Source organism: Meles meles, chromosome 20 (genome assembly GCF_922984935.1).
Source record: "Meles meles chromosome 20, mMelMel3.1 paternal haplotype, whole genome shotgun sequence".
NCBI classification, from domain to species: Eukaryota; Metazoa; Chordata; class Mammalia; order Carnivora; family Mustelidae; genus Meles; species Meles meles.
Genome location: NC_060085.1, coordinates 4,838,023 through 5,075,463, shown reverse-complemented (window position 1 = coordinate 5,075,463; position 237,441 = coordinate 4,838,023). Strand labels below are relative to the sequence as shown.

The following is a 237,441-nucleotide window of genomic DNA, read 5'->3' as shown; positions in this document are numbered from 1 at the left end:
TAGCCCCTGGGTCTTTAGCCTGATGCTGGGGGGCCACCAGGCATAGCGGGAAATTTCAGGGCTGCTTTGAGGCAGGAGCTCCCAGGCTCTCGCACTTCCTAGTTTACTAACCTTCTTACAATCATTCTGTGAAACTGGCTCTTTGGATCCATTCCTCCTTCCTACCACCCTGCAACCCCAGATGTCCCCGTGGGAGAGTCTCCCTCTCCCCCTGGGGGTGTGGTCTGGGTAGTGCGTGTGACTCAGCTCTAAGCCTCTCCCACATCCCCATCTCTGGGCCTCAAGGGTTGGCTGGGGGATGGGCACGTCCATGATTTGCAGGGAACTCTGGAAACCTTGGAAGCTAGAGTAGCGTTTGCAGCGGAGTCCCCATAAGGGAGAGGCTACTTGTAAGAACAAAGCCATGAGGTGGAGGAGGGTCATGGCCCCAGGGCCATTGTTTCAGCCTTGAGCAAGATGTTCCTGAAGCCCACAACTGGGCTTTCATTCATGAAATCTTTATTGAGTTCCATTTTGTGCCGGGTGCTGGTCCAGGTACTAGGGACGTGGTCAGCAACAACAACATGGCAACCCCACTGAGGTCACCACCCTGTCTCTTCCCCCTGATGTTGCTTTGGCCACCCCACCTTGTCCTTCTAGCTTCATCTCACGCATCAACCCCGCTCCCCCCACTTCCAGATTACATGCACACACCTTCTCTCGCATTTCCTGATTTATTTCACTCTTAGCAGGAGTCAACCCCTGACACTCTGGAATGCTTAGTTTTGTTGGTTCTTTCTCCCTCACCACGATGGAAGCTCTGAGGGAAGAGGTTTCCATCTGTGTGGTCCACAGCAGTATCCCCAACGCCTAGAACAGGGTCTGGCACGCAGGTGACACTGCGCAGTATTGAGTAACTAGGGAGCCAGCCAAAGGCTCCTGGGGACACGACCTTGACACCTGAATGTTAAGAAGGAGGGTGAAGGTGTGAGGGCATTCTAGGGGAAAATCACAGCAAATGCAAAGTCTGTTACGGCCATCACATTCTCTTTTGACTTAAACAAGCTTGGACGGATTTAAAAAGTGTTTTTTTTTTTTTTTTTTTTTTTTTTGTAACTTAGAACCTTTAGAATCCAGAGCGATGTAGGGCCGGCCTGGACGGATGCAGTACTCAGTGCGGCCACAGGAGGGCCCCCCGGAATCCCGTTGCTGCCCCTGGGACGGTGGGGACCGAGGAAATCAGAGACAATGATATAAGCGCGTGACCAGTGGTGGAGCACCTTTGAGGCGGGTACTCATGACGTAGGCACCGTTATCATACCAAATCAGAAAACCGAGGCACAGAGAGGCTGAGTAACTTGCTCAAGGATGCTCAGCAGCAGGTGGCAGAATCAGAAAAGAACAACCAAGGTAACCCACTCAAAGGGAAGGTGGGTGAGCTTGAGGGTGAAGACCTGGGATCATTGCACTGATGTGTGTGAGGGAGAACCCCCTTCCTCAGGGGCTGGAAGCCCCACTTCCAGCCTCCATGCTAGATGTTTTCCCCTTAAATATTGAGATGAACCTTGCTTGCCCCAGGCCAGGTGAAATTGACAGCCCCCTCATCTCTCCCCATTAGTGGGTCAGGGAGGGCTCCTCCTTGGAAGGCACGTTTAGTAACAGGTCTGAGGGATCAGTAGGAATCAGGCAGTGGGAGAGATGAGGAAGGGTTTCACGGCACACCCGTGTCTGGAGTGAATATTGTCTCAAACTCCGCCAGGCACGGCAGAGGGAGAAAGACAAACACTGTGTGGTGTGGCTTATATGGGGCATCTGAAAGAGCGCAGCTCGTGGGAACAGACGCTGGAATGGTGGTTACCAGGGGTTGCGGGGGTGGGGGGAGATGGGGAGGTGTTGGTCAGAGGGTACCAACTTCCAGTAGGAGAGCGAGTTCTGCGGATCTCCCGGACAGCCAGCGGCGTGGTGAGTGTAGTTAGCAATGCTGTATTGATACTCGGAAGCTGCTAAGGGAGCAGAACGTCAGTGTTCTCAGCACAGAGACGACTGGGTAACTTGTGGCTTGAGGAGCAGGTGCTCGCTGACGGGACTGTGGTTAACATTTTGCCATGTATCAGTGCCCCAAATCAATATATTGCATGCTTTAAATTTACACCATGCTCTGCGTCCATTCTAGCTCAATAAAGCTGGGGGTCGAAGGTAAAACCAAAAAAACCCAACTCTGCCTGGCAAATACAACACAACCCTCCCACCTACCCCCTGTTTCCAGGGCCCCGAAGATTCCTCCCTCCCGCAGCTGTCCCCCAGTCCCCTGTTCCGGCACTGAAGGGTCTCCCTTCTCTCCTCCCCAGCTTTGGGGCTGGGACACCTTTTGGGCACATCACTCCAGATCTCAGAGTGATGATGTGGTGGCTGGCCTCACAGTTTCTTTCCTGCTGCTGGGGCAGATGTGCCCGGCTCAGCTGTCCCCCTCTGCCACACCCTGAGCATGGGGCCAGCCATTTCCCCCAGCCCCACGCTTCGTGATACAGATTTCAGACGTGGCTCCTTTCTTTTCCTGCCCCACCCGGATCTCTGTGCTGCCCCTGGCACGTCCAGGCGAGTGGCCCAACCTCCAGTCTTCTCTTGTTCAGCCATGCTTGGCAGAGGATGAATAAAATCCCCCTCTCCTTCCAGTGGGGGACCCCTGGGGGTCGTGACCTCCTTACATCTTGCCCATGTGTGTGAGCGGGGCGGGGAGTGCTCTCAGGTTGGGAATGTGGCTTTGGCAACCTCCAAGTTGGCTAAGAACAAGCTCTTAGCACTGGGGACCCTCTCCCATCACCAGGGTGGGGGAGTCATGCGGAGATGGAGCAGCACCTCCCTCCCCCTTCTCCAGGGTGGCCCAGGTCCAGCAGAGGGGGGCCAGAGTGTTGCACCGAGGCAGAGGACGCCTGGTTTCTGGGTTTCTGCTGGGCCCCATCAGGGCTGCAGCCTCAGTCCTGGAGAGCAGAGAGAGACCTCTAGAGAAAGCAAACGCATGCTCTGGTTCTTGGACCCTGTGGATACCAGGACGCTTCAGTGGGACTGTGGATCTGAAGAACAGAATGCTGATGATCCCCGGCAGGGACTCCTGGGGGTGGGGGCGCACTCTGAAGCCTACTGACTCCTGCTTAATTGCTGTGTGTCCCTGGCAAGTTGCTTGGGCTCTCTGAGCCTCAATGTGAATGCAGATATTGGTGCGCAGTCTGTGCTTAGCGCCCGGCTGTTGGCTGAGAGGCTGGGACAGGTACTTCAGGTAGAGTCTCGGCAGGGAGGTGAACTGCTCATGACTAGTTCTGTTGCTCTTTTCTTGTCCAGGACGACGCAGCACAACTGTAAATGCCTAGTGAAAGCTTGCCAGGCTGTTAGGGCCCAAGACTCCTGGGATGGCGGGTCCTTAGGTGCCCCCTGCCAATGCAAGCCTCTTCTTCCTTCTCCAGCTTGTCCCCAGCCTCAACTGGGCAGCCCTGGTGGGGCCAGTGGGCAGGCAAACGTGGTGTTTAAGATCCTGAGATCTTGAGGTCACCACTGAGCCAAAACCAAGAGCCAGAGGCTCAACCGACTGCGCCACGTGGGCATCCCCCTAACACTGATTATTATTGCTAGCTTGGGTTTCAGGCTCCAGACTCTTCTGGGGGCTCCAGCAGGCCGACTTCTCCATGTGGGTCACCCCCTGCCCCATCCGAGACTGTAGGGTCAAGGCAGCGGTTTCAACCAGGGGCACTTCTGACCCCCCTCCCCCCAGGGGACCTCTGGCAATGTCTGGGGACATTTTTGGTGATCATGCCCTGGGAAGATGCTATTGGCATCTGGTGGGTAGAAGTTGGGGTGTTGCCAAACACCCTACAGAGCCCAGGACCTTCCCCAACACCAAGATAATCTGGACCCAGAGGCAAAGAGTATGGAGGTGGAAAAACTCTGGGTTAGAGCAGGCGCTCTGAGTCACACCTCCTACTGCCTGGCCCAGGGCAGGTGGTTTCCCCCTCTGTATAATGGGGATCATAGATAGTATGATAGCTTGGGATAGCGTGCACAGGACTCTTGGGATCAGTAAGCAGGTTAGGGATGGAGGGGGTTTAGGACATGACCTGGGTCCCAGCAAGTGTTCAGTTAGTGCGGGACCGTTGCTACCGATGAGTTATTATTAGTGACGGCAAGGACAATGGTGGCGGTGGTGGCCCATGTCGTCTGCTGTTCTGACCTCTGACCTCTGAACTCCCTCCCGGAATAACCAGCCCTTGTTTGCCCGGACCCCGGTGACCCCACAGCCAGGCAGATTTACTTCTGATACCAGAACAGGAAGAGCTCAGCTTCCCACCGCTGGAGAGAATGAGCACGTCCGCTCAGGGAGGCATGTGGATCCGAGCGTTGGAGAAACAGAATTTGATATATATATATATATATTTTAAAGATTTTATTTATCTACCCAACGACAGAGATCACAAGTAGGCAGAGAGAGAGAGAGGAGGAAGCAGGCTCCCAGCTGAGCGAGAGTCTGATGCGGGGCTCCATCTCAGGACCCTGAGACCATGACCTGAGCCGAAGGCAGAGACTTTAACCCACTGAGCCACCCAGGCGGCCCCAGAATTTGATATTTTATAACCCATCTTCACCAACTTTACTTTGAGCTGTCATCCAGCTATGGAGGAGAGAAAGCGTGATCGGAATGGGTTCAGGCTCCCCTCTCCCACCTTGGGGTTGGGGGGGGCAAGTTAAGAGACAGATCAGGAGTCAGGAAGCCTGGGTTAGAATCTGGCTTTGCCATTTTTACTGGCTGTGTGACCTTGGGACAGCTACTTAACCTTTCTGAACACAGGGCAATAATAGTACCCACCTTACAAAGACATTGTTATGAGAATACAATGGCCAATGTGTGTAAAGCCCTGAGAGCAGGACAAGGAACCCTGCGAGTACACACTAAAGCTCATCAGTAAGATGGTGACAGTCCCCAGCGTGGTGGGTGACTGATCCAGGATCCTTCCCGCTTAGCGCTCCTGACATTTTGCACTGGAGAGGTCCTGGTTCTGGGGGGCTGTCCTATGCACTAGAGGGCATTTAACAGCATCTCTGGCCTCTACCCACCAGAGGCCAGGAGCACCCCCAATTCTGAAAGCCAAAACCATCTCTAGATGTTGCCCAATGTCCCCTGAGTGTGGCATAGGGGCAGAATTGGTTGGGCGACAGCGACTGGCCTGATCCTCGGCTGTCTTCTGCCCACACTGGCAGCCATTGACACGCGCTGCCTCCCTCCCAGCCCACCACTGTTCCCTGACTTGCAAACCAACCCCCCCCCCTTTTTTTTTAATGAGACAGTGTCTCTCAAAGACAGCAAAAGTTAACTCACTGTCCTGGGAATGTACACTTGCTTAGGGCTGATCCCTGATTCCAGTCCCTACCCATCTGCCCCCCACCTCGAGTCAGAAATAATGCACAAGAGCGTCCATCACTGTCCACGGAGCGTCGCGTCCACTAAGGCCAACTCCGGTCATTGGTCTTTCTGACGTCGTCACATTGTGGGCTGACAATGCCCGTGATGTCCCTGCGATAGCTCCGTTGATGGGCACCGTGGCTCCCGGCATGGCCAGGGGGAAGGAGCAGGAGACATGGCTCTGGGGCCTGGGGGGTGGGGGGGTGCTTGAGGTCTTGGGTGAAGGGTTGGGGGGTTTGGTCTGAGAGCCAGGAGTGGGGGCAAGGAGCAACGTGGCAACAGGGAAGGTTGAATCCCCTTCCAGGCTCTTGGGGACATTTCTGGTCTCTGACTAAGGTGGCATGCAAGAGCCCCAGGCCCGGCTTGTGTCCCCCTCGTCTCCACCCTCCCTCCAGTCAAACTGACTCACTCTCTGCAGCTTGACTTCCCCCGTTGCCCCTCTGGGCTCTCACAGTGGGCATTTAATTGGGGCCTTGGATGCTCAGAGGACGTTCTGTGGAACCGTGGCCAGACTGGGGGATTAAGCAAAGCTCAATGGGGTTGATCGCGCAGGTCATCTCAGAGGTTTTCCTATGCTCATGTGTTTTGCTCCACTTTCCAGAATGGATCTGCCCCCTTGACATTTCTGGTCCTCTGAAGCCCTCTCGGGGTGCTCGGGGTTCTTGGAAGAGATAAAGGAAACACCGCCTTAGCCCAAGGGGGAAAGTGGAATGGAAGAATTTCAGGCCGAGGCTCTTGGCCAAGTATCAAAGCTTTCTTCCTCCTCCTCTTCCCAGGACCTGGGCACTGAGAACAAGGCTGGTGTCCCACGGCTCTCTCTGGGGTGGCCCAGTGGGGTTGCAAACTCTGGGCAGCCAAATTAGGAGCTCAGAATGAGGCTGGATGGGGGCTGGGCCAGGCGGGACTGGGGGCTGGGCTGGTGGGAGGAACGGGCAGATGGGGAATGGAGAGGCAGGATTCCTGGGCTGGAGAGTGTCCCTGGATCTCCGGGGGGTTCTCGAGGTGGGCGTGTCTTCTGGGAAAGCTTGTGGAGTCCCCTGGGATGAAGCCCAGAGTTTAGCTCAGGAGAGAAACATCCGATCACCCCTGGGGCCCCAGTCCAGGGTCACAGTGGGAAGCTGAAGTTTGGCCCTGTTCTTCCGACAGTAAACATGGGCCGCTGGCCTGGCTTCCCCTCCGTCTCGCTGCCCGCTGCCCGGCCTTGGCCCAACCCCCCTCCTGCAGTCTCCCAGCTTCTACCTCCGCTGTCCGCCCGCTCCAGCCTCCCCAGTGCTCTGTTGTGGAGACCCCAGGGACTTGGTCACTCCAGGCCTCGGCCCCTGTGTGTCCCTGATGGGCACAGGCTGTCAAGACCCAGGGAGGCGGAGGCAAATGGGGTCTGGCTGCCCTTGAGCTGGCCACAGTGTGGTTGTTATTATGACTGCTGTCCTTGGCATTGCCAGCGGGATGGGGAAACCAGGACAAAATTGAGAAAGCAGAGGAAATGCATGGTCTCCAAGACACCTCGACCTCAGGCCCTTGACAGGGCTCCCAGGCTCGGCCACATGCCATTCTCTCTCCTCATCTCACTCCCGCTGCTCCTGCTGCACCTGCTTGTGCCGTGGGGGGTCGGGGGAGGGGGGAGAGCTCCCCGAACTGCAGCCACTCCCATCCTCTCTGAACCACAGCTACTCCCATCCCCTCGCTGCTCCTGGGACCAGCCCCGACTGCGTGGCCTTGTCCTGGTCTCTGCGGGGAGTAGCCCTACCAGTCTGCAGGGCGGGGCTGGTGGATTTGGGGGGACAGGAGTGGAGATGGTGCACCCAGGGGAGGGCACAGTGTCACAGAGGGGTGGAGGCGTGCCAGGAGGAAGGTGCCGAGCCCAGGCTGGCTGGTGCGGGGGCAGAGGAGGGTAGTGGCTTCAGGGAGGTAGGCAAGAGGGAACCATGGTAGGTTCTTGTTCTGCTTTCAACTGTGGTAGAATTACATAACACAAAACTTACCATTTTAACCATTTTTTAAAAAGATCTTGTTTATTTATTTGACAGAGATCACAAGTAGGCAGAGAGGAGAGAGAGAGGAGGAAGCAGTCTCCCTGCTGAGCAGAGAGCCCGATGCGGGACTCGATCCCAGGACCCTGGGATCATGACCTGAGCTGAAGGTAGAGGCTTTAACCCACTGAGTCACCCAGGCGCCCCCATTTTAACCATTTTTTAAAAAAGATTTTATTCACCCATTAGAGAGAGAGAGAGCACAAGCAGGGGGAGAAGCAGACTCCTCACTGAGCAGGGAGCCCGATGCGAGGCTCGATCCCAGGACCCCGGGATCATGACCTGAGCTGAAGGCAGATGTTTAATCGACTGAGCCACCCAGGTGCCCCCCCCTTAACCATTCTTATGTGTATGGCTCTTAAGTGACATTGAGTAATTCACAGTGTTGTGCAACCATGACCACTGTCCATCTCCTGAACTTGTTCATCTTCCCAAATAGAAACTCTGTCCCCATCAAGCCCTGAGTCCCCAATCCCCTCTCCTAACCCCCAGCTCCCTCCATCTCCTCTCGGTCTCTGTGGACGGGACTCCTCTGGGACCCTTCTGGGAGCGGGGTCCCGTGGGATGGGTCCTTCCGGAATCTGTCTGGCCTCTTTCACTTTGCATATTTTCAAGGCTCATCCATGTCATAGCGTGCGTCCGAGTGTTACTCTTTTTCTCTCCCCCAAAAGATTTTTATTTATTTATTTGAGAGAGAAAGAGAGGAGGGGGAGGAGCAGAGGGGGAGGGACAAGCCAGCTCCTCACTGAGCACAGAGCCTGATGCGGGGGCTCGAGCCCGTGATCCGTGAGATGGTGACCTGAGCCAAAATCACGAGTCGGTCACTTAACTGACGGAGGCCCCCAGGCGTCCCCGGAGTACCATTCGTTTTAAGGCTGGGTAGCAGACATTCCCGCGTACGGACAGACCACATTTCTTGTATCCGTTCGCCCGTCAGTGGACACGGAGTTGTTGCCATCTTTTTGTGAAGGGTGCGCTGTGAACAACCGTGTACTGATACCTCTTGGACTACTGGTTGTGTACAGAAGTCCCCTTCGGGTAGATCCCCGGGTGTGGAGTGGCCGGCTCGTATGGTAGCTCCCAGCGCAGTGTTGGGCACAACTGCCCAGCTGTTCTCTACAACAGCTGTTCGGCTTCACCTTCCCACCAGCCACGCGCCGGGCTCTGGTTTCTCCACATCCTCCCCAACACCTGGCAGGTTCCTTTTTTTTTTTTTTTTTTAAAAATAGCTCTCATAGTAGATGTGAAGTGGTTTGGGTTTGCATTTCCTTAATGATTTACAACGTTGTGCATCTTTTCACGTGCTCATTGGCCACGTGCACATCTTCTTTGGACAAATTCAAGTCTTTGGTCAAGTTTTGGATGGATTTCGTTGCTGTTGAATTATAGTTTATTATATATTCTGGATATTAATCCCTTATCAGACACATGATTTGCAAATATTTTCTTCCATCCTATAGGTTGTCTTTTTTCTCCTTCCTTCCTTCCTTTTCTCTTTCTTTCTTTCTCTCCCCTCTTCCTTCCTTACTTTTACTTCCTTCCTCCCTCCCTCCTGCCCCCTTTCTTTCCTTCCTTCCTTCCTTCCCCCCTTTCTTTCTTTCTTTTCAGACTTTATTCATTTACTTGTCAAAGAGAGAGAGAGAGAGAGAGAGAGAGGGAGAGAGAGAAAGCGAGCGCACAAGCAGGGGGAGCGGCAGGCAGAGGGAGAGGGAGAAGCAGGCTCCTTGTTGAGCAGGGAATCCGCTGAAGTAGGACTTGATTCCAGGACTCTGGGATCATGACCTGAGCCAAAGGAAGGCCCTTAACTGACTGAGCCACGCAGGTGTCCCTCTCTTTCTCTCTTTTTTTAAAGATTTATGTATTTATTTTAGAAAGCACAAGGAGGAGGGGCCGAGGGAGAGGGAGAGAGAATCTTAAGCAGACTGAGCATGACGCAGGGCTCAGTCTCACAGTCTTGAGACCACGACCTGAGCCAAAAGCAAGGGCTGCTTAGCAGACTGAGCTACCCAGGTGCCCTGATTAACTTATTCTAAGTAAGCTCTATGCAGGGCTTGAGCTCATCACCTGAGATCAAGAGTCACATGGTTCACCGACTGACCTAGCCAGGCTCCTCACTCTTTGCTTTCTTTCTTTCTCCCCCACCCCTTTTGTAAAGATTTTATTTATTTATATTCAGAGAGAGAGAGAGAGATTGAGCGCGCGTGGGCAGAGGGAGAGGGACAAGCAGACTCTCTGCAGAATGCAGAGCCCGCCACGGGGCTCAATCTCAGGACCCTGCGATCATGATCTGAGCTGAAACCAGGAGTCAATCACTTAATGGACTGAGCCACCCAGGTGCCCCTTTAATAGTGTCTTTTTGATGCAAAAATTCTTAACCTGATGAAGTCCCTTTTATCTATTTTGTCTTTTGTTGACTGTGCTTTTGATGTTAAATGCACGAAATCCTTGCCAAGTTCAATGTCGTGAAGATTTCCCCTAGTGTTTTAAGGGTCTTGTAGTTTTAGCTCTTAAGGCTAGGGTGGTTCTACAACCTCTTACCAGCTCATTTGTTGAGGGCATTTGAGGTGTTTCCAAAATTTGGAAATTATCAGTACAGCAGCTATAAACATCTGTGCGCAGGTTTTTGTAGGAGCATAGAGTTTTCATTTCTTTTGGATGAATATCTAGGAGTCCAGACTCTCTCCTTCCCCCTCCCCTCCCACCTCTCTCTCTCTCTCTCTCACACACACACACACACACACAGCTTTGGGATATAATTTGCACACCACATGATTCACCCATTTCAAGTGCATTAATTCACACAGTTGGGCAACCATTCCCATTATCTAATTTTAGAGTATTTTCATCTCCATAAAGAGAAACCCTATGCTTCCTAATAACTGCCTTCTATTCCCTGCCCCCTAGCTCTAGCCTTTCCATCTCTATAGATCTGCTTATTTTGAATATTTCATGGAAATGGAATCACAGGACATGTGACCTTCTATGGCAGGCTTCTTTCACCAGGCACAACATTTTGACGCTTATCAACGTGCTGTGATGTGTATCAGTACCTTCTTTTCCTGGTTGGGTGGTACCCTATTGTACGTATGTAACACACTTTGTCCGTTCATCCACTGATGGCCCTTGGCTTGTTTCTACCTTTGGCTACTGTGAATAGTGCTGCTGTGAACTTTCCTGTACAAGTATTTTTTTTTAAAATACCTGTTTCCAGTTCTTTTTGGTAGCTACCTAGGAGTGGAATTTCCAGGTCATATGGAAACACTATGTTGAACATTTTGAGGCATGGCCAGACAGGCTCAGGGCACCTGCCAACAGAGCTCACCACCTTGCACGCCCGTCCACACTGTAGGTTATGACTTCTCCATATCCTTGCCAACACCTGTTATTGGACTTTTGGGCTCCAGCCATCCTAGTGGGTGTAAAGCGTTACCCCACTGAGCTTTTGATTTGCACTCTGAGGACTAGTGATGTTGAGCATCTTTTCATGATGGCTGTTTGTACATCTTTGGAGAAGTGTCTGTTCAGGTCCTTTGTCCATTTTTTTTTTTTTTTAAATTTGTAGATCTGGTTAGAATGAAGATTCTGGTTCCTCTTCTAGCCAGTCTGACCTAAACCTCATCTAATTCCAATTCCTTCTCTTCCCTGCCCCCCTCCCCCTGGGCCAGCCCCCCACCCTCCTGCATGTCCCTGTGCACCCAGGGGACCAGAGTCCACCTCAGTCTATGAAAGCTTCCTCCTACTCCCATTGAACAGCAAAGAAAGACCTCGAAGGACCTTTTCTCAACACAGATCGGCACCAAGGGGGACCCCGCTGGGCTCACCCTAGTAGACAAATAATGGGGGGCTAATGTGGGGGACATGAATGGTCTCAACATTACAACAACTTTCAAACATACAGAGGAATGGGAAGAACTGTGCACCGGCCTGCCCGCCCTTAGATTCTCCAGTGAGCACGTTGCTGTGTTCACGTTATCACGAATCTCTCCAGCCATCCCTCCCTCCCCCTTCCTTCCACCTGCCCTTCAGTGGTGTTTCCCATCAGTATCAGTCACCCCCAAACACGTCAGTATGCGACACTGCTTCCTAGAGCTCAAGATTTTCTCTTTCTTTGTTATTGGGGAGGGGGTGGAATTTCCCTGCTAGAAACAGACACGTCTTCCATGTACGCTCCCTGTATTTTGAGACACCTCTGTAACTCTGTCTAGATCTGTCTGTCTAGATCAAGACAGAGAGCATCAACAGGATCCCCAGAAAGCGGGAGGTAGACAGTTCTCAGTTAGCCATCTTGCCAGGTATCTACTTGGATGGCCAAGTGTGTTTGATCACCTCACCCTCAAATGGGATCCTACAAGTTTCCCGTTGCTCTCCCGTGAGTAGATGTGGGCCCGTTTCCAGGCCAGCCCTCAGTCTCACGTCTCACTCCAAGCCACTGTTGATGGACATTCAGTTCAGCTCATGGTTTCTAGAAACCTGGCCATCGTGGGGGAGGAGTGAGGCAAGGGAGAGGTTTTCAGGATGAGAAATTAGGGAATTTCTAAGGCTGAGGGGGAAGAAGGCAAGAAGGCTGTGGAGAGCAAAGCCCAGTGGTGGGCAAGGACTGCTCTCTGCCCGGTCCGCTCGGGCCTGGCTGTGTGATCCTTCTGATCGGAGCCCACAAGCCGCCCCCTCAAGAAGGTGACGGTCCCAGCCATAGACTCCCGTCTTCTCTCTCACTGGTCCCCGTTTATTTCCTTTGCAGCACTTACCTCCAACCATCAGTATTATTTTTGGCTCTAACTTGAGCATCCCACTCTGTTCTTCCGCCGAGGTGTTTCTTCTACAGGGCCGAGGCTCTGAGTACCTTCTCCCCGCCCGCCCCCCCTCCCCAGCTCCCATACCGGGTCTAAAACACAGTGAGAGTTCAACAAGTGTCTGTGCAGGGAACAGACGGTTCCAGGCACTGGGGAATGGGGACCAGCACGGGTGTCTGGGAGCTCCATACAAGCTCTCCAAAAAGTCAGAGGGGCGCTTGCGAGTCCCGGGTCTGAGTCCGGCAGACTGCGGCTCTTCTCCAGATCCCCTCGGGCTTCAAGCAGGCTCTCGACCACCAGCTCGTTCAGCTCTGCTACTTCTGCTCCGGATGGACGGGGCTCAGGAGGCGGAACGGAGGGCTTCACGTACCGCAACGCTTCCACTCTCCCCTCAAGGGCCACTGAAGCTCCTATTGCGCGCAGGAAGGCGGCGGGGACACGGGCTCGCACCTGCTCGATTTCCTCCTCCGCGTCTCGCGCGCCTGGAGGCCCAGAGGCACCTGAGCCGGCAGGTAAAGCCCACCGGCCCTTGCCCAGAGGTCCAGGCCCTCCGGGCGCGGGGCGGGGAGGTGCTCTCGGGCTTGCAGCGCGTGCGCTCCCAGAGCTTCCTCGCGGAGCGCCCGCTCAGCGGCACCGGCCGGCTTCTCCAGCCACCGGACCGTGCCAGCACCCTGCGCAAGGCCTGCACCCCAGTTTCCTGGGGGGCCAGCTGAGGGAGAGGTCTGGGCTGGGGCGGGGACTGGGAGGGTGGCGGAGAGGCTGAGGGGCAGAAGAGACCTACAGGGGCGCCAGGGACCCCGATGGCCCCGGGGAACCCGGCGTCTTCGCCAGTGGGCGCCATGAGGTCGTGAGCCACCACGTGCCTGGTACTAGAAAGCCCAGAGGAGGCGGGGCCGGAGGGCGGGGCCTGGGCGGGCGTGGGGGCGGGGCGAGACAGCGGAGGGGCTGTAGCGCGCCCTCCCAGGAGACCGGGACCCCGCCTTCCAGGAGGCCTGGAGGCTTGGGCTTCAGGGCGGGGAGGGGGGGGGGTCCTCTCCCACAGCCTGGGCGCTGCCTTGATGCTGACTTTCTGCACCCGCCGGGAAAGCTGAGTGAGGCCGGGAGGGGGCGGGGCTCGGGCTGAGGGAGGAGCCTGAGGACTCCCCGGGCTCAAGGGAGATGGGAGGCAAAGGGGGTGCGCGCTGAGGGGAGGCTGCGCTCTTCTGCAGCCTGAGCCAGGCCATGGTGCGCGGTACCTGGAAGCTGGAGAAGCGCGGGGCCGGGCTGGGGTGCAGGGTCCCCTGGGTGGGGGAAGGGGACTGTCCCCAACAGCCAGTGCCACGCACCCTAGGGAGATTGAGAGCTGGGAGACGGGGAGGGGCTTCGCGTCGTTGTGCCCTTGGCCACGCCATCGACTCTCCCCAACCTTCCTTCCCCAGGGCTCTGAGCTGGACCTGACCATCATCAGCCCAGACCCCTGGGCCCTCGAGCAGATACCCGGGTACCACAACAGCCTGACGCAAAAGGAGGATGAGCTCCCTTTACCCCAGGGTGCGGACCAAGGCCTGGTTTCTGCTTGGGGTCTGGTGGCCTCGGGAGGGGAGGGCTGGGGCCAGGAGCTTGGGGGCTGTGTGTGCAGCAGAGGGACTGTGTGTGTCTGGGGTGAGTCTGTGCCCCTCCTCCTGGCTGCCGGGGGTTGCATGCGTTTACGAGTGTGTGCCCGTGTCCCGGAGGCTAGTCACTGTGTGAGTTTGTCCCCCGATGTGTTCAGGAGAAAGGAGCACGGTGGTTGGAAAGACTGCAGAGTCAGGATGTGCCAGCTGGAGTCTTGCTTCTGCCACTTAAGACCCCGTGCCTTGGATAAGTTGCCCAGTTTTTTCCTGCCTCGGTGTCCTTGTTCCTTGTGGATGCATTCATCCACCAAATATTTACTGAGCATCTGCAGTGTGCTAGGCACGAGCCCAGGCCTTGGAGGCCGCAGCAGTGAGCAAAAGTCACAGATCCCGGCTCTGGTGAGCCAGGCCAACGGTAAGGAAAGAATTGAGTACACAATATGTCACATGGTGGTAAGTGCGGTGCATGTGTACATGGGAGGTTTTAGACTGAGAGGGCTTCCTGGGAAGGTGACCCTTGGATAGAGTCCTATGAAGTGAGAAGCGAGGACTTCAGTGGAGGAAGAGCATCAGCCTGTGCAAAGGTCCTGGGGCAGGGTCAGGCCTGGCTTGATGGAGGCACAGGGAGGAGGCCTGAGGAGGTTTGTGGGGCTGGAGCACAGTGAGCTGGGGGAGAGAGGGAGGTGAGGGCAGGGAGGTGACTGGGCCAGGGCTGCAGGGCCTTATAGGCTGTGGGGTAGGACTTGGCGGTTCCCCACAGAAGGGCATGGAAGCAGCTCCCTCTAGATTCATAGGATTATAATAGCATTTACCCCAAGGATTTGTTATAGGAATTATATGAATTAATATGTGTAAAGTGATGATACAGTGCCTGGGGCTTACTAAACATACATTACGTAGTAGGTTGTTATTATGTGTGGTAGACATGTGGGCTTGGGGTGTGTCTGAACTACAGCTGAGCAGGGTGGCTGCTAGCGGGGCGGCTGTTGTTGCGAAAGAGTCTCTCTAAAGCTATTTAAAAAACTCTGCTGGGTGTTTGAAAGCCCTGCTGGGGTTACTGCTTTCTGGCTTGGACAGGCTCTTTTGTATAACAGATGTTATCCAGATGTCAGCTGGGGTCACTCGGGCCTCCGAGATTTGGCGCCTGCCTCTCTCCCACGACCTGCGGGAAGCCCAGTGCCCTCCCCGAGATGTCTGCAAATTCCCAGGGCCTCTGTTCCCATGGTTCCTTCTTGGCCTGAGCTGCTGCCCGATGAACCCTTGCTTTCATTCACCTAGCTGGGCCTGCCCTTTGGAGAAACTGTCCTGTGTTCCCGATTCCTCCAGACCACCCGCATGGCATCCTCGCCCGTGTACCCCACTGCCTGCAGGTCCCGGGCAAGGTGCTACGTCCTCCCTAAGATTCTGCTCTCCTGGCGGTTTTAATGTGGTCTGAGCTTCTGCGATGAGCTTCTATAAGACGTTGCTTGGCAAAAATTCCACGGCGCAAAGGAAAAGTTTGCATGCCTCTCGTCCACCCCTGCAGAGTTTATGACCAGCTGAAAGTGAACTGGGTTATCATATGAAGGGGGGTCTCGGGCACCCAGGGCCATGTCTGGGCGCAGCCGTCGGTGTTTTTGACATCAGGGTGGCTTGAAGACTTGGAGGCAGGTGGGAGAACCAGGGTTGGTTGCGGGAAGTCGAGGCAGGGGGAGATAGTTGCTGACGCAGAACCGACAGCGGGGCTGGTGGTGAGCAGTTGTGAAAGACAGTGACGCTTCCCTCCAGGGAAACTTCGAGACCAGAAACAGTTATGATGATGAGCCAGACTCCTGGAAAATTAGGCCAGGGTTGCTCCAGACGGAATCTGCTGTAGTTGCTTCTGGCAGTTCCTGTAATAACCCCTGACTGCTGTTTCGGGGTGTGGCTAGTCAGGGCTCAGGGGTCAAAGCTGAATCAGTAGAATCTCTCACGGGGCAGGGGTGAGAAGACCCTCCCGGGGCAGGTCACGACATGCTGGGAAAAGCCCAGAACCCATCTCGTTCCAAGACTGGGCTTCAGGGGGTGTCGGAAAGGCGCGTTCTGCTCAAGCCTGGAGTTGAGATCAGGGTCCGGTTTAACCGTGACCACAATTCACTGTGGCTGTGACGTGGGCTGAGTCATACCCTGGGCTGTTCTCTGTGAGGCTCGCTTGGCTTCCTTGTACTTGTAATCATCGCATTTGGTGTGGACTTGAAGAGCAGCTTGACCCTCGGAACGGGCTTTCAAAACCGAGTGGTCTGGTATGTCTTCACCTCTCCTGGATCACAGACTCGTTGGGCAATCTAGCCAAATCTACAGACCACCTCTGACTCAGTGCCTGCCCCTGCTGCCCCCAAATATATTTCCCCAGATGATTTTTTGTCCAGTGGTACCGGCCCACGGTATCCCGGTATGGTAGCTTGGTATGGTAGCCTGGTACAGGTTGAGCATCTCTGATTTCATTCTGGGTTTCTCGTTTGATGTGAGAGGAAAAAGTCCCAAGAGCGTAGCGCCTTGCTCGGAGTCACATCACGCAGGAAGTGACGGGGTTTGGCATCCGTCCAACATAGCAACTGGCCATGGAGTTGGAACTGGATGCAAACCCTGGCTCCGCCCTTTACCAGCAAGAGATGTAATCGCCCTGTGCCTCAGTTTCCCCATCTGCAAAATCGAGCTAATAATATATATTTTTATTTTTTTTAAAGATTTTATTTGACACACAGAGAGAGAGAGATCACAAGTAGGCAGAGAGAGAGAGAGAGAGAGAGAGGAAAGGAAGCAGACTCCCTGCTGAGCAGAGAGCCGGATGCAGGGCTCGATCCCAGGACCCTGAGATCATGACCGGAGCCGAAGGCAGAGGCCCAACCCACCAAGCCACCCAGGTGCCCCAACAATATATATTTTTTAAAGATTTATTTCTTTATTTTGGTGAGAAAGAGACAGTGGGGGGAGAGGCAGAAGGAGAGGGAGAGCCAGAACCCCAAGCAGACTCCAGGCTGAGTGCGGAGCCTGATGTGGGGCTTGATCCTGTGACCCCGGGATCCCAACCCAAGCTGAAATCAAGAATGGGACCCTCAGCTAGGTGAGCCAGCCAGGTGTCCCAATACTAGTTTTTTTTTTTTTTTCTTAAGTGGAGGCACAGGTTGATTCCTTAGTCTATATTTCTAGCTTATGTGGAAGTTTGGACCAAAGAATTCTTGCCACTTAGGACTTTTGTGGCGAGTAAAGTAGACCTTGTGGTACTGAGCGCACCAGTGTCTGTCTGGGCGGTTATGGCTGGGGACCTCGTGGCTGTTCTTTCATGAGGGGGTGTGTCTTCTTCCAAAGAGACTGTGTTTGAACATTGTATCTGTTCGCCTTAGCTGGGTAACAAACCACCTAGAATGTGGTAGCTTAAAGCAGCAAGCATTTAGGAACACCTGATTCTGTGGGTTGGCAATTTGGGCTCTGCTGGGCGGTTCTTCTGCTGGGTGTGCCTGTGTTCCCTCAGGGGACTGCGACTAGCTGGGGGGTCAGCGGGGGCTGCATGGTCTCGGAGGCCTCATGCACCTGCCTGGCAGTCAGCCGGTTCTTGGCTGTGGCGAGTGCAACCCTGCATCTCTACCTTCCCCATGTGGCGTGTTTGCATGCTTCATTGGCCAAAGCAAGTCTCATGGTCAAGCTCAGATTCAGGAAGTAGAAAATCAGAATCCGTATCTTGCTGGAAGAGCTGACAAATGTCATGGCTGGTTTTTTTTTTTTTTTTCCCTTCTTCTTTTTTTCTCACAGTGCCCCATACCAGTTTGCTGGTGAGTGGCTGGGTATTGAGTTATCAGCTTAAAACCTGGAGAGTTTTGACCCTAATGGGTATTTCCACTTCTCAAAAGAAGAGAACTTATAATTGGAGACTCTAACCTCCAGGCTAGCCCACCGGTCCAGTGAGGGAAAGTGACCTCTTCTGTACGGGACATTTGCATTTCTTTGCCGTGGGGTTCTCTTCCTCCCCCACTGGAATTCTCCCATCTTTCCTTTTCCCTTCCATACCCTCCACCTTTCACCTTCGTAAGGTTCGAGCAGTTGCTTGTGGGCTAGCCTGGGAGCTGTATAGTCTTTCCTTGTCCTGTTCTCAGTGAAAATGCTGTCTAGGGATGGATGGGATGGTCATGGCCACCCTCTTGTCCCCTGTCACGGCAATTTGGGTGATATTTCTCTGTCCTTTGGCTTAAGATAGGGCCCACTGGCAAGACGGGCTCATACCTGTCTTGTCTCCCATTGGCTTTCATACATTGCCTGGGATGTGGCTAACCCTTGGTGAATATTAGGGCAGAGGATGAACATTTACAGGCAAAGCCCAAGGGCTGTCGGGGGTTTTGCATTCTGGGATTGTGTGCCCTCTAAGTGGCTACTTCCCATTGTCTACCGTCCACCAGCCTTCTGGAACCCTGAGTGAGACCCCTCAGTGACTGTGGCCAGCTGTCCACAAAGCCCCCAGACTCCCCTCCCAGGGTGAGCTGTCCTCCTTCCTCTGCTGGACATCTTCCCTGAATCCTAGACTTCACCTTTGCACCAACGACTCAAAATAAAACTCTCTGGTGGGAGACGGCCACTGGTCTCACCGAGGGGTGGGAGGCAGTAGGCGGGCGTCTCCAAGTCTGTCTGTCTGTGTGTTTTGGGCGAGGGTCCAAATTTTCTTCGCCCCAGGGCCCCGTCTTTGAGGGGCTTCCTTCGCATCTGAGACAGGGTGAATTTGTACATTTATTTTAACTACTTTCCAGCAGAGGGTGGTCAAGGGTCTCGTTCAAGTCAGTCTGCGCTGATGACTTCGAAGTGGACCGCAATGACAAGGTGACTGGTTCTGATTTGCATGGAGGTCCCCTGTGAGCTCGCCCTGGGGCCCTGTCTGCCTTTGTGGTTTCCATGTGTGTGTGGCAGTCAGAAAAAAACTGAAACTGTGCATAGACTCCCCGGAAACTTGAATATGTTCCCCTCCATTTCATGGCCAAAGGAATTCTGTATCTGTGATCACAGGTCTGCGTTCTGAGATGAGGGGGTGATCCTGAGCCATCTGGGTGGGCTCAGTCTAACTGCCCGGACCTTTAAAATTGGAGAACCCTCCCCAGCTGGGACAGAAGCGACACGGAAGAAGGGGAAGGGAGGAGATTTGAAGGGTGACAGGGATTCGGCCAGCCACTGGGAGCTTTGATGCTGAGGAAGGGGTCACGAGCCGAGAAATGCCGGTGTTTCTAGAAGCTGGGAATGGCTCTCCGGTGACAGTCAGCAAGGAAATGGGACCCAAGTCCCTGCAACCTTAAGGAACTGAAATTTGCCAACGACCCTAATGAGCAAGGAAAACCGATCCTTCCCTGGAGCCCCCGGAAAGGACACTTTTCTGGGAAAGCCCCCTAGACACCTCTCCAGCCTGGCGAGCCCTAGGAGGGACTTCTGACCTGTAGAACGGTCACAAATGGTCACAAGACACCGACGGTATGGAAATGACTCTCTCCCTTTCTCCAAGAGAGTGGTTTTGAGCCCGCCCAATGGAAGCGGTGTGTCCCTCTGTGAGTGGCTCAGGGCCTGCCGTGGATGGCCAGTGACCCCTGTGGACAAGCAAATGTTTGCCTGGGAGCACTGTCATTCCCTTGTCCCCCCCACCTTTTTCCCCACCTGTTACTCGGAGGTCTGGAGGCTGGATGGAGGCCCCCCGCCTCCCACAGTCCCTGCTGCTTGGTTCTGGTGTGTGGAACCCACAGCTGTGCTTGGGAAACTGAGGCCCAGAAGGGGGGCACCACAGGAGGGGGTCCAGGTGGCTGCAGGGGTTACGTCGCCTCCCTTACTCCTCCACCCAGAAAGAGCAGGACATGCCTGTGCTGCCCCTGATCGATGGGGAAAGCTCATCGGTCAGGACCAGGTGGGCGTGTGGTGGGTTCCCGAGGGGCCGCGCCGCCCGCTGTCTCGTCTGTCCAGCGCTGGGTGAGGGGCGTGCTGGGATGGGAGGCGAGGAGCCCCTGTCCCCACTCTCCTGCTCCTAGAAGGTAAAGGCCTGCCTGATGACGGTGCCTCGGCCAATTCGTGTGAGTAACCAGGGGCTGGGTGAGGGAGACCCTGTTCTCCACACCAGTCACTGTCCCTTTTGCCTCCTCCAGGACTGCTCCTCTCAGACTCCCGGCTCTTCTCAGACTCTACAGTGGTCCCCATGGGTCAGGAGGGCATCTCAGAGGTGGGGGCTCCGGGATGGAACTGGGTGGCTGGGAGATAGAGCCTGACCCCCCAGGCCCTGGGATGGAGGCGAGGGTCCTCTGTGGAGCTGAAGAGGGCCCCCTCCCAGGGCCATCCCTTAGAGTCCTCCAAAGATTGTGGGTGTCATGGTGGCCACAGGGGGTCCCCTCAGCTGGGGCTCTGTTGACCCCTGACCTTTCGCTTCAGAGATGGATGGCCACCCTCAACTCGGAAGATCCACTCCCCAATCTGGAGTGGGGTCCTTGGGCACTGGGTCTGCATGGAGAGGAAGAGGGGGCTCGGCCTGGCCTGTGGCGGTTGACTTGATTTGCTTCTGTGTGTGTGCCCTGCCTGTAGGTAGACACTCAGGTGTGTAGGCACCCGGGTGCAGGCCTGCCCGTGGACACACACGTTTGGGTAAATGCTGATGCATAGACAGGACACCTGGTGTAGACGTGTGCCAGTCACTTTGCAAACCTGGCACGGTGTGAGCTCATTGACTGGAAGGATCCCCACGGGACATGAGAAACTTGCTGGGGTCCCACCTGGCAGGCAGGGGCGAAGGTGGGGTCTGGTCCCAGGCAACTGGGTCTGTTGGAGACATTGGATGCACAGAGAGGAGCCGTCCCTGCCCTGCAAGGGCTGGCGTTATAATGGCAGAGACAAATACTACCCAAATCAGTAAGTAGTAAGGTGGGAGATAGTGATCAGCGCCCTGAATTGACACAAAGCAAGATAAGAAGGAGAGAGAATGAATCAGAGGAGGGATGTGGTTATGTAGCTCGGGGGTCAGAGGAGGCCTTTCTGAGCAGTTGATGTTTGAGGGGATATGACAGAGGTGACGGAAGGAGCCTGCTGGTGTCTGGGGGAACAGGGGTCCAGGCATGGGAACAGCCCGTGCAAAGGCCGTGGAGCAGTGCTCTGCCTAGAAGCTGGAGGAACAACGAGGAGGTCCGTGTGGCTGGAGAGAGTGAGTGAAGGGGAGAGAGGGAGACAGGGAAGGGGTTAGGATTTGGGTTTTCATTGAAGAGTACATCAATGATGTACTCTACAGTGGCTAACTGAACTTAATTTAAATTAATTAATTTTTAAAATTAATTAAAATTTAAAATTTAAATTTAAATAAATTCAAGATTAATTAAAAATAATTAATTAATTTTAAAAATCCGAAAAAAAGTCCCTCAAAAAAAGAATGGAAGAGAAGAAGGGAGGAAGGAAGGAGGAAAAAGAATTTGGGTTTTTAACTCTGAAAGTGGGAGTTCTGGAGGGCTGCGGACCTGGCGCTGGCTCTCGCGGGCGCCCTCTGGTGGCCGATGCGGGGAGGACAGACTGGGGGGCAAGGGTGTCCGCGAGGACCAGGATTGGTCCAGGTAGGCCGTGATAGGATGGGCGGGGGACTAAGGAGGACAAAACTGGGTTGATTCTGGCTCGGAGCTGAGGGTCCCGCTGTGCTCCTGGCCTGAGCGAGTGAAGAATGGATGTGTCTTGAACGGAGCCGATGAAAACAGCCGCGTCACACGACCTTTGAGACGTCGCCAGGGATCACCTAGGATGCAATCAGGTGCCAGTGTGGGAATCATGGCATAAGGTGATTTTTTTCTTTTTTTTTTTTTAAAGATTTTATTTATTTAGTTGATAGAGAGAGATCACAAGTAGGCAGAGAGGCAGGCAGAGAGAGAGAGGAGGAAGCAGGCTCCCTGCCGAGCAGAGAGCCCGATGTGGGACTCGATCCCAGGACCTTGGGATCATGACCTGAGCCGAAGGCAGAGGCTTAAACCACTGAGCCACCCAGGCGCCCCATAAGGTGATTTTTTTTTTTTTTAAAGATTTTATTTATTTATTTGACAGACAGAGATCACAAGTAGGCAGAGAGGCAGGCAGAGAGAGAGTGGGGAAGCAGGCTCCCTGCTTAGCAGAGAGCCCGATGTGGGGCTCGATCCCAGGACCCTGAGACCATGACCTGAGCCGAAGGCAGAGGCTTAACCCACTGAGCCACCCAGGCGCCCCCCATAAGGTGATTTTTAAAAAAAGTTTCAACTTGGTCTTAATAACTCCTCGGTCAGATTTGTCTCATTCTTCCAAACGTTCAAATAGTTCCAAACTATAAACTGTGTCAAGCTAGTTCGGTGCATTTAGTTTTTTTTTTTTTCCTCCGAACATCGAAAGTAACCACTGCCAACAATTGTTAACAGTACCATCGCTGGGACCATTAACCATTCCTTTAGCAGCTGTAGCAAGGAGCACATTGAAGGGGGAAAACTCTATCGCAAATACTTAAGAGGTGTTGGAAAAGATCCTCACCCTCACATAAAATGGTTTCAGTATCAGAACGTGGTCCATCCCGTACTGTCATAGTTCAGGAAAGTACCTGAAACTGGCATTCTCCTGCTAAGCGCTGGGCTACATCACAGTGAATTTTTAACTTGCGTCCTTGGTAATTAATCATAAGATTAATCTGATTTGTCAATCAGAGTGAACGCTAATGCAGTATCCAGAAATCTTATCATCCGTTTCTCCAAAAGGGACTCGGGCGCTGCTTCCCAATATCTTAGCTGGGATTTCTTCACACCAGGCAAGCAGGTGCTTCTGGGAGTAAGAAATTGTTATTATTATTATTTGAAGATTTAATTCATGTATTTGACAGAGAGAGACACAGTGAGAGAGGGAGCACAAGCAGGGGGAGTGGGAGAGCGAGAAGCAGGCTTCCTGCTGAGCAGGGAGCCAGATGGGGGGGCTCGATCCCAGGACTCTGGGATCATGACCTGAGCCCAAAGCTCAGATGCTTAACAACTGAGCCACCCAGGTGCTTCTATTATTATTATTATTATTATATTTTTTAACTTTTTATTAACATATAATGTATTATTAGCCCCAGGGGTACAGGTCTGTGAATCTCCAGGTTTACACACTTCTCAGCACTCACCATAGCACATACCCACCCCAATGTCCATAACCCAACTACCCTCTCCCTACCCCCCTCCTCCCGGCAACCCTCAGTTCTATTATTATTATTTTTAAAAGATTTTATTCTTTATTTTGAGAGACAGAAAGAGTGAGTGTGTGAGCGAGTGAGGGTGGGGAGGGGCAGAGAGAGATAGAGAGAGAAATAATTCTGGGCAGACTCTGCCCTGAGAACAGAGCCAAGGCAGGTCTCGATCCCACGACCCTGAGATCATGACCTGATCTGAAATCAGGAGTTGGAAGCTCAAATGACTGAGGCACTCAGGTGCCTCCAATTTATTTTTTTATTAAAAATATTTTTTTGGGTGGATGGTTCAGTTTATTTAACCCACCAGTCACTCTTATGCTTTTACGTTCCCCCCCCTGAATTTGATCTGTACCCACTCTTTATCCCCCCAGCTTTGAAATCATTGACCTCTAATGTTGTGTAAGTTTAAGCTGTACAGTGGGAAGCTTTGAGACACGTGTGTGTTGCAGAATGATTTCCATGATCACCACCATGACATTTGGGGAAAACATTTAGGATTTACTCTCCTAGCAGCCCCAAGTGTCCTGCTTGTCATCCAGGCAATGCCAAGGTCATTCTGGTCTCTCCCAGGCACTGGGTGCTGACGCAGGTGCACCTGTGTCCTACCCTAGCCACACCCCCCATCCCTGGAGAGGTGGAGATGGGCTGGTCCATTGGTATGTCCCAGAGTGCATTAACTGTCCCCCATTCTCCAGCCTTTGTGGCTTGTGGACCTCTTGAGTCACCATAGGTCAGGCTTCCTTTTATGGCTGGATGCCCTACAAGGCAGGTGAGGGCTGGGTAGGAAGGGTAGGTGAGGGCGTCTGTCCCAAACACTCACACTCATGGGCAGCTGCTAGGTCTACACACTGGGGAAAGGGGCTTGCTGAATCCACCCCTGGACCTGGGGCGGGAGGTCCAAGGCTGCTCTCCTCACTGCCTGGTGCCCACCCAGTTCTTATGTCCCTGCTCAACTCTGCAGCTCTCCGCTGGGCCAAGACCACACGCCCAATCCGTGGGCACTTCCAGAACCTTTGTGTGCCGGCGTCTGTGATCTCGGGCCCCCAAGAGCTGGCATCCAACGTGGGTGAAAACCGATGAAAACAGCCGTGTGGACCCCGCGGTACTCGGACCAGTCAGCATCCCGTTGTCCAACACAAGGTGCCAACACTCGGGGCGGAGGAGAATGTTCTAGCATCTCAGACCCCACTTTCCCATCCAGCCAGTGCCGACACCTCGTTACTCAGGCCAACGCTGAAACGCCCCAACACTCAGTGCCCGCAGACTCCCCACCTCTGGCTGGTCAGAACCCATCACGTGAGCGTCCCAACTTCTCTCAGGCAACAGGCGACGTGCTCCCCCACTGGCCGCTGCGCTGTCCCTAGTCACGTGACATGTGGGTGTTCCAACACCTGCTCCCTTTCGTGTCCCAGGTACTGGCCACCATCGAGGTCTGGCAGCCAAAGACCAAAATGGTTCAACAAAGGGATACCCTGATGGACAGCAGGTCTCTCGTCCGGCATCTGCCAACCAGCCACAATCAGAAAACACCCGGCACACCCCAATACCCAGGGGGCCTGCTTCCCACACCCCGCAGGGCTCACGGAGACCCACAGCCTGTTTCTTTAATTGCCCACCGCCGCCCTCCCGTGGGTGTTGCCGCAACACTGGTGAGTTCTGTCCCCCGGTCCTCACCAGCCAACACCCCACCATCTGTCAACAGCTGTACTTCTGCTAGGTTGACACAGCAACGCCCAGTGCTTTCACACCCCAGAGTCCCTTCGTCACCCAGTACCCCGTGCCCCCTAAGGGCTGTGTTTGCAGACACCCTGCCTGTGGTTGGGTTCTGGGGGTGTGGACTGTGGCCTGACTTGACTGTCTTGCCCTCCACCGGTGGGGGGATCACTCAGACTTCCTGATGGTGCAGGGGTACTCTTTGGCCAGCGAGACCAAGGAGCCCAAGGGGCTTGAACAGGAGGCCAAGAATAAGAGTGTCTGAGCTTCTGCCTGCCTGGGACTGGAGACCTTCATGTCCCAGCTTAAACTTCTCTGCCTCCCCCTGACACCCAGGGATTTCACGTCGGCTGGGGTCAACTCCTCCCCTCTCCCAAGCATGGCAGTGGTAAGGGGGATGGTCTCTCTACCAGTCAGGGCTCTCCAGGGAGGCAGAACTAATAACGTGTGTGTGTGTGTGTGTGTGTGTGTGTGTGTGTACATACATATATATACATACATATATAACAAGATTTATTTTGAGCAATTGGCTGAAGCAATTGCGGGGACTGGCAAGTCTGAAATTTGCAGGGCAGGCTGGAAACTCCCACAGGAGTTCATGCTGCAGTCTCGAGGCAGAGTTCCTCCTTCTCAGGGAAATCAGTTTTGGCTCCCAAGGCCTTCAACTGATTGGACGAGGCCCACTCCCATAGCGAAAGGAATCTGCTTCGCTTAAAGGCAAGGGACTGAAGATGGGAACCACATTTACAAAATGCCTTCGCAGCAGCTCTTAGATTAGTGTTGGAATGGCCCAGTACTTTAGCTTAGCCAAGTGGGCACGAAATTAACCTTCGCATCCCCCCTTCTGTCCTCTCTGCCTGGGCGAGGAGGGATGGGGATGGAGGAAGACCGGGAGAGGATGGGTCCTCTTAGACTCACACAGACTGTGTAGACTGGTCCCGCCCTGGTGTTTTCCGGTCCCTCTGCGGCTGAGGGCATGTTCCTTACCCTGACGAACCCCCTTCCTCTGGCCACTGAAGGAAGACTCTACAACCCCCAGACAAAAGTTCTCAATGCCCAAATAAACTCAGTTTCTGTCTTGCGTGAGCTGCCTCATTGCTCTCCCCGGGGCAGGAAGGATGAGGGCGGAAACCGGGAAAGGGGGTGGGTCATTGGGGGGTATCGAGAATAAATGCCCCAAAGTGGCCCCCTTCCCTGGGAGGGTGAGGCGGTTCTCCCTCTTCTCTGCTCTGGAATCAACCTGATGTGAAGTGTGGGAGCTGGAGCAGAGTGGGGAAACTGAGTCCAGTTGGGAGACTCTCCAGGACTCCAGCACAGAACCCATCAGGGGGGTGAAGTAGAGCTTGGACCCTGAATTTCTTTTCTGACCATGCACCCACCTCCCCCACAAGCCCCACATCCTCCTCTGTGATTGGCTCCAACCCCAGCTCCCGGCCACTACCACATCTTTCTGGCCACAGCGATTGGCTCAAGAGTGGGCATGTAACCCCCTCAGAGCCAATGAGAGGCAAGGAGACTTGCTGGGGATTCTGGGGACTCAGGTCCCTCCCTCTCCTGCCTTTTTTTCCTTCTTTGCATCAGACGGAAGAGACCCTCAGTCTGGCCCTAGACAGTGTGGTTTGAGGATGAGAGAAATGGCAGTGACCCTGTTGTGCACCTCAGGGCTGGGAATGGGGCTTTAACTGCTGTGTGAAATCAGGACATAAAGCCCAGGCAGCCTGGGATAGCAGAGGGAAGACACCAGAGCCTTGAGGATAGCATATGAGCACCTGGATCAAACCTTACCTGCAGCCATCTGACTTACATCTTTACTCTGAAGATGAAGATGAAGATAATGCTATGTGACCCTTACTACATCCATCCTTATTCTAACCTCTTGATATGTGCTAACCTATTTAATTCTCCCAGCAACCCTCTGAGTTAAGCCCTGTTATGATTCCCATTGCACAGATGAGGAAACCAAAGCAGAGAAAGGGGAACACAATTCTCCCAAGGCCACATAGCTGGGGTGGCAGAACCAAGATGTCTGGACCCCTCATCCTGTGTGAGATCCAGCCTCTCGCTCCCGTCACTTATAGCCGAAGGGGCCCTGACTGATTCCGGGTGATGCTAGAGGGTTCACCGCTGGAGAATGGAAATCAGAGTCATTCCTTCCTTGGGTAGAGCCTTAGTGGGTCCCCGAGGCTCTACGCGAGGCAGCCCCTGCTGCTTTCTCTTCCTTATTTCAGCCCCTGCTGTCCCCATTTCACTCAGTTCCAGCCCCATAGGCTTCCTCTCTGTTCTCCCAAATCACTGAATTGACCCCAACTTTGCCCCCACCCCCCCTCGCTGTTCCCTCTGCCTGAAATCCCCATCTCTTCTTCCTGGTTAACTGGGCCATGTCCCATGTCCTCAGGGCAGTGGTCCCTGACCACCCTCCTCCTGACTTCAGTCTAGGACAATAAAGCCCAAACATCAAGAACGCATGCCCTGCAGGCTCATATCTTGGTCCATCTCTTCCAAAGTCGTGTGACCTTGAGCCATTATCTTAATCTCCCTGTGTCTCATTTTCCCCCTCTGTAAGTTGGGGGCGTGATAGTACCTGCCTCACAGGTTTGGGTGAAGAATAAAGGTTATTGTTTGTAAAGTGATTAGAACAGTGCAGAACACTTAGTAATCATGCAGGCTGCACATAACAATAACAATAACAATAATAGTAATTTTGTATTTTTCTGTGACCACTTGGAGATTTTATTCGTGTTTATTAAAACAGCGAAGGATTGCAAACCATGAGACACATTATTTTTCATTGGCAAGTCAGTGTAAATATTATTTCGTACATGAACTATAGTGCTGAGTTTGAGTGATGTCTTAAAAAGGGAAATTTAGTTTTTTTATTTGTTTAATTTTTCAGCTTTATTGAGGCGTAACTGACAAAATTCTAAGGTAAAGTGTAGAAAACTTATTTTTTTAAAAAATTGTTTTTTGTTTTAACGCTAATGAGTGAATCAAGAAAGTAAAATGGCACATCAGGGGCACGACTTAGTGGCTTCCCAAACTACTGTTTGCTGTTTTGTTAAAATTCACTGAGTTACTGGCCGCTTTTTACGTCAAGTATTTTTTTCTGCCGGACACTAAATTTTCACCATCTGTATTTTGTGGCTATTATAATATTTTCATTTCATGATTCTTGCTGAAGGTGAGTTTATTTTACAGGAAGAGGGAGTTAAAAGATGACCCCATCTGGGTGTCAGATACCCCGGGAATGGCCCCCGGCTTGCAGTGCGTCTGCAGAGTGAACCCACGAAGGAGGGTGCAGTTCCACACCGTGCCCACCAGGTGCCGCTGTCCCCAAATCAAGGCCTGCTCAATCCCATCTCTGCGTCAATCTTCCTCAGTGGGTTAAAGCCTCTGCCTTCGGCTCAGGTCATGATCCCAGAGTCTTGGAATCGAGCCCCGCATCGGGCTCTCTGCTCAGCAAGGAGCCTGCTTCCCCCCCCCCCCCCCCCCCGCCTGTCTCTCTGCCTACTTGTGATCTCTGTCTGTCAAATAAATAAATAAAATCTTAAAAAAAAAATCCCTTGGGGAAGGGGTGGGATGCCGGTGGGAGGCTGCAGGGGTGGGGAGGGGGACACAGCACATGGGGCATGCCTCAGGCTCCTTCTCACCTCCAGCCCCCGCATCCTGCCCCTGCAGGCTGTTCACGTCCAGGCACCAAGTGCAAGGTGTCTCCTCCAAGCATCCAAGCAACTCCGACCATCTCTCCCAGGATCTGCCTGGGTACATCCTTGCGGTCCTGACCTCCAAGCCTTTGCATGTGCTGTTCCCCCTGCCTGGAATACCTTCCATCCTCTTTTCCTGGTGTCCACTCAGAAAACTCATACTGCCGTTAAGGACTGGGCCTCACTTTCCCCTGTGGGCACATTCCAAAATGCTCTGGGCTTGTTTCCTCAAGCAGAGGGTATGTCCAGGGCAAGGAATCAGAAAACCTGAAAAGCAACCAGGCGCTACAGAAGGCGTCTCAGCAGGAGAGCATCCCCACGGGGAAGGGGAGAAAGGGACCCTTCCTTTTGCTCCTCTGATCTTTCTGGAAGGGCTTTAGTGAGACGGAATGAGATGTTCTAGCTTTGGCCATCCACACCCCACCCCCCACCTTGCTGGGGCCCAGGTGGTGAGGCCAGCAGGTCCCCCTCCCTTAAAGGAGGGCTTAACCCTCCTGCTGGGCTGTTTGCACCCAGTGACCCCCCCTGAGTTGGAGCCAGCCCACAGAACCTGCTCCTCGGGCAGACATCAGGTGTGTGTGTGGGGGGGACAGCTCTGCAGGGAAAGCCACGAGCTACAGACTGGGGGCCAGGGTGTCGCTTCTACGGAAGCGCTGGTGACTCCCTCCACCGCGGAGGCGTCTGGAGGCCCCACGCAGCTGATGAGTGGCGGCTCGTGGCTCACGCAGGACTTACTGGGGAAACAGCGATCTGGGAAGTGAGTCCCGTGTGCAGGTAGAGGCCCGCCTGGGCTGCCGGACAGCCAGGGGCTCCAGGGGACCCTCAGGGACCCTCACCCAGACTTCCGCCCCCTCCCCCGCCCGTCTCCCGTCCTTGTAGCTCTCAGGCTGTCTCTGAGTCTTTTCTGCTCCCTCCAGCTTTCCTGACCCAGCTCTCTCTCTCTGTGTCTCTCCCTGTGTCTCAGAGTCTCTGGCTCTCTTTGGGATTCTCTCTGTGTGTCTCCCTACCTGTGTGTCTCTTTGTCTCTGTCTGTCACATCTCTGTGGCCTCATTCAAGCTCGGCTCCGGGTTGGGCGAGGGAGAACAGACCTCTGTCTGACTCGGAAGGGCCTGTCCTCTCCCCTCTTGGGCTCTGTCTCCTCGGACCCCCCCCCCCCCCCCCCGCCCTGAGGGAGACTTGGCATGGTCCTGGGGATGGGACAGGAAGGGCTGGGCAGCTGGGTGGCGGCCACGGTCAGTCTTCACACAGCGGTGGATGGGAGCATCTGGCTTCGGCCCCCAATGCCTGCATCTATTTTGGGGGGCCCTCCAGCAACTGCCTTCTCTCTGCGGCCCACTGCCTGCAAAGCCCACCTTCCCTGTGCACCCCAGCTCTCCTGTCTTCCCTCCTGTCTCCCGCCCTCCTCTCTGCTCCTTCTTTGGGTGTTGCATCCTTACCCGGCCCCTGTCCCCTACATCAGAAGGCTGAGGACAGCTGCTGTTGCCCGGTCAGCACTTAGGGGTGAAAAGCTCAGGCTTTCTGGAACCCCAAAACGGCCTTGATTGTGCTAGTCGTTATGGGTGACTACACCCACTGGGGGGGGTGTGTGTGTATGGTGGGGGGCACTGGATGGAAAACTGAGGTCTCAGAATAGGGTGCGTGAGGACCTGGGAGGGTCTGCTGTGGTGTGGTCGTCTAGGGGTCTGTCTGTAGGGGAGGGCTGGGTTTGTCACGGGACGGGGTCCCCACGGTGTTCCGGGATGTGGTGGTTAGATGGGTCCGGCAGACCTTGCGTGTTTGTCCTCAGGGTCTGTGTGTTGTGGGGCCTGACTGTTGTGGGGGTGCGCTGGTGGTAAAGATTTGGGGGTTGGAGGGGTCCAGTGTAAGTGATGTGAGGTCCCAGGGCCCCTGGGGATGGGAGTGAGCATTGGCTGCAGACAGTGGTGGTTACATACCTCTGGCTGTTGTCTGCTGGGGCCTGTCGTGTGTCGGGGGGGGGGGGGGCTGCCGTTCATGGGTTAGGGGCAATCTGCTCTCTCTCTTTCTCTCTCTCTGCTGGCTTCTCTCTCTCTTTCCCTGTCTGCCCTTCCTGCCTTTTCTGTTTCTTTCTGTATCTCTTTCTCCTCTTCTCTGTCCCTCCATAACGCACTTTTACTCATGTGTTTATTGAACAATTGCTTTGTGCCCACCATCTGGTGGCAGCAGGTGCCTGGGGGCCTCTGGGCCATGCTCAGATGGGAAGAATAGGTGAGATACCCCAGTGTCTCAGAGACTACCCACTGTCTAGGTCAGGCCTTGCTCCCCAAACTTCAAGTCTGATGTGGAGGGGTTGGGTGGCTGCAAAAACTCTGTCCTGCATAGAGGCTGATGGGCGTTGACAGAGGGGATCGGCCATGCAGATATCGAAATGGGAGAGCACGCCCTGTGCAAAGGCCCTGGGGTAAGACTGAATCAGATGTGTTGGAGGAAGAATAAGGAGGCCCTTGTGGCCCAAGTGGAGTGAAGAGGGGGGAGACAGGAAGGCAGGAGGGCAGGGAGGGAATGGGGCAGGTTGTGTAGGACCTTTTGGGTTTTGGGGAGGACTTGGGCTTTTACCCTATGGGAGGCGGGGGCCCTGGAGGGCTGGACGTGTCTTGGGTTCTGTAGGCATGCCAGCCCGTGCTTCAGACAGGGCCACGTGCACAGTGTTTTTTTCTTTTTTTCCACTTTGGTAAAATATACATAACATAAAATTTGCCATCCTAACCGTGTTTAGGTATACAGCCCAGGGGTACTAAATACATCCATAATGTTGTGCTGCTGTCACTAGCATTCGTCTCCAGAACTTTCTCATCTTTCCAAACCGAATCTCTGTCCCCCTTAAAGCCTAACTCCCAGCCCCCCAAACCCCCCAGTCCCTGGTGCCCACCGTCTACCTTCTGTCCATGTCTCCACTTTGGGGACCTCCTATCAGTGGGTTTATACAGCAGTTGTCTTTTTGTGACTGGCTTACTTCACTGAGCAAAAGATCCTCAAGGCCCATCTGTGTCGAAGCAGGTGTCAGAAGGGCCCTCCTTTTTAGGCTGAATGTTCCATTGTGTAGAGGGAGCACATTGTGTTGTTCTGTTCATGTCCTGATGGACGCTGTGGCTGCTTCCATGTTGTAGCTGCTGTGAATCATTCTGCTGTGAACATGGGTACGCTCACACCTCTTTGAGTCCCTGCTTTCAGTTCTCTGGGGCGTAGACCCACAAATGGAACTGCTGGATCATACAGTACTTTCATTTTTAAGTTTTTGAGGAATCCCCATCCTGTTTTCCATAGCGAAGGGCTGCACCATTTTATATTTCCGCCAACAGTGTGCGAAGATTCCAGTTTCACCACATGCTTGACAGCATTGTTGATTTTCTGGTTTTGTTTTGTTTTTGCTTTTGTTTTGTTTTTCCTTTTTTTGATAGTAGTGTCCTCATGTGTGTGAAGCTGTATCTCATTGTACTGTTGATGCTTGAACACGGGGACTGGGGGCGCAAACCCCTGCAAGTCAGCAATCTGCACATCGCCTTTGGCTCTCCAAAACCTACGACCAGCCTGCTGTTGACCGGCAGCCTTCACGAGGACGTGAACAGTCGATGAAAGACTATTTCGTGTGTTTACATGGATCATGGGCTGTTTTCTGACAGTGAGGTCAGCCAGAGAGAAAACGGTGTTGTTAAGGAAATCATAAGGAAGAGAAAACGCACTGACAGTCCTGGATGGTGTTTATGAAGGAACCCGCGCGTGAGGGGGCCTGTACAGTCCAAACCCGCACTGTCTGAGGGCCGGCTGTCCTCCTGAGAGATGAGTGATATTGAACCTCTTGTCACGGGCTTATTGCTGATTAGATATCTTCTTTGGAGAAACATCTGTTCAAGCCCTTTGCTCAATTTTAATTAAGGTGGTTTTTTTTTTTTTTTTTGGTTGTTATTGCTGAGCTGTAGGTATTTTTTATATATTCTGGATATTAATCCCTTATGAGATCTATGATTTGCTGATATTTTCTTCCATTCTCTTGGTCACTTTTTGCTTTGTGGTTAGTGTCTTTTGATGGTGCCTTTTTTTTTTTTTTTTTAATGGCTGAAACAGGGGCAGCTGGACTCAGGTGAAATCTATCATGGGATCTCGTGTCACCACACCCACTGATTCTGACTACAGGGACCCCCAGGACCAGGCCTAGCTGGTCTTTATCAATCGGGCTAGGATGTGGGCACGTCTCCTAAAGCAGGGGTTCTCCACCACACGCTGGGTAATCCTTTGTCCCGGGCACTGGATGTGTGGGCAGCATCCCTGGGCTTTACCCACTAGGTGCCAGTAACCTGCTCCTCTTGCCATGACAACCAAGTGTGTCCCCAAACATTGACAAACATCCGAACCAGTGCCCTAGAGCTGGGGATGGGGTAGGAGGCTGGTAGGGGGACATCGGGGACAGGCAGTGCAGAAAAGGAGTCGGGAGCTAGCTTCAGTCTCCTCACCTGTAGAATGGGAGACTGCGGGTGATACGGGATCCAACACAATCATTCGTTCAAACATTTATTGAGCATCTACTATGTGCCAGGCCCTGGTGCGGAGCTATACTGGGGAGGAGAAACACAGGTCTTGGCCGCATTGGAGAAAGAGAGATTTTAGTCACTGAGTTACGTGAGTGAATGTAAACTTTCTTGGTTAATAAATGCTCAGACGTGGAAACACCTGATGTTCAGGAAGCACAGAGTAGGGGCACCTGGGGAGTTCTGGAGGGCTTCTCAGAGGAGTTGAAATCAGAGGATGAGAATGAGGAACCCAGGGGAGGGGAGGAAGAGTGGTCCAAGCAGCAGGTCTATAGGAACAAGGGCCCTGTGGTGAGTCCCAGTGGTTGGAGCACAGAGGGGACCAGCCCTGTGGGAACCGTGCGGGGTGGGGGGCTCCATGGGTTGGGCAAAGGAGCATGGTCTTGATCTGCTGAGGGTTTTGGGCGGGAAAGTGGCATAATCTGGGTGGTGAAAAGATCCTTCTGGTAGATAGTGTCTGTAAAGTGCTTGGCACAGGCAGACCTGGGGACCTCGAAGAGGCTTGGGTGAGGCCACTGGATGTTTCAGGACCCCAAAGAAGTCACGGGGTCCAGGCCCTGCCTTGCTCCGGGAACTGTGGTATATTCCAGGAGTGGGGTGGGGGCAGGGAAAGTGGGATGTTTCTTTAAGTGCATTTCCGGGGAACGGAGGAGGGACAGCCACCCCTGGGGTGGAGAGCAGGGCTCCCACAGCCAGAAGCTCTTTCTCTCAGTGCCCTGGGCCTATTTCACGGAAAGAAGCCAGAGGCCCTGGGGCTCCCTGGGCACTGAATCTGGAGCCGTGAGCTGTGTCCTGCTGTCCAGGTGCCTTTAGGACCTGGCTGTATCTCAGGTCTTCAGAGGGTGGGCTCTGGGGCCCAGGTGCCCGGGTTCTAAGCCCACCTGTGACCAGCTGGGTGGTCAGCCATGAGACCTCCCCTGAGCCTCTGTGGCAAAAGGGGGTGAAACTGCCTTCCAGGGAAGTTGTGAGAATTGACATTGTTCACGTTCGTTTATTCATTCGTTCACTCAACAAATAGTTATTAAGCCCCTACTGTGTGTCAGGTGCTGTTCTAGGCACTGGGGGACATGGAGAGGGGCTGTTCCTGCCCTCAGGGGCTAGCGTTCTAGTGGCAGAGACAGACATTAGCAAACCAATCAGTAAGGGGGTGGTAAGGACCCTGAATAAACACTAAGCAGGATAAGGAGAGACAATGGAGGGCTGAGTGTGTGGGTGGTGATTCAGCCTCGGGGTCAGGACAGACCTTGCCAAGGAGGAGAGATCTGCGATTATGAGGGAGGGACCAATCATATGTGAGTATCAGGAGGAACAGCATTCCAGGGGGTAGGAACAGCCTGTGCAAAAGCCTGAAGCAGGGCCGTGTCTGGAGTGTTGTGAGTGCAGAGAGGAGACGTTTTGGGGACTCAGGTCCCTGGAAGAGAGACCCAGGGCCTGAGTGGGAATAGGGCCTGGCTGGGTCCTGGGCTTGGCCAGGTAGGGGACACCTCTGAACTGTTTTCTTTGGCGTGGGTGGTGATTGGTGCCAGATGCCCTTACTCCTTCCTGGTGACACCACCCCCAGGCTGGTTAGGGGGCCTCGAATGTCCACCAGGCAGTGGGGCCCCAGTCTGCTGGGGCCCCCACGGATCTGAGGCTCTTCTCACTTGGGGGTTGTCCTGGTGTGGGCTGGGTAGAGGGGGAGGTGGAGCCTGAGGGGTGTCTGTGGCTGGGAGCTGAGGACTTAAATTTCCCGAAGATGAATTTTGTTCCTGGTCAATTTCAGGAGGCCAGTTTCCATTAGCTCAGGGAATTCAAGAACAAAACAATTGCTATGTTTTGGGACTAAGCACGGACTTGGGCTCCTTACCCACCCAGGCACCAATCTTGTACCCATTTGACAGTGAAAAGACCCAAGCTGGGAGAGCATGTGGCGCCCAAGGTCACGCAGTGTGTCATTATCACAGCCTGGATGGCGGACCACCTGTTGCCGGCTCCACCCCCTTCCTGCCTATCAGTCTGAACCGGGATCTGGGACTCTGGCTGGGCTTGTGGGTTGGGCACAGAGGTACCAATGGCTTCCTCTCCATGGGCCCCGGGAGGGGGCCGAAGGGAGGGGTAGGGCCTGCCGCAGTCCCAGAGTGCCTTGCATTTTCCCCTTGAAATCTGAGTTCCCACAGAGGGTTCTCGGTTTTAGAGGTCGGTTTCACTGGGGCTTTTATGAGGCAGGGGTTTTCTCAGAGTGAGAGTGCCCGAAGCCTCCATCAGGCTCCCCCAGCCCTGTGAGAGTGTAGCCTCTTGGGACTCTGTGGCCTTTCTGAGGAATGGGCTGGGCTGTACCAGCTCCGTGGGAACAGCCTCTGCGGGTCCACAGACCTCACTGGGCAGTCTTCTGAGTCAGAAGAAAGCCACATAGAACAACGTGGGGAGGAGGGCATCTTCTTCATCCCTGGCCCCCTGAATCTGGACAGAGAGGAGTGGAGAAGTCAGAGCAAGAGAAGTAGTTTCCAGCCACCTGCTTGTATACCTCCTGTGATGGGCAGCTCATTATCTCATGAGGCAGCATCTGCTGGGTTAGTGAGCTGGAATTCCTAGGAAATTCATTATTATTATTAGTAGTAGTACTATTAGTATTTTGAGAGAGAGAGAGAACAAAAGACCTCAGAAGTAGGGGGGATGGGGCAGAGAGAGAGAGAGAGAGAGAGAGAATCCTAAGCAGGTTCCATGCTCAGCGTGGAGACTGATGTGGAGCTCAGTCTCATGACCCCAAGATCACAACTTGAGTCAGACACCCAAACAACTAAGCCATCCAGGCACCTCTAGAAAATTTCAGACCCTTACTCCAACCTGCCTCTCTATCCCCTAATCTGTGGTCCTGGCTCAACCTTCTGGGACCACACAGAGCACACCCTCTTCTTCAAATATTTCATTCCTGTTGTTTATCAAGTACCTATTTTGGAGAGCTGTGGATGGGGGGACACAGACCCAGAGTGATCACTGTATTGATAGAGGAAAACCACAGGATGCTGGAAGCCCAGAAGAGGCTCCTGGCCTAGCTGAGAGGGGTCAGTTTGGTGGGCTTGCTGTAGGAGGTAACATCTATTCCCAGTCCTGAAGAATGAGTAAGATTTTGTTGGGGAAGAGGTGAGAGAAGTGGAAGAATCTTCAAGACAGAAGGGACAGCATGTGGAGGTAAGAGAACACCTCTTCAGGAAACAAAAGAGGCTGGAATGGTGTGTTTGAGGAGGGACACAGGGGCTCCTGAGGCCAGATTAACGAGATGGCTGGAACAATGATCCAGGTGGGAGAGAAGTGTTATTGTCATTCCTCAAACAGGATGTGAGTCTAACTTTGTTTCATTTTGCTTAATTGCTTTGCCAGGAAGCAGTTTATACCTTCACCCTCTAGGTACACAAGTGCTCATCTCACTGCATCCTTGCTAGCATTAAGTTTTATTATTTTTAAATCTTTGCTTATTTCAGCCAGAAAAAACTGGTATCTCACTGTGTAGATGAAAACAAATGAGTATTTCTCTTGTCAGGGAAGGGGGTGAACACTTTTTCCAGATGTGCATTGGCCACACAAATGTCATCTTTTGCCTGTGAGTATTAAGAAGCCTTACACCCACTGGAGAGTTTGTGGTCATTTTTAGTTCCCCTCATAGCACTGAGCAAAGGGAAAGCTTGTGGGCTGCCCTCTGACCACGTAGGTGGGGGATTTGTAAGTCAGCTTACCCTCTCTCCTTTGATTCATCTTTTTTTCTCACCTTTTTTTTTTTTTGTCCTTTCAAAGTTTTAAGTTTCTCTCCTCTGTTTGTGGCCCAAGTGACTGGAGCTTTGTCCTCATGTGGGGTTTCTATGGGCTCAAAAAAGTGTTGCTGAGCTCCAGGGAGATGTTCCTTGTGAGACCCCCTGGATATGCCAAGTGTCTTGTATGTACAACTTTCTATTTAAGTCTCAGAACATCTGTATGTGACATGGGCCCTTGAGCCCATTTTATAGTCAAGCACTCTGAGGCTCAGAGATGTTAAGCCATCTGTCCAGCATCCCATGGCCAGTATTGGCTATTTCTCTCACTTTTACTCAGTCAACTCTTTCCCTTAACATTCAGATTCTGTTTAATTCAATTTTAATTTTGGAGGGGAATGCTGGCCATTTCTCCATACTCATTGTCCCACCTGACTAGTCAGGGGTGGAAAGCTTTGTTCTTTGTTAGGGAGGAACTATGGAGTCCAGCTCAGCAGTGACATTAAAATACAGTGATATTAAAATAAAAAAAGGAAAAAAAAAACAAGGTGGGGAGAGGGAGGAATCACAGGACACCTTTGAAGAGGGTTTTCACAAATGACCCCAAGGGTCAGCTCCTGAGTTTGAGTTTAGTTCTGGTCTTCTAAAATCTGGGCTCCGTGTTCTGGGTCCATCACTGCCAATAAAATCCACATTATCAGTTCTTGGTCTTGTTTTCCCCTTCTGGTAGACAACTCATTTCTTATGTTTTCCAACAACTATATTTTTCATATCTGAGCTCTGACTGGTTCTTTTAAAAAAATCTATCTGTTTTTGTTTCATACCCCCTGCTCTTGTTTTATGGTTATTATTCCATCCTTTATTTTTTTAAAAGATTTTATTTATTTAATTGACACAGAGAGAGAGATCACAAGTAGGCAGAGAGGCAGGCAGAGAGAGAGGGGGCAGCAGGCTCCCTGCTGAGCAGAGAGCCCGACGCGGGGCTTGATCCCAGGACCTTCAGATCATGACCTGAGCTGAAGGCAGAGGCTCAACCCACTGAGCCACTCAGGTGCCTCCATCCTTTATCTTTTTGAGTCCCTCAATCTGTTCATTGCAAAACTCCTTTCAGATTGTGCCAATGATCTCTATTTCCTCTGACGTAAATTCTCCCGGTTGGAGACTTTGTGGGAACTTCATGAATTCCTCATCTCTTTGGGTCATTTCTCATTGGTCAGAGTCTCTTGAGAATGTAAGCTTTTGATCTCAAATATTAGGGGCCATGTACCTACATGGGTGGGCATACCCTTGTCATAGGTCACTTCTTTTTTCCCTCATTCAAGTTAGTATTTTCCTATCATTTCTTAGCGTTGAGGAGGAATGGGAAGGTCTCAGTATGTACTTGGTCCGCCATGTTGAAAGGAAGTCCACTTTCGTTATCTGTAAACTGATCAGTGTGTTGAGTGGTCTCCGAGGGTTCTCACAGGTATTTCAACATAAATAATGATGGGAGCACCTCAGCAGAAGCCCTAGTGGAAGAGGGCTCTAATACAAAACCACCACCACCACCATCGAATAAAAAGTAGCCATGTGGCTCATTTACTATTATTATGTACCGGCTTTTAACACCCAGGATCTCACTTATTCTTTATACAAGCAATGAAGTAGGTGCTACTCTTATCTTCATTTTAGAGGAGGCACTGGGAGCTCATAGAGGTGAATTGATGTGTCCAAACACACTTAGCTAGGAAGGAGGATTTCAACCCAGTTCAAGCAAGCTTAGTCTCAACTTGGTCCATCCATCGCATCATCCCAGCAGCCTGGGTGCTCATCTCAGTCCTGTCCCATTGTTTGCTGTGTGGTTCTCTGGATCCTTTTTTCCTCTGTGGACACCAGTCAGAGGTACTAAATGAACTCAAAACTGTGTCTTTGGTGGAAGGAATGGGGAAAGCGGGGAAGGTTTAAACTGGTGTGTTAGGAAGTTGTGAGCTCCAGAGCCCACTGTACCTGCATTCTTGGCCATGCTGACTCAGGTCAGTCACTTGACTTCTCAGAGCCTCTGTCTTTTCATCTGTCAAATGAGGGTGATGACCAAACTTTGTTCTCTGAGTGCTGATAAGTGCAAAGTGAGACACTGTTTCTGTCTGGCACATAGTAGGTACTGAACAGACATAGCTGTTTTCCTTTGAGGAAAGCAGACTGGAGTAGGGGCTGGGGGGATGTGAGCATCAACCCAACAACTTCTCAGAGCATTTAGGGGCCAAATGGAGGAGTTTTTCATGAACAGAGGGGATGAATTCTAACAAGAAAAGGTCTGCTGAAGGTGGGTATGAGCTCCATTCCAGGAAAACCTTGTTCGTGAGAGTTCATGCAGCCCAGCAGTGCCTTGACTTGCAGTGAATGAGCTCCCCGTCACTCCAGAAAACCAAGTAGAACTTTGATGACCAATGATTAGGGAGGCTGTGGAGGCTGATGGGGCTGGGGTAGAACTGGCCAGGGCTCTCTGGGAGAGACCATTTTCCTGTTTCCTTATTTGCCGATGCTGCGGGCTTTTGCATAGGAGTGCCCCTGACTTATTGCTTTCCATTAAGTGCTTCCTCAGCGACCACAGGAAGGCCCAGCCCAGCCCTCACTGCCTCTTCTCTAAATAAATCCAGGCAACTGAGCTATCTACTGCCCCATCTCCATTTGGGTTCCTGTGGAGGTGGGGGGGTCGTGGTTGGGGGGCTCAGGCCAAGCCACAGGGAGGGGGGACTCAGGAAGGGAGCTGCACAGTGAGACTAGCCCTCGTCTACCTCATTGGCTTGGCGCAAGAGCCCCCCTCCCCTCCTCTACCTGACCGCCAGCCCTTGCTGCCTTCTTCGGCCATCTGCTGGTTTTGACCTAGTCTTAGAGGACTCCTGTGCTTCGTCCCCTCCCTTTCTAGCTCATCTGGTCCCTTCTCTTCCACCCTCTCTCCCTGAGCCAAGATGGTGCCTTTGGATGCTGGCCCCAGGGCCCTGGGATGTGTTCCACAATGCACATCAACTCCTGGGCTCTTGCCAGCATCCTTGAAGTTGGAATGGTGGTCAGGACACCATCTGGGGTCCCCTGGACAGGGCCAGGTGGGCAGCAGGAGGATGCTGTGACGGGTGGGACAAGGCACTCTGAGTGACAGCCTGTCTAAGGGTTTGTCTTGGTTGGGGCTCAGATGAGCTTTCTGGGCAGTGGAAGGCCCAAGCCTAGCCCTTTAGTGGGTAGAGAGGATTTGATCAGGGTTACTGTACCCCACTCAGGGCCCCTGACCCTCGAGCATGACTTCATCTGCTTACTCATTCATTCACTTGCATTTTACTCATTAATTTATTCAGATACTCACTCATACATTCATCAGTTCATTCCAAAAAACATTCACGCAGCATCTTCCTCTGTTTACTCCCTGGCCCCAGGGTAGAGAAGGGGGTGAACCGAGGTGCACCTGAGCACTGTCTTCAAGAGTTCAAGATGCTGACAGTAATAGAAGCACACCCCAGAGATTTCCAAGCTGAGAGTAAGTAGGGTTTTGAAAAGAGTCCTCTGGGCTGTTGATGGATTTGGAGAGACCAGGGTGGAGGTGAGTGGGGGGACAGGTGGGCTAGGAAATGCTTGGCCGGCAGCCAGGGCTGAGGAGAGCATGGAGAGGGAGCATGTACATGTGAATGGGAAACTGGTGGGAGGTGGCACCATGAATGGGGACAGGAGAGGAGGATGCCAGGGGTGTCGTAGCGGCTCTGAGGCTGGAGTCGGTGGTGGCCTTCACCTTGTTGGGAGGAAAGGATGGGAGGGAATGCCGGGCTTATGTGTGAAATTGCTGAGTATCCCCAGGCCAGCTATGTAAGCTCCCGAGCCTTGGTTTTCTTCTCTGTAAGCAGGATGATACATTCCTGCTAGAAGGTGTGGTGGCCTCAGACGTCTGGAAGGGGTCAGTGAGCTTGGCCTCCTGAACAAGGATGTGTTAGTTCCTCTGGCTGCCAAGAACAAAGTCCAGGTGTGAGTAGTAGCCAGGTGCGAACCCAGGGCTGCTCCCCACCTGGCTCCTGTGGACCAGGGTCCACACACTGCGGATGCTTCTCTAGCCCATGTGACATGGGCCAGTGTGGGACTGCCCCCCACTGCAGCAAGCCCCAGCAGGTGGGCATGTAGCCCCAGATGCCTGTTGGGCTTCAGAGGGGGGTCTTAGGTCTTGGTGCTGGAGTCCCCCCAGGAATCAGGATTTCTCAGAGAGGGTTCAGGCACTGGTACAGAAGTCCCTCTGGTGTCTAGGACTTCTTGGCCACTCGGGTGACTGCAGAGCCCCACAAGGCCTTTTTTCCCAAGCCCAGCCATGAGTGCCAGACAGAGCAGCACCTCAGAGCTGTAAACAGAATGGACCCACACATTAGAGCAGGTTCAAATCCTTGTTCTGCCACTAAATTACTGCGTGACTTGGGCAGATAACAGACCCACTCTGAGCCTGTATTTTCCATTATCATCTCACTCACCTTTACCAAGAGACTGCGGGCTTTGTGAAGGCAGGGGATGCTTGATTTTCCTCTATTGCCCTAGTAACCGTTGTAAGACCTGGCACTGTGTTGTATGAATAAGTGAATAAACATGCATCCCAAGGTATTATGTGAAGTAAATATTTTGTGGGTAAAAAAATTTGAGAACCTTTAAATCAAACAAGGGTAAATATGTGTTTTTTTTTTTTTTTTGCAGGACTTCTCAGAGCCTTTAATTGTTCTTACATATGGGATAAAATAAGCAGTATTTCTCACATGCATTTTCTTTTTCTTTCTTTTTTTGGCAGAGAACCCTTGGCACTGGGGTTCCTGACAACATACTTTGGGAAATGTGGACTTAGAATCATGGTCAGAGTTCTGAGGAATTTTGTTTTTTGATGGTTTATGCCTCAGTTCTCTTTTATATGTGATCTGAATGACCTTATGCAGCCACAGACACGAAGCCCAGGCTTTGTTAGCACAGAGGAAAAGACTATATTCAAATAATAATACCGGAGAAGAAAAACTGCTTTCCCAATCAAGAAGGCTATTACAGTTTATTTTAAAACTGAGTGCTAAGTTTCTTGGTGGCCAGAGCAAAAAGGGAAATGTGGTAGGTTTCACAGTTTTCAACTGGCAGTTAAAAGGAGAGCCAAATATTTATTTCCTTCCTCCCTCCCTCCCTTTCTCTCTCCCTCCCTCCTTTCCTTCCTTCCTTCTTCCCTCTCTCCCTCCCTCTTTCTTTTCCTTCCTTTCTCCCTTTGTTCCTTTTCCTTCCTTCCATCCTCCCCCTCTCCCTCCCTCTTTCTTTTCCTTCTTTCCTCCCTTTCTTCTTTCCTCCCTCCCCTTTTCTTCCTTCCTTCCTCTTTCTTTCTTTCTTTCTTTCTTTCTTTCTTTCTTTCTTTCTTTCTTTCTCTCTTTCTTTCTTTCAGAGGTAGAGGTAAGTTTAGTGATTCATCAGTTGCATGTAACACCCATTGCTCATTACATCAAGTGCCCTCCTTAATGCCCATCACCCAGTTACCCCATCCCCCATCCACCTCTCCTCCAGGAACCCTCAGCTTGTTTCCTATGATCAAGAATCTCTTATGGTTTATCTCCCTCTCTGATTTTGTCTTATTTTAGGAGGGCCAAATATTTTCTATCTGTGAACAAGGTCCTGTTTTCTTTTTTAAAGATTTTATTTATTCATTTGACAGACAGAGATCACTAGTAGGCAGAGAGGCAGGCAGAGAGAGAGGGGGGGAAGCAGGCTCCCTGCTGAGCAGAGAGCCCAATGCAGGACTCGATTCCAGGATCCTGAGATCATGTCCCAGGCCGAAGGCAAAGGCTTAACCCACTGAGTCACCCAGCGCCCCCAGAGTCCTCTTTTTCATTCATCTGTCCGTTCATTCATTCATTCAACAGTGTTTATTTACTACTTACTGTCTACAAGCACAATGCTTGGCACCAGAGATACAGTGGTAGACAAAGACATATATACATACCCTCATGAAGGTTAGTCATAGGATGCCATGCTCTCAATGTCTACTCTTTCTTGGAGCCTATCATGACTTTTCAGGAAGAATCCCCTGATTGCTCTGGGGTTTCTCTTTTTCTCTTCACCTGTTTCATATCAGATCATGAAAGGTGAGGACATCCTAGGTTCAGGGAACTCAGGAGGTTGATAGAGCCTACCCTGTGTTAGAATTTTCAGGAAAACCAATATGAGAAACTGAGCTGAGGCTAAGGAGGTGTTTCCCCATTCTTGGAGTATCCCTGGGACCCTAGGAGTCTCATGATTTTGATTCTTTTTTTCCACCACTGCTTTTCACGTTCTGGTTCTTCAGAACTAGGTACATGGCAAGTTCTCATGGACTGATCTTTGGTGGTTGGATGGATGGATGGACCCATGGATGAATATAGAGATGAATGAATGGATTAGTGAAAGGCTGGCTGGCATGGGGTGCAGGAGAGTTATGGGATAGTTGAAGGAATGGGTGAGTTGAGGTGGAGGGAGAGAGACCAGTGAATGAATATATGGACGGCAAGACCCTTGGCACTCAGTAAAGTTACATTAGTATATAATTAAAAATTCTTATTGTTGTAAAATACACATAATAGCATTTACCATTTTAACCATTTTTGAGTATGCAGTTCAGGGATTTTAAATGCATTTTCATTGTTGTGCAACCCTCACTACTATCCATTCCCCATATATTTGTAAGCTGGAATCTCTGTACCCATTGTATCATAACTCCCCATTTCCCTCTCCCCTCAGCCCCTGGCATCCGCCGTTCTACTTTCTGTCTTTATAATTTTGACTACTCTAAGTACCTCTTCTGAGTGCCATCCTACAACATATGTCTTTTTGTGTCTGGCTTATTTCACCGAGCCCATGTCCTCAAGGTCTATCCCCATTGTAGCAGGTGTCAGAATGGCCTTCCTTTTTAAGGCTGAATCATGGTCCATTGTATGGATGGACCCTATTTTGCTTATTTATTTATCTTATTTATTCATCTGTCAACAGACCACTTGGGTCGCTTCCATCTCTTGGTTATCATGGATAATTCTGCTATGAACAGAGGCAGACAAATACTTCTTGGAGATCCTGCTTTCAGTTCTCTTGGGTATTCCTGCAATACCCAAGACTGGAATTCCTAGATTATAGGGTAATTCTATTTTTGGTTCTTTGGGGGAACCATCGTACTGTTTTCCAGAATGGCTGTGCCGTTTTACGTTTCTACCGACAGTGCACGAGGGTTCTGATTTCTTCACTTCCTGGCCAACATCTGCTATTTTCTGTCTTGTTTTGATGGTGACCATCCGAATGGATGTGAGGTGGTATCTCATTGTAGTTTTGAGTTGCATTTCCATAATGATAAGTGATGTTGAGCATTCTGTCTGCTTATGGACTTATTCCAGCTCTGTGACAGTTTTGGAATTGAGGTGTTTTCTTTTCCTTTCTTTCTTTCTTTCTTCTTCTTCTTCTTCTTCTTTTTTTTTTTTTTGCTGAGTTGTAGGAGTTCTCTGTATGTTCTGGGATATTAATCTCTTACCAGACATATGATTTGCAAATATCTTCTCCCATTCTGTGGGTTATCTTTTTACTTTATGGGCAGCATCTTTTGATCTACAAAATTTAAGATTTTTTTTTTATGGAGTCCAGTTTGTCTATTTTTTATTTGCTACCTGTAGGCAAAATATTATTTTTCAAAATGAATCTACAGTGACTGGACAGTTAGATGGATGAGCATGTGGATGGTAGACGTATAGATGATTCTGTAATTGGGTGGGGGACAGCTGGATGTTTGGCTGAGTGGATGGATGGACAAACAAGATGGCGGATGGGTCGTTGAGTTGGTAAATGGATGGATGGCGAGTTGGTTAAATAGGTCGGTAGAGGGATGAACAAACGGACAGTTGAGTGAGTGGACAGGTGAACAGATCACCTTCTGAATGCATGGGTAGTTGGACGGATGGACAGGCAGGTGCAAAATTCTGGCCACATGTCGAGGAGATCTTGGGATATAACCTCAGCACAGTTCAGATGAATAGTGGCTTATTTTCTGACCCCAACTCGGCTCAGTTTAACTCCATGGACACACTTTCTTTCTTTCTTTCTAGGTTTAGCCTTCTTTCTATCTCCTTCTGAATCTCCAAGGATCTTACCTTGGAACTCAGACTGAATTGAACCCTTGGCTTGTCAGCTGACTTTCTCAGCGGTAAGAACCCTGGGGGAAGGAGCTTGCATACTCCTGAGAATAGGGTGCCCTACTAGCTCTGCATACAGACTGTGGTCTGCTCTTAAGTCTTTTCCAGCCACGTGGCATCTCTGGCAGCCTCCACTGCTGCTCCCCCAGGCACCAAATCATCCCACCAGCTTCCCTTTCCACTACCTCCCTCTCGGCCTCCATCCCCGTCTCCACCTGGGTTCCCACTCTACCTGTGCCCTCCCCCATCAGTGACAGCGGGGTCTCAGGATAAATTAGGGGGACAGTCATCCAGGTCAGCTTCCTGCCTCCTGTCCAAGACCTCTCTTCTATTCCCTAGGACCCTCCCGCGGCCATGGACGGGGGGCTCTCAGGCCTCCCGGTTGTATCTCAGAGTCGCAGCAAGACCCTGCGGGGCAGGGGCCCGGTTGTGCGGCGGCAACGTGAGTTCATGCCGGAAGAGAAGAAGGACACGGTTTACTGGGAGAAGCGGAGGAAGAACAACGAAGCGGCCAAGAGGTCCCGGGAGAAGAGGCGTCTCAATGACGCGGCCCTCGAGAGCAGGCTGGCCGCGCTGCTGGAGGAGAACTCTCTGCTCAGGGCTGAGCTGTGGGCGCTCAGGCATCGCTTTGGCCTTCTGCCCTCCATTGCTGGCTCCCGGACCCTGCCCCTGCAGGCGCTGCTGTGGGAGCCCCCCTGGACTGGAGAGCCGGGTTCAAGGGCTGAGCCACTCCCCTCCCTCCCTGGCTCCCATGGTTGCCTTTTGAGGCCATGCGCTTTGGACACTGGGGTTCCAGGATGCCGGGGCTGCCTGGTGGCTCACAAGTGGACTGGTCTGGCCTCTTCCCCCAGGTGCCCCCAGGACCCTGTTCCCCACACCCCCAAGAGAATGGACACGGCCTTGCCGGCTGCGCTCCCAGCTGCCTTCCTGCGCTGTCACCTCCTGGATGAGCATGGGGGGACCAGGCCGGAGTTCAGGCCCTTCTGGGGGCTGTGGTCCCCCATGGCCTCTGGCTACCAGGCTTCTGGGCCTTCCGATGTGTTGCTCACACCCACGGCTGATCCCATGCAGCTGCCTCCTGGGATGGCCTATCCTGTCCCAGGGAGCGATTCTGAGGGCCTTCCTCAGCCCTCCCTGCCCCACAAACTGCGCATCAAGTCCCAAGCCTTGGGCAGAGGACCTCCAGGGTGGGGGAGTGGCCGGGTCCCCCTCTGACGGCTTCCCCTGGCAGGGCCTGCAAGGGGGGTGTTGGGACCGACGATGGGTGTGTCTGGGGAAGATGGCCTGCCCCTGAATCAGCTCCCAGGCTGGGCCAGGGCCTTGGAGGGGGGGGGGGGTCCACTTCTCGGTGTCCCTCTGGGAGGAGGGGATGGGCTTTCATCTTGGAACAAACCTTGGTTCCCATACTTTTGGGTAGTCCCTTTTCCTTCCTGCCCTCCCTCTCTCCCTTTCTTCTACCTTCTCTGCCTGCTTCCTCCCTCCTTGACTTTTAACCATCCGTCCTTCTTTCCTTCATTTATTCATTTACTCACTCATTCACGTGCTCATCGGTCCATTCATTCATTCCCTCACCCATTTACTTTCACAAGTGACCTGCCCCTCACCCACCCACTCATGATCTTTGGACCCTGTCTCTGTGCTCGGCCTAGTGGCAAGTGTGAAGACAGTCTCTTGGCTCGGAGGTTCCAGTTCCGGAGGTAGGAGTGGGGGTTTGGGGATAGACGTGCTAAGGGTCATACCGAAGGAGGAGGCAATCGCTCCGGGTGTCTGGGGCCCTCCCAGCTAGTTTGGGAGTCGGTCTCGCCCAGGTCAGATGGTTTCCTCTGTGTCTCGGGTCAGGGCTGGAACCACTGGAACAGGTCAGCCATATCGGGAGTAGGGTGGGGGGGAGCCCATTTCTTCTCTCTCCCTGGCTGTCCCTTAGGGCCTCCCAGCCCCAGCACACACATACTCGCCTGAGGACAGGAGAAGGGACCACTGCAGGGAAGCTTCCCCAGGGACCCTGGAGACCCAGAGCTCATCAAAGACCCCCCCACTCCACAGTTTCTCACTCAGGTACCACTTCTTTAGAAAAAAAGAAAATCAGGTTTTTTTATTAGATTCTGGATAAAAAGCCCCCAACTCTGTGGGGGGATCTGGGTGAGGAGGAGTACTCCTCTGGGCTGATGTAGCCTCTCAGCCCTGGCTGCCCCTGGCCAGCTGGGTCACTGGGCCTTAGGCACACCCCCCGGCCGCCTCAGGGGCTGGACCATTCTTGGTCACCCTGGGTTTGTCTCAGTCACACGTAGGTACGAGCCAGGAGCACGGCTTCTGCTGGGTAGTGCAGGGAACTCACGCATCACTGCTCAGCCCCTCTCCACCTGCTCACTCCTTGGTTCTGGTTCCAGGCTGGGGCTGGGCAGGGTCACCCCCTGTCCCCCCAACACCTTCCAAGCTCTTGGCCAAGCGCGCTCCAGTGGGAGCCAAGCACGAGGGCCCGGCTAGGCCTCCCGTCTTGCTGGTCACAGCTGTAACCAGGGGAGGCTTGGCCATCACGGCCCCTGGGCACAGGCCTTTGGTTTTGGCTCAGAGACTCCTGTCTCCCGAGCGTGTCCTGGGGAGGCAGGAAGGAGGGCTTCCTGGAGGAAGAGGTTCTGGTCTGTTTCTCCCCAGCCGGTGCCCCTAGCTGGGAGGGTGGAGGCTGGGGGTGCGTAGGAGCTAACCTCCAACACAAACGTGCCATACAGCTGTGGCTAATTTGCCCAAAGGCCTTTAATGAAGCTCTGGCTCTGACCAGAGGGATATTAAAAATGCTTAAGGGGGAGAGAAGAAGGAGGTTGGGTGGCTGTGTAGCAGTCCACTGCTGGGAGATGTGGGTGGCTTGGTGCTTGCTCTTGACAATGCCACCTAGTTGGTGTCCGAGGTGTCTGGGACAATCTCACTCATGTCCTATGGACACGGGGGCAGGGGCTGGCCATCTCTGGGTCACTCAGGCCCTCTTTAACCTTCCAGTCCCAGCTGGAAAAGCCCAGAGATGAATCTGCTTAAAGCAAAAGATAGGCTTCCCACATCAGAAGGGAGCCCCAGAGTCTCTTGGTGGGTCCTCATCCAGTCTTCTTGGAGAAGTCTAGGGGTAGAGCTCCTCTAAAACTCATCACCACTCCTTTGCTAGAGTCAAAACCCCTGCTTCCTGCACATTTCCACTCTGCTCTTATTCTTGCCACCGGGGGCCACTCAGAACCCCCTCCTGCTTCCCTCCCTCTGCTCGGAGGCAGCTGGCATCGTAGCTTTTCTCTGTTTCCTCCTCTCTCCAAAGGAGAGACCACCACGCCCCCCCAGATAGTTTGAGAAGATTAAATCTCATTTATTGTGTGTATAGCGCTTTATACACAGTGAGTGTTCAACAAATGTTAACTCCCCTCCCTTTTTTCCCTTTTTTAGAAAGCTCTTATGTTCCCAGCCCGAGTCGTGCTCTCTTCAGGGGAAATAGCCTCTCCTTTAAAATTATTTCCTTTCCTCTGGTCTGGCTCTTTTTTTTTTTTTTTTTTGGTCAATGCTATTTATATATGATAACTCTTGGAACTGAATATGAAACATTTCTTCATTCATCAAATACATATTTTTTTCAACAAATATATTTTTCAGCTCCTACTATGTGTCACGCAGAAACTGGATGACAGAAACGGTGCTCTAGACTGAAGGGTCTGCAAGGGGAGACGCGCATGAACATCCAGAGCATTCACCCAAGTCATGTTGATCACTCCCCTGTGCGAGGCTCTGGGACCACAGGCGTGGCCTCTGACCTCTGAGAGGCAGTGGGCAGCTGGAACCTTCTACGTGTCTTCCAGGGAGCTGCTGCCGTAAGAACGTCAGTACCACGTCACACCCTGGGGTGCTCACGGCCCCTCAGTTTATGTCTGTCGTACTCAGGGTTGACTTGGGGGCCAAATTTTAGGACATTGTACAGCTGCAGAGGTTTCCTCTCTCACCCATCCCTGAAGGCTAGGGAGATCTTTTTGGCTATGAATGCATGAAAGTCCCTTCCTGCTTCAGGCGTGTCTGACCCACGTAGGGTGTGTGCGATACACACTGAGTGAAAGTTTCTGCTTGCTTTGTTGGTGCTTGCTGGAGGCAGAGCTCAAAGGAGCTGAAGACGATGATGAGGACACGTTTCTCTGTCTTGTCCATCAAGGATTCACAGACACGTCATGGCTGATCTCTGTGTTACCTGGATCCTTTCTACTCAAATCCTGGTCCACAGGCCAGCACCCCAGCATGACCCGGGAGCTTGCTGGAAATGCAGACTCTCAGCCTCCTCCCAGAACAGCTGAATCAAAACCTGCCTTTTAGTGCAATCCCCAGGAGACCCACATGCGCATTAAAGTTTGAGACCCATCGGTCCAGAACAGAGGTTGGTGAATTTTCCTGTACGAGACCAGAGAGTAAATACTTTTGGGTTTGTGGGTCAGACTGCCCCTGTGGTGTCTGCTCTGCTCTGCCTTTGTAGTGTGAAAATAGCCTTAGACAATATGTAAATGAGCGGGGGTAGCTGTGTTCTAATAAAACTTTACTTCCCAAAACAGGTGTGCCCAGATGTGGCCCGTTGGCCGTAGTTTGCTGATGGTATATCCCCAGGAGTAGAACCGTGGATCCTAGGGGTGCTTGGCTTCAACCTTGATATCGCCAAAGTGCTCTGCAGAGTGACATTGCCAATTTGCAATCCCTTGCCTGTAAAAGAAGTTTTCGTTCTGCCAACACTTGGTTTTGATGGGCAGCTTGGTTTTTGCCGATTTGGAGGGTGTACAAAGGTTTAACTTTCGTTCCTCTGTTGAATGTCTTTGCTAAATCGGTTGGCCTCTTGGATCTCCTCTTCTGGGAATTGTCTGTTTTGTTAGGACCTTTACCTTTTTCTTACTGATTTCTCAGAGCTCTTCATATATCCCAGAGCTCCTATGATCATCACAGACTTTTCACCTGACTTGTCTTTTCATTTTATCCCTGATGTGTTTTATTTCAACCAAAATTGGGAAATGGGATGTCTCCAAATTTATCGATCTTTTTTGATGGTTCGTACATTGCTTTGTCTTGCTGAAGAGTCCTTCCGTGTTTCAAGGGCATAGACATAGTCTCTTAAATGTTCCTATAAATGTTTTCCAGTTTGTTTTTCATATGGAAGTATTTAGACCGGCCTCTTTCTGTCTGTCTCTCATTCTGTTGCACAAAGTGCCATTATTCAAACTTCCTCACTCAGCAGAATCACCTGTAGAGGTGCTTGTTTCGTTATAAACCCCCTGAATCAAACTTCCCAGGAGAGAGCTTTGGAATATGTACTTTTTAATCAGCACCCGAGTGATTCTTATAACGGACCAGTTTGGGAGAAGGTGGCGCAGTGGTGAGCAGATGGGTTTGGGAGCTGGGCAGCACCCTGTCCTGGCTGGGTGGTCTCATGCATATCATCAGGCTTCCCCTGATTGTCTGTAAATGGGGATTCCAAATATACTCACCCCACAGAGGCTTCTTTTTTTTTTTTTTTTTTTAAAGATTTTATTTATTTATTTGACAGAGAGAGAGATCACAAGTAGGCAGAGAGGCAGGCAGAGAGAGAGAGGAGGAAGCAGGCTCTCCGCAGAGAGCCCAATGCGGGGCTCGATCCCAGGACCCTGAGATCACGACCTGAGCCGAAGGCAGTGGCCTAATCCACTGAGCCACCCAGGCGCCCCCCCCACAGAGGCTTCTTATGGAGGTTAAATGAGAGGAAGTACCTCTGTGGCTTGGCACAGGGCCTTCCTCAGGAACCGGATTGTTTATCCACATAGAGACTATAACTAATCCTGTTTCAGTTTTTGTTTTGGTCGCCAGGGGTTTTGGGCTAAACTTGTGGCTCAACCATAACAACCGTTCATTCATTCATTCTAAAAATTAATTTACTCGGGGTGCCTGGGTAGCTCAGTTGGTTAAGTGCCCAACTGTTGATCTCAGCTCAGGTCTTGATCTCGGGGTTGTGAGTTCAATCCCCATGTGGGGCTCCACGCTTGGTGTGGAATCTACTTAAAAAAATTAATTTACTCACTTAGCAAATATTTCTTGATCATATGTGATGTTCAAGGCACAGGAAAGAGCAGTGAACAAAACAATGTGGTTCCTGCCTCCATGGTGCTAGCAGCCTAGCTGGGGAGACAAACAAGAAAAGTAGAATCCTTGGTGGTAAGTACCATGGAGAAAAAAGAAAGAGGCAGAGGGCTTAGGCGATGGGGCAGTGGATGGGTTATAATAATCGAAAGAGGGAGGTGTCTCTTCTCTTGCCCAGAAGGTGACATTTGAGCAGAGGTTTAAAGGAGCCATGCATGTAATGGCGGAAGATCTCTGCCTAAGTGAGAGAGAACAGTCCGTGCAAAGGCCCTGGGGCAGGACTGTGCCTTGTGAGTTAGAGAAACATGGAAGAGGCCTGTGGGGGTGAAGCAAGAGTGAACAAGGGGGAGAGAGGAAGGAGGTAAGGATGGGAGGTGAGGGGGCAGCTCATGCAGAGACTGTGGGTCGTGGCTTTTTCTGTGAGACGGGGGTGCTGGGGAGTTTCTGAGTATATTTCTGCTGTAACTGTTCCTCCTCCCACCCCACTCCATCCTGTGGCGTGTGAGGCTGAGTGAAAATAAATAAGCCCACCGCATAAGCACAGGGGAGCTGGCTCACTGTCTGAGAAAGGGGGTGACCAGCCACAGTGTGGTTTATCTCCCCACGGGCAGTCACTGGCCGCCTTCCCTGGGAACCAAGGTGCTCATCCCATCCCTGTTTCTGAACTTTTCCGAGACCCGAGGGGCAGGCAGGTAACCTGCTGCATGAGGAGGAGTCATGCCGCCTCCCGCTGTCACCATTCTGGACGCACATGGGAGGACAGGCAGTCGGGTGCTTGTGGGGGACACCGGAAAGGCGAAGGGCCACTGAGATGGGGGACGTCAGCGAGGAAGTGACCAGGAGTAGCTGAGGAGGAGGGGTGTGTTCAGGTAAACCAGAAGATCTGGGGACAATCGGAGATTAGGTGGCTCTGACGGGAGACAGTGGGGAGGACGGCAGGGCAAGGCCAGGAGGTGAGAAGGAGGCAGAGGGTTACACCTGCCCCACCATGACCATAACCCCAGGGGTCTGTCACCCAGGACAAGTGGGCTCATTTCCTGGCCACCTTGAATTTGTCTCTGCATAAGCCTTCATTATTATTATCCTCATTAACGTATGGGGAAACTGAGGCTTGGAGCAGTTACGCGCCTTGCCTAATGTCATGCATGTGGTGGAGAACGGGCCGTTTCACCCCTCATCACTGCCTGTCACTGTGCCAGCATCCCAGCTAGCTTTCTCTTCCATGAGGTCCCTTTCTGCCTCAGATCTTAGCACTTGCTGTTCCCTCTGCTATAATGCTTTTCCCTGTGTCTTTGAATAACTCTCCCCTCTCATCTTCAGGTCTTTGCTCAAATGCTCCCTTCTCAGGGAAAGCTTTCCCTGAACACTTGCTCTAATATGCCTCTGGTTGTTCACACTGACCCGACACATGGCAGGTGCTCAAGGTGCGTATTTGTTGAATGAATAAATGGATCAGGAAGGAACAGTGGAGTCTCCTAGTGGCAACTTAGACTGCAGTAAAATCCTGTGTCACCAGGTGTGATGGCCTGCCTGGAGGACAAAGGCAGCCTGGGGATGGGGAGTCTCTCTCATTGTGTTCCCTGCGGGATCCCTGGTATTTGGGATGGAGTGGATGATAAATCTTGTCTAATTGAACTGAGGTTTGGTAAGGAAGCAGGGGTCATGCTGTGGAGCAGAGGGAGACAAGGAAGAAGGAGACTGTCATATGGGTCATTCATTCATCCATTCATTCATTCACTCAGGACTTTCCAGAGAATGAAACTAATTCCTGGCCCTTCGGCGCCTGCCCTTTTGAGAAGGTGTTGGACAAACTCTGAGTGAATGAGTATGAAGGAGATCTACAGGTTATGTCAGATGCTGCTGAGGGCTGTGAGCTGAGAGCAGGAGGCGGGGGCAGTCAGGGGCTCGAGGGGGGTGGTCGGGAGAGCTCCCTGGGAGGAGATCTGAACTGCGTTCTGGAAAACATGAGTGAGAGGAGCCAGTCCCCAAAGGCCACACATTGTGTGATTCCCTTTCTACGAAATATCCGGAATAGGCAAATCCACAGAGACAGAGAGCAGGGGGTGGCTGGGAGGGGCTGGGAGTGGAGAGCTGGTGGAGGCTAGGTACTTGGTACGGCATTTCCTTTGGGGCCATGATCATCTCAGGTGGTGGTCACACAACCCTGTGAATGCACCAGATGCCACTGAGCTGGTCACTGTAAAATGGTGAATTTTATGTGGTGTGAATATCGCCTCCATTTAAAATGGTGCCAGTGAGCCTGCCATGCCTGGAGGGTGCAGGTCGGAGGACACCCTGGCATCTGGGAGGGCAGAGAGAGAGAGAGAGAGAGCTATCAGGGACCTGTGCGGCGTGCAAAGGGGTTGTAGGAGGAGGGGCCCCCAACAGACCCCAGCCTGGACACGTGGCCCTCGGGGAACTGGGGGGAGGCCGCCGGGCCGCTCCAGCCTTGTGGGGTGCTCCGGTGACCAGAGTGAAATGCCTGGGCCTGCCCGGCTGGGATGACTCACGTTCACACGCTCCAGTCCGACGGTGCACGTGTGCGCTCGGGACCTGAGGGTGGCACGCGTGTGCACACTTGGGCTAGAGCCTGGGTGTGCAGGAGTCCCTTCAAGTCTCCCCATATGTGGCAGAGGGTGGGGTGGGCTGAAAGCTCAAAGACGTGGGAGGAGGGAGGACAGTGAGGCCCCCTCCCATAAGGCCACAGGTGTGAGCCCCCATTACCCCCTCTCTCCCCACTGCTGTGGGTCCTGGGGGCTCCCCCAGCCTCCCCTCCCTTCCCTCTACTGTAAATTCTGAGAAATCCTGTCCGTGGTTTGGCCTGGCTCCTCCCCCGCCCTCTAGCAGGGCTGTCCTGGCCACTGTCTTCCTGTCTTGGGCCTGGGTGGGGGTTGTGATGGGGGCCAAGGCTAGGAACAACCCCCTCCCAGCCTGGGTCCCCAGACAGAGGGGAGAGGGCTCTGCACTGCTTCTGAGGCCTCACGTTGTCTCTCTGGGCCTCGGTTTCCCCTTCAGTAGAACAGAGACGAGAGTTCTCACCTCAGAGGCAGGAGTGAAGGAGGTAAAACCTGACAGTGGTTAGAGCAGCATCTGGCGGGTAGGGAGGGCCTGCTATGTGCTGGCTGCTTTTATTATCCACTTTCTGCACCTTCCTTTCCCTGCTCCAGCCTCTGCACAGTTACCTTCTCTGTTCCCCCACGGAGAAGGCCCGCACTCCTGTCCCCCTGTTCAAACCCAGGTGTCCTTCAAATCCCAGTTCCACAGGAAACAGGGAGAGCAGTGGGACCATTTGGGGCTGGGAGGCAGGGAGCCTGGGTTCGAATCCCGGCTCTACTATGGGTGTGTGCCGGTTGGCCTCTGATGGGTCGCTGCGTGGCCCTGTGCCTCAGTTTCCCCCGTCTGATGCTCTGTGTTTCTAAGCCTTCCTGATGAACAACGTGGCTGGGAACCCTCACTCGGCACCTTCCATCCCCAGCTTTCTCTACTCCTCTGCACGCCGAGCCACCTTCCTTGGCTGTTACAGCCACAAACTCTAACGCTCTTCAAATTTATGGTGCTGGAGGTTTTGGGACCTCCACAGACCTGCGTCTAACTCATGCTCTGCCCACTCATCCCCTAAAATGCAGCTTGAATCTGCTGACTTCCCAACTTGGCCACTAGTTCACACCTCCTCAGGTGGCCCTGATGGGTCCTGCCCCAGCTTTCAGTCCTCCCATGGCTCCCTATGGCTCCTAGAGAGAAAACCTAAAGCCTTCTCTGCAGCTGTGAATGAAACACAAATCTGGGTTTGGGCGGGAGAGTCTTTATTCAAAAGGACAAGGGAGAGGAAAGGGAATGAATGCTCAGACCACGAGGTCTGCAAGCCTCTCAAGACATAGGCACAAGGCAGTTTTCTTTTATAGAGAGGAGTGAACGAGGCCGGCAAGAGACAGGTGTGGGGAATTGGGATGGAAAGCCAGCCTGATGGGACAGCGGACCAGAGGGTGTCCCCCAGGGGCCCAGCCTGTTCTTTGAAGGGGCTGTCTGCTGGCTTGGGCAGAGACCACCTAAGTTCAGGGCTGTGGGGAGAAGGAAGGGGGTTGAACCAAAGTTTGGTTAACAAGCATTATGTTCTGATGGGTAGGAGAGGACAAGCACTTTGGCTGATCACTTCCAAGGCAAAGCAGGAATTTGGAGGGTCTCGGTCTGTCCTTGTCCTAGGTAAACGAGGGAATTTGCATTGGGGTTCTCCAGAGAGACAGGAACAGTGGGATGTAACATGATGATGTATGTATGTATGTATGTATGTGTCTGTCTGTTGTTCTATTCTCTCTCTCCTTGTATCTACCTCTCTATATATCTGTAATCTATTTAATATTTGTATAATACACATATCTATAGATCTATAGAGATATATCTAGATCTATAGAAATTTACATGTATCTTTATACATTATATGTCTTTAATATCTCTCTGTGTGTGTGTGTATACACACACATATATATTTTACCTAGTAGATATCTCTAAGTAGAGATAGGTAAATATCTGTATGCCAGGCTACAGATAACTATCTAGATAGATCTATAGACAAACATTTACATCCATGTTGGCCTATCTAGAGATATATCTCTAACATGGTATATATCTTTATTATAAGGAATTAGTTCATGTGATTGCACAGGCTGTCAAGACTTGAGATCTGCTGGGTGAGTCAGCAGGCTTGAGACTCAGGAGGCGCTGGGTCTTAGTTCAAGTCCAAAGGCTAAAAAAAGCCATTAAGCCAGTCTGAGGGCTATCAGGAAGGTAGAATTCTCTCTTATTCTGAGGAGTGTCATGGTTTTGTTCTATTCAGACCCTCAACTGATTGGATGAGGCCCACCCACTTTCAGGAGGGCAATCTGCTTTACTCAGTCTACTGATTTAAATGTTGATCTCATCCCCAAACACCCTCACCCTCACAGACACACCCAGAATAATATTTGGCCATATCTGGATACCCTGTGGCCCAGCCAAGTTGAGACATAGAAAAACCATCACAGGGAGCATTCGGGAGTCTAATAATCAAAGTCATACAGGAGGGTGTTCCTTGCAGCAATCAGTTTCCTGGAACACAAAGGGTGGGGAGATTCCCTAACCTTCTCTGTTTTCTAAGATCATAAAACTTGGGTAAAGTTCAATATTGTCACAGCCTATAAGGCCCCCACCATGTGCCCCGTCCTCTCCCTGCTCTCCCCTCCTCTTCTCTCCCCCTCACTTTCTCTACTGTGTTCTTCAAACACACCAAGCTTGTCATGCCTCCAACCCTTTGCCCTCGTGGTTCCCTCTGCCTGGAATGCTCGTCCCTTGTCTTCTCAGATCCTCTGTGATCACCAGTCACATTGCCCTGTTGCATTTTCTTCAGAACGTTTTTCACAATCTGAAATTCTTATTTCTGTTTGCACTTATTGTCTGTTTCTTCTGCTGGGCAGAAAGTTCTGAAATCACCAACAGGTAAGTGTTGGTTAAGAACCTACTGCCTGCCAGTTCCAGTTATTTCCTGGAATCAGAGTCTTCGGGGAGAGGCCAAGATGGGTTGGGTCACACATGCAGATAGAATGTGTAAGCCTGATAAATGTTAGGTTGGACTGAAGCCTGGTACTGGTGGGCTTGACCCACTGGGTGGTCACACATGGTTTCCCAGAGCTGAGATCTGAAGCAGGTATAGGCATCAACTAAGGAAAGAGGAGGAAAGAAAATGTTCTGGGTGGAGGGGACAGCTCATGCAAAGGCCCTGAGGTGGGTGGGAAAGTGCCGAGGCATGCAAGAATGGCATGCACTGGGGAGTGCAGTGAGGAACCCTGAGGGTTCGACAGGGCTTTGGTCCAGTTGTCAGTGGGGCTTTAGGAAAATCCTTTAGCTCCTGGGCTATGGGGAGCCAGCAAAGGATATTGAGCTTGAGAGGGACATGGTTAGATTTGTTTCTGGCAGAAGAGATTCCTGAGGTTCGAGGTAGGGGACCAGATTTGAAGGGGAAGGTAGAGATGCTGGGTGCCCACGGGGAGGAGGAAATAGCAACCTGGCCCATGTGGGAGGCATGGGGCTGGGGAAAAGGAGGTGGAGAGCAAGGCCCGAGAGGTTAGATGAGCTCCCTTTGGGGTGACCGCCAACCAACTGGGCCAGCTGCTCCTTTTCCACTCACTGCCCAGCGGCTTGCTTAGCCAGGCATCAGTTGCATTTTAGAGAAATCAATAAGCAACTTCTCTTGAACCCTGTCACCCAGCCCAGCCCTCCTTCCCTTTTCTTCCCCACATCTGGCAGCCCCATCTGTACGTGCAGTTTCAGGATGCCCCAGGCGACAGCTGAGTATAGGTGTGAGTGTGTTTGAAATGTTCTGCTCAAGCCAGAAGTCCCTGTCTATTGAGAATTACACTTTCCCCCAGGACTGGGTGTAATTCTTCTGTGCCAGGGTGACGGTGGGCCCAGCAGCTGCAGGTGCCCCACTGTGGGTGGGGGCAGCGGTGTGGGTGATTTCCTGGTTTCCGTGGGAAGCAAGCTCTGTGGCTGTGGTCTTGAGGAGACCAACCTTCCGGTCTCTCCTTCCTGGGCCAGCCTCACGCAAGAAAACAGGCAGTCTCAGCCCCTCGCCATCTCCCAGGGGTCTCCATCCACGAGGCTGGGATTAGGGCATGGCAAGGGAGGCGTTCCTCTGAGCAAAATGGAAGGGGGCACCTGAATTCTCAGTAATCAAAGTACATAATGTTTCTTATTTTATATCTTATTTTGTGTCATGCTTCTTATTTTAACCGACATACAACATTGTGTAAACGTAAGGCATACCACGTATGATACATTTAACATCTCCCTTTGGTTCCATAACTATCATTTCTTTTCGGTGGTTTTCTAGTCTCTCAGGGAGCGTGATGATTATGATACAGTATTGCTCTCTGCATTCACGGTGCTGCCTGCTAGATCCCTAGGACTTACGAGGTAAATCATCGTTCAAAGCAGTGTTTTCCATCGAGATCATCTCCCCAACCCTAAGGTTCACCTTTTGAAAATGTACAGATCAGTGGCAGTACATTCCCAAGGCTGTGCAACCATTGCCACTATGTAGTTCCAGAACATTCCATGACCCCACAATGAACCATACCTTTAAGACACTCCCCATTATTCCCTCCCCCAGTCCCTGGCATCAGTGCAATTTTTAACAAATATTTTATTTATTTATTTTATTTCAGAGAGAGAGAGCGAGAGAGAGCGCGCGAGCAGGGGGAGGGGCGGGTGGGGGGGAATCTCAACCAGACTCCATGCGGAGCTTGGTGCCTGCCATGGGGCTCGATCCCATGACCCTGAGATCATGACCTGAGTCGAATCCAAGAGTCAGATGCTTAACGGACTCTGGCACCCCTCGATGCAATATAAAAAAGAATAAAAATTCATGCAAAATAATCCCCTGATGAACCAAGCTGTCTCATTTTAAAACCCCGACAAGCACTGATGTTGTCCTTTGGCGCTGTGTCCCTCACCTGTCTCCCCCTAATCCCACCCCGTCTGTGCCTTGCCTGGTGGGCTGACCCCACCTCCTCCAAATACGTCCTCCTCTGGGTCTCCCAAAGAACAAAGGGTCTGGATCCGGGGTGAGGCCCTGGCAGTGACTGGGTGGATCCTGCTTTTGCTCAGACCCTTGGAAGAGGGTCTCCGGGCCCTCAGTGGCCAGCTGGCTGGCTGGCTGGCGGACTTGGGGTCTGTCTTTGGCATACTCTAGTTGAAATAGCAGACATCTATTTGGCCCCTACTGTGTCCTGAACATGTTAAGTTCATTCGAAGCATTACTTGAAATGGTTTTAAGGAATTGTTTTTATGGGGGTGTTCTTACTGTAGAATATTCTTTTTTTAAAAAAATTTTATTTATTTATTTGACAGACAGATCACAAGTAGGCGGAGAGGCAGGCAGAGAGAGAGAGGAGGAAGCAGGCTCCCTGCGGAGCCGAGAGTCCGATGTGGGACTCGATCCCAGGACCCTGGGATCATGACCTGAGCTGAAGGCAGAGGCTTAACCAACTGAGCCACCCAGGCACCCTCACTGTAGAACATTCTAACGATACATTAATGCTACAGTAAATGTGAAACGGCCCCACCCCTGCAGCCCCAAAAGACAACGGCAGTTTCAGAGGTGAACTTCCATACTCCCTAGAGCACTGTGTCCTGCTTAATCCTTATAAAGCTCCCCCCTGAAGTGAGCCCAGCTCTTACCCTCACTTTACCGGGGTGCCGAGTGAGGCTCAGAAACATCAGGTCACTTGTCTGTGGTCACATAGCATGGGGGGAAGCATGAGTGGAATTCACGTTGGTCTGACTCTGATGCCAGAGAATGAGAGGGAGCGGCTCCTATGTACGATTCCTGTAAGCTCAGCTGAAATCCTGGCTCATTCATTCAGTCATTCAACAGACATCTCCTGGACTCGATTGAATGCTGGGTGCAGGACACACGTGGGGCCTGGAACTCACGGCCCCAGGGCGTGACGCCATCGATTAACAAGGATCAAACAAATCAGATGATCATGGCTGGTGTTGCCTGTGTGGATGTCAGAGGAACTTAAAGGAAAAAATTCATATTTAAAAGAACATAATCGCATGATTCAAAATTCTTTCTTCAAAAAGGTGGGCAGTGGGAAGTCCCCCTCTGGTCTTGATGTCCAGGTTACCCTCCCACGAGCATTAACCCTCAGTAGAGGTGACGTTGTCCCCAAGGGGGTAAAAATTAGTTGGAGGTGTGTGGGGAAAATGTGTTTTCATGTATAAGACACAGATACCGATAGAAATACAAACAGATACACAGTTGACCTTTCATGGGGGACAGTTAGGAAAACACGTCTGAAAGTGATTGCCCCTTAGAATGGGACGTTGAGAACGTCTTTTCTAGAAGCAACCACCGCTCAGTTTTCTCGTGAAATCTTCATAGATGTTCTGCGTACTTTCAAGCAAATCTCCACATACTCATTTATTTCTGTTTTCTTCTTTTCCACACATGGTCGTAACATGGCCTTGTGGGCCCTCTTTTCTCTCAAAATACATGTTAGTAATCCCCTCATGTCAGTGAACACAGCTTGCTGGGCTTCCTTTTTGGCAGTTGTCCTGCCTATGTCCAAGGGTGATTTACTTGACCTGTTCTGGATGGTCACACAACACCAGAAACACAGAATGCTGTTTCCTACGTGTTGCCACCTTTAAGCGCTGCAGTACACGAGGGATAAAGGCATTTACGTCATTTTGCACACAAGTGATTGTATCTGAAGGAGAAATTCTTGGTAGTGCTATAGCTTGGCCAGAAGGTGTGGGCACTTGTCATTTAAGTACTTACTGAGACTTGTCCTACGCTGGGTTGTGCCAGCTTCCTTCCTCATCATCAAGGTAAGAGAAGGCCAGTTTCCCCACAGCCTTGCCAATATGGGTGTTTTTGATCTTTGCCAATCTGATGGGTTAAAATGATATCACAGTATAATTATCATATTCATTTCCCTTATGAGACCTTGTATATTCTCTTGGGTCAAAGAACCACTTGTCTTTCTTTCTCTGTGAGCTTAAGGTCCATATCCTTTGCTAACTGTTGTAGTATTTTTCTTACTGATTCTTTCCAAGAGCTCTTTACATATTAAGGACATGCTCCCTATGTGTTATGAGTTGTAGCTTTCTCCATTTGTCATTGAAAAATTATGTATTGTTTGTTTTTCTAAAAAATTGTCATTTGTCTTGACTTTGTTTAGGGTGATTGTTACTTTGCAGATTTTTTTTTGATGTTTACATGAAGTCAACTGCCTTAATCATTCCTTTTATGGATTCTGGGCTCTGTGTCATGCTGAGAAAGGGGCTACCTTTGATAAGTTGAGAAGTGAGAAGGAGCACTCTGAGTTCACGGAATAGCAAGTAAAAAAGTCCTGAGGAGGCATCAGGGAAATACAAATCAAAACCACAATGAGATATCACCTCACACCAGTCAGAATGGCGAAAATTAACAAGTCAGGAAATGACAGATGCTGGCGAGGATGCGGAGAAAGGGGAACACTCCTACACTGTTGGTGGGAATGCAAGCTGGTGCAACCACTCTGGAAAACAGCATGGAGGTTCCTCAAAATGTTGAAAATAGAGCTACCCTATGACCCAGCAATTGCACTACTGGGTATTTACCCTAAAGATACAAACATAGTGATCCGAAGGGGCACGTGTACCCGAATGTTTATAGTAGCAATGTCTACAATAGCCAAACTATGGAAAGAACCTAGATGTCCATCAACAGATGAATGGATAAAGAAGATGTGGTATATATACACAATGGAATACTATGCAGCCATCAAAAGAAATGAAATCTTGCCATTTGTGACGACGTGGATGGAACTAGAGGGTATCATGCTTAGTGAAATAAGTCAATCGGAGAAAGACAACTATCATATGATCTCCCTGATATGAGGACATGGAGAAGCAACATGGGGGGTTAGGGGGATAGGAGAAGAATAAATGAAACAAGATGGGATTGGGAGGGAGACAAACCATAAATGACTCAATCTCACAAAACAAACTGGGGGTTGCTGGGGGAAGGTGGAGTTGGGAGAAGGGGAGGGGGTTATGGACATTGGGGAGGGTATGTGCTATCGTGAGTGCTGTGAAGTGTGTAAACCTGGCGATTCACAGACCTGTACCCCTGGGGATAAAAATACATTATATGTTTATAAAAAAAAAATTGGAAGGGGAGGCGAACCATAAGAGACTATGGACTCTGAAAGACAACCTGAGGGTTTTGAAGGGTCAGGGGTGGGAGGTTGGGGGAACAGGTGGTGGGTAATGGGGAGGGCACATTTTGCATGGAGCACTGGGTGTTGTGCAAAAACAATGAATACTGTTATGCTGAAAAAATAAAAAAAACCCTATTTTTAAATGGATAGGCTGAAACAACTTAAAATTCCAAATACATAGAAACTACCAAATAAAGGGTGATGTTTTCAAATGAGAGAAAAAAAAAAAAAGTCCTGAGGAAAGGAAGGGGGCTTGGCATGTTTCTTAGGATTCTCCAGAGAAACACAACCAAGAAGGTGCATATATAGTGAAAGACAGATTTATTTTAAGGAGTGAGCCATGGGATTGTGGAGGTTGACCCAAAATCTGTAGAGTAGGCTGGAAGGCTGGGGACCCAGGAAGAGTTGCAGTTTGAACCTGAAGGTAGTCTGCTGGTAAAATTCCTTCTTTCTTGGGGGGAAGTTAGTTTTGTTCTCTTAAGGCCTTCAACTGATTAGTGAAGTCCACCACACTATGAGGGGGTAATGTTTTACTCAAAGTCTATTGATTTAAATTAATCTCATCTAAAAAAATACCTCCACTGGGGTGCCTGGGTGGTTCAGTGAGTTAAGCAACCTACTCTCTTTTTTTTTTTTATGGTTGTTATATCTTTTTTTAGTTTTTTATTTTTATTTTTTAATTTATTTTTATTTTTTAATAAACATGTAATGTATTTTTAGCTCCAGGGGTACAGGTCTGTGAATCTCCAGGTTTACACACTTCTCAGCACTCACCATAGCACATACCCTCCCCAATGTCCATAACCCAACTACCCTCTCCCGATCCCCCTCCCCCCAGCAACCCCCAGTTTGTTTTGTGAGATTTAGAGTCTTTTATGGTCTGTCTCCCTCCAGATCCCATCTCATTTCATTTATTCTTTTCCTACCTCCCAAACCCCCATGTAAGCAACCTACTCTTGATCTGGCTCAGGTCATGATGTCAGGGTTGTGGAACAGAGCCCTGCATCCGGCTCCAAGCTCAGTGTGGAATCTACTTGAGATTCTCTCTCCCACCCCTCTCTCAAATAAACAAATCTTTAAAAAATACCTTCACAGCAACATCTAGAATGGTGTTTAATCAAACATCTGGGTACCATTGCCTAGCCAAGCTGACACACAAAATTAACCATCACAGGTCCACCTCATGTCACCTTGGTACACCCATATCTCCTTAAACCCTACTTTTGCCATACATGATACAGAGCCCCAGCTGCCTGTATGGCTGTCATGGGACCCAGGACAGGAATGCACGCAGTCTGTGCCAGGCTGGGGCCCCTGGTCCCCACGGAAGAGCAGACTCCAGGGATGTGTGTGGGTACAGGAGGATCAGGGTCTCTGGTGCTCTCAGTGCTCCACTGGGGGGCTGTGGCAGGCAGAGAATGCAGAGTTTACCTACAACTCCAGGGAGGAGGTGAGAGTTCTAACGGCAGGCTTGAGGTAGTGTGCCTCCTATCCCTGGGAGTGTGCAAAAGGGAGGGGCACATGTCACGAGGGCTGTAGAGAAAATTTCTGCAACAGGGAAGGTTGGGAGTTGGGGAAGCTCCATCTGGTCTCAATGAGAGTCCACCCAGCAGCCCAGAAGGGGTGGGGGTTTCTGCATCCTCCTCACTTCCTGTAGCATCAGAGACCCAGCCTGTCCCACATCCCTTCTATGAGTGTGGCTGGCAGTGCCCTGCACCACTGTGTGGGGTGGGTCTCGCTTGAGGTGTGGGGAGGAGCGGTTTGCTGCTATCTTTGTGGTTCTAAAGGTGACGTCATTTGCAGTGCCTGGAGCTTGGAGGTGGTGCCCCCTTGTGGGAAGAATGAGGAGTTTCTCCTCATTACCTGTAACCTCCTGGGGGCTCTTGCCTAGGCTACAGATTAAGGCTGCCTGCCTGGTGAGGAGGTGAGGCAAGGGGCCCAACATCTAGTGTTTGTGATCTGGAGATCCTGGCCTGACTAGGGGGCCGTCCACCCAGCTGAGGACCACTCACGGGCCAGGAATGGGACAGGAGCCCCTGCCTAGTCCCCAGTCCCTTGTGGGACATGGTGGATGGGGTTAACCAGGGCCCTCACTCACCCTCATTGTCTGATGGCAGTTGCAGGGGTGGAGAGGGGGGTGGTGGTCTCAGTGCTCCACAAAGAAATGAGCGTCCACTCCTGAGAATTCCTGCACAAGAAGAGTGCTGGCAGGTGAGTCAAACTGAGGGGGGAGGGAATAAGAGAGGGGAAGGGGGGGGAGAGAGGTATCCAAGGGAGCAAATAAAAACCAAAAACAGAGTCAGAGAGACTCAGGGAGACTGAGACAGGGGAGCTCAGTAAATATTGAGTGATTGGATGTATGAATGAATGCTTCCTTGGACTGAGGGAGATGAGGACCCGGCGTGGACGTGGATGAGCTCTGGCAGCTTGGGCTTATTTTATGGGTAAGCTGGGAAGATGTGTCCGGGCTGCAGGCCGGGATTCCTGACATTCTTTAGGTTGTGCTGGGTGGTATGAAGGCAAAGCGTCCTGCCTCCAGCAGGGGCTCAGTGTAGCCAAGGACAAGGCTGCAGGGAGGACAGAGGACCCGGGATGACTTGTGGGGAGAATGCCCAGCCTCCGTGGGAGGACAGTCTGGGACAGTTGGTCCCTCGGGACCTGTGTGGGGGTCAAGAGGGAGCCAATGTCCAGGTGGAGCCCCCTAGGGTATCTGCCCCAGGGTCATTGTAGGCTGGGCATTCCTCAAGAATGTTGCTGGCTATTGGTGTCTCAACTAATGGGATGGAGCCCTGGGGGGCTGTTTGTGGGGGTGGGCTTCTGGAGAGTCTGAAAATCCTGGGGTAGAATGCCCTGGGTGTCCATCATGGGGCAATACTAGGAGAGTGTCTTTGGGGAGGGAGTTGGGGGGAGTTCAGGACACAGGAGAGGGCCTGGGGCATTAGTGGGGTGATCATGGGATGGTGCTGGGGACTGGAACCTTCCTAGGAGGATTTGAAGGGATGAGGAAAGGGGATAGGAGGTACATTGCAAGGCAGGCCATGTGGGAGACACAGAGCAAGGAGGTGAGCTGAGAGCAGTGGGGCTGTCCTGAGGGTCTGAGGATTCAGAACATGCTGTTCTTTGGGGGAGGGTATGGATAGGGGCATGGGTGTGGGATGGAAGGAGACAAATCATGCAGGGAGGGCAGAGTTATGGGGGTGGGTGGAATTTGGAGGATGGGCTTTGGAGAAGCCACTGGAGAATCCTTTAGGGAGCCATTGTAGGAGACCCCCTTGAGGATCAGAACATGGGTCTTTGTGGTGGGTATGGAGTTTTGACACTTGGGGGTGGGATGCTCAGAATATCAGGGTATAGGAGAACTTTGGATAATCAGGCAGGGAAAACCACTGAAAGGTGGATTTGAGGTGCTTGAACTAGGGGTATCTTGGCAAGTGGCTCTTGGGTGTATGTTTGGGGGATTAGAAATGGGGGAAGATTCTGAGGGTGCACTTAGGGGTTGGGACACTTATGGAAAGGTTCTGGGAGTTGGAGGTTGGAACACCCGGTGCAGGTTCCTTGGGGAGGAACAGGTCATGGAGATGGGTTGGGGGTCCTTGCAAGACATAGGGACTGAATTGTGGGCTTAGAGCCCAGGGGAAACTTGGAGGAGATTTATATCAAAGGAATAGATCTTTGGGGTGAGATTAGGGGATGAGAATCTAGGGAAGTCCTGGGGATAGCCTTGGAAAGTGGTCCCAGCCTGAGAGTGCTTTTGGGGAGGGATCACGGGAGGTGGGTTTGACAGGATTAGGACCAGGTGGTTGATCACGAGGAAGGTCGGTTTTGGGAGTCAGAGCTGGGTGTCTCTGGGGTTGGATCATGGCAGGTGAGTTAGGGCAGGGCAGAACCAGGATGTCTGGGAGTGGATCTCCGTGGGGTCAGAACCCACGGCGAGTCTGGGTGGATCAGGTGTGGACCAGGCTGGGGCCGTGCGGTAAGGCAGAAGAGAGTCGGCCGGTATGGGAAGCTTTACTGCCTCCCCCCACCCTCCTCCCCACCCCCTACTCCGCGGCCTGGAGTCAGTAGCATTTGCGGTACACGATGTGGGGCCCCTGCTCCTCGTACTGCTCCCGCAGGACCCAGCAGGACTGGAAGGCGCGCAGCGAGGCCAGGATGGAGCCCCCGATCCACACCGAGAAGTTTCTGGTGGGCTGCGCCGCCACCACCACGTGGGCCTCCGGGGACAGACTGCGCAGCAGCTCGGCCCGGAAGCGGCCCTCGAACCCCTGGAAGAGCGAGGAGCCCCCGCAGAGCAGCACGTTCTGGGCCACGTCGGCCCGCACCTCCAGGGGCACCTTGTGAAGGCTCTGTTTGGCCATGGCGGGGATGCCCACCGGCACCAGCCCCGGCATCTCGGGGGGGCTGAACAGCAGCTCGGGGCACTGGACCAGCTCCTTGCCCAGCGTGACGGTCCGCCCGTCGGGCAGCTGCAGGGTCTGCTGGTACTCCTGCTCCGGCCGGGCCTGCTCCTTGAGGAAGTCGGGGGCCACGTAGCAGTAGCGGTGTTTGATGTTCTCCACCGTGTCCAGGTCCTGCTGGCCCAGCGTCAAGCCCGAGCCGAGCAGCATCTCCGCCAGGAAGGCGGTCAGGTGCGCGCCCGCCAGGTCCAGGCGCTCCGTGGCGTGGGGCAGGTTGTAGCCCTGAAAGACGGGCACCGTGTAGGTGACCCCATGGCCGGTGTCCACCACCAGCCCGCTGATCCTCCCGTGCGCGTAGACGGACAGCACCGACTGGGAAGCCACGTACATGGCAGGCGAGCGGAGCGACTCGAAGGTCACCTCCACCAGCTTCTCGCGGTTGGTGGTGGGGCTGAAGGGCGGGTCGGAGAACAGCAGCGGGTGGTCCGGGGGGGCCACGCGGAGGTCGTGCTCCAGCAGGTGACGCCAGATGAGCTCGGCCGCGTCCCAGTCCACCACGATGCCGTTCCGCACCGGCTGCACCAGGGTCAGCTCTGGGCGCCTGCGGGCGGCCTCGCCGATGAAAGTCTCCAGCACCTGCTGCTCACTGGTGGCCGGCTTCTTGGGCTGGTAGCCCACGACGGTGGTCACGGTGTAGGTGGGCCGGGCCTGCCCCGCGAAGCCCATCTTACAGGTGCCCGTGCCCATGTCAATGACCACCGCGCCGGTCCTTGGGGGCAACCTGTCACCCACCATGCTGGGGGGCTCCTGCTGCGGGGTCTTCTTCGCCAGGATTGAGTTGGGGTTCACGCCAGGCCTGGAGGCCTCTGGGGAAGGCTGGGGCTTCCTGTAGCTGGACCGATTGGCATCCATGGCCGCAGGGGGCAGGTAAGCTGCTTGGAGAGGCCGATCCTTGCCTCTGGAGTGCAGCGGTGTGACGAGAAAAGGCCGAGGCTGACCCGGGGCAGGCAGAGGCAGGGAGAGGGGCCTGGGCAGTGGTCTATGACATCACCTTGCCTGCTGCTGCCTTCAGAAGATTTCACAATGCAAGGGAGGAGATGAGGGTGAGCTCCTCCCTGTCCCAGAAAGCTCCCAGAATATTCACCTGTCCTGGGTTCCCCCAAAGTGGGTTCCCCCAGAGCGGATTTGGAGGAGGAGGCTAGAGGGGGCCCGAGGAGAGGCCTCTGATCCAGCTCCCTGACCCAGAGCCCAGTAAGACCCAAGAATCCTTCTCTTGGTGCTTCCCTTTGAAGATCTTTATAGTGCGGTAAGGGAGAGCTAGTCACAGCCCTCCTTAGAATTTAATCTTGTTTTTTTTAAAGATTTTATTTATTTACTTGACGGACAGAGATCACAGGTAGGCAGAGAGGCAGGAAGAGAGAGAGGAGGAAGCAGGCTCCCTGTTGAGCAGAGAGCCCGATGTGGGGCTTGATCCCAGGACCCTGGGATCATGACCTGAGCCGAAGGCAGTGGCTTTAACCCACTGAGTCACCCAGGTGCCCCTAGAATTTAATCTTAAAATTAATTTAAAATACTAACCCTTAGAATATTAATCAGAAGCTGGTCACCCAGCTGGTGTGGCTTTTCTGGTTTCCTAAAGGAAACAGAAGTCTGTCTGGGGTGGGCGGCAAGGCAAGCAGAGGCACAGACATCCCTCTACTGTTCTTTGACCCTGCTCTGCCTGATACCTGGAACAGTCTCCGGGCCCCATTCTCACGGAACAGGAATTTGCCTCTTCCGATCTTGGCAAGGTACCACCTCCTCTTGAAAGCCTTCCCTGATTTCTCTTCCTTCTCTCTACCACATGGTGATGGCGATGAAGGGGGGGTTGTCTGCCTTCCGGGTAGGGATTTCTTCTGCTTCCTCTTGGTGGGGGGGGGGCTCTGTGGGATCCAAAAAGAGCTTTCAGTAAGATAAAAGGGACAGGGGAGAACCAGGGAATTTCCTTCCTTTTTAAGGCTAAATAATATTCCATTGCTTGTATACGCAACATTTTGCTTACCCATTCATCTGTTGAGGGACACTTGGATTGCTTCCATATTTCAGCTGTTGTGAATAATGCTGCTGTGAACTTGTTTGTACAAATATCTCTAAGTCCCTGCTTTCAATTCTCTTGGGTTTATATCCCGAATTGGCATTGCCAGATTATATGATAATTCTATTTAAAAAATATTTTATTTATTTATTTTAGAGAAAGAGCATGGGCAGTGAGAAGGGCAGAGGGAGAAGCATGCTCCCTGCTGAGCCCAACTCAGGGCTCGATCCTAGGACCTGGGGATCATAACTTGAGCCAAAGGCAGACGTTTAACCGACTGAGCCACCCGGGTGCCCCTGGTAATTCTATTTTCAGTGGTGACCAGTTTACAATATACAGGCGCATCAAACCAACACATCGTACACCTAAAACTCAGTGTTAAATGTCAATTACGTCTCAATAAAGGGGGGTGTGGGGAAGTTCACAGACTGTCATTAATAGCTGAGTAAGTGAACATTTCAAAAAATGTGTATGAGATCGCACACAAAATTGGTTAAAAACTCTGGCCGGGATTAAATCTGGACACAACTGGGAAATGAAGCCTTCTTACTTCCATATTCCTGTGACCTATTCAGCATGAGTCCTGGCAGTTTCTATCACTACACACACACACACACACACACAGGCACACATACATTTAATTTATTTGTTTTAACTAACAGGTGATATTTAATACCACTGGAAGTGGATTTTTTTTTAAAGATTTTATTTATTTATTTGACAGAGAGAGATCACAATAGGCAGAGAGGCAGGCAGAGAGAGTGAGAGGGAAGCAGGCTCCCCACCAAGCAGAGAACCCGATGCGGGACTCGATCCCAGGACCCCGAGATCATGACCTGAGCCAAAGGCAGCGGCTTAAACCACTGAGCCACCCAGGCACCCCTAGAAGTGGATTTTTAAAAAAGATTTTGTTTATTTATACGACAAACAGAAGGCAGAGAGGCAGGCAGAGACAGAGGAAGGCAGAGAGAAAGGAAGGGAAGCAGGCTCCCTGCTGAGCAGGGACCCCCCCCCCCCCCATGTGGGGCTCTATCCCAGGACCCTGGGATCTTTTTTTTTTTAAATTTATTTTTATTTGTTTATTTACAGCATAACAGTATTCATTGTTTTGGCATCACACCCAGTGCTCCATGCAGTACGTGCCCTCCCTATTACCCACCACCTGGTTAGGACCCTGGGATCTTGACCTGAGCCAAAGGCAGAGACTTTTTAAAAAAAATATTTTATTTATTTGACAGAGAGAAATCACAACTAGGCAGAGAGGCAGGCAGAGAGAGAGGAGGAAGCAGGCTCCCTGCAGAGCAGAGAGCCTGATGTGGGGCTCGATCCTAGGACCCTGGGATCATGACCTGAGCCGAAAGGCAGAGGCTTTAACCCACTGAGCCACCCAGGCGCCCCTAGAAGTGGATTTTGAGGCAGTCCTCCCGATCCACTGTGGAGCCTGCTGTCCTTAGTTGAGACAATTCCTTCCTCTCAAATACACCCTCTTTTGCATGATGTGGGTGCAAGAAATGAATTCTGTCCCCATGAAACACCAAATCACATCCCCCCCCCCAGCCCCTGGCTCTCACCATCTTTCTGTCTCTGTGGATGTGACTCTTCTAGGGATCTCCTAGACATGGAATCCTACCTTGTACTTGTCCTTCGGTGACTGGCCTATTTCACCGAACATAGTGTCCTTAAAGTTCTTCCATGTTGAAGCCTGTGTGAGAATACTTTGAGATGGGGCGCCTGGGTGGCTCAGTGGGTTAAGCCCCTCTGCCTTCGGCTCAGGTCATGATCCCAGAGTCCTGGGATCGAGCCCTGCATCAGGCTCTCTGCTCAGCAGGGGGCCTGCTTCCCCCCATCCCTCTGCTTCCCTCTCTGCCTATTTGTGATCTCTCTCTCTCTCAAATAAATAAATAAATATCTTTAAAAAGAAAAGGAATATTTTGAGAGACCATCACGTTCTTCTCCATAGTGGTTGCAGCATTTGACATTCCCATTAGCAAGGTAGAAGTTTCCATTTCCTCTGCACTCTTAACACTTGTTTTGCCTCCCCCGTTTTTCTTTTTATTTATTTTTTAAAAAATTTTATTTTTTATGAGAGAGAGAGAGAGCAAGAGCAAGAGCAGGAGTGAGGAAGGAGACGCAGACTCCCGCTGCGCAGGAAGCCTGACATGGGGCTTGATCCCAGGACCCTGAGATCATGGGCTGAGCCTGAGCGGAAGGCAGACGCTTAACTGTCTGAGCCACCCAGGCGCCCTTTTTTTCTTTTTAGTTATAGCTATTGTAATGAGTGTGGGGTTCTGACAGAGTTTGAAGCATCAGTGTGTTAGGAAGACATGTTTGGTTCAGATGGACTGTTACATGAAGAATTGAATAGACACTGTTCAGAGCCCAGACTTTGGTATCACTAGTGATGTGGCTGTGTGCAGAAGGGGAAGCACTTTCCATTATTCCCCCTCGTTCAACACATCTTCAAGGATGGACCCTTGACCTCCTGGGAGAGTATTTTGGTGAATTTAGGTTACAGCCATTTAGGAAAAAAATAAACACTTTTTCCCTTTGACAGAATCATCATGGCAAGTGAGAGGGATGGTAGATGATAATTCGGGTTGGGGGTCAGGTAAATTCTCACTGAATCTTGAGGGTACTATGTTCATTTTTTCTGACGGGGGAAATAAAGGCTCAGAGAGGTGAAGTAATTTGCCCGACGTCACACAGCTGGGATGACACGAGAGCAGGCTTTGAACCCAGATCTCTGCTCCCACTTTTACAGTGAGGTAAATACGAAATCGCTCTGTGCCTCAGCTTCCCTGTTAGCTAGCTAGAGGTAGTAATAGTGCTGGCTTCAAGGGGCAGCTAGATGGATGGACGAGTTATCTGAGCAGTGTTTAGGTCAGTGGCTGGTACATCTTGCTTTGTGAAGATTTACACAAAACTGCAGATATTGTGAACTTTGCTGTGTGCGTGAGCAACCAGTAAGTGGAAACATCTCAACGCCAGCTCTGCAGTGGAATTAGGGATTTAGAATTAGAATTAGGAATTAGGAATTAGGCATTTCTCTTGAAAGCCCCCCCCACCACATCACCCAGACTGCAGATCTGTGCACTGGGGGTATCTGAAACCTGCCTGGGCGGTGCCTTCTTCCGCCTGCATCTCTGGTCTCCGGGTCGAGTTGTACAGCTTCCTGCCAAGAGAGGGCGCCCTAGACCACCAGCAGCTTGGACTACTAAGTCCTTGGCTCAGTTGTTCAGGGATTCATACCCTTGGCTGCAGCTTAGGCTCACTGGAGGAACTTAAGAAAGAATCCCTGTGTTCTGGCTGCACCCCAGACTTGAATCCCTATGAAGAAGTCACTTTAAGATGGAAAAACAGAGGCACCTGGGTAGCTCAGTGGGTTGAGCCTCTGCCTTCCGCTCAGGTCATGATCTCAGCGTCCTGGGATGGAGCCCTGCACTGGGCTCTCTGCTCAGCAGGGATCCTGCCTCCCCCACCGCTGCCCCCCCTCCCCACGCCTGCCTTTCTGCCTACTTGTGATCTCTATCAAATAAATAAATAAAATCTTTGAAAAAAGAGAAAGAATCTCTAGGAGGGTTTGCTAAAACACAGAGTTCTAGTCTTGCCCAGACGTTCTGATTCAGCGGGTCCAGAGCCCTGCAGAGAATCTGGCTTCCTAATGAGCTCCCACGTGGTTGGCCGATTTCACTTTGAGGAGCATTGTCTGGAGCCCTGTGGACCTCTGGGAGATGAAAGACGTCTCACTGTACAACTATATAAATGTTATCCAGCCATGAGCAAGAAGGCACTCCCGCCATTTGTGCGACACAGATGACCCTTGAGGACATGATTCTAAATGAGCAAGACAGGGAAGGACAAACACTGTGGTCTCGCTTACATGTGGTCTCGCTTACATGTGGACTCTAACAAAGCTGAATTTGCAGAAACAGAGAGTAGAACGGTGGTTACCGGGGGGCTGTGAGGTGGGGCAAATGAGGTGTTGGTCAAAGGGTACAAACTTCCAGTTATGAGTAAGTTCTGGGGATCTAATGAGTAAGTTCTGGGGATCTAATGTACAGAAGTGACTATCATTGACAATACTGTATATATAGTTCAAAGCTGTTAAGAGCGTCGATCTCCAAATTTCTCACCACAAAAAGAGTGATGATGAGATGGGAAACATTTGGCGGTAATTATTTTGCAGTATGTCAGAGTATCCGCCGTTGTACACCTTGACCTTACACAACGTTGCACGTCAGTTTTATCTCCATAAAGCTGGGAAAGATACTGAATAAAAGACATGACTCATACAGTTCTCCTATTTGTTTTTCAGGGTTTATGGCAAGACTTCTCAGGTAATCAGTGGTCGAGTTTCTTTACTGCCGTTGGTATGGTTTACAAAGTTGGACGTGTTACGACGTTTTCTTCAACCATTCAAAACATAGCTCTGTGATATGTGTGATTCTGTTTAAAGACACAGTTAATGTCATTGATCTTACCAACACTGAACTCTCAGCCTATGTTGCTATGCCTCACACCTGAATGGGGCTTGTCTAGCACACACATTTTCTCTGCAAGGCACCCCAAAGTCTTCTTGTGTGTGGGAAACCTAGGCAGCTGTGTGGCACAAGGCTTCTGGCCAATTTAAACAGTGAAACCACAGGCAGAAAGGACAAAACTGTGAAACCCGGGGCACTAAACAGATCATGAAAGGACACTTGCTTGTGGTATGAGAACACAACAAGAAGGCAGAGCATTGTCTTGTTGGATCTCCGCTGGGAAGGCGCATGTAGGCAACTCCGTGCATGTCTGGAAATGACCGTGAGAGTCCCAGTAGTACTGAGTTTGTGATTCCAAATAAATTTAAGTAGGTGAATTCTCAAATATGGACTCTGTGAATAATGGGGATTGACTGTACACACACTCACACAGAGAATCACACACACACACACACACACACACACACACTCTCTCTCTCTCTCTCTCTCTCAAGTGCCTGTGTGTACTTACCATCCAACATAAGCAATGAAAACAACAAACTCACCGTTAGCCCTCTGTGGACCTCCCTCCCCCAAGAGAGGATCGTGTTGCTGAATTGGGGGTGTTTTTCACACGGCGAAATGCCACTTTTGCAGGGACACAGCACCTCTTTCTAGCTGTGTTGACATCAGCAGCTGCGTTCATTCTTCAGCTCAGAGGTCCGACTCCCCAGCAGGGCTGACTCACTTGACCTGCAGTGTGACCTGAACATCACGTTTTTAAAAAGCTCATGGGTGAGTGTACCATGTGTTCAGTGCCGAGCACCACTGATTACCTGAGAAGTCTTGCCATAAACCCTGGAGAACAAATAGGAACGTTGTATTGATCACGCCTTTTTTTTCTATATTTCTGATGCTTTGACATCTCCCCCTGCCCACCACCTCCCACAGGGCTAGCTGATTCCTAGAGATAGCACACACCTCACTGTCAATGCACCTTTCATGGCCAAACCAACAAATCCAGAGCCCAGACTCCCTACCTCTTCCTCTGTGGGGCTTTCACACTCTGTACCGTCACCCTCTGCTGATCCCAGACAACAAGGGACAGCCCCTGCGTCCCAGAGCCCACAGAAAGTATGCAAACTAACCAGTCCTAAGCCTGGATGCTCTGCATTGCCCACATTTCCCCCTCGCTCCTTCTGTCTCCTGCCTGACTCTGCTGTGTCTCTGACGGTCTTCCAGGAGCATCCCACAATCCCTTCTCTTGGGAGCTGTAACAAGCTAGCTTTTCGATGGTAGTCCTCTCCTAACCTGTTGGCCTCACCTGCTCAGATCATAGTAAACTTATATCTTAAAACAGACTCCTTTGCTCATCCTTCTGCTTGGAATGCTTAGTGGTGTTTGGATGGCCCTGCCCAGCCCCACGCAGTCTTCCCTCCACCATTCCTGAGGTCCATTAAGAGCTGAAGTTCATTGTTTTCTCATGCTCTCCTGGGACAAATCTGAGATGCGGGGCACCTGATTCCACTGCCATTCTCTTCCATAGAAAGAAGAAGCAGAAGAAGCTTTTGATGTAATACCTTCCCCCAGAACCTCCATCCCTTGATGGTTAGTTCCGTCACCACTGCTTGGATGGAGAAGGGGCTGGTGGGCTAATTGGGGAGTGATACATTCCAGGAAGGTTTATCAGGAGTCACTGCGAGACGGGGAGAGCTATGCGTGTGTCTCTCGAGCTCAGTGGACTTCAGAGCAAGGTAGGGAAGGAACCAGCGGAGATTTGTCCTTCACCTTTGTCTCGTGCAAACTGGACGAGGTCCAGGGCCCATTTTCCCAACCTGCAGACCAAGCACCTGGATATTCGACATCATCTTTGTGGGCTAAGTCCACGGTACTCTGTGGTTTGGGTGAGGTAGCCTCTCCAGATATGACGGAGCCAGTCCCACGATCTGGGTGTCCTCACACAGACTTTTATGCAGGTGTTGCTGTATCAGCAGGTGACTTTTGGCCAGGAATGTTGGTAAGAAACAACCTTTTTCTGTTTTGGAGGTTTTTTTCTTTTTTTAATCTTAAATTTTCACATTTATGTAAATAGCCTCTCAAACCTTTCAGACACATAAAATGTTCTACCAGTTTAATCTCGAAGAAACCTCTTTTGGAGGTTGACTTGCTTCTGGCCGAGCTGTCAGCCGGATCCCCCTCACCATCACTCTAGGGCTTCTCTTTCAGGTTGAATCGTCTCTTTCTTCTCTTTAGGTTGATGCTTATTTAGGTGGTACACATGCTTCCTGAGTACGTACATGGTTGTTTGACCACCTATAGAATTCTAGGTTGCAATTAATTTTCCCAGAGCATTTTAAAAGATCACTCCATTGCGTTCTAGCGTAATGGTGTTCCTGTTGAAAAGTTCAGGGCCACCCTAGAGGGGCGGGCACCTGGGCAGCTCAGTCAGTTAAGTGTCTGCCTTCGGCTCAGGTTATAATTCTGAAGTCCTGGGACTGAGCCCCACACTGGGCTCCCTGCTCAGCGGGAAGCCTGCTCCTTCCTCTCCCTCTGCCTGCCCCTCCCCCTGCTTGTGTGCACGCTCTCTCTCTCAATAAATAAAATTTTTACAACAAAAACAACAAAAAGCTTAAAAGAAAAGAGAAGTTCAAGGCCATTCTCATTCTTGACTTTTGTAGGAAACCTGTTTTCTCTCTCTGAGAGCGTATAGGGTACTTTCTTTTTGTTTATTCTGATGAGCAATTTTCAATCTTGAAATTCACAACTTTCGTTCGGGGAAATTTTCTTGCCCCATATTTCCATACTTCTGAAATGCCTATTTTATTTATTTATGACATTTAAAAATTTTTTAAACTTAATTTTATTTTTTCAGTGTTCCAATATTCATTGTTTATGCACCACACCCAGTGCTCTATGCAATCTGTGCCCTCCTTAATACCCACCACCAGGCTCCCCCCTCCCCCACCCCTTCCCCTCCAAAACCCTCAGTTTGTTTCTCAGAGTCCAGAGTCTCTCATGATTCATCTCCCCCTTGGATATCCCCCAACTCACTTCTCTCCTTCTCCCCATGTCCTCCGTGTTATTCCTTATGCTCTACAAGAGAAACCATATGATAAATGAAATGCCCATTTCTTAAAAAAGATTTATTTACTTATTTGACAGAGATCACAAGCAGGCAGAGAGGCAGGCAGAGAGAGAGAGGAAGAAGCAGGCTCCCCTCTGAGAAGAAAGCCCGATGGAGGGATCGATCCCAGGACCCTGGGATCATGACCTGAGCCAAAGGCAGAGGCTTCACCCACTAAGCCACCCGGGCACCCCTGAAATGCCTGTTGTTTTGATATTGGGCTATCTGAAACTGATTCTCTGATTTATTTACCATTTCTCTACTATTTTTCTGTGTGCCTTTTGTTGTTTTGTGATGTCTTCTTACATTTTCTATTTTAATCCTCCTATTTTTCATTTCTCCTATCATTAAAAAAATTCTAATATCTTTTTGTTCTTTAAAGGAAAAATCTTTTTCTTGCTTCACAGATACTGTCTTTTTATTTATACTTCTGAGTTCTAGTCAGTTATAGCTCTAATGTTACTAAGAGTTTCTTTTTTGATTTCTTCTTCCCTCAGTCGGTTTTCTCCAAAGTGCTTTCATTTTCAGTACGACTGTTGTGGTCTCTGTCCCTTGTGTGAGATGTCATTTGGTTAATTGGGTAAAAAGATGATTGGAAGCTCTGTGGGCATGAGTTAGTCTCATTTATACTTTGGTTTTCTATTGATGGTGATCTGGCTGAGCTGTTTCCTTGGGACTTCCTTAGTGGTAGTTTTTTTTTTTTTTGTTTGTTTGTTTTATTTTGTTGTTGCTTGTGCTTATCATTTTTTTTTTGTTTTTTTTTTGGGTCTGGTTGATTCCCCAAAAAATACTCTCTCACAGAAGCCAGTCCTTTGAATAGCTACCCCGTATGTTGGATGAATGCTCTAATTTTTTCCCTCGAGAGGAAACCAGAGTTTGGGCTTTGTGCCCCACTTGCTCTGTGGCCAGTGAGAGCATGCTTTCCAAATCATCACCTTTGTTCTCAGGGGCTCCCAATCTGGAGCACTTTCCCATCAGTGCTCAGACTCCGGCAAGACCCTCAGGCAGCTCCTCAAGACGTTAGAACTTAGGACTACAGTCCAGTCCTCTCCTGCCCTTCTCAGGGACAAAGCAGGAGCTGGGAGCTTCCTCCAGATTGTGTTGCTGTCATGGGGGAGGCATGATGGGAAGAAAGTGCCATCTACTTTCCTAATGGCTTTGAGGCAGCTGGTCTCACGCTTGACTGTAGTGCAGGAGCCTTTCAACTAGCCTCTGAATTTTGCACAAAGGGAACCAATCCTTGCTGTTGAATCAGTGTGTCCATGCTGGGAAGGAAGTCTGGGCCTTCCCTGTCCACCATTTTGTTGAAGTCGCGGCTAATCTTCTCTGAGCATAAGGACTCCAGTCATATTGGATTAGACCCAACCCTAATGACATCATTTCAACTTAATTACTCCTTGAAGGACCCTATGAAGGACCCTACGACAGCCATGTTAGGGCATTAGAATGCCAACATATGAATTTTTTAAAAAGATTTTATTTATTTATTTGATAGATCACAAATAGGCAGAGCGGCAGGCAGAGAGAGAGGAGAAAGCAGGCTCCCTACTGAGCAGAGAGCCCGATGTGGGGCTCGATCCCAGGACCCTGGGACCATGACCCAAGCCGAAGGCAGAGGCCCAACCCACTGAGCCACCCAGGCGCCCCCCAACATATGAATTTTAAGGGGATTCAGCCCATAACCATGCTACAACATGAATGGACCTCTAAAACGTCATGCTAAGTAGAAGAATTCAGACATAAAAGATTACATATTATAGGATTCTATTTATATGAAATAGGTAAAACTTGTGGGCACAGACCACAGATTGGTGGTTGCCAGAGCCTGGGGTAATGGGAGCAGCTGCTTCCTGAACAGGGAGTCTCCTTGGGAGGACGAAAATGTTTGAGAACTAGATTGGGGTGATGGGCACTTGACACTGTGAATGTACTAAACTCCACCAAATTGTACCCTTCAAAATGGTTAATTTTTGTGAATGCCATCTCAATAAAGAAGTGTGTGTTTGTGTGTTTATGTGCATATAAAGAGACAAAGCAATGTGGTTGTAGAGTAACCATCAGTGAAGGGTATATGGATGTTCCTTCCACTTTTCTGGAGGTTTAAAATTTTTCGAGTAAAAAGTTAGAAAAACTGAGAAAAGACTTGCTGTTTTATTATTAGTTTCTAGCTATTTCCATAATTTTAGCCTTTTGTCGACAAAAGGTGATGATGGCTTGTCAGCAAAAAAGAGGAAATTAAGTCAATTCAAAAAACAACTTAAAGTGAGTTGATTCAAGAAAAACACAGGAATATTCTGTGTACTATCTATCAGACCACTTGCTTAATCTTTACCCAGCAGAACGCAAATGTTAATGCCCAACCTTCCTAAAACATATGCATCTCTCAGTATAATGTTTTCTGGCTCATGGTTACACAGGGGAAGTTTATATTTACGTCAAGCAAAATGCAAGATTTTGAAGAAAACAACGTATAAAGTGTGCCAACTGATAACCGGGGAGAATGTGCATCTCACGTATTGCCAATGCTAAGAGAGGTTATCAGGACATCTTCCTCAATGTGAGTCATTCTCTGCTGTTGTATGCTTGTGCTGAACTTGCTTCCCCTGCACTTTCTGTATTTTGGCAAAAGCGAAGGTCAGTGTCCTACAGTGAGCTTTCAGGGAGTTGAGGGAGTGAAAGAAATCTTGGAAGAGGAAGCGATGGAGAAACACGACCTCATACCAAACAGCTGTAAACAAATAGGTTCGTGTTGCAGTCAACAGGAAGCAATGTTTCAAGTATTTCATACCCTAACGCAAGAGTTTTCCGCTACAGGTCAGGGAACTGAAAGTTTGTGGTTGGTGTAAAATATGACCTTTCCCATTTACAATAATGGAAAGTAGAGTCCCAGTTGACAGTTTTCTGTTTGTCTCATTTTCAGGAATGGATAACTAATGTTAAACAGGAGACACCTGTTAAAACAAGATGGTACATGGAGATGGCAAAAAATAAGGTTGTGTGCAAAGGACTAATGTTTGAGGCACACGTCTAGAGTGACAGTGATTTCTTTGCCATTTTTCCCCCTTCCCCTGTTCTTTAGAACAACATGGCTCAGCTGTTAATAACTTTAAGCATGGCTTGTTCCATCCCTCCATCCATCCCTCCATCCATCCATGCCAGATGTTGAGGATTCAAGACCCACTCTCTACTACTCCATATCTTGATTTCTTTTCCCCAACTCCTCTCTGCTCCAGACTTTCCTGTTCAATAAACATCCACATGTCCATGTGCTTTGGGTATCAGTGATACAGAAATGAATAACGGCAGGAACCTTGCTGCAAAGGAACTCATGGCCTGTGGCAGTTTTACTCCAAGTGTACTCCATGAACTGGTATTGGCCCTTGAGGAGAAAAGGACCTTGAAACAGACTATAAATTAACAATATCATAAAACTTTAGTTCAGCTGACATTTCTTCCAGAGCATGGCTTTCTCAATGAAGGAAGCAGTGTGTTGAGTAACTTTCTGGTGCAATCTTCTTATCTCCATGCAGACTGTCACAATTGCTTTGAGTACTGGTCTAGAATCTGCTTGAAAAGATGTCATGGTGAATGTCAAACTCAATTAGTAAGGTCCATCTGTATGGTGAGCTGAGTTGAGAAGCTCTACCCGGGCTCAGAGGTAGAAAGTCATGAGACCAATTACCAATATCTGTTATGGGCTTGGGAGTAGAGTGTGGTTGCGTGGCACAAGGAATTTGTTGGCAGTTGCCTACCATATATCAAGTCCTTAACATACATCACTATTCCTACTTCCATTCTGGTTTCACTGGGTTGCCACCTGCCTGACTCAGCCTTGGTTTCAGCAACACTCTTGGTAATTCATTCAGCCTTGGGAGGCTTGCCTGTGATTTCCTGCAGTGGACATTCCTGCTTAGGGTAGCCTGGCTCTCTGGTCTCTGCCCTCTCCCCTGGCTCTGGCTGTGATTCATAACATGTTCACAGGCACTAGACCATCTATCTTTGGACCTTTGCATCTCCCAAGTTTTGGAGGCCTCTGAAGAATGGAGTCTAGAGGAAGAAATATCACAACCCAGGAAAGCTGACTCCTAGCTGTTTTATCACCATCCCTGCTTCATTATTCATTATTTAACTCATAAGAAATCTCCTGGACATTTTGGTTTTTTTTGAGCAAGCGATCCATGTGTAGCAATGGATTCCCTCATCTCCTCCTCCTAATTAGATCCAAACAAAAAGACTTGGACATCTGTCATTTTCATTTATCTGTATTAGTGCTGCTCACCCCTCCTGTAGTTGGGACACGAGTAAATGTTTTCCCACAAGCTCCAGAGACAAAATACCAGGGGGCTCTAGGCTCCCACTGCAACTAATTTTCTCCTTTGCAGAAAGGGAGACTCAGAGGGGTTTCTTGTGCAACAGGTCTCCCTGGAGCCCCCATCCCCAGATGATGACATATATATGCAGGGGCATAGACAGAGGCAGCAGGGATTAAACCCTTCATGCTGGAATCCAGAGAGGTTTATTTAAGGGACGATCCTAGAATGAGGGGTGTTGAGAAAGCCCCTTCTCTCTACCCATAGATGCTGTGGAGTGGGGACAAGAACTCGGAATCCAGGCTTGTGGGGATATTGGGGGTCTAGGCATGATTTAGAGATTAGACATTAGTGGCAGGATGGATCTGAAGAACGGCTGATGTCGTTTCCCGTGGACAAGCTGGGTGGACAGGTATTGAATGGAAGGATGAATTCTTGTCCACCTCTTTCGACATTTGCCGGCCTCCAGGCATTGTCTTGTTTTACTGAATGCTTATTCTTTCCTTGTTTGTCTTCACTGCTGTGAACCCATGATGGCCAGGCCTCTAGACAGAAGGTCATCCATGTTGAAGGTCATCTCATGTTGACCTTCCCTGAAAACATTTGGAAACAGCCATGCGTGGGCACCTGACATTGGTCATGGGGTTTGTATCAGAACAACCCATCTGGCAGGGATTGGGGCACCTTCAGCTTCCCTCCTGAGGACTGGCCATCCTCAGCCATGATCCTCCAGAGGAGTTCTCAGTTCTGACCTCCTGGACCCAGGAATTGAGCACTGACTACAAGAGAGAGGCGGTATCCGGGGATGTGCTGTTTCCAAATCCTAGCCTGTCCTCTCAGTAGCTGTGCGAGTTCATGTAAGTCACATACCCTTCCTCAGCCCATTTGTCAATAACACTAGTTTCAACCAAAATATCGCTTCCCTACAGAATATATTTCCTCGGCAACTGTTTCCCCAGTAAGCTCTGCTGTGGATTCTTGAGCTGGTGTGATTGGAGACGAGGAATGAAACAATATAAGTGACAGTGTCCTGCAAACTGTCTTCTGATTAGTTAGGTAACCAAGGACCCAGATCATGCCTGGTCATGGTGGAGAAATATGAAATTTGTATGGGTGACAGGAAGTGAATAATGCCAGTGTCTTTTCCCTGGTCACTTGACAACAGCAAAGGGAACCCCCCCACCCCGCCCCATCCCGAGTTTGGCATTACTGAGGACATCGGGAAAGGAAGTGGTAAAATCCCATGTTGGAAACTTGCCAGAGAGGCTTCTGTTCAACCCAGAAGAAAAGTACTCATCTAGCAGTTATGGATGATTCAGCCCAGGTTGGAGTGTGTCGTGGCTAGCTCTGCCCGGCTCTGCCTGTCTGATTTGCAGGTTGGGGAGCTTGGATGGATGGCAATCCTTTCCAAAAGAGGTCTTGATGGGAAAGAGTTTATCAAAAGCTCAGTAATCAAGGGGATCACAACCAGACTCTCCAGCCACTGAGGATCTGCTGGTTAGAGATCCCCAAAACCCAGGTGTTTGCATAACAGGGGGAACACATGGGTGCCCTGGAAGGAAAGGCGAATTTGGGGGCATATAGGACTGAGTATGTGAACATGTGCAACAAATCCTGAAATGTCTATTACAGTTGTCAGGGAGTGTGTTGAATGTCAAGGGAAAAACAGGGACTTTGGAATCAGATTCCTATTTTGTTCATATTATGATTGTTACTTCTTTGCTGGGTGGTGCTGGGCAAGTCACTAAACTTCTCTGAACCTGTCTATGTCTTCTCATCCAAAAATTACAGATAAATAATGCCTATCCCTAGATTTTTTTATTGTGATAAAATATACGGAACAAAATTTACAATTTTTACTACTTTTAAGTGTACTGTTCACGGCATTAAGTGTATTCCCATTGTTGTGTACTATCTCCACCACCCATCTCCAGGAGCTGGACATTATAGTGTTAAGCATGTAGAACACTTAGCCCGATGTCTTCTACACAGTCAGCACTCAGCTGGCACCAGCCTCTTCAGGGTGAGGATGTGTGAGTGGACAGAGAAAGACCAGGTTTATTTGGACACTTAAATAGCTCTTGACAGGAGCCTGTGGCCAAAGCTATTTCACTGGTGGGGATACTTGGTGTTTGGGGGGCATTAGATGTCTATAAGATGGCAGGAAATTGCAAGAATTATTTTTTTTTCCTGTATGGAGACATAGGAATAGTAAGATACTCCCAGGATTAATGCCGGGTCTGAGCTCAATCCAATTTAAGAATATACGTCTGGAAGATGAATAGAGTAAAGCCTGTGCCTAGTGTACAGTTGTCTTGTCTCTAAACCAGAGGCTCTCTGCAGGGGGCAATTCCACTTCACTAGGCACATCTGGCCACATGTGGAGCCGGTTTTGGTTTCCCTGATGAGGGGTGGTGGTTAGCGGGCATCTAGTGGGTCGAAGCCAGAGATGTTGCTAAGCTTCATACAATGCAAAGGACGGCTGTCCATGACAAAAAATTATCTGTCCTCAAATAATGCCACAGTGGAAAAACCCATTAGTGAGACAATGAAGCTGGGGATGAGTGGAGTTTTAAAGACTCTGCTGACGAATCTTAGAGGCCAGAAAAAAAGCAGGTGGATTTCTACACGGCATGGATGAGGGCATCACAGAGCAGCACGAAAGAGGATGACAGAGCAGGACAGGGTCAGGCTTGGCTATGGAAGGGGCCACCATGTTGAATAACAACAACAACAAACACTGACAGGAATGTTTTATGTGCCTGGCACTGTGCTAAGCACCCATCAGCCAGCGAGCTCTAATACTTTTCCTATCTAGAGAATTAGTAATAATTCTATAACTTACAGATATTGTACATAATTGATTATATAATTATATGAATTATATTTATTATACATAATAATTTACAATTCACCGAGCACTTGCTCCACGTCAGCTCTTAACATTCATCCTTTTTTTAAAAAAAATATTTATTTGAGAGAGTGAGCGAGCCCACGTGGGAGGAGGGGCAGAGGAAGAGGGAGAGAGAGAATCTCAAGCAGACGCTGTGCTGAATGCAGAGCCTGATGCCAGGCCCCATCCCAGGACCCTGAGATCGTGACCTGAGTTGAAACCAAGAGCTAGATGCTCATCTGGCTGAACCACCCAGATGCCTCAACATTCATCCTTTTTAATCCTCACAACTATGCCTTGACATATATTGCTGCCACCCACTTTATGGATGAAGAAACTGAGGTTAAGTAGCTACACAAGGTCATGCTGCTACAAAGTAGTTGAGCTGGGATCCAAGCTCATTTTAATCTGACCCCTGGGAATACTCTCTTATTTTATTTTTTTAAATTTTGTTTATTTTTATTTTGTTGTTATTTTTTTTTTTTCTTGTGTGTGGGGGGAACATTCTCTTAATCACAAATCACATGCGCTCTATTTCTTCAGCCTGGAACAACTTTCCTTCTTCTGGCTGTCTGTAAAACTCCTTCCTGGTCTTCAAAACCCGGCTCCAATGCCGCCGCCTCTCTGAAGCCCTTTCTGATCTCATTCCGTCCTCTGGGTACCTACAGCCTTGTGCATGTGTCTCTATTATATTTCTGAGTAGATTATTCTGAAATGATTTGATCAATGCTGCTTTCCCTCTCAAACTCTAACTTCTATAACCACAGGACTAGTCTCTTATTTCCTAACAGCGTTGACTGACTTTAGAAAGTGCTGCCCATGAGGCAACCCATTTCATTTTTCACTGAATTTCATGGTTAGAAAGTTCTTTGTTAGGGTGAACCACCCAGCTGGCCTCACTAGCATTCATTCCCAGTAGCATGAGGCAGTTGATTCTAGTGCATACCTCTCACAGAAGCTCTTCAGATACTGAGGACATGGGTCATCTGTCCCAAGAGCTTCTCTGACTATGTCCAGTGGTGTCCTCAGCCATTTCCTACAGAACATCCTATTCACTTCCCTCACAGCACTCTCCCTCTGTCACAAAGATCTTGCCCATTTATTGCCTCATTTGTCATCAATATCCTGATGGAGAGTGTGGGATACAGTGAGTAGGGACCTTGCCTAGGATGATTCACCTCTGAATGTCTTATGCCCAGACCAGTTTGTGACTAATTTTATTGCATGCATGGGTGAATGGTACGCAGGGAGCTAAGACGTGATAGGAAAATCAGGATGGTGGATAATCAAACAGACTTGAAGGTCTTCTGAGTGAGGACGGCAATCTTAGGACAAAGAACTCCAGTGGGGCCCTCAGTAGAATCCACTTGCCCTTAAATGGCCAGTCTTTTTGCTTCTCTAACCACCCACCATTGGGAATTTTGGGTCTTGCATTGTCCACTGTTGGAGTTGTGGATGGTGCATGGCATTCCAGGGTAAACTGGATTTCCCTGGGACCTTGGAAGTTACCAAGAGAATCAAGTATTCCCAAATTTAAGTGTGTAGCTCCCTCGGGCTCATGATCATCTTTCTTAACCCCCTCATTCACCCAGGAAATATTTTTTAGAGACAATCTTCTAGGCTTGGTACCTTACTTGAAGTTGAGTCTGACTGTTCACAGGTCACTACTCTTCAGCCAATGGAACAAAGTCACTAGTAATCACTGAGCTCAGTGACGATTCTCCTCCCCTACCCAACCCCAGGCCATTTCATCCCCAACCTGCTGTCACCAATAGCCATCCTCTATGGCTCACACTCCCTAGAGTCATACCCTCAGTATGACCCAGTGCAGGCTCATAATAGCTTTCTCTTTCCTTGAGATTCTCATCTAGGTGCTTGGACCTAGACCCTTCTCTGTTTTCTTCCTTGATTTATTGCTTCATCTCCATTATTCTCTAGTTCACCTCCCAGCCTTTTTGGACTCTCACCCCTGCTTTGGACCCAGGATCATTAGGAGAGGTACTGAAATATTCTACTAGAGCTAAATTACTGTCTTTGACTGGGACTTCAGTGTTTGGACCTCAAGAGTCAGTGGGAAGCTCTTCACTGTGGTGTGGCCAAGTGTCTCATTTGGGGATGCAAGCTGCCGCTCTCCCATTCCATGCCTGTGACAGACATCACTAACTGATCATGTCATTTCCAACTGCTGATTCTAGCTGTGACCTCATAATACTTCTCCAGAAGGCCACTACCAAGTGATGGCCATTGGCATGTGGGTCAAAGCTCACTTGCAATTGGTCTCTTTCCTTCTTGCGTTTGGTCTCCTTCCTGCAGTGAAAGCACGTTGTGTAAAACATGGGGGATGTGAATCAATCGGTGACCTCTGACTTCATTCTGGTGGGCCTGTTCAGTCACTCAGGGTCACGTTGGCTGCTCTTCTCTTTGGTGGCTGCCATGTTTACCATGGGCCTCCTGGGCAACACCATTCTGCTCTTCCTGATCCGCCTGGACTCCAGGCTCCACACACCCATGTACTTTCTGCTCAGCCAGCTCTCTCTGTTTGATATTGGCTTCCCCCTGGTCACCATCCCGAAGATGGCATCCCACTTCCTGCAAGGAGAAGATTCCATCTCCTTCGGGAGTTGTGCAGCTCAAATATTCTTCCTGACCCTGATGGGCGTGGCTGAGGGCATCTTGTTGGCCCTCATGTCCTACGACCGCTATGTTGCTGTGTGTCACCCTCTGCAGTATCCTGTGCTCATGAGGCGCCAGGTGTGCCTGCTCATGGTGGGCTCCTCCTGGCTGGCAGGTGTGCTCAACGCCTCCATCCAGACCTCCGTCACTCTGCACTTCCCCTACTGTGCCTCCCGCATCGTGGACCACTTCTTCTGCGAGGTGCCAGCCCTGTTGAAGCTCTCCTGCGAAGACACCTCTGCCTACGAGTTGGCGCTGTCCACCTCGGGGGTGCTGATCCTTGTGCTTCCCCTTTCCCTCATCGCCGTCTCCTACGGCCACGTGTTGGGAGCCGTTATACGCATGCGCTCAGAGGAGGCCCGGAACAAGGCCTTCACCACCTGCTCCTCGCACATCACAGTAGTGGGACTCTTCTACGGCGCAGCTGTGTTCATGTACATGGTGCCGGGTGCCTACCACAGCCCACACCAGGACAACGTGGTCTCCCTATTCTACAGTCTTGTCACCCCCACACTCAACCCTCTTATCTACAGTCTGAGGAACCGGGAGGTGCGGATGGCTTTGGCCAAAGTGCTCAGCAGAGCTGGGCTCAGGCCAAAGTGATGACCACACAGGGGGTTTCTGGAGTGATCCTAGCGGTTCTTCATCCCCTCCATTTCCCCAAAGCACCAATTTATGGTGCGACTATTAAGGCCTTATATTCAAGGCTAAGCGCCTGTCCAGCTTCTTCAGATCCCATGACTACCTGGGTTAGGGTTTTCTCCCACAGACTTGTATTATTTACGTGAATGGAAGGCCCTGCTTTGTGGAGTGGAGATCTCCTTGTTGAACTGATAATTTACTAGGAATAATGAGCACTTGTTGACCGTTTTACCTGCTAAGTGAATGTTATTTTGTCCTCACCATGGCTTTGGAGATGTAGGGACTATCATGATGTTTATATATAAGAAATAAACAAGACTCAAAAAGGAAAATAACTTAGAAATGGCCAACTTCCAGAAAGTGGTACAGCTAGGACTTGAGCCCATGGTGCTTGGAGGACAAAGACAGCCCCCAAAGCACTGTGCTGTGTGACCCCTAAACAGTGACCTCCTCACTGTTGTAGGGTGTGTGTGTGTGTGTGTGCACGTGCACACACTGGGATGGTGGTTGGGCCAGACGATACCTGGAAAACCACCAGATTCTTGAAAATATGAGTTACTGCTTTGAATGATGATGGGGATAATAACATTTAACAGTATTTATAAAATATTTGTTAATTTTGCGCTTTATTAAGATGCTCACTGTTGACCAGGGTCTGGCTATTTTATTAGTAAGCACTTAATATTTGGGGGAGTGGTGCTTATTTTAATTTCCTTTGGATAAATATCCAGCCATGAGGCAAGATTCAACTTAAAAAAATCTTTTAACAGTTTTATTGAGGTAAATTTGACATTCAACAAATGTACACATTTGAAGTCTAAAATTTGATGAGTTTTGACTTAAGTATATGTCTGCACAATAAAAACCAATTTTTTAAAAGGATTTTATTTATTTATTTGACAGAGATCGCAAGTAGGCAGAGAAGCAGGCAGAGAGAGAAGAAGGGAAGCAGGCTCCCTGCTGAGCAGAGCGCCCGATGCGGGGCTTGATCATGATCTGAGCTGAAGGCAGAGGCTTTAACCCACTGAGCCACCCAGACACTCCACAGAAACCAATCTTAAGACAGAAACTTAAGCAAAATTTCCTCCTGCTTGTTTGTCACTCCATCCCATCCTCTCCAAGGAGTCACTGACCCACTTTCGGTCACCATAAATTAGTTTGCATTTTCTAGAGTTTTTTTTTACAAATGGGATTGCAGAGTATATACTGTTTTTTTTTTTTTAAAGATTTAAAGACAAAGATCACAAGCAGGCAGAGAGACAGGCAGAGAGAGAAGGTGGGGAAGCAGTCTCCCCGCTGAGCAGAGAGTCCAACGCATGTCTCGATCCCAGGACTCTGGGATTATGACCTGAACCGAAGGCAGACGTTTTAACCCACTGAGCCACCCAGGTGCCCCTATACTGTTTTTATATAGCTTCTCTTACTCAGCATCACTTTGAGATTTATTCTTGTTGAAGGTACTAAAACTTATTCTCATCAAGTAGCATTCTACTGTGTGCATACATCATACTAACTTAAATACACTTTCTCTTTTGTTGATGGAGATTTTGAAGCTTTCTTTGGACTGGTATTAGTATGGCATACTTTGTTTCATAATTTGACCTGTTTATGTCTACATCTAAAGTACATTTATTGTAGCTGTATCATAGAACTGGGTCTTGATTTTTCAGAAGTAATGACATATAATTTTCCCTGAGTGGTTGTTCCATTTTGCATTCCCACAAGGAATGGGCCAGAGTTCCAGCTGCCTTATCTTCCCCAGTCCTCTTTAGGGTCACAACGTTCATTACAGCCACCCTAAGAGCTGGGTTCTTGTATCTCAGAGTGGATTTCATTTGCATTGCCTTCTGGTGGAGTGAAGTACCTCAGATTTTCAACTGCTTTTCTTGATGCAATGTCTGTTGAAGTCTTTCCTCTATTTTCCCTCTGGGTCCCCCTCCCCCGCCACTGAGAGCTATTAGGAGATTTTCTCTATTCTATGTATTAGTCCTTTGTGATAAATGAGATTTGCAATATTTTCCCCCCAGACTCTAGGTTGTCTCTTTTTTTCTCACAAGGGCATGTGTTAACAGAGCAAAGATTTGGGTGAAAGTCCCCAGCCTCTCCATTTGTGGTGCTCCTAAGTGTGGGTGACATAGGGTCATGTAGACCAACCCTAGAAGAAGCAGGTGTCCACCATTTCTGAATGGCATGTGCCACTTCTTGACAGAGGGGTGGGCACTTGGGGACAATTTCCTTGGAAGAATTGCCTGTAGGTGTGGAAGGGTGGTCTGTGATGGGCCACCCAGCAGGTTCTGGGCCCCAGACTCCAGGAGGGAAGCCGAGGCCTGATTCTGGAGCTGAGCTGGGACCTCAGCCCCCGGTAGGTTCATCCTCTGACTGAGGGCAGGCAGTTGGTGGCAGCCGGAGAGAGAATTGAGGACCAATGTACTGAGGCAAGAGGGACCAGTCCCCCAGACAAGTTGGCTGAGGATGCCAATGGGGAGTTGGGACTGGTGGCTCTGGGAAACCTCTCCTTCCTCATCTGCAAGGGGGACGCACATGTGCTCTGCTTTCTGGGCTGAGAGGGATACTTCTCCAATATTGATTCTTCACGTGCATTGGCCTGGAGGGACCGAGCCACCAGGCCTGGGCAGAGAACTTGTGACCCTCGGTGACCTCAAGACAGCGCAGGGACAACCACCGGGACCCAGCTGCTAAGCGTGAGCTGTGAGGGGACTACCCGTCCCAGGGCAGCTGGAGGTGATTGATCACATGCACGTGGAGACTCTGCAGTCTGGGGGTGGTGGTGGGGGGGAAGCTGAATCCTTGGCCTCCAGGGGAGGCTCAAAGGGAAGGTGGTGGGGGGAGTTGCTGGTCAAGTCACACTCCCCAGCCAACCCTGGGAGCGACCACCTGGCTGCTGCAGTGATTCTGACAACCAGCTGGCGGCACAGCTCTGGAAGTCAAGGGGTCTGGGTGTTGGGTTCCAGTGTCCCACTCTGGAGTCCCCTGTAAGGACCCAGGGGCTTTGCTCTGTTGTCCTGGAGCAGCTGTCAATCACCACGGCCCCTAGCTGTCTTGGGCTGTTCCCATGGGTGTGTGGCTCCCCATAACATTTGTGAGATCCATTCTTAATCTTCTCTGTAGTTCTTCGAATTCTTGTTGCCGGTTGAGTTCCCCTGGCTGCAGACGCCACAGCGTATATCCACCCATTCCCTGCGGATGCACATCTGATTCGTTTCTAGCAACAGACTGAGGTCTGTTTAGACTAAACACACTGAAACTAAACTAAAACTTGTCTGTTGTGGACCCAGGTGTACGGTGTTGGTGATGTTTGTGTGCGGTTCTACCAGATGCCGTTTCTACGCATTGAGATTCTCACTGGCCATGTGGGAATGATCTGACTGCTTTCCCTTCATTTCAGCTAATGTCTGTGTTATAGTATCTCGTTGTGACTTTTCCTAGCACTTCCCTGAAACAAAAGAAGTTAAATTTTTTTAACATGTTAACTGAGTATTTGTTTAAGCTTTTTTATGGTGTCCCTATTTTAGAATTTTGAGCCACTTTTCTTTTTTTTTTAAACTTCTTTTCAGTGTAACAGAATTCATTGTTTATGCACCACACCCAGTACTCCATGCAATATGTGCCCTCCGTAATACCCACCACCTGGCTCCCCCAACCTCCCACCCCTTGCCCCTTCAAAACCTTCAGGTTGTTTTTCAGAGTCCATAGTCTCTCATGGTTCATCTTCCCTTCCAGTTTCCCTCAACTTCCTTCTCCTCTCCATGTCCCTATGTCCTCCATGTTATTTGTTATGCTCCACAAATAAGTGAGACCATATGATACTTGACTCTCTCTGCTTGACTTGAGCCACTTCTCTAGTGGGTTTTCAGATTGATTGATTGATTGATTTATCTTTATTTTCTTTTTTTCAGAGTTCCAAGATTCATTGTTTATGCATCACACCTAGTGCTCCATGCAACATGTGCCTTCCTTAATACCTACCACCAGGCTCACCCAGTTTTATTTTGTTTCACAGAATTCTTTACATAATTTGGCTTGACGCACTTTACCCGATGTGTGTGATGTCAGTTTCTTCTCTCACCTGGATTGTTCACCCCCTCTGTCTTACTGGTGAATTTTGTTTTATTTTATTTTAAGATTTTATTTATTTACTTGAGAGCGAGAGAGAGAGGGAGGGAACACAAGCAGGGGAAGGGGCAGAGGGAGAAGCAGTCTTCCCACTGAGCAGGGTGCCCACTTCTGGGGCTCAATTCCAGAACCTGCAGATCATGACCTGAGCCCAAGGCAGATGCTTAACTGACTGAGCCGCCCAGGAGCCCCTAACTAGTGAATTTTAATGAACAGTGGCCTCTCATGATCTTATTATGATCTAAGTTATAATTTTTTTCCTATTAATTTGAGTTTTGCTGTATCAAAAGGAAAACATTTGGAGCACGGGGGGGGGGGGGGAGGTTCAGTTGTTAAGCATCTGCCTTGGGCTCAGGTCATGATCCCAGCGTCCTGGGATTGAGCCCCATATCGTGCTCCCTGCTCAGATGGTAGCCTGCTTTTCCCTCTCCCACTCCCCCTGCTTGTGTTCCTTCTCTCTTGCTGTGTCTTTCTCTGTCAAATAAATAAATAAAATCTTAAAAAAAAGAAGTGTCTGTTTTTGTGTTCTGCCCATTTTTCAACATGATTATCAGTTTTTTGGGCGTTGTGTTTGAGGAGTTCTTTATACAGTGTTGGAGAGGATGTGGAGAAAGGGAACCCTCTTACACTGTTGGTGGGAATGCAAGTTGGTGCAGCCACTTTGGAGAACAGTGTGGAGATTCCTCAAAAAATTAAAAATAGAGATTCCCTATGACCCTGCAATTGCACTACTGGGCATTTACCCCAAAGATACATATGTAGTGAAAAGAAGGGCCATCTGTACCCCAATGTCATAGCAGCAATGTCCACAATCGCCAAACTGTGGAAAGAGCCAAGGTGCCCTTCAACAGATGCATGGATAAAGAAGTTGTGGTCCATATATACAATGGAATATCATTCAGCCATCAGAAAGAATGAATACCCAACTTTTTTTTTTAAAAAGATTTTATTTATTTATTTGAGAGAGAGAGAGCATGAGAGGAGACAGGTCAGCGGGAGAAGCAGACTCCCTGCTGAGCAGGGAGCCTGATGCAGGACTTGATCCTGAGACTCCAGGATCATGACCTGAGCCAAAGGGAGTCACCCAACCGAGCCACCCAGGCGCTCCTGAATACCCAACTTTTGCATCAACATGGATGGGACTGGAGGAGATTATGCTGAGTGAAATAAGTCAAGCAGAGAAAGTCAATTATCATATGGTTTCACTTACTTGTGGAGTATTAGGAATAATATGAGGACATTAGGAGAAGGAAAGAAAAGTGAATTGAGGGAAATTAGAGGAGGAGATGAATCATGAGAGACTGTAGAGTCTGAGAAACAAACTGAGAGTTTTGGAAGGGAGGGGAGTGGGAGGATGGGTGAACCTGGTGGTGGGTGTTAAAGAGGGATGCATTTTATGGAGCACTGGGTGTGGTGCATGAACAATAAGTCTTGAACACTGAAAAAATAAAATAAAATTAAGCCATTAATAAAAAAAGAAGGAAAACATTTCTCTTCATTGTGAAACTCCTCTGTTATCTTTTTATTTATTTATTAAAAGATTTTATTTAATTATTTGAGAGAGAGAGAGAGAAAGCACAGTGGGGACCAGGGGCAGAGGAAGAAGCAAATTCCCCATTGAGCCAGGAACCCTATGCAGGGCTCCTTCCCACGAGCCTGGGATCATGACCTGAGCTGAAAGCAGGTGCTTAACCAACTGAGCCACCCAGATGCCCTTCTCTGCTATCTTTTTAAAGTTATGTGTTACACTTATGGTAGAACCAAAATAAAAATTTAAGTATTTAAGAAGGGAATGATTTTACCAAAGGGCTGAGTTACTAAACCAGAAGACAATTCAAGAGCAAATATCCTAACAAAACTATAAGGTGAACACTCTTAGTAAACTCAGGACAGGGTTAAAAGAAAAGTGAGATCAAAAGAGGAGCTGAGATGAAATAAGGCTGTCAGAGAAAGACAATTACCATGTGATTTCACTCATATGCAGAATTTAACAAAAAAAATAGATGAACATGGGGGAAAGGAAGGAAAACTAGAATAAGATAAAAACAGAGAGGGAGGCAAATGTAAGAGACTCTTAACTCTAGGAAACAAACTGAGGGCTGCTGGAGGGGAGGTGGGTGGGTGGATGGGGTAATTGGGTGATGGGCATTAACGAGGACACTTGATGTAATGAGTGCTGGGTGTTGTATGCAACTGATGAATCACTAAATTATACCTTTGAAACTAATACTGCAATATATGTTAATTAAATTGAATTTGAATAAAAAATAATAAAAAAGAAGAGCTGTGAGATCATGGGGGAAGAATGATGTCTGAAGTAAAAATACACAGTCAGTTCAACATTGATGAAAGACACCAACCCACAGATGTAATTAAATCACCATCCCCTAAACAAAGTCATTACACAGGAGACAGTAGGGAGATACACCATTGTCTAAAAAACCAAAGTTAAGGTGACAGATTTTGGACAATGCAGAGGCCAGATAAATAAGAAAAAGGTTAACTAGTGGTATTGAAGCAAAAGTTAAATATGTTTGGTATTAACAGAGTGCAATTTTTAAAATGTTAGAAGAAATGTCATATCAAAACCAGAATTCTATACCAACAGCAATATTGCCCACAATAAGAACAACTTAAAATGAAACATTTCATTGCAAGCAGATTTGATCTAGAAAGCAAATACTAGACTAGTTCTTCAACCTAAAGAAATAGACTCCCAGATTGAAAATCAGGAATGCAACACTGTTGGTGGGAATACAAGTTTGGTGCAGCCACTTTGGAATACAGTATGGAGGTTCATCAAAAAGTTAAAAACAGGGGCACCTGGGTGGCTCAGAGGGTTAAAGCCTCTGCCTTCGGTTCAGGTCGTGATTCCAGGGTCCTGGGATCGAGCCCTGCATCAGGCTCTCTCCTTGGTGGGGAGCCTGCTTCCTCCTCTCTCTCTCTCTCTCTGCCTGCCTCTCTGCCTACTTGTGATCTCTCTCTGTCGAATAAATAGATAAAATCTTTAAAAAAAAAAAAGTTAAAAACAGAGCTTCCCTTTGACCCTGCAATTATACTGCTGGGTATTTACCTAAAGATACAGATGTAATGAAAAGAAGGGCCATATGCACCCCAATGTTTGTAGCAGCAATGTCCACAATAGCCAAATGGTGGAAGGAGCTGAGATGCCCTTCAACAGATGAATGCACCAAGAAGATGTGGTTCATATATACAATGGAATATTACTCAGCCATCAGAAAGGACGAATACCCAATATTTTTATCAACATGGATGGAACTGGTGGAGATTATGCTGAATGAAATAAGTCAGGCAGAGAAAGACAATTATATGGCTTCACTTATTTATGGAACATAGGGAATAGCATGGAGGACATTAGGAGAAGGAAGGGAAAAATGAAGGGGGAAAATCAGAGGGAGAGACAAACCATGAGAAACTATGGACTCTGGGAATCAAACTGAGGGTTTTAGAGGGGAGGAGGTGGGGGGATAAGTGAGCCCAGTGAGAGTAGTAAGGAGGTCACGTATTGCATGGAGCACTGGGTGTTATATGCAAACAATGAGTCATGGAACACTACATCAAAACCTAATGATGTCCTGTCTGGTGACTAACATGACATAATTCAAAAAAAAAAAAAAAAAGAGACTTTCAAGTTTCTGGGGCCCATCTCAAAGTCTGAGAATAGATCTACCCCACTAAGTGCAGGGCCTGAAAATGACCTAGGGCCATTGAACCTTGAATCACGCTGATTTGAGAGGAGTTCTATCCCTGGGCTGTTTAGCTATATGAAATAATAAATTCCTTTTTTTGGCTTAAGCCAAAAAAAAATCAGGAATTCAGGAAGGAATGAAGAGAATGAAAGGGAAATTTACAGTTAAACAAATGAATTTTGTTTTTTTTTCTTCCTTTAAATTTTTTTTTTTTTGCTTTTTAAATTAACGTATAATGTATTATTTGCCCCAGGGGTACAGGTATGTGAATCATCAGGCTTATACATTCACATCACTTATCATAGCACATACCCTCCCCCATGTCCATAACCCAGCCACCCTATTCCTACCCCGCAACTCCTGAATTTTTTTTAATGAGACAATCCTAGAAATCTCTTAGAGATTAAAATATACGTAGAATCGAAATGCATGAGAAGAGTAAAGCAGAGTCAGAAATGTTAAAAATGTAGTTAGAAGTGTTTGAATGTATTATCATTTGGGGAAGGTGGTAAAAGTAGTTGCATTAGACTACATTAAGTAAAGGACACATTAAGTAGGCTCCACACCCAGCGTGAAGCACAGGGCAGGGCTTGAACTCCCCACCCTAAGATCAAGACTGAGCTGAAATCAAGAGTGAGATGCTTAATGGACTGAGCCGCCAGGAGCCCCTCATTAACTACATGGAGATTTGTATATGATTGCAACTGATAAGTTTATTGAGGGAACAATAGAATGATAAAAGAGGGGCACCTGGGTGGCTCATTTGTGAAGTGTCTTTGGCTCATGTTATGATCCCAGGGGACCCCCATCAGGCTCCCTGCTCAGTGGGGAGCCTGCTTCTCCTCTCCCTCTGTTTGCCACTCCCCCTGCTTATGCTCTCTTTCTCTGTCAAATAAATAATAAGTAAAATCTTTAAAAAACCCCAAATATAGCTCACATACAAATTTATTTAATGATTTCATTAATCATTTCATTAATCATTAATCAACAGTATCTGACAGTGTCAAAATCTCCACATATTTGTGTTTTTAAAAAAGTTTGTTTACTTAAGTCATCTCTACAGCCAAAGAGGCAACCCAATGTGGAGTTCAAATTCATAACCCTGAGCCAGCCAGGTGCCCCAATTTTTGTGTCTTTGTATAAAGATTTAGGAACTGTTCGAATCCCATTGATGTAAGATAGGGTATTTCTGCTGGATTATCGGCTGATTGGGTTATTCACTCCCTTCCTCCATAAAAGGGGAGTCAGAAGCAGAAATCTCACATTTTCCAGCAAGCCACCAGCTCTCACATCAGGAGTGCAACCATGGAAGGACCTGCATCCACGTGTTCTTCCAACCAGCCCACTTTGGTGAGTGTGGAGTGCATGCTGATGGAACCAGTGCCCATTGTATACTTACCCTTATGTGAAACTTCTTATAAGTGAGAAGACGGGAGATTTAAAAATGAGGAGAAATCTTACTGAAAGCTGTTTCTTAGGTGTTAATGTTTTTTAAGTGATGTTTAAGATATTGTACTATTTCGCATATGAAGGTTTTTTGGGCTAATAGGCTAGATTTATTTATTTATTTATTTTCAGCGTAACAGTATTCATTGTTTTTCACCACACCCAGTGCTCCATGCATTACATGCCCTTTTGTTTTGTTGTTTTGTTTCACCCAACAATATCAATAGGACATGGATGTAGCCTGTGGTCCTGCACGGTTTAAATTGTTCCCCTCTCTGGAAAATTCCTTAATTTGCAATGTTCTTGGTCTTTTTTTTTTTTAATTCTGTTCTTTGCTCACATATGTCCTCAGTCCTCCCCTGATCTCTTCATCATCAATAATTGTAATTAATTTCTTTGTCCTCTTATCCCTCCCCACTATCTTCCTCCATCCCTCCCTCTTCCTCTCTCTATCAACCTTACTGTTTGTCACAGCCATTAATTATACCTGGCATGATATTAGACATTCATTACTCTTTGTATTAAGTCTTTTGTCTCACCAAGATTAAAATAAACAGGGGCAGTAACTTCGTTAAGTTAAATTCTGGATGATGGGTTTTAGTGCACAACTTGGCATATAATAGGTGCTCTATAAATGGGGGGATCAAGTAGTTTTCCATCCAAACTAGGACCTCTTGAGCATTGAAAGGGTCGTTATTAGTAATTATGGTAGGAGGGCCACCTGGGTGGCTCAGTTGGTTAGGCGTCTGCCTTTGGCTCAGGTCATGATCCCAGGGTCCTGGGATTAAACCCCATGTCAGGCTCCCTGCATATTCAGTGGGGAGTCTGCCTCTCTCTCCCCCAAATAAATGAATAACACTTAAAAAAATTATGTAAGGATGAATACCCAACTTTTGTTATGTAAGGATGAATACCCAACATGGGTGGGACTGGAGGAGATTATGCTAAGTGAAATAAGTCAATCAGAGAGAGAGTCAATTATCATATGGTTTCACTTACTTGTGGAGCATAAGGAATAACACAGAGGACACTGGGAGATGGAGGGGAGAAGTGAACTGGGGAAAATTGGAGGGGGAGATGAACCAGGAGAGACTGTGGACTCAGAAACAAACAGGGTTTTGGAGGAAAGAAGGGGGGCAATGGGTAAGCCTGGTGGTGGGTATTAAGGAAGGCACGTATTGCATGGAGCACTGGGTGTGGTGCATAAACAATGAATCTTAGAACGCTGAAAAAATAAAACAATTAAAAAAAAGAAATAAATAATTATCTCGGGACAACTGGAATGATATGGGATTTATGGCTTCCCTTAAAAAAAGATAGAAATGGTTGGTTTAAAAAGAAAGGCACACTGACTAAGTTTGGATTTTAAACAGCTTATTGTGATTAGAGTCTTCTGTGGTACTCCTCCCATATCCCCCAGGGTGACATTTTCCAAGACCCTCAGTGGACACCTGAAACCATGGGTAATATTTAACCCTATGTATATCCTTTATATTTTTTCCCTATACAGACATACCTACGATAAAGTTTAATTTAGAAATTGGGCACAGCAAGAAGTTAACAACAATAATAAAGTAGAATTAAGTATAACAATATATTATAATAATTTATGTGAATGTAGTCTCTCTCAAAATATTTTACTGTACTCCCCCTTCTTCTCGTGATGATGTGAGACAGCAAAATGCCTACGTGATGAGAGGGAGTGGGGTGAATGACATAGGCACTCTGACGTAGTGTTAGGGTACACTCCTAACCATTCCATCTGGACCTCAGACCACAGTTGACCTTGGTTAACTGAAACTGTGGATAAAGGGAATGCTACAGTGAATTCCAAGGAGAAAGGATATAAAAAAAATCTTAGGCAGCGATCATTTAGTGCAGTCTGGCACCATAGAGATGATCTTGTTGTATAATAGTGGTTAAGTGAATTTACTTCAAAAATCTAGAAAGTATTTTTTATTTTTAGTTTGAATAATTTCTTTCAGTGAATATAACTTAGTACCTTCTAAGGCAAAACAAGTGGACACTGCTATAAAACATTAAGGTTCACATCAATCATCTCTTCACTGAATATCCATTTATAGAAAAACAATATGAGGGGCACCTGGGTGGCTCATTTGAGCATCTGCCTTCTGTGCAGGTCATGATCTAAGGGTCCTGGGATTGAGCCCTGCATAGGGCTTCCTGCTCATCCGGGAGCCTGTTTCTCCCTCCCCCTTCCCCTGGTTTGTCTCTCTCTCACTTTTTCCTCTCAATAAGTTAGTAAAATATTAAAAAAAAGAAAAACTATGTGAAAGAGATAATACATGTACTAGTGAACATTGAAAAAAATTAACAGAAAAATGTAATTCTGAGGGCTGGATCAGAAAGGTCACTGGAGAAATGGTGTTTTGTAGGGAAACTGAAATGTGCTCAAAAATTATTCAGAAGTTGAGAGTCTTATTATTTATTTGATTTTTAAAATTTTTACTTAAATTCAGTTTAGTTAATATATAGTATATTATTAGTTTCAGGGGTAGAATTCAGAGATTCATCAGTTGCATATAACACCCAGTGCTCATTACATCAAGTGCCCTCCTTAATGCCCATCACACAATTACCCCATCCCCACCTCCCCTCCAGTAACCCTCGGTTCGTTTTTTAGAGTTAAGAATCTCTTATGGCTTGCCTCCCTCTCTGTTTTTCTCTTATTTTATTTTTCCTTCCATTCCTACATGTTCATCTGTTTTGTTTCTTAAACCCCACATATGAGTGAGATCATATGATATTTATCTTTTTCTTGACTGACTTATTTTGCTTAGCATAATGCCCTCTAGTTCTATCCACGTTGTTACAAATGTTAAGATTTCATTCTTTTTGATGGCTGAGTAATATTCCATTATAGCATTTTTTTTTATCCATTCATCCGTTGATGGACACCTGGGCTCTTCCCATAGTGTGGCTATTGTGGACATTGCTGCTGTAAACATTGGGGTGCATGTGCCCCTTCGAATCACTGTTTATATCCTTTGAATAAATACCTAGTAGTGCAATTGCTGGGTCATAGGGTAGTTCTTTTTTTTTTTTTATTAAAAGATTTTATTTATTTATTTGACAGACAGAGATCACAAGTAGGCAGAGAGGCAGGGAGAGAGAGAGGAGGAAGCAGGGTCCTGCTGAGCAGAGAGCCTGAGGCAGGGCTCAATCCCAGGACCCTGGGATCATGACCTGAGCCGAAGGCAGAGGCTTTAACCCACTGAGCCACCCAGGCACCCCGGGTAGTTCTATTTTTAACTTTTTTTTCCTTTCTTTTATTTTTAATTAATTTTTAAATTTTTAAATAAACATACAATGTACCCTCCCCAATGTCCATCACCCCACCACCCTCTCCTGATCCCCTGACTCCCAGCAACCCTCAGTTTTTTTTGTGAGATTAAAAGTCTCTTATGGTTCGTCTCCCTCCCGCTCCCATCTTGTTTCATTTATTCTTTTCCTACTCCCCAAACCCCCCACATTGCATCTCCACTTCCTCATATCAGGGAGATCATATGATAGTTGTCTTTCTCTGATTGACTTATTTCGCTAAGCATAATACCCTCTAGTTCCATCCACATCATCGCAAATGGCAAGATTTCATTTCTTTTGATGGCTGCATAGTATTCCATTGTATATATACCACATAAGGAAATGACAGATGCTGGCGAGGATGCGGAGAAAGGGGAATGCTCCTACGCTGTTCGTGGGAATGCAAGCTGGTGCAACCACTCTGGAAAACAGCATGGAGGTTCCTCAAAAAAGTTGAAAATAGAGTTACCCTATTACCTAGCAACTGCACTACTGGGTATTTACTCTAAATATACAAACGTAGTGATCTGAAGGGGCACATGCACCCGAATGTTTATAGCAGCAATGTCCACAACAGCCAAACTATGGAAAGAACCTAGATGTCCATCAACAGATGAATGGATAAAGAAGATGTGATATTTTTAACTTTTTGAGGAACCTCCATACCGTTCTCCAGAGTGGCTGCACCAGTTTGCATTCCCACCAACAGTGTTAGAGGGTTCCCTTTTCTCTGTATTCTCACCAACATCTGTTTCCTGGGTTGTTAATTTTAGCCGTTCTGACCAGTGTCAGGTGGTATCTCGTGTGGTTTCGATTTCTATTTCCCTGATGCTAAGTGATTTTGAGCAGTTTTTCATGTGTCTATTGTTCATGTGTATGTCTTTTTTGGAGAAATGTCTGTTTATATCTTCTGCCCATTTCTTGACTGGAATTTTTTTGGGGGGGGGGTGTTGAGTTTGTTAGATGGATTCAGGACTCGTTGTTATGAGTGTGAGGTGGCAGGCGGCCAGGATGACACTCAGGTTTAGACAGGACATTATACTAGCAGTGGGTTTGGGGACACTTTGATAGCAATGAATTATTTGGGGAATTGGTTGGTTCAACTTGGGATCTGGTCACTGTGAGTGGAGTTATCAGTATTATCACTGAAGAGGTGAGTGGGGGGATGGCACTGGGTATCAGAGTTGGAGTTAGATCTGTCCTGATTCTATGGGCATTTCTAGTTCTATGGGCTAACGGTATTTGAAATCAAGGAAATGGAAGGATGGCCTCTACAGGGGTGTGGGTGAACAAATGTGAAAGCAGGGTTGATTTCTAAGAAGCATCGATCGTTGTGTTAAGTCAGATAGAGCAGCTGACATTAACAGGGAGGAGAAGAGAAGGAAGAATATCAGGGAGAATGTTTTGTACCACAACCTTGAAAAATGGTTTACAATGGAGATCTTTGTACAAAAAAAGTGGAACTGTGTGATGGGAATATGGTATTTTTGAGTTACTTATTTATGAACAGGAAGATAGTTGAGTAAATATGGGATTTGGGTGTGCAAGTCAAAGAAATTGAGTATCTCAGGGTTGGGAGCGACATAATCTCACTGAAGATGAGGCACGAAGGCTAAGAATGCCAGGAGGTAATGTGTCTTAAAGCATAGTAAAGAGATACTGAAAACCTGAAGTCTTGGGATACAAAGAAACCTATGATCCTTGTGCCCAAATAATGGTGGGTCAGGGGGTACCAGCATGTGTGTGCTTGATACTGACATGGGTGGGAAGAGGGAAACATCCTCTAGGGAACATGGAGGAGAAACGGTCTGGAGTTGGCACTGGGTAATGACCTCAAACTTTCTGTCCTTGACTTATATCTGCTTGATGGTGTCCCAGAACTAATTGTCAGTGTGTGGTGCCCACACCCGCAACATCAACACCACCTGGGAACCCTTAGAAATGTAGATTCCTGGCCCCAGCCCAGACCTACTTGGCTTGAGGTCCAGAAATCTAAGTTTTAGCAACTCTGGCACCATAGAGATGATTGTGATGCCCAGTGCAATTCAAGACATATTTCCTCATGGAGAGAGGAGGGTGGAAAATCCAAATGAGCAGAGAAGGTTCTTTGTGGCTGATGGTCCTCATCTCTCATTTTATTCAAATATCACATTTCTTTTTGTTTTCAAAGAGCAAGCTCAAAAGAAGCATGATGCTCCAGACCATGGAGAAGAAAAGACAAGTCCGTTTAGCCAAGGCCAAGAAAAGACATCATGAAAGAGCTGCACTTCCTACAAGACTGACCAATTGTGTTTTTAAAAGGCCAGTCACAAGCATAATTTCCCATCCTGGCAATGAGGTCAGGTATAATCAATGGGACAGGACCTTGGAGAAGCCCCAGCAAATCTCTGCATACAGCAGACTGCAGGAACTCCAAGCCAGCAGCAGTGAAGGAGAAATTTTAAGTACTTTGGACTTCATAAGTACCTTACAAGTAATTGCACTAGGCAGTGCGGATGTAGGGTCTCTACCTAGTGGCCCTGGGCCCAGCATGGTACCATCTTGGGCAGGGATGGTCCCAGGAGTGGGTCTCCATTTCCCACCACCCATCTGCAGACAGCCAGTAACACCTGGAGATATCCGGAGACAGACTTGGAAAGTGAAAAAATCAAGAGAGAGACTGGCTGAGGCCTTGAGGGCAGACAGGCTTGCCAGGGAGGTGGAGAAAGCCAGAAGCCAAGAGGGACGTTCTGACAACTAGAGGAAGAGTTGGAAAAGGTTGTGTGGAAGGATCCAGAAGCTTCACTGTGAGACTGCCCCCAGTTTCACTTTCTGTCACGATGTCAATCTTGTTTCTTGCTCTATACCACTGTGCTTTGTTACATCAAAATTGTACTTCATTAAACTCTTGAGAGACAAGGTTGTGAAAGAGTAGAGTGGTGGTTTTGTGGGTAAGAGATTGGATTTCATGTGAAATAAGTCAGAGAAACATGGATTATATGGTTTCATTTATATGTGGAACCTAAGAAATAATGCAGAGGACAATAGGGGTCAGGGGGAAAATGGAATGCGAAGAAATCAGAGGGGGAGACAGACCACATGAGACTCTTGACACCAGGAAACAAACTGAGGGTTGTAGAAAGGAGGGTAGGAAGATGGGGTAACCGGATGATGGGTATTAAGGAGGCATGTGATGTGATGAGCAATGGGTGTTACACCCATTGTTCAATGATGAATCATTGAACATTATATCAAAAACCAATGATGTACGATGTCCTGGCTAATTGAATTTAAATAAAAAAAGAAATAAGAAATAAAAAAATAAAAAAGAAAGAATCCTTGCTAGCAGGCTCACTGCCTTCGTCCCGAATGAAAATTGTCCACCCCACAGCACAGGACACATTGAAATTATTCAATAAACAATTCATTTTACTTATAAACAATTTATCCAGTAAACATTATCATTTATGGTGAACAAATAATTGACGGAATCAAGGTGTCACATCACAGAAGTCAGAGGCGGAGACTGTCTCACTAGGGTCAGGAAGGGAAAGAAGAGATGTGATTCTGGAAGATTCTGGCATTTTCTGGACTTCTTAAACTTTTAGTAGAGTAGTTTTTGTTTTGTTTTGTTTTATTTATTTATTTCCAGTGCAACAGTATTCATTGTTTATGCACCACATCCAGTGCTCCATGTAATACGTGCCCTCCATAATACCCCCCACTTGGCTCCCCCAACCTCCCACCCCCCGCCCCTTCAAAACCCTCAGATAGTTTTAGCAGAGATGGGGAAGGAAGCCTGATTTCAGAGGGTCAAAGACTGAAAAACAAAAGGTTAGAGAGTGAGTGGAAGTGGACAGCTATGCCTCAGACAGCTATACTCCGTGCCTCCTACAATAGGCACTGGATTTAACTTAGTGAAAACTCCCTCCCAGAGCCAGCAGGTTTGGTGGAGGTTCTGATTCCACCCCAGAACAGGGACAGATCTGACTCTTCAGTGTGGGTTAATCTGCATATTCCAAATTCTCAATGTCCTGGGGTAGGACATCCCCACTCTGGTCCAGTAGGATCCAGGCACAGAGCCCTTTATGGAACATGAAGTGGAACCCAGTATACAGGGCTCTTACCTGCCAGACCTGGCATTCTGGGAGGTGGAACTGAGTGAGGTCACAGTGTAGGAGTGGCTGCCTGGGTTTGAGACCACCTGGGAGGACAGCATAGTAGGGGTGGGCATGGGGGTGGGCAGGACAAAACCTTCCCCCCTCATTTGTATTCTGCAAGTATCTATGTCTGGACATAATCTACTCAAGTTCCATCAACATAGCTGATTTCTACCCTTATTGAATCTTTCCTATTTTTATTTTCTATTAAATTGTTTTATCTTAAGTTAATTTTATTTTATTTATTTTTTGGAGGAGTAAATTATTTATTTTTTAATTTAAATTCAATTAGCCAACATAAAGTACATCATTAGTTTCAGATGTAGTGTTCAATAATTCAGTTGCATATAACACCCAGGCTCATCCTTTGAGTTAATTTCTGTTGGGCTTTTCTTTTTATTGGGCTTTTAAATTATTCCTGACTGGTTTCCAGATGTAGGCTGAATTTCAGGGAGTCAAGCTGAAAAACGAAGTTGTTCCTTCCCAACCTGGGACCAGCAGAATGGCTCTCACAAAAAGGGTGGTAAGAAGAAGGGCTGTTCTGCCATCAGCGAGGTAGAGACCAGAGAGTATACTACCAACATTCACAAGCACATCCATGAAGTGGGTTTCAAAAAGTGTGCCCCTTGAGCATTCAGGAAGATCTGGAAATTTGCCATGAAAGAGATGGGACCTCCAGATGTGCACATTGATACCAGGCTCAACAAAGCTGTCTGGGCCAAAGGAATAAGGAATGTTCTAGACAGTATCCATGTGCAGTTGTCTAGAAAAATGTAGTGAGGATGAAGATTCATCAAAGAAGCTCTATATGTTGGTTATCTATGTACCAGTTACCACTTTTAAAAATCTACAGATAGTTAACGTGGATGGTAACTAATTGCCGATTGTCAAGTAAAGGTTGAAAACTACAAAATGAAGAAGAAGAATAAGGATGTGGAGGAGGAGAAGAGGAAGAAGAAGAAGGAGAAGAAGAAGAAGAAGGAGAAGAAGAAGAAGAAGGAGGAGGAGGAGGAGGAGGAGGAGGGGGAGGAGAAAGGAGAAGAAGGAAGGAGAAGAAAGGAGAAGAAGAAGAAGGAGAAGAGGGGGAGAGGGAGGGAGAGGAGGGGAGGAAGAGGAACAACAAGAAGAAGGTGTTCAGGTGTGATAACTAGGGACCAGGGAAATTTACATGATGGCATCCTGCATGGTCAGTGACCTCCAGGACATCTGTATGATAGGCCATGCATTAATTAGAATTTTAAAGACAATGTACTATATTAGCTTTTGATGGTTTGAATGAGAATAAATGGGGAGTCCTATGGTCAATTCATGGTTTATCAACAGCAGAGAATCCTTCCTTGCCTCTTCCAGGTCCTGGTGCTTGTGCATTCCTGCTGCTTGTGGCAGCACACCCCAATCTCTGCCTGCATCTTTTACACATCCTGCTTCCCTCCACATCTCTATGCTTCTTCTCTTCCTAGAGGAATACCAGTCATTGCATTTATGGCCCACTCTAAACCCAGCCTAAGTGCAGTGTGCTACCTGCCACTTCTTTTTTTTGGCTAGACTAGACTTCTTTCCTCCATTCTTGGCTCTCTCCTCCCTGACCTCAGCTCCCTCCTTTCCTCCGTGTCACTTCTGGATCCAGTTGGTTCTTCGGGCTCTCTCTGGATGGTCACAACTTCTCTGATTTTCAGGGCTTCTGTTGAGCCCTGTCAGATGTCTCTCTTTGCACCACCACTGGCTTGGCTCATACTAGTTTGGTTTGTTGCATTTTATTTTTTCTTATTTCAAGGAGGCAAAAGATCTGTACATTGGAAAGTGTAAAACACAGAAGGAAATGGAAGAAGACAAATAAATGGAAAGATATCCTGTGTTCATAGATTTTAAGAATTAATGTTATTAAAATTAATTTTTTATTTTATTTATATATATTATATATAATATATATAATATATTATATAAATATATAATATATAATATATTATATAAATATATAATATATAATATATTATATAAATATATAATATATAATATATTATATAAATATATAATATATAATATATTATATAAATATATAATATATTATATAAATATATAATATATAATATATTATATAAATATATAATATATAATATATTATATAAATATATAATATATTATATAAATATATAATATATAATATATTATATATAATAAATTTTATTTATTAAAATTTAATTTTTAATGTTATTAAATTTAATAATTAATTAATTAATTTTAATTATTTTTAATAACATTATTAATTTTATTAAAATGCCCCAATCCATCTACAGAGTCAATGCAATTTCCATCAAAATTCTATTGGTATTTTTCAGATTTAAAAAAAAAAAAAAAAATCTTCAATGGAATATTACTCAGCCATCAAAAATGAAGCTTTGCCATTTGCAATGATGTGGATGGAGCTAGAGGGTATTATGTTAATAATAATGCTAATAATGCTAACAAGGCAAAATAAGTCAATCAGAGAAAGACAATTATCATGTGATTTCAATCATACATGGAACTTAAGAAACAAAACAGGATCATAGGAGAAGGGAGCGAAAAATAAAACAAGATGGAATCAGGGAGGGAGACAAACCATAAGAGACTCAACTCTAGGAAACAAACTGATGGTTGCTGGAGGGGAGGTGGATGGGGGATGGAGTAACTGGGAGATAGACATTAAGGAGGGCACTTGCTGTAATGAGCCCTGGGTGTTACATGCAACTGATGAATCACTAAACTTTACCTCTGAAACTAAAAAAAAATTTTTTTTTCACACCGAACTACAAAATACTCCAAATAGCTAAATCAATTCTGAACAAAAAGAAAGAAGCTGGAGGCACCACACTTTCTGTTTTTATTTTTTTAAATTTTATTTTACCTTTTCAGTGTTCCAAGATTCATTGTTTATGCACCACACACTTTCTGATTTTAAATAATATTACAAAACTGTAGTGTACAAAGCAGTATGGTACTGGCATAAAACCTGACAGACACACCAATAGAACAGAATAGAGGGCCCACAAATAAACCCACACACATAAGGTCAACTAATTTTCAACAAAGTCACTAAGAATGCAGAGTTGGAGGATAGTCTTTTCAGTGAATGACTTGGGAAAACCAAATACCTACATGGAAAAGATTGAAAGTGGACTCTTACATCATGCACAAAGATCAACTTTTGATTGATTGATTGATTATGTTCAGTTAGTCACTCTATGGTACATCATTAGTTTTTGATGTGTTCAGTGATTCATTAGTTCCGTATAACACTCAGTACACATCACAGCACGTGGTGTCCCTAACATCCATCAGACTAAACACTTCACCTAAGAGCTGAAACTAAAAATCCTAGAGGAAAATTTGGAAGAAAACTTCTTGACATTGATCTTAGCAATGATTTTTTTTTTGTATCTGATGCCAGAATCACAGGCAATGAGAGCAAAACTGAATAAGTGGGACTACCTCAAACAAAAAAGTTACTGCACACAAAGGAAGTAATCAACAAAATGAAAAGGGAACCTATGAAATGGGATAAAATATTTGCAAATAGGATATATTTGATAAAAGGTTAATATCCAAAATATGTAAGGAACTCATTCAATGCAAATATTGAAAACCCCACAAAACCCAAAAACCCCTCCAAAACACAGACAAACAAAAAATCAACCAATGTTGGCATTTAGCGCAGTTAATAGATGCTCACAGGAGCTGAGTAGACATTTTCCAAAGAGACACAAACACCCATGAGGTCCATGGAAGGGTGCTCAACATCACTGATCGTCAGAGAGATGAAAATGAAAGCCACAATAAGATACCATCTCATACCTGTTAGCATGGTTATTCTACAAAAGTGGAAAGAGTAGTGGTGAGGGTGTAGAGAACAGAGAAACATTATACCCTGTTGGCAGGAATGTAACTAGAACAACCACATGATCCAGCGATCCCACTCTCCCTGTATTTATCCAAAGGAAAGAAAAATCACTGTCTTGAAGAGACATCTGCACTCCCATGTTCACTGCAGCATTATTCCCAGTAGCCAATGTATGCAAACAACACTGTCCACTGGCAGAAGAATAAAGTATAATGTGTGTGCATGTGTGTGTGTGTGTGTGTGTGTGTGTGCATATTATTCACCTATGAGAAGGAAATAAGTCCTGCTATTTGCAACAACAGGGATAAAGCTGGAGGACTTCATACTAAGTGAAATAAACTGGACACAGAAACACAAATACTGCATGATCTCACTTTTATATGGCATCTAAAAAAAAGTCAAAATACAATAACACAAAATACAATGGAATTTATCAGAGGCTGGGTTGTGGGGGGAAAGGAAAAATTTGATCAAAAGATACAATCTAGGGTACCTGGGTGGTTCAGTGCGTTAAAGCCTCTGCCTTCGGCTCAGGTCATGATCTCAGGGTCCTGGGATTGAGCCCCACATGGGGCTCTTTGCTCAGCAGGGAGCCTGCTTCCCCCGCTCTCTCTCTGCCTGCCTCTCTGCCTACTGTGATCTCTGTCTGTCAAATAAATAAAAAAATCTTTTTAAAAAATATTATTTATTTATTTATTTGATGGAGAGAGAAATCACAAGTAGGCAGAAGTAGGCAGAGAGGAAGGCAGATAGAGAGGGAGAAGCAGGCTCCCTGCTGAGCAGGGAGCCCGACGTGGGGCTCGATCCCAGGACGCTGAGATCATGACCTGAGCCGAAGACAGAGGGACCACTGAGCCTCCCAGGCACCCCATAAATAAAATCTTTAAAATAAAAATGATACAATCTTTCAGTCATAAGATGAACAGATTGTGGAGACCTAAAGTACACCATGGTGATTATAGTGAATAATTATGTATTGTATACTTAACATTTGCTTAGAGAGTAGGTCTCAAGTGTGTTATCACCACACCAGAAAATGATAGCTAGGTGAGGTGATGGATATACTAATGAGCTTAACTGGGAAGACGATTTCACAATGTATGTGTATATCAAATTATATTGTATGCCTTCATTATACACAATTTTAATTTGACAACCAACCTTAATAATGCTGGAAAAAACGAACCAGAAAACATGAAAAAATGTTTAACTTCTTGGCTTGAGGGAAATGCTAACCAATCAGGACCTACTATCTTACACACACCAGATTAGCCAAAATGAAGAAGCAATACCACGTGCTTCAGATCATGACCTGAAGTGAAGGCAGATGCTTAACTGACTGAGCCACCCAGCTGTCCCAGAGCATTTGTTTTTGATCCCTGTTTTCCCTCTCAGCACATGGAGAGAAAATCTCCATCCAGAATTTTTACTCTTTCCCATATACTGTCTTGTACTTTAAAAGCCAATCACAGGGCACCTGGGTGATTCAGTCAGTTAAGCGTCTGCCTTTGGTTCAGATCAAGCAAGATCCCAGGGTCCTGGAATCAAGCCCTGCATTGGGCTCCCTGCTCATTGGAAACCCTGCTTCTCCCTCTCCCATTCCCCCTGCTTATGTTCCCTCTCTTGCTGTCTCTATATCAAAATAAATAAAGATCTTAAAAAAATTAAAAACCAAATCACCTTGTTCCACATTCTTGAATTCCTCATGCCCTTTATAACGGTAAATGCTAGTTTGCCCTTCATCCCCAAGGTCACTAAAGTAGCTACCTATACCAGGCGACGCAGAGAGCAATTTTTTGTTTTATTTATTTTTAAAGATTTTATTTATTTATTTCACAGACAGAGATCACAAGTAGGTAGAGAGGCAAGCAGAGAGAGAGAGGAGGAAGCAGGTTCCCCGCTGAGCACAGAGCCCAATGTGGGGGCTCGATCCCAGGACCCTTGGACCATGACCTGAGCCGAAGGCAGAGGCTTTAACTCACTGAGCCACCCAGGCACCCGGAGAGCAATTTAATTAGTTCTTTCTTCACTGATTGCCATGAATTCACTTTTCTTCAACCTTCATGCGGTGGCTGGCACAATGAGCTGCATATTTAAGTCACCTAGGTAAGTTTTAAAGTACTGTTTGAAATACTTCTTATCCCCTTCGAGTAATGTACAGAGATGCCAATAACCCTGCCTGGGATCTAGTCCTTTCCAATTTTACCAGGAAATTCTAATGTGTTCCAAAGCCTGAAAAACCCTGAAATGAGAAAAAGGGTCCTTCTTCTTACTGTCAAAAAATTTGGAGTTTTTAGAAAATAAATTCTGCTGTCCTGGCCCCTCCCACAGCCATTGTGATACACTTGGTCTGGAACGTGTCCAAACACCCACAGCGTCAAAAGCATCCCAGGTGTGTTTCCCACAAGTCAGGGTCCAGGACCACAGCCCCCCAAGCAGCTAGAGGCGTAGTTTCTCATCCTTGGCTGTCCTTTAGACCCTTGGGGATTTGTAAAATTCCTGGAGACCAGGTTGCATACTGCATCAGAACATGAGAAGGGCTAGGACTGGACACGGTTATCAGTGGTTGTTAACTGCCCAGCTGATTCCAATGTACCAGTTAAGTAGATCACCTGATGTTAATCACAATTAACAACAGGTGATGCCGGATGACAACTCTGGATTCTTGCTCTCCCTCTGGGGGAGCTGGTCTGCAACAGCTCAGGCTGGGGCAGCTTTTGGAAGGAAGAGGAATTTTGCATAACAGGCTCAGGGATCAGAAAGTCAGTGCTATGAGAGTGGGGCACAGGAGATGTTCTTCCCTCATGAAGAGGGAGGCAAAGGGAGCACCCAACCCCCCCCCCCGGGGGGGCTCTCGACTCTAATGATGTTGTCGCTGCCATACTCTCTGTCTCGGGGTACTCACTGCCCCGATGCCGAAGCCGAGTTCTCTAGATTATCCGAACCAGCACATATATTGTTTAAGGATTCCCACTCCCTTGCTTTGCTCCCTGAGTCTCAGGTCATCCTGGGGGGTGTCTCATGGGGCAGCCTTCCCTGTGCTCACCCTTTAGCTGCCACAGATAGGAGAGAGGAAGTCTCTCCTTTGCTCCCTCCTTCCTAGTTAAAGACACAGCTTCTGCACCACCTTAAATCTTGGGATGGCCCTGGGAAGAACTACTTCCCAGTGCTGTGTGGTGAAGCTGACAAAGTGAACCAGACCATGCATGTGAGGAAAAGGAGTTTCATTTTTACCTTAGGCATTAAGCACTAACCAGTGTAACTGAAGTTGAGAACGGAATAGTCATATCTTTTTTTAAAGATTTTAAAAATTTATTCATTTGAGAGAGAGTGAGAGAGTGAGAACACAAGCAGAGGGGAAGGACAGAAGGAGAGGGAGAAGCAGACTCCCTGCTGGGCAGGGAGCCCATGGGGCTGGATCCCAGGACCCCTAGGATCACAACCTGAGCCGAAGGCAGACGCTTAACTGACAGAGGTGCCCTGGGAATGGTACCCTGGGAATGGTCACTTCTTTAGTACATTTGTTTGTATCTTTAAGGAAAATGGTTCGCATTTGCAGCATGATTAACATTGGCTGGAGGTGGAGAAACCCACTGGGTCAGTACTAGAGAGTGTTGGAGGTGGGGGGATGATCCATGTGTGAGCCAGGGGAGAGGACTGTACCATACATTTCCAGGTGTTCCATGATCCACAGACAAGGGTTACTCATGCTGCTGACATTCTAGTTTTGGTCTGTTTGTCTTTGGGTGTTTTTGCTTAAAGACCTAAATGTAAGATCTGAAAACATAAAAATCTTAGACAAGAGCACAGGCAGTAATTTCTCTGACATTGGCTGTAGCAACTTCTTACTAGATCGGTCTCTGGAGGCAAGGGACAGCAAAGCAAAAATAAACTCTTGGGACTTCATCAGAACAAAAGCTTATGCACAGCAAAGAAAATCATCAACAAAACGAAAAAGAAACATATTGAATAGAAGATGATATTTGCAAATGATATATTCAATAAGGGGTTAGTATCCAAAATATATAAAAATCTTACACAACGGAACACCAAAAAAACAATCTGATTAAAAAAAGGGTATGGAATCTGAATAGACATTTTTCCAGAGAGGATATACACATGGCCAACAGACACATGAAAATAGGTTCAACACCACTCATCAACAGGGAAATGCAAATCAAAACCACAATGTGATATTGCCGCACACCAGTTAGAATGGCTGGAATAAAAAAGACAAGAAATAACAAGAGTTGGTGAAGACACGGAGAAAAGGGCACTGTTGGTAGGAATGTAAATTGGTGCAGCCACTATGGAAAACAGTATGGAGGTCCTTCAAAAAATTGAAAAAAGAAATACCATATGATTCAGTAATTCTGATACTGGGTATTTGCCCAAAGAAAACCAAAACGCTAATTCGAAAAGATATATGCACCCCTATGTTTATTGCAGCATTATTTACAATAGCCAATATATGGAAGAAACCCAAGTGTCCACAATAGATGAATGGATAAAGAAGATGTGGTCTATATATACAATGGAATATAATTCAGCCATCAAAGGGTGAGATCTTGCCATTTGTGACAACATGGATGGAACTAGAGGATATCATGCTAAGCGAAATAAGAGAGACAGATAAAGACAAATACCATATGATTTCATTTATATGTGGAATCTAAACAACAAAACAAATGAATAAACAAAAACCAGAATCAGACCTATAAGGACAGAGAACAAACTGATGGTTGCCAGTAGAGAGGGTATGGGGGAGATGGGCAAATGGGTAGGGTGAGTGGGAGATCTAGGCTTCCAGTTATGAAAGTCATAGGGATGAAATGTATAGCACAGGGCATACAGTCATTGATATTTTAATAATGTTGTATAGTGACAGATGGTAGCCATGCCCCAATGTAAAATGAAAGATGGAGGAAGGGAGGGAAGAGGGAAGGAGGGAGAGAGGAAAGGAGGAGGAAGTAAGGAAGAGGCGAAGGAAGGAAGGGAGGGAGGAAGAGAGATAGAGATAGAACAGTTTGCTTCCACAGCAAACTGGGTGTGTATCTACCAAGTATGAAAATAGGAGTCAAGATTTTGAAGGAAGCTCCTCAAGCCATGTTATAGAATTAAAACACAACTTCCATTCCCAGGTCCAGGGGATGCTGGAAGAGTTACCCAAACACCTTTTAATAAGTTGCTTTATTCTTGATCTTCCTTTTCACTGTCAGGAAAGCCGGTAATGAGTCTGAAGCATGGGTTATGTTATGCTATGAAGATATGTTGCTGCTTTTCCCAGGGAAGTCCACTGTCTTTTCCACCTCCATTTGGGAAATTGACAGAAGGGAAAGAAAACACATTAATGACGTGTCAATTATAAGTAAAAGAACAGGTTGGGAGGTACTTTCTGGATTAAAATCAAAGAGCCATATAAGCTATTGCATCAAAAGATTATCTACTGGAGGTTTCAAGCAATCTGCCAGAAGGAGAACCCGATGAGTCCTGGCCCGTGTGGTGATTAGTCAGTTTCCATCTTTTTGTTCACTCAGCTCTCTGAAGGAGGGAACAGCTCTGTTCTTTACCATTGTGCTCTCAGTGCTTAGACAGTGACCGGCACGGAGCAGGTCGTCAGCGCATATTTGTTGAAGGATCACACGGCTTTAGCATCCTCAATGGACAGAAGGAGCTGAGGACCACAGAGCTGGAAACACCTGCTCACGGTCAGATAGAGAAGGTTGCTGAGTTGCAACTAGAATGGGTCCACGTTCAACAGCTTCTAGTGGTTGATGAGATGCCTTCATTTCTCACTCCTAACGGAAGCTCCGCATGCTCTATTTCTCCCTTTCTCTGTGTCATGCTTCCCCCATGTTCCACTCTTTCCACTAAACCACACCACTCCCAGATTATTGTTATAGTTAATGATACACTAATTCTGAGCCTCTGATTTACACCTTTCGATCAAGCTACTGGCCTTTTTCAAGGTCTGAAGCAGCAAAGAGGAAGAAGTGCCTGGCTTAGCTTTGAAGGCTCTGGGACAAAAAAAAGAAAGATGAACACCACATAGAAACAAACTTCAAACCATGGGTTTCGGGATCTGAGTGTCCCCAGGTTTCTGAGAGAAAGCTGTGGGTGGAAATACTGAAGGGAGCCCACACATCCAATACCCATGACCTCCACTGTGGGGATCGCACTATTCATTTATGCTTTTCTGTAACAAATACTGACATGGCTTTTAGTATCTGCCAGCATTATTCCAAATGCTTTACTAGCATTAACTCATTTCATTTGGAGATTTTAATCTTCGGGGAACATTTGACTCCCCAGGACTCAGCACAGTGTGTGGCTATGAGACCAAAAGAAAATTGCCGATGGATTTAAGTGTTCATGGATGATTCACCTCAAAGAACAAAAACAACAGATTTGGGCTTCTGAAAGCTACAGACTGAATGATTAAAATGCAATCAGGGGCGCCTGGGTGGCTTAGTGGGTTAAGCCGCTGCCTTCGGCTCAGGTCATGATCTCAGGGTCCTGGGATCGAGTCCCGCATTGGGCTCTCTGCTCAGCAGGGAGCCTGCTTCCCTCTCTCTGCCTGCCTCTCTATCTACTTGTGATCTCTGTCTGTCAAATAAATAAATAAAATCTTAAAAAAAAATAAAATGCAATCATATAAAAAGATAAGAAAGGGTAATGTAGTGATTGGGGATGGATAGAGGGGCAGAGATGAGATAATGCTATGCATGAAAATGTTAATTGTAGACTATAGGTAATGTATAGATGGATATTCATTGTAAAATTATAAAAACTTTCCTATGTCTGGGGGCACCTGGGTGGCTCAGATGGTTAAGCGACTGACTTTAACTCAGGTCATGATCCCAGGGTCCTGGGACTGAGCCCTGCATTGGGCTCCTCGCTCATCAGAGAGCCTGCTTCTGCCTCTCCCCCTGCTCGTGCTCTCTCTCTCTCTCTTTGTATCTCTCTGTCTCAAATGAATAAATAAAATCTTAAAAAAAAACTTTCCTATGTCTGAACTTTTTCCCTAATAAAATATTGAGGAGAAGCAAAGGGTATCTCTGTTTTTTCTCTTCTATTGTTACTGTATTCAGACCCATTTTCTTCTCTTTTTAAGAAGACCAACTTTTTTTTCCTCTTTTATTGCTGACTAGTCAGTCAGTCAATTTATTTAAATTGATTTATTTTTTTCAGCGTAACAGTATTCATTGTTTTTGCACAACACCCAGTGCTCCATGCAGTACGTGCCCTCCCTATTACCCACCACCTGTTCCCCCAACCTCCCACCCCCGACCCTTCAAAACCCTCAGGTTGTTTTTCAGAGTCCATAGTCTCTTATGGTTCGCCTCCCCTTCCAATTTTTTTTTTTTATAAACATATAATGTATTTTTATCCCCAGGGGTACAGGTCTGTGAATCGCCAGGTTTACACACTTCACAACACTCACGATAGCACATACCCTCCCCAATGTCCATAACCCCCTCCCCCTCTCCCAACCCCACCTCCCCCCAGCAACCCCCAGTTTGTTTTGTGAGATTAAGAGTCATTTATGGTTTGAGAAGACCAACTTTTTAAGACCAACTTTAACTGAGTTAAACAAGGTTAGTGACCATTCTGGACTTGCAAAGAAATTTTACTTAAATAAAAAACTTCATGTTTCCCTTCATGTTTCTGTTGCATATGGCCCCAGAGCGTCTGCTTTTATGAACCAGCTCTAGGTCCTTGGGACAAAAGAATTCCATGTTCTTGCTTCTAAAGAGGCTCACGGTAATGTGAAATATGCCAGTAGAGTTTTGTACAAATAAATCCAGAAAGATTCCACCCTTGGCTGAAGATACTCCTTTTTGAACACTGCTCCCTCTTTGAAAAGCAAGGATCAGGTATCTCAAATGGATGAAATCAAGAAGGGTCAGACATGGGGAAAAGCAAGAAATGAGAGAAGAGGAAATCTTACCGTTCTGGTCTGGGTGACTGAGCGAAAAAAGTCATAGTTGCCAGTTTCTGTCCTTTTCCTCATCTTCTTGAACCAGTGTCTGTATTCTTCTCGTACCTAACATGCAAGCACACAGAAATGGACCTCATTTCAGAGAGTATGAACAAGGGATGAATGCCATAAAATAGGCTCTGGAAGGCGTGAATTCCTTCCTCCCTTCCCCTGCCAGTTTTTCAAGTGACTTGCAACCTCAGTCATTGGCCATAGCGACCCTCCCATTCATGTTTTGTGAATTGCATTTATATCATTAACACATTTTTTTTTTTATAATTTTCATTGTGATGGAGCATTTATAACATAAATTTGCTACTGTAACCATTTTTTGGGTGTACAGTTCAGTGGCGTTAGTTATATTCATGACATCGTGCAACCAACACTGCCATCCGTTTTGAGAACATTCTTATCACCCTGATAGCCATCTAGCAGCACGTTCCCATCTCCACTCCCCAGCCATTAGTGACGGCTAATCTATAGTCTGTCCCTATGAATTTACCTGTTGTAGATATTTCATTTAAGTGGAATCACACAAAATTCGCCCAGTATCTTTGGCTCATTTTATTTAGCATCATGTTTTCAAGATTTATCCTTGCTGTAGAATGTATCAAAACTTCATTCCCTTTTATGGCTGGGTAGTAGTCCATTGTATGGGATACCACTTCATATCTACTAGGATGGCCATATGATTTTTTATTTTTTATTTTTATTTTTTTAAAAGATTTTATTTATTCATTTGACAGACAGATGCCACAAGTAGGCAGAGAGGCAGGCAGAGAGAGAGGAGGAAGCAGGCTCCCCGCCAAGCAGAGAGCCCGACGTGGGGCTCGATTCCAGGACCCTGGGATCATGACCTGAGCTGAAGGCAGAGGCTTTAACCCACTGAGCCACCCAGGCGCCCCCATATGACTTTTAAAATGATAACTAGAGTTGGTGAGGATGTGGAGAACTTGGAACCTCTGTACATTGCTGATGGGAATGGAAAATGGTGCTCCATTGTGGAAAACCACTGTGGTTCCTTTAACATGCAAACAGAAATACCACAGGACCCAGAAATTCCACGCCTAGCTACATCTGAAAGACTTGAACATAGGGATTTAGATGGATACTTGTACACCAATGTTCATTGCAGTTCCTATCTCTTTTGATGATGTATGCTGCATGCACCATTCCAAATAGGCACCCATGTATCAATTGAATAAGTGATAATAGATGGATATTAGTGATGTTAGCTATGATTTTGTATCTTTATTGCAATGTTGGAAATTTCATGACATTTTAACTAATTTTGAATCCTATTTATGGATCATATATGTATATCATTTATGTATCAAAAATCATATTTATGGGGTGCCTGGGTGACTCAGATGGTTAAGCCTCTACCCTCAGTCCAGATCATGATCTCAGGGTCCCGGAATCGAGCCCTGCATCAGGCTCCCTGCTCAGCAGGAGCCTTCTTCCCCCCACTCTCTCTGCCTGCCTCTGCCTACTTGTGATCTCGCTCTCTCTGTCAAAGAAATGAATAAAATCTTTTAAAAAATCATATTTATGATCAGTTTTCAGGTAAGAAAATTTGAGACTAAGGTTTATAACATGAAAATAATTTAAAATGTTGCATTAAATGAATGTATCTAATGTTGGCTAATTGAATTTAAATTAAAAAAAGGAATATATCTAAATGGCTGTTATTCAGAAGGAGACCTCATGAGCATGCAATGCAAGCAATGAAGAGAAATATGAGGGGCTCCTTACGATGAGGGCACTTGTGACAGAAATCCCCCACAATACTCCCTAACAAGCAGAGCACTCAAGTTTGGTTCCCAGTCAGATGTCCCTAATTGACGAATGTTAGCTTTGACCCTCATCCAGCATGTCACTAGGGGTTAGTTTTGTCCCTAGAGTGACTTTGTGAAACACAAAGGAGGATCATACGGAGGGAAAAGATACAATTGTAGTTTGATAAGGCATGAAAATTTTAAGTAGTTTTATGGTATTTTATTTTATTTTTTTTTCAAGATTATTTATTTATTTATTTGACAGACAGAGATCACAAGTAGGCAGAGAGATAGGCGGGGGAGGGGGGGGGCGGGCGGGAAGCAGGCTCCCCGCTGAGTGGAGAGCCCGATATGGGGCTCGATCCCTGGACTCTGGGATCATGACCTGAACCAAAGGCAGAGGCTTTAACCCATTGAGCCACCCAGGCGCCCCTTTATGGTATTTAAAAATATATAATAATAATAATGATGAACTCTTTGAGGATAAAGAATTTCCAAGACTGGCAAAAGCTGAAAGAATATGGAACCACTAAGTTGGCCCTGCAAGAAATACTAAGGGGGGTTCTATAAAAGAAGAAAGACCTATGGGATATGGATTCGATGTCTAGAGAACAACCGAGAATTCCTCCCTTGCCTCCTGAGATATAAAACCTCTGGAATTCTCTCGATATAAAACCTCTAGAATACTCAAGTAACTATAACGTGTGATATAATTATAATATGATCTTTCTGATTACAATGTACTATAAGGTATGGCATATTTCTAAAGAGCTAGCAAACCAGATTTTATATTTATATGTTTACTTATATGTAAATATAAACACATATTTATATTTAATTTTTAAAAAAGATTTTATTTATTTATTTGAGAGAGAGAGAGGCCATGAGAGGGGAAGAGGTTAGATGGAGAAGCAGATTCCCCACTGAGCAGGGAGCGCGATGTAGGACTTGATCCCACGACTCCAGGATCATAACCTGAGCCGAAGGTAGTCACCCAAACAACTGAGCCACTCAGATGCCCCTATATTTAAATTTTTAGAGAGAAATATAAAATTTTTGAAGATAAAAAGTGTTTATATTTATTCTTATAAACATTTTTTATCTTCAAAAATTTTATATTTCTCTCTAAAAATTTAAATATAGGGGCCACTGTGGGATTGGGAGAGGGGGAGGGGGCTATGGACATTGGGGAGGGGAGGCGAACCATAAGAGACTATGGACTCTGAAAAACAACCTGAGGGTTTTGAAGGGTCGGGGGTGGGAGGTTGGGGGAACAGGTGGTGGGTAATAGGGAGGGCACGTTTTGCATGGAGCACTGGGTGTTGTGCAAAAACAATGAATACTGTTATGCTGAAAAAAATAAATAAAATGGGAAAAAATGTTTATATTTAAATTAAAATGTTATATAAAATAAAAATTAAAAAAACATGACAGGACATTAGATTACATGAAGCTGAATAAACAAAAAAATGGAGACTAAATTTTTTAGGGGGAAATAAAATTGTAAGTAAAAATCATATATTTATAAGTTCCCATTGACCAATATAACATGGAGGACATTAGGAGAAGGAAAGGAAAAGAAAACTGGGGGAAATTGGAATGGGAGATGAACCATGAGAGACTGTGGACTCTAAGAAACAAACTGAGGGTTTTGGAGGGGAGGGGGATGGGAGGATGCGTAAGCCTGGTGGTGGGTATTAAGGAGGGCACGTATTGCATGGAGCACTGGGTGCAGTGCATAAACAATGAATCTTGGAACACTGAAAAAATAAAATACAATAATAAAAAAGAGAGTTTGAGTTTGAATCAACTTGGAAGGTGATGCTGGGTCCTGCCCTCATCATAAACCCATCATCAGATTATCCTTTAAAGATGGAAGCTGCCCAAGTGTCCAATGATAGATGAATGGACAAAGAAGAAATGGTGTGTGTGTATCTGTGAGTGTGTGGAATATTACTCAATCATAAAAAAACATTAAAAATGATTTTTTAATGTGGAATATTAATCATAAAAGATGAAACCTTGCCATTTGCAACAACATGGATGGACCTAGACGTTATAATGCTAAGTGAAATAAGTCAGAGAAAAACAAACACCGTATGATTTCACTCATATATGGACTATAAGAAACAAAACAAATGAACAAACAAGGAGAAAAGAGACAAGCAAAGAAACAGACGGTTAACTACAGAGAACAAACCGGTGGTTGCCAGAGGGGAGGTGGGTGGGGAATGGGTGAAATAGGTGAAGGGGATTACAGTGCATTTATCATGATGAGCGCTGAGTAATGCATGAAACTGTTGGCTCACTATATTGCACGCCTGAAGCTACTATAACACTGTTTGTTAATTATACTGAAATAAAAAAAATAAAGCTGGCTGTCAGGAGACAGTATTTTTTTATCTTTTGGGTCTTATAAAATTAATGTAACCAATCCTAGGAAGTGTCCACAATGAGTATAGTGTAGTATCCCTGTAGCTTTCTGAAAGTGATGGCCAAATCTAGTGGTACTAGGAAACAAGTAAACGTCTGGTGCTGGTATTTTAAAATACATTGAAGTTTGGTTAAGTATTATAATAGTTGTATTTGTGTACTTTTGCTGTTGTCTTATTTTTCCTGGTTTCTAAAGGGTTCAGTTGTATTAAATCTTTTTTATTGTATTTTAAATTTAAATTTTTTTTTTTTTTTTTTAAGGCGAAAGTCAAGCAACGCTTTATTTCGCACCAAGCTTCAAGAATCTAACCGAACGTTCGGGGCCGCACCTTTTACAAGACAGGGCGACCCTTCTCTGTTTCCCAGACTAGCTTTTAAGGGCAAAGGCCATGCGGTTGGGCCTGGCCACGCACAGGTGGCCAATGAAAATCGAACACACATGGGAACCTCCACAGTGATGCTAGCTGAACAACTGAATTCCAATTTACCTTAGTAGACATTTGAACCAGCCTAGTACGCCTTGATTAGGATGGGCGCCAAAAAGGCTCCCAGAGGGCGGGGGTCCCAGAGAACGGGGTCCCTACTCCTGCTAAGGAGACAGTATGCAACCCCCCACTGATCGGATGTTTCCACGGTTTCTGACCCTCCCTGGTATCTGGGCTTTGTAACCTGGAGCTGGTTTCCGGAACTTGTCTCCAAGGAAATCCCCTGGGGGAAGGGGAGCAGCGACAGTTTCTAAATAGGTCCTTACATTCCCCCCTTTTCTTTGAAGACTAGTCAAATCTTTGACTTTTTAGCCAGTTCCCTATCCCCCCTTTTAATGGCTGCTAGATGTTTTAATGACTCCAGTGTGATTTACCCAGAAATACTACTTCTCTCCTAAGGTTATGTATGCAGAGCGCCCCCACCCTTTGATCAGAAACAGTAAGTTATCCCACCCCCTTTTCTTTGCATTTGCTTATACCTCCCGCCTATATCTTAACAACAGGGCCCACAGTGAATTTAATGAACTCATTGTTTGAGTCTTACAATGAAATGATTGAAAAAAATTTACTTCATTTCGTTAACTAGCTACCATATAAATTTAATGATTGAACATTAATTGCATTACATGTGGGGCGCCTGGCTGGCTTAGTCTATGGAGCATGTGACTCTTGGTCTCAGGGTTATAAATTTGAGCCCCACACTGGGTGTAGAGATGACTTAAAGATAATTTTTTTTTTTGCTGAAAGTGACCTTTATTTTTATTTTTTTACTGTGTTCAGTTAGCCAACATATAGGACATCATTAGTTCTTGATGTAGTATTCAATGATTCATCATTTGCGTGTAACATCCAGTGCTCACCACATGTGACCTCAATACCCATCACGTGTTTAATAGCATTACATGTAGTACTTACTGTATTTTTCCACCCATAATTCTACCAGCCAGTAAAACATCCAATCAGTAAGTCCCAATGGAAATGATTGCAAAGTGAAATTGAAAATCTTGTAAAAATAAAATAAATCAAGCAGAGAAAGACAATTGTCATATGGTTTCACTTATTTGTGGAACATAAGGAATAGCATGGAGGGCATTAGGAGAAGGAAGGGAAAAGTGAAGTGGGGGGAATCGGAGGGGAAGACAAACCATGAGAGACTATGGACTGAGGGGTTTAGAGGGGATGGGGGTGGGGAGGATGGGTTAGCCCAGCGATAGTTATTAAGGAGAGCAAGTATTACATGGAGCATTGGGTGTTATATGCAAACAAGGAATCTTGGAACACTACATCAAAAACTAATGATGTACTTTATGGTGAGTAATATAGCATAACAAAAAAAAAATTAAAAAATACGTAAGGTCATGAAATCGATGACTGTGATGTTGGAGAATTTTCAAAACACAATAGACCAGGGGTCAGCAACTACACCCCCAGGCCCAATGTAGTCCATTACGTATTTGTGTAAATAAAGTTTTGCCTTGCCCATTCATAGACATACTGTCTATGGGCACTTTCATGGTACTAGAGCACAGGTGAATGCTACAACAGAAATCTTATAGCCTGCAAAGCCACAAATATTTCCCGATACTTTAAGAAAAGTTTGCCAACCCTTACAATAGACAAAAATCTTGCAAATCGGACCAGATAATTTAAAAAAGTGAAACTCTAAAACAAATCATGATAAGATAGGCACACCCAAGAAAATGATTAAGCTATCAAAAGATTCAGAGATCCTTGTAAAATTAACAAATTCTGAACTATTTGTGTGAAATTGCAGTTTACGAAAGTTGAGCATCACATAAAAATCATTCTATCATAGCTCCCACACCATAATGATAAAATAATGCCCCTTCAAAGTCAACATTTGATTCTTTTGTCTTTCTAAGAATTAGCCCACGTTTACAATTACAAACTCAGTATTTAAACGTAATAACCCAGAATTGTTTTCATGGCATAGGGACTTTTTGTAAAGTCCTATACAACGATTTCTCAGCATTTACTGTGTTTTCCCCATTTTTTCCCCCTCATTGTCAGATTCTCAACGTCTCATTGTGGGCCTTGTATGGCTCTACCCAGTTTCTACTACTTCAATGCAGGTTCAAATGACTGGAAGCAAGAGAGACAAATCCTGGAAAGGTGGTCCCTGGGACAAAAGTTAAGATGTGGATGAAAGAGCCCCACCTCCCTCACCCCTCCACCCCACAAACACACATACACACATACACAACCACCACCCAAGCAGTGGAGAAGCCTAAGAGACAGAATGTAGCAGTAGAACGTGAGAAACCCAGAGGGAGTGGAATATGTGGAGGGCAGACTGGTTTACCTTGTGATTGAGAAGGCAGTAGACCAGGTAGATGTAGACGCCCTGTAGGACATTGATGATGGTGAAGGAATAGGCCAGTACCGACCTGATGGGGTCCAGTACTCCTTCCACCAGAAAGAAGCCAAGGCCCCAAGAGCAGCCCAAAATGAAAAGCTGAGCAATGGCTTTGAATGCCAGCATCCTGCCAAAACCAAGACACAGCATGACGTTATTCATCTCAGCTCCATGGCTCCTGGCAATGGTTTCTCTCACATACTGGGATGCTTTTACTCTTGCTTCAGGACTTCAGGACTTAGAATGTCAGCCTGTTCAACATGATTACCCCTGGCAGGAGTGTTATAGAAGACTGACTGGTATATAATGCTAGTATAATATATTGTGAAGTGTAATTATTGATAGAAAGTAATACATTACAAATATACAAAAAGTATACAATTATGTTTGGTATAATGAAATAGCATATGTTCCAGTATTCATAATGTTAACATATGGCATTTATTAGAATTTTATACTATAAGTGTATTAACTATGTTTTTTATTTTCTGTAGTCTGTTGCTATGACAACTGGAACCTTGCCAACCCCTGGAGGACCTGCCCCTCCTGGGATTAGCCAATTCTTAGAACATACCTTTCAAATGCAAACCAACCAACCCAAAGCTCACACCCTCAACCACCTCCTTTGTGGGTCTCTCACATTCCAGGCTACTATTCATCTGCCTTACTCATCCCAGGGCCAGGTATCAGACAACTGGGGACAGTCCCTATGCCCAGAAACACACTGGAATTTTTCTTTTCTTTTTAAAAAAATTTATTTAAATTTAATTGATATATAGTGTATTATTAGTTTCAGAGGTAGAGTTCAGTGATTCATCAGTTGCATACAACACCCAGTGCTTATTACATCAAGTGCCTTCCTTAGTGCCCATCACCCAGTTACCCTATCCCCACAACCACCTCCCTTCCACAACCCTCAGTGTGTTTTCCTATAGTTAAGAGTCTCTCAAATTTATAGGGAACAAGAAAAGAACCCAAACAACCAGAGGAATGTTGAAAAAGAAAACCAAAGATGGTGGGATCACAATTTCAGACTTCAAGCTCTTACTACAAATCTGCCATCATCAAGACAGTATGGTACTGGCACAAAAACAGACACATAGATCAATGGAAGAAAATAGAGAACCCAGAAATGGACCCTCAACTTTATGGTCAACTGATCTTTTGACAAAGCAGGAAAGAACATCCAATGCAAAAAAGACAGTCTCTTCAACAAGGTGTTGGGAAAATTGGAGCCACGTGCAGAAGAATCAAACTGGACCATTTCCTTACACCACACACAAAAATAGACTCAAAATGGATGGGAGACCTAAATTTGAGACAGGAATCCATCAAAATCTTAGAGGAGAACATAGGCAGCAACGTTTTCAATCTTGGCCACAGCAAGATCTTGCTAGACATGTCTCCAAAGGCAAGGGAAACAAAAGCAAACATGAGCTATTGGAACTACATCAAGGTAAAAGCCTTTGCACAGTAAAGGAAATAGTCAACAAAACCAAAAACAACCTACAGAATGGGAAAGATATTTGCAAATGTCTTACCAGATAAAGGGTTAGTATCTAAGATCTATAAAGTACTTATCAAACTCAACACCCAAAAAACAAAGAATCTGGAAAAGAAATGGGCAGAAGACACGAATAGACGTTTCTCCAAAGAAGACATACAAATGGCCAACAGACACATGAAAAATTACTCCACATTACTTGGCATCAGGGTAATACAAGTCAAAATCACAATGAGATACCACCTCATACCAGTCAGAATGGCTAAAATTAACAAAACAGGAAACAACAATATTGGTGAGGATGTGGAGAAAGGGGAACCCTCTTACACTGTCGGTGGGAATGTGAGCTGGTACAGCCACTATGGGAAACAGTATGGAGGTTCCTCAGGAAGTTAAAAATAGAGCTACCCTACAACCCAGCAATTGCAATACTAGGTATTTACCCAAAGGAAAAAAAAACGTGATCTGAAGGGGCACCCGCACCCCAATGTTTATAGTAGCAATGTCCACAATAACTCAACTATGTAAAGAGCCAAGATGTCCATTGACAGATGAATGGATAAAGAAGAGATTATATATATATACGTATATATATATATATATATATATATATATATATGATAGAATATTACCCAGCCATCAAAAAGATGAAATCTTACCATTTACATGGATGTGGATGGAACTGGAGGGAATTATGCTGAGTGAAATAAGTCAATCAGAGAAAGACAATTATCATATGGTTTCACTCATATGTGGAATTTAAGAAACAAAACAGAGGATCATAGGGGAAGGATGGGAAAAATAGAATAAGATGAAATCAGAGAGGGAGACAAACAATGAGAGACTCTTAACTCTAGGAAACAAACAGGGTTGCTGGAGGGGAGGTGGGTGGGGGGATGGGGTAACTGGGTGATGGGCATTAAGGAGGGGACTTGATATAATGGGCACTTAGTAAACACTAAGTCATTCAATGGATGAATAACAACTCTACATTGGAAACTAATGTTACACTATATGTTAACTAATTGAATTAAAATAAAATAAATTTAAAAAAGAGTCTCTTACTGGAATTTTTCAAACTAGTCGATCCTAAGCCTGTTTACCCTGCTATACCTCTTTCCCGCAGACACCACAATAAAGGCACTTGCCTACAATTTCCCCTGTCCCCTGCGCTAGCCAACTCCGGTGTTTCCCCAGAAAATCCCCCTCTTGTGGCACAGCATGCCCTTCCTCTCAGGGTCTGTGAGTATAACAAATTATCTTTTCAATGACAGCTACCTCCTGATCCAGTGTTCTTACTATGTACCTAAATAACACCGTGCATAAAGCAACAAGTTAATACAATAATATTAATTACAATCTATAGTTCACAACATTAAGCACTGAAAATGACTTCTTGTAGAAATACAACCCTATTAGAGATTCATGTGCTGGATAAACTTTGCTTTTTACCTGGACCATATACATTCCCCAAAATTATAAAAATGAGGGAAACTGCAAAGACATTATTCTCTTAATTCAGGGTTTCTTAACTTCACCACTACTGACATGTGGGTAGATCACCTTTGTGTGTGTATATGTGTATGTGGGGGCTGTCCCGTGCGTCACAGGATGTTTAACGGTATCCCAGGTCTCTAACATCTAGATGCCAGTAGCAGCCTTCCCCTCTTCACCCTCCATCCCATCTTGCGACAACCAAAAGTGTCTCCAGAAAATTACCCCTCATTTTAGAATCACTGCCCCCACTTTACACAGTGAAATATTCTGGAGGGGGGAAAAAAACCAAACCTCTTTTGCATTTTCTGGTTCTGTGCCCACCTACCTTGTGTTGTGTATCCTGGATAATTCATTATTGAGGGAGCTAAGCTGGCCTTTTAAAATGCATAGGGTGGTCAGATAGAAGGAAAAATTGATCTGTGGAAATGACATGAAGGACAGAGTTTAAAGTAGGCTAATATCTAATATTTATAATTAAATAGGATTAATTAATTAATCCTTTTAATTTTAATTAAATATAATTAAATAGGAAATGACATTAAAAAAAGAAATTTAATATATTTAATAAATATATTTTAATATTTAATTTAATTTAAAACAATTTATTAATTATTAATTTAATTTATTTAATTAAATTAAATTAAAATTAATTAATTAAATTAATTAATTTAAATATTTAATATATTTAATAAAATATAAATAATTTTAATTAAATATAATTAAATAGGAAATGACATTGAAAAAAATGAAATTTATAAAAGGAACTTATTCTTGAAACTTCTAAAATATATTCAGGATTTCTGAAACTCTCTGGATATATGCCTCGATTATTTTTTATGATTATGTTGTTAGCCAACATATAGTACATCATTAGTTTTTGATGTTGTGTTCAACAGTCCATTAGTCGCATATGCCTTGATTTTTAAAAAAAATTAGCCTCCGTTTTTTTATGATCAGAGAAGCAATATATGTTCATTATCCAAAATTAGGAAAATGCAGAAAAACAGACAGAACGTATCTGAAATTCTGGTGAAGAAACTCATATGCAGACATAAGCACTATTTCCATTTTGGTGCTTACCTTTTCCAAGGTTTGCTCCCCCCTCCCCCCACTGGCATGCCCTTTTCATAACAAAATTTTAGGATCACTAAATGTTTTACACAACCATTAAAAACCACCCAAGATCAATGGTCAAATTGTGTTTGCAAAACACATACTATTTATTCAGAAAGGAAATCTGATTGAGGCCTGTAGTCTAGTTGATGTGACTATACCAATGTCTTTTTCCTGGTTTTGGTATTTTACCACGATTATGTAAAATATTATCTTTGAGTAAAGCTGAGTGAAGGCTACTTGGGACTCTGAACTATTTTGGCAAGTTCTTGTGAATTGTAAGTTATTTGTAATGGAAAAGATAACTAGTGTTGGTGAACATGTGAGGAAATTCCAACACTTGCACACCTGTTGGTGGGAATGTAAGTTGGTACAGCTGCTGTAGACAACAGGATGGAGCTTCTTCAAAATATTTAAAACATAACTGACTTGTGATCCAGCAATCCCACTTCTGGATATCTATCCTAAAGAACTGAGTTTGTGGCGGGCTGAGCACTGGGTGTTATATGCAATGATGAATCGTTGAACACTACCTCTGAAACTAATAATGGACTCTATGTTGGCTAATTGAATTTAGATAATAAAAAAGGAATTGAAGTCCAAATCTTGAAGAGATGTCCACACTCCCATACTCCATGCGGCATTATTCACAATAGCCAAGATGCGTAAACAACCTAAGTGTCCATTAAGACAATGGATAGAGTAGATTTGATAGCAATAGCTCATTGTGTGAACAGATGGACAGACACAGTGGAATATTGCTCGACCCTAAAAAAGAAGGAAATCTTACACTATGTGGCCACATGATGAACCTTTAGGACATGATGCTAGGTGAAATAAGCCAGTCACAGAAGGACTAATACGGCATGACTTCACTTACACGAGGTGTCCAAATAGTCAAACTCATAGAAGCAGAGGGTAGGATGGTGGTGTTGGGGTCTGGGGCTGGACAAGGGATATAAGGAATTATGATTCAGGAGGTATAATGTTCTAGTCATGCAAGCTGATGACGCTCTAGAGCTCTGCTGTATGACGCCATCATGTCCATGGTCGACAATACTGCATTGAACACCTAAAATTTTATTAAGAGGATACAGCTCATGTTAAATGATCTTATTATCATTTTTAAAAAGCTGATTGTCTGTGACCACATATTTTTTTTAGAAAGCCAAATCATCAGTGATTCCACAAAGGTAACATGTGATGGCTTCATCTCAGCTCAGATGTGAGACTCTTTCCACAAAGAGAGGGGTCCATACATAGTCTCTTAGAATATTCTGTTCTAAGTCCAAAGACTCTAAAGAAAATTTAAATAGGTCTCTATCCAATGATTCCTTTGTCATATCACTAAACATGGTATTTTCTATATCCAAAGTGACAATAAAAATTATAAACCTACCAAAATAATAACAAAAACAGGTCCAATGAAGCTCCAAATAAATCTTCCATGGAACTTGAGCCAGCAACTGAAAAACAGAACAAACAACTTTCCAGATCTCCATAAAAAGAAACAAATGCTCTTATTTATTTTTATTTTTTTTTGATTTTTAAAGTTTTTAAAAGTTAAAAGAAATGATGAAGGAGGGCACGTATTGCATAGAGCACTGGGATGTTATATGTAAACAATAAATCTTGGAATAGTACATAAAAAACTAGTGATGTACTGTATGGTGACTAATGTAATGTAATAAGAATAATAATAAAAATAAACATTTTAAGCAAAAAAAATTTATTAGTTATGTTACGTTAGTCACCCTATAGTACATCATTACATCATTAGCTTATTACATTATACACCTTATATTATATATATAATATATATTATATGTGTGTATATATATATATATATTACATTATACACCCTATAGTATACATCATTAGCACATTACATCATGTGCATTAAAAAAAAACATCTTCCTGGGCACCTGGGTGGCTCAGTCGGTTAGGCAACTGCCTTTGGCTCAGGTCATGATCTTAGGTCTTGGGCTCTAGTCCGACATCGGGCTCTCTGCTCAGCGGGGAGTGTGCTTCTCCCTCTCCCTTTGCCTGCAGCTCCCCCTGCTTGTTTTCTCTCTCTCTCAGTGTCAAATAAATAAATAAGATCTTAAAAAAAATCTTTCCCTAAACTGAAACATAGGGAGAAAAATGGGCACAGGAGCTGGGTCGGGGGAAATAATAATATAACAATGACAACCATAACATGGAGAAAAACAATGATTAATATTCTTGGAAAACTTATATTCTGGGTATAGTGGCCCAGACCATTCATTCAGTTAAGCATCAAGGACTCGGTGAATGCTGCCCCATCCTTCACTATCAGATTTCAATTACAAACTCAGAGCGGTGGTTTGGAATAGACCAGAGTTCCCCTGTCTTGGCACTACTGACATTTGGGGCCCATGGTTCTTCACAGTGGGGTTGACCTGTGCACCACAAAACATTCAATAGCATCTCTGGCCACCTCTCTCCCTCAAGTTGTGACAACAAAAAAGGTCTCCAGACACTGCTGAAAGTTCCTTGTGGGGGACAAAATCACCCCTACCTGAGAATCCCTGGAATAGACCAATAACAGGATAAGCACAGATTTGGCTTTTAGTAACAAAAGTATTTAGTTTCAACTCCGATTTTCATCCATAAAGGAAGGTACCCTTTCCTCAAGGTGTATTTCAAAAGTATGTTGTTTACTGCTTAGTTCAAAGGATGCTTTTTTGTACACTATTTCTTTTCCAAAATTATGTCCAAAATTATGTCTACCCTAAACCCACGATTGCCCACTTGTTCCTAAAAAGAATGTTACAAGTTAGAATAAATTATGAAAGAAAATAAATTTATATGTGTGATAGAATAACTTGAGCTTCTCTCCACTCTCCACTCTGAAGGTGTCCAAGTCCTAATGCCCAGAATTTGTGAATTTCTACTTTACAAAGCAAAAGGGACTTTGTAGACATAATTAAGTGTAAGTATCTTGGAATGCGGAGAAAGATTACCCTGGATTACTTGAGGGGATCCCATGGAATCACATGTGTTCTTAGAAGTGGAAAGGAGAGACAGAAGAGAGTCAGAAGGAGATCTGAAGGTCAGAGAGGCACAATGTTACCAGCTCTGAAGACAGAGGAAGGGGGACATGAGCTGAGGAGTATGGGTGGCCCCTGAAGGCTGGAAAAGCCCCTCCAGGCCCAAGATGGAGTGTACATGCTGATACCTTGTTTTTAGCTCAGTGAGACCATGATGGGCTTCTGACCTACAGAACTCTAAGATAACAATATTGCGTGGTTTTAAGCCACCAAGTTTGAGCTAATTTGTTCGAACAGCACTGGGAAATAAACACAATAAGACTTTTCAAAAATCAAATAACATATGTCATAGGAAGTTTACCTCTTAGGGGTCCTCTGACCACACTATTTCAAATATCACCTCACATAGCTTCCCATTTCTCTACTTTGCTTTCTGTGGTGGTAGCTATCACAGCCTACTAACATCATATTGCATGTCCTATTTGCTTATTGTCTGCTTTGTTTCCTGGGGGGCCCTCAGAGCCTTCGATAGCACAGGTAGGAGATGTTTAATACATGGGAGTTCATATTTGTATTGTTACTTCCTCATAACAAAGACACTGTGCTTACTGAGTTTTGGTTCCATAATTGGTGTGTCCAAGCCCTGCAGACACAGCTACAATCACAGCCGGGATCCCGTAGCCCAAAGGATATATGAACCTCCTCTTGAACTTCCCTGCACTGATGTAGTTGGCCACCTTGAGGTTCTTGACAGTGAGGAAAAGCTGCAGCCCTTCAAGGAGCATCCAGGTGAAGGATGCCAGGTAGAGGTAGTGCAGCCCCCCAGCGATGATGGAGCACAGCACCTGGAGGGGAGACACGAGTCGGGAGAACCTTATGGGTGCACAGAGAACGATGTTCACCATTCCTTGGAGCAAAGGGGATGCAAGGTCAATGGAACACAGTTGTGCAGAGCAAGATGCTTGGGTTGAGTTCCTGTATGTCTCTGGGTTGACTCATGGTGGCAAACTCAAATCGCTGTGGAGGGCCAGGCAGGGAGCATGTACCTGTCAAGCAGGCAAGTGTTTGGGAAGAGGTTTGGAACTGTGCCACGTGACCCTTCCGAAAAGCAGCAGTTGCGTTCAGCTCCAGCAATGGTTTCCATTCAAGAATGTGAGCCCAGGTTGATGCAAAAGTTGGCTATTCATCATTTCTGATGGCTGAGTAATAGGGAACGTATTGCACAGAACGCTGGGTGTTATATGTAAACAACGAACTTGGAACAGCACATCAAAAACCAAAGATATACTGTGTGGTGACTAACTAACATAATAATAATAAAAAAAAGAATGTGAGCCTAATATTGCCAGTGTTTCCTTTCTTTTTTTGGGGGGGGGTTAAAATTTTTTTTATTTGTTTATTTACAGCATAACAGCGTTCATTGTTTTGGCATCCTTTCTTTAAGACATATGCACACACACACACACACACACACCTGGAAATCTGGATTGTTGAGCAAAATATTTCAGTTTTTAAATGCAGACAGTTAAAAAGAAATATACAGTACATAACACAAAAGTTTCCATCTTACCATTTTTGAGTGCATGGTTCGTGGTCTAGTCAATGCCTGTGAGTGTTAAGTACATTCACCCTGTTGTGCAGCTGTCCCCACCATCCATCTCCAGAACTCTTCATTTTGCAAAACCGAAATCTGTCCCTTGAAACACTGGCCTTCTGACCCTCCCCCACCCCAGGTTTCCACCGTCGACTCTCTGTCTCTGGGAATACGTGTAAGTCTTTTAGGGACCCTCTATGAGTGGAATCAGACAGGATGTGTCCTTTTGTGACTGGTTTATTTCATTAAGCGCAATGTCCCCAAGGTCCATCCAGGTTGTAGCAAGTGTCAGTATGTCCTTCCTTTTTAAGGCTGAATAATATTCCATCCTGTGTATATACTGCACTTCTTGTACCTGTCGTCTGTCAAGACACACGGGTTGTTTTTACCTTTGGCTATTGTGAACAATGGTACTGTGAACATGGTTGTGCAAATGTCCCCCTCAGAACTTACTTTCAATTCTTTTTCTTTAATTATCTTTAAACTTTTTTTGAAATTTAACTTTATTTTTTCCGTGTTCCAAGATTCATTGTTTATGCTCACACCCAATGCTCCATGCAATATGTGCCTTCCTTAATACCCACCACCAGGCTCACCCAACCCTGGTTTTGGAACCAAAACCCTCAGTTTGTTTCTCAGAGTCCACCGTCTCTCATGGTTCATCTCCCTCTCCAATTTCCCCCAACTCCCTTCTCCTCTCCTTCTCCTAATGTCCTCCATGTTATTCCTTATGCTCCATGAGTAAGTGAAACCATATGATAATTGACTTTCTCTACTTGACTTATTTCACTCAGCATAATCTCCTCCAGTCCTGTCCATCTTGATACAAAAGTTTTTTAAGCATTTTTAATTTTTAAAAAATTTTTCGTATTGTGTTACATGAGTTACCATACAGTACCTCATTAGTTTTTGAAGTAGTGTTCCGTGAGTCATTGTTTGCATATAACACCCAGTGCTCCTTCTTTGAGGTAAGTACCCAGATACTGGCAACTCTTTTTTAATTAAAAACCACAAGCAGACTCAACAGAAAGGAACTGCTGACAGTTAGGTCTGGGAAACAATTTTTTTGACCTTTGGCTTAGATTCACTTCACTCATGCATAAAATGCTATCCGAGAGAACTGAGTATCCTATGTTCAAGTTTTCATTTAGCAAAGTGCTGAAAGGTGACCCAATGGCTTTAGAGGAACTGTATTTTCACAAATATTCACAAAATAAACACTTCAGTGTCCTTCTTTGCTGAATAAGCTTGATATCTACAGATCTGCACAGTCTACCTTATGGCTAGGAGACACTCATGGGACTATTTACATTAAAATTCATTAAAATTAAACAGAATTTAAGGGGTGCCTGGGTTGGCTCAGTCATTAAGTGTCTGCCTTTGACTTAGGTCATGATCCCAGGGTCCTGGGATTAAGCCCCGTGTCAGGCTCTCTGTTGGCGGGAAGCCTGCTTCTCCCTCTCCCACTCGCCCTGCTTGTGTTCCCTCTCTCGCTGTGTCTCTCTCTGTCAAATAAATAAATAAAATCTTTTAAAAAATTAAAACTGAATTTAAGAGTCAGTTCCTCAGTTACACTAGCCAAAGTCAAGTGCTTAATAGCCACCTGTGGCCAGTCACTCCCATACTGAAGAGTTCATATATAGAATATTTTTATCATAACAGGAGGTTCTGCTATAAAGTGCAGATCTAGAGCTGTGTGCCCTGAATTAGTGAAGGACAGTCAGGTTCTTAACTAAAACCTCATAAAACCTATTATAGGATATTAGGCAAGTTACTTCCTCTACTCATGCTTTAGGTTTGCCAAGTTAAAATAAATTAATTTTGATATGCAATTTTCACCATTTCTTTTTTTTTTAAAGATTTTATTTATTTGTTTGTGAGAGAGAGAGAGAGAGAGAGTGAGCGAGCATAGGCAGACAGAGTAGCAGGCAGAGGCAGAGGGAGAAGCAGGCTCCCCTGCCGAGCAAAGAGCCTGATGTGGGACACGATCCCAGGATGCTGGGATCATGAACTGAGACAAAGGCAGCGGCTCAACCAACTGAGCCACCCAGGCGTCCCTCACAATTTCTTTTTTTTAGAGATTTATTTATTTATTTGAGAGAGAGGGGAGAGGAAGCAGAAGAGGGGAAGCAGACTCCCCACAGAGTGTGAGTGATGTGGGGCTCAAATTCATGACCCTGAGGTCATGCCCTGAGCCAAAACCAAGAGTTGGACGCTCAACTGACTGAACCACCCAGGCACCCCGACTTTTACCATTTCATAGTCAGGGAACTCCCTTCTAATATTCATTCCCAGAGACCCACTATTGATAGCACCTAAGTGAGCAGCCATTGGCAATGGGGGTTGAACTGTCCATCCAAATTTTTGGATCTTCTTTCCCTTTTCCTACATCTAGCGACCCTTCCTTGGGCTTCAAGAGCATAGCAGCAAAGCCACTGGAAATGTTCACAGAAAATTGAGTCTCAGCTAATTCTCCTACCTTGGGCTCTGTCCGGTCAATGCCCGTGAGGAAGAGCAGATGGGCCAGGAAGAGGCAGATGGAGAGCTGCAGGTGGAGGAAGGTGCTGATGTTCTGGATGGGTCGGCACAGGAGGAAGGTGAGGGCTGCCAGGAAGAGGCACAGCAGAGAGAGGCTCAACCCCACGTATGTGATCATGGTCAGCACAGGATCCACCTATGAGCCACAAAGGAAGAAATCCATTAGAGTTTCCAGTTATGTTGTTATGTGCCTGATGGGTGTCCCAGGTCTGTCCCCCAAACAAATGACTTTAGCTCTCTGAGATCTGGTGTCCCCATATTTAAAATGGAGGCAGTATTACAGGCTGAACTGTGTTCCCCACCCACAAATTAATATGTAGAAGTACTAATCCGAAGGACCTCAGAATCTGACTGTATTGGAGACAGGGTTAACTGAGTTATATGATTTCATTAGGGTGGGCCCTGATCTATAAGACTGGTGTCCTTATAAGAAATTTGGAAACAGACAGGTAGAGAGGGAGGACCTTGTGAAGACACAGGGAGATGGAAGCCAAGGAGAGATGCCTCAGGGAAAAAAAAAACCCTGCCAGCACCTTGAACTTGAACTTTCAGATTCTAGATCTGTGATAAAATAAGTTTCTGTTGTTTAAGCCACCCAGACTGTGGAACTTTGTCATCACAGTCCTGGCCAGTTAATAGAGGCATTAAGAGCATTTTCTACACAGGACTGTTGGAAAACTGAAACCACCAAAGTGGCATGGCCCATAGAAATATCACAGTTGCATCATTCACAATAGCCAAGATATGGAATCAACCTAATATCCATTGATGGATGGATGAGAAAAGACACTGAGGTGTACACATTATATTACTACAGTAGAGTATTACTCAGCATTAATAAAGAAGGGAATCCTGCTATTTGTGACAACGTGGATGAATCCTGACAACATCAGGCCAAATGAAGCAAGCCAGACACAGGAAAACCAATATTGTATGATCTCACATATATGCAGACTCCAAAATAGTCTAATTCACAGAAGCAGAGGGTAGAACGTTGGTTGCCAGAGGCTGGGAGGAGGGAAAAATGAGGAGATGTGACCAAGGGGCACCAAGCTTCAGTTATGCAAGCTGAGTGAGTTCTGGGGATCTAATGTACAGCATGGTATCAACAGTTAACAAAGCTGTGTTGTATACTTGAAATTTGCTTCTCATCACAGGCACACATAACAGGACACCTAAATAGAGGTGATGGGTAAGTTATGTATCTTGACCATGAAGATCTTGTCATAATGCATACACATATACTAAAACATCACGTTTTTCACCTTAAATATATACAATTTTTACATATCAAGGATATTTCAATAAAGTGTTTTTTTTTTCAAAAAACGTATATCTAATGAGGTAATTTTACATATTCTGGTAGCCCCATCAAAAATGTAAAAGGAGACATAAAGTAATTTACTACTATGTTTTCTTTTTTTCCAAGAGAATTTATTTATTTATTTGAGAGAGAGATTGAGAGAGCATGAGAGGGGTGAGGGTCAGAGGGAGAAGCAGACTCACTGCTGAGCAGGGAGCCCAACTCGGGACTCAATCCTGGGGCTCCAGGATCCTGACCTGAGCCAAAGTCAGTTGCTTAACCAACCGAGCCACCCAGGAACTCTAGTATATTTTCTTTAACCCAATACGTTCCAAATATTAGTTCAATGTATGATCAATGTAAAGGTAAAGAGTTATTCAGGAGATGTTTGACATTCTTTCCCTCTGTGTTGAGGGAGCACAGAGTTGTCCCTGTTGTCACTTCCCCATATCAGAGAGAGAAGTTTGTAACATACAATACAATTCACTTATTCTGAGGTTCATTACTTACTATGTCCCCATTCACAGAAGCGTTGGGTATTTTCCACACACTTAGTGGTCCTAGATGCTCGAGGAATATTTGTCTAGGGAATGAATCCCCTTGTAAAATGCAGAACCCTGACCCCACACCAGGTTTTCAGAATCCAAATCTCTTGGAAATGGAGCCAAGAATCTGCATTATAAATAAACACCCCACCCTATGGTTCCTAGGAACAGGAAACTGTGAGAAGCACTTAATGGCTAACACTTCCAGGTGAACATTCTAGTGATTTCCACTGAAAATGTCGACAGCCTTTCATGAATAGAGGGCTTGCTTTAAAACCACTCTCCGTTCAATGTCAGAATGCATTCAATCTTCTTTTTACTAGAACTCGATAATGTTCCACTTCAATGAAAAGTAAGTTTATTTACAAAAGTAGAGATTACCTTTAAGTCTGTGGATGCCATGAGGATGGCAAAGGTGGAGAGGTGGTTGCAGCTGCAAAGGGTTTGATTTTCATCTGAAGAAATGACTTGACAGCCTTCATTAGACCAAGATGATCCTTGCCAGTAGACACAGATAGACTGCTCATTTTCTCTCTTCATCTGGAGAATAACCACATTGCCTTAGCCCAGTCATAGAATAACTAACATTTACTGATTGTTGTTCATATTCCAAAATATACTAGGCATTTTGTGTCTATTATCTCATTTACTTGTTACAAAACTCTTGTAAGGTAAGTATTCATATACTCCTTTTACACAGGAGGAAACTGACAGTTGGAACCTGGTGATAATTGAGGAGATGGGATTCCAGTCTTGGAGTTCTGACTTCAGAGATGTAAGTCTTAACCATCCTACCTACTGTCTCTCTCATTTGTAAGGTAAATGAGAAGGGGAAAGAAAAAGGAGATCATTTTTGATGTCAAGGCAATGTGATTTCCTGAAGAAGAGAAAATGTCTGTTGAATTCCTAACTAGTAGTTCTTTGCTCCCTTGAAATTGTCCTTGTCACCAACAGGGACAACACTGACAGATATCTACATATGTTAGCACCAGTCTCTAGACTCAGCATGGAATAACTCTATTAATCTCCACAGCAGCTTATGGTATAGGTTCTGTTACTGTCCCAGATGCATGCGTTGGGGCATACCCCAAAATACAGTACATGCACAAAAGTCTTGGTTCACTGTTCTGTGATTTGACACAGAAAAGGATTTGCTCATTGAAGCTGCTACAAGTGAACAACTTAAGTATAATGGGCCCCAGTGGGAAGTATAAAAGGGTCAGAATGCTTTCACATGGCCACTCAATCATGCCCAAAATTTGATTATATGAAGGAGACAAAAATCTGTTTCTTTCCTTAATCCAGGTCTAAGGCTGTTTGTAAGAAAACAAAACAAAAAAAAAACACAACAAAACCCTGCGTTCAGCCAAGAGCTGGGAAAAGGGGGAAATGGTGTCTGAATATTGCTTATTTGATAGTTAGAGGCTTTAAATATTTCCTTTGACAGGAAATAAAAGGCAGTAAAAAATATTCTGAGTGCTCACCACTTCCTGTGTTCTGAAATTCCCATGTAATTGCATTAAAAAAAAATCAACAAAGGCTGAGCCTAGAAAGTAATGGTATCTAATGCTTTGGAATTCTTACTATGTGTCAGATTTTTTAAAAAGATTTTATTTATTTATTTATATGACACAGAGAGAGAGATCACAAGTAGGCAGAGAGGCAGGCAGAGAGAGAGGGGGAACCAGGCATCCTGCTGAGCAGAGAGCCCGATGCGGGACTTGATCCTAGGACCCTGAGATCATGACCTGAGCCAAAGGCAGAGGCTTAACCCACTGAGCCACCCAGGTGTCCCTGTGTCAGATTTTTAATAAAGGTTTTATTATGGTAAAAATTGCATAATATAAAAATTTCCCATCCTAATCATTTTTGAGTGGACAGCACCATAGTGTTAAATAAATTCACATTTTTGTGCAACCCATCTCCAGAACTTTTTTTTAAAATTTGTCAGAGAGAGAGCACAAGTAGAAGGAGAACAGGCTCCCCACTGAGCAAGGAGCCCAATGTGGGACTTGATCCCAGAACCCTGAGATCATGACCTGAACAGAAGACTGACACTTAATCAACTGAGCCACCCAGGTGTCCTGTCCACAACTTTTTTTCATTTTGTAAAACTGAAACATTGCCCATTAAAAAAACAACTCCTCATTTCTCTCCCTGTAACTCCTGGCAAACATTCTTTGACTTTCTGTTTCTATGAACCTGACTACTCTGGGGACCTTATACAAAATGGAAGATTACAAAATTTTTCTTTCTGTGTCTGGCATATTTTACTTAACAAAATGTCCTCAAGGTTCATCCCTGTTGTAACATATATCAAAATTGTATTTCTTTATTTTTCAAGTTTTTATTTAAATTCTAATTATTTAATGTATATGGTAAAATTGATTTCAGGTGTAGAATTTAGTGATTTATCACTGACATATAACACCCAGTGCTCATTTTTTTAAAAAAGCTAAATACTATTCGATATTATTTCATACAGTAATACTAGGTTCAAGCGTTTGAGGAACAACCATACTATCTTCCATAGTGGCTGCACCATTTAATATTCCTACCAACAGTTCACAGTGATTCCAATTTCTCTCCCTCTTCATCTTATTTTGTTTTGTTTTTATAATAGCCATACTAATGGATATGAAGTGATATGTCATTGCAGTTTTGATTTACATTTACCTAATGGTTAGTGACTTCCAGCATCTTTGCATATGCTTCTTGAACATTTGTATATCATCTTTTGAGAAACATGTGTTCAGATCCTTTCTCTCTCTCTCTCTCTTTTAAATGGAAGTATTTTGTTGCTGTTGTTGACTTGTAGATGTTCTTTATGTATTCTGAGTACTAATCCTTTAGCAGGTATTTTTTCCTATTCCATGGGTTAGCTTTTCACTCCATTGACTGTGTCCTTTGATGCACAGAAGTTTTTAGTTTAGTGTTGCCCATTTGTCTATTTCTACTTTTGTTGCTTGTTCTTTTGGTGTCATAACAGAAACTTGCCAAATTTAAGTAATGAAGCTTTTCAACTATGTTTTCTTCTAGAACTTTGATAGTTCTAGGTCTTACATTTATGTCTTTGATCCATCTTGTGTTCATGTTATGTATGGTGTAAGAGTCCATTTGCTCTTTAGCACACAGATATCCAATTTTCCCAGCACCATTTGTTGATGTCAGGCACTATTTTAAGGGCTTTATACACATGGACTCATTTATCCTACACATCAAGAAGGCACATTACAATTACCAGTAGCAGAACCTCAGCATCTGGACTGTGCTCAGCACAGAAGCCTGGGTAATTTACCTAACTAGTGAGTGGGAAGGGAGCTGGGACTTGAACCCAATTTGTTCAGCTGCAACTCTCCCTGTACTGGTTTAAGAAATGTCCATCAATTATTTGGCACTCCCTTCAAAATGTCAAGTCTAACTCCACTTCCTTGGGAGCAGACTCTCTTGGAGCACTCATGGAAGCCAACTGCCACACCATGAGAACACTGAAGCAGCTCTCAGAGAGCCCCACATGGCAAAAACAGAAGCCTCTTGCCACCAGTCACAGGGTGGATCCACCTTGAAAACAAACTCTTTAGCCTCAGTGAAGTCTGCTGGTGACAACACCCAGCCACCATCTTGACAGAAAACTTTTGAGAAACCTTGAGCTAGAGCCATCCAACAACGCACCCAGATTCCTGACCCAAAGAAACAGAGTGAGATAATAAATTCATATCACTTTAAGTTGCCAAGTTCTGGGGTAATTGAAGAAGACAAATCAATTTTAATTTTGGCAAAGTTCTAAAACCTTGAAAACTTTTCTATTGGAATGTGCCTGGTATGATGCCTTGTTAGAGCCATTAAGAAGCACTTCAAAAACACCTAAGAACTACCATTCATCTCACATGCTGGTCTGGATTGGTGCCTTCTTAAACCCTGACCAGTTTTATTTGGACCGGTTTGACAAGTCAGACATGTCCAGAACCTTGGGGGAGATTTGAGAGGCTGATTCTGAAGTTATCTCCTCAATACAGCTCAGGGATACCCCAGTTTCTCAGGAAGCCATATCACACCCTTGGTTTATTTTGGGCTTTCCAATACCATGTCTCCCAGATGAGTGAGATTTGATTTCATTTTTACAGACTTCCAACCTGTGAATTCATCAGCATGGAAACATTCCCATTTAATTATGAAATCCCTGTACATGTAATAGAGTCACCTGGTTCTCACGTACCTTTTCATGCTGAAATGTGAAATTGACAGACACGGAGAGTGAGATGTTCTTTCTGGATCCCACTGTACCACTCACTACCTTGGAGTTCAGGTAGAAATTATGCAATTTTTCCTTTGTCGTTAGATTTTCCTCAGACACAAAACTCTCACCGATGATGGGACCAATAGAAGCATAAGATATAAATGCGACAATACCTGGGATAAAGAAGAAAACCCCACCTAGTTTCAGGGATGCCCATTTGGGGCACTTGGGGGCAATGTAATCTCTGTTAACCTTCACTTGTAAAATGCCTGATCATTGGAAAAAGTAATTTTAGTTCCCATTTATTGAGCCTTTACTGTGGGACAATGTGCGGAGTCATTCACATAAGTAAAAATCATTTTATTTTTAATGTATTTTAAATTTTAAATAGAAATTCTTCATGACTACCACTCTTGCTAGAGAATATTTTCTTTGACATTTTACAGTTAAGGAAAAGATTAAAGATATTTAATAACCAACTTTAGTTTGGAGCTAGAAAAATGCAAAGTCATTATTATATTCCCCAAAAATTCCAATGCAAATCAATGAATTGATGGAAGGAATCAGGAAGAAAGAAGGCAGGCAGTTTAGTAGATGGGTGAGTGGGTGAGTAGATGGATGGAAGAATGGATGGATGAATGGATGGATGGATGGATGGATGGATGCAAGCTTGCATGGATAGAAGGATGAATGGATGGATGGGTGAAAGGAAAGATGGTAGATTGTATGGATGCATGGATGAATGGGTGGATTTAGAGAAGGAAGAAAGGGAGAAAAGGGAAGGGAAAGAAAATGGGATGGAAGAAGAAAAGGGGGAAGAAAGAAGGAAAGAGAGAAGGGAAGAAGGGAAGAAGAAGGCAAAAGATGAAGGGGAGAGCAAGGAAGTGAAAGAGGGAGAAAAAAGTAAGTTTGCAGGAGGGAAAGGTCATGTGAAAAATAGTAAAGAAAAAATCTTAAAGGCGATTAAATTTAGACTTGCACAGTTTTTAAAATGAGCTAGACAAATATGAAATCAGTACATCATACCTTGAAACTAATGTTATATGTCAATTATATCTCAAGTAAAAATTTTTTTAAAATTTAAAACTTAAAGCAAAAAAATAAATGAATAAAAATAAACACAAATATCCAGAAATTTAAAAAAGAGAGAAAGAGCTAAAAGGCTGATTGGTTCCTTTACGAAATGGAGAGTCACTCACTGTCCATTTGCAGGGGAAAGACATCTGTTTAAGGAAACCAGCCTAAAGCATTGCAGAGGATGGAGGTGATTTACGCAAGGAAAAGACATGGGAAGTCATTAAAAAATCTCAACTCTAATCCTGCTCCAACACATCCAAGGTAAACAAAATAGGATTCTTTTCTTTTTCTTTTTTCTGGCTGTGAGAATCCAATGTGAATTTCCCAGACTCTGACTTTATCAGCGTCATCCATGGAACTTACTCAAGTAACAATAAAAGGCTTCTACGAACTGTTTTATTGGAACAACATGGAATTCCATTGGGAAAATTCTTGGACTGATAGTCTAAGTTCTAGGGCCACCATATAGAGTACCTCCCAAGATTTCTTTCTCAATGGTGGTGCAGTGAATATCCATGGTCTGCTTTTCTGCCTTCAAACTGAGTGTCTTCAGCCTGCAGTTCTCAACCCTTTGTGTTTTGATGGCTAAAAAACAGAGAATGTTTGGTCAACAGCAACATCCACTTGCCCACCTGCTCCAGTGTGATAATCCTCTGCACTGGACACCAAAAAGAAAAGCTCACGTACTCATGAACTGATAACTCTTGATTAGTGTGGGAAAGAAAGGGCCAAACTCCATGCGCACTTAGCCAAATTCAAAATGTGAACTAGGAATTAATCAGGCACCTTCACTGTTTTCTTTATCATTACTGGAATAAAATACACATAACATGAATTTTACCATTTTAACCATGGTTAGGCATAAAGTTCAGGGGTGTTAAGCACAATCACACCCTCACCATCCCTTTCTAGAACTTTTTCATCTTCCCAAATTGAAATTCTGTTCCCATTAAACACGAAATCCTTATGCTTTCACCCACCCCTGGCTCTGACCATCTGCTTCTTGTCTCCATTGATGGGACTCCTCTAGGGACTTCCTATGAGTGGGACAATAGAGTATCTGTTCTTTTGTGCCTGGCTTATTTCACTGAGCATAACGGTCTCACGGGTCATCCATGTTGTAGCAGGAGTTAGAATGTCCTTCCTCTAAGACTGAATAATACTATGTTGTCTGGATACACCACATTTTGTTTATCTAGTTTCTGCTTTCAGAAGTGGAATTGCTGATTCATATAGTAATTCTATGTTTATTTTTTTGAGGAATCACCAAGAAATTCCACATCGTTGTACTATTTTACATTCCCACCAGCTGTGCATTAGGTTTCCATTTTCTCTATATCCTCATCAATGTTTGTTATTTTCTGGTTTTTGTTAATAGCCCTCCAAGTGGATGTGAGGTATTACCCTTTGCTCTTCAATCCAGCACTGATTCACAGGCCAGGAAGGAAGATAGAAGAGAAAGAACCGTTTCTAAATCAGCAGTAGAACTGAACTGAATCCTGTCAATAACCATGTGAGCTTGGAAATAAATTCTCCCTTGTTCAAGCCTTTAGATGAGATTCCTGCCCTAGCCAACACCTTCACTGCAGTCTTGGGACACACGCCCAAGCAGAGTTCTCAGCTAAGCCATGCCCTGACTCCTGACCCACGGAAGCTATGAATTATATATGTGTTGTTTGTGATCGCTTGTTATGCAGCAATCACTAAATAATACACTAACCTAGAGTAGGTTTCTCTGAATCTGTAGGATTATAAATGGTGTATACTTTCTTCTACTTGCTGATCTGTATTTCTGGGAATGTTTATAAGAAATAGACAGGTGCAGGGGGTGGGAGGTTGGGGGAACAAGGTGATGGGTATTAGGGAGGGCACGTGTTGCATGGAGCACTGGGTGTGGTGCAAAAACAATGAATACTGTTATGCTGAAAAGAAATAAAAAGAAAAAGAAATAGAGAGGTATGTCCAGTCCAAAATTAAAGCCACGCCCTATTCATTTCCTTTGTCATAGTAGTACTTTATGGAATTGGCTACCTGCAAACTTTTGACTGTGGGTCCATGTAGGAAAAAATCAAATCCATGAAATGCAAAATTATACCAGGCAGTGCGCACGGACTGTGTACTGTTGAGAGAAGACTGTGGACTCAGACTTGGGTGCAGAGTCTGATTCTTGACTCTTACACCATTTAGGATGCCAGGAACTCAGGCACATTTTCGGGGACTCAGCCCCCTTATTATAAGATAGAGGTAATCACGCTTACCCCAGCACTACTAGGAGGATTTTGTGAGGTGATACACAAACTCGGTAGAACAGAGCCTGGCAACAGGGAAGGGGAGCTGTACTTACCATCCTTGAGATTCCTTACCCATAAAAGGCCCTTCCTCCTTCTGTATTTCATTTGGATTTCTGGATGCAGCTGCAAGGACGGCCGCTTCTACACTCTGCAGGTAGATTGTCACTAGCTTTGCTTTCTCTTTTTGATTTCCAGGGGTTAATTGGGAAGTCAGGTTTGTGAGAAAATGGTAAGAGTTCCCGATTTCCTGTTGGAAACAAGGCTTGTTAGATGAATGGGAGGCTTTGCAAGACCAAAGTCCTTTAATTGAGCAAATTCAAGCTTGTGTTTGGTTCAGATAAATCTACCAATAGCCCTGAGCCCAGGATCTGGCACTGTAAAAGCATGCTGGTTTAATACTTATTCCATAATAAAACCATTTTCCTGCTCTTAGACTTTTGCGGTGCATTTTTCTGTGTTGGGAGAAGACTTTGGTTTTCATTGCCTTTCCACAACATTTTGCCATGTGATAAATTCAAAATTAAATTTGACAAGAAGCACAAAAGAGGAGGTATTTACTCTCATTGACAGAGGTTTGAGGGACCTTAAATCTTTTCTGGGAACATCCCACAACCTTGTATGCACAGACTCCAAAGGAACTGTGTGAAATGAGATTTCCTGAATTGGCAAATGCTGGTTGAGCCCAATTCTGAGAATCTTCACATACCTCATATCCTAAGAAGGGAAGTCTCAGTAGACTCAGTTCCTTAGTATGTCTTTCAATACTTTTCAGTATTATAGTAGTGTTTGGTTTTGATTTGGTTAAGTATCCATCTGCATTGGTCAAAGATTCTAAAGTTGCATTTATATAGGATGAGTCTCAACCCTTCATGTATAGTATGATGGCTTTAGTTAAAAATACTATATAATAGGGATGCCTGGTTGGCCCAGTTGGTTAGACATCTGCCCTTGACTCAGGTCATGATCCCAGTGTCCTGGGATTAAGAGTCCTGCATCAGGGGGCGCCTGGGTGGCTCAGTGGGTTAAGCCGCTGCCTTCGGCTCAGGTCATGATCTCAGGGTCCTGGGATTGAGTCCCACATTGGGCTCTCTGCTCAGCAGCGAGCCTGCTTCCCTCTCTCTCTCTCTGTCTGCCTCTCTGTCCACTTGTGATCTCTCTTTGTCAAAAAAAAAACAAAACAAAACAAAAAGAGTCCTGCATCAGGCTCCTTGCTCAGTGAGGAGCCTGCTTCTCCCAATGCCTGCCACTCCCCCTGCTTGTTCTCTCTCTCTCTCTGAAAAAAAAAATCTTTTAAAAAAGAATACTATATAATACACTGTACATTTGCTAAGAGCCTTCAGAAATGCTCACCACACACGCATAAAGGTAAATGTGAGGAAATGGATATGCTAATTAGCTTGACTGTAGTAATCATTTCATTACATATATGTATATCAAAATATCATCATGTACTCCTTGGATATATAAAATTGTTATTAAAATACATTTTTTTATTATGTTCAGTTAGCCAACATATACTACATCATTAGTTTTTGATGTGGTGTTCAATAACTCATTAATTGCATGTAACACCCAGTGCACATCATGGTACATGCCCTCCTTAATAAAAACTCATAGAGATGAGTTTTTTAGAGCAGTTTTAGGGCAGCAAAACTATTCTGTTTGATACTATAATGGTGGACACATGTCATTATACATTTGACAAAACTCACAGAATGGGCAGCATGAAGTATGACGCCGAATGTCAACAACTCTGGCCTTTGGGTGACATTGACATGACATTGTAGTTTCACAAAAGCACCATCTGGTGCCAGATACCAGGGCAGGCTGTGCATGTGACGGGGGCGGGAATATATGGGAACTCTCTATTTCTGCTCAACATTGCTGTGAATCTAAAACTGCTCTGAAAAACAAAGTCTACTTGATTTTTTTCCTGATTCAATTTTATTTTATTTTTTCGGTGTTCCAAGATTCATTGTATAGATACCATACAAGTCTACTTAAAAGGGAGGTGGTGATGGAGAAGGCATCCACCTGCACCCGGAGCCAAAGGAAAAGAAGCTCAGACCTGTAGGGACAGAATAGTTTTTCTCTCTCCACAGCTGCGGGACAGCTTTGTGAAATGGGTGCAGATCTCTCTGTTGTTGTCCATAGAACTGTTCAAATTTAACTAAGAGAAAAAAAAGTAAAGAAGGTTTTGTTATTTTTCCTTTAATCAGCTTGGGCTGGTTGTCTAGTAGTTTTGATAGATGAGCCCCAATTTCATATATCATTTTTTTCCTAATTTTTAAATTTTAAATTCAATTATGTATTTAAATTCAATAATGTACTAGTTTTTTTTTAATTTTTTTTCCTTTTTTTTCCATTTTATTTATTTTTTCAGTGTAACAGTATTCATTCTTTTTGCACAACACCCAGTGCTCCATGCAAAACGTGCCCTCCCCATTACCCACCACCTGTTCCCCCAACCTCCCACCCCTGACCCTTCAAAACCCTCAGGTTGCCCCAACCTCCCACCCCTGACCCTTCAAAACCCTCAGGTTGTTTTTCAGAGTCCATAGTCTCTTATGGTTCGCCTCCCCTCCCCAATGTCCATAGCCCCCTCCCCCTCTCCCAATCCCACCTCCCCCCAGCAACCCCCAGTTTGTTTTGTGAGATTAAGAGTCATTTATGGTTTGTCTCCCTCCCAATCCCATCTTGTTTCATTTACTCTTCTCCTATCCCCCTACCCCCCCATGTTGCTTCTCCATGTCCTCATATCAGGGAGATCATGTGATAGTTGTCTTTCTCCGATTGACTTATTTCACTAAGCATGATACGCTCTAGTTCCATCCACGTCGTCGCAAATGGCATGATTTCATTTCTTTTGATGGCTGCATAGTATTCCGTTGTGTATATATACCACATCTTCTTGATCCATTCATCTGTTGATGGACATCTAGGTTCTTTCCATAGTCTGGCTATTGTAGACATTGCTGCTATAAACATTCGGGTACACGTGCCCCTTCGGATCACTATGTTTGTATCTTTAGGGTAAATACCCAGTAGTGCAATTGCTGGGTCATAGGGTAGTTCTATTTTCAACATTTTGAGGAACCTCCATGCTGTTTTCCAGAGTGGTTGCACCAGCTTGCATTCCCACCAACAGTGGAGGAGGGTTCCCCTTTCTCCACATCCTCGCCAGCATCTGTCATTTCCTGACTTGTTAATTTTAGCCATTCTGACTGGTGTGAGGTGATATCTCATTGTGGTTTTGATTTGTATTTCCCTGATGCCGAGTGACGTGGAACACTTTTTCATGTGTCTGTTGGCCATCTGGATGTCTTCTTTGCAGAAATGTCTGTTCATGTCCTCTGCCCATTTCTTGATTGGATTGTTTGTTCTTTGGGTGTTGAGTTTGCTAAGTTCCTTATAGATTTTGGATACTAGCCCTTTATCTGATACGTCGTTTGCAAATATCTTCTCCCATTCTGTCAGTTGTCTTTTGGTTTTGTTAACTGTTTCCTTTGCTGTGCAAAAGCTTTTGATCTTGATGAAATCCCAATAGTTCATTTTTGCCCTTGCTTCCCTTGCCTTTGCCGTTGTTCCTAGGAAGATGTTGCTACGGCTGAGGTCGAAGAGGTTGCTGCCTGCATTCTCCTCAAGGATTTTGATGGATTCCTTTCTCACATTGAGGTCCTTCATCCATTTGGAGTCTATTTTCGTGTGTGGTGTAAGGAAGTGGTCCAATTTCATTTTTCTGCATGTGGCTGTCCAATTTTCCCAGCACCATTTATTGAAGAGGCTGTCTTTTTTCCACTGGACATTCTTTCCTGCTTTGTCGAAGATTAGTTGACCATAGAGTTGAGGGTCGATTTCGGGGCTCTCTATTCTGTTCCACTGATCTATGTGTCTGTTTTTGTGCCAGTACCATGCTGTCTTGATGATGACAGCTTTGTAATAGAGCTTGAAGTCCGGAATTGTGATGCCACCAACTTTGGCTTTGTTCTTCAATATTCCTTTGGCTATTCGAGGTCTTTTCTGGTTCCATATAAATTTTAGGATGATTTGTTCCATTTCTTTGAAAAAAATGGATGGTATTTTGATAGGGATTGCATTAAATGTGTAGATTGCTTTAGGTAGCATGGACATTTTCACAATATTTATTCTTCCAATCCAGGAGCATGGAACATTTTTCCATTTTTTTGTGTCTTCCTCAATTTCTTTCATGAGTACTTTATAATTTTCTGTGTATAGATTCTTAGTCTCTTTGGTTAGGTTTATTCCTAGGTATCTTATAGTTTTGGGTACAATTGTAAATGGGATTGACTCCTTAATTTCTCTTTCTTCAGTCTTGTTGTTGGTGTACAGAAATGCAACTGATTTCTGTGCATTGATTTTATATCCTGACACTTTACTGAATTCCTGTACAAGTTCTAGCAGTTTTGGAGTGGAGTCTTTTGGGTTTTCCACATATAGTATCATATCATCTGCGAAGAGTGATAGTTTGACTTCTTCTTTACCAATTTGGATGCCTTTAATTTCTTTTTGTTGTCTGATTGCTGAGGCTAGGACTTCTAGTACTATGTTGAATAGCAGTGGTGATAATGGACATCCCTGCCGTGTTCCTGACCTTAACGGAAAAGCTTTCAGTTTTTCTCCATTGAGAATGATATTTGCGGTGGGTTTTTCATAGATGGCTTTGATAATATTGAGGTATGTGCCCTCTATCCCCACACTTTGAAGAGTTTTGATCAGGAAGGGATGCTGTACTTTGTCAAATGCTTTTTCAGCATCTATTGAGAGTATCATATGGTTCTTGTTCTTTCTTTTATTAATGTGTTCTATCACATTGATTGATTTGCGGATGTTGAACCAACCCTGCAGCCCTGGAATAAATCCCACTTGATCGTGGTGAATAATCCTTTTAATGTACTGTTGAATCCTATTGGCTAGTATTTTGGCGAGAATTTTTGCATCTGTGTTCATCAAGGATATTGGTCTGTAGTTCTCTTTTTTGGTGGGATCCTTGTCTGGTTTTGGGATCAAGGTGACGCTGGCCTCATAAAATGAGTTTGGAAGTTTTCCTTCCGTTTCTATTTTTTGGAACAGTTTCAAGAGAATAGGAATTAGTTCTTCTTTAAATGTTTGGTAGAATTCCCCTGGGAAGCCGTCTGGCCCTGGGCTTTTGTTTGTTTGGAGATTTTTGATGACTGTTTCAATCTCCTTACTGGTTATGGGCCTGTTCAGGTTTTCTATTTCTTCCTGGTTCAGTTGTGGTAGTTTATATGTCTCTAGGAATGCATCCATTTCTTCCAGATTGTCCAATTTGTTGGCGTAGAGTTGCTCATAGTATGTTCTTATAATTGTCTGTATTTCTTTGGTGTTAGTTGTGATCTCTCCTCTTTCATTCATGGTTTTATTGATTTGGGTCCTTTCTCTTTTCTTTCTGATGAGTCTGGCCAGGGGTTTATCAATCTTATTGATTCTTTCAAAGAACCAGCTCCTAGTTTCATTGATTTTTTCTATTGTTTTTTTGGTTTCTATTTCATTGATTTCTGCTCTGATCTTTATGATTTCTCTTCTCCTGCTGGGTTTAGGGTTTCTTTCTTGCTCTTTCTCCAGCTCCTTTACGTGTAGGGTTAGGTTGTGTACTTGAGACCTTTCTTGTTTCTTGAGAAAGGCTTGTACTGCTATATATTTTCCTCTCAGGACTGCCTTTGCTGTGTCCCACAGATTTTGAACTGTTGTGTTTTCATTATCATTTGTTTCCATGAATTTTTTCAATTCTTCTTTAATTTCCTGGTTAACCCATTCATTCTTTAGAAGGATGCTGTTTAGTCTCCATGTATTTGGGTTCTTTCCAGCTTTCCTCTTGTGATTGAGTTTTAACTTCAGAGCATTGTGGTCTGAAAATATGCAGGGAATAATCCTAATCTTTTGATACCGGTTGAGACCTGATTTGTGACCCAGGATGTGATCTATTCTGGAGAAGGTTCCATGTGCACTAGAGAAGAATGTGTATTCTGTTGCTTTGGCAATAAATGTTCTGAATATATCTGTGATGTCCATCTGGTCCAGTGTGTCATTTAAGGCCTTTATTTCCTTGTTGATCTTTTGCTTGGATGATCTGTCCATTTCAGTGAGGGGAGTGTTAAAGTCCCCTACTATTATTGTATTATTATTGATGTGTTTCTTTGATTTTGTTAGTAATTGGTTGATATAGTTGGCTGCTCCCACGTTAGGGGCATAGATATTTAAAATTGTTAGATCTTCTTGTTGGACAGACCCTTTGAGTAGGATATAGTGTCCTTCCTCATCTCTTATTATAGTCTTTGGCTTAAAATCTAATTGATCTGATATAAGGATTGCCACCCCAGCTTTCTTCTGATGCCCATTAGCATGGTAAATTGTTTTCCACCCCCTCACTTTAAATCTGGAGGTGTCTTCGCGTCTAAAATGAGTTTCTTGTAGGCAACATACTGATGGGTTTTGTTTTTTTATCCATTCTGATACCCTGTGTCTTTTGATTGGGGCATTTAGCCCATTAACATTCAGGGTAACTATTGAGAGATATGAATTTAGTGCCATTATTAGCCTGTAAGGTGACTGTTACTGTATATTGTCTCTGTACCTTTCTGATCTACTACTTTTAGGCTCTCTCTTTGCTTAGAGGACTCCTTTCAATATTTCCTGTAGAGCTGGTTTGGTGTTTGCAAATTCTTTCAGTTTTTGTTTGTCCTGGAAGCTTTTGATCTCTCCTTCTATTTTCAATGATAGCCTAGCTGGATAGAGTATTCTTGGCTGCATGTTTTTCTCGTTGAGTGCTCTGAATATATCATGCCAGCTCTTTCTGGCCTGCCAGGTCTCTGTGGATAAGTCTGCCGCCAATCTAATATTTTTACCATTGTATGTTACAGACTTCTTTTCTCGGGCTGCTTTCAGGATTTTCTCTTTGTCACTAAGACTTGTAAATTTTACTATTAGGTGACGGGGTGTGGACCTATTCTTGTTGACTTTGAGGGGGGTTCTCTGCATCTCCTGGATTTTGATGCTTGTTCCCTTTGCCATATTAGGGAAATTCTCTCCAATGATTCTCTCCAATAGACCTTCTGCTCCCCTCTCTGTTTCTTCTTCTTCTGGAATCCCAATTATTCTAATGTTGTTTCGTCTTATGGTGTCACTTATCTCTCGAATTCTCCCCTCATGGTCCAGTAGCTGTTTGTCCCTCTTTTGCTCGGCTTCCTTATTCTCTGTCATTTGGTCTTCTATATCACTAATTCTTTCTTCTGCCTCATTTATCCTAGCAGTGAGAGCCTCCATTTTTGATTGCACCTCATTAATAGCTTTTTGGATTTCAACTTGGTTAGATTTTAGTTCTTTAATTTCTCCAGAAAGGGCTTTAATATCTCCAGAGAGGGTTTCTCTAATATCTTCCATGCCTTTTTCGAGCCCGGCTAGAATGTTCAGAATCGTCATTCTGAACTCTTGATCTGACATATTACCCATGTCTGTGTTGATTAGGTCCCTAGCCTTCGGTACTGTCTCTTGTTCTTTTGTTTGTGGTGATTTTTTCCGCCTTGTCATTTTGTCCAGATAAGAGAATATGAAGGAGCAAATAAACTACTAAAAGGGTGGCAAAGACCCCGGAAAAATGCGCTGTAACCAAATCAGAAGAGACCCCAAATTGTGGGGGGGGAGAAAGGGGATAAAAACAGCTTCTGAAAAAAAAAGAAAAAAAAAAAAAGAAAGAAAAAAATTTAAAAAATAAAACAAATAAAAAATATAAAAAAGAAAGAAAAAATATATATATTTAGATGAACTAGTCAAAAAAAGTTAAAAAAGAAAAGGGTAAAAGTTTAAAAAAAAATTTAGCAGAAGAAGAAAAAAGAAAAAAGAAAAAAAAATTGAAAAAAGAAAAAAAAATTGAAGTAGCCGCAAGACTAAAGAATCATGGGGAGAAAGCCATGAGTTCCGTGCTTTGCTTTCTCCTCCTCTGGAATTGCTCTGCTGTCTTAGGAATTGAACCTGCTTTCTCCTTGATAGATGAACTTCGTCCTGCCTGGATATTTTGTTGATCTTCTGGGGGAGGGGCCTGTTGTAGTGACTGTCAAGTGTCTTTGCCCGAGGCGGGATTGCACCGCCCTTACCGGCGGCCGGACTAAGTAATCGGCTCGGGTTCGCTTTTGGGAGCTTCTGTTCCCTGACCGCTTTCCGTAGAGTTCCGGAGGACGGGAATGAAAATGGCGGCCTCCCAGTCTCCAGCCCGGAGGAGCCGAGAGCCTGGGGCCCCACTCCTCAGTGCGCCCCCAGAGGACAGCACCCAATCACTCCCGTATCCCCAGCCTCTAGCCGCGCTCCGAGCTCACCCAGCCCGCGACCAGTTCAAGGTAACCCCGAGCTGAGAGTTCAGTCCTCGGCTCTGTCTCTGCAGCCGGCTTCTCCGTTCTAATACCTGCGAGCTCTCCGACACTCCGACACCCCCGATCCTTCTGTGACCCTGCGGGGCCTGGGGCCACGCTGGCCCCGCGTGGGCTTCACCCCGGTTTAGCCCCTGGAGCAATGTCCCTCAGTGGAACAGACTTTTAAAAGTCCTGATTTTGTGCTCCGTTCCTCCGCCGCTTGCCGGGAGCCAGCCCCTCCCCCCGCGGTCTATCTTCCCGTCATTTTAGATTCACTTCTCCGCCAGTCCTACCTTTCAGAAAGTGGTTGATTTTCTGTTTCTAGAGTTGCTGTTCTTCTTCTCTTCGCTCTCCCGTTGGATTTGTAGGTGTTTGCAATGTTTAGATAAGCTATCGAGCTGATCTCCTGCTACCTGATGTAGTCTCAGGCTGCTACTTCTCCGCCATCTTGACCTCTTTCCATGTACTAGTTTTTTTTTCCCCAGAGGTAGAGGTCTGTGATTCATCAGTCTTATATAATATCCAGTGTTCACTACATCACATGCCCTCCTTAATGCCCATCACCCGGTTACCCCATACCCTCCACTCCCCTCCCCTCAAGCAGCCCTCAGTTTGTTTCCTATGGTTGAGAGTCTCTTATAGTTTGTCTGCCTCTCTGATTTCATCTTGTTTTATTTTTCCTCTCTTTCTCTATGATCCTCTGTTTTGCCAAAAATACTTTAAAACTGGTTGCTAAAACAGCTTTGGCACCAACAAGCCTTGTGACCTTGAAAAAGTCACTTAAATACCTCTGGGCCTCAGGGTCCCTAATGAAAAACAAAGGAGCTCAGAATATATGGTCTTAACATTTTCTGTAAGTACTAAAAGTCTTTGATTAGTTATATTGGGAGACCAACTATGCACACTGGCCAATTCAGCTAACATTTTTTTTTCTTTAACAATTCCGTTGAGATATAATTCACCCACAAGACTCATCCATTTAAAGTATATAATTCAATGGCTTTTAGTATATTCATAGATTTGTACAACCGTCACCACAACCACAACAAATTTTAGAGCATTTTCAACACTCTCCCCTAAAATCTGCATTCTTGAGCAATCACCCCCAATCCTCGTCCCTGGCAACCCCTAGTCTACTTTCTGTGTCTCAGGATTTGCCTATCTGGACAGTTCATATAAAAGGAATCACGCTCTCTGTGCCATTTTTTGCCTGGCTTCTTTCACTGAGAGTCATGTTTTCAAGGTCCATCCATGTTATAGCATGTATCAATGCTTCATTCATTTTTACGGTGAAGGAGTAGCTCATTGTATGGATGGACCACATTTCTTTTGTCTACTTAGGAGTTCATGGGCATGTAAGTCATTTCCACTTTCTGGCTCTTGTGAATAATGCCACTGTGAACACTGAGGTACACATTTTTGTGTTGACATGTATTTTCAATTTTCTTGGTTATATACCCAGCAGTAGAATTACTGGGAATAGGATAAATCTATGTTTAACTGTTTGAGGAGTTGCCAGGCTGTTTACCAAAGCAGCTGCATGGTTTTTCTTTCCTGCCAGCACAGATGAGGTTTCTGCTTACTCTCCATCCTCACACTTTCATGACAGCCTTGTTAGATATCCCATGGCAACGTGTCCAGCAAAGCATTCCCTGGATTCCTGACTCATAGGAATTTGGACACAGTAAATGTTGTTTAAGTCACAAAGTTTTGGGGTCACTTGTTACGTGGCAATATATATTGAATACACCTGCACACTATGGTGAGGTATCCCTCTCTACATCACCCAGTCTATTGTGAGGATGGTCTTCTGTACACTTGTGCAAACCCATGAAGTGATGAACCTTACCTGCTTCTGACAGCTCTGAAACATTGGATCACTATTGAAATTAGAGCACTTCACAATGTCGATTTCTAGGACAGAAAATAGGTAAGTTGGGTTAACATCATAGATTCATCACAGGACACAATGCCATGTCTCCTTTAATTAGGAGAGATTTGTCTCCATAATCTTGGAGGATCCCATAATTCCCAAAATAAAAAATGGGTCTACAATTCTACTTAAGTTTTTAAGTAGTTGGGAAGGTTGTAGCTTGACCCTTAACAGGGCTTGTAAAATATAGGTTTCGATCAGAGGGAAGATGGTGGAAGAATAGGGGACCCGTGTTTCATCTGGTCCTTGAATTCAACTGGTTATCTATCATATCCTTCTGAACAGCTGTGAATGAAATCTGAGATCTAAGAAAAGAATTGCTGCAATTCTACAAATAGAAAAACAATCACTGAGGGGTAGGAGGCAAGATTGTGGAAGAGTAGGGAACCTTGTTTCATCTGGTCCCTTGAATTTAGCTGGATAACTATCAAACCATTCTGAATACCCATGAATTCAGCCTGAGATGTAAGGACATATATATGGAATTCTACAAATAGAAAACTTCTTTCTCCTTTTTTGCAAAGTATGAGGTATGGAGACACAAATCTGAGGGGAGATATCAGAGATAAATGGAAGGGGGAGGGAGCCTCCATAAGCTGATTACTGGAAAGTGATAGAGCCCTGGAGGGGCAAAGTCAGAACCCTTAGAAATCTGCTCCAGTGAAAGACATCCCTGTCTGAAAGGGGCTCAGGGGCTGAAATGGGCAGAGTTCCAGGTGAGTAAATGTGGTCTCGGGATCCCAGGAGTCACAGAACTAACTGGGGTGCCTGAACTGGTAGAGTGCCCAAGCATTGGAGCAGAGAAACTGGTTATAGCTGGGGAGCCCAGGAGGGGAATCTTAACTCAGGTAGCCATAAACCATGAGCCAGGCTAATGAGGTGACTGCTCTCCACCTGAGCACCTTTAAAAAGACTGGAACACGTGCACTGCCTGCCATCCCTTGGGAGGGGCTAAACAGGTGTGCCCATGACCAGGCAATAGCTCTTGGGTGTGGCCTCAGAAAGGACAGTAGGGTGACAGTCAGCCATCTCCATGGGAGTGGTGGAATGGATATATGCATGAGCCTGCAACCTCTCTCAGCCCCATGGTACACAAAGGGCAGTAATGCAAGTCCCTCAGAATCCCCCTAGGAGACTGCCATGGATACCTACCACAGGAATTATGGAGTTTGACACACACAAAAGTGAAAACTGTTTGTCCAGGAGGGTTTACTGAAGTGGGGGGGTGGACTTTGATCTTTCAGCTCTGGGGCTAGAGATTGGGGCATGGCCATTTTTATTATGATCCTTTAAAGAGGCATGGGAAGCCTTCAGGGAACAAACCCACACTGAGGACCAGCTTACATTGAGACCAGCCCCCTGACAAGGGGAGGTACAACTCAGCCCAGAAAAAGACACCTGAGAAGCAGCATAGCAGACCCCTCCCCCAGAAGACACACTGGAAGAACAGGTGTACAATTAGCTTAGGAATCCCACAAGATTGTAAAACTCCAGTGCTAGGGGAAAATATTATATAGAATTGAGGGTTTTCTCATGATCCATTTATCTTTCCGTCTATAATTTTCTGGTTATTTGTTTTCTTTTTTTTTCCACTTCAGCTAGTTTCTTATTTTATCAACTCTATATTTTTAATTTGTTTTTTAACTTTTATTTTTTACATCTATATTTTACAGAGATACACTTCTTTTTGGCCTTTTTGTACTCTATATAATTTTAATTTTTTATATATACAAGTTTTGCTTTCTTTGCAATTTTGGGATTTAGTGTCTTTGAACACAAAGACCAAAATTAATCCAAGAACAAGTGGATCACACTGCTTTTTTGACCCTGTGAGACTAATCTCTTCCTCCCCCTTTTTTTCTCTTTTTATTTTGTTTTCTCTTGTTTTTGTTTGCTTTTCCGTTTTGGTTTTTAACCACTTTGGATTTGTCTAATGTGTATTTTGCTTGACTGGTGATTGATATTTTCTTATTCTGCTCACTTGCTCACCCATTCTTCTCTGGACAAAATGACTAGAAGGAGGAACTCAAAACAAAAGAAAGAACCAGAAGCAATGTTCTCTGCCACAGATCTAATTGATGTGGATATAAGTAAGATGTCGGTGATGGATTCAGGATAGCAATTATAAAGTTAATAGCTGGGCTTGTAAAAACACTAAAAGACAGTAGAGAATCTCTTAGTGCAGAAATGAGATCTAACCACGCTATACTGGACCCACCTCAGCTCCTTCCACAGTTTGGCTATTGTGGACATTGCTGCTATGAACGTTGGGGTGCATATGGCCTTTATTTTTATTACATCTGTATCCTTGGGGTAAATATGCAGTAGTGCACTGAGCACTGGGTGTTATATGCAAAGAATGAATAATGAAACACTACATCAGAAACTATTGATGTACTGTATGGTGACTAACAACATAACTTAAAAAAAAAAAAGAATTATGCACAGAAACCTGGCAGGCCAGAAAGAGCTGGCATGATATATTCAGGGTACTAAATGAGAAGAACATACAGCCATGAATACTTTATCCAGCAAGGCTGTTATTCAGAATGGAAGGAGAGATAAAGAGCTTCCAGGGCAGACAGATTAAATGAATATGTGAGTACTAGGCTGGCCCAGCAAGAAATATTAAGGGGACCCTGTAAGCAAAGAGATAGCCCAGGAGTGACATAGAAAGAAACAGAGACAATTTATAGAAACAGGCACTTACAGGTAATACAATGACGCTACATTCATATCTTTCAGTAGTCACTCTGAAAATAAATAGGCTATATGCTCCAATAAAAAGACACAGAGTATCAGAAAGGATAAAAAAAGCAAGACCCATCTATATGCTGTCTACAAGAGACTCATTTTAGACCTTAAGACACCTCCAGACTGAAAGTGAGGAGGTGGAAAACCATTTATAATGCTAATGGATTTCAAAAGAAAGCTGAGTTAGCAATCCTTTTATCAAAGTAGATTTTAAACCAAGACTGTAGTAAGGGATAAAGAGGGATTCTATACCATAGTTAATGTGTCTATACAACAAGAAGACCTATTTACAAGTAAATATCTATGCCCCTAACTTAGGAGCAGCCAATTATGTCAACCAATTAATAACCAAATTAAAGAAATACATTGATAACAATACAATAAGAGTAGGGGACTTCAACACCCCCTCACAGCAATATCAAATAATTAAATAAAAATCTTAAAAAAAGGGGGGGGGAACAAGACAAGAAACAACGAGTGTTGGAGATGATGTGGAGAAAGGGGAACAACTCTTACACTGTTGGTGGGAATGCAAGTTGGTGCAGCCAGTTTGGAAAACAGTCTGGAGATTCCTTAAGAAATTAAAAATAGAGCTACCTTATGACCCTGCAATTACACTACTGTGTATTTACCCCAAAGATACAGATGTAGTGAAAAGAAGGGTCATCTGTACCCCAATGTTCATAGCAGCAATGGCCACAATCGCTCTTGGAAAGAGCCAAGATGCCCCTCAGAATAGATAAAAAGGATATGGTTCATATATACAATGGAATATTATGCCTCCATCAGAAAGGATGAATACCCAACTTTTCTATCAACACGGACAGGACTGGAGGAGATTTTGCTGAGTGAAATAAGTCAAGCAGAGAAAGTCAATTATCATATGGTTTCATTTACTTCTGGAGCATAAGGAATAACAAGGAGGACATTAGGAGAAGGAAAGGAAAAGTGAATTGGGGGAAACCAGAGGGAGAGATGAACCATGAGAGACTGTGGACTCTGAGAAACAAACAGAGTTTTGGAAGGGAGGAGGTTGAGGGGATGGGTGAGCCCGGTTGTGGGTATTAAGGAGGGCACGTATTGCATGGAACACTGCGTGTGGTGCATAAACAGTGAATCTTGGAACACTGAAAAAAAAATAAAATAAAATTTAAAAAAGGAAACAAGGGTTTTCAAGGACACACTGGCTAGATGGACTTCACAGTTGTATACAGATAATTCCATCCTAAAACAAAGAATACATATTCTTCTCGAGTACATACAGAGCTTTATTCAGAATAGATCACATACTGGGTCACAAATCAGGTCTCAACCAGTACCAAAATATTGGGATTATTCCCTGCATATTTTCAGGCCACAGTTTTGAAACTTGAACTCAACAACAACAGGAAATTTCTAAGGAACTCAAATACTTGGAGGTTAAATAGCATCCTACTGAAGAATGAATGGGTCAACCAGAAAATTAAAGAAGAATTTTAAAAATATAAATTCATGGAAACAAATGAAAATGAAAACACAACCCTTCAAACCTTTGGGATATAGAAAATGCAGCCATAAGAAGGAAATACATAGCAGTACAAGCCTTTCTTGAAAAGTTTTCAAAATTTTGGAGAAAAAGTCTCAAATATACATGTTAACCTTACATCTAAGGAGCTGGAGAAAGAACACCAAATAAAGCCTAAACCAAGTAGAAGAGGAGAAATAATAAAGATCAGAACAGAAATCAATGAAGTAGAAACCCAAACAATAGATCAATGAAACCAGCAGATTGTTCTTTGAAAGAATTAATAAGATGAATAAACCCCTTGCCAGACTTATCCAAAAGAAAAGAGAAAGGACCCAAAGTAGTAAAATCATGAATGAAAGAGGAGAGATCACGACCAGTACCAGGAAATACAAACAATTTTAAGAACGTATTATGAGCAATTCTGTCCCAACAATTAGGCAATCAGAAAGAAATGGATGCATTCCTGGAAACTTATAAAACTGAAACAGGGGCACCTGGGTGGCTCAGTGGTTTAAAGCCTCTGCCTTCGGCTCAGGTCGTGATCCCAGGATCCTGAGATCTCTGCTCAGCAGGGAGCCTGCTTCCCTTCCTCTCTCTCTCTCTGCCTGCCTCTCTGCCTACTGTGATCTGTGTCTGTCAAATAAATAAATAAATCTTAAAAAAAAAAAACGGAAACAGGAAGAAATAGAAAATCTGAACAGACCCATAACCAGCAAAGAAACTGAAGCAGTAATCAAAGATATCCAACAAACAAGAATCCAGGGCCAGATGGCTTCTCAGGAGAATTCTACCAAACATTTTTAAATTTTTAATTTTTTTATTGTGTTATGTTAGTCACCATAAAATACATCATTAGTTTTTGATGTAGTCTACCAAACATTTAAAGAAGAACTAATACCTACTCTTCCAAAACTGTTTCAAAAAATAGAAATGGAAGGAAAACTTCCAAACTCTTTCTATGAAGTCAGCATTACTCTGAGCCCCAAACTAGACAAAGACAAAGGAGAATTACAAACCAATATCGCTGATGAACACAAATGCCAAAAATACTTACCAAGATATTAGCCAATAGGATTCTACAATATATTAAAAGAATGAATCACTGAATCACCATGATTAAGTGGGATTTATTACTGGGATGCAAGCATGGTTCAACATTTGCAAATCAATCAACATGATTACACGATACATCTCATTAATAAAAGAAAGGACAAAATCCACATGATTCTCTCAATTGATGCAGAAAAAGCATTTGACAAAATACAGCATCCTTTCTTCATTGAAACTCTCCCTGAGAGACTATGGACTCTAAAAACAACCTGAGGGTTTTGAAGGGGTGGGGGGTGAGAGGTTGGGGAAGCCAGGTGGTGGGTATTATGGAGGGCACACATTGCATGGAGCACTGGGTGTGATGCAAAAACAATGATTTCTGTTACGCTGAAAAGAAATTAAAAAAAAAAAAAAAAGAAACTCTCCACAGTGTAGGGATAGAGGAAACATAACTCAATGTCATAAAAGCCATCTATGAAAAGCCCACAGTGAATATCACTCAGTGAGGAAACACTGGGAGCCTTTCCCTTAAGGTCGGTAACATGACAAGGATGTTCACTCGCACCACTGTTGTTCAACACAGTACTAGAAGTCCCAGCCTCAGCAATCAGACAACAAAAAGAAATAAAAAGCATTCAAATGGGCAAAGAAGAACTCAAAGTCTCACTCTTCACAGATGACATGATACTCTATGTGGAAAACTCAAAAGACTCCATCCCAAAATTGCTAGAACTCACAGAGTGATTCAGGAATGTGGCAGGATACAAAATCAATGCACAGAAATTAGTAGCATTTCTATACACTAACAATGAGACAGACGAAAGAGAAATAAAAAATCAATCCCATTGGGATGCATGGGGGGCTCAGTTGGTTAAGATTCTGCCTTCATGTCAGGTCATGATTCCAGAGACCTGGGACTGAGTCCCAGATTAGGCTCCCTGCTCAGTGGGGAGTTTACTTCCCTCTGCCTCTTTCTCCCCCTGCTTATTCTCTCTTTCTGACAAATAAGTAAATAAAATCTTAAGAAGAGAATCAATCCCATTTACAATTGCACCGAATACCATAAGATACCTAGGAATAATCATAACTAAAGAGGTAAAGGTTCTGTACTCTAAAAATCACAGAAAACTTATTAAAGAAATTGACAAAAACACAAAGCAATGGGAAAACATTGCATGCTGATAGAATGGAAGAATAAGTATTGTTAAAATGTCTGTGGTACCCAGGATATTCTAATATATTCAATGCAATTCCTATCAAAATACCATTGACATTTTTCACAGAGCTGGAATAAATAATCCTAAAATTTGTGTGGAACCAGAAAAGGCTCTGAATAGCCAGAGGAATGTTGAAAAAGAAAACCAAAGCAGGTGGCATCACGATACCTGACTTCAAATCATGTTACAATGATGTAATCATCAATACAGTATGGTACTGACACAAAAACAGACACAGACTGATGGCACAGAATAAAGACCCCAGAAATGGACCCTCAACTCTATGGTCAACAAATCTTTAACAAAGCAGGAAAGAATATCCAATGGAAAAAGGACAGTCTCTTCAACAAATCATGTTGGGAAAATTGGACAGCCACATGCAGAATGAAACTGGACTATTCTCTTACACCATATATCAAAGATAAACTCAAAATGGATAAAAGACCTAAATGTGAGATAAGAATCCATCAAAATCCCTCTCTCTCTGCCTGCCTTTCTATCTACATGTGATTTCTCTCTCTGTCAAATAAATAATTCTTAAAAAAAAAAGAGGGGGTGCCTGGGTGGCTCAGTGGGTTAAGCCCCTGCCTTCAGCTCAGGTCATGATCCCAGAGTCCTGGGATCGAGGTCCACATTGGGCTCTCTGCTCAGAAGGGATCCTGCTTCCCCATATCTCTCTGCCTGCCTCTCTACCTACTTGTGATCTCTCTGTTAAGAAATAAATAATTCTTTAAAAAAGAAGAATCCATCAAAGTCCTAGAGGAGAACATATGTATCAATGTCTTTGACCTCAACCACAACAACTTCTTCTTTTTTTTAATTAATTAATTATTTATTTATTTTTTTCAGCATAACAGTATTTACCACAACAACTTCTTGCTAGAGCTGTCTCCAAAGGCAAGGGGACCAAAAGGAAAAATGAACTTTTGGGACTTCTTCAAGATAAAAGGTTCTGCATGACAAAGAAACAGTCAACAAAACTAAAAGGCAACCTGTGGAATGGGAAAAGATATTTGCAAATGACATCAGATCAGATAAAGGATTTGTATCCAAGATTTGTAAGGAACTTATGAAACTCAACACCCCAAAAAACAAATAGTTCAGTCAAGAAATGGGCAGAAGACATAAACAGCCATTTCTCCAAAGGAGACATACAAATGGTCAACAGACAGATGAAAACATGCTCCACATCCCTTGCCAACAGGGAAATACAAATAAAACCACAATGAGGTACCACTTCATACCAGTCAGAATGGCTAAAATTAACAAGTTAGGAAACAAAAAATGTGGCGATGATGTAGAGAAAAGGGAAACCTCTTACACTGTAAGTGGGAATGCAAGCTGGTACAGCCACTCTGGGAAACAATATGGAGGTTCCTCAAGAAGTTAAAAATAGAGCTACTCTATGACCCATCAATAGCACTTCTGGGTATTTACCTCAAAATTACAAATGTAGTGATCTGAAGGGGCACCTGCACCCTATTGTTCATAGTAGAAATGTCCACAATAGCCAAACTGTGGAAAGAGCCCAGATGTGCATTGATAGATGAATGGATAAAGAAGATGTAGTTATGTGTATGTATACACACACACACACACACACACACACACACTAGAATGTTACAGCTTGAAGGAAAAGCAAGACAGGAAGCAATGACAGCGAATTATATTTGACCCAGTTTATAACCAACATTATCTTTGTCTACTCTTCCCCGAGATTACCTCAGGTGCCTTGTCTCCTGATAGCCAGATTGACTTGACCTACCCCAGATGAGGTTCCCCTGGTGTGGTGGGCATCATAGAAGCTCCAGCACCAGATCTGTTCTCATCATACACATGGAGGCTCTGGGATCTCCCACCTGAACTCAGATGAACTGATCTGCTGTGGGATGCAGGATCTGGTTTCCCTAGACAGTCAAATCAACCCAGAAGTCAGGAAAAGTCCGGTGAGGCAAAGCTTGACCAAGGAGAGAGACAAGATGAGAAGGAGCTAGCCTCTCTCTCTTTCTCCCTTTATCCTCCTGCCAAGAGTCTGTCCTGTCTCAAGAAACAGTTATAAGTGGCTTTCTGGAAAGTCTTGCATGGCCACACCACCATCCGCATTGTCTTACAAGGCAGCACCCAGCAAAGGGATGCACCATCTTTAATTTGTTTTCCTTTCTTCCCTGTTTCATGTCCTTTTCCTTCCTCGCCCTTGCTGGCTTAAGATTGCACACACAACCCCTTAAAACCTGGATACATGTTGTGCCTCAGGTTCTGTTTTCTAGGAAAATCTGGACTAAAGTACACAGTTAATACAGGAAACAAGAGAGAACTTATAATCCTCAGAAAGGATCTCCACAAAGATTCAAGAATTTATTTGTTCTATAATAAAAGAATAGGCTTTCTTCAAATTATTCTACAATTTATTTATTTATTTATTTATTTTTTTAAGATTTTTAATTTATTTATTTGACAGATAGAGATCACAAGTAGGGAGAGAGGCAGGCAGAGAGAGAGAGAGGAGGAAGCAGGCTCTCAGAGAGCCTGATGCGGGGCTCGATCCCAGGACCCTGGGATCATGACCTGAGCGAAAGGCAGAGGCTTTAACCCACTGAGCCACCCAGGCGCCCCTTATTCTACAATTTAAACTTACACGGAACTATATGTCTATTTATATAGACATATAGACAATATGTCTATTTGTATAGACATATAGACAATATGTCTATTTGTATAGACATATAGACAATATGTCTATATAGACATATAGACAATATGTCTATTTATATATTATATACCTATGACTGGAGGTAAATTATTTTTTTAGTATTAAAACAACAAAAAATAAAGCAGCTTTTCTCTGCCTAGTTCTCATTTTACATTTTAATTAAGGCAAATGATTTGGCTTTTAATTATTATCAAACATTTCATATTTTAATATTATAACTATATTAATTATTATATAGAAAATACATGAAGATATTATTACTATATTATATTATTATGTATATTACATATAGTTTTCATTGTTATTAGGATTTCATGTCATGGGTAGCAATATATTATAGGAATAGTCTGTTATCATGGAATATTTCAATCTTTTGTCTGAGACATAAAAAGAGGTTATAACACTGAATTTGACTAATACTTATGTAAGTTATGACTTTGTGTGTTGATTTGAAAAGATGAGTAGGAATCATACCAAATAAATAATATTGTGTAGCTACAGAGACATTTAATCTTAGATATTTTCATATTTTGCTTTTTAAATTTTGCTAATGTATATTGTGTGTTGATACATGTACTATATCTAACAACAGTCTTTGCCTTTGACAAAGCTCTTCATCTCAGCAAATATCTTGTAACAACTAAAAGAAAGAAGAAGCTGTTATGGAAATGGTACAATAAAAGAACAATAACCAAAAAAGTTTCTGAGAAATTAAAGCTGTGGTTTCTGAAATTTTAATGACAACATTCAGTAACAGAATGAATATGCAAAAGGCCAAATTATTAGTCAGGAAAAGAAAGTTGAGGAACTCTTCTAGGATTTAGAGGGGAAAGTAAAGAGGAAGGAGATATCCAAGAAGGCCAGTACCCACCCAAAAGGAATTTTGTCAAGATGACAAGAAGAAATGCAATCCAATCAACCATTTCCCTACAGTGAAAAGGAACAACTTTTAGATCAACAGAAGCTAGAACATGCTGAGCCTGGTGGTGGGTATTAAGGAGGGCACGGATTGCATGGAGCACTGGGTGTGGCACAGAAACAATGAATCTTGGAACACTGAAAAAAAAAGAATACTTAATAAAGATACCTCCAAGCAGAGATTTTGTAAGAGAGAAGAGAATAAAATCTCTATATAGATATTAGATATGTGTATATGTATCTATGTAAGAAAAAATACATAAAATTATACTAAAAATAAAATGAGATGTCCTACCTCCAAGGAAAAAGAGGAAATCTTACAAGCTACCAGAAAGAGGGAAAAAGCAGTTATTATAAAGAAAACAAGATTCAAATTGAGAATGTTAGATATTAAAAATAAGGAAGAGATATCTATGAATTCCTGAGAGAAAATGATTGTAAATCAAGAGTTTTACTTCCATCTCATTCTGGATTCCAAAATGTAAAGAGCTGGAGTTTTAAAAATGTCACAACTGAGAGTCAGGTCCAAGAAGTCCATTGTCCAAAACAGGAACCACCAGCCACCTGAGGCTATGGCTAGTCTGAACTGAAATGTACTGTAAGCATAAAATGCATTCTGGAAATCAAAGACAATATGAAAAAAATACATAAATGGTCTCATTAGTGCTTCTTATATTTATTACAGCTTGAAATGATACTTTTGATATGCTGAGTTAAAGTATATTACTAGAAGATATGGTCCATATATACAATGGAATATTACATCTCCATCAGAAAGGATGAATACTCAACTTTTCTATCAACATGGATGGGACTGAAGGAGATTATGCTGAGTGAAATAAGTCAAGCAGAGAAAGTCAATTATCATATGGTTTCACTTACTTCTGGAGCATAGGGAATAACTTGAGGGACATTAGGGAAAGGAAAGGAAAAGTGAATTGGGGGAAGTCAGAGGGGGAGATGAACCATGAAAGACTATGGACTCTAAGAAACAAATTGAGGGTTTTGGAAGGGAGGGGAGTGGGGGGATGGTGAGCCTGGTTGTAGGTATTAAGGAGGGCAAGCATTGCATGAAGCACTGGGTGTGGTGCATAAACAATGAATCTTGGACACTGAAGAAATAAAATAAAATTTTAAAAATGTATATTATTAAAATTAATTTCCTGTTTTTACATTTTAAATATAACTACCAGAAAATTTAAAATTACTTGTGCAGCTCCCATTAGATTTCTGTTAGATTTCTATTAAAGACTATTCCACTAGAAAATATATTGAGATAAACTCAGCAAAACAAATTATTTTCCTTTTCAAATAAATATGACTATATCCTATTGTAAGTATTGGGGAATTTGGGGGGATAGCAAGTATTCTCATTACTTAGGCCAAGGTTGCAAACTGTGGCCCTGGGCTGGCCCACTGCCTGTTTTCGTAAATAAAGTTTTACTGGTACACAGCCACATCCATTCATTTATGTCTGTGGCTACAGTTACATTATAAGGACAGGGCTGAATAGTTGCAACAGAGACCATATGGCCCACAAAGCCTGAAATATATACTAGATAGCCCTGTAGGGAAAAAGTTCATTAACTTCCATCTTAAAAGAGACGTCCATGGGGCGCCTGGGTGGCTCAGTGCATTCAAGTTTCTGCTTTCTGCTCAGGTCATGATCCCAGGATCCTGGGATCGAGCCCCGCATTGGGCTCTCTGCTCAGCAGGGAGCCTTCTTCCTCCTCTCTCTCTGCCTGCCTCTCTGCCTACTTGTGATCTCTGTCTGTCAAATAAATAAAATCTTAAAATCTTAAAAGGAGAGAGAGAGAGAGAGAGACATCCACGTCATGGGGAGTTGGGAGTGTGGTTTCAGTAAGAAAAATGCCCAACATGACACTAGATGCCTAGGAGGACTTATTTTTTAAACTGGGCATTTCATTAATTTTGGGATTGACTTCTTTAAACAAACACACATTCCTCTGACCTAAGTTCTCTGTTCTGCAGAAGGTAGGATGATTACTCCTATTTTATAGGCTATACACTTGAGATGGAGGATTCAAGCAATTTCCCCAATAGTGGCACAGCCACTTAATTAAAGTTGAGATGAACACAAGTCAGTTTCACCTGGACCTCAAATTCTTACCCATCTCTCACATGAATGACGCTACAGAGTAAAGGGACATAACCTTTGGGCAGGACACTGAAGCCTTTCCCCTCTGAGAATCCTATGGCCAGCTTCCCTTCCAAGATTTGCATACTCTTGCAGTAATGCCACTCTTTCTACAAGCCCAGAATCACCTCTGCAAGTGACGTTCCGGTCTGTGAAACTTCTTTCTCCTGTGCTCGAAACATATCCATCCATGCAAAAACAGTCGTATTTTTGTTTGTCAGAGACACAGTAAGATTTAGCAGGGCAGGGATGGCTTGTGCATGGTTCTGTAGAGAGAAAAGAGAGAGAGAAGAAGAAGGCAGCACTGTGCATTCTCTATTTGATTCAATATTTAATCAATCTAATCCCCACTTGAAATCCTGCCTCTTAAAATGTGAACAAATGACTTTACGCACTCGTGAGTTAAAAAAAATTCTTTCTTCTAGGACTCTTCCCAGATGCACTTCAAAAGCTTCTTGGGTCTTTTTAAAATTTAATTTTATTTTTTCAGTGTTCCAAGATTCATTATTTATGCATCACAACCAGTGCTTCATGCAATACGTGCCCTCCTTAATGCCCATCACCAGGATTTAGGTAATAAGTTAGTTTAAATCAGTGTAATTCTGTTGTTGATATATTAGACAAACAACTTACCATCTCCGTCATGTGCTACTTCCAATATCATACACAAAGAAAGACAGAACAGTGTATGTGCCATTTCCCTGCCCCACATGCATAACCAGACCTAATTATGGGGAAATCTCAGACAAACGCAATTGGTGCACATGCTCTAATCTAACTACCTCGCCTCAACAAAAATGTCAATGTCATGAAAGAGAAAGAAAGGCTGCAAGTAATTGTCCTAGAGGAGATGAAAGAAACATAATAACTAAATATAATGCCTACGTGATTGAAGAATAAATCCCAAATTTGAAAAAAAAATGTATTAGTGGAACAACTGAAAAACTTTTGACAAGAGGCTTAAATTATAGAATTGTATCAATGACAAATTTCCTAAATTGACCCTGTGTTATGTAAGAGTATGTCCATGTTCTTAGTAGATAAATGCTAAGGGATTTAGGGGCATGATATCCGCAACTTATTTTCCAATGGATTAGTGAAAAATAAATACATACAGATATGTATATGAATATTTATAACCATTACATAATCTCGATGTGACACAAAACTAAGTTGAAGATATATCTATATTGTATATAGGTATGTTAACCTTAAAACTAGAAGAGCCAGTTTTTTATTGGGAAAAATGGGTTTATGCCGAATGGAAGAGAATTGCAAAGTGGGAAACACAAGGTAGCCCACAGGGCAGAGGCAAGTAAACAAAGGAGACTTCTGTTTTACAGAGGAAAGAGGAAGTTGGGCTGGGCTATTCTAAGCAAAAAGTCCATTGGACTAAACTGGGAGTTTGAAGTATAGTGGCTTCTCATTGGCTGAGCTGTGACTGTCTCCCATTGGCTGAGCTATGGCTGTCTCTCATTGGCTGGGCTGTGGCTGTCTCTCATTGGCTGAGCTATGACTACCTCTCATTGGTTAGTCTGCTGGGGGGAGGTGAAGGAGGAGAGCAGGTTAGAGGAGACTTTCTTCCTCCCACTAGCTGAGTGGAATGGTTATTGGTCGGCAACGTCCCTCTCTTCCTGTTGGGTTTGTAATTGACCACAAGTGGCAAGGCAGAAGTCCTACTGAACCTCCAGACCCCATGTTAGTGAGGTTTCCTTTTAATTAATTTTCACTGATAGATACGTATAATTATTTTTGCTAATAGATATTTGTGTGTTTAGAGAGGTAGCTAGGAAAGCAGAAGGAAATGTAGCTGTATGTTAGCAGTTGATGAATCCAGGTGAAAAGTATAGGGTGATCATTTTTACTGTCATTACAATAGTTCTATAGATTTAAATGTCCAAAATATAAAGGCAACGAAAGAAAACTCTCTTGCCACGTTTTATTAGGAGACATTAACCGGTCTGAATTCCACATTCTTCCTGTTTTGGCCCCTACCAATAAGTGTTTGCAGCTCAAACTAAGGTGATGACATTAATATGTTGAAATTGTTTGTCTCTTCCCATTAACCTTTGTACTATGGGGGAATGAAGTGCCCTTACTGCTGTACCATTTACATAGCTGGGACCTCAGCTGATTTCTGAAATATCTCTAAGCCTTCTTGTCCTCATCTTTAAACCGAGAATGGAACAGTGTAACCAAAGATTAGGCTAAGTACCTGCCCTATAGCTAATGGGTCAGTTGCATCGATTTTGTTAATTGGTCTGTGATTATTTGAGAGTATGCCCTTGTTCTTAGAAAATGCATACTGAAGTAATAAGGAGTGCAGGATTATGATGTTTGTAGCTTCTTCTCAAGCAGTTTAGAAAAAAAATATGTGTTTGTGTATTATATATCTATACATATATACAATGCATGTATGAAATTATTATACCATATATCATACATGCAATATACAAATGTATGTATGTCCTCTGTTTATGTATTCTTTCAAAACATGTCTCCAAAGACCAGGGAAACAAGAGTAAAAATGAACTTTTGGGACTTCATCATGATAAAAACATCTACACAGCAAAAGGAACAGTCAACAAAACTAAGAGGCAACCCACAGAATGGGAGAAGACATTTGCAAATGACATTACAGATAAAATTCTGGTATCCAAGATCTATAAAGAACTCAAACTCAACACCCAAAAAACAAAGAATCCAGTCAAAAAATGGGCAGAAGACATGAACCGACATTTATCCAAAGAAGACATACAAATGGCTAATGGACACATGAAAAAATGTTCAACATCACTAGACATCATGGAAATACAAATCAAAACCACAATGAGATATCACCTCACACCAGTCAAAATGGCAAAAATTAACAAAACAGGAAATAACAATTGCTGGAGAAGTTGTGGAGAAAGGGGAAATCTCTTTCATTATTAGTGGGAATGCAAGTTGGTGGAGATTCTGGAAAACAGTATGGAGGTTCCTCAAGAAGTTAAAAATACAGCTACCCTGCAACCCAGCTATTGCAGTACTAGGTATTTACCCCAAAGATACAGATGTAGTGAAAAGAAGGAACCCCAATGTTCACAGAAGCAACGTCCACAATAGCCAAACTGTAGAAGGAGCTGAGGTGTCCTTCAACAGATGAGTGGATAAAGATGATGTGGTTCATATATACAAAGAAATATTATTCAGCCATCAAAAAGGATGAATACCTATCATTTGCATTAACATGGATGAAACTGGAGGGGATTATGCTAAATTAAATAAGCCAAGCAGAGAAAGACAATTATCATATGGTTTCACTCATATGTGGAATATTAAGGAATAACGCAGAAGACCATAGGGAAAGGGAGAGAAAACTGGGAGGAAATCAGAGAGGGAGACAAACTGTGAGAGACTCTGGACTCTGAGAAACAAACTGAGGGTTACAGAAGGGGAGGGATGGAGTAACCAGGTGATGGGTATATGGAGGGCATGTGTTGTGATGAGCACTGGGCTTTATATGCAACTAATGAATCATTAAATACTACATCAAAAACTAATGATATGCTGCCAAACTGAACATAAAAATTTTTTTAAAAGCCTTTGAAACATGAAAACTACAAGTCCCTAGACTTCCAAGTATGTTTCTATGACTGAAATGGTAACAGAAAAATAGCTCAAGCTTTAAAATTATATTGTAGGAAATTATAGATGCACAGGAATCAGTTTCCTCTGAGCTTCAATAATTACAATTTAAATAGAGTACTCACATGCTGTAATTATAATATTAAAATGCTGAGACAATAAAATGATCAAAAGGGGTATTCTGGGCTCCTAAGAGATTGTGTAAATGTTATTAAAATTTTTTTTTACTGTATTTCAATTACATCATAGGAAGATCATTATTATGTGTATGTTGCTGTTCATATCTAACTGGCAATCTTTTGACATGGATAAAATTATTGCCATTGTATCTATTTAATAATATTGATTTTTAAAAATTAAAAAAAAAGAAAATGTCAGGCAAAATGGAAAACTGTCTTCTCATTCCATCCTTGTATGAATCTGGGCATAGTCTTTCATATGAACACAGTATAGAAATTGTGGAATAATGTCAATGGAACTGCACAAAAGTGTCAATATTGGCCACTCTGGACCTACAAAGTGGCAATCAATGTAGACTATCCTAATTAACCAAGAGTCACAGAACTTTTAGAAATGATGGTTGATTTTGCATTTGTTGAGGCCATGGGGAAAGACCACATCCTGAAGGACTGTGCCCTGATGCACTGGGCATTCCCATCAAAATATACTGATTTAAGGAGGGCACGTATTGCATGGGGCACTGGGTATTAAGCAATGAATCTTGGAACACTGCATCAAAAAAAAAAAAAAACCAATGACGTACTGTATGGTGACTAAGATAACATAATAAAAAATAATAAAAAGAGCTTGCTTTTGGTTTCAAGTGCAACATACCATTGTATGTCCTCACAACAAAGACCAAGCAGGAAAGCCCTAAGAAAAATAAAAGGAAGGAATTAACATTTCAGGAATCTTCCTTAAATCCTTCTGAATACTCCTGGCCACCCACCTGTTTCTTCCAGGGCCAGTACTTGATTTACAACACAGAACTTATTGTCTTGACTATAAAGAAGGGCAGCACATTAAATAGAGGTAAATTTATCATTGCCATATACCATATACCATATACCATATACCCCACTCATACCAGGCAGAATGTTTTGTTCATTTAAATAGATTCAGTTCCCTCTTTCCTAACAATATGTGGATATATTTCATTAAGGTTTTAATCAATTTTATAAAGCTGACAAATGCTAGCAAACTTAATAAAATTGTCTCTTCTTCGGAAGCTGCTCAACAGTTATATCAGGTTTAAGCTGCTGTGGCTGGAGGCTTATTTAAAAATACCAACACAGGGGCATGTGGGTGGCTCAGTGGGTTAAAGCCTCTGCCTTTGGCTCAGTCATGGTCTCAGGGTCCTGGGATCGAGCCCCGCATCAGGCTCTCTGCTCGGTGGGGAGCCTGCTTTCCCCTCTCTCTCTGCCTGCCTCTCTGCCTACTTGTGATCTCTGTCTGTCAAAAAATTAATTAATAATTTTTTTAAAAAATAAAAAGACCAACACAAAATAAATGTTTACTACTCATAAATACTGGAGAGAAAATGTGTGGGGAAATATAGACCAGGACATGAAGAGTGGTCATTTCTAGGTAGTTTTCAATTTTGCTCATGGGCATTTTCTAACTTTTCCTAGAGTAAACATGGGTTACTTACATAGTGACTTATATTCTCTGTTCAGGGAGTATAAAATGATGTTGGAGAATAGAAGCTATGAGAGTATTCACCTTTTGAGAAAAATATCATATGCATCACCACCACCATCAGCCCCATCAATACAAAAATCCTGCCTTTTTGGTGATACTCATGAGTTTTAACCAGGGTGACTGCCTGATTATTTTGAAGGTGAAGTTCTGCTTTTTTCTTTTTAAGATATTTTTAATTTATTTGACAGAGAGAGAGAGGAGAGAGGTCACAAGTAGGCAGAGAGGCAGGCAGAGAGAGGGGAAACAGGTTCCCTGCTGAGTGGGGAGCCCGATGTGGGGCTCGATCCCAGGACCCTGGGATCATGACCTGAGCCGAAGGCAGAGGCTTTAACCCACTGAGCCACCCAGGTGCTCCGAAGTTCTGCTTTTTAAGCAAAGAGCTTGATTGCCCTAGCAGTGAAAACTCCATCTTATCTTTCTTGTATGAGTCATTCTGGTTGTTCTGATGAAACGTTAGACCCAGACAGTGTTCCTATTTCCCAGGTCTGCCAACGCAAGTGCCGAGGAAGTTCATCAAAAAGACATGACCGCCAACTGACCTATGAGCTGGACACTCAGAGGCTCCTGGCCCCCTCCCCTGTCCTTGGAAAGTGGGTTCTCCTTGCCTTTCCTGCTCCCAGAGGCTGCTCTAAGGATATCTCCTTGAGATAGTGATGTGGTGTATGCATGACTGAGCCCAGTTAAGGCCCCTCTCTCTATATGTAGACTTACAAGATTTGGTGGATGGATGTGGGGGTCCATTTGTCTTGCTATTGCAAGACAAATCCCATATGTAAGTTCCCTTTGCTTATTGAAACTGCCATCTCCCAACCTGGACTGGCCAGTCTCCTCCTTCAGTCTCTCTACCCTGGAGTAATGGGGCCAGTTTCAGAGGACACCCAAGAACCTCCCAAAAGGGAGGGTTTTGAACCAATATTAACTCCACAGTCAGTATAAGGTGAATAGTCCCTTCCCCCACAACCCAGCAGGTGGGGGCCAGCTCAGTGTTCCCAAGAGGCAGCTGGACCCAGGTATCAGTGATAGGTGTGGTTCTCTCATAGCCAGAGTGCTTTATTCCAATGGAACTGGACAGACTCACCACTCCTTAAGAATTTCCTCCCTGCTCACGTTGCCCTGAAACTCTAGCTTAGATTTCACCAGGGGGAAGAGGAAAGAGGAAAAAAAATAAGAGAACATGGGGGGAAGGTGGAACTTGTGGACCCATCAGTGAGGGCGAGGCTCTGTGAAAGCTGAAGAAGCAACTTGTCCTCTTCTGAATCTTTGACTGTGTGGGTTCCCAAATTCAGCCTCTCAGTTGAAGCCTGTCTCACACCCATACAATTCAATCACGGTTCTGAAGCTGACCTCATGAAAACAGACAGTAGGATGGTGGTTACCAGGGGCTGGGGGCACAGGGGCGGATCTGCGGGGATGTTTAAGGGCACTAACTTGGAACTAGTAGAGAGGTAAGTCCTAGAGATTGAATGCACAGCATAGTGAGGATACACAGCAGAACCATAGGATAAACCTCAAAGTGGCTGAGAGACTAGATCTCATTGGTCCCCATGAGAAACAAGAAATGGTGCTTATATGATGCCACGAGATGTTAGCAAAAGCTAAGGGGAAGATCACACTGCCATATGTAAATGTACTGAGTGAACATGGGGTACACTTCAACCTTACACAGTGTTGTGTGCCAATTATGTCCTAATAAGGTTTCGTTTCATTTTTTAAAATATTTTATTTGTTTATTTGAGAGAGAGAGAGAGAGAGAGAGGGAATACAAGAAGGGAGAGTGGGAGCGGGAGAAGCAGGCTTCCCGCTGATCAGGGAGCCCAATGTGGGGCTTGATTCCCAGGACCCTGTGATCACGACCCAAGCTACAGGCAGACGCCTAATGACTGAGCCATCCAGGTGCTCTATCCTTAAAGATTATTTATTTATTTATTTACTTGACAGACAGAGATCACAAGTAGGCAGAAAGGCAGGCAGAGAGAGAGAGAGAAAGAGGAGGAAGCAGGCTCCCCGCTGAGCAGAGAGCCCAATTCGAGGCTCAATCTCAGGACCCTGGGATCATGACCTGAGCCAAAGGCAGAGGCTTTAACCCACTGAGCCACCCAGGCACCCCCAGCTGCCCTATCCTAATAAGGTTTTTAAAAATTAAATTTAAAAATAGTGTAGTAGTGGTATTTATGCTGAAAGCTACAGCAGAGTGGGTGAACAGGGAAGCAGTATCACCAACAGTGATACCCAGCGTTGAGTAAATGTTAACCTCTGATAGGCACCTTCCAGGTACAACCATCTCATGGATCCCCCCTGATACTCTTAAGAAGCAGAACCTCTTCTGAGCCCCATTTTACAGCACAGGAATCTGAGGGTCATAGTGGTTCAGGAACTTGCCCAAGATAACACAACAGGGAAACAACAAAGCCCAACCCCTCACTAGACTACACGACCACTCGCTGTTTTCATTAAGCACTTTTCACAACCTTGGTTTGTGAGATCTCCTCCTTTTTATTAACGCTATAGTTTCTGCACCAACAGTCCCAGGACAAGAAAGTGTTCTGTTTTGTGCCACAGATAGAGGAGAGATCCCCTCACTGCCCAATTGGAACAGATTCTTTCAACAGGACACAGAGAAATCAATTCTCTTTAGACTCTACTGCATGACTCGGGATTCCCTGGAGCCTCATGGGCTGGCCCCAAACTCTCCCCAAATTCCATAATCCTCTGTCAACTTTAGATGTTCATATGTACATACTGACAAGTCCAGAGAAGGGACATACTGCATCCTGGAACTTAAGAAAAAAATCAACGACATCAATGGTCAAAAATTTCATGGAGATTTTGAGTTTGTTGCCAATGAATCTCCCCATGAGGGTCTCCCCTCCCCCCCCCCACCCAGTTTGGTGCATTGTTGTTGTTGTTGTTTTAATTCATGGCATTAAAAAATTTTTAAAAAAAAATACTTATGCTTTCCTTTAGGTAGGATTGCTCAGTTTTGGCACTATGGCATTTTATTTTATTTTAAAAAATATATTATTTATTTATTTATTTAAGAGAGAGAGAGAGAATGAGAGAGAGAGCAAGAAAGGGGGGAAGGTCAGAGGGAGAAGCAGACGCCCTGCTGAGCAGGGAGCTTGCTGTGGGACTTGATCCTGGAACTCCAGGATCATGACCTGAGCCTAAGGCAGTCATTTCACCAAGTGAGCCACCCATGCGCCCTACTATTGCCATTTTAGACTGGATAATTCCTTATCACAAAGGCGGGCCCTTGCACGGGGGCATGTGGCGTGGCACCCCTGGCCACTAAATTCCACTAAATTCCAGGCACACCCTTATGCCCAGTCACAACTACCAAAACTGTCTGCAAACGTTACTAAGGGTCTCCTCTGGGGACACCAAACTGCCCCTCAGTTGAGAACCACTACTTTCAATGCTGTTTTTACTTCCAAGGACATTAGGCATTATAAGTGAAAACAAATAAAAAGCATTGCGATGTTGGCTCTATCTGTGTGAACACACACTTGCCGCTTTCAGGAAATGCCCCTCAGGCCAGCCCTCCACCAGCTCAACTGCATACTATAGCTGTTCTAGAACCAAAGAAAATAAGATGTTGAATACTCACCACACAGAACAAAGTTTGTCTTCTGGGCCATAGCTCCCCCGGCTTCTAACTGATGACTGATAACGGAGAAGGAACAGTAGAGTCTTATATCCTCTTTCTCAAGGAGTCTTGGTTGTTTCAAGAGGACCACAGTCTGTTGGTGTAATTTCCCTGCATCAAGTCTAATAAAAGCAGCATCTTAGATCTTAGATCTTAGATCTTAGGCCATCAGTATTCACACCATGCTCACTGCAGAATTCTCTGGTCACTTAATCACACATCAGACCCAGAAATAAAGACCAAGGAGTAGGACATCGCTGATTTTGGGGCACTAATCAGCCAAGCCAGCGACCAACATGCCAATGCTGTATGCTCAGCAACATTTTAAAACACATCTGCATAGGCAAAGGGAGGGAAACTGAACGGAGGGACATCAGAGAGGCAGACAAACCATGAGAGACTCTGGGCTCCAGGAAATAAACTGAGGGTTTCAGAAGGAAGGGGGGAATGGAAATAGGGTAGCTGGGTGATGGGTATTAAGGAGGGCACATACCGTGATGAGCACTAGGTGTTATACACAACTAATGAATCGTCGAACACCACATCAAAAGCTAATGTTGTACTATAGGGTGGATAGCTGAACATAATGAAAAATAAAAATAAAGAAGCAGATAAATAAATCAATAAATAAAACTAAACACACACCCACACACAAACAATAAAACCTATCTGCATTCCCATGTTCATTGCAGCATTCTTTACAACAGCCAGGTATGGAAATGACCTCAGTGCCTATCAAAGCATGAATGGATAAAGAAGATGGGCCGGAAATATAGAGGCACATTTGTTATCCAGCCTTACGGAAGGACATGTTGTCATATGCAACAACATGAATCATTCTGGAGGATTGGATACTAAAGGAAGTGAACCAGACAGAGAAGGACACGTATGGCATGATCTCACTTATATGTGGAATCAAGAAAGACAAGTACAGAGCAGCAGGGGGTAGAATGGTGATTGCAGGGAACCGGGGGCAGGGAGAAATGGGGAAATCCTGGTCAGGGGATGTGAACTTCAGTTGTGTAAGATGAGTGATTCAGGGGATCTGGTGTATGACATGGGGACTAGAGCTAACAGTATGGGCTTGTGTCCCTGAGATATGCTGACAGCGCATCTTCTGCATTCTCATCAAAAATAAATGGTAACTCTGGGAGGGCAGGATGTGCTGACGAGTTTGACCGTGGTGCTTATTTCACAGTGTGTGCATATATCAAAACATCACGCTGTACACCTTCAGTATATACAATTTTATTTCTCAATCTTACCTTAGTAAAGCTTGTTGGAAGGGGAAGAAAAAATGAATTGAATCAAAGCCACATAAATAGATATGAAATATTATAAGTAGGAGAGGGAATGAAATAACATATAATGGTAAAAATAGGAACACTTCAGTTCCATGCTTTAGACTTTTAGGATTTGATCTGTGAGGTTGAGAAGTCACTTTTCTTTCTGGTTTTCATGGTATTTCTGCCATGCAGAAATTACTTTGAAGTAGATTTTCATATCCTTGACCCTGACCCTGCCTGTTGCAAGCAGACGTAGAAATACCAGCTGTTTTATTTCTCACTTCCTTAGCCTTTAAGGGCTCACTTCTTGGAACTGCCCCCGAGTGACCCTACCTGCCCACCAGCCCAGATCCCTATTAGAGACACCTTGCCTCGAGCATCCACTTCCGGGTGGAGAATGGATGATTGTCCTAATAAGCTAAATGAAGTCAATGTCATACATTAGGGTAGAGATTACACATCTTGTCTATTTCCTAGACAGTAAATTTGGGATTCACATCAATATTGTGGGAACAACTGTGCTATTCCAAGAGAAGCAGCAAGAATCTTGAGATTTCATACATTGTGGCAGGAGGAAGGGGTTTGGGAAGGTTGAGCCATGTGCCCAAGGCTGGGGAACCGGGATTCTCCACTTGGGTCCCTCTGACCCTCAGCTCTAGCCATTAACCTCTGCGCTATAGAATCACATAATTATTGTTCCTTTTTCTGAAAACTTGGTTCAGTCTGTCCTCTTCCCTCTGCAGGCTGACTTTCTCTAACTGGTGAACAGGGTCCTTTTATGGCCATCTCAATGGGATCTCTGACAAAGACTCTCTCCTTGGACTCTGCTGGACTAGGTTCAACCTTAGGTGTTCTCTGTCCTTGTAGAATCCAGTTTGAGCAATAATCCTGCTAAATCAATTTAGCAAAAATCCCCCTCCCTTAGTATCTAAACACGCTCCATTATCTTACTACACTGGCTTGCCTTCGGTAAGAATTCTCTTGGCCCTGATGTTTTCTCTTGATGATTTATATCCCCTAACACCCACCCTGCTCCTTGGATATGAATCGCCTGTTGTCACTGTTGGAATCAGAACTGAGTCCAATCTCCTCCCTGACGCCAAGACCCTATTGCACTGGTCCTTACACCCATCTCAGTGTTCCCCCTTGAATAAGGTCCGCCTTCCTGTTCTCTAACAAGTGCCCTTAAATGACCTTTTCTCTAGGAGTTCAAATATTATTACTACTTGAATAGCTGCTGGGTCCATTCTGGTCTCTTAATTCAAATGCTTAAGAGAGAAAATTTGATGGGTTAGAGGACATGTGAATGAATTGACCCCTCCTGGTTGGCCACACTATTGCAATCAGTGATGGCCAGTAGGGACAAAGTTATGTGGTACGTGGCAGGGATGGTGTACCTTCTTCACCAAAGGCAAAGGTATCATGGAGGAAAGCTGACACACTAACAATGCCGTCTTCTGATTGTAGACATAGTGCGGGGCCTTTTGTCTTCTCTACCGAGTGTATATCTGTGTGTACATATATACAGCATCAATATAAGGAGGTGTGGGGATGAGAAACGATGACCAAGACAGACAGTAGCAGAGAGTGTAAGAACTAAACCAGTAGCAGGAATGACCAATCAGCCAATTCATCATAAAATAAGAATATTTATTGAATATTTACTATGTGCTGGATATTATTTTAAACATTGAGGATACAGCGGTGAATGAAACAAACAAAAACCCCTGTCCATGTGGTATGGACACTCCAGTGGAGTAACACAAGAAGTAATCTGAATAATAAGCAAATATCTGTGCAACGGTGCTGAGTACTGTCCAGGATGATAAAACAGAAAAGGTGAAAGAGATCAGGGACAGCTTCCTTGCCAAGGTGGTATGTGAAGAGAGACAGCGCGGTGTGTGAAGAGAGACTAATGTCATGGAGACACTAGGGATAAAGAAAATTCTGAGAGGGAACATAATCTCGCTACCACTCCTGAGGCAGCAGTAGGCCTGTTCCGTTCTGTGATCCAATAAAAGAAAATATTAAGCGTTCCCAGCTTGGAGACCCTTAGTTTTCTTTCCCTTCCTCTGGGGCACTAACCCAAGCATGGGCTCTTCTAAGCAAAAATGCATGTTGCCTAGAAGCAGAAGTGGGTTTTGGTGAATGGCCTCTGCCTCAGTGGGGTGAGCAGTTCCCAGAAAGAAAAGCTGAGCAGACAACAGAAGAGGTGTTCCTCATACATACTGCCACTCTGAGTACAGACTAGGCACCAAGCAACTACATTCTGATTTCTGGTTAATTATTCATTTCCTGGAACAGCTGGTTGACCACAATGAACTTCTTCAGCAGTTTCCTGTTCACTATGAACTAATGCCTAGACCAGTAATTCTCGACATTCTCAAGTGGCAATGTCTAGAGACATTTTTGATTGTTGCAATGGGTGTGTGGGGTGGGGTGGTTACTGGCATCCAGCTAGGAGAGGCCAGGGATGCTGCTTGACATCCTGCAATGCACATGATAGCCGCCCACCACCAAGAATTATCCAGCCCAAAATGTTAATAGCACAGAGCTTGAGAAGTCATGCTCTAAATGGAGGCAAGGAACATTTCACTTATGACCTTTTTAATTTATCATTAAAACATTTATCATTCTGGGCTTCCAGAAGTTTATGATCCAAGCAGGCATGACTTACAAGCACACACATCATGTATGGAACAGCACACATAATACAGGATAAGTCAAGTCATATGGATGGTAATAAAGCAAGTAAGGGAGATGGATTTCTGAGAGCTAGAAGAAGAAAAGGCTCTTGAAGGATGTGGAAGCTAGTTCTTAAAGAAAGCAAAGGGGTGAGAGAGGCAGAAAAGAGAAAGAAAGCAGACTTCCTGTTGGGAGGGAGGAAAAATATTGAATAGAGAGGTCCAAACCCACAGCACCTTGAACATTTGTCTGGTTTATCCTCTTCTTGCAACTGTCTTGGACACAAAAACAGCAACAACACTTGTGGGGCTTAAGTGCAAGGATTTTTCAACAGCCCAGGAAGTCTTATTCACGTACACCTTTTGAAACCATGTGAATCTCCCAAAATTTTTTTTAATATTTAATATTTTTATTTTTTTTCCATTTTATTTATTTTTTTTCAGCGTAACAGTATTCATTGTTTTCGCACAACACCCAGTGCTCCATGCAAAACGTGCCCTCCCTATTAACCACCACTTGTTCCCCCAACTTCCCACCCCTGACCCTTCAAAACCCTCAGGTTGTTTTTCAGAGTCCATAGTCTCTTATGGTTCGCCTCCCCTCCCCAATGTCCATAGCCCCCTCCCCCTCTCCCAATCCCACCTCCCCCCAGCAACCCCCAGTTTGTTTTGTGAGATTAAGAGTCATTTATGGTTTGTCTCCCTCCCAATCCCATCTTGTTTCATTTATTCTTCTCCTATCCCCCTAACCCCCCATGTTGCTTCTCCATGTCCTCATATCAGGGAGATCATATGATAGTTGTCTTTCTCCGATTGACTTATTTCACTAAGCATGATACGCTCTAGTTCCATCCACGTCGTTGCAAATGGCAAGATTTCGTTTCTTTTGATGGCTGCATAGTATTCCATTGTGTATATATACCACATCTTCTTTATCCATTCATCTGTTGATGGACATCTAGGTTCTTTCCATAGTTTGGCTATTGTAGACATTGCTGCTATAAACATTCGGGTACACGTGTCCCTTCGGATCACTATGTTTGTATCTTTAGGATAAATACCCAATAGTGCAATTGCTGGGTCATAGGGTAGTTCTATTTTCAACATTTTGAGGAACCTCCATGCTGTTTTCCAGAGTGGTTGCACCAGCTTGCATTCCCACCAACAGTGTAGGAGGGTTCCCCTTTCTCCGCATCCTCGCCAGCATCTGTCATTTCCTGACTTGTTAATTTTAGCCATTCTGACTGGTGTGAGGTGATATCTCATTGTGGTTTTGATTTGTATTTCCCTGATGCCGAGTGACGTGGAGCACTTTTTCATGTGTCTGTTGGCCATCTGGATGTCTTCTTTGCAGAAATGTCTGTTCATGTCCTCTGCCCATTTCTTGATTGGATTGTTTGTTCTTTGGGTGTTGAGTTTGCTAAGTTCCTTATAGATTTTGGATACTAGCCCTTTCTCTGATATGTTGTTTGCAAATATCTTCTCCCATTCTGTCAGTTGTCTTTTGGTTTTGTTAACTGTTTCCTTTGCTGTGCAAAAGCTTTTGATCTTGATGAAACCTGAACAGGCCCATAACCAGTAAGGAGATTGAAACAGTCATCAAAAATCTCCCAACAAACAAAAGCCCAGGGCCAGACGGCTTCCCAGGGGAATTCTACCAAACATTTAAAGAAGAACTAATTCCTATTCTCCTGAAACTGTTCCAAAAAATAGAAACGGAAGGAAAACTTCCAAACTCATTTTATGAGGCCAGCATCACCTTGATCCCCAAACCAGACAAGGATCCCACCAAAAAAGAGAACTACAGACCAATATCCTTGATGAACACAGATGCAAAAATTCTCGCCAAAATACTAGCCAATAGGATTCAACAGTACATTAAAAGGATTATTCACCACGATCAAGTGGGATTTATTCCAGGGCTGCAGGGTTGGTTCAACATCCGCAAATCAATCAATGTGATACAACACATTAATAAAAGAAAGAACAAGAACCATATGATACTCTCCATAGATGCTGAAAAAGCATTTGACAAAGTACAGCATCCCTTCCTGATCAAAACTCTCCAAAGTGTAGGGATAGAGGGCACATACCTCAATATTATCAAAGCCATCTATGAAAAACCTACTGCAAATATCATTCTCAATGGAGAAAAACTGAAAGCTTTTCCGCTAAGGTCAGGAACACGGCAGGGATGTCCATTATCACCACTGCTATTCAACATAGTACTAGAAGTCCTAGCCTCAGCAATCAGACAACAAAAAGAAATTAAAGGCATCCAAATTGGTAAAGAAGAAGTCAAACTATTTGCAGATGATATGATACTATATGTGGAAAACCCAAAAGACTCCACTCCAAAACTGCTAGAACTTGTACAGGAATTCAGTAAAGTGTCAGGATATAAAATCAATGCACAGAAATCAGTTGCATTTCTGTACACCAACAACAAGACAGAAGAAAGAGAAATTAAGGAGTCAATCCCATTTACAATTGCACCCAAAACTATAAGATACCTAGGAATAAACCTAACCAAAGAGGCTAAGAATCTATACACAGAAAATTATAAAGTACTCATGAAAGAAATTGAGGAAGACACAAAGAAATGGAAAAATGTTCCATGCTCCTGGATTGGAAGAATAAATATTGTGAAAATGTCCATGCTACCTAAAGCAATCTACACATTTAATGCAATCCCTATCAAAATACCATCCATTTTTTTCAAAGAAATGGAACAAATAATCCTAAAATTTATATGGAACCAGAAAAGACCTCGAATAGCCAAAGAAATATTGAAGAACAAAGCCAAAGTTGGTGGCATCACAATTCCGGACTTCAAGCTCTATTACAAAGCTGTCATCATCAAGACAGCATGGTACTGGCACAAAAACAGACACATAGATCAGTGGAACAGAATAGAGAGCCCAGAAATAGACCCTCAACTCTATGGCCAACTAATCTTCGACAAAGCAGGAAAGAATGTCCAATGGAAAAAAGACAGCCTCTTCAATAAATGGTGCTGGGAAAATTGGACAGCCACATGCAGAAAAATGAAATTGGACCACTTCCTTACACCACACACGAAAATAGACTCCAAATGGATGAAGGACCTCAATGTGAGAAAGGAATCCATCAAAATCCTTGAGGAGAATGCAGGCAGCAACCTCTTCGACCTCAGCCGTAGCAACATCTTCCTAGGAACAACGGCAAAGGCAAGGGAAGCAAGGGCAAAAATGAACTATTGAATCTCCCAAAATTTTAACTGTTCAAGAGGAATCACATAATTTTAAGGCCAGCAAGTGGAGTGAATCATATACTTTGGTTGTATTGCTGCCATATGGAAGAGGCACTTGAGCTGATTAAGCAGAAAAAGGGACATGGTCTTTGGTCCACCACCTAAAAACTGCACACAAAATCTCTTCAAATGAATCATGGGAACCCTTTACTGCTATTTTTACCTTTCCTGTCATTATCATGTAAAATTGCTTTTGAAACACCTCTGGTAACAAAGTTATCCATGCATCTATTAATCCCAGTGCTGAAAAACACTTCTAGAATCCAATTAGTATGAAAAAGAAATTAGGACTATTGAGGGTTTTGGAGGGGTGGGGATGAGGGGATGGGTGAGCCTGTGGTCGATATTAAGGAGGGCACGTATTGCATGGAGCACTGGGTGTGATGCGAAAACAATGAATCTTGGAATGCTGAAATAAAATAAAATAAAATAAAGATGTTAAAAATATACATATAATTATGTAATTAAAAAAAAAAGAAAACATATAAGGACAAACAACTGCTGTGACCCTCATGCTATTGGTTTGGAAGTATTTCCACAAACATACATTGGATGACACTAAGAAAACAAAATTAACCCAATAAATGAGTAGGTTTGAAAGTCATCAACCAAAGGAGACAGTGCTGGTCTCTGCCCACAAGACACTTCCTGTTGACAAGGCACTCCTAAGTGGGATGGTGGTGGAATTTTGTAACACAAGAAGGCAACCCCCTTCTTTATATTTATTCATATGGGAATTATTGAATTCTGAAAATGTCGGGTTTGCAAAATCTTCAGGAGCATAACATGCAACCGAATGCCCAGAGAGAGAAAACTGCCAGGTGAGTCTAGATGTTAGCCAATAAATCCTGGGCAAGGAAGCGAGAGCCAGAAGAAGAAAATCTCTTTATTTCCTTCATTATCAAAAATTATTCCTTGAACATTTAATGGCATGTGATAAACAATACTGGATATGGGACTCAGAGGTCTCCCCCTGACCACTTTTTTTTCTATGGAGCTAGAAGCCAAAGTAGAGGAAAGCCTCAACTGCTTTCAGGAGGAAAATGCAAATGGTGGCATTTGTCCTATCCACATGTGGCCACAGGGGGCGCTGTCCAGAAGCAGCTCAGTTTTCTGTTCTTTCTTTTTTTTTTTTTTTAATTTTTTTTAAATTTGTTTATTTACAGCATAACAGTGTTCATTGTTTTGGCATCACACCCAGTGCTCCATGCAGTACATGCCCTCCCTATGACCCACCACCTGGTTTCTCAACCTCCCATCCCACCACCCCTTCAAAATACTCTGGTTGTTTTTCAGAGTCCATAGTCTCTCATGGTTCATCTCCCCTTCCAGTTTCCCTCAACTCCCTCTCCTCTCCATCTCCCCATGTCCTCCATGTTATTTGTTATGCTCCACAAATAAGTGAGACCATATGATACTTGACTCTCTCTGCTTGACTTATTTCGCTCAGCATAATCTCTTCCAGTCCCGTCCATGTTGCTACAAAAGTTGGGTATTCATCCTTTCTGATGGAGGCATAATACTCCATTGTGTATGTGGACCACATCTTCCTTATCCATTCATCCGTTGAAGGGCATCTTGGTTCTTTACAGTTTGGTGACCGTAGCCATTGCTGCAATAAACATTGGGGTACAGATGGCCCTTCTTTTCACTCCATCTGTATCTTTGGGGTAAATACTCAGCAGTGCAATCGCAGGGTCATAGGGAAGCTCTATTCTTAATTTCTTCAGGAATCTCCACACTGTTCTCCAAAGTGGCTGCACCAACTTGCATTCCCACCAACAGTGTAAGAGGGTTCCCCTTTCTCCACATCCTCTCCAACACACGTTGTTTCCTGTCTTGCTAATTTTGGCCATTCTAACTGGTGTCAGGTGGTATCTCAATGTTGTTTTAATTTGAATCTCCCTGATGGCTAGTGATGATGAACATTTTTTCATGTGTCTGATAGCCATTTGTATGTCTTTGTTGGAGAAGTGTCTGTTCTTATCTTCTGCCCATTTTTTGATATGATTATCTGTTTTGTGTGTGTTGAGTTTGAGGAGTTCTTTATAGATCCTGGATATCAACCTTTTGTCTGTACTGTCATTTGCAAATATCTTCTCCCATTCCGTGGGTTGCCTTTTTGTTTTGTTGACTGTTTCCTTTGCTGTGCAGAAGCTTTTGATCTTGATGAAGTCCCAAAAGTTCATTTTCGCTTTTGTTTCCTTTGCCTTTTTAGACATATCTTGAAAGAAGTTGCTGTGGCTGATATCGAAGAGGTTACTGCCAACATTGTTAAAATGTCTATACTGCCTAGAGCAATCTATACTTTTAATGCCATTCCAATCAAAATTCCACCGGTATTTTTCAACGAGCTGGAGCAAATAATCCTAAAATTTGTATGGAATCAGAAGAGACCCCAAATTGCTAAGGAAATGTTGAAAAACAAAAACAAAACTGGCGGTATCACGTTACCTGATTTCAAGCTTTACTACAAAGCTGTGATCACCAAGACAGCGTGGTACTGGCATAAAAACAGACACATAGACCAGTGGAACAGAGTGGAGAGCCCAGATATGGACCCTCAACTCTATGGTCAAATAATCTTCGACAAAACAGGAAAAAATATACAATGGAAAAAAGACAGTCTCTTCAATAAATGGTGCTGGGAAAACTGGACAGCGATATGTAGAAGAATGAAACTTGACCATTCTCAATTTTCTGTTCTTAACCAAGAGATAGAGACAAGAGTCTGAGGCTGTGGTTGCACAGAAGCAACATCTCTTCTGCGGGAGACTTCTGATGACATCGCTGGTTCCTCCTATTTGGGGACATAATGCGTAGAACAAGCTGAAGAGAAATTAACACCTCAGGAAATGACAAGCCAGAATCTCTCTAAGGTCCAAAACTCAGTAAAGAGGTCCTCATATCTGACTTTACAGCCTTTCCTCCCCCAAACACCACCTATGATAGTCTTTTTATTTATCTGCTCTTCTCACAAACATTTATAGTATATTTGTTTACCGTGTACCAGGCAGCTTTATAAGCTCTTAACACATATGACCTCGCTTTCCTCTCATGATGAGATAGATACCATTACCATCCTCATCGTACAGATGAAGTCCTAAGGCTGAGAGACAGTCAGTAGCTAGCACAGGCTCGTGCAGCCTGGAAGTGGTGGAGTTGGGACTTGAACTCAGGCACGTTGGCTCCATTCAAACAGTGAAGGATCACTAAATGCTATAGAGGATCAGTGAAGACTGTTGAATATCTGGGCTTGAATATCTGCTTTTTGTTTTTTATATTTATGTACTTAATCTTTCAGAGAGAGTGTGAGAGTGAGTTAGGGGAGAGGAAGAGAGAGAGGCATAGAGAGAAAATCTCAAGCAAATTCCATACTCAGCATGGAGCCCAATGCGGGGCTCAGCCTCACAACCCTGAGATCATGACCTGAGCTGAAACAAACCAGGAGTGGGATGCTTCACCAGCTGAGCCACCTAGGTGGCCTGAGTATGTGCTTTTTATTTTTTTTTAAGATTTTATTTATTTATTTGACAGACAGAGATCACAAGTAGGCAGAAAGGCAGAGAGAGAGCAGGGCGGTGGGGGGAGCAGGCTCCCCGCTGAGCAGAGAGCCCAATGTGGGGCTTGATCCCAGGACCCTGAGATCATGACCTGAGCTGAAGGCAGAGGCTTTAACCCACTGAGTCACCCAGGCGACCCCCCTGAGTATGTGCTTTTTAGAAGTAAAGTGTGTCCAAAGTAAGGGGATATGATTACTGTTTGGGGCCTTCTATGACACTTGATAATGTGGTGTTCATACAAGTAGTGTTGACATGGTTCAGAGTGAGCAAAGTGCTTTCATGTACATTGTTTTTTCCCTCAATCTGACATTTCAGTGATGAGCAGATTGAGGTGCAGGGGGTTAAGCTACTTGCCCAGCATCTACCAGCTGGAACCTGAAAGAACCAAGATTCAAACTCAAATCTGGTGAACCAGAACCCATGCAATGGATTCCACTATGAGACTTGTTTTTGGAGGCAGCATGTGTTGGGACAGTTCCTTTTCACAGTTTAGACTGACATATCCTTTGACTACTGGTGATTTCAGCCGAGGAGTGAACCAGTGGCATATACTCTTAAGACACATTCAGCAACCAGTAAACATAATTGTCTTTGGTCTGAAAGTGCATGTCCCAAGAAGTTGGTCCCAAAAGCTTTTTTTTTTTTTTTTTAAAGATTTTATTTATTTATTTGACAGAGAGAGAGAGATCACAAGTAGGCAGAGAGGCAGGCAGAGAGAGAGGAGGAAGCAGGCTCCCCGCGGAGCAGAGAGCCCGATGTGGGGCTCGATCTTAGGACCCTGAGATCATGACCTGAGCCGAAGGCAGTGGCTTAATCCACTGAGCCACCCAGGCGCCCCCCAAAAGCTTTTGATAATCTGGAGTGACAAACAACTCTGGTGACAATCAAGGAACACTGCCAACTTTCAGAGGAAAACAGACTTGAGTCTGAACCCTTATACCCAGCTGAGTAGCTTCAGGCCAATCGTGTGGACTTGCCCAGTCTGTGTCCTCATCAATAAACAAGGACCTTAGACACTCAACAAGTGAGCATCTTTTGTGGGCCAGGCATTGCTCTAGGTAGAAGGAAAATGATAGTAACCACAGCTCTGAAACTTACATGGGGGCAGAGATTGACCAAAGGTAAACACTGTCATATTTTTCAGAGTAAGAGAAATATCACACAGAGAGGCACAACATACAGAGAATTAAATAGAAGGTGGTGATAGACAGTAAAAGACTGTCACTGTGGCCACCTTACTGGAAACCAAACTCACCCACCTCATGAGTCCTGATTTCTCTTCACTGTTCTGTATTTTTTCACAGCCCACATCACTTTGTAAAATAGTGCATAATTCGTGTTTGGGGGCTTATTCTCAGACACCCCTACCAGAACATCAGGAAAGGAAGAGAAAGGAAAGAAAGGGAAGGGAAGGAACGGAAAAAGAAAGACAAAAGAAAAGAGTTCTACTAGTTTTGGGCTCAAAAACTAGAAACCACCAGCATAATGGAGGAAGTAATGTAATTTCTCTTTTCTTTCAGATCAAGGGACCAGGAAACTCGTGGCAGTAGAAGAAGTTAGGTTCAGCCAGTATATGACATTGCAGAGAAGCTGGTCTTACCATTCTGGTTTGGGTCGTAGAGCGTATTACTTCAGTGCTTTCAGTTTCAACCCCTTTCCAGATCCCACTAAACCACTTCTTGTATTCCATTCGTACCTGAGGAATACAGAGGTTTGTGTCATGTCAGGAGCTAGCTTAGGGAAGAAAGGACCCTGAATAGGATGCTAAAGATATACATGCCAAGCCCCATTTGTGGGGCCCCATGACTACCCCCTCATTGTTTTCCTGTATAGTCTTGGACATCCTCTCCTTGGCTCCTTCTAAAATTCAACTTCCTCATTGTAGAAAAGGTATTTACTAAGTGTCAGGCATCACAAAGTTTCTGTAGAGTCTACAGAGTGGTGGTGGTGATGATGATCCTGACAATGAGGAGGAGGAGGATGGTGAAGATGATGGTGGTGATCATGGAAGGGATGACGGTCAATGATGACAAAGACAATGCAGGTGATGGTCGTGGTGGTGATTATGACAGAGGTCGCCATTAATTGAACACCAGCAACCTTCAATACACTTTTTTATCCACAATGTATCAATTCATCCTTGCATAAACCAAATGACAAAGGATCTTCTCGTACTCCCAATGAAAGGTAAAGAAGCAGACACTGTTGGAAGTGTGGACTTGTTCAAGGTCATTCAGGCAGCACTCAGCACCTCATCATTCTCACACCGGAGCCTGGACACTAACCACATGCTGAACCACTCCCTGTGATTGCATGGATTCCTTCCTGAAACTTGCTTAAAATGCTTTAAAACAGATATTTAAATATTTAATATTCAACATTATCTCGCCAAGGCCCTTAAGTTGTACTTCATTTCTGGGCATGAGGAGTACCAAGCATTAAGAAGGCAGTAGAAGATGAAAGAGAAATTAATGAAGTGTTATGATGGTCTTTTTGACACCAGCATCATAATTGCTGGTAGTTCTGCTCAATAGCAAAGGGGGAGAACTGTTTCCAATCTTCTAAGTGGACGAAAAATATAATGATGACCCTCACAAAAATTTAATGTGTGCCAAGGACTATGCTTGGAGATTCATATTGCAATATCTCTTTCAATCTCAGCCCTGTGAGGCAGATGTTGTCATGTACTTAGGTGAGAAGATTGAACCTCAGAGAGGATACGAAGACTGGCCAAGCTCACACAGCCACCTACTCAGTGGATAACCTGACATCGGAGGTACAGTCTCTCTGTTTTTGGCATATTATGCCAAATATTCTAGTACCCTTCCCTAAAGGGCACTTCCCTATAAAAGGCTTATGTATCCTCTTTCTGGTGAACTCAGACATGGCCAAGGAACTTGCTCCACCCAATGAAAGAGAGCTAATTAAGCTCTTTGCCAAGATTTCCTTTACCTTTGCCATGAGAATACCAGTGTTCTAAATAAGGGCTGCCCTTCAACCTGCATCCCAGAGTAAAGACACTGTAGATCAAGCCATGGCTATGTAGCATGAGCAAGAAATAACCTGTATTGTTAAAACCACTGAAATTAGGGGGTGGTGGCTATAAGTTACTGCAGCATAACCTCCCTTATGCTGACTGATACATGCTTTGCTATGGACTGAACTATGTCTCCTCAAAATTCACATTTTTAAAAAGATTTTATTTATTTATTTGACACAGAGAGAGAGATCACAAGTAGGCAGAGAGGCAGGCAGAGGAAGATGGGGAAGCAGGCTCCCTGTTGAGCAGAGATCCTGATGTAGGGCTTGATCCTAGGACCCTGAGATCATGACCTGAGCCAAAGGCAGAGGCTTAACCCACTGAGCCAACCAGTTGCCTCCAAAATTCACATGTTAAAGCCCTAAATCCCAGTATGACTGCATTTGAAGATATGATGATCCTTTCTATAAAGGATTAAGATTAAATGAGGTCATAAGGGTAGAGCCCTGAATAGGACCATCCTATAGGATTAGTGTCCTGATAAGAAGGATAAGTGTCCAATAGGATTAGTGTCCTGATAAGAAGAAACAGAAAAGCTCTCTCTCCTTCTCTCTCCCCTGTAAGGGTCAAGAAGGTGGCCATCTGCAAAAAAGAACAGAGATCTCACCAGAACTCAACTGCACAGGCGCCCTGAACTCAGACGTCCATCCTCTAGAATTGTAAGAGAAATATCTGTTGCCCAAGCCCTGCAGTCTATGGTATATTGATATGTCGTCTCCACTGACAGAAGCACTCTCTTAAGATATAGGTTGGAATGTGAAGGTTAGGCCAATGCTAACTCAGAGCATATAGCATACCATGTCATCATTTAAAGCTTCCTTTCAGAATGAAGGCAACCCCAAATACAAATATGAAAGGTCAGAGAAGGGTGAGAATGTGAATGGCCATTCAATGAGTTTGGGAGCTGGCTGGTGGGAGACAAAATAATTAGCCTTACCTGGCGGTTAAGGAGACAGTGTACCACAAAGAGCAAAACACCCTGCAGGACATTGATGATGGTGAACGTGTATGCAACGACTGATCCAATCACCTTCCCAACCTCTTCAATCATAAAAAAGCCAAGGCCCCAAGAACAGCCCAGGATAAATAGCTGAGCAATGGCTTTAAATGTCATGACTCTGAAAAGGAACCAGAGCAGTAATAAGTATCACTCATCACTATGTGTTTGGCACTGTGCTAAATGCTCTGCACATATTACCTGATTTAAACTTCACAGGAACCTCCTGTGTGTAAGTGACTTAGGCAAAGTCATATGACTCAAAGATGAGGCAGAACCCATGTTTTCAATGGATGTTTCTGAGAATAATGCTTTCTCCTATTCTTGGAAGTGATTTATCTGCAAGTCTTTTTTACCTGGTTCTATTGGGAGGTGTGTGGAAGTGCCTTCTAGAAATTTGTATTGAAATTGTGTTGATGATGATATCATGACTTTAGAATAGAACATGCTGTTGTGTTTCTTCAAATGAAAATTGTGTTTTATAAAACAGAATGGGGTTGTTCGTGGCAACTGTCTAGGAGAGATGACGTGTGTGAATGTGTGTGTGTGTGTGCATGGACACACACATGTGCACATGCACACAGGAGCGTGATCCTGCATTCATTCGACACATGTAGAGGAATGAAGAAATGCCAAGAAGGGTGAGCTGTGACCCTCCAAGACTGAAAACACTAAGGCAAAGAGATGTTAGGTTGGTCTGACAAGTAGATGAGATCAAAGCCGGGGTTGAAATTGGAAAGATATTCCTTCAAGCTTTGTCCACATGATTCATCAGCAGTGTAAGGTTTTTGCCCACTCCTGGGAAAAATAAGCACTTGTTTCTCTTATCAATGGGGGGATGGTAGTTGTGCCCACCACATAGATTGGAGTTATGAGCGTTCAGTGACAGAATATTGGTCCATGCAATACGTGCCCTCCTTAATACCCACTACCAGGGTATTAAGGAGGGCACGTATTGCATGGAGCACTGGGTGTTGTGCAAAAACAATGAATACTGTTACGCTGAAAAAATAAATAAATTTAAATACTGAAAAAAAAACTAATGATGTATTTTATTGTGACTAACATAACACAATAAAAAAAGGAAAGAATATTGGTAAATTCCCAACATCTACCAAGTTCCTAGTTAATGTTAGTTGTTCTTACCATTATTTTTAATCATTTAGATCAACACAGTAAGAACTGGGTGCCTACAACCAAGGATTCTGGAGTACCCAGAAGTGGGTGGATTCATGGGGTGGAGGAGAGAGGATAATGTCAATACTCTGGCATGAATTTCATATGAAGATTATGCTATACAAAGTATTTGCTACACAAATGCCACCCAATGAATATTTGTTGAATAAAGAGATCAAGGAGTACACTAAGCTACCGGAAAATTATAGTTTTTACTTCTAGAAGTTGCACCTCATACACACTTTATCCCATACCACGGATATCCAACCATGAAATGCTTTTTCATGTATAGGTTTTTCTTTCCCAGGCAGAAAGAAATGTAGTCCTGTAGGAGAATCTGTGGATACCACTGATTCTGGACCTTCTTTTTTATTTTTTAATTTAAATTTTTTTATTTGTTTATTTACAGCATAACAGTGTTCATTGTTTTGGCATCACACCCAGTGCTCCATGCAGTACGTGCCCTCCCTAGTACCCACCACCTGGTTATTTTATTTATTTATTTGACAGAGAGAGAGAGAGAGAGATCATAGGTAGGCAGGGAGGCAGACAGAGAGAGGAGGAAGCAGGCTCTCCGAGGAGCAGAGAGCCAGACATGGGGCTCAATCCCAGGACCCCGGGATCATGACCTGAGCCAAAGGCAGAGGCTTTAACCCACCGAGCCACCCAGGTGCCCCTGATTCTGGGACCTTCTTACCTGGTGTCCTGAATGGTAGAAACTTCTTTATTGAGAGAGGAAAGTTTGCTTCTCAAAATCCACAGAATTTGGAAGTACAACACCAAGTTTATCTGTGGCCACAGAATGAGATATTGACTTGGAATTTTATTTTGAGGCCATGTCATGCAACCCAATTTGAGGTGGACCTAAATATCTTTTCCTGAAAGATACAGGCTTCATAGCATGCTATGCACACATGCTCTGGTCTTTTATACAGCACATTGTGTGTATATGACCTGTGACACTTGGTACTTGACTAGGATGTCTATATAATATATCATTCAAATCAAAACACATTGAAAGTGAAAGATTACTATTCATATCTATACCAGGACAATGGATGTGATCAGGAAGTTGTTGGCAAACAGGAGAATATGGAACTCTGTGCAGAGGAGATACTTGGTAAATGTTTGTTGAGTGAACAAACATGGGATTTTTGGAATACCCAGCAGAGTCATATCAAAGCAACAAGTAATCTATAAGGGAGCAAGGGAAAGACATGATGACAGTATTTCAAGGAAGAGGAGTCAATCATATTAGGCTGTATTTTCTTACCTTCACTTCATTTCCATTTTAACAGAAAAAAACACACACTCCATGCTTGGCCAACTCAGGGCAGGCAGACCCGTAAATAACTATCCCTAGTTACTCACCAAGATAATGACTGCCACTGGTCCCATGAAACTCCAGATGAACTTTTTATCCAGCTTGAGCCAGCAGCTGTTGAGAGAGGGGTATGCATGAGCTGCCTATTTCTCAGAAGGCAGAGAACTTGAATTCAGACTCCTGTAGCAAGATCCAACCAGTGCAGAGAACAATTCAGTTCAGAACCTAGACTTTAGATGCAATCAGACATGGGTCCTCATCTGACACAAGCTGTATAATCTAAGCCTCAATTCCCTCAAGTGTAAAGTGAGGGCAAACAGAAGTATTGAAAAGATTAAATGATTACGGTGGCTATATGTCAAGTCTTGAAGTCAGGTAGGGTCAGTCCTCTGACTTTGTTCCTCTCTTTCAATATTGTGTTAGCTATTCAGGATCTTTTTCTTCTCTATATAAATATTAGAATCCATTACCATTATCTAAAAAATAATTTTGGGGGATTATGATTGGAAATGCATTGAATCTATAGATCAAGTTGGGAAGAACTGACTTCTTGACAATATTGAATCTTCCTATCCATGAACATGGACTATCCCTCCATTTATTTGAATCTTCTTTGATTTCTTTCATGAGATTTTTGCAGCTTTCCTCATATAGATCTTGTAGGAAACATCAAATGAGATAATGTATACATAGTTTTTGAGTATGGTTCTTGGCAAACAGGTAAGGCTCAATAAATTATACCCCAAAATAATGATTGTTATCAGAAAGATAATAAAAGCCATACTTTAACTACAGCAAGAAAACCTACCAACACTAAGTATTTTCCATGTACCAAGTACTCTGTTGCTCAAATACTTTTTATTAAGTCATGCCCTATGTTGGCAAAGATAGTATAAATCACTCTGAACAAAGACCTGGCAGCGTAAAACTAGGAAATGTGACAAGCAATTGCCCACACTCGGTGAGCAGAAAAGCTCCCACACTTAAGTTCTATTCCAGGTGTTACTAACACAGTCTAAATCCAGTCCACTCCTTGTTTTTGTAAATAAGGCTTTATTGAAACATAGCCACATCCATTCATTTATATATGATCTATGAGTTGGCTGCACTCCCACAACAAAGGCAATATTGAGTAATTGCCACAAACACCATATGGACGCAGAGACAAAAACAGTTACCATTTGGCCCTTTATAGATAGTTTGCCAACCACTGATATATGCTACCATGAGATCTCCAAAATTGTTCTGGCAGGACATAGGGTTTAGGCTGGAGAAAGGACATCATTTCTTCTTCAAGAGAGACACCTTCATCATGTTGTTTTTGCACATGCATGCCTACTCTCTAACCAAAACTCCATTGCCAAAATACTAACGTCCTCAACTAACTTTGCAGGGCTTTGCAAACTTCTTTAGTGCAGCAGCAACTCCTTTAGTGAGGAATTCTGACTAATTTTTTTTTAGCTGACACCTTAGGAAAGTTTCTTAGATGCACTAAGACCCAGATGTCCTGTGTATGAGGTGATGAACAGTGCTGACCCCACAGGATCAGGGGGAGATTGAGACATAATATATGCACTATTTCTGATACATCCCAGTCCTTCAAGATTTGTTGCCATTGTTGTTACTTTCTATATTTTGGGATGAATCTCAAGCTCTTCAGGATACCCTTTTAGAATCTTCCAGAACACAGAGGCCACAGGTGAGCTCTTCCATCCCTGAATTTCCTGTGTGTATTTTTTTGTCCCTAATGTCCTGAAGTTGTATTCCAAATTGTATTGTAAGTACATTTGTCGGAAAGGTACATCCCTATTTGGGAAACTGGGCCCTGGATTTTACCAAAAGTCTCAAAAGGATCCAACCCCAAAGATGCTGAGAATCATTGCTCTAGGAATTTCTAAGGACAAATAGAATTCTGGCTTAAAACAGGACTGGTACACAATAAAAATAAATAAATAAATGTAAAACGGGACTGGTTTTTGAAGTATAATTCACAACAGGAAAAGGACTGAAATGTTTTTGATTTTAGATCATGTATCAGTCAGGGACACCATTTCCACCAGAAAGGCACAGAGCATGCTTACTGAGTATGTGAGCCATAGTTTTGGGGCCCTACTATTGCAGACACAGCCACAATGAGAGCTGGAATCCCATAGCCTGAAGGGTACATGAACTTCTTCTTGAATTTGCCTGCACTGGTGTAGTTGGCCACCTTGAGATTCCTAACAGTAAGGAAGAGATGCAGCCCTTCAAGGAGCATCCAGGTGAAGGAGGCCAGGTAGAGGTAGTGTAGCACCCCAGCGATGATGGAGCACAGCACCTGGAGGGGAGACAAGAGTTAGAAGTGTGGTCTGTACCTGATCATGTCCTTAGCACTTAGCATTTCCTGGATATTGGCCTGCATTTTCAATTCTAACCCCTGTGACATTTTGTTGGGGGGGACCACACAGTTTTGGGGAGCTTTCACTGGCCCCATGCTTACCCTATGTAGGGAACATTCCAGTAATGCAGAGGAATGAAGGTTCTGGGAATAGTCCTCAGATCCATGACAGACCAGTGCTGGTAGATGAATAGTCTATGGCCCTTGCTCTTTGGATGCCCTTGATGCTTAATTTTATGTGTCAACGGGACTAAGCTAAGGAATGCCCAGATAACATGTATAACATCATTTCTGGGTGTGTCTGTGAGGGTGTTTCAGGAATTACGAATTAGCATTTGAGTCAGGAGACTGGAGGTGGACATCATCAATCCATTTGAGGGTCTAAAAAATATTTATGTGGAGGAAGGGAGAACTTGCTCTCTGCTTGAGCTGGGACAGCCAGCTCTCAGACATTGGTGGCTGTGGTTCCAATAAAACAACAACAACAACAGACTGTTTTACAAACAGCCAGCTCTCAGACATTGGTGACTGTGGTTCCAATAAAACAACAACAACAGGGGTGCCTGGGTGGCTCAGTGGTTTAAGCCTCTGCCTTCGGCTTAGGTCATGATCTCAGGGTCCTGGGATCGAGCCCTGCATCGGGCTCTCTGCTCAGTGGGGAGCCTGTTTCTCCCTCTCTCTCTGCCTGCCTCTCTGCCTACTTGTGACCTCTCTCTCTGTCAAATAAATAAATAAAATATTTAAAAAACAACAACAACAACAATGACAACAGGAACAACAAAAACAGACTGTTTTACAAAACGGAGTTTTTTTTTTTTTTTTAAACAGAAACAGAGGGTAGGCCAGAATCAGCATCAACACCGTACTCTGCCAACGCTGTCCATTTCCTAATGAGGAAACTGGGTCCCAAAAGGTAGACTCTCATCCAAGATCACATAGCTGGCAAAAACTAAAAATGGATTTGAAACCCAAACTGTCTCTAGACCCTATACTTACTCTTAGCCATAGCAATGTACAGCCTCCTGGGGGGCTGGGGGTGGGGGGGAATAGTGCTTTCATAACCTTCTGGCTGTGAGATCATAGTCTTTTAGGGTTAAAAGGAGCTTTGGAAAACATCTGGTTCCAATTCTTCCTGGATATGATGATGACTGTGATCATAATGGAGACAAAAGCTAACATCATTAGTGTAGCAAAGCCACTGTCCACCCAGAATTCAAAACTTCCTCCACCCTTGCTTCCAGACTATAGACTTGCCACTAGGATGGAACTTCCCAGGCAGAGACTACATCTCCCTGCTCCCCTTGTTGTCGGTGGGACCGCTTCACGGATTTATAGCCAGTAGAACATGAAGGGACGTGATATGTACTATTTTTTAAGACAGCCCTTATAAACCTCCCTCATGGAACTCTGCCAGGTTCTTTTCTCTTGTCAGCTGGCAAAAATGGAAAGGACTCTTTTTGATGACCTCGAAAGCTGTACATACAAGACAGAAGAGCTTCCATCAGCCTGAGGTTGGAGGATAGACACCCTTCAAACCTGTTTGCCTACCCTCTACTGATACAGAAGGGGGAAATTAACAACTCTTGTGCTTAGTCAATTATATTTTATTTTTTTAAAAGATTTTATTTATTTGACAGACAGAGATCACAAGGAGGTAGAGAGGCAGGCAGAGAGAGAGGGGGAAGCAGGCTCCCTGTCGAGCAGAGAGCGCAATGCAGAGCTTGATCCCAGGACCTGGGATCATGACCTGAGCCGAAGGCAGAGGCTTTGACCCACTGAGCCACCCAGGCACCCCAATCAATGACATTTTAGAGTTTATACATTACAGGAACTGTTTTTACCTTACCTAATGCCAATAGTCTGACTCTCAGTCGGCTTGCTAAATGGCTTCTCAAAAAGTACACATTTTGTTCAGAGTTACAGATGGAGAGTTGAAATGGAAACTTGCTTTTTCCCCTAACACCATCACTGCTGACTCTAATTCTTTATGGGACTAACATAACATAATAAAAATTTTAAGATGGAAAAGCATTCCATGTTTATGGATCAGAAAAATAAACATCATTAAAATGTCCATGCTGCCCAGAGCAATCTATACTTTCAACACCATCCCAATCAAAATACCAAAGGCATTTTTCAAAATGCTGGAACAAACTATCCTAAAATTTGTACGGAACCAGAAAAGACCCTGAATCTCCAAGGAAATGTTGAAAAAGAAAAACAAAGCTGGGCATCACATTGCCTGATTTCAAGCTTTATTACAAAGCTGTGATCACCTAGACAGCATGGTACTGGCACAAAAACAGATACACAGACCAATGGAACACAGTAGAGAGCCCAGACATGCACTCTCAACTTTATGGTCAAATAATCTCTGACAAAACAGGAAAAAATATCCAATGGGAAAAAAAGACAGTCTCTTCAATAAATGGTTCTGGGGAAATTGGACATCTGTATACAGAAGAATGAGGGTTTTGAAGGGGTGGGGAGTGGGAGGTTGGGGGAACCAGGTGGTGGGTAATAGGGAAGGCATGTATTGCATGGAGTACTGGGTGTCGTGCAAAAACAAAAAATACTGTTACGCTGAAAAAAAAATAAAAATTAAAAAAAAAGAGAATGAAACCGGACCATTCTCTTACACCATAAACAAAAAAATAAATAATTTTAAATTGAAATCTAATTTAGTTAATATGTAATGTATTTTAGTTTTAGGGGTAGGATTTAGTGATTCATCAGTTGTGTATAACACCCAGTGCTCATTACATCAAGTGTCTTTCTTAAAGCCCATCACCCAATTACCACATCACCCCACCCACCTCCCCTCCAGTAACCTTCAGTTTGTTTTCTATAGTTAAGAGTCTCTTGGGAAGCCTGGGTGGTTCAGTGGGTTGGGTCTCTGCCTTTGGCTCGGGTCATGATCTCGGGGTCCTGGGATTGAGCTCTGCATTGGGCTCTTTGCTCAGCAAGAAGCCTGCTTCCCCCTCTCTCTCTGTCTGCCTTTCTGCCTAATTGTCATCTCTGTCTGTCAAATAAATAAAATCTTTAAAAAAAAAAAAAAGAGTCTCTTGGGACACAGTGTAACTCAGTTGGTTGAGCAACCAACTCTTGGTCTGGGCTCAGGTCATGAACTCAGGATTATGGGATCAAGCCCCAAGTCAGGCTCCATGCTCAGCAGGGAGTCTCTTGGGATTCTCTCTCTCCCACTCTCTCTGCCCCTCTCCCTGCTTGCTCTCTCTCTCTCAATCACTCTCTCTCTCTCAAAATAAATAAAAACTATTTAAAACAAAGCTGTGATCACCAAGACAGTATGGTATTAGCACAAACACAGACACATAGATCAATGGAACAGAATAGGGAATCCAGAAATGGACCCTCAACTCTATAGTCAACTAATGTTTGACAAATCAGGGAAAAATATCCAATGGAAAAAGATAGTCTCTTCAATAAATGGTGCTGGGAAAATTGGACAGCTACATATAGAAGAATAAAAATGGACCATTCTCTTACACCATACACAAAGATAAACTCAAAATGGATGAAAGACCTTAATGTGAGACAGAAATCCATCAAAATCCTAAAAAACATAGGCAGTAACCTCTTCGACATCAGCCACAGCAACCTCTTTCAAGACATGACTCCAAAGGCAAGGGAAACAAAAGGGAAAATGAACTTTTGGGACTTCATCAAGATCAAAAGCTTCTGCAGAGCAAAGGAAACAGTCAACAAAACAAAGAGGCAACCCACAGAATGGAGAAGATATTCACAAATGACACAATAGACAAAGGGCTGATATCCAATGTCTATGAAGAACTTCTCAAACTCAACACCCAAAAAACAGATAATCATGTCAAAAAATGGGCAGAAAACATGAACAGACACTTCTCCAATGAAGACATACAAATGGCTAACAGACACATGAAAAAATGTCCATCATCACTAGCCATCAGGGAGATTCAAATCAAAACCACATTGAGATACCACCTCACACCAGTTAGAATGGCCAAAATTAACAAGACAGAAAACAACATGTGGATTGGAGAGGAGAGGATGTGGAGAAAGGGGAACCCTCTTACATTGTTGGTGGGAATGCAAGTTGGTGCAGCCACTTTGGAAAACAGTGTGGAGATTCCTTAAGAAATTGAAAATAGAGCTTCCCTATAACCCTGCAATTGCACTGCTGGGTATTTACCCCAAAGATACATATGTAGTGAAAAGAAGGGCCATCTGTACCCTAATGTTCATAGCAGCAATGGCCACAGTCACCAAACTGTGGAAAGAGCAAAGATGTCCTTCAACAGATGAATGGATAAAGAAGATATGATCCATATACACAATGGAGTATTATGCCTCCATCAGAAAGGATGAATACCGAACTTTTGTATCAACATGGATGGGACTAGAGGTGATTATGCTGAGTGAAATAAGTCAAGCAGATAAAGTAAATTATCAAATGGTTTCACTTATTTGTGGAGCATAAGGAATAACATGGAGGACATTAGGAGAAGGAAAGGAAAAGTGAATTGGGGGAAATTGGAGGGAGAGATGAACCATGAGAGATGGTGGACTCTGAGAAACAGAGGGTTTTGGAGGGGAGGGGGACTGGGGGTGAGGCGAGTCTGGTTGTGGGTATTAAGGAGGGCATGGAGCACTGGGTGTGGTGCATAAGCAATGAATCTTGGAACACTGAAAAAATAAGATAAAATTTAAAAAATAATATAATAAAAATTGGGCAAAAGACATGAACAGACACTTCCGTAATGAAGACATACAAATGGCCAGCAGACACATGAAAAAATGTTCATCATCATTAACCATCAAGGAAATTCAAATCAAAACCACATCAAGAATAATACATTGTATGTTAATAAAAATAATTTAAAAATATTGAGATACCATCTTACACCAGTTAGAATGGCAAAGTTTAACAAGGCAGGAAACAACAAGTGTTGGAGAGGATGTGGAGAAAGGGGAACCCTCTTACACTGTTGGTGGGAATGCAAGTTGGTGCAGCCACTTTGGAAAACAGTGTGGAGGTTCCTCAAAAAATTAAAAATAGAGCTACTCTACAACCTGGCAATTGCACTACTGGATATTTACCCCAAAGATACAGATATAGTGAAAAGAAGGGCCATCTGTACCCCAATGTTCATAGCAGCAATGTCCACAACAGCCAAACTTCCCTTCAACAGATGAACAGATAAAGAAGATGTAGTCCATATATACAATGAAATTAGGTGCCTCGTTAGTGCAGTAGACAGCGTGTCAGTCTCATATATACAATGAAATATTACTCAGCCACCAGAAAGGATGAATACCCACCATTCATAGTAACATGGATGAAACTGGAGGAGATTATGCTAAGTGAAATAAATCAAGCAGAGAAAGACAATTATCATATGGTTTCACTCATATGTGGAACATAAGGATAGCATGGAAGACCATAAGGGAAGGTAGGGAAAACTGAGGGGGGTGCAAATCAGAGAGGGAGATAAACCATGGAAGGCTATGGACTCCAGGAAACAAACTGAGGGTTTCAGAGGGGAGGAGGGTGGGGGGAGGGCACATATTGTGATGAGCACTGGGTGTTATACACAACTACATTATTGAATGCTACATCAAAAACTAATGATGTACTATATGGTAGCTAACCAAGCAGTAAAAATGTGATGACTTAAAAAAGATAAAAAAATTAAAAAAAATTAAAAAGTCACTTATGGTTTGTCTCCCTCTCTGTTTTTATCTTATTTTTCTTTCCCTTCCCCTACTCATCTGTTTTATATCTTAAATTCTGCATATGAGTGAAATCATATGGTATTTATCTTTCTCTGATGGACTCATTATGTCGGCATAATTCCCACTAGTTCCATCCATGTTGTTACCATTGCTGCTGGTTCTTGCCTTCTCCCCATCCTTCCTCAAGACAAGATGGCTAGATTTGATGATGACAACAAGGTGATTTGGTTAAATCACCTACCTTAGGCTCAGTTTGATCAATCCCTGTAAGGAAGAGCAGGTGGGCCAGGAAGAGGCAGATGGAGAGCTGCAGGTGGAGGGAAGTGCAGGTGCTCTGGATGGGCCGGCACAGGAGGAAGGTGAGGGCTGCCAGGAGGAGGCACAGCAGAGAGAGGCTCAGTCCCACATAGGTGATCACAGTCAGCACAGGATCCACCTATAAGCCACCAAGTTAAGAATCAATTCCAGTTTCTAATTCTGCAGTTACATTTCTGATGGGGAGTCTGATGGGCTTTCCAGCTCAGTTCTTTTTTTTTTCTTTTTTTTTTTTTAAGATTTATTTATTTGACAGATAGAGACCACAAGTAGGCAGAGAGGCAGGCAGAGAGAGAGGAGGAAGAAGGTTCCCCACTAAGCAGAGACCCGATGCAGGGCTCGATCCCAGGACCCTGGGATCATGACCTGAGCTGAAGGCAGAGGCTTTAACCCGCTGAGCCACCCAGGCGCCCCCCAGCTCAGTTCTTTAAACAACTTGACTTAACCTCTCCGAGCTTTGATGTTCTCATCTTCAGAATGGGTACACTAATAACATTCACCACACAAGGCTGTTGAAAAACCAAAACCACTAGCCTGACGCAGTCCAAAAGGAAAATGTGAGTCATATGTGGAATTTTAAATTTGCTAGTAGCTGTATCTTTAAAAATGTGAAAAGAATCAGGTCAAATTAATTTAATAGTATATATTTAAAGTATTATCAGTCCAATGTATTGAATAAAGTCATATAACAACAATGCAATCAGTTCAAATTACAATCAATGTAAAATAATTATTATTTTTTTTTCCATTTTATTTATTTTTTCAGCGTAACAGTATTCATTCTTTTTGCACAACACCCAGTGCTTTATTAATGAGATATTTGATACTTTTTTCCATAATTAAGCCTTTGAAATCCAGGGTGTATTTTAGGCTTACAATACATCTGAATTCAGATACTTTTATTTTCAGTGATAAAAGTGAAATGAAGCCCTACCAGTGAAATTGTAGGTGATGGAAACATATTTCACACTGCTTCTTAATTGAAATAAATTAAAATTAAATAAAATTTAAAAGTTCATTCTCAAGACACACTAGCCACATTTCAAGTGCCCAACAGCCATATGTGGCTGGTGATCCTACTGGACAACATAACTCTCCAAAGTCATTTCCATGAAGGTTGGAATTTCTTTATCTGTTTTGTTCTCTGCTGTATCCTCAATGCCTAGAACAGCATCAGGCATATAGTAGGCGCTCATATGCAAATTTGTTGAATGAAGAAAATGAGGCCATGCATTTAAGTGTGTAATACAATGGTTGTCATAGAGTAAATGTTCAATAATTGAGAGCTTTAAAGAAATAAGATAAGAAGTTAGGTAAATTTCTTTAAATCTGGCTTATCCTAGATGTGGTTGGGACCTGGGAAGTTCAAGGACCTATACTTTTTCATTGGTGACAGTCAGTTGCCTTCTTTCCTGTCTGACCCGTTGTAACTGTCTCTTGCAGAGTAACGGATGTTTGATTTCCGATCCTCTTAGACCCCAGACCCAGCCACTATAGGGGCTGACAACCCAACTTCCTAGTGTTTGAGGGCTTTCTCTGCTAGCTTGAGCTTACTCTGCCCATGCCCATGGACGGCCAGAGTTAATGGCCCGACCCCAGATGCAGCCTTCAACCAATGCCTGAGAGGAAGTTGTATATAGGTAGCCTATCTCTCTTGCAGTTCTGTTAGGATGACTCAGCTGCATCTCCTACACTAATTCCCAGAGTACTCTAGAGGGAATTAGGTTCCAGATGCCCAAAGTGATGAGCGGCATGATAATGCTTCCTGCATTAGCTTCTTTTTTTTCTTGTTTCATTTCCCAGCTCCTTATTGGTGCTTCCTGGAATTACCTCTCAAGTAAACTACTCCCACTTGACTCCTTATCTCAGAGTCCTTTTCTAAGACACGGAGAGGACAATCTCACAGTTTCTCGGATACAGTCAGATATCAGGCCATGAATCTTGGTACCTCAGAAACAAGAGCCATGAGGACAGCAAAGCTGGAGAGGTGGAAGCACTTGCATTCGGTATGTGAATTGTTGCTCCCCACGTGATGGCAGCCCTCTGTTGACCAGATGCCTCCCTCTTCCGATCCATTCCAGTAGACACAGAAAGATTTTGTTCTTGTACCACCAGGCTGAAAGAGAATAGCCTGAAAGTAGGGCTTTTTCTGGTTTTATTATCTCAATTTTACCGGTTAGTTATGGATGCATTGCATTGGAAACTGGAATGGGAAAATCCCACTATCTAGAACACTTGCGGGGAAGAGATTTATATGACCACACCTGCTGTGGGCTTTATTCTTCCTTTATCCTGTCCTTCTCTGGTCATCTCAGAGCCCCAGGGATTGACCCTTATGAACTGCTTTACCCAAGCTCCTTGTCACTGGGACAACCAATGAGAGGAACCGGTGAGAAGTCCTTAGATGAGAGGAGGAGGAAGTCAGGCGTTTCTTCTAGATGCTTCTTCTGCTTCAGCATATCGTCATCTCCAGCAGGGCAACCCTCCTGCATTTCTCCAGCTCTCACTGGGCTCAACAACGCCCATCCCTCCATTGCCTATTTGGCCTTACACATGATAATAGCTTCCCCTGGTGCCAATCTCTGGGTGCCTCAACATTTCTTGTTGGTTCTGTTAACTCTGAACCAGCAGAGCTGGATTCACTTTCTTGGCAGGACCGTAAAACACCTCTTTGAGGGAATGTACAGAGAACCAGCTCTGGATTTTGCTCACCTGAACATGTTGGAAAGTCAGGAATACAGGTTCAGACAGATATACTTTTTTCTTCGTACTAATGGTGCCACTCACAACATGAGAGTTCAGTTTCACTTCCTGTGTCCCTCTTCCATCATTAAAAAAGGACCCATTCGGCATATCCCAAAGAGACTGATAAGTGACAAGGGCAACTGCACTTCTATCTGAGAAAACAGGAGAGAAATCACATTAGAGGGCATCCACATTATGGGAAATCAGTGTCTTGTTGAGAGTCATAAGGCAAACATTACGTATAATCAAATTGCCCTTGGAAATCCTTTATGTTGTCCCATCAATACCTTGTATATGGTTTGGGGTACAGCATTTTGTATATGTAATACATATTATAATGTATCACACCTTATAAAAGATATGTGTGCAAAATATCCATTAATGTATTGTAAAATATATATATGAGCCCTTAGACATCCAAATCAGAGCCATGAGGCAAGATATTTGGCCTCAAAAGAGCAGGTGGAACTCAGATGGGAGTGAGGAGATCACATATTCCTATCTTCCATCTCAAGCCCACTCTGGGGTATCTAATTCATTTTTTAAAAGATTTTTATTTATTTATTTGACAGAGAGAGACACAGTGAGAGAGGGAACACAAGCAGAGTGGGAGAGTGGGAGAGGGAGAAGCAGGTTTCCTGTTGAGCAGAGAGCCCAATGCTGGACTCGATTCCAAGACCCTGGGATCATGACCTGAGCCAAAGGCAGATGCTTAACCCACTGAGCCACCCAGGTGCCCCTGGGCTATCTAATTTAGAAAGGTAAGGAAAGGTATGCAGGATGACACATTCTTTTAATTCATTCTCTCATTCTCCTTCCCTCTATCTTTCTCTTTCTCCCTCTCCCATCCTCCTGCCTTCCCCTTTTCATGCAAGAATAATCGAATTCACAGAAGGTAAATTTGCATACAATGCTCTGTTGCACAATGTAGCATTTCTTAAACTGCAATTGCTTGTGAACCACCATCCCCAGTTTTAGTCAAAGCTACTTTCCACCTCTATTATTATTTACTCCATTTTAAGCACCAACTCATTTGTAGCTCTTTTCCCTCCCCCTTCTCCATCTGACAGCTCACCATCAGGAGTGAAGATTAATCAGTAGCTGGGAATTTTCTGGAGAAAATAGAGCAGGTATTTCACCCTCTCCAGAGAACCAGGTCTTTCTCTTTGAAATATTTTTCATGCACTCTTTCATTACTGTATTTATTCACTCTTTTTAAAAAGATTTTTATTTATTTATTTGACAGACAGAGATCACAAGTAGGTAGAGAGGCAGGCAGAGAGGGGAGGAAGCAGGCTCCCCGCTGAGCAGAGAATCCAATGTGGGTCTCGATCCCAGGACCCTGGGATCATGACCTGAGCTGCAGGCAGAGGTTTTAAACCACTGAGCCACCCAGGTGCCCCAATATTTATTCACTCTTTCAAGAAATATTTATTGAGCACCTATCATGTACCAGACAGTGTTCCAGATATTGCAAAAGAACAGTGAAGAAAACAGGCTGAGTTATTGCCATCAGAGAGCTGATATAGTGGGAGAGATAGACAACAAACACCTTAAGAAAAAATTGCATAGTGTACATGCTGTGCAGAAATTTAAATGAGATGGTGGAATAAGGCAGGGATGGCAAGCTATGGCCTGAGAATCAAATCCAGCCTATCGCCTCTTTTTGTACATAAGGCACATAGCCATGCCCTTTCATTTACATATCATCTATGGCTGCTCTCCCACTGGAATGTCACAGTTGAGTAGTTATAACAACGATCATCTGGCGCAAGCAAGCAAGGAAAACAAAAACAAAAATGAACTATTGGGACCTCATCAAAATTAAAAGCTTCTGCACAGTGAAGGAAACAATCAACAAAACTAAAAGGCAGAAGATATTTGCAAATGACATATCTGATAAAGGATTAGTTTTACAAAGAACTTATGAAAGAAACTTATCCAGAAAACAAATAATCTAGTTGAAAAATGGGCAGAAGACATGAATAGAACTTTTTTCCAAAGAAGATATACAGATGACTAACAGACACATAAAAGATGTTCAACATCACTCAGCATCAGGGAAATACAGATCAAACCATGATGAGTTACCACCTCACGCCTGTCAGAATGGCTAAAATTAACAACCCAGGAAACAACAGATTTTGGCAAGGATGCAGGGAAAGAGGAACCCCCTTACACTGTTGGTGAAAACGAAAACTTGTGCAGCCACTGTGGAAAACAGTATGGAGGTTCCTTAAAAAGTTAAAAATAGAGCCACCCTATGACCCAGAAATTGTACTATTATGTATTTACCCAAAGGATATAAAAATACTGATTTCAAGGGATACATGTACCCTGAAGCTTATAGCAGCATTATCAACATTAGCCAAACTATGGGAAGAGCCCAATGTTCATCAACTGATGAGTGGATAAGGATGGAAGCTGTGGGAGATATATCTATATCTATATCTATATCTATATCTATATCTATATCTATATCCATATGATGGAATATTACTTAGCCATAAAAAAGAATAAAATCTTGCATTTTGCAATGACATGGTGGAGCTAGAGTGTATTATGCAAAATCATATGATTTCACTCACATGTGGAATTCAAGAAACAAAAGGATGACCATGGGGGAAAAAAGAAAAAAGAGGGGCAAACCATAAAACAGACTTCAACTGTAAGGAACAAACTGAGGGTTCCTGGAGGGGCAGTGGGTAGAGGGATGGGTTAAATGAGTGATGGGTATTAAGGAGGGTGCTTGTGATGAGCACTTGGTGTTGTATGTAAGTGATGAATCACTAAATTCTATACCTGAATCCAGTATTACACTGTATGTTAACTAACTGGAATTTAAATAAGAACTTGAGAAAAAAATTACTATCTGGTCCTTTCACAGAAAAAGTTTGCCAATTCACAGGACAAAGGAAAGCTAGGGACTGTTTTAAATAGGGTGATCATGAAACATTTCTCTAGGGAAAGAGTGTTTAAGGCAACAAGGATCTGTGACTTTCAAGTGCTTCCTTTTCAGACCATCACATGGAAACAGAGCATACAACAGCCTGTCCCTTTTTTTTTTCCCACCTGTGCCTTTTAAGGAAGCATGCCAAGGGATCACTGTTTGAACCTCAGCCTATCACAAAAGACCCACAACTGTGTCCCCCAAATTGCCTAGTTAGTGGTCACCATGTAGAGTCCCCCGTGCCTTGAAGGCTTTGTAAGTTGGCCCAGTCACCTACAAATGAGACAATAGTGCCTAGGATTTGGAGGTCAGGAGAATTCATCTTAAACACAGTACCTTCTATAATTCCTTTGAAAGCATCAGTACAGTCAATATCCATAGTGTTATTTCCAGCTTCTAGAAAAGTCTTCTCACTTGTCTCATTGCACCTCTTGATTTCATAGACTGGAAACATTAAGGAAGTTAGTTCTGCTTTGTTCGCTTCTCATGCAAAAGAAATTTGTTGAAGAACTCTCTTCTTTGAAAGGCCCCCTACTGATGATTTCCTTTTCTGCATGCAAGGTAGACTAGATGGCATTCCCTTCCACATCTCTGGCTGATGGGATGAGATGGTCAAAATGGTCTAAGCAGCATCCTCTGGCCACAGCAACCCAGGGGAAGATAGGGGATGGCCATGCTTCCCAGAGCTGCAACCAGGTGGACAAGCCTTTACATATAATATTTAAAGATCGAAAAACTTTAAAAAATGTATACTGGAGTACCTGGTGATGGGGTGACTTAAGTTTTTAAGCAAGAGAGGCTAAACATTTAAAAGTTTTCCAGGGAAAGTCACCTGGGAGCAAGTCTGCATTTGGAAAAGAACCCCGTGAATGAATTCTCCATGTCACAGAAACAAAAACACAAGGTTTGACAAAAGATCAGCCTCCTAAAATGTTTTGGTCATAAAGAAAATGTTCTATGTTTCTTACCTATACCAAGAGTAGAATTCTCATGCTTCCCTGGAGAAGCTAAATCCTCAGTCCATATGACCTCTTCCATTTTCTGAAACACTTGGGTAGCCATTTTTGCAATGTGCTCTTTGTTACTTTTGTTCCTTGGAATTTCCTTTCAAGGAAATAAAGCTAATTAGGTAGGCTCTTCCTGAAACTTGAGAAAGCAGGAATATCTTGTATGTAGTTGGGTGAGTCCAGAAGGCAGTAACATTGATTAAGGGGTAGGCTCTGCACTCTCGGCCTGATAGGTATCTTCTCATTGACCACACACAGCCCTGTGAAGGGCATGTCATTCACTCCATTGTGTTTATGGGAACATGAAGGCCTGAAGGATGAGGTGTCTGGAAGCCATGAAGAGTACCTTACAGAGGAAGACAGGGGAGGGGAAGTGGTGACAAGGGGTGGAGTGAAGCTCTGTATTTCTGATGCTGGTCTTTGAGCAACAGTTGAGGCACTAAAAACCTTTCCCATGGTTTCTCAATGCCTATTGACATTTGAGACCAGATAAGTGGGAGGCTGTCCCCGGGCATAACTATTTAGCAGCATCCTTGGTCTCTACCCACTTGATGCCCAGTAGCACTCGAGTTGTGACAACCAAAAAACATCTGCAAACATTGCCAGATGTTCCCTGGGAGAAAGGACAAATCATTCCTGCATGGGAACTGGTGTGTCCTAAAAGGCAGAGGGAGCCATGGTAGTTATTTGAGCAGGAGAATAACAGGGCAAGACTGGCCAGCTGCCTCCCAGACCCAAGCTTCACCTCACTCACCTGACCATTCTCTACGAATGGTGTCTCCTCACTGGAGCTCTCTGCAGGGGGGAAAAAAAGTAGCCATTGAGTGGAATGTGGAAGGTTAACATGCCTGGCCCCCACCCCTTTCCAATCACTCTTGAGTTGGGTCTTTCCTTGATGCTTCCCATCATTGCCCAAGTCCCCGCCAAGAAGTCCCAAATGTCTTCTACAGTAGAAATTTAAAAGGAGATTAGGGCAGGGCCTCCAGTTCAATAACTAAGTCAATAGTATTTATTGCACACCTACTAAAAGCCAGGAAAAATACTAAACCTTACGGAAGTAAGTTGACAAAGAAACAAAGGGTGTTCCCTTGTGGGTTTTGCAGTCTGGTGGGAAAGTCAGTAGTTAAATAATGACAAATAAGTGATTAAGTGATTACAAGGGTCCAGCATCTTCTTAATATATAGGACAAGACACCTTGGGAGCCCACAGAGAAACCTTAGAATGTGGAGGGTGCAGAGGAGGCTTCCTGAAGGAATGGGTGTTCACTTGGTTAATAATACAGAAGCAGTAATAACACCTGTAGTTGTCTACACACATGGCATATAAAGTGCCTTAATACACACCATCTCATGCAAAGAAACACAGAAGGTTCTAGAACAGGCTTATGTAGCTTGATAGCTAATATTTATTGAGCCTTCCTAGGTAGCTAGCACTGCACTGAATGTTTTACACAACTTAATAATCAAAATGGGGATGCCTGGGTGGCTCAGTAGTTTAAGCCTCTGCCTTCGGCTCAGGTCATGATTTCAGGGTCCTGGGATCGAGCCCTGCATTGGGCTCTCTGCTCAGCAGGGACCCTGCTTCCCCCTCTCTCTCTGCCTGCCTCTCTGCCTACTTGTGACCTCTCTCTCTCTGTCAAATAAATAAGTAAAAATCTTTTTAAAAAAGTCAAAATGGGTAGGTGAGGTGTATTAGTTTCCTAAGTCTGCTGTAACAAAGTTCCACAAGTGAGGGGGATTTGAAACAATAGAAATTTATTTCCTCATGGTTCTGGAGGCTAAAAGTCCAAAATCAAGATTATTAGCAGGGCCATACTCCCTCTGAAGGCTCTAAGTAAGATTCTTCTTTGCATCTCCTAACTTCTGGTGGTTGCAAACCATCTTTGGTGTCCCTTGGCTGGTGGTACCAGAACCCCAGCCTCTGTGTCTGCCCTTGCATATCCCTCGGTATGTGTGTGTGTCCCTACTCCCCACTTCCCTCTTCTTATAAGGACTCCAGTCATGTTGGATTGAGGGCCCCAACCTCATCCAGTGTGACCTCTTCTTGATTTTATTAGATCTGCAAAGCCTTTCTTTCCAAATAAGATCATATGCCCAGGTTCCAGATGGATGTGAATTGGAGGAGATTCTATTCCACCCAGAACGTGAGGTAAGTAGGTTTCTGAAGTTACTCAGCAATTACTTTTCCTTGGAACCCCCCTCCCCCTGACCAGACCCAGTGACTCACGGCTAATGAACAGAACACAGAAAAAGTGTTAGGAGCCACTGCTGAAACTGGGTTATAAAAGATTACAACTTCTACTTTTGTCACACTCTTTTTCTGGCTATTCTCATGAGCTTGCTACAACAAAGCAAGCTGGAGAGGCTGACATATCTAAGAACTGAGGGTGGTCTCTCTCCAACTACCAGGAAGAAACTGAGGCCTTCAGTCCAGTGGCTTGGAAAGAACTAAATCCTGCTATCAACCATGTGAGTGAGCTTGGAAGCAGATCTGCCCCTAGATGAGCCTTCAGATGAGACTGATCCCTACCCAACACTTTGACTGTAGCTGTGAGAAACCTTGGAACAGAGGACACAGAGAAGTTATACCTAGATTCCTGGCCTACAGAGACTGTGAGAAAATATTGTTTTAAGCCACTACCATTGGGGTAATTGTTATGTAGTAATACATAACTCATACAGTAGATGCTGTTATTATTCCCAATTACAGGTGAGGCATATAAAAGTTAAGTCATTACCCAAAAGTCAGCTGATAAGTGGGAGAGGCAGAAATTAAGTCCAATCTATTGAACTCGAAACATGGAATTATGCTAGGAATGAGCAAATAGGTAAACATGTTGTGGTCATTGAGAGCCACGTTCTCAGTGTGGCAGAAGCAGCCACAAACAAGGACAGAGGAAGGCTAGAAGGAGCCCTGGTGTTGGATGGGAATCTTAGGTATCAGTGTGAACTCATAGGGTTTAGTATATAGACAGATAAATAGATGTAGAAATTGAATTTAAAGTGAGAGAGGAAGAAATGAGTAGGGAAGTCCAGCAGAAAATCTGAGATGTCATTTTGGAAGCTCAAGAAAGGGACCCAGACAGGAGACATACTCTTGCAAGGCAGCTGCATAAGGTCGTTGATTGGTGCTGGAGGCTTGGGTGATGCCTTCTGGGAAATTATTACCAGGGACCAGAGTAGGATGCAGGACAAGGGCCAGGACAAATCTCTGTTCTCTTACTCTGGCCTGAAATCAATGGAGCTCTCAAAATCTACCCTCCCCCTCTCCTTTTTCACGGTGGAAAGTACTTGGAAATCCTTACCATAACATGCTTCATGATCTGACTTGATGAATCTAGCCAGCCAGTTGAAAATACGATTTGAGAAACAGCTGCAGTAGTAACTTCCAATTTCATTTCCACAGTATGATTCCTTCTTGCACTTTGCCAGGCCCGCCGTACACTCATCAATATCTGCAAATCAAGAGAAAAACATCATTTTTCATTCTCATCAAACTGTACTATCTTCCCTTGCACAGGGAGTCTCCAGTACACACCCTCATTCATAAGCATCTGCTTTTGGAGAAGATGACTCCATATCATAAAGGTGATATTTCTCCTCCAGTTGATGTATAAATATAATACAATCCTAGTGAAAAACATCTAGCTAGACTTTAAGGAGTAAGACAGTAGATACAATCATGTAAGAATAGCCAGAAAAACTCTGCAGTGGGGACTCGTCTAATTATATGCTGAAACATACTTTAAAGCCTCAATAAAATGAATGCTGGCACATGAATTGACAAAGAGTCCAGGGAAAGAGACTCAAAGTCCAGAAACAGACCCAAGTACATATGGAGCTTTAGAGTATGATGATGGTGATAGGTCCAGCCCCTGAATGAAGGACAAGTGATTCTTTCAATACTCAGATCACAAGGTTTGTTTAATCAATTCAAAACATACAGCAAATTAACACACACACACACACACACAGAGCAAGTAGCAAGGAAAGAGATAGAGCAAGAGAGGCAAGAGAGGCAAGAGGCTCCCACTGTCAAAGTCCTGGCACGTGCAATATTCACGTGTTCTGCGTCTATCTGCCACATCTATCTGATGGACCAGAGTTGAGGTTCAAGCAAAGGGACCCACAGACAGAAGTTGTCCTGAGCCAATGACTCACACTTATTCTCTCTGTTGGGAGGACTCAGGACAAGTAAGTGGATTGAACCAATAGTTGCAACTTGCCCATTAGTCTGTGGGTTATATCAAGCTATGGGTATGTTTCAGGTAGAGGGTTGTATGTGTCAGGATGGTAATCACCAATGAGTGACGAAATTAAAACCTCTTACATATTAAGTGCTTGTGTATATTTGGCTTATATTGTGTATCTTGGACACTTAATGCCTCTTAGTTATTTAAACCGAGAACTTTTCCCCTAAGGTCAGGAACACAGCAGGGATGTCCACTACACCACAGCTATTCAACATAGTACTAGAAGTCCTAGTCTCAGCAACAAAAAGAAAAAAAAAGGTATCTGAATCATCAAAGAAGAAGTCAAACGATCACTCTTTGCAGATGATATGATACTTTATGTGGAAAACCCAAAAGACTCCACTCCAAAACTGCTAGAACTAATACAGGAATTCAGTAAAGTGTCAGGATATAAAATCAATGCACAGAAATCAGCTGCATTTCTGTACACCAACAGCAAGACAGAAGAAAGAGAAATTAAGGAGTTGATCCCATTTACAATTGCACCCAAAACCATAAGATAACCTAGGAATAAGGACATGGGGAGATGGAGAGGAGAGGGAGTTGAGGGAAACTGGAAGGGGAGATGAACCATGAGAGACTATGGACTCTGAAAAACAACCAGAGGGTTTTGAAGGGGCGGGGGGTGGGAGGTTGAGGAACCAGGTGGTGGGTAATAGGGAGGGCACGTACTGCATGGAGCACTGCATTGTGTGATGCCAAAACAATGAACACTGTTATGCTGTAAATAAAAAAAGAAAAAAGAAAAAAGAAAATGCATTTCTTATAAGATGGCTAAGCCTATACTTTCTAAATCAGTTCAATTAAATTTTAGTGTAATAGAACCATGGATGTCTCAGCATTGCTAGAAGCGGACAGGCTTCAGTATAATTTTGTATCTTAGTTTTCATTTTTATATATTAAAAAAATCAATTCTTGTAAATGAAAATACTGAAATACTTGTTCAGTAAATAAGAATGGGAAGGGGAAAAGTTTTGTTACAGTAACATTTTTTTAATTGTCTGAAATTTTGGTATACCACCCAAATAAAGAATCAAAAACTAAATTCAGTGATCCACTGGGTGACAATTAGGTCCTTGTGAAGTGTGGCTGAAAGAAAAGAATAGGAAATAATGACAACTCAACCATTTTCCAAGTGTCTCTTTGTTTGGCACCCTCAAGATCTTTATACCCTGGGGTCCTTGCACCTTTGGTAAGAATGGAAGAAAGAGAAAAGCATATCTTTTGGGCAAAATAAGAGAAATAAAAGAGGAAGTCAGAAATTAAAAAAAAAAAGATAACCTAGGAATAAACCTACCCAAAGAGGCAAAGAATCTGTACTCAGAAAACTATAAAGTACTCATGAAAGAAATTGTGGAAGACATGAAGAAATGGAAAACATTCCATGCTCATGGATTGGAAGAACAAATATTGTGAAAATGTCTATGCTACCTAGACTGATCTACACATTTAATGTAATCCCTATCAAAATACTATCAACTTTTTTTCACAGAAATGGAACAAATAATCCTACAATTTGTATGGAACTGGAAAAGACCCCAAATAGCCAGAGGAATGTTGAAAAGGAAAGCCAAAATGGTAGCATCACAATTCCAGACTTCAAGCTCTATTACAAATCTGTCATCATCAAGACAGTGTGGTACTGGCATAAAAACAAACACATAGATCAATGGAACAGAATAGAGAGCCCAGAAATAGACCTGCAACTCTATGGACAACTAATCTTCGACAAAGCAGGAAAGACTGTTCAATGGAAAAAAGACAGTCTCTTCAACAAATGGTGTTGGGAAAATTGGACAGTCACATTTAGAAGAATGGAACTGGACCATTTCCTTACACCACACACAAAAATAGACTCAAAATGAATGAAAGACCTCAATGTGATACAGGAATCCATCAAAGAACACAGGCATGAACCTCTTCGACTTCAGCCACAGCAACTTCCTCCAAGAAACATCGCCAAAGGCAAGGTAAGCAAGGGGAAAAAATGAATTACTGATACTTCATCAAGATCAAAAGCTTTTGCACAACCAAGGAAATAGTGAACAAAACCAAAAGACAACAGATAGAATGGGAGAAGATATTTGCAAATGATATATCAGATAAAGGGCTAGTATCCAAAATCTATAAAGAACTTATCAAACTTAACACCCAAAGAACAAATAATCCAATCAAGAAATGGGCAGAAGACATGAACAGACATTTTGGCAAAGAAGACATCCAAATGGCCAACAGACACATGAAAAAATGCTCAATATCACTCACCATCAGGGAAATACAAATCAAAACCACAATGAGATACCACCTCATACCAGTCAGAATGGCTAAAATTAACAAGTCAAGAAATGACAGATGCTGGTGAGGATGCGGAGAAAGGGGAACCCTCCTACACTGTTGGTGGAAATGCAAGCTGGTGCAGCCACTCTGGAAAACAGTATGGAGGTTCCTCAAAAAGTCGAAAATAGAGCTACCCTATGACCCAGCAATTGCACTACTGGGTATTCACCCTAAAGATACAAATGTAGTGATCCGAAGGGGCACATGCACCCAAATGTTTTTAACAGCAATGCCCACAATAGCCAAACTATGGACAGAGCCTAGATGTCCATCAACAGATGAATGGATAAAGAAGACATAGTATATATATACAATGGAATACTATGCGCCATCAAAAGAAACAAAATCTTGCCATTTGCAATGATGTGGGTGGAACTAGAGGGTATTATGCTAAGCAAAATAAATCAATCAGTGAAAGAAAATTATCATATGCTTTCTCTGATATGAGGAATTTGAGAGACAGGGTGGGGAGTTGTGGTGGGCAGGGAGGGAATAAACAAAATAAGATGGGATTGGGAGGGAGACAAACCCTAAAAGACTCTTTTTCTTAACGATTTTATTTATTTATTTATTCGACAGAGAGAGAGAGAGAGAGATCACAAGTAGGCAGAGAGGCAGGCAGAGAGAGGGGGGGAGCAGGCTTCCTGATTGATTTGAATTGAGAGAGAGCCCCGATGCAGGGCTTGATCCCAGGATCCTGAGATCATGACCTGCGCCAAGGCAGAGGCTTAACCCACTGAGCCACCCAGGCACCCCAATAGACTCTTAATCTCATGAAACAACCTGAGGGTTACTGAGGGGTGGGGAGTAGGGATAGGGTGGCTTGGTAATGGATATTGGGGAGGATATGTGCTATGGTGAGTGCTGTGAAATGAGTAAGCCTGATGATTCACAGACCTTTACCCCTGGGGCAAGTAATACATTATATGTTAATAAGAAAAATTGTTCATCATTAGAGTAAATCACAAAAAATCTACTGATATACCATTTCTCACCAAGTAGACTGACAATGCAGTCTGACAACATGTTTTGTCAGGAAGGCTGTGGGAAGACAGGTGCTTTTGTGCATTGCTGGTGAGAATGCCAATTGGTACACTTTTCTAGAATTAAATTTGGGATAGCTAATCAAGCTACATATGGATTTACCTTTTAACTAAGGCACCTCACCCTCAGGACTCTACTTCTGCTTGTTTTTTTTTTTTTTAATTAACATATAATGTATTATTTGCGTCAGGAGTACAGGTCCGTGAATCATCAGTCTTACACAATTCACAGTACTAGGACTCTACTCTAAAGACACATCTCCCACAAATACTGGAAAAAGCCTAAGGATTCAAGTACAGTGTCCCCATGCAGAAGAAGGTCGAATAAACTATGCTTCATCCACACAGCTACATAAAAGGGTGAAGGAAGATCTCTGGGTGATTTGGAATAATTTCTAGGATATACTGTTAAGTGAAAAAAGCAAAGTGCAAAAGAGCATGTCTGGTGTCTTCACAGAAGACCAGAAAAGACAGATTGCCGACTCAGGAGCATGGCAACTAAATAGGACCCTGAAATAATTCTTGAAGCAGAAAAAAAGGGGGGAGCATTGGGGGAAAAACCCAGTGAAACTGGGAAAAAAGTCTGTTTTTGTTTAACATCCTTATATAAATATCAGTTCCCTAGCTTTCATCATCGTAGTATGGCCATGTTGTTGGTGAACCTTTGGGGCACTTGGTGAAGGGGTAATAGAGAATTCCCTAAACTCTTCTAAAAAGTTTCAAAAATAGATACATCCAATGTTGTATGATTCCACTTATAAGAGGTCCCTAGAGGAGTCACATCCACAGACACGGAGTAGATGGTGGGAGCCAGAAGTGGGACAGGGGGCAGGCAGTCAGTGCTTCACAGGGACAGAAGTCTCAGTTTGGGGAAAGTTCTGGAGACGGATGGTGGGGATGACTGCACAGCAGTGTGAGTGTGTTTGATGCCACTGGACTATACACAAAAATGGTTAAACTGGTAAATTTTACATTATCTGTATTTTGCCACGTTCAAATAAAATAAACCCTAAGTCATTTACCATGGTCTGCTTTGCCTTCTGAATTTACACAATTCTACCAATCAGATATTCTGGAGTGGTTTTCTCTTTGGCAGTCAAATGGACCTTTAGAATTTGTGGAAATGAGAAAGGATTTTGGCTGGAGTAGAGGGGAGTAGTGATAAGGGAAACTGCAATAGAGTTGGGGTCAGATCATGGAAGATACTTAGTGTGAAGATAGTAAGTTATTCATTTGTTCTCTTGGACAATGAGTAGTTGAGGCCAAATCATAGAAGATATTAAGTGTCAAGATCTGAGTTGGGGTCAGATCATGGAAGATGTCTGTCAAGATAGTAAGTTACTCATTTCTTCTCTTGGACAACACTTTTTTATTGGGCCTCTGTGATGTGACATGTTCTCTATCTTCAGCTTACTGTAATGAACAAAACAAACATGGTCTGCACTCTTCTGGGATTCTCAGACAGACCAACAAAATGGATTCTTGAAACTTCAAGGGTCCTGGGAACTCTACCTTCCTCTAAAGACATCAAACAAGCTTCAGGGAGAGTGAGGGGGACACAAGGATAGGGACTTCTCTAAGGGCACTGAGACAGCTCCGATATGTTCTGTCTTATAGTACAACTGCATCTTTGCCTCACTAGTACCCCACACATGCCCCCACCTCCATTCCAGATCTCAGGATGTCGTGGATTGAGTCTCTACCTTCACATTTCTCGTGGGGCTTGATGTAGCTCCTCCCAGACAGAGACTGAAATCCATCGTTACAAACACAGTGGGTGCTGTTGGAACAGCTGGCATTTTCAGGGCACATGGGGCAGAAAGCTGCAGGAAACACAGGATCCTTTCATTAATTTACTCATTCATTCAAGACAGATTCCTTGAGTACTTACGATGTCCCAGATGCTATGGTCAGAAAAATGCCCTTTTAGGAATAGCTCTGTTGGCCTCCACCATGCATCCCTCCCACGGTGGGACACAGGCTTGTGTGCCTGCCCCACCCACATGCAGCCTCTGCCACCAACACCACTCCTGCTCAACAGTAGAACTTCCAACTGTCAGCACCTGGGGCTTTCTCTGGCTACGAGAGTCCTCTGTGCTCACCACATGCTAGCAATGGAGAAGTTCCCTCAATCAATGATGGACATGAGTCCGTGTGTTAAAATAAAGGGTGGGGCTTTTTTATTATCAGAAAAAAAAAAAGAAAACAAGTATTGGCAAGATGCAGAGGAAGCGTAACCCTGTGCGCTGCTGGTAGGCATGTAAAATGGTGCACGTATTGTGGAAAGCAGCTTGGCAAGTCTTAACAATTTTTTTTGTTGTTGTTAGAAATACCATATACCCCAGGGGTACAGGTCTGTGAATCGCCAGGTTTACATACTCACAGCACTCACGATAGCACATACCCTCCCCAATGTCCATAATATGTTTATTAAAAAAAAAAATTGGAAGGGGAGGCAAACCATAAGAGACTATGGACTCTGAAAAACAACTTGAGGTTTTGAAGGGGCGGGGGTGGGAGGTTGGGGGAACAAGTGGTGGGTAATAGGGAGGGCACGTACTGCATGGAGCACTGGGTGTTGTGCAAAAACAATGAATACTGTTACGCTGAAAAAAATAAATAAATTTATAAACAAACAAACAAAAAAAGAAATACCATATATCACTTTTGGGTATATAGCCCGAAGAACTGAAAGCAGGTTGTTTTTTTTTTTTATTTGACAGAGAGAAATCACAACCAGGCAGGCAGAGAGAGGAGGAAGCAGGCTCCCCGCGGAGCAGAGAGCCCAATGTGGGGCTCTATCCCAGGACCCTGGGATCATGACCCGAGCCGAAGGCAGAGGCTTTAATCCACTGAGCCACCCAGGAGCCCCGAAAGCAGGGTTTTGAAGAAATATTTGCACACCCCTGTTCATAGCAGCATTATTCACAGTAGCCAAAAGGTAGAAACACCCCAAGTGTCCATTGACAGATGAATAAACACAATGTGGTCCATCCATACCCTGGAATATTAGTCAGTTTAAGAAAGAAGGAAATTCCAACACCTGCCACCACATGGGTGAACTCTGAAGACATTAAGGTATGCAAATAACAGTGGCAAATGGAGAACTACTGTTTGATGCCACTTACAGGAGGCCGCTAGAGGGGTCAAATTCCTCAAGACAGATCAAGTACTGGTGGGAGGGGAAATGGGGAACTGCTACTTCTTGGGGGGAGTGTCAGTCTGGCAAGAGTTTGAAACATGTTCTGGAGCTGGATGGTGGGGATGGTCATACGGCAGTGTGAATGTGTTTGATGCTGTGCACGGAGCAATTTTTACAATGGTGAATTTTGTTATGTATATTTTACCTCAAGTTTAAAAAGATAAATAAGAAGATAACAGCTTCCTTGCTCGTGGTGGGGACTCATGCCGGGGTGCTGGAGGGCATGCTCTTTCCTGTGTCCCCTCCCTCCCTCAACTGCTTGACAATGGACCCTGAGGTCTCCTCACCTTCCCAGGTATTTCCTAACTCTCGGCTGGAACTTCCCAGGATCCCTTCCCAGATAAATGAGTTGCTCTCAGGTCCTTTTCTCAGGGTGTGCTTCTGGGGGGCATCCAACCCAAGACATGGGGTTAAAAAAGTATCTCCTGCCATGACTTAGACACAGGCTCTGGGAAAGAAAGGACAGAATCCACCACCCACCAACTGTACAACCTTGAGCCAGCTACTTCCCGAGAGCACTGCTGGTCAAGTGAGAATACGGTCCAGACCTTCTCTGCAGGAATGCCAGGACTGAATGCGATGCGTGCAGAATGTGCTTGGCATGGAGCCTGGTGCACAGCAAGAGCTACGTAAGGGGTGGTGATGATGGAGAAGGGAGAGCACTTGCTCGGGAGCTGCAAGGAAAACGTAGAAGGCGGAAGAGATTCATGTAGTCTCCCTTGGAAATGTCCTCTTCCCTCCCCTCCCCGCAGGTTGTCGGATCCTAATTTTCTTTCCCTGGCATTTGGTTTTAAGTAAACTCACCTCCAGAATTCTCGGCATCTGATCCTGACAAAGCCAGCAGGAAGCTGAGACCTGGCACAGAGAGGAGGACAGTTCAGCTTGGCAGAAGCCCATGGGGTTAGGGGTTTCGTCTCCCACTGCCGGGGCGTACGTGAGCTAACTTCACCGCAGGTCCTTCCAAGCAGGCTACAAACACCCGAGTCCCAGCCGGCATCTACGGCTGAAGCATTCCAGGGCCATCTGGCTGCAGCTGTAAGAGGGTCTGTACCAATTTCAAGCTGGGGTGGCCGGGTGGGGGGGGGTACTCCAGGAGGGGAGTTCCTCACACCAACAATCAGTGCTCTGACACCAGCTGGGTGTCCTACAATTCAACCTCATTTCAACACCATCTACCTGGATTCAGTATCAGATCGCACAGGTTAAGGGCTCGTTCCCACAAGCCTGCCTCCAACTTTAGAAGCCATGGAAAGCCCAGGTTATCACCACCTCCTTGAGTTGCGTTACTTTGCTAGAGCAACTCAGGACTCCAGAGAAACAGTTTGGTTACAAATTACTGGTTTATTAGGAAAAGGTATCACTTGGGAACACCTGAGGCAGGTGAGGGGCAGGGCCAGGCGCTGGGGAGGGGCGCAGAACCTCCATACCCTCTCTGGGTGGCCACTCTCCCCAGGCCTCCAGCTTCACCAACCCCAGCAGACCAGTCTTCCCTGGCCTCAGGAGGATACCTCGCACCCCCAGGGTTGATTAGATCTTTGGCCCTTGGCCCGGAATTCACTCTCCAGCTCCTCTTGAAAGGTCCAGCCTTCAAATCACATGATTGGCTCCTCTCCCAGCCCCGCCCCTATCCCTGACCAGCTGTGAGTTTCCCAAATCGCCTCATTACTATAACAGAAGACACCTTTATCACTCTCCCCTCGGAAACGGGAACGCCAAGGGTTCTAAGAGCTGTGTGCAGGGGGGAAATGGGGACAAAGCTCGAATACGGATTTCTTATTGTAAATCACAGTACCACAAGCTGTGTGTCCCAATTTCTGAAAAACCGGTGGCTCAGAAAGCTTTTTTTCTCCAAATCTAGTACCAAAAGGCCAAGTGCCAGCCTCCTCCATATGCCGTGGTCTTTCCTGGCCTGTCTAGACCTCTACCCCACCCTGTCCGATGGCGACAAAGTCCAAGCCACCTGGGTCCTTTTAAAAGTTCTGGTAGCCACATTTTTTTAAAGGTAAAGAAAAATAGGGGGAATTGGTTTCATTACGTTTAACCCAAAAGAGCCAAGAGGTGATCCTTTTAACCCGCATTGACTATCTGACAAATTATTCATAAAGTATTTTATGATCCTTTCTGTGTGTAAATCCTTTCTGTGTGTAAGTAAGATAGTCTTTGAAACCAAGTAGGAGTTTTGCATGTGCAGCTGATCTCCACCGTGGCTGGCCTAGTTTGGAGTGCTTAAGAGCCACAGGTGGTCGGTGGCTGTCGTCCTGCACAGGACGGGTCTGACTACTAAAAACCCATGTTTTCTCTGGAGCAAAAGGGGATCTGAATAGCACATACTATAAGAATCCTGGAGTCCAAAACCGTGTCGAATTTGGAAAGGATGAGCCTGTCTGGGGCATGGTCCACTTTGTAGAATGATCTAAAAATGTCTCCCACGTTTTTAGATAAAGTTTTATATTAAAGTCTGGGATGAAATCAGACATGCGGAAAACTTCTCCACACTCTTCCTAATATCACTTCCTCAAGGTACATAGGTGGGAAATAACCAGGCATTTGAAGGACGGATTTTCCCGCAGCCCTTTCTCTGCAAGCAGGTTGTGCAGGGATGCTTGGCTAAAACCTGGAGGCATCTAGGGATGCCTAGGTGGCACCATCCGTTGAATGTTGGGCTTTTGGTTTGGGCTCCCATCATGAGCTCCTGGTTGTGAGATGGAGCCCCACTAGGGCTCTCCGCCCAGCATGAAATAGGCTTCAGGTTCTCTCTCCCTCTTCCTCCCCCTCTATCCCTACCCACCTGCCATGACTCATGCATGCTCTCTCTCTCTCTCTCAAATAAATAAAATCTTTAAAAAAAAATCTGAAGGCATCTACTTTCATAGCTAACACCAGCCCCCAAATGGCTAAAGTATGACAAGTAAAATCGAGGTAATTTGGATTTGTATCACATGGAAGGGGGAGGAGTAAGAAATCTGCTTATGGCCCGTTTGGACTATCACAGAACAGGACAAGTCCCCCGGACAGGTCAACACCTGCTTTTCCTACATCCTCTGTAATATTTACTATGCTCCGTATTATGGGTACTCATCAGCTTTAAGGATTCATGGTATTGGGCTGAATCACAGGACATGGCCATGTCTGTAAGTCAAAAAATGCTCAAATATCAGTACTTTCCCTGCAAATGCTCTCTTCGCAAAAAAGAAGTATTTGATTCCTATGGGGCAAGGGTCAGCAAACCATTGCCCTCGGGCCAAACCCAGACCAGGACTTGTTTTTATATGGCCTGTGAGTTAAGAACGGTTTTCAGTTTTTACATGGCTAAAAACGATCAAGAAGATTTCATGGCACTTGAAAATGATATGAAACTCAAATTTCTATGTGTATAAATCGAGTTTTATTGGAACACAGAGACGCCCATCAGTCTGGGAAGGCCTGGGGCTACTGTTACACGGCAGTACAGACAGAGTCGGTGTGTTCAGAGAGAAACCAAATACCCACAGAGCTGACGACAGTAATTATCTGGCCCTTTATAGAAAAAGTTTGCCCATCCCTGACACAGAGTATTGGACATCACATGCTTGCTAATAAGCTCTCCTTCCCAAACCTGCCTTAAACTGTATCTGAGTCCTCTTGTGGTGTTTTTGCATTGCCTCGAAGAATCAAAATCCCAGAGCAGAGCGATGGGTGGTTCCATCCAGGTTATTTAACTACTCAGCTGTAATACTCCAAACATGGCCCCTCAGGTGGTCTGACCAGTGTAGCAGGTCCTTCAAGTGTCCCCTTTAGTCTTCCCCAGAGGGGGTTCCTATGCATGCAAATAGCTATCTTTCTGTAAGAGGGCATTTTCTGCAGCCTGTGGAGGGCAAGCCCAAAATATTTGGGAATTATGCGGGAGTAGCTATCTAGCAGCAAGGGATGAAGACCCAGGGGAAATAACCCAGCCTCCTAGCCTTGCTAAAGCACATACGGCATTCCCTCTTGGAGGTGCCCCAACGGGGCTGAGCACCACTTACCCACCTCATTAACACACCCCGCATTGGCTCTTGTCTCCTCCCAGTCTGGCATCCCCACTTCCTTCCCTGGGATCTCTTCCCGAATAAACTACTTACATCCAAATCTTTGTCTCAGCTCTGCTTGGGGAGAGCAACTAAGAGATTCAGCGTGAGAGTTTCTGATAGGACTGGTGCACACAATCATTTCGGCACAGAGTGCCAAACTGGGGGGAGCAACCCAAACTAGGATGCTGGGGTCATGCGCACTCACCTGAGAGCAGGGGCAGGCACCTGCTTCCCATAGCACTGAGATACCGGGGCACCAATCTGAGAAGCTCTCTCAAGCAGGACGTGGCAAGGATGTCTGGAATGAAGAAGCCCCACGAAAGTCAATTTCGGTTGGTCACAGACTTTGGAGGCCAGGTGGCTAATGCTTCTCAAAACCCTTTAATTTCTGCCAATCTTTTGACCCAACAATTCCACTTCTGAGGAATTACCTCAAGGAAAGGAGGATCGAAGGAGAGTAGATTCTAGGAAACAAGCTTACAACCCAGCAAACGTGGAACCAATATCCTGCTGGAATTTAAACTCCCAGTCAATCGCAACCACCAAGATTCAGACTGTGAGGAATTCCACAGGACAAACTATCCAATTTCTTCACCCTCCTCAAAAAATTTAAGGGGTGAAAAACATAGGGGAGACCTCGATTTAAAGAGACACAGAAATACAGTTGGTTGGTTCCAACTGCAGTGTCTTACTGGATCCCAAATCAAACATAAGTTTTTTAAACATTTGAAGCCTGGCAACGTAACAACGTTAAAGAAATGGTTGTTCAGGGGCGCCTGGATGGCTCAGTGGGTTAAGCCTCTGCCTTCGGCTTGGGTCGTGATTCCAGGGTCCTGGGATTGAACCCTGCATTGGGCTCTCTGCTCATCAGGGAGCTTGCTTCCCTTCCTCTCTCTCTGCCTGCCTCCCTGCTTACTTGTGATCTCTGTCTGTCAAATAAATAAATAAAATCTTAAAAAAAAAAGAAATGGTTGTTCATTCTTGTGCATATGATAATTCAACTTCCGTTTCCTTATCTGTCCACTCAGATGGTTGCTCCAGAGGAAGCTGTAGGTATGATAAAATGGCTACAAACAGAGTCCTGGTATTTTGGAGATAGACACTAAAATTTTGCAGGCAAAATCGTACGCTATGCAGAATTTATGTCAAAATAATTGGAGTGAGGGAATGGTTTGGGGAGCAAGTGGGAATACATTTGATTCAAGTTTGGGCAGGTGTTGACGTTTGCTGAAACTGAGTGGCGGGTCTATGGGGTTCCTGATGCCATGGTTACCACATTTGGGTATGTTTGAGAAGTCCTATAATAAAAAGGGGGGATTATCCTAAAGATACATTGTTCAGGGGCGCCTGGGTGGCTCAGTAGGTTAAAGCCTCTGCCTTCAGCTCAGGTCATGATCCCAGGGGAGCCTGCTTCCTCCTCTCTCTCTCTGCCTGCCCCTCTGCCTACTTGTAATTTCTGTCTTTCAAATAAATAAATAAATAAAATCTTTAAAAAAAAGATACATTGTTCATTCAGTAGATAGATAGATACTAATGGGCAGAAGTATGTGTGCTCGCATTTGTGTAAGATGGGGAGATAATAAAGAAGACTTTAGCACATTATACACAATCCGAAATATACATACATATATTTATAATACATTTACACGGCAGGGAAACTATGCACAAATGTGAGCTGTTCTCTATACAGTTATGTGTGTGTACTTAGCTTATGCATGTCAAACATACCTAAGCACAACCATATAAAGGCATACACATGTATATCCATATTACGATTTTGCATTTGCATTTGCATAAAATATTCCAGGAAGCCACCTGTTGCCTTCGAAAATGAGCTGCTGGGAAGCAGGAGCAAGGAGACTCCACATTTCACTTTTGGATGTAATTTGAATTTTGAAGTGAAGGTATTTCATATTCAAAACCTGAGTCCCCTCCTGGAGAAAACAATGGCAGTGATGCCCATCACTGAAAATGAGCCTTTCAAAGAAGACTTTAAGTTGTTAGTGTTTGCTCTGTGGCTCTCATTTTGAAATGCAAAAAGCACTGTCCTCAGGTAATGCCAGGAGCAATTAAGATTTAGGATAAGACCTCTAGTGCACATTAGCAAAGACTATACGCCCTCAGATCTGTTAAACCATCAAATGTGGTGCCAGTGAAGATGAAGGCACCAATGGGGAAGATACAACTGAAGCATCTGGATAGTTTCATAAAACATAAGTGGGAGCATGGAAAGGTAAAATGCTTTCTTGAATAAAATGCAAGAAAGGCCGCATTTAAAGATGTGTAAGGCCAGTAATCAGATATTATAAATGAAAAACATGCTGTAGGAGGCTACGAACATGACATGGGAGGTTACTGTAATCTAGCGTTAGGATAAAGGCAGGTAATAGAGCAAAATATGTGATCTGACTTTTAAAGGAGATTCTGTAAATGTTAATAGAAGAATGGCATTGTGAGTGATTCAAATTTAGTTTTTTTTAAGGTTTTTTTAAAAATTTATTTGACACAGAGATAGAGATCACAAGTAGGCAGAGAGGCAGGCAGAGGGAGAGGGAGAGGCAGGCTCCCTGCTGAGCAGGGAGCCGGATGCTGAGCTCCATCCCAGGACCTCAGGACCTCAGGATCATGACCTAAGCTGAAGGCAGCCATTTAACCAACTGAGCCAAGCAGGCGCCCCTCAAATTTCTTTTTATTTAACTAGCTCTACATTTTAAACGTGACTTTAGCAATAAGAAAATAATAACAGCAATGAGGTAGTTTCAGAGAAGAGGAAACAAAATGGATGAAAAATGAATTCTCTTGGCAGGTCCTTCCTTTCTCCATGCCCCTACTTTGATGTGTAGGTTCTGCTTTGATCTCTGAGTTTGGAATCCTTAGGGGTCCGCCTGTGGGGCGATTCTTGCAACCCTTCACCCACAGTTAGCTGTTGGCTATAGGCAGTTAGATGAGAAAACTCAGGGCCCAGGAAAACCCAAGTCTGGATTGCAAAATTGGCAGCTACCAGTTCAGTCACTCTGAGGTGGTGACTTTGTCCCTGGGCCCGTTTTCTCATTCTGCAAAACGGCGCTAAGAAAGAGCATATACCTTCTAATAACGTTGGTGCTGGTGCCGTGAAGACGACCTTTCATAGCCTGTGGCACCTGCCCGGCATGTGACAAGTGCTGAATCAAGTGAACTGTTATGGGGACAGGATGTGACGATGGTGTTGGTGAAGGTGGAAGTGACGGCCACGATGGTGATGCCATGTAAGTCCTATATGGAGGCAGTGGGGACAGCGGAGGGAGTGGTTTTGGTGGTAACAGTGATAGTGGCGATGATGGTGCCGCGATCATAACGTCATAATGTTGATGACGGTAGAGCTTACGGTGGTGATGGTGGAGGAGGCGGACTTGATGGTTACGCAGACGGTGACGGTGGTGGTGAAGATGCTGGTGGTCCTGGTGGTAGTGACGGAGGTCTCCCATGCCTCTCTCCTGACTCCGCTTATAGCCATGACTTTGTGTATTACGCACTGACCGATCCACTATCCAGTGGTGATGAGAATTAACAGGGTCCCTGTGAAGCTCCCCGCAAAACAAAGTATGGCCTGAGAAGGCCTGTCCCATAAAAAACCTCTGATTCCCGATGGCCTGAACAGCCGAGTCACACATTAGGTGTGGGCGTCGAGCGTGTAAATCGAATTTCGCTACAGATCCTTCTCTTAGCCTTCTGTTCCCACTTCCTAAAAACATTCACGGAACTGCTGTGGTAGGCCCAGTCCCTTACTAAGGGCTTTGACACTATTGTTTCATCGAAAGCTCACAATCACCTTATAATGTAGCTCAAATAACATCTTCCCACTTTTCAAATGACGAACTTGAGACCTAAGGAGATTCTGTCACTTGCTCCAGGCGATGGTGCTCGCAAAGGGAAAGCTACGACTTGGGAAAGTCAGGCTGAGTCCAAAGCCTCCGTACAACCCTTGCACCAAGATCCTAAGCCCCAATACCTCTTAAGTGCAAAACATGTAATAAGAATAAGTGGGGCCATTTTGGGGAAGCAAGGAGGATGTTGGGGAACTGAAAACCCTGGGCTCTCTCTAGATATACTCAATTCTACTTTTTCCCCAAATGCAGAACCAGCGGGCCACATGGCTTATAGCAGTGGACAATACCACCTAACTGCAAGTCAAATTCTGTACGTAAGCATCTTTGAGGACTTATACTTGATCACTTCCTGGGTCCACTCCCTTCTCTCAACATCCATTTCCCTGTTTCATTCTTAGTTCTCTTCCCTTCCAAAAACCTACTACAGAATACACTATAAACACATGGTGTCTGGGGCACCTGGCCGGCTCCGTAGGATGAGTATGTGAGTCATAATCTCAGGGTAGTGAGATAAAGCCCCATGTTGGGTTTAGAGATAACTTTTTAAAAATTTTTACAAAAACAAAATCGAAATTGTGTCTAGATGAGGATGAGTATTATTATTATTATTATTATTATTATTATTATTATATTAGTCACCATACAGTACATCATTAGTTTTGTGGGGTTTTTTTTTTTAAGATTTTTATTTATTTAACAGATCACAAGTAGGCAGAGAAGCAGGCAGAGAGAGAGGACGAAGCAGGCTTCCTGCTGAGCAGAGAGCCCGATGCGGGGCTCCATCCCAGGGCCCTGAGATCATGACCTGAGCTGAAGGCAGAGGCTTTAACCTACTGAGCCACCCAGGCGTCCCCATCATTAGTTTTGGATGTAGATGAGGATGAAGCTTTTTGGAGGCCTCTTTGGGAACTGGTCTAACTAAAATAAGTGTTTTACATGGAAAAGGTGATAATGTTTTTCAGAACTGCTGAGACCTCTAGCAATGCTGATTTGGTCTTTTCACTTTTTAAAATAACTTTACTGAGGTATGATTGGCATGTAAAAAGCTGTCCATGTTTAATGTGTACAACTCAATGAATTTGGACATAAGTACACACTCATGAAACCATGACCACCATCAAGGCCACAGAGATATCTATCACCTCCCAAAGTTTCCTCCTGCCCCTCTGTGGTTAGTTGTGTGCGCGTGTGCGTAAGAATATTTAACATAAGTTCTATCTCTCAGCGAATTTAAAGTATACAATTACAGTATTATTAGCTATGGACACCACGTAATATTGTACATCTCCAGAACTTATTTATCTTGAGTAACCAAAGCTTTGTACCCTTTGGCCATCACTTCCCATTTTTCCCTAACCCCTGGTAACCGGCATTCTACCTTCTGCTTCTATGAACTCGAGTACTGGAGCTCCACATGTAAGTGAGATCATACAGGATTTGTCTTTCTGCATCTGGCTTTCTGTACATTTCTAGCAATGCTGACACGGAGAGATTTTTGACTCAGATCCATATATTCCATCAGACGGAGAGAACGCAACCAAGTTTCACAAATCAATCTGCTGCATTTGACATTTTATGATGATAGCATCTTAAATTTATTTTAAGATACTGGTTATTACTCATCAAGTTGGTTTCATGACTCTGCTCCCACCAGTGGGGTCACAGCAGCTGCAGGAACACTGACGTGGACCTTAGGTTACTCTGGCCATGAATAAAAGATACAATAATAGTACAATGAATGCATGTAATTGGGCTGATGTGTTTCTCATGGAAGTGAGGCCTGTGGTGTGTGACAAGCCTGTCAATTCACCATGCAACCTGGATAAACCTATTTATCTTTCTAAGTCTTGTTTTCTTCATTTTTAATAGCAAATTGGTTCTACACTACGTTTACTTCAGACTCTGTTTCTTGAAACTTTATCACCGACATATCTCAGAGATATTGCAGGGTTGGTTCCAAACTCCCTCACTATGGCAAGTCAGATAAATATTTTGGTTTCTCAGTGCATATAAAAAATATGTTTACATTACACTGTGATCTATTAAGTCTACAATAGCATCAAGTCTCAATAAAATGTACTTTCCTCTGATGAAAAGTTGCTTCATTAGTGAAAAGTGCTAACCATTATCTGAGCTTTCAGAGAGTCATATCACTAATCACAAATCACCAAACAATATAATAATAGTGAAAAATTTGAAATATCACAATAACCAAAATGTGACAGAGACGTGAAGTGAGCAAATGCTTTCGGACAAATAGTGCCAGCAGATTTGCTTGATATAAACCTTCAATTTATAAAAAAAGAAAAGAAAAAAGAAAAAGAAATGCAATTTCTGTGAAGTACAATAAAGCAAAACACAGTAAAACAAGGTATGCCCATACTTTGATTCACTTTAAGTTCCTTAATACACAACTCATCATCTCTGCCAAGAATCCCAAAGCATTTCAGTATGTTTTGCACCACATAATACACACATTGCCCAAGCAGAAGCTGGAAAATGATGCCCAGACACCCCATCTCAGAAACAAAGCAAAAAGGCATATAACAAGATCCCCTTGAACAATTTTACAGTACCAGCTGTTTTTCTAGACCCAAGATCACACATGAAACATTTTCTGTTTTCTCTTCAAAGACCTAACCGGCTCTTACCCACAAGATGAATATTTCCTGCTTCTTACCCAGTCCAGGAGCTTCTAAAGCTAACGAAGAAGGAAGTACATCACTTCTTATCTTGAGCTCCACTTTCTTAAGGAGCCTCGTGAGTGCATGAGAAGGCTGAGGGCGTTGACTGGGCAGTTGGCAAAATACAAAGCCCCTTAGTTCTCTTTTCGTTTGGGCAACTTAAGTAGTACGTTACATTAGAGTGGATCATATTAAAGTGCGTCAAAGAGTAAATTTGGAAATCCTGACAGTGTTCAGTGCAGAAAATCATGTAATGGAGAGTGGCGTCAACTTCTGTCTACATCAAGAAAATGGATCTAACGTTGAGTAGGCTCCTTTAGTTGGAGAGTTGAAGGCCAGATTGTGGGAGAGTGTATCCCACTGCACTACTGTCTCTATGTATAGACCTGGTTCCCTATTAAGGTATCACTTCTCAGCTTACCATCTTAGGAAAACAACAGATCCATATTCTTGGACTTAGAGGTAGGGTCGCCCAACATAATTACACTCATCTACATGGCATGAAATTCTTGGTTGGTCCCATTAGCATGGTGTCCTGAAATTTTCTTCTTGTTCATATTAGAAGAATCTTTGTAAGAGCCAGCACAAACACGGCAACCCCCTCCAACAAAACCCTAATTTAGCAAGTCCAAATACACACCTAGTGATTTGCTCCTTATCTTAGTTTTGTTGCATTCATGAGGCATAGCTTTATTATCCCTAACACAAATGTTTTCCTTTTTTGGTGTCCATTTATCTTATAAATGAATTAGAGTCGATGCAATGAAATATTCAAATAATCACTTAGATATGGTATGCAGGCAGTTAGTCCCTCCATGTGAGACTCAAAATATTTGTTCCAGGTGATACTCAAAATGTTTCTTTGAATGATAAATGAAAGAGGGCTAAGCCTATCACTGTCAGCTGAGCTGAAGTTAAAATTGTCTGAATGTTAAACTGAAATTCCTGAACCCATGGGAAATCCCTGAAATTTTAAGCATTTCATGTGCTCACAGCCTGTTTTCTACAAATGACAGAATATTTGCCCAAACAGATGAGGGAACGCCCCCATCTTGTTGTGTAGCCCTCCTGTGCTGACTCTAGACTTGACTGTGTGGTTGGCTTTGGCCACTGGATCAACAGCTAACAGGATGGAAACAGAGATTTGAAAAGTGCCTGCATATCGGGGCTTGCCCTCTCTTGCTGCACTTGAAACCTCAAGATCACAATGTGGATGAACCCAAGCAGGTCTACTGGAGGATGAGAGACCATGTGGAAGAGAGCTAAAGCTCATTCATCTACAATCCTCCACTCTGGTTGGCAACTTTCCAGATGGGCAGTGAGAATATGCTAGACCATCCGGCAACCAGCTAACCCACCAACTAACCGCAAATGCATGGATGAGCTCATCAGAGACCAGCCGGGCTAGATTAGACCAGGAGGAAAGTAAAACCGACCCATCAAATCATGAACGAAATAATATAGTTGTTATTTTAAACAAATGAAATTTGGGGGTAGTTTGTTACACAAGTAAGGCAAACTAATACACATCACAAAGTGTACTGAAAGAAAATTTTTACACACGTGTTGTCAAGCATGGTACCATGGGACTTCCCCTCCTAACCACAGTTGATGGGACTATGGGTTGGTCCATTAGGCACCAACAATGAGGTGGCCCGAGCAGAGAAGTCTACGTTAGAGTACTTCTCCATATTGGATGCTGACTGGCCAATCCATTCAGCTGGTTTCTCTCTTGGAGATATGAATGCAAAACCCCAGAGAGAGACACAGATAAACAGTAGAGTGCTCCACGAGACAATGAACAAGCTGAGAAATAACAAAAGCAGAAGCCATCAGTTGATGATCTTCTTCTTTAACCCCTACTTGCGTATCTCACCTCTCCTTGATGGAGCAGTAGACTGTCACTGTCACCATAACAGAAGCCTGGTCGGTTAGGGTTAGGGTTCGACAATCCAAGAAAGCAAATGCCCAATCTAAGGAACAGTTCGATAAGGTATGGCTGCTTTTCAAACTTTCTTAGCTTGTAACGATTCATTTTGGGTTATGGTGAAAGAATCTGTTTTCCATGCTTCTCTACTCTGCTCTGTGCACTAGGAGGCTGTCCTGTATGGATTGCATTATCAGGCTTCCCTTGTGCTCTCCCTTCCACCCTTTTTTGACCAGTGGTAGCTGTGGAAGGAAGGTGTAAAGCTGGAGGAGAGAGAGATGAGGATATTCATTTTCCAAGCTCCTCCTTCCCTGCAGTGCCTGCACATTTGGGCAATGGTTAGATTCTTCTCTCTTCCATCCCCTTGCCACTTTAAGACAAAGACTGATAAGAGTTATCCTGTAAGGACCTATTTAGCCAGAGTGACTCCATCTTGGTTGAAAGCCATTTTGTTGTTTGTGCAGTAAAACTTAAACTGACCCTCCCCTCCCCCCCCAGAGAAACTTACTGAGAAGCAAGTCTGGGAAACTAGCAGAATGTGGCCAGCCAGTTCCTAATAACAGAGCGCAGAATACAAGGCTAGGTCTGCCAGTTCCCGATAACAGAGCCCAGAATACAAGGACGAGTCAGGCCAGGTGGAGACATGCAATCAGTGAAAGTACACATATTGTCTCCCTAACCACCAAAGAATGTAAACCCTGCCTTTTGGGCACCAACCTTGAGCGCCAGTTCTGACCAGAGTAATAGGTTAGTTCAAACAGCTACTATAGGGTAAATTGTAATTCAACTGGCCACCTGCGTGTGACCTAACATGACTATGCAATGTTACAATCTCATTGGCCACCTATGTGTGGCCAGGCTTTTGCTCTATAAAAGTTAGTCTGTGAGGCTGGGAGGGGCCGCTCTCTTCGGAGGTAACAAACCCCTTTCATCACAGCTGGGTTTATGTTAACTTTTGGAAAACACCTAAGGATGGGGGCTGGTTGCCAGGAGGAACCAACCAAAAATGGAGGGTTGGAAGTTTCCGTGCCCTCCTGACTTCCTGAGCCCCTTCCCCACACTTTAGCCTGTGCATCTCTTCTATCTGGCTGCTCCTGAGTTATATCCTTTCATAGCAAACCAGTACTCTAGTAAGTAAGATGTTTCTCTGAGTTCTGTGAGCCACCTTAGCAAATTAATAAAACTCCAAGGGGAAATTGTGATCACCTGGCTTTTCTGGCTTTCGAGGTGGGGCAGGGGCAGTCTTGTGGGACTGAGCCTTTTCCCTACGGAATCTGACACTATGCTAGTTCCCTGTAGATGGTATCACGATGGAGTTGAATTGTAGAGCACCCAGCTGATGTTGGTGTCTCATCTGGGGTGAGGAAAAAGCCTCACTCACACACTAGAATTGGGTTCAGACCTCCCTTTGCCTCCCCACACCTGGATAAATAGTCTCTTTGTTAAACCCTCTTCATTTAACTCCTTTGGCTGAGACAGCTGCTTTTCACCAAACTGCCAGGCAAAGCACACCCTGGCACTTACTCTGGCTCTACCCATTCTAACCAGAAGCCAAGCCTTTCTTATTAACTGTCATGCAAGAGGAAACCACACTTCAAGAAAAGAAGGAAACACAAAACACAAACACCACTTCCTCTTTTGCTTGTCATTTAACCATTGCCTTTTTTTTTTTAGTTTTATAGATTTTTATTTATTTATTGGAGAGACAGAGAGCGAGAGAGAGCATGAGTGGGGGGAGGGGCAGGAGGAGAAGAAGAGACTCTCCAGCAGATGCCACACTGAGTGCAGAGCTAATGAGGGGCTCGATTTCATAACCCTGAGATCATGACCTGAGCAGAAACCAAGAGTCCAGCGTTCAAGTGACTGAGCCACCCAGAGATCCCTATTTTTTTTAATTATTTATTTTTTTTTACAGTAGGTTCCAGTCCCAACATGGAACTCAAACTCACGTCCCTAAGGCTAAGAGTCTCGTGCTCTGCCAACTAAGCCAGCCAGGTGTGCCTTTTTGCTTTCATTTAAAAACAGTTGCTTCTCCAGGGCACCTGGGTGGCTCAGTGGATTGAGTGTCTGACTCTTGATTTTGGCCCATGTCATGATCTCAGGGTCCTGAGATGAGCCCTGACACTGGCTCCACGCTGAGCACAGGTTTCTTGAGATTCTCTCTCTGCCTCTGCCCCTCCCCCACCCCCAGCTCTTCCTCTCTCTAAAAAAACGAAGAAACAGTTGTTTCTCAGCAAACCTCCCACACTTTGAAATGGCGGTGTTCCATAGAAGCATTGACTGGAAATGGAAAATATGGTGAAGGCGTTCTACCCTGTAGAAACAGGACAAAAGAACCAAGCAGAGCCCAGTGTTTATGCCCTATCAGAACGGCAGTCTAGACTTAACACGAACACAGTACGAGTCAGCATCTGGTTCCCTGGAAATCAACTGAAACTCACCCTTGGAACATACAGTTGACCCACAGTTATGGGTCGACTTGCACATGGAGATATATATATATATATATATATATGCTGTCCAGTACTGTAAATGTATTTTCCTTATGATTTTCTTAACATTTTCTTTTCTCTAGCTTACTTTACTACAAATAAGAATGCAGTCTATGATGTATATAATATACAAAATATGTAGTAATTGTTTATTTTATCAGTAAAGCTTCCAATCAACAATAGGCTGTTAATAGTTAAGCTTTCGGAGTCAAAAGATATGAATGGATTTTTGACTGTGTGGCACATCAGTGTTGCTAGCCCCCTGAGCCAAAATCAGAAGCCAGACACTCAACCAACTGAGCTACCCAGGTGCCCCATCACTCTCACTGTTCTAAGAGCCTTTGAACTGTACACTTTTAAAATGGTTGACATGGTGAATTTTATGTCATATGACTTTAATCTCAGTAAAATATAAAGAAATAAAGAAACTACTGGTCTCATTCAAGTTTAAACAGGGTGTGTGGTTGACTTGCTTGGATATTGGCAAACTCATATTCCTTACTCAGTGGATTTTGTTGGAACTTATTTTCTATGAAATCCAGACAACTTTGGCTTTTTGTTTTATCTTTATGGTGATCATGTAGTGATCACAATGTGTGGGAGGGGAGGATGTGCTGTAATTCATGCAAAAAAATATAAATATCAATACCCCAAATTTTATAACTGAAGCTTTCTAAATTTTCTTTCCATTTTATGTAGAAATAAAATCACAGGATAAGCTGAGAAGGTCTCAGAATTACATATGATGCTCTTGAGAAAATTTCAGCATGGACTAGGAGTAAGAAACTGTAATTGTTAAGGGTTGGTGTACTAGCTCATGGAGTTGTGGTCTTCATTCAAGGGACAGACAGCCTGTGGTGACCTACAGGAAAGGAGCTAACAGAGCAAATACTTTGCACTCTCCTCCCTTTTTTTGATATCCTGTTGGTGTTTCCCATTGGCTAAAACAACAGGAAGCCAGAGGCCAAGGAAGTTTATTGTTGTACATCAAAGATATCAGCATTCCAGATAGACAACTTGATGCATTTGAAGGAGTCAACAGAAGGCAGCCAGCCCACTCAGAAAAACAAGTTAAAAAAACAAATCTCAAAAGTTTGATGCACTAAAAAGATGTTCACTGTGAGAAGAGCAAAAATAAAGATTTCAAATATTTCACTTTCTTGTTTTTTGAGTCTCCCCTTACCATTAGAACGTAAGTCCCATGAAAGGAAAGACAGTGTTTGTCTTTCTTTGTAACCCAGCCCCAGTTTCTGAACAGTAGAGACTTAATAAATATTCATAAGATAGATACATGACTTTGTACAAATTCTTTAACATCTCCCAAACTCCTGAGTTTTCTTATCTACTTGTTGCTGGGTGTTTTGGCTGGGCAAGAGGTAGAATTTAGATGCTTTTGGCAAATGATCAGGATGTACCCTTACAACACCTCTAAAACACCTACCTGTATGAGTTGATATTCATGGAGGTTTTGGGAAGAAACCGTGGAAGAAAAAAGAGAGAAGACAAAAAGGTAGAGAGTGTTTGTGTGTCCATCAAGCAGACCTGTGTGGCTACACGGAGGTCCCTTAAGCGAAGAGATAAATGAGAGATGGTGCCACATTTAGGAGTCAGAAGTGACTCTGTGCCCAAGTACAGCAGCTCCGGGGACCAGGACATAATGGCAGTTCCACACCGGAGACAGAACCTATTTCCTACAGCGCAAGTCAGGAGGAGCCTTGGCATTCTGGGGACTGGACCTGGCCATGGGCAAGGATCCCTGTGCTGGGTGGAACAGATGCTTGGGGAAAGCCTGTGAGGAGCTTGGACAAAGAGATCAAAGTTAAGACGGGAGGAACACATTCGGAGCAGAGCCCAGAGTCTACTTCAGCAGCACTCACAAACTCCTGAGAAGGGGTTTTCTGAGAAGTTAGAAAGAGGAAGAAACACCATCTGAGATCCTATGTTCAAAAATTAGATACATAAATCGAGTAAGCCCACATTTGTAGCAAAGGCAGATGCAGCTTGAGGGTTTCAAATCACACGCAGTGGATAATTTCATCAAACTTAGGAATTATTCATGAAGTAAGGCCATAGAAATGAGACATTACAGACATTACAAAGATTAATACCAATTATAAAGGGATGTAACATTCAGGGAGAAAAGTGGCAAGTCCTCTCATGCGTTGTACATTATAGGATTTCAAAGAAAATCCCGGGATAAGCATTAGGAATGTCTCCTTCTGAAGCCTTTCATTTTCTTTTTAAAAGATGAGCGCAGTTGATTAAAGGTATATTTGGAAATACAAACACCATTACATTCTAGACTCAATAAAGCCAAATAATAATGGTAAACAATCCCTAAGATCGTCAAGAGGAAATTCTTATCCTAATGTCTAAGAAGCATCATTTGAAACAAATTTTTTAAAATGCAGTTCAAAATCTCATTACAATGAGCAGGTACGCAAGAATATAAGTGATTAACACAACTTTCTTTTTCATATTTAATGGTCCTGGGGATGGGGAGAAGTAGTCAATATTGCTGATGTCTGCTGTTAAAGCTCATTTCTGTCCAGCTGTCTCTTCAGCAGATTGGCCTCAGCTGAATAGGAGCTGCAACACACCTCCCCCACACGATGAGGGCAGCACCGTGTCAGTAACTGACTGACACAGGTATGAAAGGCTGCTCAACCTGCCTCAAAGGGGGACAGACACTGAGGTACAATCCAGAGCTCACCGTGGGATCTGGCTGAACCCACATCCTTCTCTTACCACATCCTGCTTCCCTTACCTTCTCTTTGCTCAAAACATTCCCTCAATAAATCATGAGCACCAAAATCCCTGTCTCAGGCTCTGCCTTTAGGGAACCTGCCCTAAGTCACCCATTTTCATTTTGGAAATAGTAGTATTTGTAATAGAATTATCATGGAGTTGTGCTTGGAAATGGGAAAGGACCTTGTTTCAGTCGCTGGGCAAGAGCAGGAGATGTCTTCAGAGGGAAGAATATCAGAACCCTGTCCTATTACTGTGCAGCAGACTGACACAACACTTTCTTGATGCATTCATTCCACAAACGTTATAGATTCCATGTGTGAGCCCAGTCTTCTGCTGGTCATAAGCAGACAGAGACAAATGAAGACAAAACACAGGAACATCTGATTATAATCCAACATGTTGAGTATTACAAATTTTGTATTTTTTTACATTACATTACATTACATTTTTTTACAAAAAAATATTTGTATTTTACAAATATTTGTATTATTTGTAGTACAAATAAAATGTTGATAGCTTTAGACACAATGGAATGGAAAGTTAAGGCAGGATGACCAGATGACTCAGAACAGATAATGGAAAGCTTCTCCTGAGTACACATTACTCTTGAGTAATTTGAAGTTTAGAAAGTTTTGACAGCTTTGGTAGAGTTACCTGTTTCTGCAACCAGACATTAAACAGACATACAAGCTTCTTTCCATTCACAACCTATCACTGGTCTCAAAAGCATTCAAATTGTAGAGTGTTTGAAGTTTAGCTCACTGTGTTCCTTACAGCATTGTTTACACTGAAAAGTTGGAGATGACATAACTCAGATTAAATACATTATAACACAGGTTTACCACAGACCACCATGCAGCCATGAAAACAAAACAAAACAAAACAAAAAAAGTTTCAAAGGTTTGATAAGTTGAAAAAATGTTCATGTGACAAGAGCAAAAACAAAGCACAGATCTCAGAATAGTATAGGTATACCTGTTCTAGGTCATCTTCAGGTGACATGAGACATCTGTCATTGTCAGATTCTAGTTTTCCCTTTACATGTAAACAGGTGCAACTGATACAGCGTGACTAATCATTGTTTTTAGGCAAAGGGCGCCAAGGAGATTGTCCTACTTCCTGAAGAACTAGCTGTAAATCTGCCCCCAAAAGGTCATGTTCGGGGCCAGCACAAGGGTAGGGAGAAGAAAGCGCCCACCTCAGACACAATAGAAAAAGAGGCAATCCCTTGAGTAATCAAGATAAATACTATGTCAATTCAACATTTCAAAACATCAAAAATCAATGCAAGAAAATGCATGATAAACCAAACATCCGAAATACCCGGTACTATGCCAGGTCATCATTTTTTCCCCTGTGGCAAAAAAGAAAAATGTGTACCCTTATATATACTTTCTTAATGTACTTTTTATTTTTTTATTATTTTTAAATTTAATTTTATTTTTTCAGTGTTCCAAGATTCATTGCTTATGCACCACTCCCAGTGCTCCATGTAATACCTGCCCTCCTTAATACCCACCACTACGCTCTCCCATCTCCCCATCCTCTCCCCTCCAAACCCTCAGTTTGTTTCTCAGAGTCTGGTCTCTCATGCTTCTCTCCCTCTCTGATTTCCCCCAATTCACTTTTCTTTCCTTCTCCCAATGTTCTCCATGTTATTCCTTATGCTCCACAAATAAACGAAAGCATATGACAATTGACTCTCTCTGCTTGACTGATTTCACTCACATAATCTCCTCCAGTCCCATCCATGTTGATACAAAAGTTGGGTATTCATCCTTTCTGATGGAGGCATAATACTCCATTGTGTATTTGGATAATTTATCCATTTCATCCATTAATTTATCCATTTATCTAATTTATCCATTAATGTACTTTTTAAGAATGAATTTTTTTCTAGAACTTGATTTTGAAGATATTGAGTTTACTGCCATCAAAACCAAGAAAGTAAAATTTTAATAAATTCTGGTTTGGAGAAAAAATAAGCTATTTAAACTTGAAATGTTTTCAGTTCTAATATCCTGAACTTCAATTTTTCAACATTCTTTCAATT

The 237,441-nt window shown here is 44.6% G+C and overlaps 6 protein-coding genes across 10 annotated transcripts; 3 read left to right on the top strand and 3 right to left on the bottom strand.

The window, feature by feature from the left end:
* The first annotated feature begins 29,077 nt into the window (after positions 1 to 29,077).
* NFILZ (NFIL3 like basic leucine zipper) lies at positions 29,078 to 49,554 on the top strand. 4 transcript variants are annotated; one of them, XR_006816483.1, is made up of 6 exons: positions 29,078 to 29,209; positions 44,784 to 44,881; positions 45,210 to 46,925; positions 48,495 to 48,717; positions 49,042 to 49,260; positions 49,433 to 49,554. XR_006816483.1 is itself a non-coding variant. In XM_045991675.1 (3 exons), the coding sequence occupies exon 3, from the start codon at positions 45,225 to 45,227 to the stop codon at positions 46,083 to 46,085; it is 861 nt and encodes a 286-aa protein (XP_045847631.1). In that variant the 5' UTR covers positions 29,078 to 29,209; positions 44,784 to 44,881; positions 45,210 to 45,224; the 3' UTR covers positions 46,086 to 46,927. The 4 variants fall into 4 exon arrangements, 1 of the variants encoding a protein (XP_045847631.1); XR_006816484.1 differs by lacking the exon at positions 49,433 to 49,554 and having other exon boundaries at positions 29,129 to 29,192; positions 49,042 to 49,355; XR_006816482.1 differs by lacking the exons at positions 49,042 to 49,260; positions 49,433 to 49,554 and having other exon boundaries at positions 48,495 to 48,823.
* Positions 49,555 to 65,781: 16,227 nt separating this feature from the next.
* On the bottom strand, positions 65,782 to 67,032 carry ACTL9 (actin like 9). Its single transcript, XM_045989923.1, has one exon. The coding sequence runs from the start codon at positions 67,030 to 67,032 to the stop codon at positions 65,782 to 65,784; it is 1,251 nt and encodes a 416-aa protein (XP_045845879.1).
* An 18,283-nt stretch (positions 67,033 to 85,315) lies between these two features.
* Positions 85,316 to 86,257, top strand: LOC123932042 (olfactory receptor 2Z1). Its single transcript, XM_045989672.1, has one exon. It carries the CDS (start codon positions 85,316 to 85,318, stop codon positions 86,255 to 86,257), a length of 942 nt encoding a protein of 313 aa, XP_045845628.1.
* A 9,188-nt stretch (positions 86,258 to 95,445) lies between these two features.
* On the top strand, positions 95,446 to 101,650 carry LOC123932818 (putative methyl-CpG-binding domain protein 3-like 5). Its single transcript, XM_045991458.1, has 2 exons — positions 95,446 to 95,490; positions 101,081 to 101,650. Exons 1-2 carry the CDS (start codon positions 95,446 to 95,448, stop codon positions 101,648 to 101,650), a joined length of 615 nt encoding a protein of 204 aa, XP_045847414.1.
* Positions 101,651 to 112,109: 10,459 nt separating this feature from the next.
* LOC123932117 (putative adhesion G protein-coupled receptor E4P) lies at positions 112,110 to 174,368 on the bottom strand. Its single transcript, XM_045989831.1, has 16 exons — positions 174,257 to 174,368; positions 169,783 to 169,821; positions 165,450 to 165,587; positions 152,924 to 152,988; positions 144,762 to 144,863; positions 142,766 to 142,940; positions 140,877 to 140,987; positions 139,305 to 139,498; positions 135,470 to 135,628; positions 133,182 to 133,376; positions 129,718 to 129,953; positions 127,494 to 127,560; positions 125,307 to 125,398; positions 121,927 to 122,107; positions 114,878 to 114,973; positions 112,110 to 112,235 (listed from the first exon to the last, which is right to left on the bottom strand). Exons 1-16 carry the CDS (start codon positions 174,285 to 174,287, stop codon positions 112,185 to 112,187), a joined length of 1,932 nt encoding a protein of 643 aa, XP_045845787.1. The 5' UTR covers positions 174,288 to 174,368; the 3' UTR covers positions 112,110 to 112,184.
* Positions 174,369 to 184,173: 9,805 nt separating this feature from the next.
* On the bottom strand, positions 184,174 to 221,954 carry LOC123932970 (putative adhesion G protein-coupled receptor E4P). 2 transcript variants are annotated; one of them, XM_045991768.1, is made up of 16 exons: positions 221,874 to 221,954; positions 218,424 to 218,474; positions 216,121 to 216,240; positions 210,090 to 210,239; positions 207,539 to 207,579; positions 206,746 to 206,881; positions 206,114 to 206,221; positions 202,795 to 202,979; positions 202,031 to 202,198; positions 200,009 to 200,203; positions 193,739 to 193,974; positions 191,705 to 191,771; positions 191,031 to 191,122; positions 189,098 to 189,278; positions 186,721 to 186,816; positions 184,174 to 184,357 (listed from the first exon to the last, which is right to left on the bottom strand). In XM_045991768.1, exons 1-16 carry the CDS (start codon positions 221,902 to 221,904, stop codon positions 184,250 to 184,252), a joined length of 1,965 nt encoding a protein of 654 aa, XP_045847724.1. In that variant the 5' UTR covers positions 221,905 to 221,954; the 3' UTR covers positions 184,174 to 184,249. The 2 variants fall into 2 exon arrangements, with proteins under 2 accessions (XP_045847724.1, XP_045847725.1); XM_045991769.1 differs by lacking the exons at positions 218,424 to 218,474; positions 221,874 to 221,954 and adding an exon at positions 217,907 to 217,998.
* Between the last annotated feature and the right edge of the window lie 15,487 nt (positions 221,955 to 237,441).

What these genes read in the sequence shown, in the direction of transcription:
- NFILZ (XM_045991675.1), top strand. Translation starts at nt 45,225, where the DNA reads ATGGACGGGGGGCTCTCAGGCCTCCCGGTTGTATCTCAGAGTCGCAGC.
- ACTL9 (XM_045989923.1), bottom strand. Translation starts at nt 67,032, where the DNA reads ATGGATGCCAATCGGTCCAGCTACAGGAAGCCCCAGCCTTCCCCAGAG.
- LOC123932042 (XM_045989672.1), top strand. Translation starts at nt 85,316, where the DNA reads ATGGGGGATGTGAATCAATCGGTGACCTCTGACTTCATTCTGGTGGGC.
- LOC123932818 (XM_045991458.1), top strand. Translation starts at nt 95,446, where the DNA reads ATGGAAGGACCTGCATCCACGTGTTCTTCCAACCAGCCCACTTTG. An exon ending in CTTCCAACCAGCCCACTTTG is followed by an intron (nt 95,491 to 101,080) that starts GTGAGTGTGGAG and finishes TTGTTTTCAAAG; the next exon opens with AGCAAGCTCAAAAGAAGCAT.
- LOC123932117 (XM_045989831.1), bottom strand. Translation starts at nt 174,287, where the DNA reads ATGGCCCAGAAGACAAACTTTGTTCTGTGTG. An exon ending in GACAAACTTTGTTCTGTGTG is followed by an intron (nt 169,822 to 174,256) that starts GTGAGTATTCAA and finishes TATTTTTCTTAG; the next exon opens with GGCTTTCCTGCTTGGTCTTT. An exon ending in CAGTCACCCAGACCAGAACG is followed by an intron (nt 112,236 to 114,877) that starts GTAAGATTTCCT and finishes TCCCAAATGGAG; the next exon opens with GTGGAAAAGACAGTGGACTT.
- LOC123932970 (XM_045991768.1), bottom strand. Translation starts at nt 221,904, where the DNA reads ATGGGAAGCAGGTGCCTGCCCCTGCTCTCAG. An exon ending in GCCCCACGAGAAATGTGAAG is followed by an intron (nt 210,240 to 216,120) that starts GTAGAGACTCAA and finishes CTTGATTTGCAG; the next exon opens with ATATTGATGAGTGTACGGCG. An exon ending in AGATCATGAAGCATGTTATG is followed by an intron (nt 207,580 to 210,089) that starts GTAAGGATTTCC and finishes TCCCCCCTGCAG; the next exon opens with AGAGCTCCAGTGAGGAGACA.